The sequence below is a fragment of the Eleutherodactylus coqui genome, chromosome 2 (assembly GCF_035609145.1).
Source record: "Eleutherodactylus coqui strain aEleCoq1 chromosome 2, aEleCoq1.hap1, whole genome shotgun sequence".
In the NCBI taxonomy this organism is placed as follows: Eukaryota; Metazoa; Chordata; class Amphibia; order Anura; family Eleutherodactylidae; genus Eleutherodactylus; species Eleutherodactylus coqui.
This window is the reverse complement of record NC_089838.1, coordinates 82,014,327-82,261,643: the sequence shown is the minus strand read 5'-3', so window position 1 is coordinate 82,261,643 and position 247,317 is coordinate 82,014,327. Positions and strand designations below refer to the sequence as shown.

The window sequence follows — 247,317 nt, the reverse complement described above, 5'->3', positions numbered from 1 at the left end:
CTCTGTTTTTGGGCAGTGGCCCAGCTTGGTACTGCAGGCTGACACCTGTTGAAGTGAATGGCAATCAGCCTGCAGTACCAAACAGCATCACTGTGCAACATACAGTGCTGCGTAGATGTCCTGTTTAGTACTGCAGGCTGATTCCCTTTCACTTCAACAGGTGTCAGCCTGCAGTACCAAGCTGGGCCACTGCACAACATACGGAGCTGTCTGTTTCCTGCATTAAAATACCTAGAAGTGGGACAACCCCTTTAAGCACCATATCCTTGGACTAAATTTCTTATTAGGGTATGTTCACACAGGGCAGTTGTGTAGCTGAAAATCTGTTCTAGATACCCGAATGGGGTTGTTTTTGTAGCATGTGCATTGAGTTTTGCAAGTATGGATGAGTATGTATGGATTAGTCACAGATTTTTCTGCAGCAGATTTGCCACATGTGCACCCTTATTTGACATTGCAGTAAATCCTTTTTCACAAGCTTTTAGACCTGATCACTCTGGTGGTTAAATAGTTTCTATGACTAAGTATATGTTTAGTAACTTTGTTTTCTACATTTGGTTTATAGGGTATCTGTCACCAGGCTGCATTTCCCCTTTTCTGGTTGGTACCGATCCAGCAGGACATTTCATACGGCTTTATTCCTAGACACCAATCACAGCTTTACTCACCCACTCAGAAGTCATATTTCACCTCTTTATCTTCAATCGTTTTCAATATTAGGTCTCATAAGGGTCATTAGACATTTCTAGGACACCGAGTCATCTATCTTTGTAGAGCTGCTGCCTTACGATGTCCATTTATTTTGCTCATTTTTCCTAGTCACATTCCCTAAACACACCGGCTACACAACCAAAACTAAACCTTGTTATAATAGCTTATAACAAACCATATAAGAGCATTCATGAATTCATGAATGGATAAGGGAGAGCTGCCTCTGATTGGTGAGGGCTGTGACCAATCAGAGGCAGCCCATTCAGCAGCCAGGGATTTTAAATCCCCACCTGCTGAATACTACAGAAAGCAGTTCAGGAGAACTGCCGGCCGGCCGCGGCTGAACTCCGGCTGCAGTGGAAAGGTGAGTATACATTTTTTTTTTTTACACATTTTAGGATGATTTTCAGGTAAGGGCTTATATTTTTAAGCCCTTCCCGAAAATTCATCCCGCGCTCGCCGGCAGCCCATTGCTTTCAATGGAGCCGGCTGTATTGCCGGCTCCATTGAATTCAATGGTCAGTGCCCATTTAATCGAGACGAGTACCGCGTGGTGCTCGTCTCGAGTATGGAGCATCTCGAGCACCCCTAATACTCGAACGAGCATCAAGCTCGGACGAGTATGCTCGCTCATCTCTAATTATGACTGTAAGGTGGTTTCACATTTGCCATTTTGACACAGTTTTCTAAGCAAAAACTAAGACTGGATTAAAAAAAGGGGACAATAAGATTCTTATATACCTTCCCTCCCTTTATGAATCACTCTTGGTAATGGCTTCAAAGCTGCATCAAAAGCAGCATCAAAATGACATCATATCTGATTGGTGGGATGCCCCAGCTAAAGCACATCATGGGGATTTTTTTGGAAGGTTGGGAGGATCCAGAGAATCTGGAAGAACTCAGGCAAGCATAAGGAGAACATATATACATTCTGGAAATGCTGATTCAAAGCAGTAGACTGGCATCAATCACTATTTAGGAGTGACTCTTTTTTAGTATTTTAGGAGTGATTCTTTTTTAGTATTTATCATAACTTATCACAGATATTAGAAAATAATTTATTGGTTCACTTATGAGAACTTTGAAAGAATTCAGTATAAAGCCCTACAGCAAGCTTGTTGAGTATACAGTCAGCGTAACTAACTTGGGAAAAACTTGGCAAAGTCCACTCATAAAGGAAATTACTTCTACAGCTAAAGGGGTTGACCAGTTGTAAAGTATTGCTCAGGATAGGTGATCAATAGTAGATCGGCTGGGGCCCATCCTCCAGGTTCCCCACCCATCTGCTGTTTCCTTGGCCACTTCACTCCTGCACTGAACTGATTTCTGCAGTAAGCAGGCAGCTCCATTCCCACTACAGTGGCCAGACTTGGTATTGTAGGTAAAGCTCTCATTAAAATGAATAGGAACTTGGCCTGCAATACCACGTCTCACCACTGCAGTGGAAACGGAGCTGTCTGCTTCCTGCAGGAATCGGCTCACTACAAAAGCACACTGGCCCAGAGGACAGCTGAGTCTCATTATTCACTGCTGCCAAAGGACATTTCAGAAGGTCCTCCCAACAGAACAACACCACAGTATCTTCAGTACTTGTCTTCTGTTTGTCTTTTAGCTAATTTTTTACAACGTAGATATAGCTTGCAGCAGCTCATGTGTCGAAAGCCATGAAATATCTGTTATATAGAAAATGGGCAATGTGTCCAAAAAGGGTCATTTTGGTAACAATTAAGAGACGATGGCCCCATGCTTCTCATCCATATTCACAACATGGAGCAAAGACATACGTGAATCTTGAGCAAGTACGTTGTATTTATATACAGTCATCAAACTCCATTAAGTGAGGCACAGGAAATAGAACATTGCAATAAATGGGGCAGTAACAAGCAGAGCTATCGATAAATATCCCAGCAGTTATGACAGGTTTATTAAGGCATTACTGACTTAGCTAGGTGCTATAAAAATAATACCCTGTTTCCCCGAAAATAAGACGCGTCTTATATTAATTTTTGCTCCCAAATATGCGCTACGTCTTATTTTCAGGGGGTGTCTTATTTCACCGCAGCAAATCCGTCTGTGGCCGCTAATCCCTCAATTGGCCAGCTTTGTGGATGAAATTTCTCAGAAATCTCGTCAACATGGGACAGCAAATCTGTCACGGCAAAGCTGGGAGAAGCCGGTGTTGTGGTGCGGATTCACCGGCCACAGAAACGGAAAAGTGTGCAGCCAGGTCGCTTCAAAACAAGCGGTTGAGTGCTGTGGGTTTTGAAGCAGCGCTTTCCCGGCGGAAATGTCGCTGTTTATCGCTGTGGCCAAACTGCAAGATTTCCGCTGGAAATACGCTCTGTGAGAACCCAGCCTTAAGAATCACACACAGGTTGCCAGACTCACACACAGAGCCATAAAAAACTAAGGGCTGTAAAGTAACGTACCTGTCTGCAGACAGAAGTTCCTGTACCACTTGTAAGCAGGGATGGTATCGCAGCTTCCGGCCACCAGGGGGAGCTCATCACAGCAGACATGTACAGCAGGAACAGAACGTACAGTATGGACTTTTCCAGCCAGCAAGGGGAGCTCACAACAGCACACTCGTACAGCACAGCAGGGACAGGATAACAGAAGACTGTCTGCAGATCTACCTATACATCTGGAGGTAGGAGACAACGGGGATGGCAGCAGGGGACAGGCCTCTTGACTTGTCTGCACACTTTACTATGCCTTACTATCGGGGGGTGCCTTATATTTGGGACTTCAGCAAATTTCAGGGGTGTCTTATTTTCAGGGGGTGGCTTATTTTCGGGGAAACACGGTAGTACATGCATTATTTTTTTTACCCCCAATTACTATATGCTTTAATTTTGATACTGTAATTCTGCCTATACCAAGGTATCCCTTTTATATGCGCATCCGGTATCACTGATGATGTCTCATGTCTGGCAAAAGGATGAGTTATCAATAGTTGATTGGCAAGGGTCTGCAGTTTGGGATCCCTGATGATCAGCTAATCCTCCAACCTGCTGTCAGTACAGCGGGGCCGGACGCCTACATGGTGGTCAGGGCTGGAAGTATAATGGAAGGCTTTACTCCCAGTGAAACCTTCTATTACACTTTTGGCTCCTCATTGCGGTCAGAGCTGGAAGTGTAATAAAGCATCACTACCATTGATTGTGAAGTGAAGTGAAGCCTTCTATTACACTTAAGGCCCTGACTACTGATGTACATGTCCAGGATCAGTAGGGATCCTGAGTAGTGTACCACTGCCAACAAACTATTGATGACCTACCCCGAGGAAAGGCCATCAATAGAAAAAGCCTAGAATACCCCTTTAATGTCACTTACTGCGTATTCAGTGGTAGGACGTTGAGAGAAATAAAGAAGACACAACTTGAAAATACTAAAAACAATTTATTTCATTAGAGCAGAAGAGTAACTTTATTTAGTATTTACAGAAGATTCTGCTGGTGCCAAAAGAAGACAAACTGTAGACTGCGCACATGTAGACAGCGTATTACAAAACATATGGATAGTTAATGCAAAAGTGTTAGAAACTCTCCGACATGGCTCCCTATAGATATTATGTTCAGTGTAATTCATTCAGGATGTACATGTATATTCTGAAGCGCTTTCATTGTGTTTCTGCATTGTTTTCTTGGATACAATGTTAGGTTGAAAATGTCAGGGGAACGTAAAACCATTGTTTGTTGTGGGAAGGACTCGGGGAGTATTGCTGTGTAAGATTGTAGACCTTTCCAGCAAACTTGCTTCAATGGTTAGACAAGTTCAACTTTGGCATTGGGATATACAGCCACAACATCATATCCCTCCGGAGGCTTGACTCTCTCCTTGGCGTGAGTTTCGCAGTACAGCTGCTCTTCAATAAAGAAATAGCCTCTCTGCTTCAGGTTGAGGCCGCAGTCATCACACATGAAGCATTCTGGATGATAGAGCTTGTCTCGTGCCTTGACTATAGTACCACTGTACAGTAAGAGAAAGGACAATGACTCACCGTAGGACCATGCATTAATGGCAAACCATTAGAGGACAATTCCAGAAAGTGCTAATTTATCTACTGCTTCAGCAGAAATGGTTCAATTTCTAAAAATTTAAGTGGTTTCCCTACTGTGGCTCGTGGATGTCATCCTATGCTACTATCGAAATACACAGGAGTTCATTGCTTCTAATTTGCATAGACCTCTGGTCATTTCCCACCACATTAGCTGTGATTGTAGGAAAAAGAAGCCCTTTGCAAGGTCATGTAGACCTATGAAAGGAGATATGTAAGCATATGCCCCCTATGTTATGGGCATCCTCAGTGATGTGTGCAATGGGCAATGTTTTTGATACATTGGTGTGCATATACAACTATCTTGACCAGTTATGTATGTGTACCATTTGGTATAGTTGGTGGGTTCCTTATTAGAGATGAGCGAGTATACTCGCTAAGGCACATTACTCGAGCGAGTAGTGCCTTAGCCGAGTATCTCCCCACTAGTCTCTAAAGATTCGGGGGCCGGCAGGGGGCGGGGAGCGGCGGGGGAGAGCGGCGAGGAACGGAGGGGAGATCTCTCTCTCCCTCTCTTCCCCCCCCGCTCGCCCCTGCTCCCCGCTGCAACTCACCTGTCATCGGCCCCCGAATCTTTAGAGACGAGCGGGAAGATACTCGGCTAAGGCACTACTCGCTCGAGTAATGTGCCTTAGCGAGTATACTCGCTCATCTCTATTCCTTATCAACACTTATAGACGAGTCCAAAAAATTTATATATGAAAAGTAGAATACGAAGTTGTAAAGAATCTGCATAGTAAGTAGAAATTCTGTCTTTTATAGTTATTTTTGTTACTTACACAATCCCGTTCCCACATCTGGTGCACTCTGGGAGCATCTGTAATCCAGTCAGCGGACTGCTCAGCTTAGACACAGGAGACTTGACATTCCTGGAGCTGGCCGGTCTTTCTAGCTTTTCACCTGCCAAGTATAAAAATAGTATATCAGATCTGTATACAGAATTCTGCCTAAACCTAACAAACAGGCTGAGACTGACTGTAATATGGTGGCATATCGACAAGATCAGAGAGATCAGAAACCGCTTCTTGAAAGTTAACGCTGGGCTTCTGACAGAAATCTGGATGACTTGTGTCTTAGATCAGATTCCCTTGTCTGTAACATTTAGTTAGATGCCTGGAAACAACGGATCCAGGAGAAGAATTCATAGGGTTGTTGAATTCTCTATGTATAACATTTTACCCGTGGTACTAGTTCCACTGATACGTTTAGTACACTATGTTGGGGGTTGCCCATGGTGGCAGTACCAGTGTGGTTCTCTTTTGAGGTGGCCTCATTTATATGTTGTAAGCCTGCATGGACCACTATAAATATCGGTACTGGCTCCCTTTATATGCCTTATCTATGTGAAAGTATAATACTAAGCACCCGCTCCCCTAAATATGTGGTAGGTATGTGAGTGGTTGTTTCGTAATATCTTGAACCTGTGCAATGCTCCTCTGTATAGCAATTTACCTGTCTGCATGCTGAGGGATGTGATGCCTACGGCTGTCCTTGTATTTTCTATCAGTACATCAGTAAGTATGGCCGGCCTTCTGTGATTTTAGAATTGATATATCCTTTTTCTGTAACTTGTCTCTCTGTTGGTCTATCAAAGTGGTGATAGTTATGTATATATCTTTGGTCTAGGGCAGTAAAGTAGTGAATAGTAACAACCAGGGGATCTAGGGTAGTAAAGAAGTTAATACCAACATCCCTGGAGGTCTACAAGTACTCAAGTGCAATGAACCCAGCTTTCCTGGTGATCTAGTTTAGTAAAGTTGTGAATGCAAGCTTCCCTGGCAGTCTAAGGTCTTGGAAGGGCCAAAGGAGTTTATGATAGCATCCTTGGGTTTAGGGCATGAAAGCTTTAACATCTACGTCCTTGATAGTCTCTGGGGAAGGCAATGGCCAACCACCCCAAAAAACAGTCTGCCAAGAAAATGTCATGATGTGACATCACCTGAGGAGTCAGTCATGACTTGGTGCTTGCACCAGGGGATTTTCCCTCTATCTACCTTGATAGTCTAGGGAAGGGGTCCCCAACTCCAGTCCTCAGGGACCACCAATAGGTCATGTTTTCAGGATATCCTATGGTAAGAACCCCTGTGGCAATGTCTGAGGCGCCGATAATAATTACATCACCTGAGCAACACTGAGGAAATCCTGAAAATATCACCTGTTGGTGGTTCCTGAGGACTGGAGTTGGGGAACACTGGTCTAGGGCAGTGATGGAGTTTAATGATAGCATTCCTGTTGGCCTAGGATAGTGAAGGAGATCATGGCAGCAACCCTGATGGTCTAGGACAGTGAAGGTCTAGAGTCCAGCGGATTACCCAATTCTTCAATGAACACCAATTTGATCATAGAGATTAGAGCGAGGTGGGACAGAGGCCATGCAGCTGTACAGTAATTGATCAGTGACACGGGACATTTTGCGCTTACACTTCTTGATCGCTCAGCCTGATCACTAATGGGATAGATTTTCGTGGCTGCCACACCGTTTTAGTTGGACAGTGCTCAAGGATAATAATACTGTATATATAATGATACTGTACATATTGTTATACTGTACTTGAGACTTATTTATAAAAATGAGTGCAGGTTACTTGTATTCGAATGTAATCTGTCTCTGTGGTCTGCACTAGTTTCCTACAAGACGTTCTTCCATATTTGTACAGATGCGGAGGCACAGTAGATCACGGGACTGCAGAATAACACATTCGAGGTTACTCTGCTCCAGCAGACCTGACAATAGGAAGCTCGGCTTGTGTGCACAGTTTCCCATTAAGTATTATCTAGAATGTCCTGAGCTTCATTACAGGCCTGATTAATCATTTCTGCTCTAATTAAACACAATATGAATAAGCCTTGTGCTGAGTGAAATGAATCATCACTTCGTTACACTGGATGTTGCAAAGGAAACCTTTTTAATTTCTAAGCAGGATGATATACACTTGGCTTTAATAGTCCCGTTTATATGCATTTACTGGCAGAGAAACGAGGAGACAGCTTAATTCCAGTAACATATGGACAGACTTCTATGCCTCGAGAGCTCTCTAAACTCTGTACTCCTACAAAGTTTCCGAAACTTACAAAATAATACATATTAACCGAGACCAATAAAGCCAGTGCTACAGATACAACATTACATGTGCTGGTGCCTTGAGTGATTTATAGAACAACTTAGTGACGGTGCTGCTATTAAAATAGTTGATAAAAGTGGTGGGCTGTGGGCCATGTGCTTGACGCTATGTTATACATACCCACACCTCTGTCCTTTCTTCCTCCAAATGAATACCATTCAGGCAATTGGACATCTTCCTAAAGGCCTCAATACATTGATTTCATTTTAGAAGAATGTCCTTTCCTTTGACCTATGCCTGTATTTTGTCTACAAGTCCATAATGCAAGCTGAAGGCCTTTAATGAGATAATAGCTGGAAATGAACCAGCCAGTCCATCTGTTGCTATGCTGGACTCGCAGAATGCATGCAATTGGGCATTTACAATGGAGGAAACCATAGAAACCTCCCACGCATTCTTGTCTATTGTTTTAAGAGAACTTGGCCTATGTGGTTGCAGCATTCATCCTAAGATAATACCGGACCTTTCTTCATGCCGCTCTGGTTGGACCAGCCGTATGGTTCCTTACAGGGTGCTGGCAGACAGTTGGAGGAGCTGTTAGTGTTGGCAGGGATCTTATTATCACTTTACACAATAGTAACAAGAAACTATGTGGCTTTTCCTGATTTATCAAATCTATAGAGGAATCTGTGCTATTCAGGAGACACTTGGCATTGATTACCAAACTCTGCCTGGCTAGGAAAGCGTTAAGAACATAAGCATGCTTTAAGAATACATTCCCTGATCAGACGATTAGGTTTCTTTCCGTATTTATGCGCAGTGGAAATAAAAGCAGGCATAGTTTAGAGGAAGGCAAATGTGCCTGTTCCCGTAACGGAGAACTCTAGTATTGACATAACCTATTCTCAGCCCAACCAATATATCCACTTCCAGTGCGCTACCTTGCTATTGTTGGAACAGTTTTATCTCTCTGGTTTATTTCCGAATTGGAATTACATTATCATGGATGATATTCTCTATTTGTCCATATTGTCCAAATGATGAATGCGTTGTTTGAATGTATATGGTCATTGGTAGGTCGTGCTTATATTAGTGGCTTTCGAGGTCTGGATGTCACGTATCTGACTATAATATTACCACGGCTCTTCTCCTTTGTAACGTGCTTTTGTGTCTAAATCAGAGGGCTTTTACACGAGTGGAGTTTAGCCATGTGGACAAATCTGCAGCCCGAAGTTATCCTATGGGGCTTGAAACCTGCGACAATTGAAATCTGTGAGTTTTTATTTTTTGGCACATATTTTTATGCAGCAAAAAAAGATTTCCGCTGCAGAATTAACAATCTCTTCCAGAACTATTGTTGTGAATTTCTAACATACAGGGGATGTAATTCCACAATTATAGCCTGCAGAAAAAAGCTGAAGAAATTCTGCAAAACGTTCTGCTGATCACATTCAGCTGTTAAAAATGTTACAAAACGTGCGTTATTGGATTAAACTGTGCTGCATTCTGCGGTCTAATTCCACCTGTGTGAAGGCACCCTCACTGTGCTAACCAGGTTTTCTCACACCTCATTGCCTCTTTTGTCAGTTATAATTAGAGATGAGCGAGCATACTCACTAAGGCAAACTACTCGAGCGAGTAGTGCCTTATGTGAGTACCTGCCCGCTCGTCTCTAAAGATTCGGGTGCCGGCAGGGAGAGCGGTGAGTTGCGGGAGTGAGCAGGGGGAAGCGGGAGGGGGGGGGGGGGGGGAGAGGGGGGAGAGAGAGAGAGATCCCCCCGTTCCTCCCTGCTCTCCCCCCACCGGCACCCGAATCTTTAGAGACAAGTGGGCAGGTACTGGCATAAGGCACTACTCGCTCGAGTAGTTTGCCTTAGCAAGTACGCTCGCTCATCTCTAGTTATAATGTACACTCATTGTCGAAAAAGAATCCCCTCTAGAAGGAGTTGTTGGAATGGAATACAACCTTCTCTATGTGATTATAATGTTAGTATAAGTAAATGATTACAATATCAGAGCAAAAAGAGAACTTATTGAGGAAAACAGAATACTTGACGGGAGCCTCTAGTACAGTGGTGCTTAACCTTGTTGGAGGTACTGAACCTCGCTAGTTTCATACATGCATTCACCGAGCCCTTCGTAATTGGAAAAATAAAATGTGATTTTTTTCAAATTTAAAACATATGTATATATTTCATAGAATCCTAGAATGGTAGAGTTGGAAGGGACCTCCAGGGTCAAATAGTAGAGTTGGAAGGGACCTCCAGGGTCATCGGGTCCAACCCCCTGCTCAGTGCAGGATTCACTAAATCAACCCAGACAAGTAGTGCATTTTAGTAGTGCACACAATAAACCACACATCAGTTGTACACAATGAACCCAATGAATATTTACTGCAAATCAACTTTTGCTGTTTACGTCCAGAGACAAGTTCAGAAATGCGCAGCTTCACCTTGGCAAGTGCCACTCTCATATCATTTTTGCAACAAAGTCTATTCCTTATCTTCGTTTTTATGTCTACCATTCTCGGAAAGGATTGCTTGCAAAAGTATGTTAACAAATGATATGAGTATCTCAAGGGCTTTCTTAGCTGAACCCCTTAGATTTGACCTCTGCCGAAGCCCTGAGACTGACTAGCCAAACCCTCGGGATTTGATCGACCCCAGGTTAAGAACAACTGCTCTAGCACCCTTTTGTACTGCCTCTAGCTGGGATCCAAGATATGATACAGGCGGGCATAGAAGCTCTAGTACCCTGTTGGGCCACCTCTAGCTTGGATACAAGATGTACTACAGGCGGGCATGGAGGCTCCTGGGCTGCCTCTAGCTTGGATACAAGATGTGATACGGGCGGGCAACAAGGCTCTAGTGTCCTGTTGTACCACCTCTAGCTTGAAAACAAGATGTCATACAGGCGGGCATAAAGGCTCTAGTACCTTGTTGGGCCACCCTATTGTACCGCCTCTAGCTTGATACAAGATGTCATACAGGCGGGCATGGAGGCTCTTGGGCCTCCTTTAGCTTGGATACAAGATGTGATTCAGGTGGGCATGGAGGCTCTACTACCCTGTTGTACCGCCTCTAGCTTGGATACAAGATGTGATACGGGCGGGCATGGAGGCTTTGGTACCCTGTTGGTCCGCCTCTACCTTGCATACAAAATGTTATAGAAACAGGCATGTAGACTCTAGTACCCTGTTGTACCGCCTTTAGCTTGGATACAAGATGTTATACGGGCGGCATGGAGGCTCTGGTAACCAGTTGAGCTGCCTCTAGCTTCGATACAAGATGTGCTACAGGAGGGCATGGAGGCTCTAGTACTATGTGGTACTACCTCTAGCTTGGATACAATATGTGATATGGGAGGGCATGAAGGCTCTATTACCCTGTTGTACCACCTCTAGCCGAGATACAAGATGTGATATGGGCGGGCATAGAAGCTCTAGTACCTTATTGGACCACCTTTAGCTTGGATACAAGATGTAATACGGGCGGCATGGAGGCATACAGGTTGTGTATGGTATCCTGCGGCATATCAGTCCACATTTGCTGTAACTGAGCCACTAGATTGTGCAAACTCGTAGGTTGAAATTGGCATCCCAGATGGTCCATACATGTTCTATTGGTGATAAATCAGGCGACCGGACAACCACGGAAGTGTGGCAATGATGTGGAGACATTTCTGTGACAACCTTGCGGCCGAATATTATCCTGCTGGAAAATGCCTCTTAGAAGCCACCATGAGAGGAACACATATGGCTGCAAGAGGTCTTGAATATATCACTGAGTGGTAGAGGCGTCTAGTTGTCGACAAACTCAAACTGAAAAAGAGTTGGATTACTCACAAATAACGTCTGAGAGCCTTTTTATAGGCCAAGGGTGGAACCAATTTTAGGACCTCAGGTGGCAAGACCGTTCATGTAATCGCAACACAACTGTAATGATTTGTACATCTGGCTGACATGGAACTGCATGCCGAGTTTTGGAGTAAAATGAGAACTCCTTCTAGGTGCTTGATTTTTTTTTTTTTATAAAGAGTGTATTATAAGTGAAGTGTCTTGTATAGGACCTGCAAGTCTTTCCCTTCTAGAGCTTAAAGTGAACCTGTCAGGTGTTATCTACTCCCTGGAGAGAACAGTATGGCAGAGAAGCTGAGCTCTGTGCTGTATAGGTTTATACAGGGTGGACCAAGGAACAGTAGGCCGGCACCACACTATTATGAAAGCTGTCTAACAGGCAACTTGTCTTTATTGCCCATAATAACCAATCACAGCGCAGCTTTCATTGTATCTCAGCTGTATAGGAAATAAAATCTGTGCTGTGATTGGCTGCTATGGGCAACAAAGACCAATTTTCTTTTAGACAGCTTTCATAGGAGTGTGGTGCCGGCCTACTTTTCTGAGGCACACCTTCTTTAATTTGGAGCAAGATTGCTGAGAGAGAGACTGCAAAATGCCAAAAAAGTACTAAAGAGTTAAAAAAATGCAGTAATTTATATATGACTGGTGAAGAGATGCATGAGTACATCCAAGAGCTTACATTGCTTTGATCAGTGGACCTGCATTTTTTCTTTATCTGATCTACATGGATACAAGTACAGGGCCTGAAAGATGACCAGTTTTCCAGATTCATGACAGAGAAGTGAATAAATACAAAGCTTCTGTTAAACCTACAAATATCCAAAACTGTGCAAATATATATACTAGAAATGGTGAAAAATCAATATAATCGCCTTTATTCAATCAACTAAAACAATACATATAACAAATGATTACTCGCAAAGACAAAAACAATAGTCAATCCATGTCATAAAACGTCAGTCCCACGTGGGCAAGTAGGACCTAACACATAACAGCTCCAACCCTTAATGTGACCACTTTTGGATGCGCACCCATCACGTGTCCCATATCATCAGTTGACTACTCACAAGCGGTTATATGCATAGAGGTAGGAGAAATTAGAATGTAAGAGAGAAATTGGGGTGAAGGAGAGTCGAATAAAAAGGAGTTTAATTTTTTAAGTATCTGACACCCAACAGCTGCCAGGATGTCTGATGTCGGCGTTGATTCTTTGACGTCATGGATGTTGTAATGTGGTGAAAATTTATGGATTCAATGGTGGGATTGGAATATGGACCAAGCTTAGCTACTTTATACGGGGGAAATAGAAGTCTGATTGTTTGTATGATAAATATGATGGTTTAGTTACATACAGGGGGTTATATTGATGGTTATATTGTACAGCTCATTCATTTCAATACACCACCCAAATTTTCCATTTTTGGGGTGAATTAACAAAAAAAGGTAGTTTGTGATAAATAGATAAATATGGATTTATTTAGGCATATAAATAAATATTGTGATCGTTGTTAGGGCTTCTTCAGATCGCCATGATTTTGTCCTGTTTTGCAGATGTGAAAATCATGACCACAAAACAGGATGAAATGAAACCATTGATTTCAATAGTTTCATTTTCACTAGCGGAATTCTGGCGCATTAGTACTACACACGAGAAAAATGGGACTTGTCCTATCTGCCTCACACAGAGCTTTTCTACATGCAAGAAACATAGGGATGGACCTATCTTCCCGCTTTTAGTTTTTTCAAACAAGCATGCAATAGCGCGGAGTATGTATTGTCAAAAAGAACAAAACACTGGCTCATGTGCTAATACACTCCATAGCAGCGAGTGTATTAGCGCATTCGCCCGTCTATTGAAGCCCCAAGGGTGCATACTTTGATGACAATACAATTTAGGGAAATCAAGGCTGAATTAATTAGTAAACATTGAGTGTCAGTACACATTTGGCTAATTTGTGCTGTATTCAAATTTAATGAGCTGTAGTGTACATTGGATATGGTAATATGCAAATAAGGAAGGTGGAACAATACCTTGGATATGACAAGGCACAGAGAAGACATTTCATTATTGTATTCCGACACAAATTAGGTGTATTAAGCAAATTAGGGACGATTTTTTTTTTTTTTGCTATTTACATAGTACATGAGGAGGTAGTTAACATTAGAACTTCTTTTTCATCGGCAGATAGAAATAGCTCCGGTATATAGCTAAGTATCCGGGGAAGATTATCATCATTTAGATTGGTTAAGAAACATACAAACAGGACAATTTTCAAAGGTAAAGGCCCATTTAGACGGGACGAGTGTCGGGCCATTCGTCCCTGCACATGCTCGCTCTCGTGCTGCTGCACAGGAGCTAGTATCGCTGGCTTACAGTGGGGCGACAGGAGGAGAGGGGTGGGGGAGGCATATATCTATATTACTCTCAAGCTTGGACCTAACAACCAATCAGGTTGAATCAGGGAACCAAAACAACCAATCAGGTTGAATCACAGAAAACAAACAACCAATCAGGTTGCTGGAATTGTGAATCAGAACCAATGAGGTTGCTGGTATTGCTCCATAGTACTGAACTTGAGAGAAAGAGGCTAATATGCGTGGGGGAGCACGAGGAAAGAAATCTCCTGCAGCCGTCCCGCCCCCCTGCTGGCCACTCCGTGAGCAAGCCAACACTACTAACACAGGAGCGAGGACACACAGGGACAAGTTTCGGGCATCGTTTGCCCGACATTCGTCCCGTCTGAATTGACTGTAAGCCAGAAGTGTTCAAATATTCAGATGTTAGGGATTGTTTATACTATCCAGTTAAAAAATGACTGATGGAGATGGAAACTATATAAAAATGGAGACAAATACAGTAGGTCTCCATCTCACATATTGCCTTTTATGGTTTTCTCCTTTTTTTCTGTCTGTTAGGTTGTGCTGCTGGGACCTGTTTTTCTTTATGGGTTTCCAGGAGCACATCTTCACAGGTGTAGGATAATTGAGCTGGCTGGGTGTGGAGTTCTCCAGTCAGCCAATCCCCACAGGTCTGCTGCATATATATATACCAGCACCTCTGGCTAGAGGATGCTGTTTTTCCTACACCATGGGGTTTTGCTTTCATGTACGATGTCTTGTGTGTGTCTGTTCAGGTGGCTGGACATGTGTGTGAACAGTGATGTGTTCTGTGAGTCTGTGCAGGTGGCCAGACATGAGGTATGAACAGTCCTGTTCTAAGTTGCATGCAATTCCTAGTGTGTTGATGTGTACTGTGTCCTGTCCTGCTTTCTCCATCCTGGACGAGTTAGGTCCTTAGGTTCCAGCGTGGGGCCATTCCTATTGAGACGATAGCCCCGTATGCAGGAAGGATACACAAAAAGTAGCAATTTAACACAACAAGAGGGAAATAAACCAGCACTTATATGTCAGTAGTCTGTTTTCACCCAGAACAGAGGCTCCAACCACCCCTTACTGAACTGAATCAACAGCAAGGGAGAGAGGGAAGGGTAGGAATATATAGGCCTCCACACCTGCTGATAGGTAGCACGGAAGGAACCACACCCAAAACCCTTTCTCACAGGTATGACTCTCAGATAGCATACCAGTATGCAGCATCCAGCAGCCTCCGCACAAAGTGTGTTAACCTGTGTCCTGCATAGTGGCAGGGTAACAGGTCTGTTCTTGCATTGTGGCCACCATGCCACGACACTGCCACAACTGACTAGCAGCGACACTGTCTCTATGCAGCTTTCTACATAGGAGATGTATAGCAGGAATGGAACCAGCACTGGATCCAAGAGCACAGTGTAAAAAAAAGCCTTATTTTGGTATTTTTAACACTTATTTGGTAATGTACTTAGATACTTTATGGCGTATTCGGTTAGGAAATGTTAGGCAATGTTGAATAGTCAATTTTTAGACTTTGCATTTCCCAGCTAATCATACACACAATAGAGTAAATTCAGAATCATCATGTATGAAAAATTGTTTCTGAAAAAGGCAGATCGTTCATCCTAAATATTACACTGGGAAGAAGAAACCAGACGCATAGTAGATTCATAGTAGAAACAGTTTTGCCGTGAGTGCCTTTGACCACTAGTCACTTACTATGGTGGTTCTGTTCCTTCACATCGCTACTAGAGATGAGCGAGCATACTCGGTAAGGCAATATACTCGAGAGAGCATCGCCTTTTTCGAGTACTTGCTGGCTCGTCCCTGAAGATTCGGTGGGCCCGCGGGGGTGAGCAGGAGGGTTGCGGAGGGGATCGGGAGGGAGAGAGAGACCCTCCGCCGCCCCCCCGAATCTTCAGGGACGAGCCAGCAGGTACTCGAAAAAGGCAATGCTCTCTCTCGAGTATATTGCCTTAACGAGTATGCTCGCTCATCTCTAATCGCTACTTATCCTCATTGTGTGGGATTTCTTTGTTACTGCAATATCAGAGTTAGGGGTCTTACAGTAAATCTTATACAAAGACTTGAGAAGGTTCATGCAGTCTTACTTAGAATAATGTAAAGTGTATGTCAAGGAAGAAGGGTGTAAATAAAAAGCTATACTAACCATTCTCTCCAGCTTCTAGCATGTCTTGCAAGTATTTGAATGATCCAGACTGCTTGGGCTGTGACACAGGCACCTCATAATCTTGGAGCATTTTGTATACATCTGATTCAATGTCTATTCCATTTCGGCTCCTTGGGACAGTTCTCTGTGAGTCAACACTATTGAGGACAAATCAACAAACAATAAATGAGAATGTAACAACAGCCATCTGCATTAATGAACTAAATGTCTAAAGTATTGAAAAACAAACAAGGACTTGTCTACATAATGAAAAGTCCTTTGTGCTGGAGAACTAACCTTGATGGACAGAAAATATCCCATTGAATAAATAATAAGCAGAGACAATTTACAGAAAAATGAGGATATACCTCTACAGACAAATGTAATACAAGAGGTCACATAAAAACTCATTGCATTCTGAAATTGTGTAATTAATTAAAGAGGTTGTGCCCTTAAATTATTTAGAATAGGAGATAACTTACTGATCGTGGGGGTCCCACTGCTGAAATCCCCGCCGATCTAGAGAATGGGGGTCCCATGTTCCCAGTCCTCCTCACTGCGAGGTTACTGCACCCCTACAGTGAGGAGGAGACTGGATGGAGTGCTGGTCGAACAAGCACACTAACGCTACGTTCACTTTCAATGAGACTGTGGAGATACCAGAGTAGCGAGCGCTCAGGTATTTCTGTCAGCCCGACTGAAGTGAAGCAACGACCATGCATGCTCGGCCAGCAATCCATTCATTTTAATGTCACTGCAGGGGGAGAAGCATCCCTAACAGTGACATGCAGAGGGGGACACTGGACCCCGTTTTCGAGCTCAGTGGGGTTCTCAGTGGTGAGACCCCTACTGATCAGTTATCTATCCCCTACCCAAGGTGCTACTAGCCAACTTATATATACTGGGGGGCTAGTTACATAATGAATTAAAAGGGATTTAAGGAGCCACTCTGGTGATTTTTTTTTTCAAAGTGTGAAACGCCTAAAAAAAAAGGGCGATCACAGGGAGATCCTCTGACTTTGCTGAACCCTGTCATATAATTCATAGAAACTGTTTATGTAAACCCATCTCTAAGTTTGACAGTTTTCAAGACATTTGCTACCGAAAACCACAGCTTGTTGAAATCTCCTGCTCTCGTACGTAGGCTACAACGCTATTTACAATCCAGAGCGATTCTCTACTGATAAATGTGTACCGTGTGCTTGTAGAAATTCAATTAGGTAGACCATATTTGGCAGTAATATTGTATATACAACGATTTCCTTTCAGTGTACATGTACACATCCCTATGATTCAGTACAGATGGATTGGAGTTGGAATCCAAACTTTCTGTTCACGGTCGTCATTGTTGATTTCACTACACGGTCACTGTTATATACGGCGTGTCAGGCAGTACAGACCTGGACACTTGATTCTTCAGAATGCCTGTAGCTGTATTTTAATTTCAAAGCGACAAGGCAGATTGTCTCATATTCTACTACCGTGCTCCCAGTAAGCCCGGACTTCTACAGACTGCTGATTTAGCATATGTTGAATCAAATATCTGGCTACATTGTGAGAGTTATTGTCTCTACTGTGATTGGCTACCAGGGAATGCTAAGAGAGGAATGGGGGTAGTTGATCCACTCTCGCTAATCGGCAAAGTAGAGATTATCCTCATTAAAGCTAATATGGCTGACGATGGTAGTTACCAACTGTTCTAGGAAGTAAAGGAAGACAACGTTTAGAGCCGAGAAAATGGCTGAATACAATTACTGCACATAGGGACTATGGGGAAGGTCAAGTCTTCACTTCATTTCTGATTGGATATAGACTTTAACTAGACTGGCACTATGGCATCTCTTTGGCTCATTTAACTCCAATATGGTTGTGTTAAAGGGGTATTCCCATCTGAGCTTGGCCTTTTGTTTCTGACCACCCATCGGAAACAGCCAAGCACTTCAGCCCAACGCTTTTTACATCTCATAGAAGAAAATAAGGGCTACGGAAACAGCATAGTGCGCTGTGTTACGCTACTTCTGTAGCTACCATTCCCTTCAATTCGAGCTACGGAAACAGCACTGGGGTAAAGCACTTGGCTGTTGTTGTGCTTGGTAACTATAGTACCAACCACAAGTATAGCCAAGATGGGAATACTTCTTTAATATACAATACAAATATTGCTGTTTTCCATCTTTACTTACCATAACCACATTTTCTCCTTTTTTGGATCGACAACCACTCAGAGGATGTCCGCCCTCCTGTATCCACACGTCTAGCCATGATAAACTCCTGAGCCTACATTTCCCATGATCCCCTTGTCTGATACATGATCCACCTATTTCTTTGCCTGACTCACAAGACAACAAATAATAAACTGAAAGCCCCCCCCCCTCCCTGCTATTAGCGGGGCTGCAATGCTAATTGTAGGCATAATCACACCTGTAGATACCATATTTTCACAATTCATCACACTGATTACTAACAAAATACGAGGGGGTATCCAGAAGAAATAGGAATCCTCTTCTGGTGGTTGGGGCATTTCTGTTGCTAGGTGAATGTCTGCAGAACCCTTCGGAGGTGGAATGTAAGCCAATGTTGTTGGGGAAAGTTGTGTTCAGCTCCAGGTTTTTTTTTTTAACCAAGTTATTCAGTTTTTTGAAAATTGGCTACTTTTAACAATGCAAAAAGCACCCATATTAAAAATTTGCACAGAGCGATATTTGGTGAATGTGGAGGGTGAGGCAAGGGTGTCATGCCATTTTTTGGCAAAAAATGCTAAACGCTTGGCGCTTTGTCAGCAGGTGCGCTGTGATGATGAAAGAGGCTGTTTGCCCACACAGCGCTGAGTGTTAAGTAATTTTTAGCAAAAATCAGCATGACACCCCTGCCTCATCCACCGTATTCACCCGATCTCACTTTGTGTGACTTTTATTTCCATGTTGTTCACATAAATCAGCCACCACAAAATAGGCAAAAAATTGAACAACCACTAGTTGAAAAAAAAAATCACTGAAGCCGAACACAACTTTCCTCAACATTGGCTGGCATACGGCCTCAGAAGGGTTCTGCAGACATTCAGTTATCAACAGAAGCCTCTACTAGCTACACCCCGCCCACTAGAAGAAGATTCCTGGTTCTTTTGGGTACCTCCTCGCATATTAAGCAAAGAGTGACAATCTGGGAGTGAACGTACCTTTGGGGAGAAGAGATATTGATCCTGCCCATATGTGAAGATAGATGTGATTCTATGGTGTTGTTGTTGTTGTTTGTGTAGAGTCTGGATGGATTGTTGTATTGAGTGTTGAGCATTGGCCGGACATCACTTGGACTACCTCGTGGGGAAACTGGAGTGGATCGCCTATTAGCACTTTCTGTTGGGAAAATCTCCTAAATAAATAAAATACAACAAACACTATAAAAATGTCCAACACAGGAATATTATCACATTGTTATTTATCATTGGTTTAGCATAAAATAACATGATGTTCAGTTGCTTCTTATACAATCTTTCTGGATGATCTCAAGGTTGTTTTTTTCCTGAACTTGATGGCCTATCCTTAGGCTAGACCATCAATATCAGATCAGTGTGGTCCGAATACTGGCATCTCTGCCAATCAGCTGACTTGCTGAAGCACCACCGTTCTTAGACCCAGCTGATGGGCAGTAGTGATGCCTATCCTAAGGACAGGAACAAATATTATAGTCCTGGAAACCCCTTAAACTCACCTTCATCATTGCTACCTCTAGTACATTATATATATATATATATATATATATATATATATATATATATATACTATACTGCTTCATTTGACATATACCTGTACTGCCCAGCACATTGTTTTTTGCTATCCCAACAATAGGTCATCAATGTTATATCCAGAAAAATACCCGTAACCACAAAGTTCTACAAAAGATGTATGCGATAAACAGATAACATTTCTACCAAGCCCATTAATATATAATAAGGTATTCTCATTTATGTTATAATGATTGGGATCCATCATCTATAATGGAGCAACTCCAAAAAAGGAAGGAATTACCATTAAATGGGCATTTCACCATGCACTAAAATAGAACTATACATCTAATGAAGTGCAAACATATCCTTCCAATGCTCAATGCCTGTGTGCATATGGCATCTGTATCCCAGAAGATGAGTTTAATCTATGGTTAGAGCATTATAAATCAATCAAAAATATCAATTTAGCAGAATCATCCGCATCTAAAAGAGGAAAAATCTAGACTCCGCTCTTTAGTACTTCCATATTCTATTCATATCTTGAAAAGTTATCCAAGTTTACTTCATTCTGTTTTCAGCACTTATGATATGTGTACTATTTCCAAGTCTTACAGCTTCAGAAAGTTCTGCTTATTAATTTTTCAATGTCTCACTTTACTCTTGGCTGGGGAAGACATACAGACATTTTAATTATATTCTAATCTCCTTGCACAAAATCCATCAAGAGCCATCGGAATAATCATAGCCAGACTGCATGTGCAGAGCAGTAAAAGAGCAGTTTAGGCATGAGACTTGATAATGACTTCTTCACACACAGATAAAGCTTTTTGTGTGTTTGATAATAGATTAGAAAACCATATTCATGAAAGGGCTGCTCCTTCTCTAGGAAGAAAGAACTTGGGGTGACGTTCAATCCAGATGCCTCTTATTACTTATTCTTCTTTGGTGCAGAAGAAATGTCAAGTGTCATATGGAAAAGGCATCCATCACTAGTCTACAAAGAATGAAACATTGTACAAGTTGGAAACTTTGAAAAGGCAGAAACAATCATGAAAAGAAATGATTAAAGTGTACACTTGATGAATTTCTATGGGTCTGAAACCAGTTCACCATAAAGGCTAAAAGTATGTCGGGGCAACGGAGGAAAGTATCTTCTCCCTCCTGCTTGTTAGACCCGCAGCTGCCTCTCCCTTGCCCTAACCACTCCCTTACTCTACCGGACAAGTACAGTTTCTGAGGCTACACAAAAGGCGTAGCTCCTTGGTAACTATTCTTGCCTTGCAGCAGCATTTTTAATATGAAGCTATAGCGGCTACAGTAGATGGGATTTTCCAGTAGGCTGAAAAAATCTTCCCTATAGAGTAATGATCTAAACAGATTGCATAAGTGATCCCCACCACTCTGCTCCAGGGAACAATGTGACACAAGTCACCATATAGCCTGACCCTGGGAAATAAAGAACTGCTTCTCAGGATTTAGCTTTTTTCCCATACAGCATTGCTAGATGGTACAACCATTGTGTTACTACGCTGCCAGTAGATATTAGATTGTTCTCAGCAGATCCAGTTGAGAACAGCTGGATATGCCAGTAATCTATATCTCAATGACAGCTGTCAGACAAGCTTACAATAACTACTTTTGTACTAAGGCCACTCTCACAAATGCGCTTTTTATCGCAGCGTTTTGAAAGCCGTGTTAATCGTGGTAGAATGCTCCCATTGATTTCAATGGGGCCCCGCAGACATGCACATGACCACAGCGTTTTTAGTGCCGTGATTTTCTGCTCTATTTTGCCATGTTTTTGCGCTTTTTAATGCAACTCATCACCCATCACAATGATAGGGTGTGTTAAAATCCGCTGTCGGACATAGTAACCTAAATCGCGGCCGTTTGCCGACGCTGTGTGTGAGAGTGGCTTAACTGTTCATAAATTACTAGATACTGCCAATAATTCTGCTAATCTTACTGGGATTTTCCGATAAAATAGAGAGGCCTGGCCAATATTACTAATAATAGGGCTATGTAATAATGCCTACTGGTTGTAGTTAAAAGTTGGATTCACTTATAATTACTCTGGCTGTATACTATGGGTGTGAGGGCCAGTGCACTCGTACCTGGAAGAAGAACTGCTAGTTTCCATTAGAAGACAGGTTTTCACCTTTTACTTCTTACAGCAGAAAAAAAGTGAATAGAAGTTGCATAAAGTCCATAAAATGACACTTCAGGAAACTGTGAAAGAGCTATAATCATTCCCTTCTACTTCATTTACTACAGAAGGCTTGTACCTTCTCATACTAGTTTTTGGGCTGCACATTTTGTATGTGATTGTGTGCGCAGATATCTATTATCACTTCCCATGCTTTCCCATCCATTACTACTTATGTTCTAAGTACTGCATAAGAGTGAGAGGACACCTGGGCCGTCTTTATATGACAGCATCTTATATTGCATGTTTTACAATGGCCTTTACACCTATAAATGTAAGCAATATAAGGAACACATGGAAACTATAATATATGTTAAGACAGGCTCTCACCAGACACGGCAAAGTTCAAGGTTCTCATGGAGAATAAAGCCCTACAGGCTCTGGTTCCACACCTTATTGCATAGTACTATTCTGTCACCCAAGAACTTCTGGTCAAGCACAAAGGCCGTTCGCATGCAAATGACACTGCCAAATTATCTTAGTATAGTTATATGTGGCAGCTTTGACATTTCCCATCCCATTGAATGAGGCGTGCAGAGATCGATTTCTTACCACTTGCCTTAAAAATCAATCAGACAGGCAAGTTTTCGGTACCGATGTATTAGGGTATATTTACATGAGACAATCAGGCAACAAAGATGCAACTAAACCGCAAACAAACGTCTCAATTATTGTATCAACAAAAGAAATATTACACTTAAAAGACCAAATAAGATGGGATGAGAACTGTAGCATACCTGACTTTTCAGAGTAAGTTGCCAAATGTTTTTTTCTCGTGCCTATGTGTTGTCAGTGTCTTTCATGTTGCATGAATATGATGTGTACTGCATAGCTGCAGCACTGAAAGGGTTAACTGTCTGGTATGTGAGAATGTCTGAAAAATGTATCTTGTTGTTTGTCATGTGATCGTGCTTCATATATGTGGATGCAAGATATTTGCAACAGCTTGCTTGAGTCTTCTGTTCTGGACTTGCCAGCGAGAGGAGTGTTTGCAGAGCTGCAAGTAATCCACACTTGCAGCTCTTTGTGGGCCAGAATGGAAGAAGCTGAAAGGTATCCTCAGCTTTCCTGGGCCTGCTTTCCCCAGGAGATGCCAGTAGTGTCCTAAGCCACTAATGGATGGAGAGAGAGTGGAATCACCATTGTAGTGTGGAGTGCCTGCCAAATGTAAGTGCCGACCGGTCGAGAGATAGCAAGACTTAAAGGGGTTCTGACATGAATAATTTTTTTATGCTTTAGCAGCCATTGTTCCCTGGTCTGCCTAATGGACCCAGGGAACCCATGGGTTAATGGCTGCTAAAGCATAAAAATCTTATACTTACCTGTTCTCCTGTTGTTGTTGACATCGGGGGGTCATCTCCCGGCAGCATATTAGCACTTTCTGCTTAGGTTAAGCAGCCTGACTAGAGCCACCTGATTGGTGCACGCTGTGCAGTCACGTGGTGCCGAAGAGCCAATCAGGTGGCTCTAATCAGCAGCGCTGCTTAACCTAAGCAGAAAGTGCTAGTATGCCTCCCGGCAGGCAGTCTTCTTCCTCCAGCAGCCGCGCCGCTCCGGGATCGCGCGCATGCGCAGTGGAGAGGTGCCCTCTGACAGGAGTCAGGACGGGCTGCGTCTCCACTGCGCATGCGCAGCACTCCGGAGTTCAGCCGGACGGACGGGCCGCCCACAGCAAGCACTGCTTGTGACGTGCTTGCTGTGGCGGTCCGTCCGTTGACCTCAGAAGTGCCTGACGGACGGACCAGAGCAGGAAGCGGTCTTTTTGACCGCTCCTGCTCTGCTTTAAAGGCACAGAAGAAGATGCCGGCTGGAGGGGACATGCCTGGCGATCGGGCCAGGCCAGGCAAGGTGAGTACAAATTTTTTTTTTTCATGTCAGAACCCCTTTAACCCCTTAATGACATGGCCTATTTTGGCGTTGAGGACCAAGCGATTTTTTGGTATTTTTCCATCTCCATTTTTCAAAAGCCATAACTTTTTTATTTTTCCGTGGACGCGGCAGTGTAAGGGCTTGTTTTTTGCGTGGCGATCTGTAGTTTTTATCGGTGCCACTTTTGGGTATATAGACAATATCGTAAATTTTTTTTTTTTTTTTTTTAATGATAACAGGGAGAGAAAACGCATCAATTCTGCCATAGATTTTTTTTTTTTTTTACAGCGTTAATCATGCAGCATAAATGACACACTAAAATTTTTCTGCGGGTCGGTACGGTAACAACGATACCAAAATTGTTATATTTTTTTAAAGTTTTTACACTTTTTTGCAATAAAACCCCCTTTTTTTGGAAATCTTTTTTTTTTCTCTATAGCTGCATTCAAAGTCCTGTAACTTTTTTATTTTTCTATGTACGGAGCTCTTTAAGGGCTTATTTTTTGCGAGACGAGCTGTAGTTTTTATTGGTACCATTTTGGGAAATGTACGGCTTTTTTGATCACTTTTATTGCATTTTTTGTGAGGCAAAATGCTAAAAATTAGCATTTTGCCTCTGTTTTTTAGCGTTTTTTTTTACGCTTTTTGTCGTACAAAATAAAAAGCGTGTTCAACTTTTTGTACACGTCGTTACGGACGCGTCAATACCCAATATGTGGGGTTTTAGTTTTTTTTCCCTTTTTTTATGCTAATATTAGAAAAAGCATAAAAAAGGGGTTTTTTACATTTTTCTTTTTTTTACACTTTTCTTTTCTTTTTTTTAATATTATTTGAGTCCCTCTGAGGGACTTACATCACTGTGCCTATGATCGCTGTCATAAGGCATGGCAGAGCTACTGCTCTGCCATGCCTTATTGCTTGTACAGCGATTATAGGCACAGGCAATACAGGACGCCAGTGTCTGGCGTCCTGTTGCCATGGTGACAGGCCGGGCTCTCGCGATGACATCGCGAGTTCCGGACGGAGAGACACAGGGATCGCGATCCCTCTGTGAACTCTTTCCCTGCCGCGATCTACTTAGATCGCGGCAGGGAAGGGGTTAACAGCGGCGGGCGCATCTCCGATGTCCCCCCGCTGTTGGAGCGGGACGCCGGCTGTGACTGACAGCCGGCTCCCGCTGCGGGATAGCGCGGGATCACATGTGATCCCGCGCTATCTCCAGGACGTACCAGGTACGTCATGTTGCGGGAAGTACCAGGCTGCCATGACGTACCAGGTACGTCCAGGAGCGGGAAGGAGTTAAAGGAGTTGGTGCCGGGAACAGAATCCTGCAGATAACTAGGACTGTAGATCCTTCTGTCAACCTGTGATTTCCTCCCTGTAGTACCACTTTGTGATGTCTGCTCCATTTTCCTGCTGGGGTGAGTTAAATACTTGTAAGTGGACTGTAAATAGTTTTCTGCAAATAAAGGAGCACTGCCGACCGATCCCGGCTTTGCTATTTCAAAGTCCCTGTGTGTGGACCATTTATTTCACCATCCGGCTTCACCGCAGAGGAAGAAAAGGTTGCATCACCCGTGACCACAGACTGCTAAAGTAAACCACGTATTGGGTTACCCCTTTGAAAGGTCTACCCTCAGTTACTTAGACGGGTCCTGTGCTACCCTCAGGGTAGGAGATGATAGAGTTATGTGACAAGGCCCAAACTCTACCCCGCTGTCTCCTAGGCTGAGGTCCTGCTCCTCAGACACTGCACAGTCACTACATTTGTAAATATTGAATGCCAAATCCAATCCTTCATTCTAGAGATCCCGTCCAGGATAAGAGTTTCAGATCCTTCCTGCCAAGTGACTGCAGCCATTACAAGTTTAATCTTCCAGTTTCCTCTGCACTATACAGGTATATATACAATACACATATATCAAAATTCTTTTTCATTGTGTCCTGGAATCAGAAACAAGGCCAGACTTAGAAGAAAGAATAGATATTAGAAATTGGGAGATGTCTCTCCCTTTGTAATGTTAGGTTCTGATTTTCGGCTGCCCTTCTTGGTATCCTCTGTCAAGTAACACACAACTTTCTACAAACTTCAGCTTATGTCTATTATTCTTCTACCGGTCATGTTGAATTAATGTTGACATAATTCTACTGTATGGTCACAATACAAATCTGTAACATATGAAATTGCATATGATGTAATCTTTATAGGATATCAGATAAAGAGGGTTATACTACATAACGAGGTTAAACTGGTAAGTGCGTGTGTAATATATACATCTTCATAATGCATTCAGTCAATTAACAACATTTTAGAACTTTTTGGCACTACGTTGTAATGTTTTCATTACCTAATTGCTCAGAGGTAAATAAATCTATAAATGTATAGTGTATTCTTCCATCTATTTGTATTCAATGTGTGACTGTGAGATTTCAACTTTTAACCCTGACTCACAGTCTGGTTGTCACACAGGCTCCATCCGTTGACCTCTTGTCATTTCCGTCTTTGGAATATCTGAATGACTTTGCAGTTTGCATATTCAAATGGGTGTAAGGACTATTCATGACAATGAACTCCTACTAGACCGCTCAAAGCCAAGACTAAACAGCAATTTCCATGTCTTCTGACATAACTACAGCAGCCAAGAAATAAGCGGATGGTCGTAGCAATTGCGTGCGACCAGGTCTAGAATAACATAGAATGTTCTGCAGTATTCTGACAGTTGTGGTCAACATTATTGTGACACTCTTGATTATTTGGTATAAACAGTCAATATCTTCAGAAATATCTGAATATGTACTAACTTTATGCAATTAGAATATTTTAATAGTATGCCCAAATACATACAACCAAAATGTTTTCCTGTCACCATACAGGAAGTCAAAAAGAAATAAAGAATAAACAGTATATGCCATGGACAGGAGTAAAGACATCTTCCCTAATATCTGATCACGCAACCTTTGGCACTAGTGATAGCCTCCAAATGTTTTTTGCAGCCATGTTTGGGCTTCTTGAACCAGTCGGCCGGTAGTTTCTTCCACTACAATACTCTTCAGCTCTTGAATGTTTGCAGGTTCCTTTTTCTATTACCAGATTTCAGCTTTGCAAAGACTTTCACTTAGATTGAGATCAGAACTCATTGCTGGCCAGTTTAAAACAGTCTAATTTTTCTTCAGAAACATCCTTGAGTACTTTTGGGCTTGTGCTTTGGGTCATTATCCTAGTGTAGGACCACTGCCATAACTATAGGGGATGCAGAGGATGCGGTTGCATCTGGGCCCCTGGGCCTTTCTTCTCCATACAGAGAGCCTAGTACTATGAATAAAGCATTATAGTTGGGGGCTCTATTACAGGTTTTGCATTGGGGCCCAGAAGCTTCAAGGTACGCCTCTGTGTAGGACCCATGTTCTTTGAGTCACACCTAGTTTTCTTACACTTGGGAGCACATTTCACTCTAAAATGCTCTGATAATTCTTCTTTTTCCTTGTCCATATAACATGTTTAAAACCTCCAATTCCAGAGGCAGAAAAGCAGCCCCACAACATTATGGATCCAGCACGTCTCGCTGTAGGTAGAGGGCGCTTTTCTTTGCAGGCTTTATTTCATCATCTGTAAAGATAACACTGCAATGCATTGGCAAAGAGCTCTAGTTTAGTTCCATCAGCCCACAGAAGATTTTTCCAGAAAGATTGTGGTTAGTCTATGTAATGTTTGGCAGTTCAGTCCCTTTTTTTATGTCTTTCTTTAAACGGTGGGATCCTCCTTGGCCTTTGCCCATATAGCTCTGTTTTGTTTAGTGTGCAGTATATGCTATGAGTTGAAACCATCACTCAAGATGTCTGCAGCTCAGCCTGAAGTTCCTTAGATGTTGTACGTGATTTCTTTGAGACATTTTGAACCAACTTTCGTAGAGCTCTCTGGTCAATTTTCCTCTTACCATCACGTTCTTGAAGGTTTTTAACTTTAACATAAATAGAAAATGTCTTGATAACATTTTGATCTGTTGAAGACGGGATGCCACAGTCTTTGGAGATAGTCTTGTACACTTGAGTCTGCTTGTGCAGACTTGATAATAATAGGATTCCTGTCTGCTTGGATAGCTCTCTTCCCATTTCCATTGTGAACAAGGAACGGTGTTTTAATCTGGACTTTTAAGCAGCAAAATCTCCGCTTGTGGTGGGAATGCTCTCCAGTGGCGGCCCTTTGGTCGGACGTTATGGGGTTATACAATGATATATGCGGCCTATCTGTCGTTCTCACATTTAAGATGGCCTTGTTGTCTATATACCTGGGATCCATTGCCAGTGTAAAGAAGGGTCTGTTAAGGTTTTTCATCCAGGCTGTCAGGCAAATTATTTCTAGATAATGGAAATCCAGTTTACCCCCATCTAGAATCCAATTAGTAGAAGTGGTCAATATGCCTGTGCAGTACGAAGAGATGAGAGCAGATGAGGATATGGATATTGACGGGTTCTACACATAGTGACAGCCTTGGTTAGACTTCAAATCATCCTCTAAACTTGGGCAGTGGTTGTCTTCAGAGACGGGCTTGACATAGGGCCCACACCCTACCTCTCCCATTCCATTGGTTTGGTGGCTACTCTCCCCACTGGTCTATCTCCAGACTATTTACATTTTTTCTAATCTCGTCCACTGCAGGGGCGGTTCTTAGAACAGCCATTCTTGTGGCTCAACCCCTCTCCTTTCCTTCCCCTTCACCAAGTTAGGCCTCATGTCCACGGGCGGGTCAGATTCTGCATGTCGGAGCCCGCAGCAGAATCCAACCCTGCCGCAGCAGAGGACCCTGCCTACCTGTTTGGGTCTTCATTTTTCTGCCGTACGGATGCATGTAAAGCATGCGCCAGCGCACATGCGCAGTGGGGTTTTTTGTTTTTTTTCAAACATCTGCTTTCCCACAGAATCTGCGGCTCGTCTCCAATGTCAATTGTCGTCTCTTCTGCAATGTCCATTGACTTCAATGTAAGCCGTCTGTGTGGGAACCGGAGCATGCTTCAATTTGTTTTATCCACGCGTGGAAACCGCAATTGGTTTCCACTAGTGAAGATGAAGGATCGTTTTACCATAGCATGCTATGGAGGCTTATTGCTGCAGAATTCGGAGAGGAACACTAGCTCTGGATTCCGGAGCAAAAATCCGCCAGTGGACATTGGACCTTATACAGTTTTGTTTTTTGTTTTTAAGGATTAGATGTACGCCTGTTTAATTGTAAACAACTGATAGGGGAATCTCCCTCGAATGTGCATAAAGATGTTCAGATGTCGCTCTTTACTGTTATCACATCTTTTGGCTCACAACCTTTCATGCTGCATTTTCAAGTATTTATGTAACTACTGTATTGATTCCTCTACAATAAAAGCTTTTTAAACTAAAATCTCCATTCGTGGGCTAATTAAAGTCATGTGGGCAATGAGAAGGTGGGGACAGGGGAGTCTAATTTCTAATTAATCACAGGTCAGTCTGATTTTCCCCCTTATATCATTAATTGTCTTCTGGCATTGGTTTCAATTTTGTATCCTTTTTTCTGTGTCTTATGGGTTTTTTTTGTATCAAACATGTGAGTTTATATACTGAATATACAAGCAGTTTATTCCAGCAGATCTATTACACGCTGTGCTTAATATTGAGGGGTGGCAATAATATTGACCACAGCTATACAAGTACCTGGCATCCTGCATGGGGTGCAGTCATGGTGGGGGGCAATGGATTCTCCTGTACCATCTGTGACCACCGGCTAAATATACACACTGCCTTTACATGTAACAGGTTCCCCTTCAGCCTCATGAATGTTTCATAACTATAATAACCGTGTTTTATATGCGCTCCTGGGCGTCCGTACATATTGAGATGATTTATTTTAAAGCAATGATAGAAAGACTTCAAGTTACAGGAAACTAAATCAACAAAACATTATCAATAATTGTTACCTACAATACTTATTGAGGAAAATGAGTATGAACACGGTCGATCCTGCAATCCCGGGTGAAGGGTAAATTGAAGGGGTATTCCGAGTATGCTGGTGGCAGTGGGGGTTCAGAGTAGATAACAAAAAAATAAACCCAGTACTCCTCTCCCACTGCCGCCATGCTCCCCCGTTACTCTCTCCCGGTCTTCCGGTTTTCAATTGCCAAGCATGGCAGAAGTCATGTTGGTTGTTTACCCATGTGACCGCCAATACAAGCTCTGATGGTGACGTCCTGTAAACCTGCCTCGGGCACCTACATTAGAAGGCCACGTGAAAAGTTTACAGGACATCACCTGGTCTTCTAGCCAGGTCACCCAGCCTGACAGATGCCATGGCGTTGTACCGCAGAAGCAGTGGTCCAGCGCCGCGATGAGTATATTTATTTTATATAGTTTTGGTCATGGGGGACCCATATCTATATGAAATAAATAGCCCAGAAACCCTTATAAGGGTGAACCCATTACAAAGTGATATATAAATCAGACTTCCCAAAACTATACAAAAACTTTCTGTACTTTATATTGCTAGCTTCTCATCCAGTTATTTCTTAATCAACGCACAATTAAGTATAATTGTGCACAATAGTCCTATAGGCATCAGTTCCTATAGATTTATAGGACATCCTGCAATATTAGACTCTACTTACTCATGTTCACTACAATTCCCTGGCAAGTAATTTTCGGAGATGGTACATAGCAGTACTATATTACATTGGTAGTTTCATATTTCACAACCATTTGTACCTAGGGAGGGGACATTTGTTTTACATTGCTTTTCGCTTTACTAGACCAATATGATGTACAGGAGGTGGAGTGTTTCTGATTACTGGGGGACGCTGTTTAATGGCACACCTTACTTTTAAATCCCCGCTTTTGTGGTTGACTATAACGTTCTGCAGGTGCTTGCTCTATCTAACAAGGGACTTGGTTTTTGTATTCCTATCGAACAAATTAATTTTATTAGGTTGATATAAAGACAAAGTACACAGCTAGTACATTGTGCTTAAGGCTGGTGCCATACAGTGACTTGTCGCTTGTGATTTGCATGACGGTCGCTGTCTAACAGTGACTTCTATTGTTCCCAAAGAAATAGTACTATTGTAAGTTAGGCTGGTGTCACACCGATGTGCGCAAAAAGAAAAGCATTGTTCGTTCCGCAAAAAAAGCTATGTTCATGCGTGTGCAAATACGCATGCGCTCATGTCACACAGTCCTTAGAACATGGTTTAAAATTTTGCAATACTTGAAGTTTATATGTGACTTTTTCTTCACAGGAATAATGGAATTTACATAATGAACTTTAAAGGGGTTGTACTATAATATTAAGTTATCCCTTATCCATACCATAGGGAATGACTTACTGATTAGTGGCGAAATCACTCTTCCTCTTCCCTCATCCTCTTCACTATGGGGTTACTGAACCCTCCGCAGTGAGGAGGAGACTGAATGGAGTGCTGGTCGTGCAAGTGCAACAGGGCTCCATTCACTTTCAATAGGATTGCGGAAATATGGGTATTTCTGTCATTCCCATTGAAAAAATTGGAGCGCTGATCGTGCACGCTTGGCCAGTGCTCCATTCAGAGTGACAGGAGAGCAGGACACAGGAGTCTTGTTCTCCAGATCGACAGGGGTCTCAGCGGTGAGACCCCCACTGATCAGTAAGTTATACTCTATCCTGTGGAAAGGGAATAATTAGATTTTCTGCTACAACCCCTATAAATAGCTTTACTACAAAAAAAGAGAAAGACCTTAGATGCATTACTTACTTTTACTCATTTATATAGCACATACATTTTCTGCATTTCTGTACATCAGTTAACATAGGGTTTTTGCTTCCTTGGGGCTTACATTTCTAAATTCATCTGCCAGTACGTTGTTGGAAACCCCCATGCAAGCACAGGTAGAAACTCCATGTAGATGTTATTCTTGGTCAGGCTTGAACCCAGTACCCCAGCACAGCAAGGCAACAGTGCTACCCACTGAGCCACCTGAGCCACCATGCTGCCTGTAGATATACTGTATGTGTGCACTACAATTCAAAGTTTATCATGTATCTAAGGTTAGGACAAAAAGGCAGCAAAAATGGGGGGGATTATTCACCCTGTAAAAAAGACGGTTAATGGGCGACCAAATAACTATCTATAAACACATTAGGGGACAATACAAGGATCTCTCCCAGGATCTGCTTATATCCAGGACTGCGACGGTAACAAGCGGGCATCCGCTACGTCTAGAAGAAAGCATGTTTCATCACCAACACAGAAGGGGGTTCTTTACTGTAAGAGCAGTGAGACTGTAGAACACTCTGCCTGAGCATGTGGTAATGGCATAAAGGGGTTTAAGAGCGGACTAGATGCCTTCCTAGAGCACTATGATATTACAGCATATAGACACTAAATAACCAGTAGGGTTGTTGATCCGGGTCTTGGAGTCAGGTAGGAACCTAAACGTTGATCCAGGGATTATTCTGACTGCCATTATGCAGTTGGGAAGGAATTTTTTTTCTCCAATTGGGCTAAATTGGCTTCTGCCTCATTGGGTTTTTTTTTTGCCTTCCTCTGGATCAACAAGGGGTTGGTAGGGTGAAACAGGCTGAACTAGATGGACATTGTCTTCATTCGGCCTATGTCACTATAACATGCCCTGCATCAGGCGTTTGCTCCCATTGATTTCAGTGTGGAAAATCTACTTAATGAATACAGTGCATAAAGCAATGTATGAGCATTTCTTACTACACATCTGTCTTTCTATACAAGCATTTTAGGGACATTTCCTAAAACTGCTTCTTTAAATCATGAAATGCTCCATAATTACAGTGAAAGCTGCACATGAAGAGGATCAGATCTCTAGAGACGTTATTGACCGCTGGAGCCTCGGCCTACGAAGTGCATATGAGATCCTAACAAAAGAGGAAAATGTTTCCATATGGAAATAATTGCTGCATTGCTGAAGACTTGGGATTAGGGGTACCATTCCAGCAGAGATCTGAAGCACAGATGAAACATTATTGGTATGATTATTGAGAAGTAAATCTTCTGGGATGCTTCAGGGAATTACTTCTCTCTTTAATGAACCAAGATGAAGTTTCACATGGTGCTTGTGCAGAGCCATCCATATTGTAGCCTGAGAAGCAGATATCGTGTGTGGCCTCAAGTTAAGGTTTTTAATGGTGCCATAAGGGATTATTGACCATGCAATCAATAACCACACTAACTAAACACAACTAACCACTTGTTCAATCTGCACTACTGAACAGTTATTCATCCTCCCCCTTCTACACGGCACAAGCATCAACGAATCTGGAAAGCTGAAGAACAATTCGGCTCCATTCGCAATTACTATTATTTACATTCTGGCTGTTGCAGTATTTTATAGCAGCAGTTAGATGTTGGCGAGAAGGTCTTTTAAGAATCTCTTTCCCACGTTGTTGTAAAGAGTCATGTCTACCCCAGTCAACTATAAATGCTATTATTGTAAAGTCCAAAGGTCTAGGAGTAACAACAGCTCCACTATGAAGAACAAGACCACCGAAACGCGCAAAGCAGGACACAAAGAGTTGAAGTTCTTGGTACGCAAAAATCAACTGTCCGTTGTATCACACCAGTTTCAAACTGCCTGTTGAAGTGATATCAGCACAAAGACTGTGTCAGGAGCTTCACGAGATACGTTTCCAGGTCTAGTTGCTGCACACAAGCCAAAAATCCCCATGCTCAATGCCAAGTGACGACTGGAATAGTGTAAAACATGTCACCACTGGTCTCTGGAGCAGTAGAAAAGGGTTCTCTGGAATGATGAATCAGGTTTTACTGTCTGGCAGTCTGATGGATTAATCTGCACTTGGCAGATGCCCAGGCAACATTTCCTGTTGGAATACATAGTCCCTGCGGTAATATATGGTGGAAGAGGGCAATACTATGGGGCTGTTTTCTGGGGCAAATGTCTGCACCTGACAAGTGGTCCCATGAAGAAGGGCTCTAACTGTGTAGTTATGTACAAAGTGAGGTCCATTATGACATGATGTGGGGACTTTGGTGTAAAACGTTCAAGTGGTCTGTACTTCAACCCAATTGATCACCTATAGGATGAACTGCAATGCTGAGCCAGACCTTCTCATTCAACATCAGTATCTGCCAAGTGGCTGAATGAGTACAAATTCCTACAGGAACACTTTTGAAAAGCCTTTCCAGAAGAGTAGAAGCCATTATAGCCACAGAAGGGGGCCAAATAACGCTCATGGTTTTGGAATGGAATGTCCATCAAGCTCAAGCAGGTGTGATAGTCAGATGTTGTGGTCACATCAGGAAACTCCTACATAACTATTTTACACTTTTCTTTAAATAAATCTGTATATTTTTCTTACATTGACAGTGTACAATCGGATAAAGCTCATAGGCTCCACACTGTGTGGCTCCACGGCTCTGTAACCGTTCAGTCACAGCTATATTCACCAGAGCGTGTGCTAGTGTTTGTTTCTGACCTGTTTACTCAATGTGACGTCCATCATTGGTCTTAATACTATATATCGGTACGTTTTAAACAACAAAGCAAACCTGCATGAATGATACAATATACTGTATATTTCATAGGAACCGGTAATAAAATTCGGTCTACTTCAGTCCATCAGGACTGTGAGCCATTAGCAAGTCAGGATGATAAATGGCTGTAAAGTACAGAATGTGCTATTTTATGTGTTTAAAGGAGTAAATGTAACGTCTTGTACAGAGTGAAACCCTATTCTCTATTTAGCGCTTCTGTTAGACATGGATGACAATGTAATATTTGTCCTCAGCTGAATATGTGAGTAGAACATCTCATTGTAGGTTCTCTGGCTCAACGTCAGCCGGACTTGAGATTTCAATAGTGAAAGATTCGTGGAGCATGAAAATGTTATGAGCTTCACGTGCAGATCAATCTTATTAACCGTACAAAAGCCTCTCTGGACAAATAACAATCCCGCTTTGTGTAGAGGTTTTTTATTCATATGCTTTCTTTACTTCACACTCTATATCAACTCAAAACAGCCATTCACACAAAGTACATAAGTTGCCAAATCTTTACTAATAACCCAAAAGACGATCACTCAGAAAATCACTATAGAACCCAATTTACTGATATTCTTAGTACTGGGACAAGAAGCTAGACAAAACTAGAATTGGCTAGAAGTATAAAGGAAATCTGCCCTGTGTGTATTCAGGCTTACTAATATATCTACTATTTAACATACATATAAGCAAGCTGGCCAATATTTTAAAAGTGGTACTAAAGCTATGAGTATGCATTCCTGCAGCATTATCAGACAAGACCTCCATAGGCTACCCAACTATTACTTTGGCAAAACATGTTTATAGCGTCCCCATAGGACACACATGTACTATAAATGCCTGGACATTGGGAGTCTCGATAGAATGCTTGCCTTACTCTTTCACTTGGTTAGCAGAATGAAGCTGAGGACATATATGCAACACAAGAATTAAGTTGAGGACATGAATACAGCAGCAGAATGATGCTCAGGATATAAATACAGTACCAGAACCAAGCTCAGGACAGCAATACAGCACCAGAACCAAACTCCTAACATCAATACAGTAGCAGAACTACCGTAAGAGATCTTGTTGCAGGGGTGCTGATGGGTTGACAACAGGAGTCTGCTCTTTCTAACTATTTACATACCATTCTTTATATACAGGAAATTCTTTCTACAGAACAGCATTGTCCACTGGCGTAACTATAGGGGATGCGGTTGCACCCGTGCGCAGGAGCCTTGGGGGGCCCATAAGGCCTCTCTTCTCCATATAGGGAGCCCAGTACTACAAATAAAATATTATAGTTGGGGGTCCTGTTACAGGTTTTGCATTGGGGCCCAGAAGCATCAATTTATACTTCTGGCAACATCCAATACACTATTCCATACAATAAAAAGGTTTACCATAGCCCAATGGAAGGCCTTCCTTGGATGAATGGAGCTGTATGGATATGTTTAGCATGTACGTGGGGAGCTTTTTCTGGCATACAAGCTAAGGGTAGATCATTATGTGGTGTGAATGGGGCTTAAAAAGGCAATAAATAGCAAAACGTCCATAAAGAGGCATTGAATTCCATGCCCATTTGCCATTTACTGCTCCTTGTTCTGTTCAGTGCCCCTATTCAGCTGAATTTGACCTTTAGTGCCCTTCTTTTCAATTTCCCCTTTAAACCCATTTGCCATTTATTGTCACTTATGGAACACCCCTGTTCCCACAATTCTAATGTTTCAACAAGGTAATAGTGCTCTCTTTGTGCCCCAAAAGGTAATAGTGCTCTTTTGTGCCCTCATAAGGTAATATGACCACAATAAGTAAAAATGCATTCCCTTGTGACCAGGTGCACCTAATGGGGGTGACTGCCCCCACCCTAAATCCAGCAACAGCCCTACAAGCTGGCAATCAGCGCCCCATGTGCCTGCAAGGGTCCCACTAACTAAGGCTGGCCATTGCTCTTAGTAAAAGAAACAAATAATCTTCCTGATATGATACATTTTAGTGACAAGTAAAATAAGGATGCTACGGTAACAGTGTGAGCTATCGAGACCACCGGTTGTTTCAGCAAGAAGCCCTTCGTCTATTAGAAATTATGTAAAAGGAAGGATATACGCCCAAGTGTTGCTGTATGCTTCATCACTGCTGCTGCATCTGCTGATGGCTGGAATCTGCATACTGTACTATACGGTCATAACAGAGTATACTTATGAGTTTTATGCCGGATCTTCTGTGATCTCTGTCCTCTATAACATGTGCGTAGCACCTCTAGTGTATATCATAACGTCCCTCCCTGTCTATGTCACACTTGCTTTTGTGGCCGCTATTTTCCATGAGCTAGCTATCACTTTTATGCAGATTTTTCCTAGAGAGAACAGTCATTCTCCATGAATCACTTGAGTTACAACTGACACGTACATTGCATGTAATGCTATGAATAGGAACATGTTTTTTTTGCCCAGAGAATTCCCCTTATTCCCTTGGGTCTAGTTCAGACTAAACAGTGAGTGGGTAGCATAAAAAAACAGAGGTTCTCGATCCAAAGCCATTGAAGCAATCTTTCCATTCACTCCTTGGCAGAAATACCTCTACTCACAGACTGAATAATATTTTCCAGTTGTTGGGATCTTCTGTCTTCTTTTTTTCTGAACCTTTTTTTTTGTATTTCCTACCATGCTGCCTGGAGCTTCACCTGGGCTGACTTCACATAGCAGTAAAATTCCTTTAATTTGGCATCTGATGATGTGGGAACTCTGATAGTTCACTCTTATTTACAGCTATGACCTGCCTAAAACCATCTCCCATCCCCAGTCTTCCAGGACTGGAGCCAGAAGACTGACAGGACATAACCAATCAAAAGATTGAAGAAAAATCTAGAAATAATGTTATTTTGGATGGTTAGTTTTTCACTTACTTTATCTCTTCTTCAAATATTCATGTAGAAGAGTGAACTACATTCAGATCACACTGTCCAATCCGTACCGGCACCACAACACGGGATGACTGTTGGGTGCATTAGCACCCGATGGCCGTCTCACGGACTACCTCTCCTGGGCTCTCACATCGGACATTGAGGCGGAGCGCACCGGAGATCTCTTCTGGCTGCCTCTATTCACTGCAAACAAGCAGTTGTTCAGAGTTGAACGACTGCCTGTTTACATGGGCCAATAGTTGGTTGGGATTTAGGTGAACTAAAAGCTAACCGACTCCGACAAGTAAATGATTTCTTGCTCAGTGCCCTATTGGTGGCCATGTGTACACAGAAGAACTGTCAGCCGAATTTGCTGTTTCTAGCGATAATTGCCCAGTGCAATGGTGCTATAATCCTGTGTAGCCACCCACAAAGTTTGTAGGGAAAGGCCCCACTGACAAGCAGAATGCTAATACCCAGTTGTCCATTTTATTATTAACATTCACAAAAACACTGACTAAATGTTACCATAAAGTCTATAGTAAAATACTGAAGTCTACATATGGCGTATGACGGCTTATTCATAAGCTTCTCTATAAGCCTTCCAGAAGGCTTGGAAAAACATATATAGAAAACACTATTCAACACATTTGTAACGCATTCGGTTACTACAATGTGTTTTAAAACGTTCAGTAATAAATAGTGCGACGGAGGCCTTTAAGTCGATGGACGCCGTACAAGTATCAATACAGCAAGATACAATACTCAGTGTCCTCTGCGGAGTGGAAGTTAATGAAATAGCTTCTCCAATATACTTTATATGAAGAATTATAATTCGCCCAGTCATCCCTATTTATCAGTCTTATGTTCTTAAAGCAATTGAATCCACATGCTGCAATCTCACAGGTTGCCAAAAAGAAAAGTACACAAATAGCTGAGCTAAATAACTAAATCCTCAATTGTGTTCTCAACATGTAACATTTCTAATATAGTCAGCAAATGTAACTACTCGCTAAAATCAGCTGGTATCTGCGGGAGAGACACTATTAAACTGGGTCTAATCTTTCAAAAATCTTATCATTTCATATTGCCATGTCAAAGGGCTGTCTGGGTCAACACTTGTGTGCCTTTCAGTCATCCACTATGTAGGGTACTTTTGGGTTGTCTTACCTTTAATTTTGGCGCCACAGTGGGGCCCATCTGATATGCGAGGCTCTCTTTGGAACAGAATTTGGACTTAATAGAAAGTCACCATACACCATTACCGATCATAGACAAAGCGCACTGCATTCTACTAAGCTCTTCTGCCCCTATGTATGAGCAATCAGTGGATCTCTCAGCATCTAGATCCCACCAATTAAAACCTTTGACATGGCAATATGACGTGATAAGATTTTTGAAAGATTGGATACAGTTTAATAGTGTCTCTCCCACAGATACCAGATGATTTAGGGCTCTCAGCAGCAAACTCTAAGCTTCCACTCTATGATGGCATAAAAAGAGCTAGGAGATATAATGGAAGGCATGCAGCAACATTATAAAATGCTGTATCACATTGTATTATTGAAAGACTGATAAGATAAGTGCAACAATTTAATAGATTTGCTACACTTCTATTTCTCTGCTTTACAAATAGTCTTCTTCATTGTCATTTGAAAGGATTTTCTTGGACTTAAATATTGATGAACTAGCCTTAAGCCCCATTTACACACACAGATGATCGCTCAAAATTCATCAGAAACGGACAGTTTTGAGCGATCATTTTGCATTAGCTGCTAATGGGCTAATCAGCTCATTAGTAGCTAACTAGCTTCATTGGCATGTATTTAGAGCACAGCGGGTGGTCTGTTCTCTAAATACATCGCTAGTGTTCTCCAGCAGGACAGCAGCTGATAGAATGTTATCAGCGCTGCCTGCGAAGAACTCAACATGCAGTCTGTTTTATCAATCCCAATGGATTTTAAACTGAGTTGAACTCAGCGATGGACGAAAAGTGCACGGTAAGTGCACGTTGGCACACATTTACACACGATTATCGCTCAAAAGATGGCTTTTGAGCGAATTTTGAGTGATAATCGTTGTGTGTAAAAGGGACTTTAGGACAAGCCGCGAATATCAACCAACTCCTTGTACTACTGCTGATTAACTATTTGAAGAGGTGTTGCTGAATCTTCTTTTTCGGTCACACAGTCTTTCTGCAATTCAGTCCCATTCACGTGAATGAAATAGAGCTGCAATACCAAGCATAACTGTTGTGCAATGTAGGGTGCTGGGCCTAGTATACAATGAAGGGGTCAAAGCAAGCGCCCCAGTTCAAACAGCTGCCAAGCGGTGGTGCCGTTAATCCTGACTCCCATTGATGTGATATGGATCACCTATCCTAAGGATAGGTCAGCAATATTTAACTCCTGGATAGCCTCTTTAATGTCCATATATCAGCTCCACTCATGTAAATGCTGCAGTGAAGAAATCTAGGCATCTCTTTCTGATTAACTTGGAAACATTCGTCTTAGCAGTTTCGTGAACGTTCACCAAGAAGAATGAGTGAAACTGTACTCCTCAAGCGCACGCTATGGGACCACAGCCATGCTTAATATATTTTCTGGATTCAATCATGTCTCATATATTTTCATGGTTAATAAATTACACGTGAAAGCGGACAAACATTTCAAATGTCAGGCTTGACTTCCAAAATATATTTAGATATGTGCAGCCTGAGATTACAAGTAAGGCAAAGTAATTACGAAGTCCTCGAAGTGTAGCTCTAACTTTATAAGACTGACATGTAAGACGTTTACATTGGTGGGGACGTTAACTGGAACTTCCATCATTACTGGAATGAAAAAGCCAAAGATCTGGATTTTAGCTCCGACATCTTTAAGCTAATTGATCTGCCATAGGAACCCATGGTAGTGCGCTGTCCATTACGGTAAAGGAGTGGCACTAATATTAGCCGGAAGATCCAAAAATCACAGAGCTAAAACCTGAAAGGGCACGACACTTGGCAACAGTATAGGGACCACTTTGGCAGAGATCCAGGCTAAGGGACAGCCGTGGATGTAAAATGTGTACAACATAATATGTATTTTTTGTCATTTTTCATCCTTTAAAAAGATTTGTACATTTTTTACCAATCCTTACTTTGTGTCCCATTATGGTAGATGGAGCCTTACTGCCCTCTTTCTATTAGTCCCAATGAACAGCCACTACTAACAGCTGCCCCACCTCTAGAGCATCGGCACATTTTATCATTCACACGAATAATTTCAATGTACGGGTCCTCCAGGGGTCGGGGGTAACTCTTAGTAGTGGCTCTTCATCAGGCCTAATAGAGACGGGACAATGTGTGTTAGACCATGTAAGGACCATTTCACACTAGTGTTTTTGCTTTCGGTCATGGGAGCAGCAAAATAGAAAGAAAATGGTTTGGTATGAACCGCCGACTTGACTTTTTATTGTACTATTATAGTTATTTATTTTTATTCTGCTTCCTTGTAATTGTATTTTGCCTCTGGTCATGTGTTCTTGTTTTAAGCACCCCATTGGCTCTATTGTGATATGTGTTACTCATATGTGCCTTGATGTCTATGATTAAGGGCAACATGCTTCCCCTATGTCTGTCTGGATTGTTCAATAAAGACTGAAAGCTTTTAACCCAACGCTGGACTTTCGCCATTTTCCTGTGCATTGAAATCAATGGGTTCCATTTTCTGCGTATTGCGTGGGCAAATTTTGCGCCCGCAAATACATCCATGTGAAGGGGGCCTATGGCAGAAATCATGGGCCATTCACACAATGGATAGAAGCTGAACCACTGATGCCTATAGAAGATAGGGCTGGGCAATTTTGCCTAAAGTTAAAATCCTGATTGTTTTTCAAAATCGATTCTCAATTCCCAATTTTTATCTTGATTTTCTAATTCCGGCCTCTGTTTTTGGCCGTCCAAGATGGCGGATGACCAGAGGCGTCACTTGAAGCTCATGGGCCCCAATGCAAAACCTGTAACAGGGCCCCTAAATACAATGCTTTATCCATAGTACTGGACTCCCTACATGGAGAAGAGAGGCCTCATGGGCCCCCTAAGGCTCCTGGGCCTGGGTGCAACCGTATCCCCTATAGTTACACCAGTGCTGTACAACCTCCACCATAGTTCCCCCAAGTACATCACAGAAACCCACTCACCCAGTCAGCTTAGCTCCTTATGACACTGCCCTATTAATTTTGCAATTTTGACTAAATTCAGAATTGTAGGAAAGTTAATTGTATTAATCGCCTAGTCTTAATAGAAGACTGTTCTAGGCATGCTCTAAAACCTGTGCAAAAGTCACTGTGCAGTGAGAGGAGGAGGTGAGCTGTGTCCATTATCTACTGTGAACACTGGATCCTGTGTTAGCTATATATTGCTGAAAAGTTTTCTCTACAGCACAGGAAGTGTCAGACTATTAGGCTTATCGGCCAACGTGAAACCTGTAGGATTTTAAGATTTTATATATATATATATATATATATATATATATATAGATTGTGACATTGAAAATAAAAATAGAAAATACCAAAAATTAAAAGAACATGTTTAATGTAATAATGTGATTTATACAATAGGTCATTTTCAGATGACACATTCCCTTTAAAGTCCATATAATTCAGCAGAATACGATATTATCTTAGCGTTCCTTATGGTGGCCTGCCCTTTACCCTACTTCAATACACATGATACCGTCAGTAAACACTTTTTGAAGTGTCGGTTTCTTACTTATTGAAATTCATAAATTCCTTTGTAGATTTATGTGTAGAAGACAAGTACAGAATAAAAATGCAGACATCCCAACGAGCCGGCTCCGTGTGCCTATAGCCAACCACACATGTCAGCACGATCACATCTTTAAATCACTGTGAGACCATCTTGAACTATGCAGCAGATTCTAACTGAATTCCATATAGCATATAATCACCATCATGCATTCAGTTGTTATCATGCCATGTGACACATTCATTTAGGTACAGGTTGCTCGCCCCATGCTGTAAGGAACCATCTCCAGCTGAAAAAGATAAATACCAGGGACCTAATGACTGATATGCTGTCAAAATGTACAGAAGCAAGTCAGAAGTTTGCACTGGTGGGGGTCTCTTAGCTGTGACCCCCAACAAGACCTACTAAGACGATGGGCCCTCACTGAGGAAGAACAGAGGGCCCGGGATCCCCCAGCAGTGCGGCTGCAAGCGATTACACATCTATCACCCATCCTGCAGTAATATTGACAAATTGTCAATTGTTTGCTTTCCCAGTGCAAACCTTCTGTCTTTGTTTCTGTTAGCAGGATTTTGTTACACCTTATGAATACGTAATCATCAGGATTATGTTTGGATATATGTATATCTTGCCTAAAGGCTGCTTTCACACCTACGTTAGGGTCAGGTCAGGGTTTCCGTCTCTCTGCTCCATTTTTGGAAACTGAAAAAAAAAAGATTTTTTTTCCACATTGATTTCAGTGGGGTTCCAAAAAACGGAAAGCAGGTTTCAGTTTTGTTTTTTTTTTACCAAGAAATTACGCAGTCTGCAGCATTATTGTTCTGTCCAAAAAAAGGAAACCTGACGGAATGGGTTAATTGACATGAGTGATTTTTCGCTCACAGCGAGAGTGCATCCTGTCAGTGAGCCGCCTGATGTGCAATTCTCATCTGAAAATCAGACAAGAATCGGACATGCTGCGATTTTTTCTACTCGGACTATTCGAATTCAAACGAATGGGTGCTATTCCTGTCCGATTTTTGGAACGATTTTTTGGTCCAAAAAAAAAAGAAACGCAATTGTGCGTGTAGTCTTAAAGGGGTTGTCTCGCGCCGAAACGGTTTTTTTTTTTCAATAGGCCCCCCGCTCGGCGCGAGACAAACCCAAAGGATGGGTTAAAAAAAAAAAAAGCTATATTACTTACCCGAATCCCCGCTCTGCGACGACTTCTTTCTTCCTTCTCTAAGATGGCCGCCGGGATCTTCACCCACGATGCACCGCGGGTCTTCTCCCATGGTGCACCGTGGGCTCTATGCGGTCCATTGCCGATTCCAGCCTCCTGATTGGCTGGAATCGGCACACGTGACGGGGCGGAGCTACGATGACGACGCGGGACCAGCTCTCCGGCACGAGTGGCCCCCTTCACAAGGCAGAAGGCCGGACTGCGCAAGCGCGTGTAAAAACGCCAGAAAACAGCGAATTTAGACGGATCCATGGTGACGGGGACGCTAGCAACGGAGCAGGTAAGTGAATAACTTCTGTATGTCTCATAATTAATGCACGATGTATATTACAAAGTGCATTAATATGGCCATACAGAAGTGTATGACCCCACTTGCTGCCGCGAGACAACCCCTTTAAGCTAATTTTTACATGGGCGGGTGCAATATCGGGCTGTGAACCTTGGCCTGATATTGCGCTAACCAGCATGCGATGTCCCTGCAGATGCAAGGTCTTTTTGTGCATCACTTCAGAAAAGTAGCGATCCTTCTACACGTCTTTTAGCCATGGCGGAGGATCGCGGGGCATTTCTCATTGTTTTCAATGTGTAAACCTCGCATTGCACTCGCCTGCACCTTGTACGCCGTGTGATGCTGTACCAGCCCCATTGAAAACAATGGGCGATACGAAGCATTCCGAATGAACGCCCAAAGATAGGAGATGCCGCGGTGACTTCCTAGCTTAATAATGCATGTTGCTGGCTCTATGATGGCAAACATCATATAAAATGAATAATTCAAGAAAACACAATTACGGTATCAGTGAAGGGTTAATCAGTCAGTAGTACTCGTACTTAAATGGAAAAGCTTTGTGCCCGGGCCTGGCATACATAACAGGCTTACCTTAGCAGGTACGAACAATCCATATTTCATCGCTTGTACATTACAACTGGTTCCCAATTAATTTACTAAACTGCTTCTTTGTTCCAGCCGGATGACTTACCCGGCCGCATGCCATTCTTTGTTCTTAAGAAACAACAGAGTACCTGCCAGCACGAGCTTCAACAATTCAGCTCTTTATGACATGAAAAACATGTCCCACTACTACAACTGGGCCAAAAAGACGGGGAAACTCATCAAAAAGGACTAATATGAACTCTATAGCAATCCGTCCAATCAATACAGTATACACCTGTGAATACAGGACACGTCTTATCTAGGGGTGACCTTGTTGAAAGACTATTGCACATGTCTGACGTACAACCAAATATTATCTTTGGCATGCAGGATGATGAGCCGATGCCAATGCTTTTCTTTCTATGTGGGATGAATAATAAAGAGCGCAGAACGTGTGCATGTACACAGTATGCCTGAGAGCTCGTATATGGTGCAGAGTCTGAGCGTCCTCTGATTGTGCCACCACTCAGATGGCCATGTACGTCTATGGCAAAACCTGATTGCGAAAATTAATCTTCAGTCTTAATTCTCAGAAAGTACCTAAAAGGAAATGTCTGCTGAAGTGCAAGATCCTCCAGCTACCGAGCCAAGGAAATTAATTATAAGCTGATTTCATGAGATGTCTTAACTGCCAAACCTGAGCCTTCTAAATGACAAAGCAGAAAACAATTACTGACGGTTTCCTTTTATAGTCACACCGAGGAGCTCTGCTAAGTGATTAATAAGGCAGGTCAAACATGGATGGTTGTTGTTGGAAGCATATATAAGTACTATACTCATTAATGTCCAGGTTCCTTGCGTGTTCCTAGAAGTTGTGATTTAAGCCCTGGCATGGGACTGGAGGAGGGGGCACTTTCTTTTTCCCATGACTATACATAAGTGTTTGATTTCTACTATTGGGTATATATCGCTTTTGCTGAAAAACAGAGCATCATATAAGCAGGAATCTCAACACTGATTATTCAGGACTCCATTAGACGGGCGATTTTGCGTACGTTTTCGCGAGCACAAAATCTCTTGCGCAAACTGCAGAAGGTAAAAGCCATTCATTTCAATGGGTTCCCTCACATTCATTGTTTTTGCTCTATATTTTCACGTGTGCAAAAATATACGTGTCATGCTCTACTTTAGTGCACATTTGCACAACCCAAGGCACCATAGAATTGCAGAACTGATAACCCCAGGGACTAATTAGGCTGCTCAGTCAGTTCAATAACGGCGCATTATTGTGTCCCGCGCCAATGTGCACAACAGTTCAGTAGAATGCGCAGATTCTCACGCGAAAGCACATGATAGAGCTCCCTTCACAGCACAATTCCGACACGCTCTCCCTAGTGTATATACTCCTACGCCCATGTGAAGGAGCACTTAGAATTACTCTGTATGTTTCCCTTAGGGACTGTTCACACAGGACAAAATAGGCTGCGCAACACACCGCAAGCCGCTGAAAATTCTGCACAAAAACCTGCAGGCTACCTGCGGATTTTGATGCAGCGTTGAAAATGGCTTAAAACCTGCCTGCAATTCTGCATCAAAATCCGCAATTAGACCTGTGGATTTTGGTCATGATTTCCACCATTGCGGATTGGGCTGCGTCCTGTGGTGTAATTCTGTAAATGGTCCCTTATGTTTGTGTATTACAAACTAACTGTAAATCCCCCCCCAAAAAATCACAGGAATCCATTAAAAATTTTATAGTTCAATGGAAATGTAGTGAAATCCCAATCCATGAGTGATGGTAATTTCACTAGATGGTTCCCAAGAGAACGCTGCAATTATTTTGCTGCACGCACCAGAGCCAAGTGACCTGGGGACTTTTCACTTTCCTGAACTCTCGGTTCCTGCAGGGAAAGTACAGATTATTTTTTTAGCCGTCTGCTTTTAACAATAAATATTGGCTATTACCAGAAACAATGACTACTTATACGTGGAAAGTTGTTTCTCCGAAAATGACTGTGCTGTATGTTTATAACTTCCCTGCCAGTTCATGCCAAATTAATTGTGTTACTCCCACTGTCAGAACTACTAAGGGAAAGCGACAGCCAGCAATATGGAAGACGTCTGATAGAAAGCCCTGGTATTTTCAGAAGAAAATTAATAATCTATGAATGCCAATTCTTTAGCTCCCATGTGCAGATTAGATACTGATAGAGAGATGTAGTAAGTAATATTATCAGGATCCACAGAGGTTACTTAATAGATATGATCGAGTAGCCAAATTCAATATGGCAGCAATTCCTGGGATGGCCATATGCCTAGACCAATATATTACCCGTGCACAAATCTGCTCCCACAAGTGTCATCACTTAGGAAAATTCTCTGTGTGGTTACATTCTTTTACGACAGAGATGTCTTGTATTTCCAATTCACTCCAATATGTCCAAGTGGCATCACTTCAGCACTTACAAATGCTGCTTGGCTTTCTATTTAAGGAAGCTTGAAATTCAGAATACAAGTATTTGATCTAAACTTTGGGGATGGGATTTTTTTTAAACCAGTATAGATTCTGATATACATAGAAGAGATGGGACCCCATAGCAAAACCTAAAAAGACTCCCAATTATGGTCTCCAATTTTTCCACCCAGGACAATAGGGCCTGATGTTTGTTTCCTATTCAGTGCCCTTTAATATGACCTTGGGCCAAGAGGTGTAGCTAAAGGCTGATGGGCCCAGGCGCAAAAGTTTATCTTGGGGCCGCCCAACTTCTCTTAACTCCTTAACGCAGAGGCGTATCTTGATGCTCCTGTGACAAAATGCAAAACCTGTAACAGCGCCCCCAACTAGAATGCTTTATTCATACCTAGTACTGTTCTGCTATATGGAGAAGAGCCCCCTAAGGCTCCTAGGCCGAGGTGCAACCACATCCCCAATTGTTACGCCAGTGCTTGGGCCAATTCTGCACCTCCTCTTTGGAGGGAGGTCCTGCATATGTTCTTAGTAGTCATTAGAAAAAGGGATGGTGTGATCAGACCTGGGGCCCCTATTTCCATTGGTCCCATAGCAGTCACATGGTTTGCCTGTACGTACGCCCTTGAGTATAGACAATGTTCATAACTGCAATGTACCTGTGAGATTTTTATTAACCCCATTCACAGGTATGATTCACATTTCAGTTGCAGAAATTTTTACAATGGAAATCTGCCATGTGTGAACAAGCCATAAGGGATTAGGACACTACAGAAGCAACAAGCAGAACAAAATAAAAGCATACAGGGATTTGAACATTTAAAGGGGTTATCCATTTTCAGATTTAAAAAAATGACTAAGAGGGAAGTTGTGTAAAATAATAAAAGATACCGTACTCAAGTAGAGTGAATGGCGTCATCGTTAGCTGGTTCGCTCATGCAGCCTATTTAGACAGGCAGATACATCATTGGTTCAGTCTTTCACATTCACTTTATAAGTGACTGAGAGGGACTGTCCAAGCACTGTTTAAAACGAATTATAAGTCAATGAGCCGACGATGGGTTTTATGCCTGCAGGAAATGAATGACGAGCGAAAAGTGAAGAATTACAGCTTGTGTGAAAGGTCACTATGGAGGTTCATGGACCCATCCAAATGCCAGTACATAGAATAATGCAATAAAATACAAGTACCAAGTCACGGTTTCTTTGTATTTCTGCTCCTAACTGAGCACAAACAAATAACTTTCTCTTGAGTGAACAAGTCGCTAATGTTCTAGGTCATGTACAACATACTGTACTGACGGACTCAGTAATAAATTACTCGGTGAGCCTGTCCTGGCTTGTGCATTAGGAGTGCAAACAGTAAACTAACCTCAACGAGCACCAAAAAAGTCCAGACAACTAATATGTGACCTAAAAATGCTAAATAAATATCCCATAACTTAGTGGTTGGCTTAAATTACTGTACCAGTAGCTTCAAGTCAGCTTTCCAACACAGATTGTGTGGATCTCGAGAGGCTGGTAATCACATCTGGTGCCAATGCATGAAGTCATCCATTGTAGAAGCAGCTTTCCAACGCAATGAAACACTTTTTCCTTTTATTCAAGTTATGTATTGCAAATTTTAATCTCAAAGTAGAAATTCCCAGGAGTGAAGTTTGGTCAGATGATTTCGGCCACAAATCCCACAACTCCTGAACATATCAAATGCAATATTTTTGCAAGGCGAAAGCTCATCTGACCCATTAACCGCTGTGGGATTGGCCTGCGTTTCATCCTGAAATTGCTATTGATGGTTGATTAATATCCCCAGCAGACGCCGCGTGATAGAAAAATAGCCAAACTTTATCAAGCTGTGGAAAATAAAACTAAACTGCACTTTTGCATATGTTTTACCTATGTAACAGTAATGGTGGTTTAAAGGGAAAGTTCACCTTGTGCTTATTAATATGGATATGGATAGTTATTAGCTACAATATCATTGCAGGGAATTTGATTTCTCCCTGTCAGCTCTCCATGAGGCTAGGGCTACACAACGGCTTTGGCTGCAACAGGGATCATGCAACCAAAGATTGCGGTGCCGCCCTGCGGCCTCACAAGCATGTTGACGTCAATGGGTTTGCAGTGGGAGTCACTGACTGCCAATCTCTGTGGGTTTTTTGACCTATGGCTCTTAATCGACTCGCGACTTGCGACTCACACTGACTTTTTTGACCAAGACAGTCGGATTCTGCATTTCTATTCCCAAAAGGAAAGGAAAACAAGAATCTGCCAATGAACTCATTATCTTGTTTTTCTTTTGCACTACTTCTACTGGGAGTTTTTAGGATCTGATTTAATATTTTCGTGTAAAAAGCTGTTCAAATGCTGCCAGAACTCATAGAAAAATCCAGAAAGTTACACTTCCCCTGCCCACACAAAGTGATTGACAGATATTCCTGCATACAACCTCACACAACATTGTATATTCCCCAGATAAGATACCTTAGACTACCGCAGCATAGAAGATGTGATTTGCAAGGTGGCACTACGTCCTTGCAAAGTGGCACTTCAGTATCCAGGGATGCAAGAAATACATCTTATATGCCTATATCTCATGCTATATTCCATATGGAAGCTGGGTCACTATAAACTCAGACCAAAAGCAAATCTATTAACTGCAATACAGACAGAGCTAGCCATTTGAAGTGGGAGTTGCATATCCTTGTAACTCTCACTCTCGACTGCATTCCTAGAGCTGGTTTCATAGGTTATATAGTAGATCTTATGGTTATGGTCTTGTTTTAAAGCTAAGAATTGTGCCTTTAAAATAAGAACACAAGTAAAGCTCCATCAGCAATACAGCCTGAGATATAGCAAGTTGATACCGCAAACTGATGTGAGTCATAGCCACAAATGTACGTTAATGCAGTTTTTAAAAATTATTTTTTTTGGTCACAAAGTTACAAGAAGGTGTCAACAGCCTGTGAAGAAAGCTGCAACTAGCAGGTTGTCTGCTTTCAGGAAATACATAGGTTTAGGGGTGCATTTACTTTTAAGGGTGTACAATTCCTGTATTTTATAGGTCGTTTCTTTTTCTAAATTACCAGTTGAAAAAACAAATTCTTGGCCTATCTAATGCTGTTTATTTTATGAATATCTGTCCATGCGGACATAGAACTAAGTCAACTTTGCACATGTTGAATTTTATTTTTAGGAAGTACTCTGCATCTAAATTTCTACTTAGATCCCACTTTTAGAAACTAATATAAACATCTGAACATTTTTTTATGAAAAATTGCACTTTGAAGCAAAATTGCATGAAGCTGCCTATGTATATACAATGTGCAAGGTGTCTATGTTCAGAAAATATATGGGTATGGGGAGTGACTGCAATTTTTTCGCAATTTGTGAAAATTGTTTTGACTACTGGAGATGCAAAATGTCCAAAAACTTAGAATGAAAAGAGTTTAAGGGGTGTTTTGGGCAAATACTATCTTTTGGGATAGGTCATCGCCTGGGATCTGCCTCTCAGGATTCCTAGTGATTAACTGATCATCTAGCCCGCTGTCAGTGCAGTGCGGCCAGAGATCGGCATTGGGGTCGGAGCAGGAAGTCTCATAGGTTTATTTTCTCTCATTGATTTCATTGGCAGTGGCGCTGGACAGTGGCAGTGGGCTGGATGATCAGTGGATCCCCGGCGATCAAGTATTGATGACCTACTCTTAGTATAGGTCATCAAGATTAGTTGCCCAGAAAACCCCTTTAAGCCAGCCAAAAAGATTTCACAGCATGTACACCGGCTAAATACTGATTTTATTGCCTAAAAATATTGTCATTCAGAATGAAGTAATTTAAAATTTAGTGTTAATTAATGTAATAACGGGGCAAAATGCAACCCAAACAAAATGATGAAATAACAAAACACATTTGGCTGTAAGAACATCAAACCTCAAATGTAAAAAATGTTCAGCATAGAAGAGACACGGGAAAAAGCCTTAAATCTACAGTCCATGTTTCCTCCAGTAACGTCACAAGGTGACCAGATGCCACTAAAAGATCAGATTCCTTTTCAAGTTGTCCCAGACATGGATTAAGCAAGTCCCCATCTGTCAGTCTCGGTCATGGGTTTGCTGTGTAGCAAGTTTGATATGGCACAAGAAGGCCGTTCACTAAGCTCTACCGTAAGTGTCTGGATCTGAGAACTATCAGCTGCCATGCACGGTGCATGGTGGAGACAGAGAATTCTATATAAAAATCTAATAAGCTACAGCCACACTGGTTCAGTAGTACTACAACCTTCAGTAGTAGTGTAAATGCACATGAGTCGTCCTTGACTTGGAAATTCTGCAAAAATCTGAAAGGGAATCCACAGCAGTAACTTTACACCAAATGGGGTGGATTTTGGTGTGGATCTGCCGCTGTAGATTTTCCTGTAGGTTTCGTATTCTACATCTACTACTAAGTGGAGTATAACTACTGAATGTGGTAGGCAAATAGCATATATCCTCACATACAAAAGACAGCCTGTGGCAGAGAAACACCAGATGGAGTTCAGAGATGCAACGACCTGACCTCTGAGGCATGACAGCGGTCAAAGATCACATGTGTTTGATCTGACCACTGCAAACCAAGTTCTTAGGTTCCACCACATTAAACGGTGACTGACACTTATTGTGTCTTAAAAATGTCTTTAGCTTCTTGACGCCCAACAGTCTATCTGTGTGTGCATTGTGTGGTCAGGACAGCAGCAGAAAACAGCAGAAGGGGTGTTATGGCCAAATATCCTAATTTTAAGAGGCCTCATCAGCCCTCATGTTTTAGCAGCTACTTGTATTACTCATGGAATAACAATTCAGGGACATCTTTTCTCAGAACTTTGCATTGTGGTGGCCTCTGATATGCCTCCTCAAAATGTATAAATACATTGACAGTAGGGTGTTACCATTCCTCTTGTCACAGGGGTGTCGCCCTGCATACTCTGACATTGTCCAATCAGTGCTCATAATGTAATTTTGAAATTGCTGAAAATGGGGCGTGGCCTGTAAAGTGATTTACAAGGATATAAAGTGTATAGGCTCCCTATAGAAGTGTTTGTGTTAAGCATGGGCACACAGCTGGGTTGCCCCCTGTCTTCCCTGCTTTAGAGCTTCTAGCGATACACATATCCGCACTTTCTGGCATTAGAGGGTTCTGTCATGGTGTTGTGGAATTGCTCTATATGCTTATAATATACTTCTGTTTTGGCAAATGCACAATCTTCACAATGCTAAAGAATGTATACAGAGGTCTGAGCAATATTTCGGGTAATCTGTCAACTAGTCTAAGTCTTAACTGTAGATAAAGATGATACAGAACTTGATCAAGAGAAGATCCCATTGAGATGCACTGATATGATCAAGGCTATACTGGAACACTTTTCGTCAAAAGTTCAATTACTGGAAGCTTTGGAGGCAAGTAAATTTAAGATACACTCTTAAGGCCCATTTACACCAGCCGATGATCGCTAAAAAAAATTGTTAAAAGGCAATTGTTTTAGCAATAATTGTTGTGTCTAAATGTGCGCCCATCGTGCACTTTTCGGGTACTGCTGGCTGATCATTAAATTCAGTCCAACCTAAAAATCGTCCTTTAGCCTTATCAGCAGTTCTCCACATGGAGTGCTAATAGCATTCTTTCCCCCTGGAGAACAAAGGATCTGAGCGCAGATAAGAGCCCTCAGGCTATTAACTGCTTTCAGCTAAGGCTTCATTTGGACACTTAATTGCTCTTAAGTAGCTGAGTAGCTACTTAAAAGTTCTTGCAAAATGATCGCTCAAAGCTGTCGTTTGAGCGATCTTTTAGCGATCATCGGCTGGTGTAAATGGGCTTTTACATACTACCTATTGTTAGGACTGTGGATGTGGAATCATTGGATCAACCTACTGGTTAGGCGAAGGCCCAGTCCAGCGAGGCTGACAGATGACCATCCGGCAAACAGAGGTAAAGATACTAAATGACAGTAACCCAGTCTGAGGGGGAGAGCATACCTTTCTTTAAGCTAGAAGCGGGGCTAGCGTCCCGATAAGGACGACTCCGCGGTCTTTCTCTAGGCGTAGCAGACCCTTACAGGACAAAAACACCTATAAACCCAAAGACAAAACAGGACACGGAGCAGTAAAGAAACAGAGGGATGGACAGGCATACAAGGACAAGACAGGGGAACAAGCGATAAAACTACTGACAGGAAGAGTGCAAAGGCAGAAGAACAAGAAACCGAAGGACACTAGATAATAACAGAATAAACACCAAAGCAGGAACTTAGCAGGGTGTCAGAGAACAAATTCACATCAACACTGAATTCCCAGCTCAGCTATAAAGGGCAATAATTGGCAAAAGTCCTACAGCAGCTGGAAGCCTTGGAGCAAGTGACCCTTGAGGTGCCAAAAAAGTATGTAGTAGTTCAGGTTACAAGCAAAGCAATACGACGCCCGATTTTCCAGACACAGGAGGAGAGGAGCAAGTCTGAACAGTGGACCTAACACCTATACTGTATATGATACATAAGATATGGTAGAAAGTAGGAGATATATTTAGTATCCAAAGCTGTTCACAGAGAACATCAATTTGGGACACACCATGGTTATCTGAGTTGTCAAAAGTAGAAGGTTTTCGCAGATGGAAATTTAAGGGCATTAAACATATATCACAATTATTGGTAGAAGGTCACTTTAAACTATTCTCAGTGTTACAGGAATAGTTCAATTTACCACACACCCAATTTTATAAGTTTCTTTGTAATGTACTTAATGCTGATAGATCTTTGTCAGTAACTAAATACCAAATTATAACTATGGTGGGAGAGGCAGAGATTTTGATTTGCTGTCTTAGTTTCGTGGTCCAGTACGTTTGGGGGTAAAAAGTAAAATGGGAAAAAGATCTTGGTCCATTGGAAGATGGGTAATGGCAAGAGATACTGGAAAGAATTCCTCAGCTTTCACTCACTGAAGCTCTTATATTTGATACAAATGTATACAGAAGACCACTCTTCCTATATAAACTTTAGAGAATCTTCTATTTGTAGTTGTTGTAATGCCTCTTCTGCTGATCTCTTATGTATGATGTGGACATAAATTCTGTACACAACTGTCCCTTTACTAATGTTAGGTTTTAGGGCAGCCCCCCCACAGGTGGGGGTTTAATGAGCTAGCTGCGTGTGGATTTTTCCAGCCAGCCAGTCCCCCAGGTCTCAGACCCCTGTGTTGGGTGCCTGTGTCTCCAGAGGCATGGGTCTACAGCAATAGATGGGGGTTGATTGAGCAGGCTGGGTGTGGATTTCTCCAGCCAGCCAATCCCCCTGGTCCGCACCATTGGTGCAGATTTTGAGTCAAATTCAGCTGTAGGTATTTCAGAAGATACAGCGCTCACTTCCATAGTCATCGGCAGTCAGCGCTTCCTTTACCTGCTACCCAACGACCTCTACTGAGCGCAGCACCACTGGTCAGGTAATGGGACTTCCACATCGCCTGACTAGTGGCACTGTACTCAGTTCAGGCTGCCAGGTACCACGTGAAGGAGTGTACTGACAGCCGAAGACTTCGGAGATAAACGCTGCATGGGGAGGATTGGGACTCTGCTTTTTGATGTGGAAATGCTGCAGAATTTGCCAAGCAATTTTCGCTGCAGACATTCTACAACATTTCTGCCCCATATAAACATCCCCTAAAGAAGTTTGAAGATCTTCGGTCCACATGGATTGACCACTCTGGAATAGACTCTACCGTGTTAGTTCGAAACAGAATATTGTCACTCCTCCAGTAAAATTAAAAGTAAGAATAGTTCATTTACGTCTGTATGTAATTTTTGTTGTCGATTTTTTTATACTACTATTAAATGAAGAATATATATTCCTACCCACATATTGTGTAATATATGATGGCTTATAGAGTATGATAAACTTTATTTCTTTCCTCCTTGTAAGGGGACAGGGAGGGAGGGAGGTTGGGTTCAGGGCATGTTACGTTGTATTTTAGATTACATGATTTAGTGCATTCATTAAAATGTCAATAAAAATATTTGATTAAAAAAAGTTTGATATTGCACACAAAGTTTTGTTCTGTTTTTGTGGTGATTTCATTTGTATCTTCCTAGCATATTCTAGGTGAAATACAGCCGCCAGATGTTAAGACTAAGGTCCATAGTGAAATATAAAAACAAGGGTTTTGGTTTATGGCATTTCTGGGGTCATTTGTGTTTGTTTCTTCTCAAAACACAGCATGCTCCAGGTGTTGCGTTTTTTTTCTGCCACTTTTCCCCAAAGGCTTCTTAGTAGGATTTGAAAAATGCCAGAAATGCACATGTTCAAAATGTTCAACAAGAGAAGATGCCACCAACAAAGCTTGCAAATAACACCATAATAACGCCTGAAGTTATGGCATCTTTTACAAGTTTCTAAAAAGGCAGAAAAATAGTGCAAGTGATGGATCCTGAGTCCGAATTCACATGGGGCCGATTTGCTGCGCATTTTGGGTCCACATTTTCCGCTTGGTAAATCCACAGCATTCACAGTAACAACAGTGTGGATGAGATTTTCTATATCTTGTCTACACGCCGTGGGAAAAAAATCTGCATTAAATCAGTGCGCAAATTGACCGGAGGCGCAGGATTTAAGTCTGTATTATGTCACTGAGTCTGATGCAGAAAGCTTGCAGATTCTGACACAGACTGCCATGGAGAGGTCGAGATCTGTGCCAAAATCTGCAGCAATCCGCAACAATAGCTGGTGATTTGGAGAGCAGATTACCATAACAGATTTCCCATGCAGCAAATCTGTGTGAACATGGCCTGAGGCCGTTTAGAGACAAAACCTATTGACAGCAGCAGGGGTAACATTAAGTAGGCAATTTATTCACACATTTACAGGAGGAATAATAAAGTAACACCATAACCCAAAATTCTAAGGAAAGGGGACAAGAACTGTTATATTCTGGGACATACAGCTTTTTCCTAAATCAGTCATGTTAGGAGAGCTGAACAAACCTGTATGTACAGGTGATGGCGGACTCGATAGAGGGGTTTAAGAGGGGCCTGGACGCCTTTATGAGCGATACAATATTACATGTTGTACACACTGATTACCTCAGAAGGGTCGGTGATCCAGGGATTATTCCGATTGCCAGATTGCAGTCAGAAAGGAATTTTTTTCTTTATATGGGGAATATTAGCTTCTACCTCATTGTTTTGATTTTTTTTTTTGCCTTACTCTGGATCAGCATTGGAGGGAATCATAGGCTGAACTGGATGGGCATGTGTCTTTTTTGGGCCTTACATACTATGTTACTATGTTATAGTATGCCAAACCTGTGCCCTATCCTTGGCTGTTCATGGTGTGTGGCTCTCTAATAGCGTAAAGGGCCACATAACAAGAAGGTATATATTATTTATATAATGGCTCCATTATCAGCTTATTGGCGCCCTAAAATATATTTTATAAGAACTTGTAAATGATCAAACACCAATATTGATTACTAAGATGGTTATTGTACTCCGATACATGCCTCTTTGATACTCAATACTACCATGCTCATAAAGAGAGACTTCTGCTTATTGTCAGGGACCAGGAACTTTCCATCAGTCAAATGTGAGCAGCCTATAATTTCCCCTGTCAAAGGAAAGCTTGTGTACAATATGTTTCCATGCTGAGTATGGCATCCTGAGGGGAGCAGCAGATGGAGAAAGATATTTGTAGCACAGGCACACTTCATGTATCAGCGGAAAGCCCGGCTAAATGTAACTGGCTCTTAGATCCTGGTAGTGCCTGACTTCCACATACAGTACTATACAGGGATAATTCATTAGCTCAAAATGAAATCTATATTGTATTAGTAAAAGTACTCTAATATATAGCTGTTCCATTGAAGCAAGTCATAAATCTAATGTGTCTTAAAGGGGAGAAACAAAGATGGCCGCATCACTTCTCTGACTACCTAGTATGCATTGGTAGTCTGAGATACTAAATGCTGCTTTGACTGGCCAGCACTGATCATGTGGACAGCACTGGCCAATCACAACTGGTGTAGTGTCCTACACTAATGATGCATAATAAGGCACAGTATGCACCAGGTAGTCAGAGAAATGGTGAAGCCTCCATACACATTAAATGGTCAACTGATCCGAAATGACACAAGAGGGTTTGACCAACATTAACCCGTCAGCAATTTAAGACCAGCTGTGCTCGTTCTTCAGGAAAAGGACATTACAGTTTTGGGTGAACAGAGCTTGTCCTATTTTAAACAGCTGTACCTCCAGTTCCATTGGATAGGGAATAACTTGCTGATTGTTTGGGGCTCTCACCACAGGGACCCTTGCCGATCTCCAGAATTGGAGTCCTGTGTCCTCCGTCCTCCTCACTACGGGCTTACTACACCCCCACAGTAAGGAGGAGACTGAATGGAATGCTGTCCATTCACTTTCAATGGGACTATGGAGATACCCGAGTGGCAGTTTCCCAAGTATTTCCATCAGCCCCATTGAAATATATGGAGCGCTGACCACTCATGCTCTGCCAGCGCTCCTTTCATGCTGATGTCTTTGTGAGAGTAGCAACCCCCACAGTGACAGGCAGAACGGGACATGGGAGTCCCATTCTGGAGATCAGCAGGGATCTCAGTGGTGAGACCCACCAACAATCAGCAAGTTATCCCCTATCCAGAGGAACTGGAGCTATAGTTGCTTAAAATAGGACAAGCTCTGTTCATCCAAAACTAATGTCCTTTTCCCGCAGAACGAGCACAGCTGGTCCTAAACTGTTGGAGCGTTAATGTTGGTCAATCCCTCTTGTGTCCATTGGGATCAGTTGACCATTTGATGTGTATGGAGGCCTACTGACTTTCCCCTTGTTGGGAGACAGAAAGATTGGGCTGCAGGATTGTAACATGTTCAATCGTTCTGCTCTCAGGGGAGATAGTAGGGAAGTATACTGATCACAATTACTTTTCACATATTCCCTGTCAATTGTTATATGTAGACATAATGGTTATGTGTTCTTCTTTAATTACACCGATACCATAAACAGATTGACTCTTCAGTGATGTTAGTAACAGGGATACGACTGGGACAGTTGCTTTATTGAATATAGTAAGAATTTAATAAGTAAAGCCGTTCTTTCCTGTCCTTCTTCCTGGAAAATCAGCTCTGCAGCCTCACGATCCCCCCAGTCTTTATTTTGCAACTGCTATCACCTGACTGCTGCAACCAATCAGAGGCACATGTTGTCCTGCTGACATCACTGCTCAGATGCTGGGAGCCCTGATGCTAGAACGGCACCTGACTCCTGTGGCCCTGATGGGGTGCAGTGGTCAGGTGGTAGCCAATCCCCCAAAAAACTGGAGGAACCGTGGGTTGTGCTTTTTTAGTCATATATTTTCCCAGAATATGGTCAAAAATATAGATTATATACATATGTAAATGTACTAACACTGACTGTGAATTCAATACCTTACAAAAAAGTTGGCATATAAATGGTTACAACTTCCAATATCAAAGCCTACTTATATAACGTAAGTCTAAACTTATAGTGACATGGTTCTCTTACCTGTAACTCTGATTCCAGGCTATATTTGCGAGGCTGCTGTCTGATCTCTTCTGTAGGTGACCAGGACCTCCCATCGCACCTGCAACCAAAGGTGGAGCTACAGTCACTGATCAGTCACTGACAATGACATCTACACAATGGCCCATATACAGAATGTGAGATGTTCTGGAAACTACATATTTATGTTCATTTTTACATTACAAATGTATATGTTTTCCACTGTAAACTTTTTCTTTTTCTCCTAAAGTTGTAGTTGAATACTTTTGAAGCATTTGATAACATATAACATATATGTATATATAAAAATAAAACATATACATTGAACATATGGAAGCATACAGCCATACATTTCAATCCATTTTCATTGACTGTAATCAAAAAAAAATATATATACATTTCCATACTTTTTTGTGGGACAGGAAAGCATGGTAAGCTATGCTTTTCTATCCCACACATATACAAACATAAGGGAGGTCAAACACAGTCAAAAGTATGTACTTTTGAAGCACTTTCAACAATTAGTCAATGAGTATCATCAAGCAATACATTTTAATCCTGTTTTTTTGGTATTAGAATGTATTTGCTTGATGGATGGTAAAACCCTAATGTGAACAGCCCCTTATTCTCACCTGTGAAATAGGATGAGAACAGGACATGTAGTGATGCTCCTCATACTGATCAACGGTCGGTGTGAAAAATCACACATGGGTATTGTCTCATAGGCTATAATGGGGCCATGAGATGTCCATGGACACAGACAGCACATGGCATGAATATGTGGCCTTCTGAATGGGCACTAATAAGTGGAGAATGCCATTCTGTAGGGCTATTCACATGGGCCTATGCAATATGTTCATACTAAAAAAAACTCAGCATGTACTACTTCCATCCATTTTGCAGATGGAAAATGCCCAATGAAGTCTATCAAGAGTATTTAAAATACAAATGTAATTCATTAAATCACACTAGGTGTTTCCTGTAGTTCCGTTTCCTCACCAGAAGACATACATTAGTGGTACTGGTCAGTAATAACCATGCAATACTGATGACACACATCATCCATAATGCACCTGTTTTGTGGATGGGTATTATGGAGGCTTGTGAGAGAGGCCTAAAGCATCAATTGTTCCACCGGCAAAGGAGTCCATTGGCCATCATGGGCAGGCGTGGTTTGACCTCATGCGACTAGCTGGACCCCGTGCCTACAGCCTTTGGGCAACGCCATTGTAAGAAGAACTGGGGCCAGCTGTTGTTGCTGGTGGAAGCCACATCAAACCTATATTTCTCCTATGTTGTATGAGACACTGAAGGGGCTAATAATGGACAGTCGGTATATTTCACCTCGGTTCAGCTATTACGCCCAGTAGGTATGAAGGGAGTTCGTGTCTCACTGCATGAGACACAGGAGAAAACCAGGGAATGTGATGTGATCTCCAGCAAAGGTAGGTGCTGGAGATGCTTTGGTAAAAAGTGTTTGGGCCTGTTTTTTTTTTTTAATGGAGGGCAGGCTCGGTAGTGGGGCTGTCCATTCCACTCCCTCCACTCCAGGTCTTATTAGGGGGGGCAAGCTCCTCAGGTGCAGAGGGTGGGTAATTTCCTAGTCCATAAAGTCTGCAAAGCTGCAAACAGAGTTGAGGCCTGGGAGCAGATAAGTTTGCTGGAAGCTGCTGGTCTTAAGAGACGTTGTGTTTCTCACCAAGGCCACAAGAAACTGGACTTTGTACAAAATGCTTTGTGCTCGTGCGACTGCAGCTAGCCATGTCGTATAGTCAGGGAATGACTCAGTTTAGCTAGAAGAAGGAGAAGTAGGATTTTGTTTATGCCTAAGGCCTCCTTCCCACGAATGGATTACCACCCCGAATTACGCTTCCCCGCCCACCGCCACCGCATCATGTGACACGGTGGGCGTGTCACATGACGCGGCGGAGGTGGGCAGGAAAGCGTCCTGCGGCAGCGAGGACGCCGCATCCGCAGGTAAGTATTGGGTCTCCTGGGGGGGCACCGTGACGGGCTCCGCCGCGGAATTTCGCGACGGAGCCCGTCACGGCCGTGTGCAGCCGGCCTAAGGGTGACTACCCACTAGCGGTTTTTTTTCTGCTGCCAATTTGCTCCTATTTTTTCTTCCAATTGTCAATGGGACTTCCTAATGTTAAAATCGCGACGCAACGTTGCGTTTTTAACATTAGAAAGTCCCATTGACAATTGGAAGAAAAAATAGGAGCAAATTTGCAGCAGAAAAAAAAACGTTAGTGGGTAGTCACCCTAAAGCTAAGGCTGTGTTTTATTTATTTTGTGAACTTTTTAATAAATGCAGGCCAAGCCTATTTTGGACTATACCTGTGTCCTGGTCTCTGGCTGCCGTTTACACTGCAATCCAGCGCTCTACCTGAGCTGACTCTCCCACAGTTGTTTGCTGTTTGGGCTAAAATAAAGTATTAACAACTGTGCATTTAATTGACTAGCCAACTATTAAAACATGGACAGTATCACTCCAGAGCAAGATCTTTGTGAACGACTGTCCATTGTAGGATACTGAAGAGAAATACAATAAAAGGATACAAAATGTATAATAAAGTTATATTAGCAATTCTATTATTATGTGACATGTAGTGTATATGTGCAGCATACTTGGAGCTGTACTACGGAACCACTGGAATGGATATATTTGAGAACTGTAACTAATATAGGAATATGTAATATGCAAAAATAACTTTTTCTTCCATAAGCCCAATAAAACATTTCAATGCCAGTTAGCAAAACATTACTCATCACTCTCATAATCAGCATTTATATGTAAAGTGCCTGTGAAATCAGATATTGTGAGCTTTCTACATAGCACTTTCATCCAATATTGGGTAAATTCCTAAGTATTTAAGTAATTAGAGCTCTGCTTAGTTTATGCTACGTGTCTGAAATTTGCCAACAATTCATCATGTCTGTGTGATTCAGTCCGGAGCATATGAGAAGGTGCTACTTTTTACACCTAAGTCCATAGAAATATGCAAACGTCAAAATTTCAGGTGGGTGTCTGTGTCGGAAGTACTTATTCATTCTGATAGTTTAGGCCTCATTCAGATGAGTGGGTGTTTTTGCATGCCTATGGGCAAAGTTTGCGCATAAAACTTTGCCCGTTCTCTGGCGCAGCTACTCTACGAAGGTCCCCTCATCACTGAACACTGTGACAGCACTGTCACAGTGTTCAGTGATGAAGAGACTCCCCGTGGGGATGAAAGAATCCCCTGCCACAGCTGTCACAGCTGTGGCAGAAGACTGCGATGCTATCATGCTATCCCATTCCTTTCAATGGGGCTGGCGTTGCTGCCGGCCCATTGAAAGCAATTGGATGAAGGCAACCCCCCGCAGGGATTTTCGGGGAAGGGCTTGAAATATAAGCCCTTCCCTGAAAATAACGCCTAGCTGCTGAAAAAAAAATCTTAACTCACCTAGCAGTGCTATCGGGGCTTCATTTTCTTCTAGCCGGGGATTTAAAAATACCCGCCTCCTGGAAGCGCCCAATCGTTGAATGGCTATAGTTGGTCCCTGCACTCAGCCAATCAGAGGCAGTGCTCATCCATTCAATGAATGGCTGAGCGCTGTCTCTGATTGGCTGAGCACTGTGACCAATCAGAGGCAGCGCTCAGCTGTCATTCAATGAATGGCTGAGTGCTGCCTCTGATTGGTCACAGCACTCAACCAATGAGAGCCAGTGCTTTCAGGATGCGGGGATTTTTCAATCCCTGGCCATCAGAAAGAAGAACACTAGAAGACTGCGGCGGACCAGGGAGTAGAGCTGGACAGCGCTGCTAGGGGAGTTAGGATTTTTTTTTCTGCAGCTAGGGATGATTTTCGAGGTAGGGCTTATATTTCAAGCTCCCCCGAAAATCATCGTTGCGGGGATTGCCTTCATCCCAGTGCACTCAATGGGGTGGCAGCAGCGCCGGCCCCATTGAAAGCAATGTGATAGCATCACCCTCCTCTACCAAAGCTGTCACAGTTGTGACAGCTGTGGCAGGGGATTCTTTCATTCTCACAGGGAGTGAACATTGTGGGGATTAACGGAGTTGCTATTAACTCCTGCTCCCATAGGAGTCAATGTCCTGTCTTTTTTAGGCGAGTGCTGTTTTGCGTTTCAAATTCTGTGCATATGAACGCTTCTATGGGAACCCATTGGTTCTTTTAGAAGCGTGCATTGTGTGCGCGCAAAACACACGCTCGTCTCTAAGAGGCCTTAAGAAAGAGAATGGGGTCTGTCTCTGATGTGATACTACAGTTAAAGGGGTGTTCCCACCAATCATCACTTTATATCCTACCTTGTGGATACGGTATAATTTCCTGAGATGGGACAACCTTTTAAATGGAGCCTGCACCTCTGCTGTAATAGTATGGTCCATGGAGCCATAAATGGGTTTTCCAGGGAAATATGGTACTATTGATGACCTAGCCTCAGGATAGGTCTTCAATAGTTGATCAGCTGGGGTCTACCGCTGGGGTTACTGAAAGCAGCTCTCATCAGACCCCTGTATAGTGGCCGGTACTTGTCACGGCAGGCACTGCCCCCATTGATTTTAATAAGAGCTGTGCCTGCAGTTACAAACGATCATATTGATAATAGCAGTCAAAATGCTCTCCCAATATGGGTGTGACACCTTGTCCCTAGTGTGTCTGTCCCAGGAGACTGGCCGATTTGACTTGACATCTCATCCAATATATTGAACCCTAAGTGTTTCTAGTCAGGATAAATTGATCAACCCATTATGGGAGGAGCTGAGGACCATATAAGCAGGCTATTTTGGAGCGGCTCTTCATTCCCTAGCCTACCATCGGGGCTACGGGTGCTACCCTTTGTTATTTTGATCTATTATGCACTAGGGAATCCTTCTAGCTATAACTGCTGAGGTCTGACTAAGATGCTGAGTCTTTCTATGACCTAGTATCGAATCTTATTAGAAAGCATATGAGGTTTTTAGGAGGATTAGCTCCTTTCTCTTGAACAGCAGTCTTATCAGTCAGTTGTCTCTGGTCTGTGTATCCAGCAAACAGACATCAGAGGACGGAGAGATTGAAACACTGCATCAGAACCGCTAACTCACTTGGGCGTCTGATCAATGGCTTTCTCTATCTCCTCAGCATAAAATATTTAAAAATTTTTAAAGCGTGTTCTTTCTTTCTAGGACATACATTATTCGGATCTTGATTAAACCCTACTAAATTCTATCTATGCAAACTCCTGAAGAAAAAAGTATTACAAATATGAAGTACTGATTCTCCTGAGGATCCACTTAACATAGTGGTGAAACGCGTTGAAAAAAGTACTATAAAAAACTGGGTTCGATAGGAGCTTGTGGGTAGAGCCACAATACACAATATAAATTACCTACTAGGCTCTTCCCCAAGCCAATGATTGGAGTGAATTCATCCGAGTAGCATAACCCCAATTGTTTCTCGAGTCAATTCTTGGTTGAGTCATCACATTGAGGACTATTTTGAACTGTCCTCTTAAAATTTTATCACTTGGAATTCAAAGTAACATCTATCATTAAGATCCCACCCACCAAACCAAGTATAAGGAACTTAGTGCATAAAGGCGACAGTTAAATTTCCCCTCTTTTAGGGGACTCGCACTTGAAGTGAGGCACTTACAGCTATTGGATCGAGTATCAATTATACTCACCCAATTAAACACCTCACTGCTACATTACAGCAGGTCTTCATATCCTCAAAAGTTGGTAGACGGCTGCCAACAGAAGACATAGATGACTGATGTAGCCCGTAGACCATTGACTCTTGTCTACTGAGTAATCACCTTCTAAACACAGATAGTACATTACCAACGTTCCTAAGTGGTGGGGACGGGAAGTACATGTGAACTGTTTATGTTTGTCCTAAAATAGTTTGATGTGTCGTCTGTCTATACACGTGACATTTGTCGAGTTGTCACTTACTCGTTATATGTTGTGCCCTAGTTTGGTTTTTAACAAGTACCAATAAAATTTATAGTTTTATTCAAAGTCTTCACTGTGATAGGGAATATATTGAACCCTGAATATGAATACTGAGTCTTAGGCATACTACGCCCCCAAATTAAGTGGACTTTGTGTCCTACCTTCTAGCGCACGTATTGTTTTGGGTGCGCATACATCTAGGAGATACTTTGTTCTATGGATGACGATGTTTCTCTTGGATCCGCTGCTCTCCCTATGTAGGCATCACAGTTGTATATGAGTGTGTCTGTACTAGGAGACTGGCCGACTTGCCTGACATTCCATCCAATTGATGTAGTTCTTGTTTTTTCTCTAAAGGCCCATTTAGACACAACGATTATCACTCAAAAGCTGTGTGCATAATGGCATAGCCGTAATAATGCAGTCACCAGATAATAATTAGATGCCAGTTCTACATAGTGCTAATGATTATAATGCAGTTGCCTCCAGTGATCACAGATGCTGTATTTTCTGATTGGGGATACCCATAAAGACTCCTTTCAGCCATGATTCATCTCTGCACACTTTTCACATCCTACTGCTACACTCAAAGCCCCTCTAAGTGCTTACCCATAGTAATTGTGATCCCTTTGTGACCCACCAGTGCTCCACTTTTGTGCCCCACAAACTAATAATGCCACACACAGTAATAATTCCCCAATAGTAGCTACCAAAATAAATAATTCCCCTTTTTGCCACCACCACAAGATAACAATACCCCCTCTGCAGCTTCCCACTAAGTAACTGGTTTCCTCTGAGGTCCACTCACAAAGTAGTTGTGCCCACTGAGTGGCCCCCCACAGAGTAACTGTGCTCACTCTCCACAAAGTAATTGTGCCTTCTCTCTGCCCCTCTACTAAGTAACTGCGTCCCTTAAGAGGCCGCCTGCAATGTAGTTTTCACCATTGTGTGCCCCCCACTAAGTAGCTGAGTCGCCTCTGAGAACCCCCCAACAAAGCAGTTGTGTCCACAGTGTAATACTGTCCTCTCTTTGGTCCCTCACAAAGTAATTGTGCTCTTTCTGTGCCCCACCACACCAAAAAGTAATTGTGCCTCCTTTCTGAATCCCCAGACTCCATGGCAGAGGTTTGGTTAAATACACCTCCATATCTCATATTCTGAACACTGTACTGCCACATTTTACTTTCAGTTACATACTTTCCTAGTTTTATTTTGAACTGATTGAACTGGATTCTTTGTGGAGAATAACAGAAATATCTGAAAATAAGAAACCCGGACCGCCTCCAAGATATAATTGGAAATCTTCAGAGCGCCAGTATGCAGGACAAGGGTAATCCTGGAATGTGGGCAAGATGATCTTCTTTCCACTGAACTAATCCTCACTACAAACTGCCTTATTATACTTACTATTCTGTCCCATGGATCCCTCAAATATGTGATGATAAGGCAAACTGCAATGTTGTAGCATATATTGCTGAAGATACTGGATTCATGTCACTAACAGGAACATTTGCCAAAAGGATTACAAAAGGATTGGGCATTGAAATGTAATGTTCCCGAACCTTCTTTCCTCCCGGGCATCGTCTTTTGTGGGAATGTTGAGGTTCCCCCATATACTTTAGAGAGTCATCTGGCTACATTGTTATCAGAAGCTTCAGATGACTGAAGTCTACTTTGTATAGGGGCTTTTAGGGGAACCTGTCACGCTATGGGGCTCTTAGGGGAGGTGACATGGAGCCCAGGGCACACCTCACATATGGCTGTGAGGTCGGTTCACATGTGCATTTCGGTCTTGTAAATATGCTGCGTATTTACATGACTGAAAATCACTTATGCCCACGTATTTCACCTGCTCTGGGGTGCTTTTGTGTGTGCAAATACACTGCGTGTTGGGTGCACAAAAAACTACACGCAAAATCACATAAATATACAGAAAATATGCAGGTTTCCTGTGTATTTTGCACATATTTGCGCACGCCCATTGATTTCAATGGGCTTCTATGGTGCCTAATATGCAACAAGATAGGGCATGCCGTGTATGTTTTCACGTGAAACAATACACACATGTGAACAAACTTATTGAAATCAATGTTCACCACATATTACAAGTCCAAAACGTGTGCACACAATACGCAGCACAAATAGGCTTGTGTGAACAAAACCTTAGGGATCAAAGAGGGAGGTTGAGACGGGAATATAGAGTGGCTCTTTTCTTCTCCCATACCGCCCAATTAACTTCTTCAATTGTAGGCTCTCGCTTCCACTCATAATCTAAACTCTTCTTCGGCGTCTGCTATAAGAATTAGTTACTTTATCTTTAACACTTGTGCTAAGTGTCATCACAGTACTCTTCACAGTGTCAGCTTGTCTTCCTACCCATTTTATTCTACAATGCATTGTCTAAACCAGAAAATGCCAGAGCTACAATGTAAAATAATTTGTTTATTGGTCTATTAGTTCTAACGATTCGGCGCTGGCTACAAGTCAGCTCCAAGTGAATTCTAAATGAGCCACTTAGTCCAAGCAATGTTGACAATGATTTCCCTTTCTTCTACAAATGAAGGCCTTATTAAGTCATTATGGGTGGTTTCCCGGCTGTTTCCACATGAAATGGATTTTCCATTTAGACAGAACTGGCTTGTACTGCTGCATTTTTCGGAAAATATATTCTATTTACAGGCATATCTGGTGGCTACTAACATTTCCTCCTTTTCATGCTTCCCTGAATTGCCAAAACTAGGGGTCTAAAGTCTGCAAAATGAATAATATGTTCTAAGCCACAATATGTCATTGAATACCATTAACCCTTAGCAAACACTTTCTGGAGACATACTACCCAATTATAAGTCTCTATTTACAGGTAATATAATTAGAATTTATTATAATGAACAGGTAATAAGGTTCTGAATGTGATGATAAGGAGGTTTAGCTGCAGTCATCATAGAATCCTAGAATGGTAGATTTGGAAGGGACCTCCAGGGTCATCGGGTCCAACCCACTGCTCAATGTAGGGGGTTGTACCCGATGACTCTGGAGGACCCTGGAGATTTACAGAGAAAGTCAGTGAGAAGTGGTCCCTCACAGATCGGTAATTAGACTTCAACCATATAAATGGGAATTGAGCTTAAAAAACTTCTAGACAAGTAAAGGCCCATTTACATGGAGCGATGATCGCTAAAAAAATCACTAAAAGGTGATTGTTTTAGCGATAATCGTTGCATCTAAATGTGCGCCCAACGTGTGCTTTTCGGGCACTGCTAGCTGATCGTTAAATTCAGTCCAACCTAAAAATCATCAGTCACTCTTATCAGCAGTTCTCCATGAGTAGTGCTGATAGCATTGTTTCCCATCGGATCTGAGCGCAGATAAGAGCCCTCAGGCTATTAACTGCATTTAGTTAAGGCTTCATTTGCACACTTAATTGCTCTGAAGTAGCTGAGTAGCTACTTAATAGTTTATGCAAAATTATCGCTCAAAGCTGTCACTCAAACTGTCGTTTGAGCGCTCTTTGAGCAACCATCGGGCTGTGTAAATGGGCCTTTACATGTGATTTTGCTTGATAAAACTCTTACAATTTTAGAAAGTTGGGGTTTTTGTGCATACATTGAGTTGCCACTTTATTACAGCCACTAGTCCTTTGACGACTGAAGTTTTCATGTAGGGAAATTAGACATGTGACCTCGGAGAGGAGCATAAAGCCAAGTCAGCAATTTTTCGTGGATCAGTTTCAGTATGAACCCGCATTAGCTTGGCAAAATCAAGCGATCTGAGTAACTTCAAACAAGCCCTAGTCATCAGTGCTAGACAATATTTCAAGATCTGCCAACTTCATGAGGTTTTCTCGTACAATGGTGTTGAGAGCATAATGAGAACTGTGTGATTAAGGAAAAACATCTAGCAATAGAAGATCCTGCGGAAACCAAAAACTTGAAGACAAACATATCTGAGCAGGACATCAAGAATGGTTCTAATGGACAAGCAAGTTGCAGCCAAATGTAATGCTGGGGCTTTAACTAATGTTTCCAATCGCACGAATCGCCATACCTTAGCACTAATGACCTATAAGAGCAGATGACCTGTTCCAGTGCCACTGCTGTCTAAGAGAAACAAGAAAGGAAGATTACGGTGGGTAAAAATTGCATTACTCAGCAGTGGAAAAATATTGTCTGGTCAGATGAATCCAGATTCCTGTTGCACCATGCTAATGGAAGTCAGAATTGGCGCAAAAAGGCATTATTTAATAAACCCTTTCTGTCAGCTGTACTGTAATTTGGAGAAATTACAATAAGCTCTAATGTCCACATGGGTCAATATTGCTGCAGAATGATTTTAACATCTCGAGGACTGTATGCTGCGATGAACTGCTGCTGTTCTGAATTAAGGAGCTCCAATGGGCCACTGCATGGGTGTCTCTAATAAAGTGGCAATTCAGTGTATATCACTCTATATGGAGGAACAGCCAGACTGTACAGTATTTCTACTTCTGTGGCATCTGAACTCAATGCAGTATATATACATCAGTCATATATCTTTACTTAGCTTGCCAAATAGATAAATCACGCTCTTCGGAGGGTTCTAGACTGTGTTTTAGCTCTCTAGGACCTATTGTTCAAGACATATTTGCAAAAATCAGAATACGACCAAATGACTTGACCAATCTGTAGCAAATTTGAAACATGGGTAAATCAGGCGCTTCGTAAGGTTTTACACCAGGTTTTAGTTCTCTAGGACCTACAGTTCTTGAAATTTTCACAAACGACTTGACCAATCTGCAGCAAATTTGCCACATTGGAAAATCAAGCACTTTGGAAGATTTTAGGCTACATTTCAGCTGCCTAGGGCCTACTGTTCATGGCATATTCCCCAAAAATCTGAATGCAAAAGCAAATATGGGCTGAAAGCTGGTTGAAAACTTTGCAAAGCACCCGATTTGCCCGTGTGGATGATTTGGGGTTATGAAGACGTTGGCTTCATATCAGTTGCAAACAAAGTTTTTAACACACAAACCACAAATGGTTACACGAATCAGACCTGTGCGGAGCCGAGTAATTCTGCTAGTAATGTATAAATGCCAATGTTTACAAGGTAATAATAAATCATAGTAGACTTTATAAGGACCTGTCCATACCGTCCATTCCTGAGCCATCATCCAAGCAGATGTGCACACACAAGTTTATTATGCAGCGCTGAAGAGAGTCTCGGCCGGCATATTATAAAGAAACTGTGTTTGGCTCACATTGGAATTCACACTTTGACCCAAATAGACAAAATGTATTCCAAAAATGGTAGGGTAACACAATACAACTTCTCTGTAATGATTGAACTAGAGTTTCTTATGATTGTGAACCTCGTGCATAGAACAAAATAGTAAAAATGGGTAACATTTACATTCTTAAATATTGAGGTGGACAATTAATTTAATTCACCATTTCTAGAGATTATATCAAACTGATCTCAGTTCTGAGGAGAAGACAGGAGGATGAAGGCCCAGAGTCACACACTGAAACTTACAGGTTTTGAGGTGAGGAAACGCAGGTAAGATGGAGAACAGGGGAGAAAAACACCTAGAGGCTGTCTAGGGGGCAGAGAGACCCTATATTTGGAAAAGTCTGCTAGGTAGAGAGAAAGAGACTGTTATTTATATATTAATATATATACTGTAGATAATCAGATTTGCCCCCTTTAAAAGTGAGGGTGATCACACATATAACCTAAGGCACAATTCTGTTAAATTTGAGGGGAGTGGTTCATCATTTGGTGGGCGTTAGAGATGAGCGAACGTACTCGGATAAGCACTACTCGTCCGAGTAATGTGCCTTATCCGAGTACCGCTGTACTCGTGCTGAAAGATTCGGGACGCGCTGCGGAGTGGGGAGCTGCAGCGGAGCGCCCCGAATCTTTCAGCACGAGTACAGCGATACTCAGATAAAGCACATTACTCAGACGAGTAGTGCTTATCCGAGTACGTTCGCTCATCTCTAGTGGGCGTACATTTTACACAAACACACTATCGTTCAATTATCGTTATAAATTATTAATAAATGTAAACGCTACACAACGATAAAAGAACGACTGAAATTCCTGGCTGCGTTGTCCATTTTCCAATGATCGTTAAGTTTAAACGGTTGTCTTTAAAAGCAAAACCATCACTCACTTTTGATTGCTTAAACGAATTTTGGAGCGATAATCGTTGCATCTTATTCAGACCTTTTATTAACATATGTTAAAACAAAAACAGCTCAATCTGAAAAGTCACCTGATAAGTAAAAAAAGCCTACATCCACAGATATATTTCTATATCTCTGCTCGGATAACATTGGTATATACGCAGCCACTTCCAGAAACCACATGTGACAGCGCTGCCGGGCTGGTCTGCCGTTTTAGCATAACAGAGAGAAAAGAAAATTGATTTCAGATGTTCTGAGCGGTTTCTCACTAAGAATTCATTTCGTCTGTCTGATTTTTTTCTCTCCTTCATTTTGAAAACTTAAAATAGTCATCCAAGAGTAAAACTTTCTGCCTCAGGCATGCAGAAAAGCATCTAGCCCTGAACATGGCTAATTTATAGCTGTTATTGCAGGACGGAGGACTATATTGTGGAGATACGAGTATAATGGGCCGTCAGATGACATGCTGAATGCATTGCTCACTTTCATCAGTGCAAACTGTATATTTTATCCAGTCAGATATGGGACATAATCATTTCAACCTTATTAGGGAACCGCTTAATAATCTCCTCTTATCCTGAATTGCTCCATTTACAAGAGGGAACAATTTGAGTAATAGAGGAAAGCTGGAACTGGGGAATGAATTGCTCTACGCCTCACCATCAATGTAGGCTGCACTTCCCGATTACAGTTGCAAATGTAGTCCATTGGGGAACCGTACTACCGTGTTTCCCTGAAAATAAGACGGTGTCTTATGTTAATTTTGGTTCAAAAAGGTTTACTTTTTTACATGTATAGCTGCCTGGACACTATTTAAATTGACTTTTTAAATTAACTATTAGCAGGGCTTAATTTTGGAGTAGGGTTTTTATTTCAAGCATCCTCAAAAAGCCTGAAAAATCATTTTGCATCCTCAAAAATTCAGAAAATTATGCTATGTCTTATTTTCAGGATATGTCTTATTTTCAGGGAAACAGGGTATTAGCAAATTCATGGAATACAAGCAGACCTCCACTTTGTTTGGAGGTACTAAGAATATGGATGTGACATGGCACTGTGACAGAACCACCTACCCAACAGCTGGTAAGAAGACATGTCTGGGCTCGTTCACATCAGTGATCTGATTTCCATTTTGAACCAATCTGGATTTAAAAAAAAAATTGAATGGATAGTAAAATGCAATTCAATAGGAAACTATAGTTTCCGTTTCTTTTAATATATCTAGTAAATGATCAGTTATAAAAAATGAACAGTTTATATCACTTTGTTTCCGCTTGATTCTATTTGCATTCGGTTTTTATCCCTTTGCAGTCCAGTTTTGGATTCAGTGTTTCCTAGGGGTCTTTCTCTTTCTGCCATTATACAATGGCGCCATCTGCTGGCTAGAGCTAGTACTACGGTATGGGACATGCTGGAGAGGCCCCTGACAACAGAGCAGCCAGTAATATACAGTAAGAATACCCTGCCGGACGTCTTCCGACATCGGAGCTGTACAGCCTTCAATCAGAATGTCTGAAGACGACAGACAGTGGATTGGAAAGGGTTAGTAGATCTGTTTTGTATTCTTTCTTCCGTGCATGCTCATTTAAAAATGGATATGTTAAAGGGACAGCAAACCCCTTCCACCTTTCTGATCATCTCTGACTTGCATTGACTATTTTATATATATATATATATATATATATATATATATATATATATATATATATATAAAAACAGAAGTGTCCCTTCCATTTGATTTCCGTTTTTTTCCACGGAAACAATAGCGCAGCAGTCTGCAGTATTAGGGCCCAAAAGCGGATATCAAACTGAACGGAGACAAACTGAGCTAAACGAAACCACTTCAGTCTCCATTGCAATCAATGGGGGCTTAAACAGAACCAGTGTTTTCCATTGAACTGCTGTTTGGACACAACTGCTAAACAGAACACAAAGGTGCAGATATAAACGAGCCCTTATATCGCCGGCTGTCCTCTACGTCTGGGTCCACACATGGCTGATTCCTGTTTGGTGTGGGCTTCGAATCAGGTTTCATCGCAAATTTCTGTGCGGAATTTCACAGAAGAGACGCCGATAAAATTGACATGCCACAGATTAGAATTCCGCGCCACAAGTCAATTTCTGCATGAGTTTTGTATGGATTATTTCCGCAACACGTGGACGAGATATTCAATATTTTGTCCATTTTGCTGCTACTGTAAATGCAGCGGAATTTCCTCTCTATGTGAACCCTCTCCTTATGGTGGTATCACCCTTGCGTTGGAACCTCTAGTTCGGGGGTTCTGGTCAGAGGTTCCGTCATAGATTATCACAAAATAACAGCTAAAAACCAGGCAGCTGAACAGGAAACCGAACAGACCCCATTATAGCCAATGGGGTCCGTTCAGCGTTGTTCGGTTCTGTCATAAGACAGAGATATTCGGCGACGGGATTCCCCTTTCCTGCTTCCCTAACGGAGCGGGAAACCGGAACCTCCGATGCAGATGTGAAACCACCCTTAGATGTTTAGCTTACCCCACATTTACATTCTGTAAACGGTCTCGCTATTGCCTTTCTGCAAAGGGCTTCTTCACACAAATGTATGTGCAAAAAGGTTCGCCGCAGCGCACCGTATTACACATGAACGAGGTTGACTTGCGCACGTACTGTACTTTTTGCGCATCAGGGCCAGTTCACATGCATGCATGGCACACCCCTTCTGTGGATAAAAAGGCTATTTAGCCTAATGATTTCAAAACGTGTTATTTTTTCACAGTGTTTCACTCATCCTTTCGCTTATTTGCGCACCTCCCATAGCCAATGCAACTCAAAATTCTGAAAAATAGAACCAGTCCTACTTTTTCCGCAAGTGTGAAAAGCGCACGTTCATGAGAACGAGCCCATAGAAATGGCTACAATTCTGTGTGATTTTCATGTGTATTTCTTACGTGTGCAAAATCCCGAGTAAATACGGTCGTGTAAAGAAGCCCTTGGGGTAGAGGACCCAGAGTAAGGTTCTAGGCTCCCCTATGTTGTAGACCACATAGTCCGATGAAGTAAAGGCCAGCACAGCTTTTCATTTGATTGCACCACTGCAAACGTCTAGACTTCAGCAGAACTCCAGGTGGCCACTGTGTTTAGACTGAACTGTTCTATTATTTTATACCATGAAGAAACCATTAAAATATCTGGCAGATGTTACACTCATAAAAATTGAAAAAATAGGTCAACTCGTCTTTCAAGTATATTTTATAAGGTTTTGGCAAATATGTGCTTTACACTTTACTAACAATAGTAAATGTGAAAAGCACACGGTGTGTCCCAGCGTACATCTGATGGGTGCCAAGCGAAGGGTATTGGGTCCAAACTTCAGAACTCTGTTGTGTGAAGAACAGAAGCCGAGTTAACAGTAGAAGTCCAGCATATAATATACATCCCCGTTACATCAACAGCTCCAGCATATAATACCAATCCCGTTACATCAACAGCTCCAGCATATAATATACATCCCCGTTACATCAACAGCTCCAGCATATAATACACATCTCCGTTAAATCAAAAGCTCCAGCATATAATACACATCTCCGTTACATCAACAGCTCCAGCATATAATAGACATCCTCGTTACATCAACAGCTCCACCATATAATGCACATCCCCGTTACATCAACAGCTCCAGCATATAATACACATCCCCGTTACATCAACAGCTCCAGCATATAATACACATCACCGTTACATCAACAGCTTCAGCATATAATACACATCCCCGTTATATCAACAGCTCCAGCATATAATACACATCCCCGTTACATCAACAGCTCCAGCATATAATACACATCCCCGTTACATCAACAGCTCCAGCATATAATACCAATCCCGTTACATCAACAGCTCCAGCATATAATACACATCCCCGTTACATCAACAGCTCCAGCATATAATACACATCTCCGTTAAATCAAAAGCTCCAGCATATAATACACATCCCCGTTACATCAACAGCTCCAGCATATAATGCACATCCCCGTTACATCAACAGCTCCAGCATATAATACACATCCCCGTTATATCAACAGCTCCAGCATATAATACACATCCCCGTTATATCAACAGCTCCAGCATATAATACACATCCCCGTTACATCAACAGCTCCAGCATATAATACACATCACCGTTACATCAACAGCTCCAGCATATAATACACATCTCTGTTACATCAACAGCTCCAGCATATAATACACATCTCCGTTACATCAACAGCTCCAGCATATAATACACATCCCCGTTACATCAACAGCTCCAGCATATAATACACATCCCCGTTACATCAACAGCTCCAGCACATAATACCCACCGCCATTACATCAACAGCTCCAGCATATAATACACATCCCCGTTACATGGACAGCTCCAGCATATAATACCCACCGCCATTACATCAACAGCTCCAGCATATAATACACATCCCCGTTACATCAACAGCTCCAGCATATAATACACATCCCCGTTACATCAACAGCTCCAGTATATAATACACATCCCCGTTACATCAACAGCTCCAGCATATAATACACATCCCCGTTACATCAACAGCTCCAGCATATAATACACATCTCTGTTACATCAACAGCTCCAGCATATAATACACATCCCCGTTACAACAACAGCTCCAGCATATAATACACATCCCCGTTACATCAACAGCTCCAGCATATAATACACATCCCCGTTACATCAACAGCTCCAGCATATAATACACATCCCCGTTACATCAACAGCTCCAGCATATAATACACATCCCCGTTACATGGACAGCTCCAGCATATAATACACATCACCGTTACATCAAAACCTCCAGCATATAATGCACATCCCCGTTACATCAACAGCTCCAGCATATAATACACATCACCGTTACATCAACAGCTCCAGCATATAATACACATCCCCGTTACACCAACAGCTCCAGCATATAATACACATCCCCGTTACATCAACAGCTCCAGCATATAATACACATCCCCATTATATCAACAGCTCCAGCATATAATACACATCCCCGTTACATGGACAGCTCCAGCATATAATACACATCTCCGTTACATCAACAGCTCCAGCATATAATACACATCCCCGTTACATCAACAGCTCCAGCATATAATACACATCCCTGTTACATGGACAGCTCCAGCATATAATACACATCCCCGTTACTCCAACAGCTCCGGCATATAATACACATCCCCGTTATATCAACAGCTCCAGCATATAATACACATCCCCATTATATCAACAGCTCCAGCATATAATACACATCCCCGTTACATCAACAGCTCCAGCATATAATACACATCTCCGTTACATCAACAGCTCCAGCATATAATACACATCCCCGTTACATCAACAGCTCCAACATATAATACACATCCCCATTATATCAACAGCTCCAGCATATAATACACATCCCCGTTACATCAACAGCTCCAGCATATAATACACATCCCTGTTACATGGACAGCTCCAGCATATAATACACATCCCCGTTACATCAACAGCTCCAGCATATAATACACATCCCCGTTACATCAACAGCTCCAGCATATAATACACATCCCCCTTACATCAACAGCTCCAGCATATAATACACATCTCCATTACATCAACAGCTCCAGCATATAATACACATCTCCGTTACATCAACAGCTCCAACATATAATACACATCCCCGTTACATCAACAGCTCCGGCATATAATACACATCCCCGTTACATCAACAGCTCCAGCATATAATACACATCCCCGTTACATGGACAGCTCCAGCATATAATACACATCCCCGTTACATCAACAGCTCCAACATATAATACACATCCCCGTTACATCAACACCTCCAGCATATAATACACATCCCCGTTACATCAACAGCTCCAGCATATAATACACATCCCCGTTACATCAACAGCTCCAGCATATAATACACATCCCGTTACATCAACAGCTCCAGCATATAATACACATCACCGTTACATCAACAGCTCCAGCATATAATACACATCCCCGTTACATCAACAGCTCCAGCATATAATACACATCACCGCTACATCAACAGCTCCAGCATATAATACACATCCCCGTTACAACATGTTTTCTGGGTATGGAACGTGTCATTGGACACAAAGCTGCAGGATGAGCGTGAGCAGACCTATAGAGATCAATGGGAGTGCGATGCACAGTTGGTGCCCTGACCTCCGTGGGTGGCAGCGTGGGCACCACGAGGCAAGTAAGTATAAAAAATCCCTCCCCGGGCTCCTGGGAACCTGCCCTATAAGCACCATAACTTAGATTATAGCCAGTGACAGGTTCACTTTATGTAAACTGGTGCCACATTTCTCTGCCATTGTCATGGTGTTAGTATTGGAGACACACTGTAAGTAACTGGGATGTGGAATCAAATACGTGATAAGTTGTTGCAATGGATGATGGGTACATCACGAGTCTCTTAAAAATGGGGTGCAAGTTGTTCTAAAAAGTACATAAAGATGAATACACCATAGTCCATCAAGTCCATCGGTGCTTTCTGCATATAACAGTTTATTCAACATAATTAGCTTTCCGAGTTTCTAGGACATCAGTGTTTCATGAGAATAGAAAGTAGTCAACTACTAGCAACAACAGAGTTACAAAACATCCTAATTTAGTCGTTATTTCTAGACATTTATTTGCTATTTGGAAAATTCCATCTTAGATTGTGGACTGTCAGGTGGACCTGAAGACTAGATTCACAGCGACGTATTTGTGCACATGTTAATATGCGCAATGATTTCAATATTTTCAACTCGTGAAACTATTGGCCATTTCAATGGCTAAGAGCATCAATGCGGTTTTTTGGGGCACGTAAAAAGTTCAATAAAAAATATTAAAATGCGTGTGCCTATATGCAACGCCCATTCTGCAAAAATGTGCTGCAAGAAGGCGCACAAATATGCTTACACTTGTGTGAATCCAGCCTAAGGCCCCCTGTTCACGGCGGAATTGGTGTGGATTCTGCACAGCGGTAAATCTGCACCAAAATCCACATCCAATTTCATCCAATCCGTATAACTAGTGTGACTATTGACATGGATTTTGATGCGGATTGACAGCAGACTTCACCTCCTCAATTGAACGGGTGAAACTAACTGCAGATCTGCTTCAAAAACCAAATAGTGCGGATCTTGATGCAGATCTGTAACCCAAACATGCAGTGCAGTGTGTCCAGGGGATTTGGTGCAGTTTCTCACCAAAATCCATGATGTGCGAAGTCCCCTAAATGGTTATTCCAAAAATCTGAACTCTGTCATCCAGCTAAATGTCTTCCCCTTCACTAGTTTAATGTTCTTGTTTGCCTTCAATCCATTGATTGATGAGCCCATTAACCACCTAAAGTACCTCGCAGATTCTTCTAAAGTGGTTTGCTTAAATATTTACACATAAATCTCAGGCCTACAAATGTCCGTACAGGGGGGTTATTTATTGTTCAGCCTTTCCACTGCAAACACCACGTCAACTCTGGAATGTCTTCGGTAGAAAGGTATTTACTTCAAGGAGAACAGTAAATAATTCAACTGGGTTACATGTCATATTATAGATTTACTTTGCAACCCTTATATTAAAAATGGCTGATAGTACCATAACTAAGGGGGTCACAATGTAACCGGGCCTCAAAGTTACGGTGGCCCCTCCCTCACCACATCCGCGCCGCTAGATATTGCTTTTCTCCTAATGTTAAGAGACCCAATGATGTAGCGGTAATTTGCTGAATACTGGGGTTATGTGGTGCAGCCATGGAATGAAGAGTTGGCTACTACTAGATTGTATGCCCAAGGTAAACTAACGTAGGTTAGAGATAATGCTGTGCTTGCCTTTAGCCTCGCACCTTCCTGTGAGGCGGGTGAGAAGACTAAAGGTAAGAGGTACTTCAAACTTCCTTGTCTACCACCCCAACCATGGCCCACTGTACTTGTGCTCCATTATTTTCACTGTTCATACTGTTCACTAACAAGCAGTCAACTGTGACCGCATGCACACGAATGGATTTGCATTGTGCAATCTGTGGTCGGCATTGACATTGTGGACAGTGTTGCGCATTCCGCGTCTTCGCCTAGAACTGCATGGGCAGAGAAGAAAATGTGAATAAAAATCTGTACTGCGCATGTCCAATGGCGAGCCACCGGGTCCATCCGCAGTAGAGATGAAGAAGAAAGAAGACAGGTACGCATGGCTGCCGGCTGGTCACATGGCCGGATGCCACTGCAGGCTCCCACATGCGGAATCCAACCCATTAGTGATAATTAACCATTACCATAGCGGGCACTGTTTTACAAATATATCTAACATATACACATCTTAGCCTGACGTGGTGCCTAAAGGGCATACTGTTAGAGGTGCAAAACTAATTACTTTTAGTGCTAAATGCCTTTTTGAGTACATCAAGGAGCAAGGACAAGTTAAATTATATTAGTAAAATGTAAAACTACAAGCAAAATATCCCTAAATACAATAAAGCGCCCTTCCAAGCTGGTATATTTACAGTACTTGCCGCCCACCTTCATTACCGTTGCATTAAGTAATGTATTACAAGAGTGTAAACATATGTTGGCTGCACTTATTCTCACAATTAATCACCTCACTCCAAACATCTTGTTCTATGCGCGGCTTCCCGGCCTTAAATACTTCAGTTTATTTGTCAATTAGTGTTTTGTTTGTTGCTAAGAGATGGAGCAATTATACAGGAAGATGGGAGTGAGGACACAGATTTCCTCGGCATTTATACTGTATACTGTTCTTACTAAGAAGTCCAGTCTTACAGGACGCCAAGGAAAAAGAAATGAAGCAGCAACTCCCTAAATTCACAATTATAAGGAACAATCGCCATTGACAATTTCATGAAAAAAATAACTACAGCAATTAATAACATGGATCACCTTAGACAAACTATTGGTTGTATGAGTGCAGTACCAAAAGTAGTCAGTAGGGGGTTATTGGGCAGGCAGTTTAAGGAAATCTCCAGTACAGAAGAGGTTTCTGTTTCTTATTAATCAGCGAACACCTGGTTGGGTACGGCTGCCGAATAGAAATTCCCCTCTGTTGCTGGTTTCAATGTCCATTCAGGTCCATTGGTGACCAAGCGATGGTCTAGTGCCGAAGCCCTGCTCTTACCTAGGAGAACCAGGAGTCTGACAAGGGTAGACGTCCCTGAGAATAACACCTTAGTTGGGTATGAGGTGATGGACTTTATGCTATGTGCTTGAGGCAGTAGGCCTGTATGGTAGAGAGGGTAAAGACTATGTTATTTAGTGGCCACGGACTTGTATGTATTCATGTACACTGTGACGAGTGTTATGTGTACTGTTCATTTAGCATAATAAATAACAGATTTTCTAAGTTGGTACCAAACTTCTGGCTGGGATGTAGTGTACTGGTGCGTGACCATTAGAGATGAGCGAGCATACTCGCTAAGGACAATTACTCGATTGAGCATTGTTCTTAGCCGAGTATCTCCCCGCTCGGAAGAAAAGGTTCGGGTGCCGGCACAGGTGACAGGTGAGTTGCGGCAGTGAGCAGGGGGGAACAAGGGGGGGGGGAGAGGGAGAGATCTCCCCTCCGTTCCTCCTCGCTCACCCCCGCCGCTCCCTGCCCGCAGCCGAATCTTTGCTCCCAAGCGGGCAGGTACTCGTTAAGGGCAATGCTCGATCGAGCAATTGCCCTTAGCGAGTATGCTCGCTCATCTCTAGTGACCATCCATCTGTTGGAGGAAGCATGGCGATCTGATGAGCTAACAACCCCCAAGCTGTCAGATAGTATAGCACTAATGATATGGTAGTGCCGGACATCACTGTACTACTGGATATGACAATGGAGACAGCTATGTCAAGATGCAAAAGTCATCATTCATTTCAATTTATCTTGCCACAGATGAAGATCAATGTGTATTTATATTGTGAAATATATGTTCTCACAGACAATGTCACGGCCCTGCTGCTTATATGAGGTCATGAATAACAGGGGCCCCGGTGGGCGTTGTGAAACTCCACTGAAAAGTTAGTAACTAATGGCCACAGAGACATGTCAGCCTTTTTAATTATAACAAGACACCTCCTTTTCTCATGGGGATTGACTTTGATTTTTGCCTGGCGCTTCCTAAAGTCTATGTATAGCCCATGCATGTATTAACTATACGGTATATTAGGCTGCAGTTATTGTATGATCCAGACAAGAAACCTTTCACAGCCAACTCCAGCTGTAGGCTCAACATGACACAGTGAGGGCGTTTTATAGGAAAGCACAGATTCTCATGAGGAGTAATGGGTGCGGACAGAAAGGCATTAGCAGCAGGATAATTATACTGCATTGTTTTTTGGTGTAAAACAATTCAGAGAATTTGCAGGAATTAATTGTGACTCTTGTATGGAGTCAATGAGTCACATTAATTCCCAGCATCTTTCATGAAAATATGAATATAGCAGATAGCACCGTGAGAGGAAACAGAACCCAAGAAAGAGCATGGGTGAGCAGTACTTCACAGCACATGGTGTAAATATAGGTGCTGCCGGCCTAGTACCACTGGTCATGCAGAGGTCATGTTAGCCTCAGATAATGAAGTGAAGAATGGTATAAGACTAACTGTCATGGCACTGCTAGTGCTGGGTTCTTTCAAGTCTCTGGTTCAATTCCGGGGCAACATCCCGACATCCGTTCCAGGTCACATAATGCGCCTGCTGGTGTATTCATGTTCCATTCTGGTCTGATTCTATGGTTCTCTTTTCCGACCCTCTGGTTCCTCTCTGACTTCAGACTTTGCCACATGCAAGCCGTTCTAGTGACTGTGATAGCAGGTCCGATCGGGGAGGTTTAGGGCGTTCCGTTCTGTCCCATACTTTGCTGTTGTCTACCATCATTTGCCTAGTAATGTGTTTGGCAACCCTCAGTCCAACACATACCCATCGTCCTAACTGCCCCTGTGTCCAGTCCTCCATAGTTCTTGTCTGTGTTTGTTGGCAGTCTCGGACAGATGTGATATTAAGGCTCTGTTGCAACCTTTTAACAATGTGATACTCCAGAATAAGAATACCAAAGGCAAGAAATACAAGCCTAATTCCAAAAAAGCTGTGTACAATGTAAGTAAAAGAATGCAATGATTTGGAGGTCTCATCTAAACATATTTTATTCACAATAAAACACATATCAGAAGGGGAAAGTGAGACATTTTTACATTTTATTTTTAAAAATTATCTCATTTAGAAATTGATGGCAGCAACACATGTCAAAAAAGTTGGGCCAGGGCCATGTCTACCATCGTGAAGCATCTTTTTACAACAATTTAAACAATAAATGTCTGTGAAGTGAGGAGATCAATTGCTGGAGTGAGAAATGTCTGATGTAGGATTCTAGCTGCTAAACAGTCCTCTGTCATCTTTGCTGGATTTTCGTCTCATAATGTGCCCATTTTTTTATTGGTGGAAGGTTTGGACTGCAGGCGGGTGGTTCAGCACCTGGACTCTTCTTCTGTGAAGTCACGCTGTTGCGATTGATGCACTACGTGGTTTAGCATTGTCTTGCTAAAATATGCAAGGCCTTCCCTGAAAAAGACGTTATCTGAATGGGAGCATATGTTATCCTAAAACCTCGATATACTGCTCAGCATTGATAGTGCCTTTCAAGATGTGTAAGCTGCCCATACCATAGGCACTAATGCAACCCCGTACCATCAGAGATGCAGGCTTTTGAACTGTGCACTGATAACAAGCTGGATGGTTGCTCTCCTTTTAAGTCCGCAGGACATGGCGTCCGTGGTTTCCAAAAAGGATTTTGATTCATCTGACCACAGAGCTTTGGCCCAGAGAAGATGCCAACGTTTCTGGATTGCTTTGATATACAGCTTCTTCTTTGCATGACACAGCTTTAACTTGTATTTGTGGATTACACAGTAAACTTTGTTCACAATCAATAATTTTTGGAAGTATTTCTAAGCCCATGCAGTGATCTGCATTGCAGATCCGTGCATGTTTTTAATATAGTAACGCCTGCCCATACATCTCAAACATCCAATATTGACCATCGGTTTTGTGTCTTGTGCACATGAATTTTTCCAGATTTTCTGAATCTTTTGATGATATTATGTACTGTAGATGGCGGGATATTCAAAGTCTTTGCAATTTTACGCTGAGGAACATTTTTCTGAAATTGCTCCACAATTTTTAGACACGGTTTTTCACAGATTGGTGAACCTCTGACCATCTTTGCTTTTGAGAGACTCTGCCTCTCTAACATACTCTTTTCATACACAGCCATTTTACTTAGTAGAAAATTGACCTTCCAGTTGTTATTCATTAGGATGTACAAGATTTCCAAATGATTGCATTCTTTTTTTTCCTAATTACATTTTACACAGCATCCTATGTTTTTTTTGGAAATAAGGTTGAATAATAACATATTATTTAGAACCAGCAGGTAATGTGTTTCAATATACATATACCTCTTCATCAGGCAACTGGACGATGTATCTGACAGTGAATCAGTTTATCATAGTCCAATGTATGGAATGATCATGACCATTGGTGACAGTCAGGGCAGATTGGTATTCTGCAGTATCTCATGGTTAATAGGTTGCGCTAGAGCCTTAGGTGTCTTGAACATTTTCTTCTTCCTTTTCCTAGTCAAAACTTTTTTTCCTAATCCCATTAATTTACTAGCATAAGCTAGAGTAATTTGTCACTGATGCTTAAAAGTAATATATACAAGTATCCATATTCTTCCACCGAGTCGGTCAGAGCTCAACTTCATTCCTCACATTCTGTATAATTTTGCCAGTGAGGAAATTGCAGGATATTAGCCTCTATGTAAAGTGAGCAAGTGTGGTAAAGATGATAGCATGTGACAAAGGTCAAGAGCAGAATAAGGATCTAATGTACAAATGGTTCCCTTATGGTGTGGTTACATTGCCATTTAACATTTGTGCTATGCATCATATAAAGCAGTGAAGACCTAAGAAGACATTAAACTGGTTTAGAAAGTAGATATCTCTGGGATAAGTGTAAAACGTCACTTAATATGTCTTTGACAGTTACTTCATCTCGGCCTCTTGGCTTGATATGCCTCTAGTGGGGGAGCATTATTCATATTAATGCTTTTCTGGCACTCAAAGTTTTGGTACTTGTTTTATTATGTCTGTAGCAGATCCATTTGGTGAATAGTTTCTTTGGTTTTAAGTTGTTTATGTCTACAGACACCTGGAGTTTTATTTTTCAGGCTTTTAATGTAAAGTGTGTAATGCCTGCGGTTTATTTTTCCTGCCTAATAAATGGATGACTTTGCTTTCTTCAGGCACTCTGGATACAATTTCACAGTTCTGCTCTGCAGCAATAAGCAAAGTTCTCAAAGTTCTCACAATACACTTGTAACGTTTGCAAGTAGCAACAGGAGCTTTCCCCCTCTCAACTAATTACTTTTAAATTGCTTGGGTACTGCAAATGTAGGACATTAGCGGAGGCATATCGTTACCGAGAACCAGTAATTTTTCTACACTGTATGGCCAAAAGTATGTGGACATCTGACCATCACAATCATATGAGCTTTTCGGACATCACAAATTCAATACCATGGGTGTGATTGTAGAGTTGGGCAGCATTGCCAGCTATAATAACCACGAAAGGAAGGTTAGAGTCTGTGAGAATTTTTGGCCATTCAGCTACAAAAAAATTTAGGAGGCTAGGTACTCATGTTGGCTCACAATTGGCATTTCAGTTCATTGATGGAGTTGAGGTCAAGGCTCCGCACAAAATTGTCACATCATGTCTTTATAGATCTCACGCTGGAACAGAAAAGGGCCTTCTTCAAACTGTTTCCATAAAGTTGGAAACACAATAGTCTAATATGTCTTTGTATGCTGTAGAATTAACATTACCAATCACTTGAAATAAGGGGCAATCCATGAAAAACAGCTTCATACCATTATCCATCCTCCACCACCAAATTGTACAGTAGACGCTGTGCACTTCAGTAGGTAATGTTCTCTCCAGGCATCTGCTAAACTCAGGATCACCCATCAGACTGCCAGATGAGAAACGTGATTCATCACTGCCCAGAACACGCATTCACTGTCCCAGTGGTAGGGTGCTTTCCACCACTCCAGCCAACGCTCGGCATTGTACATGGTGATCTTGGGCTCTGTTCACATTTCTGTTTTTTTGTTCCATTACAGAACAGAAGAACCAAAATAAACAGTGTGTGAGATGTCAAAATGAGGGAAATTGGTGGCACCTGACAGAATCCAATGAATACGATGGGTTTCGTCTGGTTACCATCATGGGTTTCGGCATTTTGCTAGAGAAAATAGTGCAACAATCGGTTGAGCTTCTTTCCCATACATACTTTTGATAATTACTATAGAGCTAATGAACTCATTCCCAATCACTGTGCACACAAGTCCCATCCTAATATATAGAGATATTCGTTTCGAGGTTATGAGAACATCTGTACAATTTCCATGTAAGAGATTTGTGGAAAAACTCATCTGTTCTCTTTAATTCTGTATTTTGTGCCTAAACATCTGGAACAAGTTGGAAAGCTTCTGTGTTGTGAGGCAAAAAAATGAAACAACTTACAAGCACTTTGTATCTGTGTTCTGCTTCCATTCCTGCGCTAACATCAGCCCAATGAACTCGATGAGTATGTCACAGTCTACAAATCAAACCCAGGCAGGACTCATCGCCTGAGTGTACATTATAATAGAGATGTTGACTTCCTTGTGCACTTCGGGAGAGAATTACCAAAACTAGTGTAGGCAAAAAGTGGAATAGTTGCCCGTAGCAACAACCTAATTGGGTCCCATGGGAGACTACTTCTCTTTTCCTTTGCACAGGTTTTAGAAATCAACCCCACCATATATGATCAACAGAAATCTAGCTAAAACAATTCTGTCCTGGGCAAGTCCTATCATCCTAATATAGCCTCTAAAAGGGTAAATTGACGTGCAGAATTTCTTACAGAAATTTTTGCAACTGCCTCATTCATCTGAAGGGGTAAAAGTTCTTGTCTTATTTATAAAATCAGAAATACTTTTCATGTGTGATTTTCTCTTTTTTAACATAATAGAAATATTTTGTACATGAAAGTCTTGTTTTTTTTCCACATTGCTTTTTTCTTCACAGCGTGGGATCCATCTCGGGTTTCCCGTCTTCCATTAAAAAACGTCATAGAAACAGAAACCTAAATGGAACTGAGTTTTCTAAAGGCCCATTTACATTTAATTATTATCGCTCAAAATTCGTTCAAATGACCGAAAATGAGTGAGAATTGTAACATGTAAACGCGGGCATCGTGAAATTAAAATCCATCATTCGGCAGCAGAGAGATAAAGTATATCTCAACACACCACATGCTGCGTTCTCCGTGGGAGTCAGGAGATTACCTTGTATTCTGCCAAAAGCCCCTGCGAGAACAATGCAGCTGTGGGCACAGCTGGGCGTGTGATTAGTCACATGCTGGGCTCTGCAAACAGCTCCTGGAGGCCAATTTACATGCAAATGAAGATGATAAAGTGTTAATGGACATTAGTGTCCATTAACGCTTTATGCAGAAAAGATTGCCAAAACTTTCAATCGTTTGAAAGATTATCTTTGCGTGTAAATAGGCCTTAAGTAAGAGATGGACATTACTTTGGTCTTCATTTCACATGGCTTCCCTCCCTGTCATGGCTAGTTCACACTAGCACTAAAGGTTCCGGTCTCCTGCTCCATTATGGGAAAAGGAAAATGGCAACAACTGGCCTAACGGAATTGTCATACGAACAGCACCACACAGACCCCGTTGACTATAATGGGGTCCGATTGGTTTCTGGACGTCAGTTTGGTATTTTACAAGACAAAATAGTGCTGCATTCACTATTAAAATAAATTAAATGGACGTTCTGAACAAAACTTCCAAACACTGTAAACGAGCACTTAGTCTTTTTAGTGGGATAGAAAGCACGTAGGCATAGCCATCCAGCTAAATAGACTCAACATGTTAATATGAAGACTAAAAAAGTCAACCAACTCACACATAGAACCCTATAGTTCCATTCCGTTTCTGCACAGAAGACAGAAACCTGACAAAACCGTTGCTGAAAGTAAAAACGCAATGTGAAAAGACAATTATAGTAACCTTGCAGTTGCTTCAATTTTAAGATTAAAGCGGCTGCCCAGCTGTAAACTACTGGTAGCTTATCCTCAGGATAAGCCATCTAATTATAGTAGATTGGCAGGGTCCTCCATCCAGGACCCTGGCGATCAGTTGCGTACCAGGCCACTGCAGTCCTGATCGAAGCTAATTTCTGTTGGGAGCAAACAGCTCCGATTCCACTGCAGTGGCTCAGCTTGGTATTACACTCAAAAGTACCTATTAAAATGAATGGGAATTTTACACGTGATACTAAGCCAAACCACTGCTTTGGGATCTGAGCTGTTTGCGTTTGGCAGAAATCAGCTCTTGTCAGTAGGACACTGGTGCAGTGCACAGCTAATTTTTGTACTAGCTGGCAGACCCCAACGATTTACTACGGATAGCTTTTCTTGACAATACACCATCAATAATTTACATCTGGACAATTTCTTTAATTCTAGCCAAGTGTGCACAACTGAGGTGACCAGCATTTTATAAGTCATGCAAAAATAAAAAAAGACATGTATCTTTCTTGGCATTTTTGAAAACCTATAGAGAGTCCTACGGGAAAAATGCTGGATGAAACAGCATACCCACAGCAAGCTGCTGTGTGACCAAAGTAGCGCCGACCAAAAGACAAAACCAAAATGCTATGTTTGTAAGCATTGTCATATTTCACCAGACTTTGAACTAACATTTTGGGGTAGAAAAATAAGAACACACAGCGAAACACTATGTATTGTGATGGGCTTACCAGAAATGATGTGAACCTGTTAAATTGCAACAGATATGACTTTTAACTAAAATCAAGAAGAGAATCTAATGGATTCACTGGTATTTACCCACTAACCCCTATACAGGGATCTGGACTTCGTTCCACAGTATCTGAAGGTTGCCATGCTAGGAGTAGTCTCCATTAGCAAGAGCTGGCATGAAACTGGAAAAACGACACAAGATGTGGTACCAAGTCGGCCAGCAAAAGACATAGTCACGCAAGTGGAAGTAAGGGCCAGGAGAGCAGGTTTAAAATGATAGACAGACTGAGTTCATGGCAGGCGGAGTACAAACAATATAGTAGATAGGCACAATACTAGAAGGGTCAAATACAGAAAATATAAAACTGAAGCACATATACCAAAAGGACCTTGCTGCACTGCTTGTTGGTGGAAGGGTTCTTAAAAATCCAGGGTTAGCTGAGCATTGGCTGTGGATGCAGAACTTTAGCTTATTCTGGCCCTCTAGAGAGACTGTCCCAGTTGGGAAGTCATGGCATGTAGCTGGATGCAAGGAAGGGAGGTCCAAAGGCAGGAACTTGCAGTAAGCCGGACACCAGCCAGGAGAGTGGTGGCGCAAATCGGGATGCTGGGCAAATGTAGCACCAGGGTGGTAGACAGACGGATGGCTGATTGTGACATGTACGGCTGTAGGAAGGCTTTACTCTTCTATCCTCTATCTGGAAATTGTTGTTTCTTAAAGTGTGAGGGCAAACCTCATTAAAAATCTAGAATGTTGTGGGCTGTGATGGCCTGTGTACAACTGTGACCACGCTATATATACATCTATACATAGAGCAACAGCTGCGGCCTGAGACAGTTTTCTAATAGAGAAGTGGACCTTTATGAAAACATGCAATGTAACCCTGGAATTCCCAGCATGATGTCATTGTGGAGTCTACATTTTAACTGAATTAGAAATACCAGATTCCATAGGCACCTGCAGCCGGGATCATTTAGACTGGGATACAGAGTGAAATAGTCAAGAACTCAATCTTGTTTCTTGGCTTCTGGCATACAAGCAGATACATGGAAAATGGTTAAAGCCATGTATAACTTATGTTCATTTCACTGCATGATGTGCACTAAAGCCCGCTTCACCAGTAATAGTACAAGTTTCCAAGTTACAGCCTACAACATTTATTGGCCATTATGTCATTGAAAGGCATTGTAAACTATATATTGTAGCTCTATGCCGGAAATGTAGCCCTTAGTCTTCAAGACTATTTCTAAATGGGTTAACATACTTTGGCAATTTAATTTAATTGTACAGTATGTTCTCGGTAGAGCAAATACAGAAATTCTAATGCCAAGGAATTCTTAAGTGAAAGCCAGTGCACATGTACTAAGAAGATTACAGTACTTCTAGTTTCTGCATCCGGATGAAATTAACTTATGAAAAACTGTACAGGGAAGGAATATTACAATAATTCAAAATCTCTACATGCTTATCTGCCTGATATCATCGGCATCAGTAAAAGGGGTAAAAGTCCAACAGCATTATCAGCAGCATTCCAGACACTCCTCCAAAGATGCCCTAGGCTGCTGCCCACTCTGCCCACCCCTTGTCCAATGCCTGTTTTATTCACCTGTGCAACTTTTCAGTTTTATGTAGCATGGGCTTATAACAGAGCCATAAAAATATTTATATACTATAAGCACTGACCTTGTCGCAGGCACTGCGATAAAACCTGGGCTATGGAATGATGACTGTAACCTAACCCTACCATAACCAAAACGTAGAAGAAATGCATCAGTCTAATAGCATATAATTTAGAAAAATGTCAAGTAATAGTATATTATAGAGTGGCAGGAAACTTCTGAACTGGAAATAATAGGAAGAATAAAGCAGTAATACCGTGGGATTTCTGTGCACAGACAAACCAAGTCTTGGCCCATAACACATCCGATTTGACCATCATTGAATAGAAAAGGATGTGGCTCATCGACATTGCTATAGCTGGTCATGGCAGGGTCAATGAGGAACAAAAAAATGACCAAATGTGAAGATTTAAAGCTTCTCGGGCACACGCCTGCAGTGGTGGCCCCAGTGGTAATCAGCAAACTGAGTGCCGGGACTAAAAATGTAGACCGGCACTTCAAACAACTTGATATCAACAAAATTAATATCTGTCAATTACAAAAGGTTACACTGCTGGACTCTGCATGTATTTTACGCTGATACATAACGTCATCCTAGGTTCCTGGGTTGTTCCCAAAGTGTTATGAAGACAAACTACCAAGCTGTGATCTTGTGCTGCTTTTTTGTATATAGTAATAAGAAGAAAAAGAAGTAGAATGTATTAAAGCTGTTTAATTGTCTATAGAGACTACTGTGGCCATTAGATACATTAAAAAACCCTATAATATGAAGTATAGAGGAAGACTCAAGCACCTCAGGATTCTGACTTGGCATAGAAGGGTATATTACCCGCAGTTGTTCTTCTCAGCCACCTTTCTGATTCATCAATTCTGGCCTCTGTTTTTGGCTGTCCAAGATGGCGTATGACCAGAGGCGTAACTTGTAGCTCCTGGGCCCCAATGCAAAATCTGTAACAGGGCCCCCAACTATAATGCTTTATTCATAGTACTGGGCTCCGTATACGGAGAAGAGAGGCCTTATGGGCCCCCTAAGGCTCCCGGGCCCGGGTGCAACCACATCCTCTGCAATCACTATAGTTACGCCCCTGCTGATGACTTTAGCAGCTTTGGCCAATCATAGAGCAAGTTTAGTAGTCTAACAATATCAATGTACGGTGAGGATTAGATAGTCTGAAGATTGCATCAGCCATCTTGGATGACTAAAAATGGGACCCAGGACTGGTGGATCAGAGAGACGGAAGAAAGGAACAATTGCAGGTAATATACCCCCTCCTGCCCCACTCCTTTCGCAGGACAGAATTTTATCTCAAAAGCAGAAGGTAGGTTTAATCACTACCTAAAGGAAAGTTATATGATATATTTCTAATAAAGCTTTCAGATATACTTTGTTTCATTTCTTAAAAACTTCCTCACCATTCAAGTGAACATGGCCAAACTGCAGTACCAGATAAAGCCACACTTATTTGGAGGTGGCTGAGTTTGGTACTGCAGTGAAGCTTCAGTTAGCACACGGCCCCTTCATTCTTCTGATTAATGTGGGCTCTAAGGATAGACTAAGGGTCCCAGGCCATCAAATGTGTACAGTTCTGGACATCGGTGCTCAGGAAAGACATTGCGGTGCTTGAGGGGGTTCAAAGAAGGGCAACTAAATTAATAAACGGAATGGGAGGACTGAAATACACAGAGAGGCTATCAAAATTGGGATTATTCAACCTAGAAAAAAGACGGTTAAGGGGCGACCAAATAGCTATGTATAAATACATTAGGGGACAAAACAAGGATCTCTCCCATGATCTGTTTATACCCAGGACTGTGACGGTAACAAAAGGGCATCCTCTGCGTTTAGAAGAAAGCAGGTTTCATCACCAACACAGAAGGGGGTTCTTTACTGTAAGAGCAGTGAGACTGCGGAACTCTCTGCCTGAGGATGTAGTGATGGCAAAATCAATGGAGGAGTTTAAGAGGGGACTAGAGGTCTTTTTAGAGCACTATGACATTACAGGATATAGATATCAAATAATCATCAGGGTTGCAGTCAGGTAAGAACTTTCAAACGTTGATACAGGGATTATTCTGACTGCCATTATTGAGTCGGAAAGGAATTTTCCCCCCACAATGGGCTAAATTGGCTTCTGCCTCATTGGGGATTTTTTGGCTTCCTCTGGATCACCAATGGGGGGGTGGAAACAGGCTGAACTGGATGGACGTTGTCTTCTTTCAGCCTAACTTACTATGTTACTATCAATGTAGAGTAGAAATATGCAACGTAGAGGTTTTTTAACGAGTACTGTATACTACTATGTCACAATAATAATAATGATGATGATACAATAATAACAAGCTTTGGCCAAGTTCTCCTCTGCGCTGGAACCTTTGTTCGGAGGTTCCCTCGCAGATCTGGCACAAAATACTGGAATAAATAGAGCTGTGCTTTTTCTTCAGGTAAAATGCCGGGCAGCTGAGCGGAAACTGAACGGTCCCTATTATAGTCAATGGGGTGTGTTCGACGCTGTTCGGTTCCGTCAAGATGGATCCATTCGCCCAAGGGATTTCGCTTTCCTGCTCCCCGAACAGAGCAAGAAAACAGAACCCCGCCACAGATGTGAAAGCAGCCTTTATGGGTCTAATGCCAGAACAAGTAAGCTTACGCTCAGAGGAAATATGCTGCGCAGCAGAAGATGGGGGATACACAACATGCTTGTTAAGTTGTAACTGCGGGACCTTGGCTACATTAATTGAAATACCACAAAATGTCTAGGAAATCAGCCAGGAAAATCTGATCCTGAATATCAAAAAACTCACTTTAGACTGTGACATATTGAGAACCTAACTCATTATATACATTACAATCAGTCATTTCCTTTCATCAAAGGATGAAATAAGTAGGGAGTGCACAGGGCACGAGGCAGAATTTTGATCAGCATCAAGGGGGTCGGAGAAACACCATAGAGAACTCCATTCATCTTAAAATTCATGGGAGGGAACAAACAATAAGGACAACTACTTTGTGAACAGACATAGCGACAAAATGGAAACTTGAGAACATCACCAGCGTCCACAAATAGATGAATCCAACAGACCGTCCCGAAAGGTTAGTCCCAACTCGTACTGTTTTGAGTATTAGTAGTATCGACTTGTACCTTTAATATGATGCCCTTAACATAGAGCTGCGTATTAAGCTGATAGATCAATTTTAACTTTCATTCCAGGTTTTAATCTAACAAAGCATTGAAAAACGGCACTTTTAATCGCGAAACGTATACAGCACACATCCCGCTACCTCATTTTAAGTGGTCCTAACAGGCATTCCACTCACTAAGCTCGCAACTCCGGTCTGGCGGCAGAGTAGGCGACCACTGACCTATCCCTCCCTGTCCCGGCGTCTGCACTGCATGCAGGACAGTGCATGCAGGCGCCAGTGGGGGTTAGAGGTCAGTGATACAGACTCAGCAGCCTACAAACAGGAGCTGCAAGCTGAGTGAGTGGAATGCTTCTAGGGATTCAGCCATCCAGAGGCCAATAAGGGGGTTGCTATTAATATTGGGACTACTATAGGGGTCATTAATTACCACTGGGCTCAATATAGGGAACAATATTACTACTGGAGCTATTATGGTGGTCACTATTACTACTGGGGCCACTTAGAAGGCAACCATAAGGCTGATGTAGCCCTCAGTGAAAATGAGTTTGGCACCCCTGATCTACAGTATAAAGTTAAATTCAGGGTGCTTTCACATCTGCATTGGGGTTCCACTTTCCTACTCGATTCCGGGAGCAGGAGGTTCCATAGCCAATGGGACCGAAGAGTGCTGGACAGACCCAATTGACCATAATGGGATCCGTCCACTTTCTGCTCAGCTACCCGACTTTTGGGCAGAAGAAAAAGCACTTTTTTCTGGCATTTTCAGCCGGATCTGCAATGGATCTCTGACCGAAGGTTCCAACGTAGATGTGACACCGGCCTCAGTTCTGAAGCCTACAGGATGGTGAATGCAGCCTTGAGCTATTAAATCAGGATCACTACAAATAATACTTTATATTTATAAACTTGAAAACTTATGCATAACTAGCTTTTTTAAACTCATTCTCACATGTACGCCAGGTTTCTGAAAACTGCTCTAACACAGCTCCTGAGTGTAACCCTCATGGAATCTGCTCATGCTGAGAATATGATAGAATCACTGAATCAGGGCAGAGCAGAGCATGAGAGTGGACTTTACTAGAGCTCAATTTGGACACATGCCCACTTAGTAAATCCAGGTCTGGGAAAACTTCAATAGCTCCTTACTGAGTAACAATCCAAATAAAAAAGGTTTTGTTGTTGTTTTTGATAACTATGTGATGTAAAGTTATGGTTTAAGTGTTTTCCAGGAGGACCCCAACTTTTTTTTAAACTTTTTTTTAACCAGCTGTTGCAGTTTTGCTCCTATCGTCACATTCATGCAGTCACGTGAAGAAGCAATCTGACTGCCTTGTCCTCAGATCAACTGTACATGTTTATGTTTCTATTATATAACTGTTACATCCATCCATTCCTGTCAAAGAAACCTATCATCAGATTCAGAGGACGGGCTTAATGAGATGTAAAACACAGGAGGTTTCTGGGTCTATAGATGTGTGAGACAATACAATTCACGGTGGTAGGAATGCAGGAAAGGCCTAGAATCTTACTATTGATCTGCCATGACTGGACCTGCCAAAAAAGCAGAGCACCCACCCCGAAAAAGGTGACCCTACAGCTAGAACTTAAATTCTCTATATAAGGGAATATATGAGGATATGCAAAGACATATTAGACAAACAAACAAGCTTAGGTCCAACTTCAAGAGTAACAAGTCTAGTTCTAGAGAGATAGACATTTGTAATCCAAAGTCCATAATCTGTAAAAGGAAGGCACAAAAAGAAACACTCAGAAGCACTTAGGCAAACATACCTAACCACTAAGCAGGACCAGTATACAAATGCATTACCATGTCCAGCACATGTGCCAAAATGTGCATCACGTGGTCCGGCACTGACAACATGATGTCACACCAGACCCGTGCATGTGCCGGATCTCCAATGGAGACAGTGCCCTGGCAACTGTTTTGCTACTCAGTTGGAGTAGGAAGCAATTGTACACCTTTTAAGGCAACAGCTTCCCCTGGGGATATACTTTTTCCTTCTTTCCATAACACCAGATGCATTTCCTATTTAGTAAAATGCCTTGCAGCGTAACTTAAATCATGCTATCAAAAATGTTGAAATGAGCCATATGTTCGTGAATTAGCTAAGAGATCATCCATCTAGAAGTACACAAGCCTGTTAGTTCTCCTTTAAGGACAAATGTCGGCAATTCTGGAACATTACATTCCTGCTGTCCCTTCCGATGTAAAACTGTAAAAGTGTCAAGTAACATCAAAAGTGAAGATGTTGAGAAAATTAAACTTGTGTTGCTCTTATAAAAAACTGCTTCTAGAAGATCTTGTAAAACATCTTGTGAAATCACGTACCATCACCAAAACTACCAGACGCGCTTTAAAAATGGCCTTACTGTACATGCGAAATACGACAAAACTTGTTTTCATAGTTGGCAGCTTTAATAGCATTGGGATCTATAAGTTAGAAGCTGCAGCTGCTCTGCTCCTAGTCCTTGGGGAAGCCTTCTTTTTACTGTATTTTTGCTTTTTTTCAGCCTGTTCATGAGTGCCCTGCGTTCAAATCGCAATCCACATCAATGTTCACACCTAAACACATAACTGCCATATGCAGGCTAGTTGGGATATGGATATTGATGTGGATTTAGTCATGATGTCTTAATGAGTTTTCTGCGCAAATACTATTGATGACCTATCCAGAGGATAGGTGAACTATAGCTGATCAGCTGCGGTCTGCTGCTCAGGATCCATCCAGCCATTCAGATACTTGGGCGCTAGCCAGCAGCACTACAACACAGTGTACGGAGCAGGAGTAGATTGCTCCGCTCTCTGTGTAGTGGCCAGCACTGGTAATTGCAGCCACAGCTCTCATTATAATTAATGACAACTGCACCTGCAAATACCAGCGCCGGCCACTACACAGAAGTTGGAGCGATCTAATTCTGCTCCGTACACATTGTAGTGCTGACAGAGAGCGCCCGAACAGCTAATCAGCCGGGATTCCTGGCGGTAAATCTCAGCCAATCAACTAATTAATTGGGTATAATCTCTAATCTTGCTAGTCATAGCAAATTAGAATATATTATGTTTATTATAAGTATTACATAAAAAGTAGATTAACTTCACACTGAAAAGCAGAAAATAGATTATGATTCATCCCTTCCCTCGGACTGACCCTGTGGTCTGGTAAAAGGCCAAACTCTGTCTAGAAGCTCAAACTTAATACTATTGTGTCTGAACTTAGATTTTCTGAACTAGGTTTTTTTGTTATAGTTCCCAAGTCAACAACGCCAAAGAGACGACACTAAAAAAGCAGTAGAGGTGAGTGAATTAAACCTTTAGTACTAATCTTCTTTGACTCTGAAGTCAAGCAAGTCCTATAGATGACTTTCAATGTAAAACAAAATACAAAGACTGCAGCTAATTGTGTTATAAGACCCTACAATGACTAAAGAAACAATATCTCATAATATACAAAGACATCTATTGGTGTGTGGACACCTGACCTCAAACATATATGGGCTTGTTGGGCATCCCATTCCAAAACCATGGACGTGAGAATGGACTTGAGCCTCTTTTGCAGCTTAGACAGCCTTCACTCTTCTTGAAAGGTATTCTACAAGTTCTTAGAGTATGTCCAAAGGAATTTGCGTCCATTCAGCCAAAGCAATATATGAGGCCATGCTCTGGTGTTGGATAAGAAGGCCTGGCTCACAATCAGCTCTCCAATTTATCCCATAGGTGTTCGACCTGTGCCGGCCATGCAGTTTCCTTTACACCATCAAACCTTGTCTTTATGGACCTCAGTTTCTGCACAAGGACACAGTCATACTAGAACTGTAAACATCCTTACCCAAAATGTCACAAATTTGGACAAATACAATTGTCTAAAATGTCTTTCTATGCTGTAGTATTAAAGGGGTTGTCCACTTACAAACTATTGTTTGCCTATCCACAGGATAGGCCATGAATAATAGATTAGCAGGGGTCTGCCGCACAGGACCAACTTTGATGAGCTGTATGTACTCCACTGCATTCCCCCGCTCTCACTGCCCCGGCACTCTGCCTTCTTCTCCCGTCCCTGCTCTGTTGAAGTCGGTCACCCGCTGTCAGTCTCCTCGCCAGTGTCGCATAATTTTTGCAATATGTGACGGCACCAAGGAGACTAACAACGCAGGAGCCAGGAAGAGGACAAGGGAGAGCAGCAAAGTGTCACTGCCCCCGGCACTCTGCCTTTTTCTCCAGTCCCTGCTCTAGCGCAGTCTAGTGCAGAAGCCGGTAAGGGCACAAGGGAGAGCGGCCGTGGGGTCAGTGGCACGACAAGGTGAGAGGGGACATAATTGAAACCCATTCTCCGGGCCAGCCAATCAAGTTGTGGGCGTTTCTTGTGGGCATGCAACTTGTCTCAACCCATTCTTCTGGTGGAGACAAGATACAATAGTACCTAATATCTATAACCTACACCCTAATTACAGTAAAGAGCCACACAATAATATAGAATTACATCTGTCCTTGTGTGACATGAGTTCACAGGACTGTGGGGGCCAATCTCACACACCATGCTGGATCTTGCACCATGTAATGCCGCGGTGCAGCACACAAAGGACCAGCAGTGGAGCAACAAAAGTAATAATGCACATTTATTTAAAACTTTTTATGAATACTTCTTTTTATGGTAACACTTAAGAGTTTTTCAGAAATCCATCACTATCTCAGAAATTTCCCATTGTGGTTCGCTGTTCAATAGGTCATATGGCTTTCATTTCTGCATTACCATCAGCTGAATATATAGGTCTCTATGTCCCAAATAGCAATAAATGGTAAAAAATACAAGGCGTGCCGTGTAAACAGGCAAGGCAGACACTTTCCAGAGATGTAGAGTAAAAATAGACCTTAGGAGGCAGATATAACAAAGAACTTTTAAAGACATTACTAGTCAACAACACAAATACGTATGTGCCAACAGCAAATTTCTATGTGGGATTCAGTCTACAATTAGTTACTTAGAGGAACAGCCCATCTTCCCCCATAATATAGGCACACAAACATTATAGTTCTCATTTATATCGTTAGTCACCGTTACCTTTTCTTTCCATTCACTCTCTTTCTCCTACCCAAGCTTCTGGCCTCATACTTATTTTCTTTTAGGTTTGGTACTTATGATCCAAAACTTTGATTTATTCACCATCTTTATCATTTTTATTCTCAGAGGCAGACCTATATGGGACCTTATAAAGAGGAAGTCCAGCCATGCTTGGTCCCATCTAGAGATGAGCGAACGTACTCGTTAAGGGCGATTTCGCAATCGAGCATCGCTATTTTCGAGTACCTGACTACTCGGGTGAAAAGATTCGGGGGGTGGCGTGGTGGAGCGGGGGGTAGCAGTGGGGAACAGGGGGGAGCTCTCTCTCCCCCCCCCCACTCCCCTCTGCAACCCCCCGCTCACCCCCGGCGCCCACCGAATCTTTTCACCCGAGTAGCCATCTCTAGTCCCATCCCCTTTTTTGGCAGGGCTGATTGAATACAGTTCATTTGGAAAGCCTTCAGACCCTTTCACTTTTTTACATTTTGATGTTATGTTGTGGCCTTGTGTGGCTTTAAAAATGATTTAAAGTTTTTCCCCATCATTCTGCACTCAATACTCCATATTGACAAAGTGAGAGCAGAATGTTAGAAATCTTTGTAAATGTTTTAAAAATGACAAAGTATTCAGACTATGTACTAGTACTTAGTTAAAGCACGTTTTGCAATAATTACAGCCTCCAATCTTCTTGAGTATGATGCCACAAGGTTTGCAAGGATTTTCAGCCATTATTCTATGCAGATCCTCTCAAGCTTTGTCAGATTGGATGGGGCCGTCTGTGGATGCCATTTTCAGGTCACTCCAGAGATGTTTGACTGGGACATTCACAGAGTTGTCCCTTACCCACCGCTGTATTCTCTTGGCTGTATGCTTAGGGTCATTGTCTTGTTGGAAGATGACCCTTCTGCCCAGTCTGAGGTCCCTAGCACTCTGGATCAGGTTTTTATTAAGAATATCTCTGTAGTTTGCTCCATTCAGCTTTCCATCAACCCTGACGAGTCTCAATGTCCCACAGCATAATACTGCCACTATGGGGATGGTATTGGGTAGGTGATGAGCAGCGCCTGGTTCTTCCAGACATAACTCGTATAATTGTGGCCAAAAAGATCAAGCTTGGTTGCATCAGACCAGAATTTTGTTTCTCACAGTCTGAGAGTCCTTTAGGTGCTTTCTGGTAATGTCCAGGTGGGACAAATTGGTGGAAAGCTGCAGTGATGGTTGACCTTCTGGAAGTTTATTCTATCTGCACATAGGATTTTTGAGCTCAGCCAGAGTGACCGTTGGATTCTTGGTCTCCTCACTTACCAAGGCTCATCTCCCCAAATTACTAAGTTTGGTGGGTTGGCCAGTTCTAGTAAGAGTCCTTGTTGTTCCAAGCTTCTTCCCTTTAAGAATTATGGAGACCACTGCGCTCTTGGGAACTTTCAGTGTAGCAGAAATTTTTCTGTAGCCTTCTCCAGATCTGTACCTCCACACAATCCAGTCTCTGTGCTCTACAGGCAGTTCTTTTCTTGGCTTGGTTTTGGCTCTGATATGCATTATGAGCTGTGAGACCTTATATAAACAGGGGTATGTCTTTTAAAATTATATCCAGTTTATTGAATTTACCACAGGTGACTCCAATCAATGTACAGAAATATCTCAAAAATGATTGAGAGAAATGGAAGGCCCCCCCAGAGCTAAATATCAAGTGTCATACAGAAGGGTCTGAATATTTATGTCAATACAAAATGTTAGTTTTCAATTTTTTTTTAAATTACAAATATTTTGAACATTCTTTTTTTCACTTTGCTATAATGGGGTATTGAGTGCAGAATGGTGGGGAACACTTGATTCTTTTTTTCAATTTGCACAAGGCCACAACATAACAAAATGTATAAAGTGAAAGGGTCTGAAGGCTTCCCAAATGCATTGTATCTTATGTTATGGGGCATGTCAACTCTCCCTTAATACATGATGTGGTGAAAGGAAGAAGGGGGCATGTTGAATTTACATGCATGATCCTTTTGTTCTCACAAGGTAAAAGCCTAAGCCAGAAGCAAGAGTGTGACTATTATGGATGGAGAGGATGTGGTTCCACCTAGGATCTCGAGCCCTAGTGGTCCATAATATCTTTCTACCATATGAGGAGGGATGTACTATGATGTAGGGGGCCCTGTTACAGATTTTACATTGGGCCTAGCAATTTCAAGTTCCGCCTCTGGCCAGATGTGTCTCCTTCTGGTACCCTCTCCCCATTGAAAACGCATGCATGCTTGACCAAGCCATTAGTGCAACTCTATAGGGAAGTCAAGAAGAGTGGCTGTCAGGTATTAAAGGTATATGGGCACCTTTGGTGTTAAGAAACTGTGCAAGATTCCACTTTTCAGAAGAACAACATTACTAGCAACTGAGGGGTTGAGAATTTCGCCCAAGGGGTCCTGTCCTGAAAGGCCAAAAATTTGAACTACAATAGGTGGATTATTTTTCCATAAACCATGGGTGATTTTTTTCTATGTAGTTAACGTTTACGCACTATCCCAGAAAATTGTTATCTCTTTGGCATGAGTAAGGCCAGTTTCACATCTGCGTCGGAACCTCCATCCGGAGGTTCTGTCGCAGATCTGGCTGCAAATACCAAAAGAGAAATTGCTGCATGCAATGCTTTTTCTTCCATCCCAAAACCGGGCAACTGGGTGGAAAGTGGGCAGACCCCATTATAGTCAATGGGGTCTGCCTGATAGTGTTCGGTTCTGTCCACAGATGGAAACCATTCAACTGCGGGGGTTCCCCTTTCCTGCTCCCCAAAAGGAGCAGGAAAGCGGAATCCCCAGCGCAGGTGATCCTTCTTCTGAACATTTTATGAATAGCTTATCGATAAAAGTGCGTTAGACTTTGGCCATGTTATACTTGACTGATTTTACAAAGCACACTGGTCCAGACTCATACATTACAGTTTGATACAGGTTACGTGCCCCATTCATTTACAACAACCTTACATTTTTTCTATTGCAGTTTGTATAAATGGGGCCATTGATGTCCTCATCCTCCCTTGTAAACTGAGGCCATTGGCATTAGGAAGTTATCAGTGGAAACAATTTCTGAAAACATTACCGATAAAAGTAAGCCATTCTAGAAGTCATGTATAATATGTACAGACCTGTTTAGGGAAAGTGTCAGATGGCTTGAACAAGCCTTTATCTTGTTTTGAGCCTGTAGATGAGTCATGTTTTCTGTTTTCTCCCCATTGATTTCCAGAATAACATCCCCTGGGCATAGGTTCGCTAGAGCAGCCTTGCTTCCGGGATTAATCTGCACAGGAAGAGGAACAATAGATGAATGGTGTTATAATCCTATATAAATATATAGATAATGGAAACACATGTAGAATAGTTGTAGACAAATGCTTGTAAAATGTGATCTCTTCATGTCTGAGACACTTGGACACATGTGGCCGTGTGTGCATTACACTGGAAGAACTCATTTATACAGTAACATTCGGGATTACTGACTTCCTGCTCAACGCGCTGCACTTTGTACAGTTGGAAGCAGGAATGATGAAATGTTACCTACATGTGTTACGTCTCACAACTTTTTTTACTTGTCTACAAATTCCTTACTGACCGATATGAATATCCTCAAGCGCTCATAAAGTAGCCAATTCATTGCAAACATGCTAATATTTGTAGTTGTCCAATTTTTCATAAATCACAAGCATTAAGTACGCATTTCTTTATTGGTCTCGCCGCTCTCCTCCTGCTTCATTATGGGAGCAGGGAAATGGAACCCAATGGCAGAATGGACCTGTCTTGTGATGGAATCAAGCAACGCTGAATGAACCCATTGACTATAATGGAGTCGGTTCGGGTTCTGTCTGGCTGTACAGCAGTTTTGAGTATGTTGTGTTATTTTGTTCAGGATTTTAATGGAAACCAGCAATATAAGCGCAGAACAAAATCACCGATGGGAACACAGTCTTAACTATTGCTTGCTTTATGGTATTATGCCATTGGTCACCCTGTTTTGAGTTGAAACCACTTTAATGAAGATCTATCACCAATCTGTAAGGGGGAGGCACTGCTTGCTTTCTCCATTACTAATAGAGCACTATGCTACTGGTACTCGACCGGGATGGGGAGTGTTTGAATGCAAAAGACACAGATTATGTGGAAGAAGAGAGTTTCCCTTCCCTCGAAAACATGTTGCCGAAGTAGACGGCACCATGTACCTGTATACAACAACAGCGATGTGGATCCAAGAGTCTGGAGCAAGCAGCTTGATATGTATAAGCGGTTCAATGACATTAGTGCCAGCACACCAGGGACATTATGACAGATAAGTTTGGACTAAGGTAGTATCTCCCCAAAGGGACTGTGACATACAACTGTGAGATGCGGTTTGTGGTTATCTGTGTTAGTTAGTGATTGACGGTGTGGATAGTACATTTAGTGCGCCATGTTAGGATTTAATATACTTGTTGTAAAGTGCACTATGATTAGGAACAAAGCACTTGGAGGTTAACAGCGCTATCCGAGATTTGAGATGGAAATGTAGATAAGACGTCTGTTTGCATCTACGGGGTGAGTCAGCAGTGAGATGGCTCTCCAAAATTTAGGATGTACTCTGGCACCTACAGTGCATTAGGCCACGTGGCAGTGATGTCATGGACCTAAGATAAATACAATGGAGTACCACATTTGAGTATAGAATATTACTACTAAAATGTGAGTCACTGGATAGTATGAAATGCCCTGTCGCCCCAAGAAAGGGGAAGAGATGTACCCTTGCACCTAGAATGTATGTAACCCGCAAACTGTGGAATACTGGGACGGATTTACCTGTTACTGGTGTGTGACGTCCGGTTTATATTTATGGAATATTTAAAGTACCTGTACCCTCACGTGGAGCAAAAACACTAATTAACCCTTTCGTTCAGTAAAATATATTTTTATTAAAAAAAAGTATTGCCACTTCTGTCTCCATTTCTCATTGTCATGCCATCCTGAACCCAAATAACATCAGCTGGTCTGATGAACCCAGATTACTGTTGTACTATGTTGATGGGAATCAGAATTTGGCAGAAGCAGCATGAATTGATGACCCCTTCCTGTCAGCAGTTCAGAGCATGTCAGTACCTCTATCTGATTTGCTGCAACTTCAAGAAGCTCTTCTTTTGCCTTGAGAACCAATTACTGTGGTTCTCAAGGCCAAAGAAGGTCCAACATACTACTAGATGGGTGTCTCTAGTAAAGTGGTAAGTGGATGCCACCTAACAGCAATCCTGAATCGACAACCACTGCTAAGGTTTTGACCAAGCAGTAAATTGAGAAGTGAGGCTAAAGTCTGACAGCCTTGTTGCCTGTCACTGGGACAAAGAAGGCCAGGAGCACCCAATCAAGCGATCATTATATTTCCAATGGAAGTGCAGTATAATTACAAATCAGAACTATTAGGAACTGGAACAACAGATTCTATTTGCTTGACTAACATTTTTGTGCATCTTTTAATTGAATCAAGATACAGGTCTATACACATTCCTTATTGTACGAGCCATAAAGTAAAACCAGATATGATAATATGCGGGACATGGGGAATTCCCTTAACTCAAATAAAGGATAAACTCTGTGGTATGTGATGTTGCTGTCGGATTCCAGATTCCTAATGATTGTGTTTATTTTCTTAATCTTATCCCACTTGTTGAGTAATGAATCTGTGATGTCCAGGACGCGGTGTTTATACTTGGTACGATAGGGCGAGGTGTATCATTTCCCCTTGGTATGTTTGGCAGAAGTATCTGTTGATGGATGTTAGCACAAGTTTACATGTCTTGAGATAATGCATTGTTCTTTATTAGGTCTTCACTTGCTCTTTTGCTAATAACAATCCCGGGCGCCTACTAGCCATTAATTGAATATCATGAGATATTAGTTATTTCTAGAAGTAGACGCAGGCATACTGTAGTCGGCGACCTGATGGGAGTAAAAAGTGAGGGAAACAACTTTTTAGAAAAAGGTAGGGAAGTTTGCCAGTGGAAGACTTGTTAGGGGAGTAGGTGGCTTTAAGACAGAGAAGAGTCTAAAAGGGCTGAGAGTGGCGTAACTGGTGGGGTAGTGTTAGGAGGTGATTTAAGGGGGTTGGGACATGTGGATGCACCACCGAATAAGTAGTAGGAGCCAGAACTTGTTCCTAAGTGTGGAATGTGTTTTTTTTAATCACAGATATGAAGTCGTTGAGGGTTGTTACTCTTCCGGAAGGTTTACTCATTATGTTATTGTAAGAGGGCAAAGGGGCCTTGAAGCAGAATATTTGGAGGCAATTTTTTAAATATTTTTTTTTAAAGTAGCAAATTGGAAATTCTAGCTGTTATGGCACTGCTGGTTTGGGACCTCCTGGTGGTGGATCTGGACCCCAGGAGTTTATATCAGTGCACTGCTGTATGCTGAAATAGGTGCCCTTATGCCAGGTAGTTGCAACTAAGGGTAAAGATATTGGAGTGCACTCAGAATACAAAAATGTGATTGTTCTCAGTGAGAGAAACCAAGTAATCTTGTAGATATGATACCTTTTATGGCTAACAAACATACATGATGTTACAGCAAGCTTTCAGATCTTCTATCGGACCTTCCTCAGGCTCAAATGGAACTGGTTTGGATGGATATACACATGCAGAGAGGACACCACTCTTGATTGAAATACAATTGTCCACACACAGAAATTTGAGACTGTTTTGCACTCAAAACTTAAAGCAACAGACAAACTGAGACATAAATACTCTTCCTGCGTTGCTAAAAAGTTTCTGTGAATCTGTGATGGTCATATGTTAATATAGTAACAAAGTATGTTAGGCTGAAGGGAGACAATGTCCATCTAGTTCAGCCTGTTTCCACCCCCCCCCCCCCCCTTGTTGATCCAGAGGAAGGCAAAAAAAAAAACAATGAGGCAGAAGCCAATTTAGCCCATTGGGTGAAAAAATTCCTTCCCGACTCCATAATGATAGTTCATTTTTGATGGCAACGTTACAGCGGCTTCAGATGAGCCTGTGCGCAAATATACTCACCTCAGCGCAACGTATTTGAGTTTAGTTTCGTGTGTATCGGTGCATAGTTCTACACTTTTTTGCGCATGCAAGGCTGGTTCATATGCATGCGCAACACCCACAGCTGATTTAAGAGGCTATTTAGCCTAATGAGATCAAGATGTGTTCTATTGTTCATGGAATTGTGCAGTGTATTTCATATTGCGCACCTCCCATAGACTTCTATGGGGCCTTTTGGTGTGCAAATACACGAAAAGATAGAGTAGGTACTATTTCTTTGCTTGCGACCGAAATCCGTGCAAATTTTTTTTTAATGAGAACGAACCCAACATCAATAGTTTCTATTCTCTGCTTATTGCGCGCGCCAATTCCGCACGTGCAAAGTGTGGTGCAAGTACGTCCGTGTGAAGCCTCCTTTAATATTTATTAACGTTATTAAATGTTTCATAAGATAAAGCATATGGTTTAATAAAATCACCTTTGTGGTTTTGTTTACTAGAGCCGGCAGTTTAGTCTGTACTTTGGATAAGAGCTAATGGTAAAAGGCATGGAGCGGGGCTATTCTGAGTGGAGTGGGTCTCAATCCCTCCTGTCAAATTCGGTTTACAGTTGTAATACTTGTGATTATAAAAATGCCCCATGGTATTTAATATGTTTCTAACCTCTCATCCATTCCATGTTACGGACCCCTGTAAAGTAATGCTGACTACACCATGCTCTTACTAATGTCTGCAATAGGAGTGAAATTACTTTGGGCATTTTCGTCACTCATGCATTCTTTCTCTTATAATAACTGCTTTTATGCAATACATACACACAGAACTTTCTGGAATGTATTAGATTTATTACACTCACAATACGATTATATTCAGAATGGTCACATTTTTCAAAACTGCTGTGTTTTTGCCACCATTTTCCAAAAATCACTTCAAAGTGCTGCAAATGAACCCAATCATGTGGCCTTGCCCTAAGGGCTCATTCACATGGGGGAAGCTGCGCAGCTAACTTACATGCACAAAAAAAACTGTGTGCGCCTCTTAGAACCAATGGTTTCCTATGGAAGCAGTCAGACAAAGGAATTTTAGCCGCACAAAAAGAAATTCACACCTAAAAAGATAGGATATCAGTGACTGAAATTCCGCAACTGGAATTCCCTGCTACGTGAAAATAAAGGTCCTGACCTCTCTTTGGTGCGAAAAGCACAGAAGTCTCCATAGACTCCTATGGGAGACTATGCAAGCCGGCCGGCGAAGGGAGATGAAGGGATTCCCCAGTAGCGCAGTTGGAGAGGTTCCCCTGCAGGAGAGATAGAGGGATTCCTCCGCTGCTAGAGAATCCCTTCATCTCCCCTGCAGGGGGAACCCCTCTAGCTGCTCTCAGATGAAGGGAGTCCCCAGTGATGAAGGGAATCCCGGGGGAGTCCCCTCATCTCTCTGTCCAGCAGCGCATATTTTCAGTCCCTCCTATTCGGTGTGGAAAAATTGTGGCTGAAGCTCAGGACTTCAGCGCAGAAAAGTTGTCTGTTCAGGCGATTTTTCCACAGCCAGAGTTACAATTTTTTTGCGCAGCTAAGAGTTGCGTGAATTCCACGCCCATGTGAACGAGCCCTAAAGCCGCCTTCACACAGCGCATATACACTACCGTTCAAAAGTTTGGGGTCACCCAAACAATTTTGTGTTTTCCATGAAAAGTCACACTTATTCACCACCATGCGTTGTGAAATGAATAGAAAATAGAGTCAAGACATTGACAAGGTTAGAAATAATGATTTGTATTTGAAATAACATTGTTTTTACATCAAACTTTGCTTTCGTCAAAGAATCCTCCTTTTGCAGCAATTACAGCATTGCACACCTTTGACATTCTAGCTGTTAATTTGTTGAGGTAAGCTTGAGAAATTGCACCCCACGCTTCTAGAAGCATCTCCCACAAGTTGGATTGGTTGGATGGGCACTTCTGGCGTACCATACGGTCAAGCTGCTCCCACAACAGCTCAATGGGGTTCAGATCTGGTGACTGCGCTGGCCACTCCATTACCGATAGAATACCAGCTGCCTGCTTCTGCTGTAAATAGTTCTTGCACAATTTGGAGGTGTGTTTAGGGTCATTGTCCTGTTGTAGGATGAAATTGGTTCCAATCAAGCGCTGTCCACTGGGTATGGCATGGCGTTGCAAAATGGAGTGATAGCCTTCCTTATTCAGAATCCCTTTTACCCTGTACAAATCTCCCACCTTACCAGCACCAAAGCAACCCCAGACCATCACATTACCTCCACCATGCTTAACAGATGGCATCAGGCATTCTTCCAGCATCTTTTCATTTGTTCTGCGTCTCACAAACGTTCTTCTTTGTGATCCAAACACCTCAAACTTGGGTTCATCCGTCCACAACACTTTTTTCCAGTCTTCCTCTGTCCAATGTCTGTGTTCTTTTGCCCATCTTAATCTTTTTCTTTTATTGGCCAGTCTCAGATATGGCTTTTTCTTTGCCACTCTGCCCTGAAGCCCAAAATCCCGCAGCCGCCTCTTCACTGTAGATGTTGACACTGGTGTTTTGCGGGTACTATTTAATGAAGATGCCAGTTGGGTACCTGTGAGGCGTCTGTTTCTCAAACTAGAGACTCTAATGTGCTTATCTTCTTGCTTAGTTGTGCAACGCGGCCTCCCACTTCTTTTTCTACTCTGGTTAGAGCATGTTTGTGCTGTCCTCTGAAGGGAGTAGTACACACCGTTGTAGGAAATCTTCAATTTCTTAGCAATTTCTCGCATGGAATAGCCTTCATTTCTAAGAACAAGAATAGACTGTCGAGTTTCAGATGAAAGTTCTCTTTTTCTGGCCATTTTGAGCGTTTAATTGACCCCACAAATGTGATGCTCCAGAAACTCAATCTGCTCACAGGAAGGTCAGTTTTGTAGCTTCTGTAACGAGCTAGACTGTTTTCAGATGTGTGAACATGATTGCACAAGGGTTTTCTAATCATCAATTAGCCTTCTGAGCCAATGAGCAAACACATTGTACCATTAGAACACTGGAGTGATAGTTGCTGGAAATGGGCCTCTATACACCTTTATAGATATTGCACAAAAAACCAGACATTTGCAGCTAGAATAGTCATTTACCACATTAGCAATGCATAGAGTGCATTTGTTTAAAGTTAGGACTAGTTTAAAGTTATCTTCATTGAAAAGTACAGTGCTTTTCCTTCAAAAATAAGGACATTTTAATGTGACCCCAAACTTTTGAACGGTAGTGTATGCTGCAGGCTTTATGCAGCAGAAAACTCACAGCAAATATCCTTTACAGTAGCCAAATCCACATCGAAATGGTGAAGCTTTGGCAGGGTTTTTAATTTAGGAAATGCTGCGAATTTTAAACTTTTGTATTTCAAGGGTTGAAATCCGTGGGCAGATTCACACGATCCTATGCGTAAAAGCGCTCACCACAGCCCAGCGTATTTGTGCATAAATGAGGTTTGAAGAGGTACATGATCTTTTTGTGTTGCGCACATGTCGGCACATAGGCCAGTTCACATGCCCGTGTGACACACCCTTTCTGTGGATTTAAATCCTAATGAGCTCCAGCTGTCTTCTTTTCCCTGAATTTCCGCAGTGTTACACCCTTCCCCTTGCATATTTTCACACCTCCCATAGACTGCACAAAACGCAGGAAAGCAGAGCAACTCCTACTTTATCCCACATACACAAAATGTGCACGCAAAACGCGCTTATGAGAATTAACCAATTGAAATCAATGGGTTTTATCATCTGTGTTTCGCGCTCGCAGTTTTGTTAGCGCAAACAGGGTAATGTGAAGAAGCCGTAAATCTTTAAAATGCAGCAACACACTTAACAATAATGTGGATAGAGCTTTCCCTGGATGAATCCAGCCATTCTTCCCAGCACTGCAAGGATACAGAGAAACACATGTATTGCAGTGGTTCTGGGACTGCTTCCTTTCTAGTAATCTGGCACAGCTTTTGTATGTGTTTTGCCATTTTCTGGCTCTGGTGGGGGTGGTATTAGATGAGACTTGCTTGGTCTCACCTGTGGGTAATTTTTCAGGACTATTTAGCCTGTCCTTGTGCTTAGCTCAATGCTGTTTGATTTTCAGTCTCCCTCTGACTGTGATAGGAGTCAGAGCTTGGTGCTGGATATCCTATTTGACTAAGTCATCTCAAAGCTAAGTACTGTGCTTGTTATCATTTTCATCTTGTTTCCTGTGTTATTCCCCTATCTCACCTAGGGTCTACTAGTGGCTAAGGTACATGGTCAGGATCGTCCTTGTCAGGGCAGGTTACCTGCATATAGGCAGGTCCCTTTCCTGAGTACGGGTAATTAGGGACAGTGTTTTTCCTTGTTGTGGTTAGCTTTATTGTTTAGCACCGTTTGGTGTGCAAGAGCGTGAGTATTTCTGGCTTAAGGATTCAACGCGTCTTGCTTGGATGTAACAACAAGGAGATACAATGATGCCTCATTTTAGTAATAATAATGCTAAGTATATCCTTGTGGATAGCACATTCATATTCAGAACATTGACTTGCAAAATTCTTCCATAATAGGAAAAAGGAGTAGAATGTCATCTCAAGGAAAATCTGCTCTTCTCAACAATGATCAATTAAAGATGTCCTGCTGATTACATAAGGCTCAGCTCGCTCCGGGCTCGCTCTAGCGGCCCTCTCAACTTCTGACCAGCAGAACTGTATAACTGGGAAATGATGATCTAAGATGATAAAAGGGCTTGGTCGCATCTCGGGAAAGAACATCTGAATAGGAAAGATAAGATGTCAGGTCAAGAAAACGCTGAACTGCCCAAGAATGTTACGAATGCAATCTTGATTAATGTCATTATTAAATACAATCATGCTCTACATATTAATATTTATAATGATGTGTCCCTTTGTGAAGTGCTCGCCTCCTTTGGTAGGGATATTAGGAGAGTGACCACCACAGCATTGGAATGTTGTAAACTACTCAATGCCTAGCCTTAAATAGACACCAAAACTGCTTAAAAGGACTTTTCCCCAAATTAAATATTTATCATGTATAAACTGGCCAAGAGGCGAATAGCAACGACTTCTAATAACTTTAACATTTTGCTTTATCCAAATTTGAGCTCCCAATGGACCTTAGCATGGGGCAAATTCTCTGGTCTGATGAGTACATAAAATGTAGCCTACAATCAGACCTGTGAAACAAATGTAATTACAGGAAAACACTTAGGGGAGAATTTATTAATTGATGTATGGCATAATAAGCTGCAAATTATGTTGCATGCCACATTTGCCATTAATTACTATTTTGCATTTCCCTTGACACCTTTGAAAAGTGAAAAGAAAAGTAGGCATGACCACCACTTACCGGCACATTTACCATAACTTACAGTAGAAATTGGCTAAATTATGGTGAACATCTAGGGTTGGGAAAGGTATTGTTTCTCCTTAGGGCTCAGTCACACGGGCACATCTGGGCACCGATATGCCCGTATTACTGCACAAAGAAGATGGACGCACTGCAGGTGCGGACAACTCTCCGTACCACCGGAAGAAAGAACACATGACCGGCAATAGAGCCGGTCATGTGTTCTTTTTTCCGGTGGTGCGAAGAGTTGTCCGCACCTGCAGTGCGGTGCGTCTCAGTAACACGAGCGCATCGGCGTCCGGATGCGCCCGTGTGACTGAGCCCTTAAGGAGAGCACCTAGAAGGGGTGTGAGGAGACTTGTAAGGCCATCCATGCTCCTCTAGGAAATGTGCAATTGGGAAGATGGAACAATACCTCTGTAGTGCCACCTATTGAAAGGCAGTATGTTATAAGGCTTGTTTAAAAAGTCTGACATTGACTTGCAGTAATGTTGCCTTCCTATAGGTGGCGCTGCAGAGGTATTATTCCATCTTTCCATTTGCATATTTCCCAGAGGAGCATGGATGGCCTTATAAGTAATAGGTAGGTAAAAGGTAGAACATATTTATGTATTTAACTTCTCAGAACATAATCCAAAACCAGAAACATTAAAGGAAGTGAGTTAAAGAAGTTAGAATGTGTCATCGATATTAGATTGGTGGAACCGACTCTCAGCAGCCTGAACAATCACTGTTAAGAGTCGAATCACAGTTAAGTACTTTTAGTAGTGCCTGCGCTTGGTATGGGAGCTCACTACAGCTTCACCCCGTATAAGTGACTAGGACTGGGGTATCAGACATAGCTGCTACTAAAAGTACAGAGCAATGTGAGGTAAACAATCACAGGGACATGGTATTCTGGGCCCTTTAAACAGCAGGTCAGCCAGGAGGCAAACAGTCCGACACTATGATGTAAAATAGAAGACCACATTGTCTGCATTGTCTCGTTTTCTCCATTGTGTGAAACCAAAATCATGTCCAGAAGCAGTTCTAATGAATAAGAGAAATGTACGGTTTTGTGCACAATATTCGATCATGTGAAATATAGGAGAGAGTGAGTGATGGGGCCATAGTTCCACTCTAGTAGGGTATGTTCACATACTGTGATTTGGTAGTGCATGCAATTAAAGCCGCCCATAGGGAAACAAGGGCATCAGCAAATGAAATAAAGCATGCAGGATTTCAGTGCGGATCCCACACGGACGGCTTCCATTAAGGTCAATAGAAGCTGTCCAATCCGCGGCTTGTCAACAATTGAATTGCAGACAGACCGCGGATTTCATGGGAAAGCAGGAGTTTAAAAAAAAACAAAAAAAACTCCACCGCGCATGTGTGGCGGCATGCCGGCTGGTGCTTCAACACACATCCGTAGTGAAGAAAATGAAGACTCGGATAGGTAAGTAGAAGACCAGCAGTATCCTCGGCCATGGGCAGGGTTGGATTCCGCTGCAGGCTCCTGCATGTGGAATATGATCCGCCCGTGGACATAAGGCCTTAGGGCAGGTTGATATGGACATTACGCAATCAGATCCACATCGGATTTTTCCAATGTCGATCTGACAGTTCAATCCATGGCAGAACTCTAAGGGTGAGTCTCAGAGTTCTGACATGGATATTCATGTGGATCTACATACAGCTAATGCGTTTTCTGTGCAGAGATCGCACTAAGAATGGTCATGCCAATTCTTTTTTTCAGTAACGCTGGAAGGATTTGCATAATATTCATTCAATAGAACAGAGTTACAATTGATGGCATTCAATCATGGTTGCAAGGAATTTGAAGGTATGTGTTGTTGCAACCTAACTGATAATTCGGAATGTATTCAGAAAAATATGCAAGATATTAAAAAAAATAAGTTAGTACAGGCACTCATAAGGACCAGGGATGGTTTGATTGGCTTTCTGGTTTGTGGTTCAGTGCATCTTGGCTTCGTCGACTCTTTGGTATATTTTGCAGTGTAGTGGGAAGTTGTGTACTCCTTTGCTGTTGCATTCAGTGTATACTTAATCTAGTGAGTTTAGGTAATAATTCATTCACGGGCCCACAAATACACATAGGATCACAATTCATGTTATGGGAAATCCAATCCAGACGTAACTAAGTGATTGCCTCAGGTTTGCTTATGCTTTATCTGTCCCTGTACAAAGAGCACACATGAGTCTCCTACCTCCAGACCCAGGGTTAGAATAGACCCTCCCTAGGGACTGGGCCATCCTACATGGCTGTAACCAGGAGGATTATGAATAATTTTTTGGAATGCCCATCATATTATCTGTTTGATCTTCTGCTGTATTGCACTTATTTGCAAAAACTACCAACCACCTGTCACAAAGAGAGTATACAACTACAGTTACTCCTACAATAGAGAATATGCTAACCTTACACCCCAGACCTCCAAAGTACATAAGGTCACGACAAGAGACTAAGGAAAGGTAAGGCTGCATGGACCTCCCTACCATCAAGAGTGTTAATGCAGTTCTAAGCTCTCACTCACGACCTTAAGGTTGCAAGTTCAATCCCCGCTTGGTTCAGGTAGCCAGCTCAAGGTTGACTCAGACCGCCATCCTTCCGAGGTCAGTAAAATGAGTACCTGGCTTGGTGGGGGGTAATGAATAAAAATTACTTGAAACCACTGTAGAATAAGTGGGCGCTATACATATAACATTTATATGTTTTATTTTAGGTCATGCGTCCAAGGTTTTGACATTTCACAAAAAGAGGGGAAAATGTGAGAGCAGTAAATATGTATCTGTTTCATATCTGTATCTCTTATATGCTTCAGTCTGTTATATCATAAACCTTGTGATTTTCCTTTAACTAGAACATTCCAGACATAATATCTTAGCCTTGTCGAAGTGGAACAACGAATCCAGACTGGCGACCTTGACAGTATCAGCACCAGTTCTCCAAGAACATGTTCTGTCTTACTTAAAGGGGTTGTCCCACGGCAGCAAGTGGGGTTATACACTTCTGTATGGCCATATTAATGCACTTTGTAATATACATCGTGCATTAAATATAAGCCATACAGAAGTTATACACTTACCTCCTCCGGTGCTGGCGTCCTCGTCTCCATGGCGCCGACTAACGCTGTCTTCTCCTTCCATGAGACGCGCTTGCGCTGTGCGGTCTTCTGCTCTGTTCAATGGGGCTGCTCCGGCGTGCTCGCACCGGAGAGCTGGTCTGCGCATGCGCAGAAGACCTCGGCAGCGCGAGCACACTGGAGCGGCCCCATTGAACAGAGCAGAAGACCGCACAGCGCAAGCACGTCTAATGGAAGGAGAAGACAGCGTTAGTCGGCGCCATGGAGACGAGGACGCCAGCACCGGAGGAGGTAAGTGTATAACTTCTGTATGGCTCATATTTAATGCACGATGTATATTACAAAGTGCATTAATATGGCCATACAGAAGTGTATGACCCCACTTGCTGCTGCGGGACAACCCCTTTAATGCTATAAATTGAAACGCAGCAATTTTAAAGATAGACGACTTCCTATCACATTCAATGCTGTGTGTGATTTGAAAGCTTCCTCAAGCTTGAACATTAACGCTTTGAATTTGGCCACCTGAAAACATACCAACTAGCAAATATTGGGCTTACAGTGAGATACGCTGTCAAGCACAGGAGAGAATCGCTGGCATACAGGGTGATAGGCCGGCTTACCAACAGCTCCACAGTGTTTTACGCATACAGTCGTGTGAGCCCGGCCTAATGGTGTACTGGTGGAACATATATAAGGTGCTGGAATATGGACAAGTAGGTAAGCAATTACTTTTTTATTTAGTTGTGTGAAATTGAGAGAGACGGAGGTTGTTAGGACTAGAAGTGATTGCTGCCTTCCAAAACTCCTTAGGCTATCTTCTTACATCTATATTAGACATAATTATACATGTATATGCAGTGAGGTCTATCTCTATAAAGCTGTAATTATGGGTTATAACTTCTGTTTGTACATATTCTGTATTCTGAGAAATGATTTTGCTCAACATATAACCACACACCTGCTTATAGTCCTTTTGTTTGTCAAACACAACCTGCAATCTTTCCAGCTGGAGGGAACACAATGGACACCTAACCTATCTAATCTAAACCTCACCTTGAACTCTGAAACTCCACAAAATAGTTAAACATATGCAAAGCCATGGGCCATAAATCTGGGAGAAGTAGGTGCAGACTCCGGCCCAGAATTCTTTACATTCACCCTAATCCGTCTGTTTTATCCAAACATTTGAAATGTATTAACACTAAGCTGTCAGCCTCCAAGAGTCCTGCACATTCCTGTGTGCACTAAATATATACGCCTCACTACCTTCTATGGATGCAATATTATCTAGATTTAGTCATATAGATCACTCACTCCTGAAAGGCTGTTTCTTTTTGTTAACTTGTGCACATGCAACTCTTCTTTCTGTACTGCCATTTTTTTGTCTTAGGGTATGTAGACACATGGAGGAAATATCGGCTGAGAATCGGTATCAAAATCTGCATTTGTGAAATCTGTGAAATTCTGCAGCAGAAATTAGCATGCCGGGGATTTAAAACCTTGAATGCAAAGTCAATACCCATGCAGAAATTACGTTTATCAAGAAATCATTATATTCTGTTGCAGATTTTCCATGCACAGATCTGCATGGAAAATTTGGACATACTCTCAAGATATTCTTCTACAGATAACTACTGCTGTTATGGAAAGACAATGAAAGTTTGCTTACAATAAGTTCAAAGTATTTGAAGGGAGTAATAAGATAAAAATGTAAAAATACCTCTTGCCAAGAGGTAGCAGAAGAATCTATTGCTTATGCTGTAGTAATGGCTTAAAAGAAGTGAATCTGGCTAACTGCTAGAGTTGAGCGAACATACTCTGCAGAGCTTGATGCTTGTTCGAGTATTAGTGTACTCGATGGTGCTCATTACTCGAACGAGCATCACGGCGTGTTCGACCCCGCCCCAGTTTTTGGCCCCTCCCTGCTGTGACGTGCCTGTTTTGGCCTTTCCCTGCAGCAGCGCGCGTCAATGGCAAATTTTTTTGGCTGGCAGGCAGGGGGAGAGGAGACAGAGAGAGAGAGAACAAAGAAAAAAAAAAAGCAAAGCTCGGAACCCGCCGTCCCACATACGAGTCTCCTATTGTAGTCAATGGGGTTCGTTACTTGAGTAGAGCTCTCGAATTTTACGGAAAGCTTGACTCAAATAACGCGGACCCGAGAATTTGGGTGCTCGCTCATCTCTACTAACTGCCAACAAGATCCACCTTATATTTGGATCGGCCCATTTCTGACCAATATAATTTATACATTCTTAGTCACATTGACTTTGCGGGTCACACAAAACCTTAAATTGCACAATAAAGAAACACTTCTCCAAGGTCTAATACAATTTTTTACATTCTTTGGGCCTTGTTATTGCAGTCTTGAAGCCTTAAAGCAAAGTTTCAGCCAGTATACAAAAATACATTGAGCGTTCACAAGATATTCACATTTAAAAACCTATACTGATGACTGGTATAGAATTATCACTTTCTCGCTAAAAGACCTGCAGTCATAAGTGAACACAATGGTCTCCCATGTCTGCATGTAACATAGTAACATGGTATGTTAGGCTGAAGGGAGAGTATGTCCATCTAGTTCAGCCTGTTTCCATCCCCTCCATCCTTGTTGATCCAGAAGAAGGCAAAAAAAAACAATGAGGCAGAAGCCAATTAGCCCATTTGTGGGAAAAATTCCTTCCCAACTCCATAATGGCAGTCAGAATAATCCCTGGATCAAGACCCGGATTAACATAACCACTGGTCACCTAATGTCTATATCCTGTAATATCATAGCTCTCTAGAAAGGCATCTAGACCCCTCTTAAACTCCTTTATCGATTTTGCCATCACCACAACCTCAGGCAGGAAATCATCACTCCTATAAAAAAAGAATAAGTCAAGGATAAGATGCATCTTAACTTAACTGCGCCAGTATACGCTTCCTAGACAATCCTGTCATGACAGTGGATGTGGATCTGCTGTGCATCTAACAGATTTGACTTTGGGCTAAGTCTAGCGGATGCACCTGGGAATCTTTGGATTTTACCCTTTAACCCAACCAGTAGGGATCTGGACTTCGCTGCAGGGTACCTCAAACTGATTCCCCAGAAATAGACTTGGTACACAGCTAGCTGATGTTGCATTGTCAGAAAAATGCAGTAGCGGAAGGTGTAGACGGTGATGTAGTCTAGGAACTAGCCCAGGTCAGGACTCGCAGATAACTTGCGTGGACGAGGAACTGGAGGAGGGTCAGGACAGGCAGATGTCTTATATAGTCGAGACATTTAATTCTGTTTATTCTTGTTCATGGCAGCAATTCACTGAAGTGCCCCATTACTTAAACTGGTTATGTACAGTGAAATATCTCATAAACATTCATAGTGAGTAAAATCTCCCAAATCTCAGTTCCATGACCAAAAAGGAGGACAACATAGCAGTTTCTTAAAATGGCATTTTATTTTTGGCCCGACTATTACGGTAGCTCAAAATCTTTCACTCTGTATGGCCACCTTCACCTTACCTGCACTCCCGAACCTACTATCAGGTTGGCTGGAGCTTTAATTCTACACGGTTTATAGCTTCATCTACCCTTTCATCCCCCATTTCATTAGCATCTACTCACTTCAGCTCCAAGATTTAGCTATCCCATAACCAGAAACTACTGACAGCTACAAAAGTTTGTATTATCCTAAATCGTATTTCATGCTACTCACGGAGCTCTCTCATGAGGTTTGGATTTGTAGCCCCTGGCACTATTTACACATCCTGGCAGTGTCAGAGGCAAAATTGGTATATCAAACTGTCTATCTAAAAATATGCTCTATGTATGCCAAAAATCAGTGGAAAAAGTGTTCCCTGTTCATTAGACGTTCATGCTGAAATGATATATATCATACACTGCTTGATTGTTTTACTTATGTTTTTTCCTTCTCCTTTAAGCAGTTTTGATCACTTTTTTGCCACTTCCTTAGTCTAAAAGTGCAGACAGCTATTACTTTGATGTAAACCTTGTTGCTTACTTTTTAGGGCTCATATCCACGGCCGTTTTTTCACCGCATATCACGCGGTAAATAGAGTCAATGAAAGTCAATGATTTCATTGATCCATGCACAACGGCATGTGAAAAAAGCATATCGATACGCAAGAAAAATTAATGCTCTATTTGTAAGCGTACGTATGCAGCGCGAGCCCTATACATTTGTATGGGCTGCTATGATATGCTGTCCATACATAATACATTGCATGAGGGCAGTGTATGCATACGCATTCCCACTCAGGACAGAGCGGGGAATTAATAATATATATATCACACTGCAAATATCCGTATGCATGTGATTCGCAGGTATGCGCAGTGCCATATGCGGTCGCTGCCAGCAGAGCGTATGGCTGCAAAATGTGTAAAACGCTGCGGGTAGAACCACAGCGTCTTACGCATACATCCGTGGGCATGAGTCCATTACAAGACACTCTACAACAATGTCCAAATATCACCCTTGTATATTCTTGATTGAACCAACCAAGGCTCTGTTCACATTTCCATGAATGGTTCTGTTCATTCCTGTACAGAGCATGACTTCTGTGCACTGCTGGTTACTGAAACCTATCCAGCTAAAATGTGTTAATTTGTTTCTACGTAAGTGGATTGCAGAAAAACTTTACCCATTGGGAGACTAAGAGCAAGTAAATCGGAATACCTCTCAAGCAATGAATCTGCTGGGTCTGTATTATAAACACCTTATATGTGACATTTTACACTAAAGAGTAGATTACACATATTAGGCTGGCATGTTCTCCTTTCCCCCAACACAACTGTCAGCTTTGGTGTACAGACTGGGACATGCTGAGCAGAGTCATCTAATTATCCTTACAGGACAGTGGATTTATTAAACCTACTATTTCTTTTTCTGCCTTATTATATCTAATTAATTAAACTTAATTAAAAGACATAAGACATTCCATTTAAAAGGAATAATTTATTAGCCCCTTTGCATCATCCTAGGCATGTGTGTGTCAGATGTGCGCATAGCTTGTATGGAGTGGGCCGACACCTGTCTGTTCCAGCTGTACACCAACCATGGTTGTTAACCATTTAAATCCCACTGTTAATTCTGGCAGTGGCATTTAAATGTCCTGATTGAGACGGAAATGTCCCAAAAGGCACTCCACAATGAGATCGCGAAGTGCCATTCAGGTATTTTGAAAGTTTGGGGCCTTCTAAAGGCCCCCAGGGCTGCCATAAAGGTTTGTCTTTTAAGACATGGCTGTGGCACAACTTAATAGAATCCCTGTCAAAATACAGCATAATGTAATATTAAAGTACTGAGATATACTGTATAAGTAATCACCACATTCATAAAAGTCTGATCTTGTTTAAAAAATACATTTATTTATACAACACAGTGAACGCAATAAAAAAAAAGCAGAAACACTAGAATTTCGCTTTTTTGGTCACCGTGACCACAGGAAAAAAATGAAAAACTAAATAATATAAATTTGGTATTGTAATCATACTGACTCACATAATAGCTTTATCTTGTTGTTTGTCACCTAGTCTGTAAGCTGTGAAAAAATGACACAAGGGTGTTTTTTCCATTTCACTCCACTTAGAAATTTTTACAACTTTTCCAGTACAATATATGGTACATTAACTAATACCATTAAAAAAAACAAGCCCCTAAATAGCTATGTTGATAGAAAAATAAAAACGTCAATTGTTTGAAAGTGGGGCGAAGAAGACAAGAACGAAAAAACACAATTGTCCATGTCTTCAAGGGGTTAAAAAAAACACCCATTGTTCACATCAAGTTTTAGGTTAAAAAAATGTGGTTTTTTTTTTTACACTTTTGCGTTCTCTTTTTTTCCTGTCATTATCTACGTATTTCAAAAAACCGTACATCTTTTCACACTGAGCCTCACAGTAGGCAGAGACCTTTTCTGTAGAGATAACTTTTCATCTATCTCTCTATTACATTCAGGACAACAATGAAAGGTCACACCTGTATTATAATGTTCGAGCTGGAAGCCGATTACTCAGGATCACATCACTGAGAATATGTGATGGATACAACCCGGTACCATCCCCTCCACTACAGAGCATGCACACACACTCTCCCATAGAAGTCAATGCGTGTTTTTGGTATAGTTTTTGAATGTCCAGGTTGCGGCTATAAAGCAAATCATCACTGAACTAGTGTTTACAGGTCAGAAAAGATGGCTTCCTCCATAATCATGACTGGAGAACAGAATTAAAACCATACAGTTATAAAATACACATTAGAAAATATAGTATATGTTTTCTCGCATACTTTAAATTACAATTCTCATCACCTAAGAAATTAAAAGGGTTGTCCAGTCCCATGATATTTCTTACTGGTCCCGTGTTGCCGCTTTCTGACTCTATCTACCTGGCACTAGCGATGACATCTGGCATGACATGAGACTGCCAAGGCCAATCACTAGCTGCTGTAGATACCACCAAGACCACTGATTGACTGCAGTAGTCACCTGTTGTGCCAACACATCATCGATGGAGCAGTGACTGGTGGGGGATCCTGGAAGCATCATGATGAGGGATGGGTAAGGTGAATATTGCTCCACTTGTTATTTTAGGGCAATCTAAGCCCTTGGTAAAATGTAAATAAATAAGATTTCTATGAGTTGTGCTCCTGAGACTAATTAAATTACCGAGGTTTAACAGAATATCAAGATACGGCCCTTCTTCCGTAAACCCTCCTGCTGGAGACATTTATAAGACCTCCTTTGTGACAGATGTGAATAGATGTGCGGACTCTAGATATGTCTGTGATGCCTCAAATAACCAGTGCTGCCTTTGTATGACAGGAGCCATAAAACTTGCCCATTATGTCACTATTTTATGACCTGTGATCCTAACCCTGGAATGACGCGTTTCAGTATTTGGTGCACAGGAAATCTGTGGCTTTTTGTGTAGTCTCCCAGTTCTCTTTTTATAAGAAAGCCCCATCTTGGTGGGACCCCCATGTATTTATAGACCGTTTAACTGTCCTTTATCCCTTCTTTTCAATTTAACACTAGAAAATATACACATCAAAGAGTTGTAAATCCTGTTTTATATGAAGTGGGTTTGAACCACATCACTATACCAGCCGGCCGGGGTTTCCTCCACAAATTAGTTTGATAATACTTCAAGACTCTTATTTAGACAACCATAATCTAGTAGAATAATGTCAAGTAATACATAATGACCCATAGATGCAATGCCAACTGCACAGAAAATCAGCTGCTACATTGTCACGTCTCAGGAGACTCGCTGTTTCATCCTGGGCCGGCTCCGGGCTTATGTGGGCTCTTGGGTGATGGAGTCGCAGTGAGACCCTCTTTCTGTCTCTGCATTGGCTGTGATAGAAGGGCACTGGCTAAGATATTATAATGAGCCAATAGTCCCCTTTTATATATAATGCCACCTTTTGCACCATTTTAGATATAAGGCCAATTCTACCCCTTTAGATATAATACCATCTATTGTTCTTTTTAGATAGGCCGCCTTTGGCCCCCATTTACTGTATATGTCTTTGTCATATAGATGCCACGTTTTGTGCCTTTTACATGTAGATGCCAGCTTTTTCTCCCTTTATAAGCCACCTTCTGCCCTTTTAACATGCTGTGTGTCTCCTTATAAGGATGTGATAAAATAATAAAAAGGACATACTCGCCTCCTCTGTCGCTCCCCGGCAGCTGTGATTGGCACTGCTCTCCACCGCTGACTTCCAGGTTGTACGATCATGTGCCACACATGATTGCTGCAGGTAAGAGACCGGGGACTGCTTGCAGAGACCATGTGTGTGTCTCATAATCCCATGACCCGGACGTCAGTGGGGGAAAATGGCGCCAATCACAGCTGCCGGGGAGCGACAGAGGATGTCCTTCTTTTATTTTAGTAATCAGACTAATGTGGAGTGTGGGCCCCAGGCACCTGCCCTGGTTTGCCTGGTGCGAGCGGTAGCCTTAGTTTCCGCGTCCATATCTGGAGGTTCCATGATTTAGTTTAAATGCTAACTGGTTCAGTTGTAACCCCTGGCTCCATTGTTATCTATTGGCTATCAAGCACTTTGGGTTTATATCTATTTGAATCACTGATGATTTAGTGGCCTAGACTTCATTTCTACTCATTTGGTTCTCTATTGGCTATCACTGGTTATCCAGTGGTCACCGTAGCTGATCCAATAGCCTAGTTCCCATATTTAAGAACAAGGTGTCTCAAAAGTGTGGAAACACCCATACAGAAGTAAAAAACAGTTTGGCAGATGGTGATCTAATTTTACATACAAGCTTGGGGAAAGGGGTAAACCTGTTAGGCAATGCCACCAACATGACAGCCATTTTGAATCCTGAAATTTTTCTAATGGGAAATTAGATGTGTAATATATCAAAGCTAGCAGAGAATTTCATTAGAGAGACAATGGTGTCCTTCATTTTAACATAACTTTATTCATTGCCATGTTAACACAGTTTTTTTTTCTCATTACAGGCAATGAGAATAAGGGCGTAATCTCAAGCGGAACATGCTGATATCATCCTTATGTTATCAACAGATTTCAATTGCCACCCAAGCTGGACCTCCCATTACCCACAGTGCAGTTGACAAACGTTTTCCTAAATCCTGAGAAACAGGTTCTGTTCCTGGCAAACCAAAATCTGGACAGCGGTTGCTGATGCTTCTTCAGTAATGGTCTTTGGTCATCTTGATTCTGGTTTATCAGCAACAGAACCTGTTTCTCAGAATTTGGAAATAAATTTGGCAACTGCACTGTGGGTAATGGGAGGTCTAGCTGGGTGGCATTCATTGAAACTTGTGGTGATGACATATGTGACTTAGTGGTTATCCCAGTGACACGGTGGTTTAATGTTTAAAACAGGTATCTATTTACATATACATAGACACTAGTTTATCAGCTTTTATTCTGTACCATGCAGTTATGTGACTGGTAAATTGAGTTCCGCACTAATTCATTACACTGATCAGTGTCAAGAAATTTTTGCACTACGGAAAAAAGAGAGCAGCTTTTTATGCTGCTGTCACATCCGACAAAGGCATCACAAAGTCCACAACGACTATATAGGACAGGGGAACAAGCAGAGTGCCCGCCCGGAGAAGGGCGACCCCACAACAGGAACCTAGGGCTTTTCTGAAATGTGCCTAGATGGAATAACAGATACAAACAGTGCCCAGGTATGGCCAAATGGGATAGATCCAGTAATAAACCGGAAACACTAGACAGAAGATACACAAAGGGAGCTGAACTGAACAAGAGGATAACAATACAAACACACTGAATATACATCCCATAAAGCTCTGACTAGAGTAACGGGTTCACTCTTCACCATACAGGAGCAGGATACAAATTAGTATAAGGCCTCCTGCAGATGGCTGGGTCAGATCCAGCTGCGAGAATTCTCTTAGCGGGATGCGAGCCGTACCCCTGCTGTGACCACCGTGGCCCACCTCCTCCCGGCGTCTTCTCCGCTCTGCTATGTGCCAGCTGCCATCCAGCTGGCACATGCGTAGAGCGGAGCCGGTGCGTCACTAGTAACTTTTCTGTGTGGGCCTCTGCAAGGCTCTCACAGAAATAGGACATGCCTTGATTTGGTTACCGTGCAAGTTTTCACATTGTCAAATCACGGCTGTCTGCATAGAATTGCATTATGTAATGCAATCCTATGGCAGGGGACACGGGCGGAAATTCTGAGGGAATCCCGCCACGGAATTTCCGCCAGTGTGCAGGAAGCCTAACTGGCATCACCTGTTCTGAGGAGCTAGTATGAATCTCCCCCAAAAAAGTTACTGACTGGTTGGCTGGGCTGTACATCACCAGAGCCAGCCAATCAGCCCACAGACTGAAGGGAGAAGTTAACTACTCAGCACCGAATAACACTGAACAGGCAGCAGTCGGCACGTCACCTGGGCTGACACCATGATGTCTCCCTGGACCCGAGGTGCCTGCCAGATCCTGCCACGCTGTGACAGCTGCAATTGAGTAGTAGCAGCAGCCAACATAACTGAGCTCTACTGTCCGATTATTTCCATGGAAAAGACTTTTGTGGTTACCTTTCTCTGTGGAATATCAAGTCTGGAATCAATCATGATGACCAGAAATGGGCAGTGGAGTAACGATTTGACGTCATTGCCCAGTCCATTTGGGACACAAAAGAGAACATCATAATAACTGGGCTTTCATATGGGAAACTTCTAAGGAAATTTGAATTCACAATCTAATTTTATTATGATTACGGACAGAGTTGATGATTGTCCATAAAATGTCTCTTCATGTAGAACAAACCCATTTGTGCAGCTCAATGAGTGTTTATCCAGAGTTGCCGTAACAATGGTCAGAACAATTGTCCCATTCCTCTACTGACAGAACCCAGATACAACATCATCTTCTTGTCATACAGGAGCCATAACTCTTCACTCCAATTGCAATCGCCCTACACCTGCGCTGAAATAACTCAGGATAACGCAAAACAGATTCTCCGACATCCAACATTTTAACTGTCTTTTTGGCATTTCTAATCTTGGCCTAAAGATCACTTACTACAGCTGGGATATATTCCATCATTTTTACAATGCATTAACTGAAGCAAAGAGTAATGAGCAACATGTTTTCATCGACAGGAATGGCTGTTAGCCAAAGTTGAGTCAGGTCACCTTAAATTTCTCAATTAAAGAGAAGGTATCATCATAAAACAACCTATTGTTTAAATTTACTATTTACTTTAAACATGTTATTGTATATTTTAGTAGTGTTTCAAATGTTTCTTTCCTGTTATCTAGAATTTAAATAATCCTGAAGTCTTGCAGTTTTCACCCTGGATAGTGAGCCTACGTTGTTCTGTAGAGAAAACTTTTCAGCAGTCATCTCATTATCATCACAGGCAGGATTACGATGAAAGGTGGCATATATATGTCCAAGGACCTATGATGCACATTGAAATTAAGGAAAAACACCGCCACCACTACGGGATGTCAAGGTATATGTGATTGAGAACCAACACAGGTTTTTGGACGTTTTAATTATTAGCTTTTTCAGTTTTCACTCAACTTTTTTATACAGCACTTGTGAGGGGCCTCAGGGGAAACTTTTTCCTTGACATATCCGGACTCACAAGTTGGCTCACTGATTGCAACATATTAAATGTTAAGGAAGTTAATGAATTTGAGCAGTTGTACAAGCGATACTATTTTGTTATTAATGAAGAGTATGGCATGATGTGTAGTATATAGAGGAAATAATAGTCGAAGCAGACAGAACATTTATGACTTTTACAAATGCGCAGGATTCCACATTAGTATAAAATAAGCTATTCCAAACAGCAGGAAGATGAGGTCCAAGAGTTTGGCTTTCTTTGTCTTGCCTCATGTAACCCTTGTAAACATTATTCTTGAAAGCTTTATGGTGTGTCTTTCAGCAGTAACATTTCTCAGATGATTGCTCTTTTGAGACTAAACACATGTAATGAATGGATTCCACTGTCATACCCTTCTGCTAGATCCATTCATTGTACAGTTTATGCAGACTACTGTTTGCAGAGACGTGGTGGGTTGGGGATTCATAAAAAAATTAGAACACAGAATAACAGTTGCCAATAATGATCAATCAATGAAAAGTGAAAGCTCTAATCTGATTAACAGCTATGGCGAACTAACATTGTACATTTCTAACTTTGGACTAAAGCTGGCCATTGACATGTAGAGATGAAAAATGGTCTTTTTCATGGCAAGTCCTGCTTGGAGAGAGTGGGGTAGGTAAATTTAACCACTCTGTTTTTCCATAAAATTGAGATTTTATAGAGTGCTCTGGTTGAAAATACTAACATGGCGGATCAATACTTTAACCAGTTGCTCCATTGGTACCGATTAACTAGACGACAAATGACACGAAAAAAGAAACTGTTTATTTCAACTAAAACTTATCTAATGTCAATTACCAGCTTGAAGGGGTTGTCTGGGACTTCAGGGATTTTTTCTATTGATAACCTATCCTTAGGAAAGGTCATGAATAGATGATTGTTGGGGATCCCATTGAATTCAATAGGAGCCACACCTATACTACCAAACTGGGCTGCTGCAATACAGACAGTGCAATTTGCTACCTGCAATATCCGTACTGACTGTGGGCTGTCGGGAATCAGACAGGCTCCTGTCGATTGCTGGGGCAACAAAGCGGGTTCTCTAAAAGGGCCACAGTTGGGTTTCTATTAACTAGAGCAACAAAATGGGGTCATATAACTAATTGGGGCCTCAAAGATCTTATTATTGGGGGCCACACCAGGGGTCTTCTTAATTGCAGCCACAGAAGGATTCCTATTACTAGAGGGTTTTAGAGGTGGAATCAGTTTCCACCTCTAATGAACATACCTTAATGGTGGGCACTACTTATGGGCCGATGCTGTGTGCTTGCTTCCAGGCTAAAATTTACCCACCAGCTCCTGATCAGCATGTGCTTTCCTATAACTAACACTCATAAAGTCTGCAAAGAACATGTCTTCTTCACAGTTGGTTATCTAGCAATCCAATCTAGCATGCTAAGTTTTATCACAGGAGCTCCTCAAAACTCTCAGGCCCTATAACAGCAACTTGTCTGTCCGTGAAAATGTTTGGGCTGCTATGAAACATATGTGTTTGAAGCCATTTCTGGTACTGAAAAATAATAGGATCACACAAGCTAGGAGGTTTAATGACTTCCTGACAAGGAGGTGGTGCTCATATATGGCAAATGGGCATCAGGCAAAGCTAGCCTTTTCTATTGTACCTCCTGTCTACAATACATCCAGATTTCATATAACCATGAAGTTAGAATCCTAATGGGTTTGTACCAGATAGAAGTACTAATATATAAGAGTGAGTAAAAAATATACTTTCCAGGATCTGAAAAAAAAAAAACTAGCATATACTTATCCAATGTGATACAATCACTATTTTTAACTTTTTTCCTTTTTTTATTTCACTATTTCAGTCCTTCGTTTCCTGTGCAAACCTAAAAGAGAACGTATTTGGACGGTAGCAGTTTCATTGTGGCAGTTTTGTATGTCACTAAAAATTTGCAGATTTCAGCTTCTTTACTTGAGGCTCAACAGCAGAAATTATGTTGTTACTTTAATGGAGAAACTTAAAGATGATGGATGTTTTCTAAGCGGTGCCAGCAACCTCCAACAACCATCACAGTCAATGACATAAATGGAAAAAGAGTGTGTGAGAGAAATTCAACTTTCTCGTGGAACCAAGTTTTCTGGTTCAAGTAACTTAACAGCTTTCCACAAGCAGAAATGACTGAACATCATTCCAGGATAGACTAAGTATGATGCACGACTACAAAAATAGAAATCTGATTAACTTCTAATAAGGATGAATGGATTCATTTACAATTTGTTCCTCGTGGAAAAAGAAAAACGGAAAAAATATTAATACTTTAATTAATTTAACCCCCTACTGAATAGGATGGGCTGTGTTCATTCAACTAGAAAAGAACATTACAGTTTAGATCAAATACAGTTCGCCCTGCAGTGCGATTGGGGTAGCTAGTTCTAAAGCATGTAGCTCTGGTTACATCATGGCTAGAACTATGGTTTTGGTCTTGTTTTAAATCTAAGAATCAAAACCGGTGCCAGAGCAGGTTGAAGTGGGTGCTGCATACACTCTTACTTGAGCATTTGTGTAAAAGACGACGACGGTGGGGGAAGGAAGGAAGCAAGAGCATACTGCATGCAGGGAAACAAGGAGAGGCACAGATCCTCTGCTGTACCTGTTTGATCTGACATATTCCCTTTTAGGCTGCTCTCACACAGGCGTCTGTAAAAACGCAGCATTTTACAGCGATTTCAGACAATGTTTTCAAACGTGTTCGACAGCTTTTTTTAACGCACCCCATCATTGCAATGAAATGCACTAAAATAGAGCAGACGGCATTCAAAAATCACAGCATTCCTAACGCTAGTCTGATAAGCCCTAATGAAATCAATGGAGGCGTTTTACAGCGTTTAGTACAGTGTTTGAAGTGCCGCACTAAATGCTGTAAAAAAGAGCTGAATTCATAATTCTGCAGGTTATTTTTAACAACAAGCTTGTCATCATATGCACTCGTAACAAGCTAGGCTATGTTTGGAGCCTCTAGCACAGACTTGGCATAAAGGCCCTTTAAAAACACACAATGATTATCGCTCAAAAGCCATCTTCTAACCAATAGCCATTCCGTGTAAATGTGTGCCCATCGTGCACTTACCGTGCACTTTTTGTCCATCTCTGAGTTCAGCTCAGCTTAAAATCTATCAGGACTGATAAGAAGGACCACACACTGAGTTCTCCACGGGCAGCAATGATAACATTCTTTCAGCAGCTGCCCAGCTGGAGAACAATAGTGATGTATTTATAGAACAGACCACCCGCATTTCTCTAAATACATGCAAATGAAGCCAGTTAGCTACTAATGGGATGATTAGCCCATTAGCAGCTAATGCAAAATTATCGCTAAAAACTGTCTGTTTCTGACGAATTTTGAGCAATCATCTGTGTGTAAACTTCGGATGTTATTGTGCAGCATGCTGAGCTATTTTCTCCAGGAAAATGTTGGGAGACATGCTGAAAGCCAGATAAACTCTATTGTAGCGAATGGGGTCCAACTGGCACGGTTCAGGTCTGCCATATGCCGAAGCTTCTGGTTTTTCCTTGTTTTGCTCCTAGGATAGAGCTGAACAACATAAACCCATAGCACTAGTGTGAAACCAACCTTAGCCGGTCTCACACAATAAGATGGAAGCATACGTTCTTCAGATTACTGAACCCTGTCTGGTGCCTGGAGCTCTGAGCTAGAATGTGAGAATGTAGATTCATTCTATACATAAACTGTGGCACAATGTTGGACATTCATGTAAATCCGGTGGAACGTTGCCTTACCGATAATGACAGAATACTGTTGGCCAAGGATTCTTAGATAAGGACTTATACAAGTGGTTTTCCAATGTAAGGAATTTATGGCCGTCTTACCTCTATGGCCCTCATCGGAAGAACTCCCAAATATCATAATGGAGTAAACATGCATGGCCAGCTCTCCAGTCAATCTCTGCCTGAACTCACTCCCAGTAGGTGAGGGTCTCAGAATCGGAATTCACCGTAGAACAGGGGTGTCAAACTCATTTTCACGGAGGACCACATCTGCTTTATACGTAGCTGCCTTCAACAAGCCCTAATAGTGACCCCTAGAGTGGCTCCAGTAGTAATATTGTTTCCTATATTGGCCGAAGTAGTAATATGTGACCCCTCATTGTATTCCCAGTAGTAATAGCAACTTACTTATTGGCCTCTGGCAAGGCAGGCATTCGACTCACCTAGCCTGCAGGTCCGGTCTGTGACCGCTGGCCTCTCCCCTCAGCATCTGCGCTGTGTGCAGGTCGGTGCACACAGACGCTTGAGATAGAGGTTAGCCTTCAGACTGCACTGCCGCTGCCGCACCTAAAAGCTGGGCAAGTAGAATGTCGCATGGCCGGCGGGCCACATAAAATGAGTCGGTGGGCCAGATTTGGCCCATGGGCCTTGTGTTTGACACGTGCTGTGGAGTCTGTACAGATTTTGAATATAAAGATTTTGTTCAACTCTGTATCTACGGACATATTTTTCTCTAGAACTAATTCTTTTAGGGGAGAGTATTTTCATACATAAGGAGTCTCACAGGGCAGCCATGACTTTTTCTAACTGGATGCCGGAAGCGGACGGGGGTACCGGACAGAGCTCATGCCCCTCTACAGAGACCCTATTACAAAACTGAGCTGCTATATAGGCTGTGTGCAAGGATTTCCATCTCTGCATATCTTCACCTCCAACTAATAAGTAGTCTGCATTGTATTTCTGCCTTCCCCCTGTGACTGGCATAATGTATCTGGAATGTATATTATAAAGCAGTACAGACTTTGTGGAATAGTTTTCTATTGTTTGTACTTTGTTAATAACCAGATCACATAACTTGCACAGGGATATACGTTAACTGATCTCTTAAGAGCTTAATCGCCATAGCAGATTACTATCTATAGGTGGCTGGATGGGTTTCTTTGTGTCCAGCCCGGACGGTCTGTGTGACCCTTATATAACACTCTTTCCTTTTGTTCCCAGGCAGCCAGCCGAAACCCCACGTCAGTGTCCTAATCCGCAGGACAGTTTCTACCAGAGATGTTCTGCCGCAGCTTTTATTCTACACTATAGTTGTCTCATTTGCTTTAAACAGTGTTGTCTGCCCTATGAATAATCAGAAATGATGTCCCATCTATTTACTATGTGAATTATGGCGCAGGCTTGTAGATTGGCATGGGGAGGTTTTAGTAGATTTTTGTTTGTTCATACCATCCAAGCAAATTATGATGATGTTTCCTGTATTTACAACAGGCTTGTACAACTTGGCAGGAGTTGGGGGCCAAAATTAAGATCGGCAAACCTCTTGGGGCTGCAGAAAGGTTTTTATCAGCTCACTTTGTAGGTAAACCGCTAAAAACTAGAGATGAGCGAGCGTACTCGGAAAAGCACTACTCGCTCGAGTAATGTGCTTTATCCGAGTATCGCTGTGCTCGGGTCTGAAGATTCGGGTGCCGCTGCGGCTGACAGGTGAGTCGCAGCGGGGAGCGGGGGAGAGCGGGCGGGAGAGAGGGAGAGAAAGATCTCCCCTCCGTTCCTCCCCGCTCTCCCCTGCAGCTCCCCGCTCCGTGCCGGCACCCGAATCTTCAGGAACGAGCACAGCGACACTCGGATAAAGCAAATTACTCGAGCGAGTAGTGCTTTTCCGAGTACGCTCGCTCATCTCTACTAAAAACTTATTCTATATTTTAATGATTAAACTTTACAATATCCCGGCCTGAACTACGTGCTAGAGGTAATTATACTATAGAAAGCATTACCTGCCCCTATATTGAGCTTCTGTGAGGTAGGAATAGAAGTAGGAATTCCTGTGAATGGGAGAAATTGTGCAAGAGTGCCCCAGTGCCCCAAAGGTGGTCCTCCAATCCTAAATAATATGACAACATCCCTTGAAGTAGCATTTGAAGTCATCATAGTTAAAGGGGCTATCCAGCCTTTAAAAATTGATAGTCGATCCTCAAGATAGGCCATCAATATTTGATTGGTGGGGATCCACTGCTTAAGATCCCCCGCTGATCAGCTGATTAAAGGGGCCACGAAGCTCATGTGAGTGCTACAGTCTCTTCAAAGTTTACATCTGGGCATGAACGTGTTAATACTCAGAACGCCGTATTATTTATAGTGGTCATTCTGAGCACCATTCACTTCAATGTGACAGATCAGAAAGGCCACTATAAACAGTATGGAGTTCTGAGTACAATGATCATAGTATGAGCGAGGGTACTGACAGACCTCCCAATGGACCTACATGTTATCACAGCCATCCTATGTCTCTATAACTAGTCAGTTTATTATATGGATACATGGGGCTGGTTGAGATGCTGCCTATTTGTATGTACTGCAGTAAGGGTACTGCGCCATGCACAAGACTAGAGGCCCCTTCTGCCTCAGGGCAAACAGGGGGGTTCACTTGTTCCCCGTAGGCCAGTCTGAGCCTGAAGCAACTTGATTAACACCAAGTCTAAATTAACCTCTCACCTGTACGGCATCATAAGATTAAGGATCATCTTAAGGTATAGAAAAGAGTCTTGCCTATCCAACTCTAAACAATTCTGGGTCTCAAATGTTGAGCATTCAAGTGAAAGAATTGATATTGGCTGACTCTTAAATGTATTGAGTTCTGGCCATATTGAGATAATTCATTAATTCAAGTACATACAGAAAGGACAGGTTTATCTAGAATTACACCCTGACTCATAGTGTTGGAGACACCAAAGAAACGAGAGTTCCATTTCAACTTCTGGTAATAAAGGTGCCCTTCGCGTTGTGGAAAATGAATTGGAAACATTGGTGTGAGGCAGAGAAAGAGAACTAACCACATATTTCTTTGTATCTATTAAAGTTATTGACCCCCCAGTATAAAGGCTTGGCTGCTGAGGAAACTCGGCCAATCACGTGAGTCAGCTTGACAATTGTTAAATGTTAATTGAAGAGATATTGGTTGTCGTGTTTGTGAGAAACTGAAATTCACTGCTTGAGGGCTTATTTACACAAGCGTATATCGGTCAGTTTTTCATGCCCGGCCAATATATGCTTCCATCTAAGCAGTTCCCCCCTTCCCTCCCCCTCACCGTCTCTCTCCTCCAGTCCGGCGTTTGCAATTGAAGGGGGTTGGATGGGGAGGAGCTAAGCTCCATCCCATCCCTCCTACTTCCCATTGCTTGGAGGGGAGGGGGAGAGAGGTGGTGTGTGGGAGGGAAGGGGGAAACTGCTTAGATGAAAGCGTATATCGGCCGGCCGTGAAAGCGCAGGCCGATATACGCTCATGTAAATAAGCCCTTATGTTTTATTCATACCAGAATTATTACAAGGTAATTATTTATATGTATCTGGTATGGACTAGGTAAATACATTTTTTAGTTTTTTTTGTAACTCCTACTATCTCACCAGCCCATATAACTACATACTACAAAAGTACAAGTAGGATTGTGTTCTATTGTAAACATTGAAAAGGTTGCGGCGCTCATACGAGTGTCACTGGCCCCTCAAACAGCTAATTGTCGAGGCAGACCCTCACCGATTAGATATTGATGGCCTATCCTGAGGATAAGCCATCATTTTTTAAAGACTGGATGACCCCTTTACCTGATGGGATCACGTAGACTCTAGAATTGCATTGGAATGTTCCGAAGAGATTCAATGTTTTCATTTCTTTTATCTCTTTTTAAGATTTTGTCACTTTTCAATGTTGAATTTAAATATGCTACATGAATGACTACTGTATAAAAAGTACACTTTCTATAGAAGGGGGCTTTAAAGAGACTGACCTAGCAAACACCGGGACCAACACAGATGTGCTGCATTGCTAGGTAACCATCCACCTTCTCTTCTTCTTTGACCATCAATTCATTTCTTTTGGAAAGTGAAAGTTTCTAAAGCCTTACAAGGAGGGGAAAAAGCGATTAACATTCCAGCCTCATTCTTATGTAAAAACCTGTGTTCTCCCAGATTGACTTGTTTTGGCCATAATCTTCTGTCACTGGGGAACCATGCTAAGATTTATCGGAGTATCTGGAATGAGGAAATCCCTTCACTTGTGTAAACCACGTAACTCCTATGAGTTGAGTCTTCTGCTTTGTGCTTACAGTTAAGGGCATTCTCCCGGACTCTCCAATGTCACTATATGATATTAGGAGTGTCAAAATTTACTCTCCGAGCTCTGATCTTGGTTGTTTATGAAGAGATGCCCTCAAGGGTCCAATTTTAATAAAGTCTACATAAGGAAGTGTGATCTCACTCACTGATATTTGGGAAATCCTGGAGAGCCCCTTTAATATAGAATGAAAAATGCACGGGCAGCACACAGAGTAACACAAGAAGAGCTTTTATGCAGCTATAATAGATAAACTATAATGAGGTCCCTAAAGGGCTATTTTGGAAGTATATTTTGGCCGAAAAGTAATTTCATTCAGGAAGAAAAACATGTAAAAATAACTTCCATAGTGTTCAGCTAGTGCCCATAGGATCTTAATACTTAAATGTGGAAATATTGACTATGAAGAGTGCATCACCTGCAGAGAGTATGGCCATGTATGACATATAGTGAGTTTTACCGTCTGGTAAATATGAACATAAGATATATACAGGAACCTGTAAAATCTTCCCTAACTTATCCAATTTAGGATTCTGTATGGGGATTCCCTCACAGGTGCCGAAAATGGCATTGAGTTGGAACCTCCAGAAGGAACCATTTACTGACTTTGGTGTCTGTTTGACAAGGATTCTATTTGATTCCACTACATTTGGAGTATACAACAGTGTAGTTGACTCATAACCTCATGCTAAAGCCATCATTAAAATACGTCCAAAATAATTACAAGGCAAAATCCGACACAGAATTTTCCACATATAGTCGTGGATCTGCATGCAGATTTAGCCCTTTTCAAAGGGCATATCCACATGCAATATTGCTGGCATGGAAAGGGCTTAGAATCCGTGTCAAGTAGTGACATACCACTTGTTTTTTTCAACATGCGCGTTTGAATTCTGCACTGGTGCTGATTCCCACTGAATGTGATGAGATATGGATTTGCTATTGAATTTAACGTGAAATCGTCATGAGTTCCATGTCAGAAATCCACATGTGAACACACCATAAGGATGCCTTCATGTAGGACATAAGTGCTGCGGAATTTCCCCAAGTTAAATCGACAGTATTTAGAGTACAAGTCATGTGGACGAGATTGTTAAAAATGTTGCCCACATGGAGTGAAACATTTCTGAAAGGAATCCGCAGTGTATTTGAAATACCCTACGGATTCTATGTGCTAAGCGGGGAGCATTTACACGGAACGAGAAGCCAGCGATAGTTTTTATGCTGACCGAGTCAGCGACAACTACTTGCGAACGAATAGTGAATGATTTTTTTTGCGTTTACACTAAACGATTATCGCTCAAATTTGTTTGTTGCCTATAAATGGGTCATTACTATCGCTGGAATTAGAAGTAAGTCTGAAGCAGATGGAACAGTTCAGAATGTCCACAAGAAATGTTCCAGGAGACGGCGGACATCGACGAACGCCACAAAGCAAGAAAGGTTGATGGAAAAGTATCTCCAGAGCCCAAGAAGATCTGAGCGGTCGTGAAACAGGAATTTCAGAATCAAGCGTCCATCGTATTTTGAAGCGCTGTCATTGGAAAAGTTACATTCCAAGAATGTCCATGCTCCAACGAAGATGATCCAGACAGGACAGAGCAGCTTTACGAGTGGAACTTGGCAAGATGTGCAGAAGAAGCAGTTTCCAAGAAAGATTCTTTGGAGCGATGAGGATACATTTAAGTTAAATGGCTCAGTTTATGGCCACAGTTGCGCCTACTGGGGACTGAGAATCTACATACTATGGAGGAACATCATGTTCTTTTACCAGAAGTTACAGCGCGGTGCGGCTCATCAACAAAGGGATTCATTGGACTGATCTTTATTGATGCTACAGTAACTGTTGAAGGTGACTAGAACTTGCTGCAGCCATCTATTGTGACACCCATTCAAGAGGACCTTGAGGATAATGGGTTTTATTTCCAATGAGTTGGAGCACCCCACAATACCATCATGACGTAAGGGCCGACCTTAATGACAATCTGCCAGATGGAGGTTTTTAACCAAGCAACTACTGATGTTTCTGTACCAGCCCAACTGTCCCCGGTCAAACAGAGACTGGATAGGTTCCATTCCTCTGAGATCAAAGGTGCCGCAGTTGTCTGACTGCCACATTTCTCCCCTCTTGGTTAAAGGGTTATGTCAATGTGTGATTATTGGCCAACAACCATCTTTTGTCTTTGGCCAGCTTTAACCATGAATTTGTATCTAAGGCCGGATTCAGACAGACATATTTGTGCGTGCATGAAAAACTTGCACATTCAATATGCAGAAAATAGAACCCGTTGATTTCAATGGGTTCATTAACATGTGCGTATTTTTCCTGCGCATTTCAATAGTGGAAAAAAACACAGCGCAGAATGCTCTATTATCCTGTGCACCAAAAGTCCCCATGGAAGTCAATAGGGAAGCGCAAATGCAATATGCTAGGAGATTAGACTAATTAGTCATTTCAATAGCTGGGAGCATCGGTGCTTTTCTTTTGGCGCGTGCAAATGCACATGCCTTGCACATGGAGAAACAGCAAAATATACGCCTATGCATGCGCAAAAAAAGCGTAGTTCATGCTGCAAATACGTGGCGTTCAAATTCACTTAGGCTCGTGTGAAGCTGGCCTAAGCCACAGTTTCTTTTGGCATATCAAGGTGTGGTTCTGGCGCACCATGAATCTTTTTGTTCTCAGTGTAAAGTATGGCAATTAACCCTACAACTGCCAACCTATGCCTTCTGCGCTTGACCTCGTATTCTAGGATTTCTATGATAACACAAGACGTGTATTTTGAGGAGGGAATCCTTTCAGAACACCCATGTCGTCTGAAAGTAGAGTTATTGGTAGCACATGCAAGACTTCTCCATCTGTTCTCTGCATGAGTGAAGACCCTGCAGGAGTCAGATACGAGGGGTCTACAACGCCGTGTAATAATAGACACCATTTGTGCTCTGGATCCACCTACTCTACACAGTGAATCACAAGGAAGAAAACTTCACCAAAGTTGAAACTTCATATTTGCTGTAACTGATTTGCACCTGTGACCAAGCAGATTAGCAAAGTCAACAAAGGCATAATGCGGCTTTTGTTATGTTCCATCTTTCACAGCCGACACTCCTTTGGGTGGGATCTGGATGAAGTGCACCAAGACCTGCAAGCATGACATTTCTCAACGGGACAGGAACCACAGTCAAAGCAATTTAATGGTTTATTAAACGAGGAGCTGTATCTACCAGCAATATTACCAATTTAGTGACACGTAGAAAACCATGCGCTGAGACGTGTGGCGCTATGGATGACAAGTCAGGCCGGCAAGATCTGCTGGAACCGCTAATTCGGAAAGGTTGGATTGTACATGCTGCTTCACTGAGCCTGAGAAGTAAGACTATGGTGCCACATACGTTAAGGGCTTCACACGGGCATATTTGCGCACGTAAGATGCAGTGAATAGAATCCATTGATTTCAATGGCTTTGTTCACATTTCCGCAGCAAAACCTCAGCAAGCCCTACTTTTGTGCACATTTGCACACCAAAGGTCCCCGTAGAAGTCTATGAGGTGATGTGCAAATGCAATGCAAAAATCAATGCGCGAAAAACAGCATAATTCCGTTGGAAAAAGAACATTTTTGGAACTTATTAGGCTAATTATACATTTCGATGGAAGGGTCAGTGGCTGCATGTTTTTTTGCACACGCAAAAAGTGCAGTAAAATATGTTGATATGAGAGCAAAAATGCCTTACTCAGGACGCAAATATGTTGTGGTAAGGCATGTGTAAAAACGTATATGCCCATGTAAAGGAGCCTTAGTGTGCGCTCCAGGAAAGCTTCCGACATATACACTAAACACACCCATAGGGTTACATTAGCCTGATGGCGGTCAGTGTATTCTTTTGTCTCCATCTGGCCGCCATACGTGAGTATAGTGATAAAGGAAAGACGATGTAATAGTTGTAGACGATGCTCTTCACCCAACAGCATCCAGTGAAACAAGTACATGCTAAACGTACGGCATACATTTTTTTTTACAAGGAGACCTATGGATAAGGGAATATCAGGATATCGCACTCACCAACGCGCGTTTACAGGCCAATGCAAAGCGTTTTTCTGGAGGAGTTTCCAAAAACTTCTGTGAGGTTGCGATCCCACAGCGCAGTTTTCTGGCGTTTTAGAGGATTGGCGAGTGCTTCCCATTATTTGTAGGGGGAAACCTCACATCACACTCACGATTGCAGCATGTTCTATTTCACCACGTATTACGCTTGTACAGCCCTATTGTTCTCTATTGGTAGCGTATGCAACAACGTTATGAGACAAAGCAGGAAACCTGCCAGACTGCGCATGACAGTGTGCGTGAGATACGTGGTCCTGCACAGTGCGCAAACGCTGCCATATGCAGCTGATCGCCGTAAAAGTTTTATGCATATACCTGTGTAAATGAGCCCTTAGGGTGACTACCCACTAGCGTTTTTTTTTTCCGCTGCAAATTTGCTGTTTTTTTTTTTTCCAGATGCCTATGGGTCTTCCTAATGTTAAAATCGCAACGCGACGCAACTTTGTGTTTTTAACATTAGAAAGTCCCATTGACAACTGGAAGAAAAAATAGCAGCAACATCGCAGGAGAAAAAAAACGCTAGTGGGTAGTCACCCTTAAAGCAAACATTTCTATATATGTACAGCCAAGTTTAATGCTTGATAAACAATAGCTGAGGCAATAATCAGAACAGCAGGGCAGCATGGTGGCTCAGTGGTTAGCACTGTTGCCCTGCAGAACACTGGTCATGGGTTTAAATCCTACCAAGGACAATATCTGCATGGAGTTTATAAGTTCTCCCCGTTTTAGCGTGGAGATCCTCTGGGTACTCTGGCACACTCTCACTCCAAAAACATAAGGAGTGGTTAAAGCGACTCTCCAGTTTTGGGATAAAATTCTGCCCTGTGACAGGGAAGAGGCTATATTACCTGAAGTTCTTCTTGGCTGCCCTCGATCAACTGGTGTTGAGTCCTGTTCTAGGCCCTCCAAGATAGCTACAACGGCTTTCTAATTGCCTAATGCACATTGTGCACTGCTCTCTTCTCTGATTGGCCAGCATTAATCACATGAGCAGCTCTGGCCAATCAAATAGCAGGTATACTGCATTAGTAGTCTAACACAACCAATACACAAAAGTAGTGGATCAGAGGGACGGCAGAGAAGAAGAACTGCAGGTAATAAATCCCCCTACCGGCATTCCTGGGACACAGTGTTGTCCTGAAACCGGAGAGTCACTTTAATTGTCTTCTATTGAAACTGGCCTCAGCGGGTGGGAAATTAGATGATGAGCCTCATTGGGAATAAGGACTAATGTGACTGATGGCGATCCCTGGACAGCAAGTATATTAATGCCATATGCGCGCTCCAACATCTGTAGCGATCGCATTAACATGAGCATATTTGCATAAGAAAAATTTGCACACGCAATACGCAGAATACATCGCCCGTTGATTGGTTTGTTCCCATGGGTTTGTTCCCATGCACGTATTTGGCGTGCAAAATTCAGTCGCACAACAGAATATGCAGCTTGCTCTATTTTCCTGTGAATTTGCGCATGGGAAGAGAACATTTTGAACTCCTGACACGATTGGCGATTTCAATGGCAGGACCATCGGTGTGTGTTTTTTTGCATTCGCATTTGTGCGTGACTTGCACGTGCAAAAAGTACAGTAAAATACATCAATGCATGCGCAAATACGCAATACCCATTCCACAAAAACGCACGGAAATACGCTTACGCTCGCGTGAATCCCTCTGATGCTCCTGCAGGTCATAGGGGAGGAAGGCGCTGAGAGATGACAGCTGTTTCCCCTTCTTCTAGCAGCAATGGAAACAGGTGTAAGGCCTTAGATTATACTCCACCCTCTGGGGCTTATTCACATGAATTATATACTTGTGCGAGTTTTGTGCGATTTGCAGAAAGGTGCCCAAATATGAAATCCATTCTTTTGAATGGTTTCATTCACACAAGCAATTTTCTTTCCTTGCAGCATCACTGCATAGAAAACTGCTTTGATGATAGAAATACTACTGTAGTTTTATGACAGAGGGCACTTATCCACTGCTCCAGGCGGCTGAGATAGAAGGATCGTAACTTGTCCTGTTTGTAGCCAATTCTGTTCAAGAATCACCGATTATTCTCTGTGGGAGCAAAAAAATTGAACCGCACTCACATGTCAATGCGATTTTTCTATATTTACTATTGAAACAACGTGCATTTTTCTCGCTAAAAGCATCGCACTTGTGTCACGTGGACATGTTTGTACGCAATACGCAGTGAATAGAACCCATTTATTACTTACTTGCGCAGGAAAACAACAGAAATTGAAATAATTAACTTAAATGCCTATTTCAATTAATGGGATATTATTTTTGCAGCGCAAATGCGCACAACTTGCATATGCAGAAAGTACAGTAAAACATGCACAAAAATACAACACCTATTCCGCAAATAGATAGCACAGAGACCCCTCCGTCTGTGTGACACCAGCTATAGTCACTACGGTCTTCAGGTACAGAAGATGTAACAATGCGACATTCATTAGTAGCGTGCACCTTAGAGCGGATTTACATAGAATTTGATTATAAACGATGCCGTAGTTGTTCCATGTAAACATGGCGACGGAAAGCGTGACGAGCGAGAATTCATTTACTAGTCACTAATCAGCGACCAGAACCGGACAATAGCCATTCATCTGCTAACAACTCGCTGTAGTGTCTGTTTTCAGTACCTTTAATTGTCCCAGATAAACCCACCCTCAGGCTAGCTCCACACGGGCGATCACGATTTTGTTGCGAGAAAATTAGAGCAATATCGCATCTTTTTTCACGTAATTTTTGAGCATCAGCGCCGCTTTTTCTTGCAAAATCATCACTGCTCTTGATTTTCCGGCGCGTTTTTAATGGCGCGATTTTGCAGCGATTTTTTTTAGTGACTCTCAATAGGACTTTCTAATGTTAAAATCACAAGTTTGTTGCGTTATTATGCGATAAAAAGCGGGTTCCAAAGGGAAACAGGAGAGATGGGAAAAAAAAAAAAAATTGCAAATCTCTGAAAGATAGAGCATGCCGCGATTTTTTGTCGCCTCAACACTGCATCAGTGAAAACATCGCAGATGGGAAGGAAACCATCGTAAATCATTAGTTTCATAATCTGCTTTTTTACTGGCTTTCGCATCAGGCGAAAATCGTGTGATTTTCTGGCCCATGTGACACCGCCCTTAATGATGTGGTACATTCTGGCTGGCATTGCCCTACCTGCTTAAGGTGCCCTCACATCTGCGTTAAATCCTCCAGTTGGAGGTTCCTTCGCAGATCCGGCTGAAAATGCCGGAAAAAACGCTTTATGCTGCACTTTTTCTTACGTCCAAAAGCCGGGCAACCGGGGGGGAAGTGAACGACCCCATTATAGTCAATGAGGTCAGTCCGGCGCTGTTCGGTTCCATCCACAGACAGTGCCCTTTGGCTGCAGGGATTTCCCTTTCTAGTTCCCAAAAAGGAGCAGGAAAGAGGAATCTCCAGCACAAGTGTGAAAGCAGCCTTATTACCAATATGTATCCAGTGCTACAATGTATACAGTGCAGTGTAGACAATAGGTATATATAATGGCTATAAACTGGCCATCAGTACAGAACATCTCCTGACCATATACACTCAGTACTGAGCACCTCCTGACCATATACACTCAGTACTGAGCACCTCCTGACCATATACACTCAGTACTGAGCACCTCCTGACCATATACACTCAGTACTGAGCACCTCCTGACCATATACACCCAGTACTGAGCATCTCCTGACCATATACACTCAGTGCTGAGCATCTCCTGACCATATACACTCAGTACTGAGCATCTCCTGACCATATACACCCAGTACTGAGCATCTCCTGACCATATACACTCAGTACTGAGCATCTCCTGACCATATACACTCAGTACTGAGCATCTCCTGACCATATATACTCAGTACTGAGCATCTCCTGACCATATACACCCAGTACTGAGCATCTCCTGACCATATACACTCAGTGCTGAGCTGAGCATCTCCTGACCATATACACTCAGTACTGAGCATCTCCTGATCATATACACCCAGTACTGAGCATCTCCTGACCATATACACTCAGTACTGAGCATCTCCTGACCATATACACTCAGTACTGAGCACCTCCTGACCATATACACTCAGTACTGAGCACCTCCTGACCATATACACTCAGTACTGAGCACCTCCTGACCATATACACTCAGTACTGAGCACCTCCTGACCATATACACTCAGTGCTGAGCTGAGCATCTCCTGACCATATACACCCAGTACTGAGCATCTCCTGACCATATACACTCAGTACTGAGCATCTCCTGATCATATACACCCAGTACTGAGCATCTCCTGACCATATACAGGATCTGATCATTACTCAAGTCCTGGAAATAAAAGGCTCACTAGTTACAAAGTAAAGCATCCTATAGGCGTCGGATCATCTGCTGACCATCAATGTCACTGTCAGTACAAGCTACACCTGGTGACCTAAACATTGTCACCCCTGATGCCAGGAAAATTGTAACAATACTGCTGGTACCAATCATTGTGCCATCTGTAAACTATATAACATTCCCAATGCCATCAACATCATTATTCCTTCTCACTCAGTATTTGCCCCCTGTAAACCTGGCCACAATAGCACTAGGCACCTATTACCCCCATGGGTTGTGCCCAGCTGCTGTACGAGGCGGGCACTGCCAGCCGGGCATCCTGCTGGAAGTTCCCCGCACAGTGCCGTCCCCTCTGCCGCTGCACTTACCCGGGATATGGTGAGAGGAGTGCTGAAGTCCTTGCCCCCCACCAGCCTGAAGCCCCAGGGAGAGGGGCCACTGAGGGTGACTGTCTGTGCCATGGTGCGGTAGAGGTGCTGCGCTGGTACCGAGCCGGGCACCGGACTGACTGCTGAGTGCCTCCTGCCGGAGGAGCGTTCACCGGCTGATGTCACGGGGCGGGGCGACGACCGGACTGATGGGGATTCTCGCCCGGCTCTTCATGCTGCTGTGCCCCTCTCTGCTGCTGGTCGGAGCCCCCCATGTCCCACCATCACTACAGGCTGTAACCCCCTCACTGCTGGAAGGGGACATGTGCTGCTGCGGGGAAGTAGTGAGGACACTTAGGGACTTTTCACAGTGGACAGAAGTAGTCCGCACCACATGACTACTTCCTCACAATGTTATATCTATGGGGCTTGAATTCCGCACCTGTTAAAATCTGCGCGCCTTTTATTTCAAAACCGCAAGGTTAAATTCAGAATCGGAAAACTTTTCTGCTGCGGAATTAAGACGTCTTGTGGGATTGGTGCAATTTTCTAACATATCGGGGATTCCCCAGAAAAATGCAAGACATTCCGCAGCTAGAAACGCAGCAAAATCTGCACTAATTGATAAAGTTCACATCTGCGCTGCGTCCTGTGGACAATTCCAACCTGTGTGAAAGGTTCCTAATGGATGTTCAATGCAAACCTTCCATTGAGCACTATAGCACATATAGCAGGAGGGGGTACATTACACACCGAGCCCACTGAGGGATTTCCGACAGACGACTGGTCAGGGGCCTTCTGCAGTGACAGGTAGAAGGCAACCCCTTGTCTGTCCTTTGTAAGTTGATATGGGTCTTCCACACATGGAAGTGCAGGCTATGAAATGGTTATGCTATATGTCATTTAGGCCTTGGTCACACGGCCGTTTTTTGGTCTGATCTGCAGACGCGCTTGCGAATTGCAGATCTATAGACCAAATGCATCCCAATGGGATCGGTCACATGTCCGCTTTTTATGCAGATGTGCGATCAATTATAGGACACAACGATTTGCAGAACGCGCCTATCTGCGTTCTGTGCATCGCTGTGTTCTATATATGCGCTCAATGGGGCCGGCAGCAGCAGCGCCGACCCCATTGAGAACATATACTAAAGATCGTTCTCCTCTGAGAAGAACGATGTTAGCCCATTGAATTCAATACAGCCGACTCCATTGAAAGCAATGGGCTGCCGGCGAGCGCGGGATGAATTTTTGGGAAGGGCTTAAAAATATAAGCCCTTCCCTGAAAAGCATCCTGAAATGTGTAAAAATAAAAAAAATTATACTCACCTTTTCCCTGCAGCCGGAGTTCAGCCGCATCCGGCCGGCAGTTCTCCTGAACTGCTGTGAGTAGTATTCAGCAGCTGGGGATTTAAAATCCCCGCGTGCTGAATGGGCTGCCTCTGATTGGTCACAGCCTCACCAATCAGAGGTAGCTCTCACTCACCCATTCATGAGTGGGTGAGTGAGTGCTGCCCCTGATTGGCTGAGCGCAGGAACCAATCAGGGGCAGCTCTCAGCTGTCATTCAATAGCGGACAAGATTCAGAAGGCGGTTGAGTTGGGTAGGATGGTTAGCCCTTTTGTATATCCTCTGTTTCACAACCCATGCATATCTCCTTTTGGGGTCATTTTTAGGAAAGAGTCTATTTTGCTTGGTCCATCACCTGTCCTACCCCAAGAGCAGATCTGTCAATGATGTCACCAGATGCAGAATTACGTGTTCTCAACAGTGACATCTCAGCCTATGACTCCAGCTAAAGCGTGCAGAGCTATATAGATACAGAGCCATGGCATCTGACCAGGGGCGTAACTATAGAGGATGCTGGGGATGCGGTTGCACCCGGGCCCAGGAGCTTTAGGGGGCCCATAAGGCCTCTCTTCTCCATATAGGAAGCCCAGCACTATGAATAAAGCATTATAGTTGGGGGCTCTGTTACAGGTTTTGCATTGGGGCCCAGGAGCTTCAAGTTATGTCTCTGTGCAGCATGGTTTAGTTATAGGTATGGGTACAGATACAGATAGAGGGGGGCCCCAGCTCACATTTTGCATCAGGGCCCCTGAGCCTTTAGTTACGCCCCTGCATCTGACCCATGATGTCATTGGGTCTTCTGGCTTGGTGATGTTAGGACCTTCTATTGGCTGCAGCAGTCACATGGGTTAAAAAAAATCACGTGACTAGTGCTGCAGCAGCAAGGGAGCAGCGCATCAGGGAGAGTTTTTTTTGTTTGTTTTTTTTATATAAATTTCATTCCCCCCCACTGACACCAATGTATCTACTAGTTGGAAAACCCTTTAATGTTTCTTTCTCTAGGATTTCCGCAGTTGCGCCAGATGTATCGCAGGTTTTCCTCCACTTTTGAAACTTATTGTTGGAATGAATGTAATAAACAATGACATATCAGCTTTCCATAGCCTGCGCTTTCCTGTGTGGAAAAGGCCCAGATGAACCTACAAAAACGGACTGCCTTCTACCTGTCACTGCGGAAGTTCCTGACCGGTCGTCTGTTGGAAATCCCTTAGTGGGCTCAGTGTGTAATGTGTCCCCTTCCTGCTATATGTGCTATACCTGCTACAGGGCTCAGTGAATAACCCCTGGAAACCCTTTACAGGGGACACAATCAGTCCCAAGGACATTTCTAGTCACATTCTTATCCCTATGGCGCTTGAATTCCGCACCTGTTCATATCCGCGCATCTTTACTTCACAACCGCAAAATGAGAAGTTTTCTACTGTGAAACTAAAGACATATTTTGGAATTGTTGTGGATTTGTAACATACAAGAGATGTGATTTTGCAATTAAAGTCTACAGAATAAAACTCAAGAAATTCTGCAAAACGATCCGCAGAATGCTTTCCGCAATAAAAAAAATGCGCATTTGCGCTGCGTCCTGCGGACAATTCCATCCCGTGTAAAATCCCTTAAACTCCCAATTGTCCTCACTGTTGTGCGAGGAGCACATCACCATTCCAGCAGGGAAATGGTTACAGCCTGCAGGGTACAAGAGCCGCTTCTGGCTCTGGGATGGTAGCTGACTTCCCTGGTTCACCAGGAGTCGGCTTTGCCAGTTCGTGAACCACCCATCACTAAATATGAGGAAAAAGGGTTGGCACTATGTTAGCCAGTAGAGCAAAATGTGATTGTTCCCACCCATCACTAGAATGCCACCCCAGGACGTTTCAACGTTCGCTTCATTTTACCAGGTCACGGAGATGGGCAGGATGCAAGGGCACAACGCCATGTGACTTAGTCCTGCAAAGTGCTGAGGGGACCGTTCTTCATCAGTCCCTGCAATATGCGGTGATTATGTACGGTCCAGACGCTATACATTACTGAAGTACGTGGACTCTCCCTAATTAGAGGCTCAGCCGCTCGCGTTGTTAATAGCGCAGAATCCTGAAGGCGTCACAGCCACTAGCAATAAAATAAGGCATAATAGTCAACATTTACCGAACAGTTTACTTCTGTTCTTATTGTATTCTGCCCCCAGGAAGCTGGCACATGTGACTTGGCCAATTGGCACTAAAATTCGTGACTTATCTCGTCACTCATCTAATTTAGAAAGTGACAAGAAAAGCTGTTGCGCCCTCCAGAGAGACGTAGTGGTAAGCTAATTTCATACAAGTGTATTAGGGACAGAAGTCTCGGCTCAATGCAAGGCTGATCAACCTAAGGGGCACATTTATCAGCGCTTTTATGCCATTTTCTGACAGAGAAAACTTGCAATTTTGTGTGAGAATCCCACTAGCACAAAAATTTAGCGACTTTTCTTCCTCCTGCACAGGCCCCACTTTAAAAAAAAAAAAGAGTGTGGGGCTTGTCAGGAGGGGTGTGGCCGCCCCAGCCCACAACATTTATGTATAACTTATGACAGAAATGGGCATACAGTAATTTATGCTAGAAATGTAGGCCAGGTGCAGGTGTACATTTTATGGAAGTGCGAGGTATGCCATGAATACATTACACTATGTGCTGGGGAAAATCTAACTAAGCTCAGTGCAGAAAATGCTGCACTTAGTAAATTCCCCTCTAATACACCGGATGACAGTTAGGTAAACGAATGCACGAGCAGTGATGTAATCACTAATGTCGTTAGCACTCGTGCAGAGTGTTTACACTGACAGACTTCACCACTGGATGGCGGGCTTCTCACTCAGCGCTTCTCCTTCTATGTGATGCACTGAGCGGGGAGCATTTACACTGAACAACAAGCCCGCGATCCAGCGATGGTTTTTATGCTAACTGAAAATCAGCGATGAGAGCCTGAGAACGAATAGTGAGCAATTTTCTTTTTGCATTTATACTGCACGATTCATTTGTTTGAAAGTCACAGCCAAAGACCCGAAGGAAAAGTAGAAGCTGTTTTAACCACTACTGCCTTCTTTCTTGCAGGCCATGTAGCACTCAGTGAGTGCTGGGCAGTGAATAGAGAAAGCAGAAGTTCTGCTTCCGTTATTCTGCACACCGATCATGTGATCGCCGGGTGCCCCCTGCCACAGCAGAGCTGCAGGCTCTTAGCAGACCCCTTAGCAGCTTTGACAGTGACTGCTGTCGCACTAGGGGGATGTTTTCCCCTGTAACTGGAGATCCTATGGATGCAGTTGAAAAGTGTGGAATATAAAAAAAAGATAATGTGAATGACCCCCAAAGGCCTTATCTGACATCATAGGGGACATAGATTAAAAAAAATAATCATAATTTTTAAAAAAAATTACACTATTAAATAAAAATATATATAAAATAGAAAATAACCCACCACTAACGCCAACCTAAACCATCGCCGTATGCGCCCTGTAGCCTGAGACAAATTATATATCAAAACATTTGACAAACTATATATCAAAACATTTGACATAAATTGAGAAAGCTTTTCTTGTACTTAATTTTAGCGCAAATATACTAATTTTAAAAATAAACATCTATAAAAAAATTTTAAAAATCTTTTTTTTTTTTAGCTTTTTACCCCTAATAAAACATAAAAAAAATTAAGTGAAAAAATATCTTAAGAAAATAGCCCTATATGTCACAAGAAAAAAATATAGGGCTGTAAAACTCCTAAAAAGTGGTCTTTTAGGACCAAAACACCCTCGTCCTTAGAGGGTTACTTTCACATGAGCAACTGATGATTAAAATGGTACCATTAATGCCCTATGTTATTTATCTGTCGGAAGGGTACTTCACATCGGCCAGCGGTTCGGGCTTTCTCCCTGCCTCTTCTACTTAATACGCCCCCTTCTATGTTGATGGACATTTCCACCTCTGGCTTCGGTAGATGACATGCATTCCATGTTTGGCACGCTTGCACTGCACTGAGGATGCCGCAAGCGGAGTCATGGAGCCCTTCAGATATTTGTAGACAGCTATTAAGTCTCCTCTCAGCCTTCTCTTCTGCAAGCTACACATTCCCAGATCCTTTAACCATTCCTCATAGGACATGGTTTGCAAACTGTTCGCCATCCTGGTTGCTCTTCTCTGAACTTGCTCCAATTTGTCAATGTCTTTTTTAAAGTTGGTGTCGAGAACTGGACATAGTATTCCAGATGAGGTCTGACTAAGGAAGAGTAGAGGGGGATAATTACCTCACGTGATCTAGACACTATGCTTCTCTTAATACATCCCAGAATTGTTTTTGTCTTTTTGGCTGCTGCATCACATTGTTGACTCATGTTCAGTCCGTGATCTATCAGTATACCCAAGTCTTTTTCACATGTGCTGCTTAGCTTAATTCCTCTTACTCTGCCTACGCTTTCTTGACCAAATGTAGTATTTTGCATTTCTCCTTGTTAAATACCATTTTGCTAGTCGCCACCAACTGTTGAAGTTTGCCCAGATCTTTTTGAATCATCTCTCTCTCTTCTCCAGCCTTAATACTGGGGACACTAAGACGGTCACTATTTTTCTTTTTGAAGCATTTTACCTTTTCTTTAAGAGCTCATTCGCATCAGTATTAGTCAGTTTCATTTTCCTGCTCTGTTCGGGGAGGAGGAAAACGGCACCCCTTGGCCAAACGGCTCCGTCTTATGACAGAACCAAACAGAGACAAACAGACCCCTATTGTCTATAATGGGGTCCATTCAATTTCCGTCCAGCAGTCCAAAATTTGCTGGAATTTACAAGATGAGGGCTCAGTCACAGTGGCGCATCGGTACCCGTACACCGGTGCCGATGCGCCCGTGTGACTAACAGTTAGAAGACGGCCGTACCTGAAGACGAACGTCTCTCTGCAGCGCTGATGAAAGAACACATGACTGGCAATGAAGCCGGTCACATGTTCTTTCCTCCGGCGCTACAGAGAGACGGCCGTCCGCTACCTGCAGTAACACGGGTACCGATGTGCCCGTGTGACTGGGCCCTGACACAGTGCTGCTGGCTCCACTATTTCATCATATTTTCTAGCAGAAATCAGCTATGGAGATTCTGAATGGAACCTCTGACAATGATGGGAACGATCCCTTAGAATGTTATAAAACAATGCAGCTTGAAAAAATGCAGCTTTTGTCATGTTTTTTGCTCATTTTTTTTTCGGCAACAAAAAAGGTGCGTTCTGATGTTAGCTTTAGATCAGTAGTAAAATACGAAAAACCCGTACAAACACTGCATTTATTTAAATACTGTGTTTGTCACTTTTGGTATGTTTTTTAGGTCTCTGGTGTTTTTCTCAAAATCGCAGTATGCTATGGGTCTGGTGTTTTTCCAGAACTATACTACACCCTCTCTATAGGAAAAAAATGCCAAACAAAAAACCTATGCATGACCAAGAAACACCACCATAAAAGCCTCTAGAAATGCAGACTTCATCAAACAATTGCATGAGGTTTTTATAGTTTTTTTTTTTTTAACAAAAACAAAAAAATATACAAGAAAAAGGACTAAAGGAAGCCTTTTATGGTGAATTTTATCAATATTTTTTTTAAAAAAAGGAAATATGTTTAGCTTTTAAATCTGAAATTAAAATGAAGCCTGAGTCCCGACCGAGATAAGCACTTCCATATGAAAAAGAGAAAGCATTCGTTGATACTGAAAAGTTCCAGATATTACACAGGAAATGATGTCTGACATCTAAAATGAGGCTTCACATACACAAACCTAGATGTCTCCATTCTGTTGTTTGCTGCATCTGGTTCCCTCTTATAGATGACAGCGAAGGGCAGGAGGACGCTGCCGATCACTTTTTAACTACTTTTGTAATGATGGATCAAAGGAATCATTGGTTCAAACTAAAAATTATCAAAAGGTTGAGTAGGCTTTGGTTTGCATCCAGTTGCGCTCTGGTTTCATACCCTTCTGCAGGTGTGGGTAATAGACATACCAACTCTGCAGCTGGTGCGCAGGACCTTTGGTGGTACAATAAAGGGCCAGTTAGGCAATGGCTCATATCTGAATTGTGGGGATGTCAAAAAGCTTTGATAAAGGAGGTGTTTGCTGCTTGTGAAATCCATGTTTCAGCAGCTGTATAGAGCAGGGAGCCGTGTGATATCGGGACAAAAGGCACAATAAATACTGCCGGTGTGTTCATATTAGTATTCTCACTTATAGACACGTATTACATATAAACGTTATGATTCATGATGGTTTACCAAAATGTGCGTAAAAATGTTGGCTGTCTGTGATTGTTAGTTGGATAAGTTGTCCAAAAATAATCAGATATGTAGCCCTAATAAGGGGGCCACAGCATTGCTTTAGAACTAGGATACATTCAAAGTTTTACCCTTAAAGGTTTTGTCCAGGACTTTAGGGATTTTCTCTATTGATAGTTTATCCTCAAGATCGGCAGGGGTCTACTGTTCTGGATTCCCGCCAATCAGCTGATTCCCGGCGCCGCTGTCGGTACAGACAGCACACAAGCTGTGCATACTGCAGCGGCCTGGTTTGGTAGTGCAGGCACAGCTCCCACTGTCACAGAATTTGCTGTGAGTCCCCTAAGCCTCTGCCCGCCTCTGGTTTGCAGGGCATATTTAATATACATGTTGTGGGACCTTTTGAATAGCGGAGATAACTTTGCTTTTCAGTACAGTTAAAAAATAGTAGGCCAAAGACAGCCTTTTGGTATAGCTCAGTCTATACAAGTATATGGACACACTTTGCATGGAAGAGCATTTCTAAACATGTATGTCGAACGTGCACGACGGTCTCAACAGAGCCTTATCGCGTATCTTGCTAAAAATGCTACATGTTTCTCGCAGTTTTACAGCATTTGTATCCCTTGATTTAAAATTCCAGCCAAAAAGATGTTAGAAAACCTTAGAAAAATTGTAACCATGTTTTTTACTTCCATAGACCTTAAACAGACACAAAAAATGCAAAAGTCTTTTTATGTAGATTTTGGTAAGGGCTTTGTGGTGCGGTCCTGGTATATACTGTAAGTTCCTGCATTCTGCTGAACCCTACAAGTTTTTCTTTCTTCTAACACAATACTGTTTTCTTTCAGGGACCTCAGACGCCCCCTTGTGGGGAGACGGGATTTGTTCTTTCGTTATATTTTCTGCACAGCTGTGGACCATAAATAACTTTGGTAAAAGCCACATTTTTGTAGGTTTTGTATTTCCCAATTGTTAATTTGTTAAGTTGCACCCTGCTGTTCTGTGTTATGTGTGGACTGAAAAACTGCTACTTCATCATGAATTTCAGCTGCTCTTAGCTATAGCATAAACAGCAGTCCAGTTATAAACCACAGCCAAACAATACATATATGTGTACGGGCTGCACACAGCTGATCATGATGAAGACCTGTATAAGGGCCTATAAATGGGCATATTTTCAATCTGTGTGTTGTATTACATGGACTGGGAGGGGTATCATCTCTCCTTAGGGAGACACCTAGGAAGTGAGTGAGGAGACTTATAAGGCCCTGCATGCTCCTCTGGGAAATATATGCAAATAAGATGAAACAGTACCGCTGCAACGCCACCTATTGTATGGCAGCATTCCTGCAAATCATTGCCTGACCCTTTATACAGGTCTTTAGAATAATGATTGGTAATTGAAAACTGAGTCAGCATCCATACACACACAGCTGTTTCGGGTGTTTGCCCTTTATCAGTCTGCAGTAGTATCCTGGCTTGGCTAGTGAGAGGCCTGTGATGTGGGTCAGGAGGGGTATGATCTCTCTTTAAGGAGAGCACCTAGAAGGTGAGTGGGGAGACTTATAAGGCCATAAATGGTTTTCAAATCCCAAACATTGTTCTAAAGGCCTGTATAAAAGGGTCAGACATTGATTTGCAGGAACGCTGCCATCCAATAGGTGGCGCTGCAGAGGTATTGTTCCATCTTCCTTATTTGTATGTATTACATGGACAGCACACAGACCCACTATAGCCAATGAGGCTATACACACAAATGTTTTCACTGATAAGAGTAGGGCATACAGTGAATAGGGTCTGTGTGCTGCTTGATTTCTTCAGTGCCCGAGTTTCTCAGGGGTAACTTGCAAATGGTCTCGAAAAACAGCCTAATTCATGCTGGTCAGGGAAAGTTTAAAGTTTGATAAGTCTCAGAATGTCATTCACGATAACATCTGACATTTCAGTGATTCAAATGCATCGGAAAGGACAAGAAATGTTTCAGATGACGCATGTTGAGCGTAGCAAGGGCAGAATAATTGAGACTTGTAAGGCCTCCTTCCCACGAGTGTGACGGGCTCCGCCGCGTAATATTCCGCAGTGAAGCCCGTCACGGCGCCCCCCAGAGACCCCATACTTACCAGCGGAAGATAGCGTGAAGACGCTTCCCCGCCCACCGCCGTCGCGTCATGTGACACGCCCACCGCGTCACATGACGCGGCCGGCCGTGTCACGTGACGCGCCGGCCGCGTCATATGACGCGCGGCGGTAGGCGGGGAAGCGTTTTTTCACGCTATCTTCCGCTGGTTGCAGCGGGAGATAGCGTGAACGGACGGCTTCCATTGACTGCAATGGAAGCCGTCAGCACGTACACCCGCGGCAAATAGAACATGCTGCGGGTGAGGACGGGAGTTTTCACGGTGCGTAATTCCGCGGTGGAATTACGCATCGTGAGCATTGTGCTATTAGGTTCAATAGAACCTAATAGCATGGGGCAACGCAGCGGATTTTTGCCGCGGATTTACGCGGCGTAAATCCGTTTGTGGGAAGGAGGCCTAAGGCTGGGTTCACACAGGGCGGATTTGCCGCAGAAATTCCGCTGCGGCAAATCCGCCTGCGGCCGATAATCTCGGGATTAGCCAGCCATGTGAACGAGATTTCTCAGAAATTGGGACGGCCAATCCGCTGCGGTAAATCAGGCTGGAACTGCGGCTGCGACAACCGCAGCCGCGGTTTCAGAATATGCAGCATTTCTATTTTTTTTTTATTTCCGCCGCGGCCGCGCTCTCCTCTATGGGAGCGCCGGCCGCAGCGGAAGAGCGAGCGGCCGGGCCGCTTCAAAGCCACCGCGGGTTTTTTCGCGGCAGTTCTCCCGGCGGAAATCTCGTGGTTTTTGCTGTGGCCAAACCGCGGGATTTCCAGCGGGAATACGCCCAGTGTGAACCCAGCCTTAGTCTTCTTAGCATTACTGATTTCTGTATTGTTCTTTTTTTTTTTTTTTAAAGGTCTGGTATAATGTCTATAGGGGTAATTTCTCAAAGAACAATTGGCGTAAAAAACTTGCACAATTTTTTTTTGAGTTGGAGTCTGGCTGATAGAAAAGCACATGGAAGAGGTTCATCTGAACATGTCGGCTTATGTGCTTTTCCATCAGCCGGCCGCTAGGAGTCTGTATATATAGTGATTTGTTTTTATTTTATTACAGCCCTGATTTCCAAATTTGATTATTTATGTGTCTCTGATTGTCCACGATTGTCTGTGTGTGTTCTATGCATATGATGTTTTATATTCACATTTGCATATTTTGCATAGTGATCATGGGAGATTTTAACTATCCAGCACATTTGTTGGGAATCTCTCTCAGGCAAAAGTAATGGGTCCAACTAATTCTTATTTGCTGTTGCTGAAAACTTCTGAAAGGTAGATGAAGATTTTAACAAGAGAATCTGCTATCTTGGACCTAATTCTTACCAAAAGGGAGAAGATGGTTGAGGAAGTAAGGGTGCCTGCGACCCTAGTAGGCAGTGATCATGCTATCCTTGAATTTGGATAACAAGGGCAGGAAGACCTGAGAAGACTTAGATCTAAAGGATGGATTTCAGAAAGGCAGATTTTAATGGACTCAGAAAGAGCGTAGCAAGAATCCAATGGCTGGATGTTCTTAAGGAAAGAGATGTCCAAGAAGGTGTGGAAATATTGTGAAATGAGACCTTCACTAACCATCCGTAAAAGAAGGAAGAATGGAAAAAATTTAAAGAGACCAGGATGGATGAACACAGAACTTGCATGTATGCTAAAATGGAAGACTAAAAAGGTTTAATAAATGGAAAGAGGGGGGAATATCTAAAGAGCAATATAATCCAGTCTGCAGAAACTCAGAAAATGTAAGGCAAGTGTCAGAATAGCTAAAGCTAATAATGAATTGAGGCTTGCAAGAGAGGCCAAGATCAATAAAAAAGGAATTTTGACGGTATGTTAAAAGCAAAAGAAAAGTCAAAGATACTATAGTATGTTTACAGGATGGAAATGGTGAATTGGTTAAGAATGATGTTGAGAAGGCCGAACTTTTAAATTCCTATCTTGTATCTGTTTTCACTCAGAAAGTAGGTGTAATATTAACTGATCTTCCCTGTGATATTGGGGGAATACAAGAACCCAGACTATCTATAAGCAGAGAGATGGGGAGGGAACACTTAGCTAACTTACATGCATTCAAGTCTCCAGGTCCAGATGGATTACATCCTAGGATACTGAAGGAAACACCAGAAGTAATTGCTAAATGACTTGCCATAATCGTTGAAAATTCCTAGAGAACAGAAGTCCTAGAAGATTTGAGAAGAGCAAATATTGTCCATATATCCAAAAAAGGGAATATGATGGACCCAGGAAACTACAGGCTTGTGAGCCTGACTTCTATACCGGAAAAGATCTTTGAACAAATTATTACACAGCATGTATGCAAGTACTTGGATAAAAATGGAGTAATTAACCAGAGCCAGCATGGGTTTGTAACAAACGAGTCATGCTAGACGAATCTAAGTTCCTTCTATGACAGAATCACCGACTGGGTTGATCACGAAAATGTGGTAGATATAGTATATCTTGACTGTGATCCAGTCCACGCTACTGTGCCATTGAGTCACTCCATGCCACTTTCTCCTTCCTCTTCCCACTCCGTTAAATCCGGACTTAAGAGAGCATTGATTGAACACTATATGGCAGTATTAATTTAACATAGAGTGGTGGGATCAATTTAGCACTATATTGAGGTATTTATTAAGTGCTCTATGGTGGCATTTATTGAGCTCTGTATTAAAGCAAGCCTCCAGTCCAAGGACAAAATTTGGCCCTGGACTGAAGGTTGGGGAAAAAGGGGGAAAATTATACTACCTGGTGCCGTCCTCATCTTGGTTCAGCTGCTGATCCACCTGTTCCTTGGGTCCTTCTTGATATGTTCAAGATGTCTGTGGAAATTCTTAGACTACCTGATGCACACTGAGAACTGGTGGTGAATAAGTAGTCTAAGACATTACACATTCTTTTATTGGTCAATGCTGCTCATGTGAGCAGTATTAGCAAATAAGGAAGCAGTATGCAGTGTCTGACTACCGATGCAGAATGTGAATCGAGTCGTGACAGGAGCTTTGTGGCCATGTCAGAAGTATTAATGGGGGCACCAGGAACAAGACGATTAGCAGGAGAACTAGGAAAAAGACAATGCCAGGTAATGTAACTTGCCCCTGGATAATTTTTTTCCCAATGCCACTTTCATACTAAGTGGGCATTATTAAGTATTGTTAAAGAGAAAACGTCATTGCACTTCTGACTTCACAGGTAAACATATACACTGATAGATTTTTTTCATGAATTGGCACTAATAGCCACATTGCAGTGCAATATGCTTTCAGCTGAGCACTTTTGATTAACATTGTGATGGAATATAACCATGGGGGTACGATTTTAATGGTAGAGTTTAAAAGAGAGACATTGTCTACAGTTAACCCACAGACATTCAGGAGTGCTGCCCCCTATAGGCAAAAAACAATTTCAATAGTTGCCAGTAATGTTCCAACTATTTTATACTGATAGAATAATTTCAGTAAACAATACTGTGAGAAAAACTGTGTAGGGGCCCAGAGGGTCCTCCAGAATAGTAATCAATTCAATTGTCCTGCCACACTTTGCTATGTGCTTCCAGGAGACATAGAAAGTGTTGTACGTCGGAGAAAACCTTGTTTCCCCCTTCTTCTTAAGCTAGAAGCTTAAAGCTTGGCAACAGCTGGCTGCTTATTGGCTGTATGTCATGCCCTCACTGATTGGTCGAGGGGGATGGTGGGAGTGCAGAGCGGGAAACTACACAGTGAGCCAGTGAGGGGGAGGAGTGAGAGAAAGTGCGGGAACAAGGCAGGAAGTGAAGGAGGACTTAGAGAGGAGTCTGCAGAGGGAGTCGGAAGAGGAGGTCGTATAGGAGGAGATCTGCAGAGCGAGCAGCTACAACACATTATTTCCAGCGGGGAAGCTAGGATTCATCAGCTCCCTAGTCTGCCAGCAGTGAGGAGGAGAGAAGCTGAGACCCATTCCACTAAAACAGTGAGTTACACAACACCCAGTGAAATCAAAGCCAGGGATAGTCTAGAAGTCCTTTGTAAATCTCAACTCAAATAACTGTATCACTAACTTCCAGTAAGCCCAACAAATAACTAGGCCTGTGGGAATTTCTACTGTGTAGCCTCTAAATACAATAGAGAGCGTTGAAGAGAAAACTGTGTTTCATCCAAATTCAACTGTACTGCAAAGTGCTGTACTACTGCATAATCACTCGCTCTGTACTTATCCTACGAGACCGCCATTGTTTCTTGAATTGAATTACCAAGTTCAAGCTTAAGTAAACTGTGCACTTCTGGTTTGCTAAATCAAAAGTTACCAGGTCTCATGTCAAGTTATTTTAGTCATTGACCATTGAGGCGCTGGATGAAGTGCTGGCGTCACATGATAAAACCACCGTTCATTATAGAAGAAAATATATCTATTATTTGTGCGACCGAGTAGAACACCTTTGCCGCCATTGCTGGGTGAGATTGCAGAGCCACCCATGACAACCACCTTGCAATCCCGTGGTCTCCCCCACTTTGGCGCATCTAGCCTTGGCACTGCAACTGCAAGTAGAGTTGCCTCCTGCATAATACATTCACTGCTCTACACTGTTACACATATGAGTTATCGTTCATGCATTGGAACTATGAAAACAGAAAATAGCCTGCGCTACTGTAACACATTCATTTTCTACAAGCAACTGGATTATTAAAGGGCCACTTTGGTGAAAAATAATTTTTATTTATTACCAGCTTACCCATCGCTCGTTGCTACGAAGACAGACATACATACATTCATTTTTAAATATCTAGATAACAACCAATCACAGCACAGCTTTCAAGTTACCTCAGCGGTATAATATATAACAGCCAATCGCAGCGCAGCTTTTATGTAACCTCAGTAGTATAAGAAGTAGCAACCAATCACAGCACAGCTTTCATGTTGCCTCAGCAGTATAATATATAGCAACCAGTCACAGCACAGCTTTCATGTTTCCTCAGCAGTATTAGAAATAGCAACCAATCACAGCAAAGCTTTAATTTACCTCAGCATTCTCAATATGCAGCAATTGTCAAACGAAACGTTCGGCGGATGTATCATTTTGTAGTTGAACACGCTTGCTTGTAATGCCTTTTGCTTTCGTGCTTGAGATGGAAATCAAACGATCTTTGTCTGGGGGGCATAACTGTCGACGATGCTCGCATGCGCGCCACCTATCATAGGATAGTTGTGCTATGCCAGTAATCTTCCCAGAAGTGTACTCAACAACTTCCCAAAGTTTCATGGTGATTGGATGAATGGTGTAGTAATGCATAACGGACAGACAGACATACATTCATTTATATATACATAGATGACATCAGGAAGTGAGAGAATTAGATTCTGTACGTAAAATTTGGATGCTAATTCTTTGGCGCTTAGAATTGAACAATCGAGTTGGGACCCATTAACTTTTCCTATTTATGACATAATCAATGCTCGTGCCAAATTTCAAGTTTCTATGATATTGGAAAGTGAGAGAATTAGATTCCGTACGTAAAATTTGGACGCTAATTCTTTTGCGCTACAAATGAATTACCAAGTTGGGACCTATTAGCTTTTCCTATTTATGACATAATTACTGCTCGTGCCAAATTTCAAGTTTCTATGATATTGGAAAGTGAGAGAATTAGATTCCGTACGTAAAATTTGGATGCTAATTCTTTAGCGCTTACAGTTAAATAATCGAATTGGGACCCATTAACTTTTCCTATTTATGACATAATCAATGCTAATGCCAAATTTCATGTTTCTGACATCAGGATGTGAGAAAATTAGATTCCGTACGTAAAATTTGGATGCTAATTCTTTAGCGCTTATAGTTAAATAATTGAGTTGGGACCCATTAACTTTTCCTATTTATGACATAATCAATGCTCGTGCCAAATTTCAAGTTTCTATGACATTGGGAAGTGATGGAATTAGATTCCGTACGTAAAATTTGGACGCTAATTTTTTTGCGCTTAGAATTAAATAATCAAGTTGGGACCCATTAACTTTTCCTATTTATGACATAATCATTTGCGTGCCAAATTTCAAGTTTCTATGACATTGGGAAGTCAGAGAATTAGATTCCGTATGTAAAATTTGGACGCTAATTCTTTAGCGCTTAGAATTGAAAATTCGAGTTGGGACCTATTTACTTTTCCTATTTATGACATAATCAATGCTTGTGCCAAATTTCAAGTTTCTATGACATTGGAAAGTGAGAGAATTAGATTCCGTACGTAAAATTTGGACGTTCATTCTTTTGCACTTAGAATTGAATAATCGAGTTGGGACCCATTAACTTTTCCTATTTATGACATAATCAATGCTCGTGCCAAATTTCAAGTTTCTATGCCATTGGGAAGCGAGAAAATTAGATTCTGGGAATTACTTGCCTTTCTGTTCTTCCAGGAGTCACTATTTCAGTCACCAGAATTCCTGTATGTTGAAAGTTCATGCACTGTATTCATGGAGTATAAGTTGAGCCATACCTGTGAACTAGAAAATAGGAAATTATTACACCAGCCTACAACAGTGGAATCTTTACAGTGTATAACTATCAGGGCATGTAAATTCTCCTAAAAGCATATACTGTACACTCATTGACAAAAAAATAATAAACCAAGTAGTAGTTGTTGGAATCAAATGAAACTTTATGTGCGTGATTGTAATGATACTATGTAAGTAATTATAATATATAAACAAAAGGATAAGTTTATTGGTGAAAACTCTACAATTCATGGGAGGTTCTAGTACCCTGTTGGTCTGCCTCTAGCCTAGATACACGATGTGATACAGGCAGCCATGGAGGCATACAGGCTCTGTATGTTATCACACTTGCACACACATTTTGTAACTGGGCCTCTAGATCCTGCACACTCGTAGGCGGCCGAAGCTTGCGTCCCAGCTGGTCTCATAAATGCATGAATGCCAATTAATCTGGCAACAGGGCAGGCCATGGAAGTGAGACAATGTTCTGGAGGCATTCATGTGACACCCTTACTATGTTCAGCCAAGTATTATCCTGCTGGTTAATGCCTCTTGGAAGCTGCCATGAGAGGAACACATGTGGCTGCAGGATGCCCTGAACATATCACTGAGCTGTCATTGTCCGTCATACCATTACTAGGGGTGACCGACTGTTGCATGCGATGGCTGCTCAGATCATCACACCAGCAATTGCAGCAATGTGTCGCTCCACAGTCAAGGCAGGACTGAAGTGCTAATCACAAGGCCTCCATAGTTGACTGTGAGTGTCATCAGCTACCAAACAGAATTTGGATTCATTGCTAAAGATGATACAGTTCCAATCCATAACAGTCCAGGCTTCTCATTCACGACATTACTGCGACTGAAGGCGATGGTGTTGTGGGGTTAATGGCAGGAAATGTAATAGGCACCATGACACCAAATACCCTTCTGCTAAGTGCCTGGAAATGGTTTGGGCAGAACCTAATGAAGGTGCCAACTGTGTCTGGATAGTGGACAACTAAACTGTTGGATCTGCTCATATTTGTCCGGGGATCCTCACTATTGGTGGTCTGTCTGGGCCATCTGGAGACTGTTCACTGTGTGCATGCCCTTAAGTATCCACTGCTCCTAACACCTCCTAACAGTCTGGTGAGAATGGCCCAAATGGTGTGAATTTATCAAAACGACCATTCTGATTCTCTCATTCCAATGATGCCCCCCTCTCAAAGTCTGTTAACTGGGAAAAATGTCATCAAGTGCGTCGTAGATACAAGTCTAGTCGTCAACTACACAAAAGTAGCCTCTTTTATAGAACAACAGGGGAAGCATTTTTACAGCCTCTGTTGGCAATACCCAACATCTAACCGGACCACAACTGTAATCATTTACATATTACATAACTGCATGACGAGTTTTGCAGTAATCCAACATTTCTGTCTGGGTGCTTTATTTTTTTGTGAACAAGTGTATATAATTTTGCAGTGTGTATACGCAAAGCAACGATATTAAATAGACCATTGGTTATACCGCTATGAGTTTTTAATGTATTGGGAAAAAAGTAATGTTTTAAGGTTGTACCTTGACAATATAATTTGTTCCATTATAAGCCTGATGAAGGACCCTGAGAGGTCCAAAAGCTCACTATAACATCATGTATTTTTGTTAGCCATTAAAAGGTATCATCTACAAGATTGCATGATTTCTCTTAGTAAGAACAATCACACCTTGACAATGTTTACATGTCCATTACTAAAAAGGTCACCTATGTGCTTGGGCTGTTGCACTGTGGGAAGTAGCAGTGTTTGCTTTATAAAACCCCTTAACATGGGAAGTAGTATTTTACTGTACATGGACATCGCAGGACGGATTCTGCTGCCCGATTCCTATATGCCTGTAGCTACGTTTGCAGGAAGTACATATGAGCTATGAGTCTCTGGGTTTAATGTTATAATTTGGAGCTGCCACATGTTGACCTCTTTAGCATCTGTTTGGAGGCTGGTGAAGATTAAGTGTTCACTTTTCTTTCAATTCTCATGCCCTGCACTTAATTCATGTCACTCTCCAATTTATGACTTGTACAGCTTGTCCTGAGTGTTTACATGCTGGAAAATACAGATATATCTTTATGTCTTCTATTCAGAGGGAATATGCATCACTTAAGCTTTTTTACTAATTAAAACCTATTGGAGTGGCCATTTTGCCCAAGCAGCTATTAACAGCATTTAGAAATGTAATCTGTAGATGTTTAATGACTTCTATGGGACAGTCTTCTAGGCATGTCCTGTGACATGAGTAGAGGTCATTGTGCAGAGAGGGGGAGGAGGTGAGCTATGGCTATCATCGATTGTCCACTGTTACTTATATATATAAGTTACCTTTCATTGTAAGCCAGTTATAATAATGAGATCACTGAAAACTGATCTCTACTGAACAGAAAGTGTCAGATTATAAGTAAGGTATTCTGAAGCGCTGCTGCTGTTATGTCCATACAGGCCATGGAAACAACGACCTACATGGACACAACCAAAACAAGGACTGGAGGGAAGGGATTGGGACATGGGAACGTGCATACACGTTGAACACCTTATCAAACTGAACTGCAAACGTGCCATGCGAGCAGACATCCAACACCGACCGACAAATGCCAAAACACTCACCAAGAATACCAACAGGCATAAGCAGATGGAGTAGCTAAAGTATGTACGAGACATTGGTTCGTATTTTGGCCAACATACTTTAGCTCATGACAAGGGTCATTGTTGTCTCGTGAGTCCTTACTCTAACCCCAGCTTGATAAAGGCTACTGAGGTGGCCAAAACATTGCCTGTTTCAAGTGGAGCAAATAAAATTTCCCTTTTAGGAGGTGAAGAATCTTCTGCGCTTCATTGCTGCTCGACCCATATTTCTATTTTGTGGATTAGTGGAGTTCAATCCATTGCTGAGCGTGCAAGACTACGTGCCTCCACTTATTGGGTCAATTGGTAGCGCTGCTAACAACATTGCTTTTTGAACTTAACCCCAGGAGTCCTGCCTGCATGCAGAGTGATCGGCCCAATAGGAACGGGCCCACGCTGGGATCTTGCGGTCTGGCTCTCTCTAGATGGTATACAACATATACGCTGAACAGGACACCGTTCATATGCTCAAATAGACAAGGAACATAGACCTTGAACCAGGAGATCACACCAAGTGTCTGGTCACCTACACAGACACTGAACACGTCGCTGTTGACATCAACAAACAGCTAATCCAACCCAAAACCTCATGCAAGCAAGCAACGCAACAGGAGAACATGCATGACTCCAATCACCAGGGTTCTGAGAGGGAATGAGAAAAATAGCAAAAGGAATAAATGACCAGCACCCTCCAGAATGAGGGGCTGGTATTTATGTGCAGAAGACTGGTGGTGATTGGCTGGCTGGAGAACTCCACACCCAACTAATTCAATCATCCCACCCTGACGAAGTGTGCTCCTGGAAAGTGGAAACCCATAGAAATGCAGGTCCCAGGAGCTCAATGTGATAGCTGAGTTTCAGAAATAACATACTTATAACGCGGAGTTCAGCTGGAATTGAGCTCCAAGTTGAAGAGGCAATGCAGGCTCTCCCCGCCGTGTCATCAATACTGGCAGCCCCTCTTCCTATAAACAAGCAAGGAGAGGAGTTATCAGTTTTGTGAGGTGGGCAAAAAAAGCTTGGCTTGACCCACCTCTTTAACTTGAGAGCTCCGAGAGCTGGGCTTCAAGTAAAACTTCTAAGTATGTTTTTTCTGAAACACTGCAGCATTTAACAATAAAATATATAATATATATATATATAACAATATATATATAACAATAAAATATACATGGACCAACTGAGCATATCTGCCCCGGGTTCATGCTGACCGCGGTTCGAATAGCATTAACCTGGTGACCGATTCCTTTTAAGTTTTTTACTGGATACAATAACAGCATTCCGTGCTATTCTGACCATTAAAACGAAACTAACAGAATAGAACTACCACCAGTATGAACAAAGCCTAATATCTGCAGCCAATCCTCAACTGGTTACAGAGACCAGAACCCCCTTGTTCCTATCATTGGTGCAGGGTAGTTGGTAGTTGTAGAAACCCCACCTATTGATTTTTTTTATACATCTCCTAGACTTCTTAAAGGGGTTGTCCCGCGCCGAAACGGGTTTTTTTTTTTTTCAACCCCCCCCCCGGTCGGCGCGAGACAACCCCGATGCAGGGAGGTAAAGAAAGCTTACCGGAGCGCTTACCTTAATCCCCGCGCTCCGGTGACTTCAATACTTACCGCTGAAGATGGCCGCCGGGATCCTCTGTCTCCGTGGACCGCAGCTCTTCTGTGCGGTCCATTGCCGATTCCAGCCTCCTGATTGGCTGGAATCGGCACGTGACGGGGCGGAGCTACACGGAGCCGGCATCCTGCACGAAAGGCTCCATAGAAGACTGCAGAAGACCCGGACTGCGCAAGCGCGGCTAATTTGGCCATCGGAGGGCGAAAATTAGTCGGCACCATGGAGACGAGGACGCCAGCAACGGAGCAGGTAAGTATAAAACTTTTTATAACTTCTGTATGGCTCATAATTAATGCACAATGTATATTACAAAGTGCATTAATATGGCCATACAGAAGTGTATAGACCCACTTGCTGCCGCGGGACAACCCCTTTAATTGTTTCACTGGTTACCCAATGTCCACAGAATCCAGTTCAAAATATTATTAATGACATACAAAGTTGTCCTTAACCTAATCCCTCCATACATTTCTGACCCAACATCTCCCCGCATGTAACCCCCAGTCCTCATAAGATGTCCTTCTTAGCCATCCTCAACTATTTTTCCGTAAATGAATAGTATAAGTGAAACTAAGAAAAATATAGTTTATTAGTTCTAAATGCCTCTTTCTCCATTTGCCGGGCTCCTCTTCTGTTCCCTCCCTCCTGCGCAGATCCCTCACTATCAATTTACTGCTCAAATCCAATCTCTCAGTGAAGAAGTGTTAGCAGCTCACAGACAGATCAGATTACATTGAAGTCTATGGAGAGGAGGGGAGAAGTATAAGGAATTGCTGTAGGGGAGACAAAAGCAGCAACTCACATTGCTGCAGCTCTAGGTAAGTGATTTACTATCTCATAGCTGCATACTTATCTATAATGCCTTCAATTCTGCTGCTTCTCTGTATGTGAGAGATAGCGGTAAAGAGCAGGATCTCCTCTACCCTGTGTGTGCTGTGCATGGGAGACATCATAGCAGCTGGTCTATGCCCACCAGCATTGGAAAAGCTGAGGATCAGAGATGGAGCATACAGAAGGAAAACTTGTGAAAAATCGAGGATACAAATCATAACGGCCAGAAATAGTTATTCCTCATATACACACTCATGACAGCTTTCTCAGAAAAGTCATCTGACATGACAGTTACACTTAAAAAAAGAATAAAAATAATTCTTCAAGTACCATAATTAATAAAAATGTTGGTTCCACTTTTAGAGGGTCTTTTAGACAATATGGGTGTCACAATTTTATTACTAGATCCATATTAATTTCAATGAATTGTTAGTTTAAGGCCACATAATCAAATACCCCAAAATCAGAGGCTTCACAATGCGAAATCCATGATATCTTCCAGCTGATTCTCATTAATGGCCAACTGCAGCCTTTCTTTGCTCTTCCAGGTGTCCCTGTGGAGTCATATGTGCTCATATATATTACACTGTTACAGAAGTACGCTTTTTTATGAAAAATGTAACAACCCTTAATTTATTCAGCTGCAACGTTTTACCCGAGTCCCCGAAAGCAACAAAGATTTATAAGAAGTTTCATTTTCCTTCTTCTAGCAGTGCACACATTTATTAGACTACAACTCTAATGGGAACAATGTTTTAAAATCACATAGTAAATCTGGGAACACCACAAACTAATATGAGCAATGGTATTTCCAATTACGCACCCAGTGACCATATTAATTAGAGCTGTCTCTGTGCCAGGTACGATTTATCTTGCAGAAATCGAAATGTTCTTGGGTGAAACCTCTGAATGATATGCTTTAAAGCAACCATTTCAGTGATATACAGTACATCAGGGTGCTATGTAGAGTGGCCAATAAATGTCTATACTGGTTTGCATGGCTTTTTTTAAATAAGTACCACATGCAAAGATTATCTCTTTTAGCAGTTACTTATATAGTTGGATTTACATTCAGGGCTTTTCTATACCAACTGCAGGAGACAAAGGGGGAAATTTACTAAGTCCGACATTTCCTGCATCGTGCAAAGTTTACTGAATACCTGAAGAGGCACGAGCATTGATTATGTCATAAATAGGAAAAGCTAATGGGTCCCAACTCGATTATTCAATTCTAAGCGCCAAAGAATTAGCGTCCAAATTTTACGTATGGAATGAAATTTTCTCACTTTCCAGTGTCATAGAAACGTGAAATTTGGCATGAGCATTGATTACGTCATAAATAGGAAAAGCTAATGGGTCCCAACTCGATTATTCAATTCTATGCGCAAAAGAATTAGCGTCCAAATTTTACGTACATAATCTAAATCTGTCACTTCCCAAAGTCATAGAAACATGAAATTTGGCACGAGCATTGATTATGTCATAAATAGGAAAAGCTAATGAGTCCCAACTTGATTATTCAATTCTATGCGCAAAAGAATTAGCATCCAAATTTTACGTACGGAATGTAATTTTCTCACTTTCCGGTGTCATAGAAACGTGAAATTTGGCACGAGCATTGATTATGTCATAAATAGGAAAAGCTAATGGGTCCCAACTCGATTATTCAATTCTATGCACAAAAGAATTAGCGTTGAAATTTTATGTACGGAATCTAATTCTCTCACTTCCCAAAGTCATAGAAACATGAAATTTGCCATAAGCATTGAATATGTCATAAATAGGAAAAGCTAATGGGTCCCAACTTGATTATTCAATTCTAAGTGCAAAAGAATTAGCGTCCAAATTTTACGTATGGAATGTAATTTTCTCACTTTCCAGTGCCATAGAAACGTGAAATTTGGCATGAGCATTGATTACGTCATAAATAGGAAAAGCTAATGGGTCCCAACTCGATTATTCAATTCTATGCGCAAAAGAATTAGCGTCCAAATTTTACGTACATAATCTAAATCTGTCACTTCCCAAAGTCATAGAAACATGAAATTTGGCACGAGCATTGATTATGTCATAAATAGGAAAAGCTAATGAGTCCCAACTTGATTATTCAATTCTATGCGCAAAAGAATTAGCATCCAAATTTTACGTACGGAATGTAATTTTCTCACTTTCCGGTGTCATAGAAACGTGAAATTTGGCACGAGCATTGATTATGTCATAAATAGGAAAAGCTAATGGGTCCCAACTCGATTATTCAATTCTATGCACAAAAGAATTAGCGTTGAAATTTTATGTACGGAATCTAATTCTCTCACTTCCCAAAGTCATAGAAACATGAAATTTGCCATAAGCATTGAATATGTCATAAATAGGAAAAGCTAATGGGTCCCAACTTGATTATTCAATTCTAAGTGCAAAAGAATTAGCGTCCAAATTTTACGTATGGAATGTAATTTTCTCACTTTCCAGTGCCATAGAAACGTGAAATTTGGCATGAGCATTGATTACGTCATAAATAGGAAAAGCTAATGGGTCCCAACTCGATTATTCAATTCTATGCGCAAAAGAATTAGCGTCCAAATTTTACGTACATAATCTAAATCTGTCACTTCCCAAAGTCATAGAAACATGAAATTTGGCACGAGCATTGATTATGTCATAAATAGGAAAAGCTAATGAGTCCCAACTTGATTATTCAATTCTATGCGCAAAAGAATTAGCATCCAAATTTTACGTACAGAATGTAATTTTCTCACTTTCCGGTGTCATAGAAACGTGAAATTTGGCACGAGCATTGATTATGTCATAAATAGGAAAAGCTAATGGGTCCCAACTCGATTATTCAATTCTATGCACAAAAGAATTAGCGTTGAAATTTTATGTACGGAATCTAATTCTCTCACTTCCCAAAGTCATAGAAACATGAAATTTGCCATAAGCATTGAATATGTCATAAATAGGAAAAGCTAATGGGTCCCAACTCGATTATTCAATTCTAAGTGCAAAAGAATTAGCGTCCAAATTTTACGTCTGAAATATAATTCTCTCACTTCCTGATGTCATTTTATATAAAGGAAATGTCGCATGGTTACCTCCCATGGTGTTTCCTGGGTAACGCAGAGAACTATGCAAAATGGTGAACATATGTTTTTCCGGTATCTCTAAAGTAACCACGACTTTATAAGATTTTCCGTGTGAACACCAGATAAACACCAGTACCAAATTAACTCGGGAGAAGCCGGGTATATCAGCTAGTTATACATAAAACTGTCGGTCAGGGCCGACCATGCCTTCTACTGACAGCCCCCCGCCCACTTTCCAAAAACATATTGGGCTGGTGCAGAAAGGGGAAAAAAATCATAAAATTTGCGACTTCCACAAATGTGTCCCAAAGTTTTGAACTACCCTGTGTCTCAGCTGCCCATTGGTTTGCCTCTGATGGCTCCCTCATATCTTTATTAAAAGCCATACATATTTTAGGAAGTTCTTTGGGACAGATTTATGAGAACTAAGTGAAATAATTGAATGCACACGTGATGGTTTGCTGACATCATTCACAACATGCAATTCATCCTTCAACTTTGTTTCTACCATAACTTTAGTTTTGTATAATAAAACATAAAAGTCAAACTAATCTATATATAAAGGTGAAAGCCCTCACTCACTGACTCACTGATTGACTGATTTACCCGCCACTAATTCTCTAACTTTCCAATGTCGTACAAACATGAAATTCTTTAGGTCCTAAATAGGAAAAGAAAAGGGGTCACAACTTGATTATTCAATGCTAAGTGCAAAAGTATTGGCGCTCCTATGTAATATACCACATCTAATTCTCTAACTTCCCAATGTCATACAAACACGACATTTAGGAGGATCATTCTTTAGGTCCTACATAGGAAAAGTAAAGGGTTCACAACTCGATTATTCAATGCTAAGTGCAAAGGTATTGGCACCCCTATGTAATGTACCAAATCTAATTCTCTAACTTTCCGATGTAATATAAACATGACATTTGGAAGGATCATTCTTTAGGTCCTAAATAAGAAAAGTAAAGGGTTCACAACTCGATTATTCAATGCTAAGTGCAAAAGTATTAGCACCCCTGTGTAATGTACCTAATCTATTTCTCTAACTTCCTGATGTCGTTGAAACATGAAATTGGGGATGATCATTCTTTAGGTATTAAATAGGAAAAGTAAAGGGGTCACAACTCGAAAATTCACTGCTAACTGAAAAAGTATTAGCACCCCTGTGTAGTGTACCAAATCTAATTCTCTAACTTACCAATGTAAAAGCAGCATAATTGTAATTAAACTGAACTTTATTAGCTGCTTTACTAGGCCTTGGGTGTTTGCATGTTCACTGCATACACAGAGATATCTCTCTCTCTCTCTCTCTCTCTCTCTCTCTATATATATATATATATATATATATATGCTGTTACCATGCAAACACACAAGAACTTATAAAGCAGCTAATAAAGTTCAGTCCAATAACAATTATGCTGCTTTGTCCACAGTCAACTGGAGGCAAATACAATGCCTGCAACATACAGATAACTGGACATAGCAGGTAAGATAAATATAGTATCAGGAGAGGCAGAGCTTGTGTACACACTGACTGCAGATCTGAGAGCTGTGTGAGTGCAGAAAAGCTGAGCATGTGAAGACAGCCCCTCACCTGCAGCTAAGAAGGTGTCCTACAGTCCCAGTTACTAGAGAAGCTGAATGCCTAATGACAAGCAGTGAATTGCAGAGTGACTGCACTTCAACGCTGATATACAGAGGTAAAACAAAACATATTTAATGAAAATATATTGATGAGACACACACATAGGCTACTAAATGAGCATAAATTGTCTGAAAAGTTAGATACGCTTTTAAGACTTCATTTTCCAATAAAATGCTGAAGCCTTTCAGTTTACATTGTACTGTGGAAAAAATATCTAAGAGCTATTAGAAAATGGAAAACTGTCTCCGCATAAAAGAATCTTTTTTCTACAACAGGAAAAACTAATATTGTGTGTTCTGCATCCATGGAGATAACGGTCATCTCCTAACACTTCATGCCGACAATCATACTTACTACACACGGCACATTGACTCTGGACACTACAATATTTCCATTAATAACTGCTGTCTTGTTAAAAATAGGGGCTTTCTCTGTGTTAGGAAATATGTCTTATTCCTGAGAGATGTGTCAAAGGCATTACTGGACCACCAATAAAGCTCTCAACTTAAGTAAATGAGAGGGAATCATACACTGAAATATTCTGGGACTTTTATAGCCATCTGGAAATGTTTATATGAAAAGTGTGTTAACCTGGTGGGTGGTGGTGTGTTTTCATCTGCTAACCTTGGACTGTGACTCTGTACGGATGCAGCTGAGATCTCCCTTCAAGTTCTATTTTTGTAAAGTTGCTAGAAATTTGGATTTTATAGGTGGCTATTTTCTATGTCTAAAGATGGTTTATTTTTATTTTTTTACAGATAATCTCAATCTGTCAGTTTTGTCGAACATTAGAAATACTCTGAAGTAGGATTGTTACGTTCAACAAGACGTTACACAAGCCACCAGGAATAGGATGGGATATGGAGAGGAGAAATACAGCAGAGCAACTGAGAGGGGAACGAATCTATCCCTAATCTAAAACTGGTCACATCTGCCTAACAAGTGGAGCACCCAATCCGAAATGGGCAATCCCGTGACAGGAAACTGGAGCTTCTCTAAAAGACACTAGATGGAATAAGGGAAGAAGGCAAACTCCAGGAATAGACTAAGTGGGACAGATCCAGGAAAACAAGGCACACCGGACAGAACACACACAGGAGATGCAAAACAGAACAATGTAGAAAGTAGCCCAAACTGACAAAGAACAAATATCTACATACATTTAACAGAACTCACTAAAAAAAACCACTGACTCACAAGACCAGGATACAAAAAGTATAACTGACACATTCTGCTCTGAGGAGCCAGTTAAAATAGCCAAACAAATCTACTGACTGACTGGCCTGCCAATCACTGCAGCTAGCCATTTATTCAATTAACAGTAAAAAGCTGTTATCTCCTTACATATGTTAGGAGTGTGCTTCTGGGACCTGTAGTTCTACAGGTTTCTATGAGCACAGCTTCACAGGTGAGGGTTAATGGAGTGGGCTGGGTGTGGAGTTCCTCCTGCCAGCCAATCTCCATGGGTCTGCTGTATATATATAATCTTTATTTGTATAGCGACCAACATATTCCACAGCACCTATGAAAACAGGGGGAATACAGAAGAACAAAAGTACAAACATTACAGAACCACAGTTACATAGTAATCAGTTGATGGAAACAATAGGGGTGAGGGTCCTGCTCCAACGAGCTTACATACTACAAGTAATGGGGTGATACAGAAGGTAAAGGGGCTGGAGATGTGCACTGTATGGTGAGGTGGAGAGTGAGGGGTGATATACACATAGACAATGGTCAGACATTTAGCCGTGTGACGGCAGAAACCGTATGACTGCAGGAGCGGTTTATGATGGCTAGCAGGGATTGCAGTCAGTAGGTCAGGGAGCATGTTATCAGGCGGAGTACAGAGGGGTTTGTTTAGGAAATGCGGTATGCCTCCCTGAAGAGGTGCGTTTTTAGAGCATGCCTGAAGTTTTTCGAGTCCTGGAAGATGAGCCTGGCTGCTGCATTCAGGATGGATTGGAGAGGGTAGAGGCTGGTGAAGGGGAGGCCGATCAGCAACGAGTTGCAATAATCGAGCTGAGAGTGGATGAGGGCAACAGTAAGAATTTTTAGCGTATTTACAGTGAGAAAAGAGCGGATTCTTGCGATGTTCTTGAGGTGCAGCTGACATGTTCGGGCAAGAGATTGGATGTAGGGGGTAAAGGACAGATCGGAGTCAAATATGACCCCAGGGCAGCAGGCATGCTATCTGGGAGTTATGGTGGCGCCACACACTGAAATGGAGATTTCAGGATGAAGTCGGTTAGTGGAGGGTGAAAATACCGGTACGTCAGTTTTAGAGAGGTTTAGTTTTAGGTAGAGAGAGGATATAGTGTTAGAGACAGCGGACAGGCAGTGGGTGATGTTTTGGGGGAAAGGTGCAGAGATGTCACGGGAAGAGGTGTATAGCTGGGTGTCATCAACATACAGGTGGTATTGGAGGTCAAATCTCCTGATGGTTTGTCCAATAGGGGCTGTGTAGATAGAAAAAAGGAGGGGGCCAAGGACCGAGCCCTGGGGGACCCCAACAGCAAGGGGAAGAGGAGGAGAGGTAGAGCCAGCAAAGGAGACGCTGAATGAGCGGTTAGATAGGTAGGAGGAGAACCAGGAGAGAGCAGTGTTCTTTAGGCAGATGAATCAAAGCATACTGAGGAGGAGTTTGGGGTCAACAGTGTCAAATGCTGCAGAGAGGTCAAGGAGGATCAGTAGGAAGTAATCGCTCCTCGATTTGGCTGTCAGTAGGTCGTTGGATACCCTTGTAAGGGCAGTTTCTGTCGAGTGCTGGGGTCGGAAGCCAGACTGGAGGGGGTCGAGGAGAGAGTTCTCTGATAGATAGCTTACAAGGCAGGAGTAAACTAGGCGTTCTAGTAGATTGGAGATGAAGCCACAGCATCAGTCGCGTCAAGAGTCGGCTTCTTTAGCAGTGGGGATATGATGGCATGTTTAAAAGAAGAGGGAAAGATGCCAGAGGTCAGAGAGAGGTTGAATATAGTGGTGAGATGGAAGATGACTACTGGGGAGAGGGATCGGAGGAGGTGTGAGGGGAGAGGGTTGCTAGCGCAGGTGGTGGGGCGAGCTGAGGAGAGCTGGTAGGTACAATTTGGGGAGAGAAGAGCACCTGCTCCTCCACCACGCCTGTCATCTGGTCTCAGGGTATGGGAGAACTACAGGCCATTGTAAGACAGTGCAGCAGGGGAGGTCGTGTCAGACTGCTGTATCCACATTTCTGTGAGAGCAAGCAGATTTAGAGATTTAGCAGTAAAAAAGTCATGGATGGTGGGGAGTTTATTACATGCTGACTGGCAGTTACACAGCGCACATTTAAAGGAGTGAGGGCAGGGTTCGCATGGGCTAGCAGTTGGGCTTGAGGCTTTTCTTAGTGACTCAGGTAGGGGGTAATAGTTAGGAGCAGTGAAGGGTGGGCCAGGATTGGGAGAGATATCCCCAGCTGCTAGTAGCAGCAAGATAGTAAGGGTGAGCAAATGGTTAGGAGATTTATGAGGGCGACTGTTATGTTTGTTAGTGGTATTAGGGGGTTTGAGGCTAAGTAAGAAAGTAAAGAGTGGATGCGAGCTGTGCATAGGTGAGTACAGGAGAGAGGGGCCAATGTGAATAGAGTGCCCCAGAGGTGGGCATTTGAAAGAGGTTCTGAAACTGACAGCAAGGATGAGAACAGAGGTGACAGCATTAGCGATAGCTTTGAAGAGTAAAGCATTTAGGCAGAGTTTGTGGCCTACCTGTCTCCTACCCTGTCGAACTGCCATGGTCAAACTGCATCACACTTGTTCCAGCCTTGAAGTGGCTTGCAGGTTTAACCCATTTAGGAAGAAAGCACTGTAAATATACGGCGCTTAGTCCCGGGCTTTAAGCCCAGACGTATGTAAAATGAGGGCAGGGATTAAAGCTTCCTGCTTCTGTAATAAATCAGCAGCAAGACGGGTTGACAGCTGTTAGTCACAGCTGATAAACCCAAGGAGAAGGGAGAAGTGGGTTTTAACCCTTTCTGCCTTTTCCTTTCTTCGGTACACATCGCTCAATAATATATATTTATACATTATATACCGTAATATATATTTATATATTATATAAAAGAATTTTATATAATATCAACCGGACCTAAATAATATAAAATGTAATGAAATTTACAGGTTTCATAATCCTAAATTTTTTTTAATACTTCATTAAAACCTGATGGGACCAAAGTGTGTAGCCTAAAGATCCAAAACATCTCATGGGTCATTAGACAAGTAAAAGATTTTGGGTAAATCTGTTTGAGGGGCGTTACTTTAAAATGGCTCATATCACAGTCATGCTTTTCTAAAAAGTGTTTTGACATGCTATGCTTCGTAAAACCTTTCATAATGTTGAACCTGTGATTGTTCATTCTGGATCTCAGTGTAGTTGTGGTTCGCCCCATGTATCTGAGGTCACACGTGCACTCTATTAAATAAATAATGAATTCAGAACTACAATTCAAAAAGTCATAACTTGAAGTTCAGAATGAATTATTTATGCATGACCTTACTTTTATCAATATTGAACTACATTTGCTGTTTTTCTACCCAAGCCCCCAGTTTATCTAGGTCCATTTGCAGCTGTACATTGTCCTCCGTTGCATTAATTATCTTGTATAATTTTGTATCGTCTGCAAATATCGATGTTTTACTGGCATCCAGCACTGAACAACAATGAGCATGAGCTGTATTTGTGAATCATGTGGGCCATGGCTGATGCCATGATGAAACCCCGATCCTGTGCCTGTCCTCCAGCATTCATGTGACAAGGATACCATGGCCTTGAATCAATTTGTATTTAGATCAAGTGTGGTGTCTAGAGATGAGCGAACGTACTCGTCCGAGCTTGATATTCGTGCGAATATTAGGGTGTTCGGGATGCTCGTTACTCTTAACGAGCACCACGCGGTGTTCGGGTTACTTTCACTTTCCTCTGTGAGACGTTAGCGTGCTTTTCTGGCCAATTGAAAGACAGGGAAGGCATTACAACTTCCCCCTGCAACGTTTAAGCCCTATACCACCCCCCTGCTGTGAGTGGCTGGGGAGATAAGGTGTCACCCGAGTATTGAAATCTGCCCTTCCCGCGGCTCGCTACGGATGTATTCTGACATTAGTTCAGGGAAAGTAGTATCGTGTTGGAGCTGCTATATGGAGAGTGTTAGGTGTATTGTAGGCTTCAAGAACCCCAACGGTCCTTCTAAAGGCCATAAATCGTCTCTATATGCGCTCAGTGGGGCCGGCGGCAGCAGCGCCGACCCCATTGAGAACATATAGAAGACAAATCCTTCTTTTCTGCCACAGCTGTAACAGCTGTAGCAGAGAAGAACGATGTTTGCCCATTGAATTCAATGGAACCAGCAATACAGCAGGTTCCACTGAATGCAATGGGCTGCCGGCGATCGCAGGATGAATGGTCGGGAAGGGGTTAAATATATAACCCCTTCCCTGCAATTCATCCAGAAATGTGATACACTAAAAATATATACCGGCGTATAAGGCGACGGGGCGTATAAGACGACCCCCCAACTGTCACCTTATACGCCGGCAATACAGTGGAGCAAAGAATAAAAAGCATTACTTACTTCTTCAGACGATCTGCGCCGCTCCTGTAGACTGTCACTCCTTCCTGGTGTTCTGTGGTGCTTCTGCAGGCTGTCGCTCCCTCCTGGTTCCCGGCAGAGCATTGCTTTCTCTACGAAAGGCTTTAAATCCACGCCTCCAGAAACACACGTGCCTTCAGCCAATCACAGCCAATGACAGTGATGTCATTGAATTGCTGTGATTGGCTGTGTTTCTGGAGGCGGGGATTTCAAGCCTTTCATAGAGAAAGCTTTAGTCTGTGGACCAGGAAGGAGTGACAGTCTGCAGGAGCGGCGCAGATCGTCTGAAGAAGTAAGTAATGCTTTTTATTCTTTGCTCCACTGTATTGCCGGCGTATAAGGTGACAGTTGGGGGGTCGTCTTATACGCCCCGTCGCCTTATACGCCGGTATATATTTTTAGTGTATCACATTTCTGGATGAATTGCAGGGAAGGGGTTATATATTTAACCCCTTCCCGACCATTCATCCTGCGATCGCCGGCAGCCCATTGCATTCAGTGGAACCTGCTGTATTGCTGGTTCCATTGAATTCAATGGGCTAACATCGTTCTTCTCTGCTACAGCTGTTACAGCTGTGCCAGAGGAGAACGATCTTTACGCTGACAGTGCGGGGGGGGGGGCACTCTTGCCGCTATTGTGGCTTAATAGTGGGACCTGTGAACTTGAGATGCAGCCCAACATGTAGCCCCTCGCCTGCCCTATCCGTTGCTGTGTCGTTCCCATCACTTTCTTGAATTGCCCAGATTTTCACAAATGAAAACCTTAGCGAGCATCGGCGAAATACAAAAATGCTCCGGTCGCCCATTGACTTCAATGGGGTTCGTTACTTGAAACGAACCCTCGAGCATTGCGAAAATTTCGTGCCGAGTAACGAGCACCCGAGCATTTTGGTGTTCGCTCATCTCTAGTGGTGTCCTCTCTCCATTTGTATATTATATATGTGCCCCATTCAAACCAGTTTCATTTAGCCAGATGAAGGGTCAATAAAAGACCCGAAAGCTTGCTGTAACATCATGTATGTTTGTTAGGCATTTAAAGGTATCATATCTACAAGATTACGTGGTTTCTCTTACTGAGAACAGTTACACCTTGCGTTTAAAAGCGCTGCATTTTTACAGACGCCTGTGTGACCCCAGCCTAATACTAGCTATTTTCCAACTTCTGTAAATATCAATGCTTTGATCCAGAAATTTGTGTACTTAAATGAGAAGTAAAGCGCCTTCTCATAGAAACTTCTTTCAAGATGAAAGCCTATGCATGGTGTGGCTGGGAGGATATACCAGAGCTGCCGCTACAGAAGCTTCTTTTCAAGCGTCTAACATTGTAAACTGGTAATTCAAGTGGTTTCTCTATAGCAATTTATGCATAATTTTACGACTTATGGGGCCGTTTTTGTTTCCATTCCTAGTAGAACTAGCAATTTTCTACTACTTGAATATTCACTGTCTAGTAATACATTTGCCTGTTTCTTTCTTGTTACTGACTCACATCCAGCTTAAATAAACAGTACTGTGTATCTCACTTTAACTAAAAAGCCTTGTTATATCACATTTGTGATGGTCAACAGAGATACACTTCATTTAAAGATCCGATTGTTCGATTGCTAGAACAGCACGCTGCATTACTTATGTAGCGCATTCTACTAAGCCTATGACAGCAGCCTATTAGACTCTACAGGAGACGGGGCCCAATAGGCTGAGTTACATGGCAGACATGGCAGCCTTTGTCAGGCTAACATGGAAATCCACTGGTATTTTGTGGTCAAATTGCCTGGTGCCAATGGTTGAAAGTAGGAGCCCTGTCCCCTTCATCTGTTTACATGCTGCAGTTGTATTGATTGTGATATGTAGGGGGTTAAACTGCCAGGATCCAAGGTTTCTCCGCCACTGGCTATTAGAGCAGGAGTCTGGCTGTCAGTAGTCAGTCAACACACCGTCATAAAAAGATGTTTGTGCAGGTTTACAACCCATTAGTGAGCTCAGTAAAAGGGCTTATTGCGCCCTAACAGGTTAAAGGAGGATTGGTTTTCTTTATTCAAGAATTGACATTTAAGCTCCGACTTCTACAAAAAGAATGTCTACAGTTTTAGGAGCTTCTTATATGTGTGACCTGAGGGGATGTATTTCCTTGTATTGATGCAGCATTTCCTTCATTATCTGTTTTTTTAAATGCTTTTACTTTATATGCAATTCTCAATAAACAATGTTTTAATGCTAATCTCTGCAATCCTGACTTGGACATTTATTTTGGGGTGGTTATATCAGTTGATGTGTGGGACTGACACTTTTGGTGGGACTATAGTTGTCTTCATATAGGATTCACAGCTGCAGTATGTACACTGATGTGCTGTAAGTCATGGGACAAGAACTAATGTCCTGTAAGACCCCTTCTAGCCTGGCACAGTGCAGCAACTCAACGTGGCTTCAATTCCATAAGTGGACGAAAGAGGTCTGGAGGGATGTTGATGTTGTGCCATCTGGATAGCCCCCTGCAGCTCTGTGGTATTTGTAGATGCAAGATCTCAGGGGTGAATGGACCTCTCGACCACATCCAATAACTGCCCGATTGGGCTCATGTCAGGCGATTGTGCAGACACCACAATAGGTAGGAACTTTCCTGAATGTTCCTCGAACCAGTTCTGGACAACTTCAGCCTGATGGCACAGTGCATTATCCTGCTGGAATATCCCATCATTATGGGGTGCATGAAGTCCATGAAGGGCTGTAAATGGTTACCAAGCAGTGAAACGTAAGTCGGCACTGGTCAATAACATGAGTAGGCAGACTGGTGGACCCAACCCATGCCATAAGAACACATCCCACACCAAGATGGACAGTGCCTTGTTGACAACTGAAGTTCATGGCTTCATGGGGTCTGTGCCACAGAGGAACCCTACCATCAGCCTGAAACAATTGGTATGGTGACTCATCAGACCACGCCACATGTCACCAGTCCCCTAGAGTCTAGTTAGCCACCTCACCAGCCCAGGTAAGGCATTGTGTCCAGTATTGTAGTGCTAAGCCTTTCCAATCCACTGTCTGACGTCTTCAGACATTCTGATTGAAGGCTCTACAGCTCCGATGTCGGAAGACGTCCGGCAGGGTATTCCTACTGTATATTACTGGCTGCTCTGTTGTCGGGTGCCTTTCCAGCATGTCCTATTCCGCACTACTGGCTCTAGCCAGCAAATGGCGCCATTATATAATGGCTGAAAGAGAAAGCCCGCTAGGAAACCCTGAATCCAAATTTGGATTGCAAAGGGTTAAAGGAGATGTCCCGCGCCGAAACGGGTTTTGTTTTTTTTAACCCTCCCCCCCGTTCGGCGCGAGACAACCCCGATGCAGGGGTTAAAAAAACCACCCGCACAGCGCTTACCTGAATCCCGGCGGTCCGGTGACTTCAATACTTACCGCTGAAGATGGCCGCCGGGATCTTCTACCTTCGTGGACCGCAGCTCTTCTGTGCGGTCCACTGCCGATTCCAGCCTCCTGATTGGCTGGAATCGGCACGTGACGGGGCGGAGCTACACGGAGCCGCTCTCTGGCACGAGCGGCTCCATAGAAGACTGCTGAAGACCCGGACTGCGCAAGCGCGGCTAATTTGGCCATCGGAGGCCAAAAATTAGTCGGCTCCATGGGAACGAGGACGCTAGCAACGGAGCAGGTAAGTAAAAAACTTTTTATAACTTCTGTATGGCTCATAATTAATGCACAATGTACATTACAAAGTGCATTATTATGGCCATACAGAAGTGTATAGACCCACTTGCTGCCTCGGGACATCTCCTTTAATGAAGGCACTCTGGTGTTTTCTGCCCCCCCGTATCCCATGGAAGCTAAAGAACACTGCACTGACCTGCAGGATATGTGTGTGGGGTCTCCTATATTGCATATAGATGTGATTTTTACCAGAGTTGTTTGTCTGTTCGCATGGGCAATTCTAGCCAGACAATCATTAAACATCTATGAGCATCTGCTGCGCTGTCCACTATGGGTGGTAGTGCCCTCTATGACATATTCTCAGTACATATATGACACTTTGGATTGAGGAATGTTAAATGACCTTACAACTTTGGAAATGGAATGTCCTATCCATCTGGCACCCACTATCATGCCTCATTCAAACTCTGATAATGTATGACACCTTTCCAGGGACACACTGGCCTGTGTTCAGCCTCACGCACAAGGTAACACCTCGTAACTTATACAGGTGTGGGCATTAACAAGCTGTCAAATGAGGTAACACCACTTCCTAGTCAAGTTACATACCGCTATTCCATGACATTTGGCATGCCACTGCATTACAAGGAATACCATAGCTCTCGCTATAAATTATTTAGAATGCTAGAGGTCTCCTTAGAGTTTCATGAACTACATACCCTTTACCTTTGGCACTTACAAAACTCCTCAGTTACTTAAAAAATTCTTACTTTTTTCTGTAGAGGATACATTATTCCATATTTATCTTAAATATTACAGTAAAATATCCAATCTAAACAACTTGTCTGCCCGCATGTGTTAGTCCAGACCTAAGATGCTTTTGCTGAGCTCATCCATAGGGCACTAATACAAACAAGATACATCTAGGAGAAAAATCATTTGGATTAAAGGGGTATTCCAGAGATGGAACATTTTTTTCAGTTTTCACCCATCCGCTGGACAGGTGAAAAGTGATAGATTGGTGGGGATCTGACTGCTCGGACCCCAAACAATTCTGAGAACAGGGAGTCCTGATTGCCCCACTTTCAGGCACTGCTGGATTGCTGCTCTGACTGGAGTGAACTGATCATTGGCCATGAATGCATGCTGTCGCTCCATTCATTTAAATGGGGCTAATGGAAATAGACAAGCGCATTCCTGGGATCGGTGGGTGACTCAGTGGTCTATCAGCTGTCACCTATCCAGTACATGGCTGAAAGCTGAAAAAAATGTCCCGTCTTCTGAATATCCCTTTAACTTTACTTATCCCATAAGAAAGAGTTATTGAGTGCTTGACAAGTCTATGGGAATTTGGGGGATAGAAGAAGAATATACTTATGCTTGGGTAATCTTCACTTCAACCTCTACAGCTATAGTATGACCCTATTGCTAACATTGCTCTCTTGAGAGATTGATGTATTCCACACAAGTATCTGATTGTCTTTGCTAGTTAGCGACATGGAACTTGTAAGTAAACATCGATGTGCTTGAGTTTAGGATCAGAGCGCTTACTGTGAAGCTTTCCTTGCACGGCTGTTAGCAGATGTTTAGAAATATGCTTCACAGGCAAACAAGTGTATAATGAATTCCAAGACCAAACTGAGAACTGTCGAATTCTCTCAGTTTTTTGCTGGGTAAAAAGATCTGAAGGCCCCTCTCTACATGTATAGGCCTAATCCATTTAAAAACTTCAAACAGTGGTTAACATGCTTTCATCGCTCATTAACATTTGCCTTGCCGTTCCCTTCTCTTTGCTGCTTGGCAATTTAAGGATTCAGCTGTTGAAAATAATTTTGCATGGTTAAGTGATCTGGAAAAATGTGTTAAAGGAAAGAATTCCAAGTTAGTGAGCGAGGTTTTCATTCCGCAGTAATTCCCCATCATTGTGCAGCCTGAACGCATTTTATTGAGTGCTATTTGGCTTTGAAAATGTTTTCAGGTTTCGTATTTTGTGCCCCTGAATCCATCCAGATGTATCCCAGCCTACTGTGATTCTTAACAACATTCCTAATTATTCTTGGTGTTGCTGTGTTTGTTCGAATATTAGCATAGACAATGTGTGGATGAAGCCTTGCAGCTTTAGAGTTGACATAAGCTTGGTTGGCCCTTAACTCATACTAATCAGACAAATAAGGTGAATGTAACTGCTCTGAAACTAAGTTTAGAAATGGGTAATAATTACTCTTGATCGGCCAAGTGATAAAATCAATCCAATTTTTGCCAAATCAAATCAGGTACATCCAACCCGATTCTTGGAGAAAATTGTGCAAAAGTCAAATTTCCCATAATGCCTGTTACAGAGATCAGCATGTCAATCAGCAGCCAGAGCATCTTGCTGATGTCACCAAATGTGTCCTCCATCTTGCATATGGGCAGCAGTTTCATTGGACCCCTGCATCACATGACCTAGCCAACTATAACATAGGCACAGTGTAAGCAGCAACCATTTTACAGCTGATCACAGGATAGAAAAGCTGCATCAGGCTACGTCTATTGTTAGAGACAGATATTCTACAGAGGATATATTGCTGCTGGGTGTAAAAGTCTATATACCAGCAAAGAACTTAAACAGGATTCTACTAGAGGGAGCAGAGAAAGAAGCTGCATCATGTTTATATGCCTATACGAAACATGGGCTGTACATTGGGAGAGGGCAGATTTCTGCTGCTGTCACAGTATATAGCAGCAAAGCAGACAGACAAACTATGCTTTGCCATGGGGAATATTGCAGTTCTGTATTTGTGGCCTCAGATGTTGTTCAGAATCGCCAGTCTGGCCATTACAGATTATTTGCAGGCCTTACACAGCTGGCAGTGGTTTTATGCAAACTATAAAGCTAGCTAAAAAGTTACATAAAACTAAACTAAAAAGTAAACAAAAAAAGGAATAAGTAAAAATAAATAAAAAAGAAATATGAAGAAAGCCAGGGGTAGGCTGCCTGTCCACTGGCGACGATCCGTTGGCGATAAATCGCCCGCGGATCACGGTGTGAAGCTTTCATAGCGTTGCTATGGAAAGCGCAGCACAGGCGTCCGCAAACGGAGAATCATAGTGATTCTTCGCTTGTGGGATTTTAATCGCAACATGCCGTGATTCTCCGCGGTGAGCCTATACGTTAGATAGGCTTACCGCTGAGACCTGTCAGCTCTCCCCCGTCGTCCCCGGTGGTGGAATATCGCTGACGATATTCCACCTCGGCCGTGGAAAGGGGGCTGTAGGGAACGTGTCTGGGGGTGGAGGTGGTAGATGACTGGCACTTCAACTACTTCCCACTGAAGCAACAGTTCCACTTTCTGCTGGAGGTGAGGCAAGTCCACTGCCATTCCTTAGAAGTGGTTCTGCCTGTGTGTTACTTCTGCAACACGCAGAACAGGTCATAGAGTAGATGATACAGCACGCCTCAAGTACCACCACCTCCTCTTCCTCGCCGTCATAGGCACACAGCAGTCAGTCTTCACCAGTTGGCCTTCGGCATCCTTTCCCAACTTCACCCCGTACCAAATCCCCAACACTCTCTCATGCAGTCCACATGGATCAGTCTGAGGAGCTGTTTGGTCATTCAGTGTCATCGATGTTAACGCGGCACTCGAAACAACCAGCGGGAGAAGGCCAAGGCATTGAATGCATTGATGCACTGGTGCGCCAGTGCACGGTCAGTCCTACAGAGACGATGTGGGATGCAGAAACAGAGGTGCCAGCTCACGTTACTCAATGACATAGAAGCCACTCAGGAAAAGAAGGATGACGAGGAGGAAAAGGAGGTGGAAGATGATGAGGTGCTTGACCTCATGGACAGACAGGAAATGTCATAACAGCAGCTTGCATGGGGAGGAAGGAAGAGACAGAAGTTGGTAGAATTTGTCCTTTGCAAACTTTATGGCATTGCTTTTCAATCAAGCAGCACCCCTGCTGTCTCCCTTGGTGTGATATTTGGTACACTATTGCTTTTTATTGGAGGAGTAGGAGGTCCATGCTTATGTTGCGGGTGGTGGTGCGACAACAGGTTCAGGATGGCGCAGCAGCTGGCAGACAGAGACCAGATTTTCAAAATATAAATAGACTTTACTGAACTGAAAGTGGAATATTATCTCCGCTCCATAGGAGGTACTTCAATGTTACAAAAACTTTAACAAGCATTCCACGCTAACATTATGCATCAATCTTGGTCTGGCAAGATACTTCAGTCTCTCATAAAACTGTGCATCTTCACCGTAACTCTGCATACTTCATTTCTGGAGGTCCGCAGCACACAATAACATTGCGGCCTCAATGCACTGTGGGTGACGTCTGCACATCATAAAGGCCATAACTCTCATTTAATTTTGGAGCTCCGCCTACTCGTGGAATCCTTGCACCATAGGTGCATTAGGTACATCAAATACAGAGGCACTAAAGACGGTAAATCACTTCCATGACATAAAGTCTCTATGCGCATAGCGCCACTGTGAAGTGCCCTGCCTTTCCGGGACATAACCATCCCTATAAAACCAGCACACATATATTTAACCGATGCATTGCCAGCATACAATTCAACTGATAACAACTCGTCACATATGTCCATTATAGTCCACAAAGTTAGTTAAGTGTGTGCACATTTAATCATTTGAGACTGCCTCATGTCTGGCAGCTTTTGTCGTTCCGGGTACAACTCACCGCTATCTACTTTAGGGCCAAGTCCTTGAAGCCTCCCTCTTCTTTCATGCTGTCTGTGTCTTTTGGCCATGGTCATCAGGCCCTTTTTTATGTCCAGTAGTTACTCTACGGACCCTCCTTGGCCCACGTTTGCAGTCCTGGATCTGTTTTTCCTCTGTATACTGCAGAACAGCTACACTGCTGAATCTACTCAGCACTTTAATAGTGCATCCTGTGGCGCCAAACTTTCTCAAGCTCTCCGGGAAGGAGGAGGGCTCAGCCCTCTTGACATTCTCCTAACATAGGGCCAAGTCCTCTGGGTGGTGTCGTGCTATTCCTTACACTGCTTGTCTCACACATGAGGCAGAGCCTCATCTCTGTCTCTATGAGCCTACAAAAACATGGCGCACCACAGTTCGAGCCATACTCCATTGTGGGGCTGCTTACACAGGTGTCTCAATGTGCCTTTTGCAGTTCTCCCCTTCCTGGCCGTGGCTATAGACGGCAGAGCTGAACAAACAGCGCTTGTCTCCTGCTTCCCCCACTACTCCTCCCGGCTGGGTACCTCCTTGCACTGAAGTGTTGTGTTCACCTGGCAGAGTTTGTCTTTGTACAATTTATGACATTGTTTTTAAAACAAGCATCACACCTGCTGTCTTGTGTAGTGACATTTTTGGTAGCTCTACAGCAGTTCCTTGGAGCAGGCCCATGCTTGAGTGTTGTGTTCACCTGGCATGATCTTTGCTTGTAATTATGACAATGTATTAATTACGACATTGCTTTCATAACAAGCAGCACATCTGCTGTCTTCCTTGATGCAATGTTTAATTTAGGAGACCTTATGTGGCCTTCTTTTGTTTTCAATGACACTTATGCTACGACTGACCCCTACATCACTGTAAATTTTACTTACCAATTTTTGGGAGGAGCACAGTGTTCCCTAGATCTGTGGCTGTATTCCCATGCAATTTAGGGCGCTTTTCTTGCATTGGGGACCATTGGGAGTGCAAAATAGCGAGACCAATTTTTACTCCCATAGACTTTAATGAGAGTCGGAATTAGCCCTCCAATAATTTTGATGACATTAGCCCAACACAAACCGGTCATTCCACTAACCACATGTCCCTGTTTTACTGTTTTTTGCAAAGAGATGAAAGTTTGTAAATTTGACAAATAAATCTAATTTGCAATTGGGTTGAATAATTTTGATTGCAACTTTGATAATGAAGCAGGTGCTCAAAAAAAAAAGAATATCCGCTATGTGTTGTCCGACAAAGAGGTGTGACTAAGTGGGAAAAGAGTAAGGCTTAAAGCACATTTTTTAAAAATTACAAAAGCAGTCCAGGTGTCTCCTGACCTCTGCTTTGCTGCTGCTTGCACCCCGTTTGAGCTCTATCAATTCAGTCTTTAATGCTCCTTGCTGTTTGCAATCCACTTACAAGTGGGAGGCATTTCCTAATCCAACCGTACTGCTAATATTGTACTGTCCGGCACTTCCTCTCCTATACTTCCCATGCTACCTTGCCTAGGCCTGCTCCAATCAGCTGCAAAGCAGCATCTGAATGCCCAACCCTCACTGAGATGATCGTTCAGCCAAGTATCAGCAGAAATAGTATGTGATATCAGAATGCCATGCACACAGTCCCACAGACCCCTATTAATAGCCCAATGTCTGCTCTCCTGTCAACAGATCTGTGGTGATCAGACAGCAAGCAGAGCTGGCTCAGTCTCAGTGCAGAAGACTGCTCCACCCGAACTTCTAGCAGAATGCCCAACCACAGGCAGTGGGTTGCAAAGGTGCTGGAGGGGAGACTCCTAGTGGCAGACACTTCAAACTTTATTTTCAGTGGTAAAACAAAAAGAAATTTGATGCAAGTACATTACAAATTGGTGATACACACACAGGCCATTAGATGAGCATACATTTTGTGAAAAGTTATTGTCCATTTAAAGGGAACCACTGGCTACATGAACCCAGGACAGGTATGCAGAGTGTGCCAAATTATGTTTTATTATTCAGCATAAACATACTTTGAAGTTAGACATAGCTCCGAGAAAGGCAGGCAGACAGTGCAGACAGTGCCCCGCCCGCATCATGTAGACTGACAGCTCTCTTGCCTTTTGTGTAAAGACAGCTGTCACTACACTATATGGGCGGAGAGAGGCTCGTTCCGAGTCAAACTTCAAAGTGCATTTATCCTGAGACACTGCAATGGTTCAGAAAAAGGCACACATGAGCGGGCTGTTCATTTCTGTCCCAGGTTCATACTGCCTATGGTTCAAGAAGCATTAACCTAGTGACAGAATCCCCTTAAAGGGGTTGTCTCGCGCCGAAACATTTTGTTTTTTTTCCATAGGCCCCCCGTTCGGCGCAGGACAACTCCAAAGGATGTGTTAAAAAAAAAAAAAAATTTTATTACTTACCCGAATCCCCTCTCTGCGACGTCTTCCTTCTTCCTTCTTCTTCCTTCACCAAGATGGCTGCCGGGATCTTCACCCACGATGCACCGCGGGTCTTCTCCCATGGCGCACCGTGGGCTCTGTGCGGTCCATTGCCGATTCCAGCCTCCTGATTGGCTGGAATCGGCACACAAGACGGGGCGGAGCTACAAGGACCAGCTCTCCGGCACGAGCGGCCCCATTCACCAGGAAGAAGACCGCACAGCGCAAGCGCGTCTAAAAAAGCAAATAGACATCAGAATTAGACGGATCCATGGCGAATGGGACGCTAGCAACGGAGCAGGTAAGTGAATAACTTCTGTATGGCTCATATTTAATGCACGATGTATATTACAAAGTGCATTAATATGGCCATACAGAAGTGTATACCCCCACTTGCTTTCGCGAGACAACCCCTTTAAGTGTCACAATGTGTCTCAAATTTTTGACGAAAACTAAGCCAACTAATAGACACTGTAAAGTTAGGTAAAAGTATCTAAATATGCATCAAAAGTATCATTCTTCATCAGCCATTGTGATAAATTTGGCATATTTTTAGACTTCTTGGTCTAAGTTTACACGAACTAATAGACAGAACTAGTAAATCTAACCAAATGAACACACAAAGTTCTTCAATCCTATAGGACAGAGGAGAAGGTTAAGTATACAGTAAAAGAAAAACCAAAAGAGGAAAGGGAAATGACCCAACTCCAAAAAGAAACAAAACAACACAAAAAGTTTGAACTTTCCAGCTGTATTATTTTTCAAACAGAATGTTGAGTTTATTTGGAAAAACTGACCCTCTTGAAGGGAGGCTCTAGCACCCTGTTTTATCACCTCTAGCTTGGATGTAAAATATGATACGGGAGGGCATGGAGGCATACAAGTTCCAAATGGTATTCTGCAGTACACTGCTCCACATTTGGTATAGTTGAGTTTCTAAATCATGCAAACTTGTAGGCTGTTGAAGTTGATGTTCCAGATAGTCCAATACATTGGCAATCTAGTGACAGGGCAGGCAATAGGAGTGTGACAATGTTGTGGAACATTCCTGTGACCCCCTTGTGTGTGTGGCTGAGCATTATACTGTTGCGTCTTGGAAGCCGCCATGAGAGGAACACATGTGGCTGCAGGATGCCCTGAACATATCGCTGAGCTTTCATTGTCCCTCATATCCCTACTAGGGGGGACCAACTATTGTGTGTGCGATGACCCCAGACCATCACACAAGCAGGGGGCAGTGTGCCGCTCCACAGCAAAGGCAGGATTGAGTCACTCACCCCTATTTCTCCAGACACAAACACAGCCGTTGTCAGTGCTCAAACTAAATCTGGATTCATTGCTGAAGACAATCCAGCTATTCTCTAGCAGTGCAGTTTTGTTGTTCATGATACCACTGCAAATAGAGGCGATGGTGAATGGCTGTCAAAGGCCGTACATGTTATGGTCGCTATAAGAGGAAATGTTCTTCAGCCAAGCACCTGGAAATGGTTCAGACAGAAACAGGGGTGTAACAATCATGCCACCAGTCTCTGGATGGTGGACAACAAAGCAGTTGGAGCTGTATGTGCTTGTAGGACGATCAAATGATTCTCTACTAGTGGCCTGCAAGAGCCTCCTGAGCCCGGTCACTTTGTGTGAGAGTCATAACACTTCCACTGGTCCCAGCAGCCCCTACTGTCGTGGATTTCCTTTGGGGGGTCCAGAGCTTGATTAGCAGGAATGTTTGCACCCTTCCAAATTAAGGTTATGAGACTGTGCGCACAGCCTGAAGCAATCAAACTGACACAAGTTTAGCATATGAAAACTTCCTTATTTCTATTTTATTTGTGGGCACGTAGCCTCTTTTATAAAGTGTAACATATCTGCCCTTTAGGGCAGGCCAAAGGTTACATAGATACAACGTATTATCTGATTATTGGATAAGCGTCTTCCTTCATCCGGTCATCTGTTATAGCCCGTCACGTGGTAGCAGTCCGGAGAGGGCAGGACGAGACGAGTGGGTTGTCTTGGACACCACGTGTGGATGCTCCGATATGATTGGAGGTTACAGCTTGCACTATTATTAGTATAAATTTCCCATATTATTTGCATAAGTTTCCTGTAAAAGTGCTTGTGTTACTATTGCGTTAGCTAAAAGTGGTAATGCTTCAGACTGCGGTTACTTATGTCTGATTTTTTACTTCTCCTAGTGTTACAAGAAATTGGGAGTGTGGGAGATTTCCAATAGGTTCACCATTTTATATGTATTTTCTGTATTTTTGTCAACTGTGAAGATGCTATGTTGTGTTTCCGGTCTGAACCTCTGGGGGAAGGGAACATCACCCCCCCCACCTCCACAAGAATTGGAGGAGCAGTGCTTTGTGTCCATAAACTTGTCAAACCGGTTCTAACTGGCAAAGACCTATCTAGGAATGTCTCTTGGACAAGCAGAGAGGAGAAACAGGATGTTCTTCTCATGAGACCAAATTCAAGAATGAACTGAGCGTGCTCACCGAAGTTCCTCCCAGATGGATGACATCACAAGCTACCTCACAAATACCTCCCTCTGAGAACGACCAATCAGCACGCTAAATAATGTAACTGTATCCTAAATTACTTCACTTCCTGTGTTGAAACATTTAAAAACTTTTACGCGCGTTAATAAAGATAGAGACTCTATCTAATTTGGAACACACAGTATATCGAATAGCGAAAATTGCGCTAACAGGAGATAGAGCGTTCTTGCTAAATGCTAGCTTCTGTTTACATCTATAAGAGTTTAGAGAATAGAAGTTTCATTATCTATAAATAAGGAAGTGGATATATTGGACACATGAAGGAATATATATATATATATATATATATATATATCTGTATTTGTAGAAAAACAAACAAACAATGGAAAAGTATTGTCATTGGTGTACAGAATGCACAACATATAAAAACAGGTCCACTGTCCACTACACATAAAATGTATGTCCATTGTCCCGAAAATATAGATATGGCGGATATCCACTACACTACCAGTCTGGTCAGAATGGTGGTGGGCAATTCATCCATAAGACCATCCAGCTTCTCACATTTCAAAAATGTACCCCCCTCTGAAACTTTGTTGTCTTGTCAGTCCCTACTGTATCAAGACAAATCAAACCCCATGGAGTCTTGCCTGCAAGCAGGGAGATTGCCACAATATGGATGGCCCCAAGCTGTAACCTAGGGGTCTGGCTCGCCATAGATGGTAAATGGCATACAATCTGAACAGGACACCATTTACAGCAGCAGACAAGAGAATCTCACCCAGAACCTCATGCATGCAGCAACATCAAGCAAAACATGCATGACTCCATACACCAAGGTTCTGATAGGAATAAGAAGAAAAATAAATGACCAGCACCGTCTAGCTAGAAGAGCTGACATTTATGGGCAGCAGACCAGTGGTGATTGGCCGACTGGAGCAATACAAACCAATTCAGTTCAATCATCCCACACCTGTGGAAGTGTACTCCTGGAAACCCATAGAACTACAGGTCCCATGAGCACATCGTGACAGTGATACAGTGAGCTGGAGATGCTATTGCAGTGCTGCTGAAGAAGGGCATAATAGACTACAGAGGAGCTGTTGCCCATGAGAGATTGGGAGAGAAGCAGTGGTGGAGTCCGAGACTGTTAGAGAAGTGGCAGCTTGGAGAGAACAGTGGGACTAAATTGTGCAACTGGATACTCCCTGCTGCCTGGAATCAACAGTAAAAGAGAGTGGCCGAGGTACAGTCCCAACCTGGTGGAAGCTACTGGACTGCGAAAAACATAATCAAAGGCAGTGGTAGAGTTGCACTCCTAACCATAAACAATCCTGAGCTGGTAGTAGCAATGACTTCCACCCCACGGAACCATAAGTGAGACTGGCCTTGATTCTAACAATAGGTGTGCACACTTATGGGGACAAAAATAGCAACTGGCCTTTTGTATAGTGAGGTGCCACGCTAAGGAACTACGACAATTTAGCAAACTGTTATTGCTTACAGTCATGGACTGAGACAAGCTTACATAATAACATGGAGCTCGAATGCTATGTTTACAGGAGTCCATGCCAATAAAAATAGAGTATTAATCTATTAAAGATTAGCTTTATGTTACATTATGTGATTTGTCTCTTTGTCTGCAGCACGGGTCTTTGTGCAGCATTTTGGATACTGTGCTTCTGGCACTTTTGCATTTTTTGTGTATCAATTCGTATCATTCCTATGATTTAGTTAGCAATAGTTAGTGACAAAGTATTTGAAAGTAAAAATGTAACTGTTCAACCATTATTGTCATATTATTGTTTATTTCTATTCTTGTGTTTATAAATAAATATTGTAAACTTTGGTTACTCCATCTGCTGCATTGTATCCTGAATCCTGCGTCACTGTACTATTACCCATGATATGCCCATTTACAGATTAGTGGGGCTTCTATATTGTATATCCACACTCAGTGCTAATGGTGTGACAATCTGTGGCATCATTACTGCAATTTGTAGAAATACCCTAATTGGCTTCATTGTTGTTCTCAATTCCACAACTCCTGGGTGGTGCATTTATTAGTTCAAGCCATTTTCATTCTTTTTTTTCAATTCAGAACCCATAACTACAAGAATACTGTAGTGTAGAGTACTAACTGGACTCATTAAACTACAGTATATAGAAAGGAGCCAAACAGATTTTGGTAAGCAAACATACTCAACATATTCAAATCCTACGAAAAGCAACCCAGTAATTTCTCCTTACAAATCTCACACAAATATCAACAGCAGAATTCTCTAATATTATTATGAAATACAATATATACATTTTTCCACTTTTGTAAATACAGAGCAGATATCAAACATGGAACATCAAGTGATCAGTAGTTGGGCAGAATTACGTAGAAAAATAAACTGAATTGCGCTCATGATTGGCATCACTGTGAATTCCAACAACTACTAAAATTTGTCTTTTTCATGAGCAAAATCAATCTCATACATTTTCTTTTACACTTATTGGGATTTTATCAAAAACTCTTATCAGATACGTACCATACCAATGTAAAGTTTGACATTTCCCGTTGAGGTTGAGGCCTGTCACAGAAGGGGAAATTTAAAAACAAAGTAACAAACAATCACTGAAAACAACCTTATACTTACTGACTCAGGAGGACAAACATGTGTACCACCTTAGCATGCAGGTAGCAAATGCCAAATGAGGTAGCTAATTACACCTGTGAGGGACACCTGATGAAACAGCCACTCACACAACCTCCTAATATAGAGAGGGGGGGGGGGGTGGCTGCTTGGTGTATAGTTCCACACAGAGTAGATACAAAGTGCAAGACCATTCTGATACATGTAGTGCACCATGCAGAACAGCAACCTATTAGTAGCGTCATAATAGTTCGACAGGTTGCCCTGCACCTCAATAAGTGAACCTCATTGGTACTGCCACCCTGGGCTCCCCCAGGCATTTAAAAGCCGCACTGCATGTGAATAATATATAATTAAGGCCGCCTGCAGACGAGCAGGTCGGATCCGGCGGCAATGATTCTCGCCGTGGGACTCGACCCGAGCGCCCGGCTCTTTCATGTGAGAAATAGGACATGCCGCAGTTTGTTTGCCGCGTGAGATTTCGGGTGGCCAAACCGCGGCCGTCTGCATAGGATTGCGTTTGTTAACGGAATCCTATGCAGGCTTTCAGTGGCGGAAATCCCGCCACGGGATTTCCGCCTGTGTGCAGGTGCCCTAATGCATGGTATTAGTTAGATTTTGGTCAAAATACATGAGCTCACACACCGAGTCAAGGCTCCTTGAGTGTTGTGAGTCCCTACACTAATATAAATATGTCACAGAAGGGAAAATATAAAAACATTGTTTGTTGGGATGCAGGGCCACCCGCCGAACTATTATGGCATCATTAATAGGTTGCTGGTCTGCATGGTACACCACATGTATCAGAATGGTCTGACACTTTGTATCTATTCTGTGTGGGAGTATGCACCAAGCAGCCACCCCCCTCTATATCTATATTAGGAGGTTGTGGGAGTGGCTGTTTCATTGGTGTCCCTCACAGGCATAGGCGTACGGTCAGGAGTCCTGGGTTAACATGGCCCCTGCGCTGAGGGGGCCCTGGAGGCCGCCCTCCGCCATACACATATGCGCATTCAGTGCATTACCAGCTGCCCACTTTGTCTGCAGCACCTCAGCGATCACAGGGCAGACAGTGTTGCCAGCCTGAGAGGAAGCAGAGAAGAGCAGAGGAGAGGAGGAGGGAGGCAGCCACATGGGCCGTCAGGGACTGATGATGTCATTGTGGTGCCCCTGCCTCCTGCTAGACGGAGGCTGCTGCATCTGTCTATCCTGCTGTTATCACATGGAGAAGTGGTCCTGGCCCTAGGATATGTATATATATATATGTGTGTCTGTATATGTGTATATAGTGTGTATATATAATGTTTGTGTATATCTGTATATAGTGTGTGTGTATATACTGTGTATATTATAGTGTGTGTGTATATAGTGTGTGTGTGTATATATATATATATATAGTGTGTATATCTGCATATAGTGTGTGTATATACTCTGTATGTAGTCTGTGTATGTATATATTTATGTATGTAGATATAGTGTGTGTCTATATATGTTTCTCATATCTATCTATCTATCTATCTATCTATCTATCTCATATCTATCTCTCTATCTCATATCTATCTTACTATCTATCTATCTATCTATCTATCTATCTATCTATCTATCTATCTATCTATCTATCTATCTATCTCATATCTATCGATCTATCTATCTCATATCTCTCTCATATCTATCTATCTATCTCACTATCTCTCTCTCTGGTATAAGGTATATACCGTGTTTTTCGCTTTATAAGACGCACTTTTTCCGCCTCCAAAGCAGGGGGGGGGGGAAGTTCCTGCGTCTTATGGAGCCAATGTGCCGAAAATTTGTTCCAATTGCCATTTTTAGCGCGATCGCGAATTTAACGCGTGAACGCGATTTAGTTCGCGTGATTGCGCGTTAAACTCGCAATCGCATGAACAAATGTGCGATCAGTTAGAAGATTTCTCTCCTCCCCACTGCCGCCCATACATACCTCTGATTGGTGGTGAGCGCCGCCGGGTACTACTGCTGCTCTCCGCCTCCCCCAAACGGCTTCCTTCTTCCTCCTGCTGCACACACGCGCCACTGTGACATGGAGCGCCGGTTTTTCAGACCTCTGCTGCTTCTTCTGCTCCGTCGCCCGGCACTAACCCTGCGCTGTCCCTGGGTGAGTTTAAATTTCTTTTCCCCTATCTTCCCGCTCTAAAACGGGGGTGCGTCCTATAGACTGGTGCGTCTTATAGAATGAAAAATACGGTCTCTCTGTATTTACTGTATATATTTTCACTCCTTACACGCAATTAGAAAACGCATCAGAAACACGTGCGGTTATTATAAGTGTTTGCAGCTTCTTAATAACATTGGTGGTCTTTTAATACCGCATGCAGTGTTTTTAATGTGATTTTCTTAATTGTGGCTCTAAAGTACAACAAAAACATGAACACACCCTAAGGCCGCGGTCACACAGGACCGAAATCCCGTGGAAATATCGCAGAATGATTGCAAGGGAATACTGCGAGATTTTTGCGGCAGAAATACAGCTTCATAAATCGCGTCATTTGGCATGGGTTTTGAAGCAGCTTCATCACCTGTATTCTGCTGCGGCCATCTCTCCGCATAGAGAGGAGAGAGGCCACCGCAGAAACGATGATACAATTGACATGCCATGGCTTTGATTTCCATGCTGCATGTCAATTTCAGCACAGCTCGGCCTAATGGACTGGCTGCAGTGTGTGAGCGAGATTTTTGCAAATCTTGTCCACTTTGCTGCTTTGACCCAGGATAAAAATTGCAGGTGGAATTTCCGTACAGAAAGTCTGCTCTGAAATTCTACGGCAATTTCGCCCCGTGTGAACCCAGCCTAAGGCCACTCTCACATGTGTGTTCAGAAAATGCAGCTTAAAATCGCAGCCTTTTAACCAGAATTTCGAGCAGCGTTTTTGAACACATGGTACAGCGTTTGACAGTGCTTTTTAATGCACCCCATCATTGTGATGGGTGAGAAGGTAAAAAAAACATGATACTGCAGAAAGAGAGCAGACAGCTCTCAACAATCGTTAGTAGCACCATGTTCAAGTGCAGGTTTGAGTAACCCCATTAAAATCAATGGCAGTGTTGTACGGTGGTTAGTATGGCGGTTGGGATGCTGCGCTAATAGCAGTAAAAAGCGGTGTGTGTGAGTGGCCTGAGGGGCTACAAACAAATTTTCATGTGCAGGAAATGTGTTGTGTTTGGAAAGATTAGGCTAAGGAGTTAGATCATGTATGGAAATTTGTTTTGCAGCTGTATGCAGCACAATCTAGGTATAGGTACGGGATAGGAGGGGGGCCATGAGCTGAACTTTTGCACCCGGGCCCCTGAGCCTTTAGGTACACCCCTGCTCACAGGTGTAATTAGCTCTCTCATTTGGCATTTGCTACCTGCATGCTGGGGTTGGTGCACATGTTTGCCCTCCTGAGTCAGTAAGTATATGGCCGTTTTCAGTCATTGTTTAGCTCTATGCCTGCAACAAAATCTACAACTGAACACGTGAAGGAAATTATTCATGAACTGAAGAATACAAGTTCTGCTTCCGAGGTATGTAGAATACATGTATGTTAGCGTAATCTTGCATGTGTACAAATCATTTTAGATATTTATATACTCTATATTGTGCTTTCTTACAGAGTACTGTATATATACGATCCAATGCACAAAACAAGGTAAGAAAACTTTGAAGTTGGCCAATTGAAAAACATTGTTTTTTTGAGCTTGTGAAAAATATGTGAATTTCATGCAAAATGATTTTTTTTCAAACGGTCTCATAAAGAATTCCCTATTTCACTTACAGCTAACATTTAAATGCATTATTTTTTGCTGCAAGGAAAGTGGAAAAAATGCCAGCAAAAGGCCACAAAAATCTGTAAAACCAGTCTAAGTACAATGACTTTTAGAAGATTTACATTTTTTTCCTTTGGCTTTTCTCCTCTTGGTGGAAGGAGCATGTCCACAACTATACAAGTACTGTATAATGTACTACAATAGTGCATGTATAGCTGGATTCACTAGTGTAGTGCCTTATCATGTATCTTTTTTTTCTTAACCTGCATCCTCAGTGATCATCTACAAGCTCCAATGTTGTTAGGAGTATGGAAGCCCTATAATATCCATATTACTACGGAAGCATTCAGACGGCCATATGCCAGATTCGCCTGAGGTTCTCGGGCACAACTAGCATTGGACAGCACACAAACACCCACCTGTGTGCTGTCGGAGCCGCTTGGACCAGGCACATTGCATGGGCTGTTCTTGCCTATGAAAATTGATGAGAATAAGCCATACTGCGATTTCTCTCATACAGACCATCGGTCCATGTGAAAGATTGCTAGTCTGAATAGCCTGATAAGCTATATTGGATACATGTGAACTATAACAGCACACGGACCCATTACACGCCCCGTCTGAATAAACTGATGTAATGTATGGTTATGTAACATTCTTACTGTAATGTAAATGATCATAAATGTGTTATGCTTGCAGACTATGCCTGTAAAGGAGCTATCCTGCAGAGCACATGGATCCTTCCAAGCACTAGATAACCAAGACAAGCTGAAAAAACTGAAACGTTCCCTCGATTTCTTTACTGTAGGTATCAATTAATTAAATCAACATTTTAGGTATTGTATAGGGCATATTGTATAGGGCATTGCACTGTATAGTTAGTATTTTTTCACTACCATACAAACCTACCTTGTTTAGTAGTAAAGCTTTAAAGGGGTTTTCCTAGACTCCAAAAAACTTCTGGATAGGGAATAGGGTAAGATTTAAAAAAAAACAAGCACTACTATACCTTCTAAATGTCCAGGGCACTTACTGCTTATTTTTTTATGTTAACCCGTCGTTTAAAAGTCATTTGAGCGACTTTTGAGCAATCATCTGTCAGTGTAAATGGGGTCAGATTCATCACCAGAATATATTTTAAAAAGTCATACTTCCTTCTGATATCTCAAAGAAAAATAGATAGTGCATAGACAGATCAATGTAAAAGTATAAAACTATGGTTTTATATCTTAAGTTAACGCTTTTTTTCTTTGTGTTTTTAAGGGTAATTGCACGAAGGTTACATATGGGAAACATGAAAGCGAGGAAGACATCAACTCCTTTATTGACTACTTTTATTGATTCTTTTTATTGACCACTAAACATTACTTTTTTACTCTTACTGGAAATGTAATTGACTGAAATGCATGTATTTATTTTCAGAAGCGTTACATATTCTATCGATATAACTCAAAATGATCCAACTTTTCTATTTTAATATTTATTTTTTTTATTTATGGCTATTAATATTTAATACTTTATTATTTCTGTGTAAAAAATGTAGTTAACTAACTTAAAAATGAATAAAAATATATTTGCTGTAACCTTTGAGTTGATTTAAGCTGATTTCTTTAATCTGCATGAAATTACTCATACCTCATCCATTAACCTCTTATTAGTAATGTAGTAATTGATTTCAAAATGGAACAAAAGGCATATTTTTGTATTTAAAGAGTCTTTCTGGTGTGGAAAAGGCTGTCTTTTCTTTTGTCGTATTAGCCATAGGGATCTGCCAGTTACGATTTGTCAAATCTAGTGTCCTAATATAATGGGCCGTACCAAGTCTCTCGATAAGTTCGACTGCCCTGGGCATAGGATATGTGAGAAATTTAGATACTGCAATTTCCTAAAGTCATTATTAAACCTGATGGTACCGTCCACTTTTGGGACCAGTACTATCTGGCTTGACCACTCACTCTGTGATTCCTCAATCACCCCTAATTCTAACATGGTTTATATTTCTTTGGAGACCACTTCATGCCAAGCTTCTGGAATTCTATAGTGTTTTACATTGACCTTTACACCTGGTTCTGCAATAATATATTTAATCATCATAGTTTAGCCTGGCTTCTCAGAAAGGACGCTTCTGTTCTGGACGACTGTCTTGTCTCCTTCTTTTGGATATCAGTTTGCTCCTTGGTATTGGCTGGACAGTCGTAGCCGGAGGCAGTTCTGCAGGCAAAGATGAATGGTCTTTCCAAGGTTGGCTCAGATTTACATGGCAAACCTGTTCAAGCTTTATATTACCTGGTTGATAGACTTTACAAATTACATCAGTAAGTTTTTCTTTGATTTCAAACAGTCCCCGCCATTTGGCTAAGAACTAAGGACCAACAATCGACCTCTAGGCTTAAAAGTACGTACTTTGGCGGCTCTATCATAACTCATCTCTTGGGCTTGTTGAGCCTGTTCCATGTGTTTAATAATTCACATAACAACTGCAATACAACCGTGTATTTGGGAGACCTGTTCCACAACAGTTTTAAAAGAAGTGGGTTTTCCCCTGCCAGACCTCTTTAGCTATATCTAAGAGACTCCAGTGCCTTCTTCCATATAGTAATTCAAAGCGTAAAAACCCCATGGATGACTGTGGCATCTCACTTATAGCAAACAGGTATGGCAAAAGGAAATACCAGTCTTTTCCATTCCTGTTAACTACCTTTTTTGGCGTTTTTTTTAAAGTTTTATTAACTTTTTCCACCAGTCCATCCATCTGAGGATGGTAAACAGATGTGCAAAACTGCGCTATTTTTAATAACTGGCAGAGTTCTTTCATCACTCTCGACATGAAAGGGGTCCCCAAGTCAGTTAGTATCTCATTAGGAATACCCACCCAATAAAACACCTGGATTAATTCCTTTGCAATCACTTTGGGAGATGCAATACGCAAAGTAATAGCCTCATGGCAGCGGATAGGTTATTCTACTACCACCAAAATTTGTTGGTGCTACCAGGAGGACTTTACCAATGGGCCATCTAGATCTATACCTACATGTTAAAAAGGTACCTCAATAATAGGCATAGGTACTAGGGGACTATGATAGTGAGGCCATGGGCCTGAAATTCGACACTCTGGGCATGACTCACATTATTTCCCTACATCCCCATGTACACCCAGCCAAAAAAATCCCTGTAATATCCTCTTGGGGGTTTTCTGGACTCTCAAATGGCCACTTAAAATATGACCATGAGCCAGATCCAGAACAGTTTTACAATAACGGTTGCAGTATATGGTCCCATTTTTTTTTACTATCTGGAACAGTAAATCATTTTTCAGCATTATATACAGGAAAGTCAAACTAACATTAGGTTCTGCAGGTACACCATTAATTACTCTTATATTTTCTCTTGCTGTTGCAAGGGTAGGGTCCCTCAGTTGCTCTGACTGGAAATCATCCTTTCTCGCGCATAGATCTCTGTTTTGGCTCTCCGGACTGCCTCCCCATGGTTCGTGATATATCCTATCTACCCAGAGGCATTTCAGATCACTCCCCGCTCCAATTAGTTCTTGACCTTGGAGTTGGGGGCAGTCGCCCTATGTGGAGACTGAGTCCGCTGTGGCTGGAACAGAGAGAAGTGCATGAGTATGTAGAACAAGAGGCTGAAATGTACTGGGAAGTCAATGAGGGGACGGCCTCGGAGCTAGTGGTATGGGACGCATTTAAAGCCTTCACCAGGGGATCCTTTACCTCGGCTATTGCCGAGCATAGAAGATCCCTGGGAGCCCGCCGCTTGGACCTGGAACGGCGCCTTGATTTAGCAGAGACAAGGCACATAGCAGACCCCTCCCCGGAAACTACTACAATTCTGGGTGCCCTGCGACGGGAATACAAACTACTGCTTATCGAATACACCAAGAAGAAACTCCTGTATTCCCGCCACCGGATTTTTGATCAGGGAGACAAGAATGGCCACTTACTGGCCTACCTGGCTAGAGAGGATCAGACACTGCCACCAATTACGGCGGTGCGGGACGGCACGGGTACTCTATTAAATGATCCCAAACTAATTAATCAAACGTTTGCCCAATTCTATGGAGATTTGTACACCTCCAGACTGAGCTATACTGAAGCACAGCTCCTGGCGTACCTGGATGGCATTCCCTTCCCCACACTGAGTGGAGACAGCGCGGCCCACCTGGATGGGGATCTAAGTGTAGAAGAAATAACGGAGGCTATTAAGGCACTCCCCAATAGGAAATCACCGGGCGTGGATGGGCTCCCCAGGGAATGGTATAAAAAAAATGTGGAAATCCTGGCCCCGCGACTCCTCACACTATATAATTCTATTCTGCGGGAAGGGGCGCTACCGGACACAATGTGTAAAGCTCTCATAATAATGATCCCTAAAACCGGAAAAGATCCCACGGACTGCGGCTCTTACCGTCCCATTTCCCTTCTCAACAACGACGTAAAAATAATCGCAAAAATACTGGCGACGCGTATAAACTCGGTACTAAAAGAGATCATACACGCGGACCAGTCCGGCTTCATGCCTGGCAAAAGCACGGACATGAACCTGAGGAGGCTCTTTAACCACTTGTCGTACAAGCACACTAACTGCGGGAAGCGCACCCTGGTATTTTTAGATCAGGCAAAGGCCTTCGACTCAGTAGAGTGGAAGTACCTATGGGCGGTGATGCGGCGGTTCGGATTCGGGCCAACTTTTATTAAATGGATCGAGATCCTATACGACTCCCCGGTGGCCAACATTAAAACTAATACACATGTCTCTGCCCAATTCTCCCGGGCTGCCCTCTGTCCCCCGCCTTGTTTGCCCTCGCCATAGAGCCTCTTGCGATCCAAATCCGAATGTCACAAACAGTGAAGGGATTTAAACTGAACAACTACGAAGAGCGCATAGCGCTCTATGCAGATGACACCCTACTCTTCCTCCAAGACCCGGAAGCGTCTCTAGACGCAGCCCTGATTATATTTAGCGCATTCGGCGCACACTCTGGCGTTAAGGTCAACTGGGACAAGACTCATTTACTGGCGGTGGACCCTGCGGCCGCCGAGCTCCCTTTGCCCGCCCCACTGAGCTGGACAACACAGACCACCTACTTGGGCCTAAACGTCTCAGCGGAACTATCCGCCTTTTACAACTCCAACCTGGTCCCCCTCCTGGCCTGGGCCGGGGAAGCGGCGACACGCTGGGCCTCTCTCCCACTCACGCTGGTGGGCAGAATAAACCTGCTAAAAATGAAACTGCTACCAAAATTCCTGTATATACTGCACAATTCTCCTATATTAGTCCCAAAAAAATTCTTCACTAAGCTCCGTGGGATTGTACCGCGCATACTGTGGAGGGGCACTACACCCAGGATTAAATTGGAGACTCTGTGCCTTCCATCGAACAGAGGGGGACTGGCCCTACCGCATTTCTATTACTACTACCTGCCCAGCCAACTGGTATACGCAGGATGGTGGATATGCTCGTCAAATTACAACCCGGCAGTGGGCCTGGAACGTAGAATGGTGGACCCTGCTCAGAACCTACGGGGGCTGCTACTGAGCGGCCCCTCATCCTCGGTCGCCCCTCTGCCTACTCCCATGCTGGTGACACTGGAGACCTGGCAACGGGTCACGAGACTGTCCACTACAGAGGAGACTGCGCGATCCCCACACACTCCCCTCTGGAATAACCCCAAACTGCCACACTTCCAGCGCTTCCCGGAGTCCGCCTTCTGGAGACGCCGGGGCGTTAATGTCCTATCTGACATAGTCAGCGAGGGCAAGTTTTGCACCTTTATGCAGCTACGGGTTGCCCACGGCCTGCCCGAAAACTCCTACTTTAGGTACTATCAATTGCGGGATGTAGCCAGGGCTCAGTTTGGAGGTTTATCTATCCCACTATCCATGACACGGCTGGAGAGCCTGGCGCAGATGTGCAATCTTGTCAAACCGCTGTCGAGTTTTTATGCCCACACAGCGCAATACTTGGCCCCGCTGGGCGAAAGGGCTGTACAGAGATGGGAGGGGGACATCCCTGACCTGACCTCAGGGGAGGATGAGGATATACTGAGTGGCTCTGGTTCCCCCCTGGTTAGCGCTAGAGACAAGCTCATCCAAGTTAAATTTCTGCACCGCATATATTATACCCCCTCCAGGTTGTGCACTATGGGCCTGCTCCCTACTGCAACGTGCCCACGATGTTTGGTTGCGGATGGGACGGTCATGCATCTGTTCTGGGAGTGCGTGGTCCTACAGGAATATTGGAGAGACGTGCTTGTCTTCATGGAAACGCATCTAGGGGCACCGAGGATCATGCATCCTGGAACGTGCCTCTTTGGGCTTGTGGGAGACCTGCCGGTGGCCGCAGCAACACGTACATTATACAAGCTGCTACTCTTCTATGCAAAAAAAGTGATCCTACTTAATTGGAAACTCCCTGGGAGGCTGACTAGGAGCGCATGGATCCGGGTCGTTAATGCTGAAATCCCAATGTACAAATTGACGTACATGGCCAGGGGGTGCCCTGAAAAATTCGACAAGATTTGGGATAGCTGGGTGAGCTGCCCCACAACCGCGTCGGGAAAGCCAAGCCAGGCGGTAGGGGGGGAGTGAGGGAGAGAGAAGAATAAAAAGAGAGACACCTGCTAAATCTGCTTTCTACGATAAAACCCTATGCTCAGAAAACTATTTTTTTTCTCCTCTACTCCCACAGTTCTTCTTAAGAGAGTCGCGCCAAGGGGTTGGGGGGGGAGGGGGGGGGGCTAAGTTTAAGTTTTTGCTTTTTTTTTTCCCTGACTGATCGCAGCTGATCTATTCAAGGTTAAACTTGGGAATCACCATCGAGATCAACTGATTTTCACAGGGAAGCTACAGGCAGGCAAGCATTTACCCTGGAGCAGCCACCGTTCCGGAAGTGACGTCAGACGCCAGGAGTAGCGGCACGAGACGGAGGCACGAGCGAGCGGGGAGCTGAAGGGGACAGCGGAGCAGCTCAGCAGCCGAAGCAGGTGCGGGGGCAGCAGCAGCCGAAGCAGGTGCGGGGGCAGCGGCAGCCGAAGCAGGTGCGGGGGCAGGAGTAACAAGTGTGACCGGAGCGCAGCAGCCGGCGCCAAGAGGCCACCAGGAGTTCAGCGGAGCAGCTGAGACAGGAGGGCAGAGTGAGCGGCCGCCGGGACAGCGGGTGACGTCACCAGGAGGAGCGGAGGAGCTGAGTATCTACCTCTGTGTGTGTTTGTGAGCTGTGTGTCTTCTGTGTATCTGGTTAGTTGTGTCTTCTGTGTGTGTGTGTGTGTCTGGGGGTCTAAGTGTTTGTGAGGGGGGGGGGGGGGGAAAAAAAAATTTTTTTGACTGCTTGCGCATAAGTGTCAGTGGGTAAGAGGTTGCGCGAGAGAGGCAGCGGGTGAGGGGTTGCAGCAGCGGGTGAGGGGTTGCGGCAGCGGGTCAGCGGTTGCGGCAGCGGGTCAGCGGTTGCGGCAGCGGGTCAGCGGTTGCGGCAGCGGGACAGCGGTTGCGGCAGCGGGACAGCGGTTGCGGCAGCGGGTCAGCGGTTGCGGCAGCGGGACAGCGGTTGCGGCAGCGGGTCAGCGGTTGCGGCAGCGGGTCAGCGGTTGCGGCAGCGGGTCAGCGGTTGCGGCAGCGTGTGAGCGGAGTGTGAGCAAGTCTATCTTCACTACTTCCACAAGTAAATTGTAGATCCCCATTAGGATGAGCTCCATGCCTGGCAATGTCATCCAGTGTGCTACTTGTGCAATGTATGCGGTCCTTGATCAGCCGATCGAGGGTGCATACTGTTGCGCAAGATGCATGCACGTTGCAAATTTAGAAGCCCAAATTCTGGATCTAAATGGGCAACTGGCAACACTGAGAGCCATTGACATCATGGAAAGGAGTTTGGTGCTCACTGAGCAGGCACTCGCTGGGGTAGAGGCGGGGGCGGATGGTAGTACGGAAGTGCAGGGGGAGCAGGCAGTCAGCTGGGTGACAGAAAGAAGGAGGGATAGAGGGAAGAGAACCAGGGAGGCTAGTCCTGAACTGGCACAACCCAACAAGTTTGCACGATTGGCAGATGAGGGGGATGCCATTACAGAGCCAGCACCGCTGCAGCACGACACGCCCTCTGAACGCCAGGGGGATGACTGCTCCAGTGAGACGGGGACGGGGAGCGCAGGGCAGGCTAGACAGGTTCTAGTGGTGGGGGACTCAATTATTAGGGGGACAGAGAGGGCAATCTGCCATAGAGACCGGGATCGTCGAACAGTGTGTTGTCTTCCTGGCGCTCGAGTTCGACACATCGCGGATCGGATTGACAGATTACTGGGAGGGGCTGGTGAGGATCCAGCAGTCATGGTGCACGTTGGCACCAATGAACAAGTTAGAGGTCAATGGAGGGCCCTCAAAAATGATTTCAGGGACTTAGGGTCCAAGCTCAGGGCGCGGACCTCCAGGGTAGTTTTCTCGGAAATACTACCTGTACCTAAAGCCACACTAGAAAGGCAGCAGGACCTTAGGGAGGTAAACAAGTGGCTCCGGAGTTGGTGCAAGAAGGAGGGATTTGGGTTCCTGGAGAACTGGGCTGACTTTGCGGTCGGCTACAGGCTCTACCGTAGGGACGGGCTGCATCTAAATGGGGAGGGTGCAGCTGTGCTGGGGGAAAAGATGGCTAGAAGGCTGGAGGAGTGTTTAAACTAGGGACTGGGGGGGGAGGGTAAAATGAGAAATAGTGGGGTAGCCAGTGTAATTAGCGATCTGGGTCCAAGCAAAGGGAATGGGGGACGAGCAGGGGGTGGGGTTAGTACAGTTAGAACTGATAGATCAGCCATAAGTACGAATAGCAACAAAACAAATTTAAAAAACAAAAAAAATGAAATAAATTGTATGATCACGAATGCACGAAGTCTGATCGGTAAAGTGGGCGAGCTTGAAGCAAGAATGACTGATGAAAGTTATGATATGGTCGGAATTACTGAAACATGGCTTGATGATAAGTGCGATTGGGCGGTGAATTTGCAGGGGTACAATCTCTTCAGAAGAGACCGAAGGAACCAGAAAGGGGGAGGGGTATGTCTGTACGTCAAATCGAACTTGAAGCCGAGGCTACGGGAGGATATAGGGGTAGGAGACGAACAGGTGGAATCTCTGTGGGTAGAAATACAGGGAGGAAAAAATAACAAAATCCTGATAGGGGTCTTCTATCGACCACCAAAAGCAACAGAAGAAACTGAAGACTTACTACTAAGGCAGATAGAAGAGGTGTCAAAGCGCAACGAAGTAATTATCATGGGGGACTTTAATTACCCAGATATAACATGGTAGAACGAAACCTGCAAATCTCACAGGGGTGATAAGTTCTTGAGAGTAATTAAAGACAATTACCTGAACCAACTTGTGCAGGAACCAACAAGAGGGAGAGCCATTCTGGACCTAGTGCTAACTAACAAACCGGAACGTATAAAGGGGGTGCAGGTTGAGGGGCACTTGGGGAACAGCGACCACAATATAATCAACTTCCAGCTGTCAATCAATAGGAAGCCTTATCAGGGAGTGACAAAGAAACTAAACTTTAGTAAAGCAAAATTTGATGAGCTTAGAACTACTATCGGTAACATTAATTGGGACAACATCCTCAAAAATATCAGTACGGAGGAAAAATGGGAAAAGTTCAAAAGGATCCTAATCACCTCATGTGAGCAGTTCATTCCCTTTAAAAATAAAAGAAACTCAGCTAAAAGGAAACCAATGTGGCTCGACAAGACGGTACGAGGGGCAATAAATGAAAAGAAGAAAGCGTTCAAACTACTAAAGCAACAAGGCAGCGAAGAAGCGCTAAAATCATACAGGGAAAAAAACAAAATATGCAAAGACACGATTAAAACTGCCAAGGAGGAAGCAGAAAGACGGATCGCAAAAGAGAGCAGAAACAACCCGAAGCTATTTTTCAACTACATAAACAGCAAAAGGATTTGCAGGGAGAGCGCTGGCCCTTTAAAAAACAATGCAGGAGAAATCATTGATGATGACGAAGGGAAAGCAAATCTAATAAACAGTTTCTTCTCAAGTGTGTTCACCAAAGAAAAGGAAATGCCACACGAGATGCAGGGGAATAAAACGAACTCCTCACAAAATATCTCATACCTAACGCAGGAGGAGGTGCGGAAGCGTCTAAAGAAAACTAAGATTGATAAATCACCGGGCCCAGATGGATTACACCCAAGGATACTAAAGGAACTAAGTGACGAGATAGCTAGGCCGCTATACCTAATATTTCTAGACACTATCAAGACCGGAGTAGTACCATTGGACTGGCGCATTGCCAACGTGGTTCCAATTTACAAAAAAGGGAGCAAAAGTGAGCCTGGTAACTACAGGCCAGTAAGTCTCACTTCAGTAACAGGAAAAATTTTCGAGGGGATTCTGAGAGACGCCATCGATGAGTACCTCAAGGAGATTAAGGGAATAACTCCTCACCAGCATGGATTCATGAAGGGTCGCTCATGTCAGACAAATCTGATCAGTTTCTACGATGAAGTAAGCTCTAAGCTGGACCAGGGAGAATCTATTGATCTTGTATATCTGGACTTCTCTAAAGCCTTTGACACCGTGCCACATAATAGGCTAATGTACAAAATGAGGCAGCTCGGATTGGGCGAAAACGTGTGTAAGTGGGTAAAAAATTGGCTCAACGATAGAAAGCAGAGGGTGGTAATAAATGGTTCGTACTCTGATTGGACCACAGTCGCTAGCGGGGTGCCACAGGGTTCAGTATTAGGCCCCACTCTGTTCAACATATTTATCAATGATAGAGGGGCTGCACAGCAAAATATCAATATTTGCAGATGACACAAAATTATACAATATAATTAATGCAACGGAGGACAATGTGCGGCTACAAACGGACCTGGATAAGCTGGGGGCTTGGGCAGAAAAATGGCAAATGAAGTTCAATGTTGAAAAATGTAAGACTATGCACATGGGCAAGAGGAACGGATGTCACAAATATTCACTTAATGGGGTACCACTAGGGAAAAGTGATATGGAAAAGGATCTGGGGGTATTAGTGGATAATAGACTGAGCTGGAGTAACCAATGCCAGTCAGCCGCTGCAAAGGCAAATAAAGTCTTGGGGTGCATCAAAAGAGGTATAGGGGTGAAGGACGAGAACATTATCCTTCCATTATATAAGGCACTTGTCAGACCTCACATGGAATACTGCGTACAATTCTGGACACCGGTGCTCAGGAAAGATGTCACAGTGCTTGAGGGGGTTCAAAGAAGAGCGACTAAACTAATACATGGAATGACGGGACTGGAATACCCAGAGAGGCTATCCAAATTGGGACTATTTACTCTAGAAAAAAGAAGGTTAAGAGGCGACCAAATAACCATGTATAAGTACATGAGGGGACAACACAAGGATCTCTCCCGTGATCTGTTTACACCCAGGACTGCGACGGTAACAAGAGGACATCCGCTACGATTAGAGGAAAGTAGGTTTCATCACCAACACAGAAAGGGGTTCTTTACTGTAAGAGCAGTTAGACTGTGGAACTCTCTACCGGAGGAAGTGGTGATGGCAAAATCCATAGAGGAGTTTAAAAGGGGACTTGATGTCTTTCTGAAGAAGGATATTACAGGATATAAATTTTAGGTTAAGTGTCAATCCTGGTATATAGGCAGGTAGGAACTATTAGGGGTTGATCCAGGGAACAGTCTGATTGCCATTAGGGAGTCGGGAAGGAATTTTTTCCCCAAAAGGGCTAATTGACTTCTGGCCTTGGGGTTTTTTGCCTTCCCCTGGATCAACACAGTAGGATAGACAGGCTGGACTAGATGGACAATGTCTTCATTCGGCCTTACATACTATGTTACTGTTTAGCAATAACTGATAAAGTTAAGAGTTTAAAGGGGGGGGGGGGGGGGCGAAAGAAATAAAAAGTACTAGCCAGGTATAGCATGCCAAGAAGAAATATGTATATGTACGCAGGCAAAGGTTATCTCTACCCTGTTTCTCATGCAATGTACTATCTGCTGAATCTGACACCTGCGGTGCCAGTTATCCGTGTTTACATGCTTGTTAATTTCTGGCTAAATAAAATTCCTTTAAAAAAAAAAAAAAAAAGGAAAATCATCCTTTCTGACCTCCTGATCCATTACAGACATAGGCTCGATCTCCCCAGGATCAGCCCCTAGCACCGGGTCATTAGTTTAAACAGACATAACAGATAGAGGAAAAGGATCGATTTCTTCTTTGACATGTCTCTCTTACTTGTCAAAGTAGACATTTCAGATGATTTCAGTATTACTCAGAACGTCATAGCAGCCTCATACTAAGTTCCATTATTGTTCATCCACAAGTTCCAAAAATGTGAAAGTCTCTTCCAGGAATACATGGGGACTGGTAACGCTCCTATCCATCCTGAATGCGGCAGCCAGGCTCATCTTCCTGTCCAGCCGCTACTCGGACGCCTCTGCCCTGTGCCGGTCACTGCACTGGCTGCCCGTTAAATACAGAATTCAATTTAAACTCGCCACCTTCATCCACAAAGCCCTCCACAGTGCAGCGCCCCCCTATATCGCCTCCCTCATCTCAATCCATCAACCAGCCCGGGCTCTCTGCTCTGCTAACAAAACCAGATTGAGCTCCCCTTTAATTCGAACTTCTCATTCCCGCCTCCAAGACTTCTCCAGAGCAGCACCGGTCCTCTGGAATGCACTACCAAAGGCTACCCGAGCAATCCAGGACTCGCAGAACTTCAGGCGTGCTCTAAAAACGCACCTCTTCAGGGAGGCATACCGAATTCCCTAAATAAACCCCTCTGTACTCCGCCTGATAACATGCTCCCTGACCTACTGACTGCAATCCCTGCTAGCCATCATAAACCGCTCCTGCAGTCATACTGTTTCTGCCGTCACACGGCTAAATGTCTGACCATTGTCTATGTGTATATCACCCCTCACTCTCCACCTCGCCATACAGTGCACATCTCCAGCCCCTTTACCTTCTGTATCACCCCATTACTTGTAGTATGTAAGCTCGTTCGAGCAGGACCCTCACCCCTATTGTTTCCATCAATTGATTACTATGTAACTGTGGTTCTGTAATGTTTGTACTTTTGTCTTTCTGTATCCCCTGTATGTAAGCGCTGCGGAATATGTTGGCGCTATACAAATAAAGTTTATTATTATTATTATTTTATGATGCCCGCACCCTGGGAAGGTTGAAAACACAGAATAGCAAACATCACCATGTACACATCACCTTACATAGATCGGATGTTCTCTCTAAATCTCCAACCAGGCTTGCTTTCACCATATTAACCACACTCCCGGATTCCTTTAGTGCAACCACCTTTTCGGTGTCAATCAACAATTCACCTAATTGTCTCTCAGAGGCATTGGTACAAGCTGAAGTATAAATCACCTGTGCAAACATAGCCATGTGCTTCTTCACACCAGTAAGGTCACACTGCATAGGTTCTGACATTACAGGATAATTGGCCACCATATGGCCGAAGTCCCATCAATGGTAACATCTTATCGGACTCTTTTTTGCCATAACCATATATCTTTGAGGCCTTACCGAGCCAGATAGAAATTTCTGAGTGGGTCCCAACAATCCTTCAGCTACTGCAAACCATTCCACAAGATCCACTGGCTGATCAGCCATTTTAGGGTCTCCATGACTGATCCACCTTTTTAACGCCAGCAGTAGTGCTCTCAGGTATCATTCGAGGATAACTCCTTGCACAATTACAGGTGCCATCAAAATTTCTGGTTGTGACAGTTTTTTGGAATATAGATAAAATCGTACAATTGTGACCATGGTGGTCTGTCTGATCGGTAGGTCCATTGGTGAACCCGCTGGGCTCTAACTGCTATCGTCACCCCTACATGAAGCCATGACCTCGACTTTCAGTGTGTCATAATTCTGAGCCGAGTCAATCTCCAGATCACAATACACTTTCTGGGCTTCTCCTATCAAGAAAGGAGAGATCTGGCTGTCCATGCTTCACATGTCCCTATGCTGTCAGACATTGCAAGAAAAACCTCGGCAGTATCATCAGCCATCATCTTCTGGATATATTGTCTCATATGTATAGCTTGCTGTTCCATGGCTGGCCATGCCGCAGGTTATTTTACGGAGATAGCTTGCATCTTGAGGAAGGACATAGGCTTCGTTTTGTCCTGAAAATTTAAAGAGTTCTCTAAGGAACGCGACAAGACAGATTTATTAGGTGATGTGCAGGCGTGGCGAGGCGGAGGGGAAGGGGATAAACATCATAAGCTATGCCTACTCAAACAGCCAGACACCTGAGGCCAGATGGCATTGCCACACATATGTGATTATTAACTGCAGCTGGACAGAGAGGAAGGGGATGTACATTATAAGCTAGGCCATCCCAAAACGGGCAGACGTGTGAGGGCAGCTGTCATTGCCACACGTATGCGGTTATTAAGAGCAGCGGAGTGCAGGGGGAAGAGTAAGACGTGGTGGAGAACCTTTTTTTGCCTTGTGGCCAACCGCTTCTACATACTTCACACCACACTCAATCAATCAATCTCAGCCTAGAAACCATAGACAAGGTAGTGCTGGGCTGTTGTGTCTTGCACAACTTTTTGTAATATCATGATACACTGTTATATTCCTCATTTACAATGCTCAATACTGAACATGTGGACAACATGGAAACCAACTAGGGAGAGTTGTGTGCTGAAGTACCAGGGAGCTTACCTCTCCAGCCACCTGTGATGATGCCATTCACTGTTGTGAGCACAATAGAAAATATTTCCACAGGGCTGGTGCAGTGTCATGGCACACTGGAATGATATGTGTATGTGATGCTTTTTCTATGTTATAGAGCTGGCTGAGCTCAAGTTGTACGAATTCTTTCATATCTCTGCACATCACAAGCCAAATACTGCAATGGCCAGGATGTACGGAGACATAAATGAATACAAAAACTGAAACTCACCACAAAACTGCATATGAAGCTGCTCAGCTCCTCCAGCTCTACAACAGGCTGCCTGCAGTTTGGACAGCTTGTTCCAACTGACAGACTCCCTTTAAACATTTTATAGAACCAGACAAACTGAGCAGATCGATCTACACTTTTATGAGTAAGGTTGTACAAGTTGTACTATTGATTTATATATGATAATTACGAAAAAATGACAAACGCAGTCTTACTAGATTTTTTTTTAACTTTAAAACATTTGTAAAAAAAAAAAAAAAACAACATGCAAAAGGAAACTCTTTAAACTGTGACGCAAGGAAACAGTACTTCGTAGCCCAGCACAATAACACCATGAGGCAGGCCCAATCTGAATTTTCAACTTCAACGAAACAAAGGATCCTCAGGGTTCTGCAAATGCTGGAAATGAAACATTGTGCCGCCAATAAAATGGAGCAATCTGAAAGCTCATTTCCAGTAAGTCCTCTCCCCAGTGTCAGAGGAAGACCAACTCGTCAAGGATGCTCCCTAGTAGACTCTGCATTATGGTGACCTGCAGAGTGCAGCGCCGGATTGTCTCGAAGAATTCCTCCCTCATGTCAAGTAGAATGCAGCTGTGGGACAAGGTATAAGTATCAGTGACATGGGCAGTTTTACAAATCTAAGCTTAATAAGGTAGTGACATAGCATTGTTCACCCAGTGTGCAGGAACGGGGGATCTGATTAGTATGAAACAGTGCTCCCCTTTTTTTACTTCTGAGCCCCATAAGGTATGGAGTAGTGGGTCACTAAAGTCAGTGAACTGGGGTCACCATTTTATACAAAAGTTAGAGTGCTTACAAAAGTGGCTCTATTCAGCCAGCTCTATGGAAGAGCGCATGCACAGACCAGGCAGAAAAGTGTCACTTTGTCTGCATTCCAACTTTTGAAGGCTACTTCGCATGCACCATTTTAAGCAAGCATTAAAAGCACCGCCGACTCAGGCACCTGTTGCTGCGTTTAAGCAGTGCTCGTTTACTGTTTCATATAGAAATGTGAAGCAATTAACAAAAAGTGCCTATGGACTGTATGATTCTCAATGAGGACGTCACCAACTGCTGAGAACGTCACCAGCTTATTTAGTTGGGCAAACCAGAATCGGGAGAAGATACTCTGTCCTGTCAAAAATGGCCATAGCCCTTTGTGAGTGGAAGACCTTGTGACAATACACTTGTACAGATACAGCGTTTGGCACTTGCCAGGCACAGAGCAGGACTCCATCACCCTGACATCACGGTCTTCCTCCAGGGGCTGTGGGGAGCGTAGAGGAGCCACCGGGGAAGTGTCCGGCTCCAGTGGCTCTTCCTTTGCTGCAAGTAGAAGAAACAGTTTAGCACAAGAATTCAGGACAGCGGTCAAGAACTAGGCAACATCTAATGGTGCTTGTATACCTACTGGGGTGGTCATCCACAGGTGCCTGTGGTGGAGAGGTCTGAGGTTCTGGTGTCCTCTCATTTGCATGAGGTGCCTTATCACCTTCTGCTCTGTGCCTGTGGTGTTCTACTGCACACAAAAGCAAAAAAGGGGGAAAAATACCCATTAGCAATGACATAAGAGAAAAATGACTGCCCTATCAGCCACACATATGGTATATCAATGGACTGATATTTGACAAGATCTACAAGAAAACTGCAATCCCACACCGAAAACCCTGTCGCCCAAAGTAACACCTTTTACATAATTATACTGCGTAAGCTAAACACAAAAATAGTAAATCACAAGTAATAAACAACAATACCTGCACAGCGGCCACTGTTCCATAAATGACACACACTCCAATATTAGTGGAAACCCCCTGCATCACCACACCTCAATCCCTGTTGCCCACTACAACTTTAGGTTCCCACAGAAGAACTTTCGCTTGATGCTTGCTCAGAAAACCAAAAGATGGTTCGCCGTAGTTCATGCTCGCTCAAATGGAAAAATCGTTTGCGTCAACACGTTCCATACATAACCCCACAACACAGCTTACCTCTATTCCAATGCCATAGCTCATGGCGGATTGCCCACAAATGGTCTGGATCCTTGGGCTTCAGGTTGCTTCACTTTTTCTAAAGCTGCTCTCTATCGCGCTTGGTACTATATTTTCACTCCAGCATTCGCAAAACCCTTTCCAAGGATCCTCTGTTTGAATTCATTGGAGTGCAGATAGGGCCTGTTCTCGCCATCATAAATGTACCGGTGTATTAGTTTGACCAGCGGTAGTATGTCCTGGCATCCCAGAGGTTAGGCCCTGCAGCTCATGTTTATAAGGGGTCTACAGCAAGTGACTGGATGCGCGTAAAAGCCCACAAAATTGAGATCCTGTAATGTGTAACGCACGCAATTGCATATACCCATGTAGACACACATACCACTGCCTCCTTTCACACTCGCATTCACAGGAACATTCGCGTTTACGTGCGCATTGGAAGAATGGCTATTGCATTTTTCACATTTAAGGCCCTTTTACACACAACAATTATCACTCAAAATTTGCTCAAAAGCCATCTTTTGAGCGATAATCATTGCATGTAAAGTGCACCCATCGTGTACTTACCATGCACTTTTCGTCCATCGCTGACTTCAGGTCCACATGAAATCCTCATCCCTCAGGACGATAAGATAAGATGGACCGCATGCTGAGTTCTCCACAGGCAGCGCTGATAACACCTGATAACATTCTTTAACAGCTGTTAACAGCCACTGTCCTGGAGGAGATCAATAGCCATGTATTTTAATAACAGAGCACCCCTTGCTCTCTAAATATATGCAATGAAATACTAAAGGGCTGATTAGCCCATTAATATCTATGCAAAATGATCGGTCAGAACTGTCAGTTTCTGACAAATTTTGAGCGATCATCTGTGTGTAAATGCACCTTTAGTTTTCCAAAGTCAATGCAAAGCCACTGATCCCAAGTAACACACATAAGACACAGTACATTTAGAAGCCAGCTGCTCACCTAGGTTTTGAGTTCTATAGCTCTTATCTGTAGCTCAGCTGTTTGGAAAGGACAGAGGAAGTTCCACAGATGCAATTTATCAGACTCTGATTGGGTAACTGCATCCCTAACTACTCACTCACCTGTGCAAAGCAATGGAGACTGCAACCCACAAGCAGACTATATGTGCTTTTTTAAATGTAACAATGTTTAGCAATATATCCCCTTAGCACTCATATATCCCCTTAGCACAATGCATGTAACCTGTAGGAAGAAAAGACAATGTAGCACAATGTATTGGCTTAATGATTACTGTGACTTGTTATACAGCACAAATAGACAATTCAAATAGAGGAGGGAAAGATGCTCCCAGCAATTCCACAGATCCCAAGTCACACAGTAAGGCCTCTTTCACACGAACGATGCACTGTCACGCCGGTCGCATCGTAGGCGAAAATCTTGTGATTGAGGAATAGCCCAATCCGATCAATTTGCGTTTTCTCGTCTAGTCACACGAGCGACTGCAGTGTATTAGCAAAAATATATGCCGCAGCCCAGAAAACCCCCAGTCAACATAAATCCTTAGAAAAGCTTTTAATGCCTTAATAGAACTCCTGTCTTGTTTTCCCAGTGTTGGACGCTGCTAAACTCCTTCCAACCCCCTTTTTTGCAGCTCTCATAGGAGTCTATGGGAGCCGCCAGTGTATATCATCTGAAGGATAAGGTAAGACCTGTCTTTTCTGACTGCGTATAAAATCGGCCACGATATTCGGTCGCCAATGTCCTACAATCTCCAGCGCAACTTTTTTATGCAGCTAAAAATCGCTCATCTGAATGAATGCATTGGAATCCAATGCTTCAGATGGTTGTGATTTTTGGTGTATGTGATGTTAACCCCTTTAAGGACCAAGCACTGTAGATTTACGGCACTTGGTCCTGGGCTTCAACCCCGGCCGACAGTAGAAGTACGGTGCAGGATTAAAGCCTCTGCTCCTTCAATCAAGCAGGAGCAGGTTGGGTTCTTGGCTGTCAGACACAGTCGAGGATCCAGAGAAGAAGGGAGAAGCAGTTTGTAACTGTTTCTGCCTTCTCCTTTCCAGGCTACATAATGCTCAATGAGCGCTATATACTAAAAAGCTAAAGTGGAAGTATTTGTTCTGCTATGCGACCTGGCTTTCACATGACTGCTGGGTGCTTCCTGTCACAGCAGAGCTGCAGGGTCCTGATCAGCTCTACCAGTGACTACTGTCACTACAGGGGGATGTTTTCTCCTGTAACTGGGGCTCTTATGGATGCCCCGACTACAGTGGGAAAGTATGAAATAAAAAAAAAAGACAATGTGAATAACTCTCAGACGTCTTACATAACAATGGGACAATGGGAATCAGATGTTAACATCTCTCTCTCTTTAGCCTGATAGCATCATTGCTGTGCATTCATCTCAAACAGCAGCCATCAAATAACGCTGGCCGAATTTTCACTTAAAGTTTTACACAGATTCTATCTAGTTCCCTCAATAATTCATAAATACTCGCCAAGCACCCCTCCAAATTGTTTTAGGGGATGTAACACTTTGGGATCAACATCCCACATGTGGTGGTCGTGCTCGGTGGTAAGGTCTTTCTGGAGGCGGGTGCCAACCTGATATCTGAAGTCCTGGGTAGATCCTTCTCACTTTCTCCATCGACCTGCCTCCTCGCGGACAAACCTCTTGGCTATAATAATCAACAGCATAAACTTTCACAACACATCTGCATGGCCGCCAGAATCTATATAGCTTCCCAATGGCTCACACCCACTCTTACACTTAATTCGGTAATTAGAAGAGTCTCAAGAATGATGTTGTACAAAAAGCTGTCTGCCATGGGGGAAGATGAAATGGAAATATTCCTCAAAACGTGGCAGCCATGGGCATCTTTTCTAGAAATGCCTGGCATAAACAGACTTCTCAGCACATGAGGAGTCAGATCCGGAGTAGAATCGATTTTATAATATTAAATGGGGGGTGAGAAAAAAGTAATAAGGATTTAAAAAATGCATAAATACAAAATAAATAGAACATAATATAAAAGGAGAATCAATAAGGGCACATCTAATGAGTGGGTCCAGGTCAGGGGGGATGGAGAAGGGAGGAGAGAGAGATTAGAATAGCCTTGCATCTAATAGATCTTAAGGGGTTGCATACAGACGGGGGGATTGGAGTGTTGGGAGAAGAAAAGGGAAAAAGAGGTTTGTTCTACACAGCATCAGTTGATTATATGTGTGGTTTGCCAGGTGCCAAATTGGTAGATATGGAAGCCTGTGATGAGAAGATTTGCTAGCAATTATCTATCAATAGCATGAAATCACTCCATGTTATGTCAAGACACTTCTCCATGAGAACTCAATGAATTCTACTTTATTATCAACATTACCAACTCTTATACAGAAAGAAGAGGGCGTGTTCAAAAGTTACTTGGTACAAAGATTAGTGTTACATAGGTGACAAAGCTTATTGATCATAAGGCTTATTGGCATCTACCAAATAGTCTCAAAGCTCTTAAGGCCCATCTTAGACATAGAAATTACTTAAGTCAGGATATTGCTGTTGCATTAGACAATATTTCTACTATAGTTGTGTGTCTTCTCTGTTAACATAGCTTAGCCTTATTTAATTAGTCTGTTGACTTCTTATCGTAAAATCATAGTTACCGGCATTACAAAGCATAGCTTTTAGTCTTCTATTTAAGGGTCAATAGACCAATACAAGGTAAGAAACATCCACTTATTGCATTCTGAAACTTAACACTTTATATTCCATGACACCTTAATTCACTGTTTCTAAGATACTCCCTGTGCAGGAAACTCGCTAAAACTTTTTAGTTTGTTGAAAAGTGAATAATTCAAGAAAATTATTTTAAAACGAAAAAAGACAATTTTAATTTTCTGAGACCATACAAATCTGAGATCTGAGACCATACAAATTATATATCAAAACGTCCGAAACAAAACTAGGAACCTATTTTAGTGTAACTATACTAATTTTAGAAATAAACATTTATAAATTTAAAAGAAAATTTTTATAGCTTTTTATCCCTAATAAAACTAAAAACGGGGGGAGGGGGGGGGAGTCAGTGAAAAAAGATATTAAAAAATTGCTCTATATGTCTCGGGAAAAAAACACAACAAAAATATTTTTTGTAGCTGAAGAAAAGAAAATAGGACAGTAAAAACACCACATGGGTAAAATGAAATCCCTAAAACGTGTCTGGTTGTTAAGGCGTTAAATACACTTGTAAAAATTATAAAAGTATTATGGAGGTGATACCTTTATTGGCTAAACAGAAAAAATTATATTTGCAAGCTTTCAATGCTACCTCGGCCTTTTCACTAGGCTATGAGACTTTTACTTTCACCTTCAATCAATCACATGATGCAGCAGCACAGCATTAGTTAATGGTATCTCATTTTGGAAATAGACATGTAATAGGTGAGTGCCTTGTTTTGTGATTTCAAACACATTGAAATTGGATTCCCAAGATGGCAATACCCCTTTAAGAGGTCAACGGCATAACTTCTTATAGAGTCTTCAATACATTGTATAGATCTTCTTTCTCTTCCACACTGTTGTTCTGTGCTCTTTTATATATCCTATTAGATGATTGTTCTTTCTGTTCTTTTACAGATATCAACCCTTTTCTTCTGGACAATAAATGTTTGATTAATTCCTCCATTGTGTGTAACTTCTAGTCACTTCATATGCTCTACTTATACTAGATATTTCCTCTTTCTTTACAATGAATCAATAAATATAGTCATTTCATAGCAGATTATTCGCACTACTTACAAAAGCACACAGCTTATCAGCAAAAAACTAGCACCAAAGAGCCGTGTACATGAGTAGATGATCAGCCATGGACGTCTGTTCACCCAATCATCCCGCCCATGTCTGGAGGTATCAGTGATCTGCCCACAAATTAGCTCGTTTGTTCAGTGATCCCATGTTTTATGTCATGCCAGAATTTCTCAGTTGTCTTCAGTTGTGCTGCCAATAACAATGGAACGGAATGTGCCCAAATAATCACACTTATACCCCATTTACACTGACAGATGTTCGCTCAAAGGTCGCTCAAACGACAGTTTGAGTGACAGTTTGAGTGCCATTTTTGCATAGTCTATAGTAGCTATGCGCTATGCAGGCTGACAATACAGCTGTTCTGCATAACAATACAGCTGTTCTCCACACTTACAGCTCGCATCCTGCTGTGAACTACTAGCAGGACATGGGCTGTAAGAATCTTACTAGCACTGCCGACTGATAACCACCTGCACTGCTGATAATAGTTCATTGCTTAATTCAAGAAAACAATGAACTTCATAGAAGTGAACGATGAATGACTCGTGCACGAAAACGGCACGATGTCCGTGCATTTAGACGCAACGGTTATTGCTCAAAAGACGGCTTTGAGCTAATTTTGAGTGAGAATCATTGGATCTTAATGGGCCTTAACGATTGTTCAGAGAAATACAATAGTGCTGATTTCTGCATGTAGATAGAGCTGAATGAGCGCCAATCGACTTGTTAATCAGCCCTTGTCCTGGCAAACAATCTGCCGGTGTAAATGCACCTTCAATGAGCTTCACACCTCTAATATCTACAGAGGAAACAATTTAGCTATAACCGCAAGTCATGATAACTAAAGCTGGCTCCACTCGGGTGAGAAATAAGTCAGTAAAAAAGCAGAATATGGAACCAATGATTTACAATGGTCTCATTCCCATCTGCAGCATTTTCACTGATGCAATGTTGAAGGAATAAAACATCGTGGCTTGCTCTATCTTTCTGCGATGTGCTATTTTTTTTTATCTCACATGTATTCCTATAGAGGCTTCTTTTTATCGCATCGCAGCATTACAAACGTGTGTTGCGATGTGATTTTAACAATACAATGTCCCATTCACTTTTGCAATAAAAAAATTGCGCAATTTTATTGTGGGCGGCAGCAATGCGATTCAACATTATTCTCCAATAAAACATTGCTGATGCTCACAAATTGCAGTGAATAAAGATGCGATTTTGCCGTGATTTTCTCCCGTGAATCTCAAGGAAATTTGTCTAATCAGGTTTGCTAACCAGAGGTAAGCACTTTATTTCTCTAGATTTCAATTTAGCATTCTGAAGCACAGGAATGGAGATTCTGTCTGAACCCAACTTTCTGCTCAAATGTTAGTAGCTCTAGTAATTTCTTTGTAGCTAGGAGCTAGTAATTTCTTTGTAATTGCAGTTTTAGGGCTCTTTCACACGAGCGTTTATCGGCTGCCGTTTTCACGGCCGGCCGATATATGATATGATCTGACGCACTGGAATACATCGATCATACATGGATCACATGGCCATATTCCCGCGGTGAGCCAATGACAGCGGCCAGAGAAGGGAGATGGGAGGGAGTTTAGCAGCGTAACTGCTAAACTCCGTCCCCCCTCTCCTCCCCTCGGGCTGTTTGCAATGGGAGGGTGAGCGGCTAGGCTCCACCTCACCCCATCCCATTGCTGGCTGTGGACAAGGGGCGGGAGCTTAGTTCCACCCCTGTCCCACCACCTCCCATTGCAAACAGCCGGATAGGAGGAGAGAGGAGGTGTGCTGGCAAAGAGGAAACAGTTAGGCTGTCTACTCACGCCAAACGGCATTGCGGCCTCAGCATATATGCGCCGCGGCTATGCTGTCTGAATGGCATCGGTGGGCGCATGTAAAGACGACTACAGCCGTGTGAAAGAACCCTAAACATGCGTTTTTCAATACTGTTCCTTCTTTAAAGGACTAGTGAATTTATTTTATTCATTATGTAATTATCCCCCCAGTTTATGTAAGTAACTAGTGTTACCTTGGTTAGTGTTTACTTTCTATCTGGGACTCCCAGACTCTTTTTCCTCATACATTCATGCATCTTAATTCTGACCAGCTCAGATCTACTTGGGTTTATTCTGTCTGAAACTAATCTATTTCCCAGTCAGTGTTATGATGTTGCATGCATCCTACCACAGAAACTGCCCAGAGGGGGACAAAGAATCTCCTGCCGCAGTTACTGCTGATGATCACACAGCTCCTGTCACACAGTTATAATAGAGGAGATCACAGCTCATCCTCCTATACTTATAGTTTGCAGCCAATTTAGAAGAATATAAAAGGTAATAATAATTAAATTGTTCCCCCAGCAGACAGAAATGGTTTAGCCTCTATCTAATGCTGTACTGATGCATCATGGGATTAATTTGAAACTGGAAGTAAAAAATCTCACCATCAAGATGATACCTGATACGTATTAGACATGCAGCTGCACTGTATGGAATATGCAGGGGAGACCTACAGAGTGTAATAGGCAAATCCGGCGAGGGGAGCAGGGATGGAAAAATCTGTTTTCACTTGAGAGGCCCTAAAAGTTAATCAAAACTCATAGGGTTATTGTAAAAACCCTATTCTCCTATGTAGAACACCTGGACGCTGTATTTTCTCCACTGCCATAATCATGCAGAAAAAAAAATGTAGGTAAGGTTCGAAGTATGGGGTTTTCACAATATGTTTTGTTACTCCAACGCTAGTTCTGATCTGCGTTCTGTCTTTTATGAAGAAAACTGCAGGGGGAGGGAAACCAGAACAGAGTCATAGGGTTAAATATGTGAGATGGAGACCCCTTTTTTTCTTGCTCTCGCATTGACACGAACAGCACTATCCTCACTACTTTTCTATCCAGCTTAAAAGTCTGACAGGGACGGAAATCAAAGTGATGTCCATCCCATATACTCACCCCTATAGTTCAATCACCTATTGTTAACCTTAGATCCTGTGTTATCTGCCTTGTGCTTTATAACTCCTCTTACATAGTTTTTTTTTCAAAGAGGTTTAAAACACTTGTAGAATTTGGCATTTCAAGAGTTTTTAACAACAATTTTTTATAGGCACTTTTGATTTTGGAATATTTTTGTACAAGCATTTGTTTTGTCTGCCATTGAGTCAATATTTGATGTATAAATCCACATGTAATTAGCTCCATCTAGTGGTGGGTATAGGCAAATGCCAATGGGAATTTCATGAAAGTGCTAGTAAGGCCCCTTGTCCGCGGTGAATCACGCCGGCCGACACTTCCCATAGCATTGCTATGGAAAGCGCCAGCATTTGTCCATGAGTGGAGAATCATTGCGATTCTACGCTCGCGGTGGGCAATTCGCAGCATGCTGTGAATTGCCCCGATTCTCCGCGGTCAGCCTATCTATTAAATAGGGCTGACAGGCGGAGATTTGCTGGTGGCTCCTGCTCCCGGGCAGCGGCTCCCATGGCGCAGCTCCGCCGCGGGATACCGCATCGTCCGTGGACAGCAGGCCTAAGGCCTCATGTCCACGGGGACAGATCCGCAGCGGGTGTCCCTCACTCATGGTCCACGCCCCATAGGGATGCATTGGACACCTGCAGGTAGTTAAATACCTGCGGATGTGATTTTCCCTTGAGGCGTGGATTGCTTGTGCGGGAAAACACCCGCAGCATGCTCCATTTTAGTGCGGGTCTCTCGCGGAGACGGCTCCCGCAGGATTCTGTTGATGCCTATGGAAGCTGTCTAGATCTGCGGCACACCCGCAGCTGAATTCCTGCTCTCAGGCGCGAGAGCGCAGGACAGCAGGAGTTTTAAAAAAAAGGGTGCACGAGCACATCCGCCGGGCCGAAGAAAGGAGATCCGGCCACGACGGAGGGAAGATCCGCAGCGTCCGGACAGGTAAGTAAATCTTCTTTTTACGCCTCATGTCCGCGGGAAAGGAGGGACCCCCTGCGGGATTCTGCATGAAGAATCCGCGGCGGGCCTGATTTTTCCCGTGGACATGAGGCCTTAGGCATATGATTATTATCTTTATACAGCATACACATAACACAACATTCCGCAACACTTTACAAATTAGAGGGCCAGTTTACAGAAAATTAGACATTACATATAGCATAATACTAACGATTAATAAATGCAAATAAATAAGAGGCGCTCACCCGTCTTGTCTGTGCTGCTTCCACTTTTTACTTGGGTTTCCACCGGATCAGCTTCGCCGTTCAGTCCATCATGGCCACGTATACAAGGTAAGTTAAAGATGTTGCTGTTCTCAAACTAGATGTGTCCAAAAGCCTTTATTACATGAAGTGTTACATAAAACAGGTCAGATGCTAGACAGGATGCGTTTTGACTCTGTATATGGAGTCTTGATCATTAGATATCATTAGAACCTAAAATAGCCAGAAGAGATTGTACTCGTATCCTGTTAGAGAGCAACATTAGATCAAGAGGGGTGTCGTCACTCCTTAAGGAAAGCACCCAAATAGTGTGTGAAGACACCTAGAGAGTGAGGGGAGCGGGAGATGGCATCGACTCTCCCCAAGGAGAGCAGCAAGGAGGGGTGAGAAGACACCTGAAAGGTGAGTGGGGAGACTTATAAGACCATGCAACCTCCTCTGGGTAATTTATACAAATAAGGATGATGGAACAATACCTCTGCAGCGCCACCTATTGGATAGCTTGGTTTTCTATTCCCAACTTTGTTTCACAAACTTGTTAAAAAGTTGTACATTGATTTGCAGGAATGCTGCCATCCAATAGCGGGCGCTGCAGAGGTATTGTTCCATCTTCCTTATTTGCAGAACAACATTAAACTTAGCGCACACATAAGATACCTTAATAATTCACACAATACTCCAATGTTCCCTGCCACTGGCGTACTGCCTGGGGTTGCAATTGTGACCCCGCACTTTAACCCCTTCATGACATGGCCTATTTTGAGCTTAAGGACGCAACAATTTTTGGCGGATTTTCTTCTCCGTTTATCAAAAGTCATAACTTTTTTATTTTTCCGTCGACGTGGCCGTATGTGGGCTTGTTTTTTGCGTGGCGAACTGTAGTTTTTATCTGTGCCACTTTTCGGTACAAAGACTATATTGTAAAACTTTTTTTTTTTTTTTAATGATAGCAGGGAGAGAAAACGCATCAATTCTGCCATAGATTTTTTTTTTTTTTTTTTACAGCGTTAATCATGCAGCATAAATGAGACATTCCATTTTTTCTGCGGGTCGGTACGGTTACAACGATACCAAAATTCTTACATTTTTTTTAGGTTTTCCCACTTTTCTGCAATAAAAACCCTTTTTCTTGGAAATCTTTTTTTTTCCGAAATCGCTGCATTCAAAGTCCTGTAACTTTTTTATTTTTTGATGTATGGCACTCTATGAGGGCTTATTTTTTGCGAGACAAGCTGTAGATTTTATTGGTACCATTTTGGGGTACATATGGCTTTTTTGATCACTTTTATTGCGTTTTTAGTGAGGCAAAATGCTAAGAATTGGCATTTTGCCTCAGTTTTTTAGCGTTTTTTTTAGCGTTTTTTTCCGTGCACAGTCAAAAGCATGTGCAACTTATTATACGCGTCGTTACGGACGCGACAATACCAAATATGTAGGATTTTATATTTTTTTTACCTTTTTTTATGCTAATCTGAGAAAAAGCATAAAAAAATGTTTTTTTTTACTCTTTTTTTACATTTTTTTAATTCATTTTTTTAATCTTTCTTTTTTTTACACTGTTTGTGTCCCTCTGAGGGACTTTAACCACTGCCCTGATGATCGCTGTTATAAGGCATGGCAGAGCTACTGCTCTCCCATGCCTTATTGCTTATACAGCGATCCTAGGCATAGGCAATACAGGACGCCGGTGTCTGGAGTCCTGTTGCCATGGTGACAGGCCGGGCTCTCGTGATGATATCGCGAGTTCCGGCCGGAGACACAGAGGGAGCCGCGCTTCCTCTGTGAACTCTTTCCCTGCCGCGATCTGCTTAGATCGCGGCAGAGAAGGGGTAAACAGCGGGGGCGCAACTCCGATGCCCCCCCGCTGTTGCATCATATGTGATCCCGCGCTATCTCCAGGACGTAAGTTTACGCCCTGTTGCGGGAAGTACCAGGCTGCCAGGACGTAAACTTACGCCCTGCAGCGGAAAGGGGTTAAATACAGGAGCCTATTGGATATAGGAGGCGGGTATGTGTATCATCGCTAAACAATGGTATGGGAAGCATAAAAATTTATTTCAAAACTAGAAAGCGTCTGATCGGCTCCAAATTTATGCTGCAGCAGGACTGCTTCAGTGTAAGGCTGCCTGTCCATGGACAATGATCACGCTCTGGACAGCTTTCCATAGTATTGCTATGGAAAGCGCAGTGTCGGCATCCACGAGCGGAGAATCATAGCGATTCTCCGCTCACAGGATTTAAATCGCAGTATGCTGCGATTGCCGCGATTCTAAGCGATGAGCCTATCTATCTCACCACTGAAAGCTATTAAAGAGGTTGTCCCGCGAAACAAAGTGGGGGTATACACTTCTGTATGGCCATATTAATGCACTTTGTAATGTACATTGTGCATTAATTATGAGCCATACAGAAGTTATTCACTTACCTGTTCCGTTGCTAGCGTCCTCGTCTCCATGGTGCCGTCTAATTTTCTGCGTCTAATCGCCGGATTAGACGCGCTTGCGCAGTCCGGTCCTCTTCTTTTCTGAATGGGGCCGCTCGTGCCGGAGAGCGGCTCCTCGTAGCTCCGCCCCGTCACGTGCCGATTCCAGCCAATCAGGAGGCTGGAATCGGCAATGGACCGCACAGAAGACCTGCGGTCCACCGAGGGTGAAGATCCCGGCGGCCATCTTCACCAGGTAAGTAAGACGTCACCGGAGCGCGGGGATTCGGGTAAGCACTATCCGGTTTTCTTTTTTAACCCCTGCATCGGGTTTGTCTCGCGCCGAACGGGGGGGCTATTGAAAAAAAAAAAAACGTTTCGGCGCGGGACAACCCCTTTAACCCTTCCCCTCACCTCCACCGCAGCGGAATATCACTGGCGATATTCTGCCTCGGCCCCGCACAGGGGGCCTTAAGAAGGACAGGGGGAGTCCTGTAAGTGATGATATGGTCCCCACAGAGCTCTTATCAACATCCAGTCTGTCTGGGAATACATGAAGAAACAGAAAGATTTAAGCAAGCAAGCATCCACAGAAGATCTGTGGTTAGTTCTTCAAGGTTTAAAAAAAAAAACACTGTGTGAAAGTGTACCTGGAAGAATTGATGCGGTTTTAAAGGTAAAGGTTAGTCACTCCAAATATTGATTTAATTTAGATTTTTCTTTTGTTCTCCATTCACTTTGCAAAAAAACAACTTTTTTTTACATCTGCCTAAAGTTTTTATGCATTATTGTACACAAGTTTAAAAGGTTAAAAAATACAATTCTAGTTCTCTGCATCTGCCACTAGAGGGGATTTAGGTGCCAACTTCATACTGTTATTCTAAATAATAAGACAGTAAGCTCCCATGCTCCCTCTAGTGGTCGGCTATGTAGTATGTTTCCACTGCTGGTGGTTGCAGTCAAACAAAATTAATCATGTTCCTTTATGGTAGTGTGAGGTGAAGCAGGAAATTTTTAGCTCTGTATGTAAAAACAAAATTTTTTGCAAGAAAATACATTAAATTGAATATATATTCCTGCTAAACAGAACAAAGAAAGCGTTATGACCAGCTTACCTCCAGTACGTATTGTTCACACCTGGCAATCTAAGGCCTCATGCCCACGGCTGGGTCAGATTGAGACTGCGAAATATCGCCGCAAAATCAGACCCGGCACCCCACAGAGACCCTATACTCACCTGTCTGGATCCTCCATGAGTGTCCCGGCTGGTGATCTGGCGCGCATGCGCAGTGATGCGAATGACATGCTGGGCTGTGACGCAGATTCCTTCAGTGCTCACTGCGGAAGTATCGCAGTACCGCCTGTGCGATTTTCTGCACAAAAGTAGAGAATGCTGTGATTCTCTCCTGCGAGTAGAAAATCACAGGGGATTTCCGCTCATGGGCAGGGGAGAATTGGTTAACATTGCATGTCTATGGACAAACATTGCTGCAGAATTCACGGCTGGCGTCAGGCTATGAATTCTGCAACAATAATCCATCTGGGGGCATTGGGCCTAAAAGTACCTTTACACGGGCCGATAATCGGCTGAATAATCACTCAACACATGGCCGCAGACAGAGCCGAGAGTCAGAAGACGTCGCTCAGTTGTGGCTACGATAGTTGTTCCGTTTCAGATCACTGAATAGGAAGGACTCTCACTATGTGTAAACAGGAGCCGCTCAATGTTTGAGCGAATGCCTGTTACAGTGAATGGAGGTGAGCGGGCCGGAGCAATCCCCATTCACTTGAACGACTATCGCTACAGTGTAAAGCAAACAAACAATTGCTAAAAAGGAAAACTAATTATTCTTGAAGAGAAAACTTCCACAGAAAGCAAATATTCTTCTAAATCCACAAAATAATGGCTATATGGAGATAAGTGAGGTGTGAGGCTGTTAAAGCACAATTATGTGGATTCGATGTGTACAGAGCCGATATGTCACATGTAGAGATGAGCGAGCACCAAAATGCTCGGGTAAACGTTACTCGGGACGAAATTATCGCGATGCTCGAGGGTTCGTTTCGAGTAACGAACCCCATTGAAGTCAATGGGCGACCCGAGCATTTTTGTATATCGCCAATGCTCGCTAAGGTTTTCATGTGTAAAAATCTGGGCAATTCAAGAAAGTGATGGGAACGACACAGCAACGGATAGGGCAGGCGAGGGGCTACATGTTGGGCTGCATCTCAAGTTCACAGGTCCCACTATTAAGCCACAATACCGGCAAGAGTGGCCCCCCCCCCCTCCCAACAACTTTTACTTCTGAAAAGCCCTCATTAGCAATGCATACCTTAGCTAAGCACCACACTACCTCCAACAAAGCACAATCACTGCCTGCATGACACTCCGCTGCCACTTCTCCTGGGTTACATGCTGCCCAACCCCCCCGCACGACCCAGTGTCCACAGCGCACACCAAATTGTCCCTGCGCAGCCTTCAGCTGCCCTCATGCCACGCCACACTCATGTCTATTTATAAGTGCGTCTGCCATGAGGAGGAACCGCAGGCACACACTGCAGAGGGTTGGCACGGCTAGGCAGCGACCCTCTTTAAAAGGGGCGGAGCGATAGCCCACAATGCTGTACAGAAGCAATGAGAAATAAAATCCTGTGCCACCGCCATCAGGAGCTGCACACGTGGGCATAGCAATGGGGAACCTATGTGCCACACACTATTCATTCTGTCAAGGTGTCTGCATGCCCCAGTCAGACCGGGCTTTTTAATTCATAGACACAGGCAGGTACAACTCCCTATTGTGAAGTCCCTGTGGACCGACAGCATGGGTGGCTCCCTGGAACCCACCGGCGGTACATAAAAATATCCCATTGCAGTGCCCATCACAGCTGAGGTAGTAATGTCATGTTTAATGCAGGTGGGCTTCGGCCCACACTGCATGCCCCAGTCAGACTGGGGTTCTTTACAAGTGGAAACAGATGCATTTATAATTCCCTGTGGACCCACAGCATGGGTGGGTGCCAGGAAGCCACCGGCGGTACATAAAAATATCCCATTGCATTGCCCAACACAGCTGAGGTAGTAATGTTGTGCTTAATGCAGGTGGGCTTCCGCCCACACTGCATGCCCCAGTCTGACTGGGGTTCTTTACAAGTGGACACATGTAGGTTAAACTCCGTGTGCACCTACAGCATGGGTGGGTGCCAGGAAGCCACCGGCGGTACATAAAAATATCCCATTGCATTGCCCAACACAGCTGAGGTAGTAATGTTGTGCTTAATGCAGGTGGGCTTCCGCCCACACTGCATGCCCCAGTCAGACTGGGGTTCTTTACAAGTGGACACATGTAGGTTAAACTCCGTGTGCACCTACAGCATGGGTGGCTCCCTGGAACCCACCGGCGGTACATAAAAATATCCCATTGCATTGCCCAACACAGCTGAGGTAGTAATGCCGTGCTTAATGCAGGTGGTCTTCGGCCCACACTGCATGCCCCAGTCAGACTGGGGTTCTTTACAAGTGGACACATGTAGGTTAAACTCCGTGTACACCTACAGCATGGGTGGCTCCCTGGAACCCACCGGCGGTACATAAAAATATCCCATTGCATTGCCCAACACAGCTGAGGTAGTAATGTCGTGCTTAATGCAGGTGGGCTTCGGCCCACACTGCATGCCCCAGTCAGACTGTGGTTCTTTACAAGTGGACACATGTAGGTTAAACTCCGTGTGCACCTACAGCATGGGTGGCTCCCTGGAACCCACCGGCGGTACACAAAAATATCCCATTGCATTGCCCAACACAGCGGATGTAACGTCAGCTGTAATGCAGGTGGGCTAAAAATTCATTTGATTACACTGTAGGCGAGGGCCCACAAAAATTGCTGTATCAACAGTACTAATGTACATCCAAAAAATTGGCCATGGCCAACCAAGAGGGCAGGTGAAACCCATTAATCGCTTTGGTTAATGTGTCTTAAGTGGTAACTAGGCCTGGAGGCAGCCCAGTTTAACGAAAAATTGGTTCAAGTTAAAGTTTCAACGCTTTTAAGAGCATTGAAACATATAAAAATTGTTTAGAAAAATTATATGAGTGAGCCTTGTGGCCCTAAGAAAAATTGCCCGTTCAGCGTGATTACGTGAGGTTTCAGGAGGAGGAGCAGGAGGAGGAGGAGGAATATTAGACACAGATTGATGAAGCAGAAATGTCCCCGTTTTGGATGGTGAGAGAGAACGTAGCTTCCATCCGCGGGTGCAGCCTACGTATTGCTTACGTATCGCTGCTGTCCGCTGGTGGAGAAGAGAAGTCTGGGGAAATCCAGGCTTTGTTCATCTTGATGAGTGTAAGCCTGTCGGTACTGTCGGTTGACAGGTGGGTACGCTTATCCGTGATGATTCCCCCAGCCACACTAAACACACTCTCTGACAAGACGCTAGCCGCAGGACAAGCAAGCACCTCCAGGGCATACAGCGCGAGTTCAGGCCACGTGTCCAGCTTCGACACCCAGTAGTTGTAGGGGGCAGAGGCGTCACGGAGGACGGTCGTGCGATCGGCTACGTACTCCCTCACCATCCTTTTACAGTGCTCCCGCCGACTCAGCCTTGACTGGGGAGCGGTGACACAGTCTTGCTGGGGAGCCATAAAGCTGGCAAAGGCCTTGGAGAATGTTCCCCTGCCTGCGCTGTACATGCTGCCTGATCTCTGCGCCTCCCCTGCTACCTGGCCCTCGGAACTGCGCCTTCTGCCACTAGCGCTGTCGAATGGGAAGTTTACCATCAGTTTGTCCACCAGCGCCCTGTGGTATAGCATCATTCTCAAACCCCTTTCCTCTTCGGGAATGAGAGTGCAAAGGCTCTCCTTATACCGTGGATCTAGCAGTGTGTACACCCAGTAATCCGTAGTGGCCAGAATGCGTGTAACGCGAGGGTCACGAGAAAGGCATCCTAACATGAAGTCAGCCATGTGTGCCAGGGTACCTGTACGCAACACATGGCTGTCTTCACTAGGAAGATCACTTTCAGGATCCTCCTCCTCCTCCTCTTCCTCCTCCTCAGGCCATACACGCTGAAAGGATGACAGGCAAGCAGCATGGGTACCGTCAGCAGTGGGCCAAGCTGTCTCTTCCCCCTCCTCCTCATCCTCCTCATGCTCCTCCTCCTCCTCCTCAACACGCTGAGATATAGACAGGAGGGTGCTCTGACTATCCAGCGACATACTGTCTTCCCCCGGCTCTGTTTCCGAGCGCAAAGCGTCTGCCTTTATGCTTTGCAGGGAACTTCTCAAGATGCATAGCAGAGGAATGGTGACGCTAATGATTGCAGCATCGCCGCTCACCACCTGGGTAGACTCCTCAAATTTTCCAAGGACCTGGCAGATGGCTGCCAACCAAGGCCACTCTTCTGTAAATAATTGAGGAGGCCGACTCCCACTGCGCCGCGCAAGTTGGAGTTGGTATTCCACTATAGCTCTACGCTGCTCATAGAGTCTGGCCAACATGTGGAGCGTAGAGTTCCACTGTGTGGGCACGTCGCACAGCAGTCGGTGCACTGGCAGATTAAACCTATGTTGCAGTGTCCGCAGGGTGGCAGCGTGCGTGTGGGATTTGCGGAAATGTGCGCAGAGCTGGCGCACCTTTCCGAGCAGGTATGACAAGTGGGGGTAGCTTTTCAGAAAGCGCTGAACCACCAAATTAAAGACATGGGCCAGGCATGGCACGTGCGTGAGGCTGCCGAGCTGCAGAGCCGCCACCAGCTTACGGCCGTTGTCACACACGACCATGCCCGGTTGGAGGCTCAGCGGCGCGAGCCAGTGGTCGGTCTGCTCTGTCAGACCCTGCAGCAGTTCGTGGGCCGTGTGCCTCTTCTCTCCTAAGCTGAGTAGTTTCAGCACGGCCTGCTGACGCTTGCCCACCGCTGTGCTGCCACACCGCGTGACACCGACTGCTGGCGACGTGCTGCTGCTGACACATCTTGATTGCGAGACAGAGGTTACGTTGGAGGAGGAGGAGGAGGAAGGTGCTTTAGTGGAGGAAGCATACACCACCGCAGATACCACCACCGAGCTGTGGCCCGCAATTCTGGGGGTGGGTAGGACGTGAGCGGTCCCAGGCTCTGACTCTGTCCCAGCCTCCACTAAATTCACCCAATGTGCCGTCAGGGAGATATAGTGGCCCTGCCCGCCTGTGCTTGTCCACGTGTCCGTTGTTAAGTGGACCTTGGCAGTAACCGCGTTGGTGAGGGCGCGTACAATGTTGCGGGAGACGTGGTCGTGCAGGGCTGGGACGGCACATCGGGAAAAGTAGTGGCGACTGGGAACCGAGTAGCGCGGGGCAGCCGCCGCCATCATGCTTTTGAAAGCCTCCTTTTCCACAAGCCTATACGGCAGCATCTCTAGGCTGATCAATTTTGCAATGTGCACGTTTAACGCTTGAGCGTGCGGGTGCGTGGCGTCGTACTTGCGCTTGCGCTCAAACTGTGGCACTAGCGACGTCTGGACGCTGCGCTGAGAGACATTGCTGGATGGGGCCGAGGACAGCGGAGGTGAGGGTGTGGGTGCAGGCCAGGAGACGGTAGTGCCTGTGTCCTCAGAGGGGGGTTGGATCTCAGTGGCAGGTTGGGGCACAGGGGGAGAGGCAGTGGTGCAAACCGGAGGTGGTGAACGGGCATCGTCCCACCTTGTGGGGTGCTTGGCCATCATATGTTTGCGCATGCTGTTGGTGGTGCCTCCCCAGCTGATCTTGGCGCGACAAAGGTTGCACACCACTGTTCGTCGGTCGTCAGGCGTCTCTGTGAAAAACTGCCACACCGTAGAGCACCTTGACCTGTGCAGGGTGGCATGGCGCGAGGGGGCGCTTTGGGAAACAGTTGGTGGATTATTCGGTCTGGCCCTGCCTCTACCCCTGGCCACCGCACTGGCTCGGCCTGTGCCCACACCCTCACTTGGCCCTCCGCGTCCTCGGCCGCGTCCACATCCTCTAGGCCTACCCCTACCCCTCAGCATGCTGTATTACCAGTGATTTGATTTCCCAGGCAGGAAAGAAATTGGCGCAAGGCTGCACTCAACCGTAGCTGGTTGCGTCTGATTTTTTTACGTTCTCCACGCAGCACACACGTACCCAGAGCCCTTAGGACTGACAGAGGCAGGGCAAATATACTTTCTTCCCTTTTGTTTAAAAGGATAGGCCCACTGCGTCTATTCACTGAATAATAAGTTTAATAACTGACACTGTGTTGCGTCCCTGCAAAAGTGTCACAGAACTTTACTGTTGCAGAGTTATTAACTGTGGCAGAGCAGGTATTTCCCAGGCAGGAAAGAAATTGGCGCAAGGCTGCACTCAACCGTAGCTGGTTGCGTCTGATTTTTTTACGTTCTCCACGCAGCACACACGTACACAGAGCCCTTAGGACTGACAGAGGCAGGGCAAATATACTTTCTTCCCTTTTGTTTAAAAGGATAGGCCCACTGCGTCTATTCAATGACTAATAACTGTGTTGTGGCCCTGCCTACACAATTCTGTGCCTGTAGTATCAATGGAGGGTGCAATGCTCTGCACCGCCGATTTTGAGAAAAAAAAAAAAAAAGCAACACAGCTAACAGCAGCCTGCACAGTACTCCACACAGTTAAATGTGGCCCTAGAAAGGACCGTTGAGGATCTTGAAGGCTACACTCACTCCTAACACTCTCCCTGCCTAAGCACCACTTCTGTCCCTAATACCGGGTGCAATGCTCTGCACTGCCGATTCTGAGAAAAAAAAAAATTAGCAACACAGCTAACAGCAGCCTGCACAGTACTCCACACAGTTAAATGTGGCCCTAGAAAGGACCGTTGAGGTTCTTGAAGGCTACACTCACTCCTAACACTCTCCCTGCCTAAGCACCACTTATGTCCCTAATACCGGGTGCAATGCTCTGCACTGCCGATTTTGAGAAAAAAAATAATTTTTTTTCCACTGATAACAGCAGCCTGCACACACGTAGATGTGGCCCTAAGAAAGACCGTTGGGGTTCTTGAAGCCTACACTCACTACAAACACTCTCCCTACAGCAACTCCAATAGAATAGCACTTTCCCTCACTAACTCACACGGCATCTGAGCCGAGCCGCGGGAGGGGCCGACTTTTATACTCGGGTGACATCTGATCACCCCAGCCACTCACAGCAGGGGGGTGGTATAGGGCTTGAACGTCACAGGGGGAAGTTGTAATGCCTTCCCTGTCTTTCAATTGGCCAGAAAAGCGCGCTAACGTCTCAGAGAGGAAACTGAAAGTAACCGGAACACCACGTGGTACTCGTTACGAGTAACGAGCATCCCGAACACCGTAATATTCGCACGAATATCAAGCTCGGACGAGTACGTTCGCTCATCTCTAGTCACATGTTAACCATAGTTTTCAACTCCATATTGTCCATCACTTTTAGAAACTGCAAAGTAGTGTTGTAGTGATAGATTTCTATGATGAATGTGATTGTATCAGTATATGCGGTTTAACCAGTAGAGGACAAGCCAAAATAGAACTCAAATCTAGGATGGAATGTTGGTTTCCTGTGAACAAGTCTAATAATATCAGATTAATACCAGCGGTTCTGTTACATTTAGTACATAATATAACACTCCTATATTATATAAATTAAAAGGTCCTCGGTATTGTATACAGATAAGCTAACAATCCCGTCTGCACACGGGGTTCGGCTTATTTCTATTATCCAGCTGCATCCTCAGCCGAACAATGAAAATGCCGGAGGCAAATGACGCTACACAGATCCCATCGACTAGAAGGGAGTCCACCCAGCTGCCAGCGGTTGACCAGATTGAATAGCACTGTATTGTTTCTTCCAGGATTTACTGCCAGATCAGCAGCGAAGGCTCTGAACGGAACCTCCAACACAAATGGGAATGGGCCCTTATACAGTAGTGTTTATACAGATCCTTCAGCCAGACTGCAGATTTGTGGCAAGGCAAGCCAAAACTAAAGGCAACATTGTATCACACAGCATTTTGCATAAAAACATGGTTAACAACAACAACTGGACCATATAAATGTGGCACAAAAAATATGGCTGATGTGTTACATCGCATTATATCTGTTCATCAAGGTAATGTGGATAGCTTACTTGTTAATGGTACTGAAAAGGTTAATACATCTTTAGAAGAATATTTACTTTATTAGAGATTTTCTTATTCAAAATAAAGATTTTGAATTTGCTATACAAATAAAGATTATTATAAAGATTTTAAATTCAATGAAATACTTCATCAAGTTCGTGTTCCGTGGTGGAAGGAAAGATATATCTATGATGAGGGTCATCTATCTGTGGTCCAGGGAAGAGCAAGATGTGAGTTACAGCTGTCATATCTGCATCAGGTCTTTGTGTCCCAAATGATCTGTCTAGTCCTTCCTTAAGTCTCAGTTATTCCCACTATTTGCCTTTATGTCCATGTGGGTCGTGGTCAGGAGAAGAAAATCAATAAGCACTTAGGGAGAGGGAGTCATTGTGTAGAAAGGAGGATTGAGTATGTGACACTGAAAGGCTGGCCATAGAAATAAAAGGTTGTCCTTTACCATTACTTACCAATGAGAGTCTGAGTCTGTGTGTACCTCCCTCCAGGCAACTATTAGGGGACTAACTGGGAAAACAAGGATCCTAATTCAGAACTTCTTTAGTGGAGGGGGGGGGGGGTCACAATGATTCTCCCAATACTCAGCACTGCTCTTTAGCTGCCTGCTCTACATGGAAGTAAGTGGTCACGAAGCTGAAAAGCAGAGTCAAGTAATTCCAGGGTTGCCAGTATACTCACCCTGCTGGCTTCTCTTCAGCTCTGGGTACCAACACCAGAATATACAATACTACGGTATGTTCTATAGTGCACATCATCGTTTTCATCTTAGATGGTATCAGGATGCAGGAAGGTGGCAGCCAGAGATGGGAACATTGAAACTATAAGCTTTGGCAGATGCTTTCCTTCAGTGTGCCTCCCAAATTTCCTGTATTAAGTGGGGTTGTCTCTTCAGCCTGAATCAGGGGAATAGGCAGGTTATGCCATGTATAGAGTACTCTAACAAGCAGTCCTGTGAGTGATGAGTATGAATCTATTACCCATAGGTAAGGAGACCACATGTGCCAATTTAGACAGTTCTGCTTTGGGACCCTGTGTCCTGCTGTCTTGGGGATTCCTGAGTAGGACTCCTGAGTAGCTTTTTGTCCTGCTTTCAGGATGTCGGGTCACCATTAAAGGGATTACCAGCCAGGGAGCCGCAGCATTCGACTGGTAATCACTCAGCAGTGGTGCTATGGGTGCACAAACTGACAGCAGTGTGTGCACCCATGATCGTCCTCCCCTGACCTCCCCATCTTGGTTCTGCAAGAGAAAAAGAGGTGTCCGGATGCACACTTTCGCCTGCAGCAGTGTTGAGCAGAGGCTCTTTAAAAATGGGGAGGCAACTATATGGGTCTGTGGCGGAAATGCTGTGGAATGTCTAGAGCGAAAATTTACACATCCAAAAATAGTCAAAATCTATAATTGGCGCGGATTTTGACTGGAAATCAGCTGTACATCCACAGCTTATTTCTTACTATGTGGTGCTCCCCCTTACCTCCTTTGAAGGCTTCCCGCAGTCAGCGCTCCATGGCCTCCAGTTCCCAGTGGCTTGATCAGGTGCAGCAGCACTGTTCAGGTGAGGCTATTTCAGACCTGTCCTGACCGCTGGTCTCTGAACCCAAAATCTGATCATCATACATGTGTATGTTTCAGTTCAGGTCCAGAGACCCGCAGTCAGGTTAGGACACACTTCAGATGTTCATACGTGAAAAAGGATACTGCTTAACATGTCTGCTGACATCGGAGACGCAGCAACTTCAGAAGTAGCAGGCGATCACCACACAAGGAATCCCTAAACATACCCAGTGGAGCAGAAAGCAGGTGGAACAATTTCGGACTTGGACACAATGGAAACAGTAGGTGGCGTTACGCTAGTTCTGGAATATCTGAGGATAGAAACACTCTTAGCCCAGAAAACACTTTTGGACGTATCTATATTTTGCAACGCTAGTCTTTTCTAGAATAAATTTGTAATTTATAAGTCAGCCTTGTCTGTTTTAAAACAAATCATAATTCCGAAGATTGTGTTCATAATTCATAAGTCTGGGTTCCAGTTTACCTGTAACAAACTGGTGGTGGCAGCGTGTATTGTGAGCGGTATTGTAGAGCGCTACAGTGTGTTAGAACGGATCAGGTGTGATTTAAGCTTTCACTTCACATGTTTGCAGAAGCCGAAAGAAGCTGGATACAAATCAGCCAGTATTCTAATGACTACAAGCTTGCAATAGTGCTAGAGTGATCAATCGAGGCTCTGCCGTGACGGTTGGTAGTGGTAAGTGCACTCGGATAGTCGATCCATGATTAATCGGGGACAGAGGCAGGATCGATGGGTATGGTCACCTCTCCTCTTTCCTCTTGAACGTGACACTGACCTACAGTGATTGGCTGATTGGAGACACACACCCAGCCAGCACAATCCTCCACACCTGAGCAGGAAAGCTCCAGAGAACCTGTAGAACCACAGATCTCAGGAGACAGATGTGACACGTATATCGCCCTCATCCTTGTGAAACTAGTCCAAGGGCTCCCCCACACTTGCGTTTTTTTTAACGCTGCGTTAACACTGTGTTTTTTTTAACGTGATTGTCAATGGGACTTTCTAATGTTAAAAACGCATCGCACAAAAATCGCAAAGCACAAACTTGCGATGCGTTTTTAACACTGGAAAGTCCCATTGACATTTGTGTAAAAAAAAATGCAGCTTTAACGTAGCGTTAAAAAAAATGCAAGGCTTTAGGCAGAGCTTTTTATCTGGGCAGTCTTTAGCATAATGAGATAAAAAGTACATAAAATGGGTTATGTTTCTAATAGCCCAGTAGCATGTATTAAAAGTAATGGGAAATTACTGATACTTTCCCACCAATGAGGAAATCTAGATACGGCTGCTTGCTATCTCCATTTATGTTTGTCATAACACTCAAACCAATGGCTGGGATGGTAAAAAAAGCAAAGCTATTAAGGATGGATGGAAGAGCTTTCATCCATGACACACAAAGAAGTCCATCATCTACAGGCAAGCTCTGCGCTACATCCAGATTTGTTTAGAGTAAAGACAGAAAACAATATTTCATCTCTGATGAACACATTTCTACAGCAAGGATATAGATGAACAGATTGACATAGCAGCCTCTGGAAGACAAACAGAAGAGAACAGCAGGATTCCTCTAGTGATCCCATACAACCCCCAGAGGAACATCTGTGGATCTTGAGTCCATACAATATAGGTATAATAGGCTTATTATTAAATATTCCCAGATTTACCCATCCTCTAATACAGACAGCCACGGAACCTAAGCAATCTTCTTGTCATAAGTGCCCACACATCACCATCAGAGACTGGCACTTACTAGAGATGAGCGAGTATACTCGCTAAGGCACATTACTCGAGCGAGTAGTGCCTTAGCCGAGTATCTCCCCGCTCATCTCTAAAGATTCGGAGGCCGGCGGGGGAGAGCGGGGAGGAACGGAGGGGAGATCTCCCTCTCTCCCCCCTGCTCCCTGCCACAACTCACCTTTCACCCGCGCCGGCCCCCGAATCTTTAGAGACGAGCGGGGAGATACTCGGCTAAGGCACTACTCGCTCGAGTAATGTGCCTTAGCGAGTATACTCGCTCATCTCTAGCACTTACCCTTGTATCAGCAGAACATGCAAGATCTGTACCCACATCCTACCAACAAACACAGTCCACATGCCCAACACACAGCAGGACTATGAAATTACTGACACTTTCTCCTGCACATCCTCCAATGTGGTGTACAGAATACAGAAACTACAGGATGAATCTGGATACCTTTGAGGAACCATTTCTCTGGACCGGCTTATAGTTTATAGGATTCATAAGAACTTTCAAGACATTGAAAGCCATCCATGAGATTTTCCACATAAAATAGAACATGCTGCGATTGTCCCCCGCGAGCGGAAAATCGCAGTTGATTTCCGCTCATGGGCAGAGGAGAATCTTTTAACACAGCATGTCAATGGACGGTCGTTGCTGAGGAATTCGCGGCTGGCGTCCTGCCGTGGATTCCGCATCGATAATCCATCCGTGGGCTTTAGCCCATTAAGAAGTTTGGACATTTTATTTTGTATTCATTTTACTATGGGTTTAGTCACATGGATGATTTTAATAGCAGAGTTCTGTCGAGGTTTAAAACTTACAGATATCTTTAACCCCTTAAGGCCTCATGTCCACGGGGAAAATCGGGCCCGCTACGGATTCTACATGTAGAATCTGCAGCGGGTCCCTCCTGCCCCGCGGACGTGAGCGCTGAAAATACAAATAAATAAGAATTTACCTATCCGTAGCGGGCGGCGAAGCTCTGCTCTTCCTCACGGCCGGATCTTCTTTTTCGGCCGGCGGATGAATTCCTGACGCCGGCGGCACGTCGCCGACGTGCCGCGCGCATGCGCCGGGCACATCCGCCGAGCCGAAGCAAGGGAGATGCGGCCGTGAGGAAGAGAAGAGCTTCCCGGCCGGCTGCGGGTGAGTAAATGCTTTAAATTCCTATTTTAGGTCTCCCGCGGATCCGGACGGCTTCCATAGGCTTCAATAGAAGCCCGCGGGAGACCCGCACGAAAATGGAGCATGGTCCAGATTTTTTCATGCTCCATTTTTTTAAAAATCCATTTTATTGACGATCCGCGGGTATTTATCTACCCGCGGGTGGTCAATGCATCCCTATGGGGTGCGGATCCGCGTGCAGGTAATCCGCTGCGGATCCTAAATCATATTTTGCCCGTGGACATGAGCCCTAAGGACGGCCCCATCGGGATTCTACGTCCTCAGAAAGTGGACTTTAATCCTAGAGGACGTAGTTTTATGCATCCTCTTAGGATTAATGCCCACTTGCCTGAGGACGTGACAGCTCCATGCTGTCGGTGTCCGCAGGTAGCCGACAGCATGGAGCTGTCATCCCAGGATGCGGGTAGTCACCCTCGGTATTGTGATCGGCGCTATCCAATGGATAGCGCCGATCGCAATAAAGTAAATAAAACAGTCAAAAAATGTAAAGATTCAGCTACCCTGATGGATCGAATCCATCAGGGCAGCTGAAAATACTCACCTACCTTCTCTGCGCTGCCCTGAAGAATCTGGTCCTCCCGGACCCGCTGCCGGCCTTCTGCGCATGCGCGCCAGACGATGATGTCACGCGCATGCGCAGAAGCCCGGGAGCCCCCGGCAAATTAAAAATCTCCTGGTTCACGGCTTCTGAAGGTAGCCGGGAACCAGGAGCTGTTACCGGGGACCGCGGTGAGCGGTCCCCAGGCCCGCGATCGCCGCTATCCATTGGATAGCGGCGATCGCGAAAAAGTTTGAAATCGGATCCATGAGGGGAGGTGAAAATACTCACCTAAATCCTCCCCGATGCCCCAAAGTCCCCGTCTGCGCATGCGCGCCCGATGATTGTGCACAGAGGGGCTAGAGCCCCGAGAAATTTAAAATCCCTCTGCTCCTGGCTGCCATGTGTAGCCAGAAGCAGAGGGATTTCACCAGGGATATGATCACTGTTATCCAATGGATAACAGTGATCATGTAAAGTAAAAAAAAAAGTGTAAAAAAGTTTTTAAAAAAAGTGTAAAAAGTAAAAAAAAAAAGTTTAAAAAAGTTAAAAAAAAGTTAAAAAATCTTACGTCTCATCACCCCACACGGATCATATCCGTGAGGGAGGATGAAATGACGTACATAAGGCCCGTGGATCTATCCGCGGACCTTACCTGAGCTTCTGCGCACGTGCCGTCGCCAAAGTGGCGGACGCATACGCAAAAGCCGTGGATTGCCAGGGTAATTAAAAATCTCCCTGCTCCTGGCTACAATACTTAGCCGGGAGCCTGGAGATTTCACGGAGAGCCACGGTGAGCGGTTCCTGGTCACGTGTTCGCCGTTATCCAATGGATAATGGCGATCACATAAAAGTAAAAAAAAGGTGAAGGTTCATCTCCCCCCACCGATGCGATCGGTGAGAGGAGATGAAACTTTTTACCGGAGGCCTCTGTATTTGCACCCCGACGCGATCTTCTTCCGTGAACTTTCCCGGATACTGCGCATGCGACCGCCGGCAAAACACCGGACACATGCACAGGAGTCGGGGAGCACAGGAAATTTAAAATGTCCTTGCTCCCAGCGACCAATGGTCGCCGAGAGCCTGGAGCAGTGACGGGTGGCCTCGTTGATCGGTCCCCGGTCACGTGATAAAAAGGTAGTGATCTACCTTTGGCCGGTCTCACACGACCGGATAGGAATTACGGATTCCGCATGCGTCTGATCTGCGGTATTACGCAGATCAATCGCATTGGATTACACAATTCCGCTCACATTAGTGGGTCGGAATTGTGTAGTCCACTCGCAGAAAAGAGAATGCAGCAGGTTTTATTTTACCGCGGATATCCGCAACATAGAGCCCATTGTGCTCCCTGGTTGCGGATATACCCGCTGCCCATACGCAACTACATTGTATACGGGCTGCGGGTACCCGTGTCATCGCTAAGCAACGGTGCAGGAAATACAAACAAAAAAAAAGTACTGCGAATGACCGCCTGTGTGAGTAGGCAGTTATGCGCAGTACATTACGCGGCTGTACGCAGGGTCACGGCCGGCTCACAGCTGGGATCCACAGCGGGCCTCCGCAAGCGGATTCTACCTACGGCTGCGTGAGCCCGGCGTTATTCAGACCGCTACCTGTAATACGTATTTTACAAGAAGCCCTGGGAACGCTCGCCTTCCTGCAGTTCCAGGAGCAGCTTGTTGAGCGTCTTCTGTGTGAGACCGCCGCACCTCCGCAAGCTTACGAAGACTCATGGAACACCATTTTTTACACCCCATACCCGCCACTGAGGTCACTAAATACCCCCCAAAAGCATGAGAGGAGGGGGGATACCCGGTTTTATTGCCCCATGTACCCATCCCAACCAGCTTCCGTAATTACCCGTCTTCGCAAATACTACACAGTTCACATTATTACTTTTATCTAAGATTTGGGGAACGCTGAAAAGGGCGCGGAGTGTGTGTGAGGGTGGGAGGATTTTTTTAAGGTGTCAATTTTTATTCCGTACAAGTGGGCAATGGGGCCTGGAATGTATTCAGTTGTGCCCTGCAATCCAACGGGTGTTCCCTCCATTATAGGCCTAACCATGTGTCCTATAAGTAGATTAGGGCCACAACGGGAATGTTTTTAAACACGGGACAAACGGGGGGATCCATTTTGGGGTGACTGTCTTCATTCCTATGTACACTGTACAAAAAAAACAGTTTTTAAATTGACAAAATTGCCAAAAAAATGAAAATTGTAATTTTTTCCTTCTGCTTTGCTTAGATTCATTCAAATACTGTGGGGTCAAAATACGCAGTACACCCCTAGATGAATTCGTTAAGGGGTCTAGTTTTTAGAATGGGGTCATTTGAGGGGGTTCTTTATCGTTTTAGACGCTCAATGGCTCTACAAGTGGGCAATGGGACCTGGAATTTATTCCGTTGTACCGTGAAATCCAACGGGTGCTCCTTCCATTATAGGCCTAGCTATGTGTCCTTTAAGTAGATTAGGGCCACAATGGGTATGTTTCTGAACACGGGACAAACAGGGGTATCCATTTTGGGGTGCAAGGCTTCATTCCTATGTGTGCTGTAAAAAAAAAACAGTTTTTAAATTGATACAACTGCCAAAAAAATGAAATTTGTAATTTCTTCTTACTGCTTTGCTTAGATTTATTCAAAAATTGTAGGGTAAAAATACACAGTACACCCCTAGATAAATTCGTTAAGGGGTCTAGTTTTCAAAATGGGATCATTTGTGGGGGTTCTCTGTTGTTTTGGCCGCTCAAGGGCTCTACAATTGGGCAATGGGGGCTAAATCACCTTCATGCTAAATTTTAGTTCTGAAAGCCACCGACTACTCCTTACATTTTGGGCCCTGTTGTGCATCCAGACAAAAGATTAGGGCCACAATGAACACAGGAGAAACAGGGGTATGCATTTTGGGGTGCAAGTCTTCTTTCATGTGTGTACTGTACAAAAAAAGCAGCTTTTAAAATGATTGAATTGCCAAAAAAACGAAAATCACATTTTTTCCCCTTTGCTTTGCTTGAATTCATTCAAAAACTGTGGGGTTAAAATGGTCAGTACACCCCTAGATAAATTCATTAAGAGGTCTAGTTTTCAAAATGGGGTCACTTGTGGGGGTTCTCTTTGGTTTTGGCCGCTTAAGAGGTCTACAAATATGCTATGGGGCCTAAAACGCCTTCAAGGAAAATTTATCTTCTGAAAACCACCGACTACTCCTTTCATTTTGGGCCCCGTTGTGCATCCAGACATAAGATTAGGGCCACAATGGGTATGTCTCTGAACACGGGAGAAACAGGGGTATCCAATTTGGGGTGCAAGGCGTCATTCATGTGTGTGCTGTACAAAAAAAGCTGTTTTTAAAATGACAGAATTGACAAAAAAACAAAAATCACAATTTTTTCCTTTTGCTTTGCTAGAATTCATTCAAAAACTGTGGGGTCAAAATAGGTAGTACACCCCTAGATACATTCGTTAAGGGGTCTAGTTTTCAAAATGGGGTCATTTGTGGGGGTTCTCTTTGGTTTTGGCCGCTCAAGAGCTCTACAGAAGTGCTATGGGGCCTAAAACGCCTTCAAGCAAAATTTATGTTCTGAAAGACACCAACTACTCCTTTCATTTTGGGCCCCGTTGTGCATCCAGACATAAGATTAGAGCCACAATGGGAATGTTTCTGAACACGGGAGAAACGGGGGTATCCATTTAGGGGTGTAAATCCTCATTTTCATGGGCACTATAGGAAAAAAATATGTCTTTAAAATGACATATTTGCAAAAATATGAAATTTTATTTTTTCTCCTCTAAATTTAATTCATTCCTGAAAAAAACGGTGGGGTCAAAATACTCATGACTCCCCTCAGTGGATACATTAAGGGGTGTAGTTTTTAAAATGGGGTCATTTGGGGGGCTATCTATTATTCTGGCACTCAGGAACCTTTGCAAACTTGGCTTGGTGCAGGAAAACAAAGTGTTCCTCAAAATGCTGAAAAGTAATGTTAAATTTGTACGTCATCTAAATGGTTAAAAAAACAGAAAAGTTTTTCAAACGTGCATTCAGAATAAAGTAAACAGATGGAAATATATATCTTAGCAAAAATTTGTACAGTATGTTTGGACATAAGAAGTGGAGGGGGGCCTTGGACCACAGTCTTGGTGAGACCCTCACCGATCAGACTTTTCTCCCCTATCCTTTAACGGGGGTTCTTATGATTATCCATTTGTTTTATAGGAATGGTGGTTTTAAGACTTTTCAGGATCTCCAGAGTGAATTTGGGTAAAGGGATCAGGATTCTATTTGTAATATATTCAAATACCTCATGCTGTAAAATCGAGCAAATTCAGGAATACTTGTGCGTTGAGACGCACTCGTCCCATTGGAGGATTATTGTTACAAGAAGTTGTAAGGTCGAAAATGTATAAATCTTGATCCAAGAGGGGCGACTAATGGATCCTCACTCAGCTTTCAAACTAAATGGAATTGGGATATTGGGGGCTGGGCCATCCTTTTGGAATATATTACATTTCATAGAAGGGATAACTTATGTGAATTTGATAAGTATGAGCAAGTTGACCTAACCTGTGGTAAATTAATGTCCAAACATACTTCAATATAAGGGCTTGTTCAGATGAGCGTGGTCTTAGGGCAGTATAGGCGCATGAAAAGATCGCGGCTGTACTGAACTAAAGAACGCATGAACGCGTGATTTACAGCTATTAAGGCTCGAGCTTAATTAACTGTGAAATTGCCGTTCACCTGATTGGATGTGCGTGTTATCCTGCTCCCAGAGGAGTCTATGGAAACTCCCACGTATCACGCACCAGAGATAGGTCAGATCCTATCTTTTCTCGCACCACGGACCTTAGATGTGAGCTTTGCAGTCGAATGTCCTATCTTTGTCCGCTGCAAGTATTTAGTGAGTCTAAAACTCCTTGTGATCGCTTCTATAGGAAACCATTGGCTCTAATAGACGCAATCTTTTCATGGACCGATAATGCGCTAAAACCACGGTCGGCTGAATGAGGCCTAATGGAGATGGTGCAGTTGGGAGTTTGCAAAATATTTCTCTTCCTTTTTCTTGGGTTTTTTTTCTTGCTCTTTTGTTGTTGTTTTCGCTGAGTCACGTATTATATTGTTTAGTTTGTATTTTGGATGTTACTAAGGTCTTGCAAATACTTTGTCTTTTTAGGGCTCACACAGGCGGATGTTTATTTGGTCTGCAAAAATCCATAGTGTTTTTACTGTGTGTGGATATGCATATTTAACGCGGATCCTTTTCTTTATCTGCCTGAGATATCTTTCTGCTGCAAAACTCGGCATGCAGTTACATCTCCTTCTAGATGCTTGTTCTCCATGCAAAAAAGGAAGCAGCATCAAGGGGTATCCTCTCAATGACGGTGTCCATTTACATCCGTTGCTTTAATTCATCTTTATGTGCATAATAAAGATGAATTAAAGCAACGGATGTGAGTGGATACCGTCATTGAGAGGGTACCCCTTGATGTTGCTTCCTTTTTTGCATGGACTACTATCATTCACCGGTTTGGGTTCCAAGACCGAGTGAGAAGCGTGCATCTGACAACTGCTTGGTAATACCTCTCTCGTGCACGAGGTATTTGTGTGTGCTGCTACTAAATCTACACTTTCAGCTCCTTCTAGCTGCTTGATTTTTATTGATAAAGAGTGTATAATGCTTACGTCCGTAAACTCAGCCTGTCAGCTCTTAGAAACCCTTAGGCCGCTCTCGCACCGGCCGCTTTTTACCACGATTTGTGCGGTGTCCCCCGATCGCTGTGCTAATTGCAGTATAACGCTCGCATTGATTTCAATGGGTCCATGCAGCCCTGCGATCGAATACAGCATTTCTAACATGCAATTTGAGTGCCATTTGTTGTATTTTTCTCAGTTTTCAAGTTTTTTTTTTTTTTTTTTTAATAATTGAATTTTTATTAGAATTTTTTATAATAAACATAAACAACATTTTACCGTCTTGGAAAGACACCTTAAATAGGTGAATAGTACTCATAGCAAAATTGGAATTCAAACATCAACATAAACAAAAACATATACAGATATACAAACATAAACACAATTAGCGGAGGTACATTTCCTTATTTACGGAAATGGTTGTTACTCTAGAGGGGGTTCTTGGTTGTGTAGTCCAGCCAAGTTGCCCAAAAAGATGTACGAGGGTGTTGAGAAACAAATCTACGTGAGTAGGCTTCCTCCAGGTGGAAGGTGAGTTCCACCGAGTTTCTAACCTCTGTTATGGATGGAGCTTCTTTTGATTTCCAGTGCTTAGCTATTGCTAGACGTGCCGCTAAGATAATGCGGGAGGTGATGGCTGCATAGAAGGGGGATAATTTGTCTGTTTTCAGGAAACAAAGAGCGAGTTTAGGGTCCGGGGGGACGTGCTGGTTTGTGACAGAGTATATTAAATTAAATACTAGGTTCCAAAAGGACCGTATAGTGGGGCATAGCCACCACATGTGGAAGTAGGTACCCTTTGCACCGCACTCTCTCCAGCAATTTTCTGAGATTGAGGGGTTCATTCTCGCTATCCTAGCTGGGGTAAGATACCAGCGGAGGAATATCTTCTGGGAAGATTCCCAGTGGGAGATACCATGTGAAATCTTCTTCGTCCATGAGAGCGCCTGGCCCCACTCCTCCAGACCGAAAGTTTGTTTGAAATCAAGCTCCCATAGGGTCATGTGATTAGATTTAGTTTGGGCCTTTTGGGAGAATGAAGACTCGTAAAAGGTAGATATGCCTCCGGAGACCTCTGTTGATAGTGAATAAAAGATGGAGGCCACCTTAAGGAATATGGGCTTTTGAACATCTATAGATTGTAAAGCGTACCTTAGTCTTAGATGCGAGAAGCCTAGTTTATTAGGGAGTTTATGTATCTCACTTATTGTGGGGAAGTCCATAATGGACCCTTCTCTATAGAGGTCTCCAATCTTTTTAACTCCAGATTTCTCCCAGGTCCCATATTCAAAATCTGGGAGGATGGAATATAGGAATCTCAGTGGGAGGAGTGTGGCCGGCACCTTTTCCGAGGACGAAGAGACTAGTTGATTCCATATCTGTACAGACGCTTGAATACTTGGTAAAGAATGGGGCGGGAGGGGAGGGGGAGAAGCTCCTAAGAGGGAGATCAAGGGGGTTCCCAGGGTTGCTGCCTCTATGCTCACCCATTTCTTTTGGGATACCGGGGTCCACCAATGTTTAATTTGGTCCAGTGTAGCTGCGGCGAAGTATCTCTTAATGTCAGGGGCTTGCATACCCCCTAGCTCATAGGGTTTTGCCAGAGTTGAGAATTTAATTCTGGCATGTGCTCCTCCCCAGATAAATTTGTTGATAAGAGCTTGGAGTTTTGAGATAAAGTAGGTGGGGATTGGGATAGTGACCGTTCTAAAAACGTATAATATACGTGGGAGAATCATCATTTTGGCCGCTGCTATTCTGCCAGCCCAGGAGATAAAGGGTTTGCGGAATTTACTTAGAATGTTCGGGATGCGATGTAGGAGTGGTGTATAGTTTTGGGAAAAGGTTAGGGAGCTAGGATATGTTATATTAATACCTAAGTATGGCAGGGAACCCTTGCACCAGGAAAAGGGGAAGGATTCCGAGATAGACTGAGTGGTCTCCGCATCTATGCCCAGATTCAACATTTGGGATTTGGTATCATTGATCTTATAATATGAGACCTCACCAAATTTGGCTAGAGCAGTTTGGGCCTGTCTCAGAGAGGGCAGCGGGTTTGTAATGGCGAGAATAACATCATCTGCATATAATCCAATTTTATGTTCCTGCGAGGCTATTTTTATTCCCTGTATGTTTTGATTGCCTCTGACCGTTTCCGCCAGCGGTTCCATGATCAGGGCAAATATGAGGGGCGACAGGGGGCACCCTTGCCTCGTGCCGTTGGATATAGCAAATGGGGAGGAGAGGCATCCTGAGGATAGGACCCTTGCAGTCGGTGCCGAGTACAGGGACAAGATAGCAGATTTTATGGGTCCTAAGAAACCACATTTTTCCAGGGTGGCTTCCAGGAATCCCCAATGTATGCGATCAAACGCTTTTTCGGCGTCTAACGCCAGAAGCAGGGCCGGGGTTTTATTCCTTTCTGCCACCCTGACCAGATTCAAGAATCTTCGGGTTCCGTCGGGGGCCTGCCTTTGGGGGACAAATCCCACCTGGTCCGTTGCCACTAATAGGGGGAGGATCGAGAGTAATCTTGTGCTAAGAAGTTTTGCATATATCTTAACGTCTGTGTTCAGGAGAGAGATGGGGCGGAAGTTAGCCGGGGATGTGTTGTCCTTCCCAGGCTTAGGGATGGTGACAATCAAGGCTTCCAGCATCTCAGGCGGGAAGGAACCACTCCTCATTGCTCCATTAAACACAGACGCCAGATGGGGGGCAAGAGTTGGGGCGAATTTTTTGTAGTAGCCGTTAGAGAAGCCGTCAGGGCCAGGGGTCTTATGAGGCTTTAATAATTTAATTGTATCTAATACTTCCTGTGTGGAGATTGGCGCAGAGAGGGAGTCTAATTGCTCTGGTGAAAGACAGGGGAGATTTATGCTATGTAGGAAATTCTGTATTTCCACCCTATGGGGATGGTGAATATTTGGGTTGTCTTTTAGGTTGTATAGGGAGGAGTAATATGCAGCGAACGCGTTGGTAATCTCTTGGGGGTGGAAAATTTTTCTGCCTTGGGAGTCAAATAGGTGTCTAATTCTGTCTTTTGCTCTTACTTCTTTTAGTTGTTTTGCTAGCAAAGCCCCTGTCCTGTTGTCGTGAGCGTAGAATTGCATTTTTAGTTTTAGAAATGAGATGTCATGCTTTGAGACTAATAGGTTTTGGAGCTTTGCTCTAAGATTGAACAGGTCTGCTGTTTTTTGTAAGGATGGATCTTTTTTGTTTAAGGAGTCTAGGGACTTGATCAGTCGGTTGAATTCTTCGTCTCTTTTCCGTTTTGCTCTGGCTCCAATTTTAATAAACATGCCCCGCATGTAGGCTTTATGAGTGTTCCATACGGTAGCCATGTTTCGGGACCGAACCTATATTGTTTGCGAAGAAGCTCTCCAGCTCTTCTTTAAGGGATGATTCGTGTTCAGGGAGGTTTAGGGTGTACTCATTCAATCTCCATGGAGATGATGGGGTATAGTTGACTGACTCTCTAAGGGACAGGGATATGGGGGCGTGATCGGACCATGAGATTGTTCCGATTTCAGCCTGGAGGGTGTTTTCTAGGCCCCTCTGCGGTAGCAGGAATACGTCAATCCTGGAATAGGATGCGTGAGGCGCCGAGAGGAAGGTATAATCCTTCTCCGACCCATGCAGGCATCTCCACACGTCGTAAAGCCCCTCAGCGTGGATAATTGGGGCAACAGGGGATATACCCCTGTTGCTCGCCGTGGAGTCCAACTCAGGGTCCAGCACTGAGTTTAGGTCTCCTCCAATAACTAGATTTCCTTCCCGAATTTTGGCCATCTCTGTCATAACGTGTTTGAAGAATTTAACTTGTCTATTGGGAGGGAAGTAGACATTTACCAGGGTGTACGTGGTGTTGTTTATCTCGCACACCAATATTAGGAAACGACCTGCTGGGTCTGCAAATAGGTTTCTTTGGGAGAATGAGACATTTTGGCTAATTGCTATCATTACTCCTCTTTTCTTTTTTTCCCCACTAGAGGCCAGGAAGATGTACGGGAATTTAGGGTGTTTACAGGGGGATGTTTGTCCCTTAGGAAATGGGTCTCTTGGGCAAAGAAAACATCAGAGTGGGATTTAATGGCCTGCCTCCAGAGCATACTTCGTTTGAAAGGGCTGTTTAATCCTTTTACGTTTAGGGAAGAAATGTTAACTGGCATGTCTACTGGGGAGATTGTGGGCTGGACTGTCGTGGCGTCTTAGTCTCTCAGGGTTGGCGGAGTGTAGGGGGGGGGAAAGACCTCCTAAAAACAATTTTATAACTAAATAAAACATGAAAATAAACATCAATTTTAAACATAATCAAAACATTGTTCACCCAGCGCCGACGTGCACTGGATGAATGGACTTTAGGGGGGGATAGAATCTTCAAACCATCCACTTCGGGCTCTACTATAATGAAGAATGAAAGTGGGTCTAGGCCTTTTTTAAGCACCCGTTACGCATGTTTGCCTCGCCTGTCGGCGATCGACCAGTCTTTTTCGACTCTGGAAGGTGGGCTCCCCGCCGTCCTCGGGGATTGCTGGGTTGTGGGGATTTCCCATTGTTGTAGAAGGGAGATGCCTTCCTCTACTGTGGTCGCAATATGGAGAGTTCCGTTTCTGGAAATCAAAAGCTTGGTTGGGAATCCCCATCTATACTTGATGTGAGCCTCTCTAAGGGCTAATGTAATTGTTGCGAATAGTCTACGTGACTGCAAGGTGGCCGCTGAAAGATCTGGGAATATTTGAATATTCTCATATGGGGCCGGCAGCGTACCCCTACATCTTCCCACTGATAGGATTTCCTCTTTTATTTTGTAAAAATGGATCCTGTGGGCTCTATCGATTGCATATTCTATTTCGGGGAGGTCCGGGAGGAGTGTTTGTAGCATTTTGAGTAGGTACTGTGGTATATCAGGAGGAGGCACGGCCTCTGGGATTCCCCTGAATTTAAGATTATTCCTTCTGGAACGGTCTTCTAGGTGGACAACCTTCTCTCGCAGCCGGGCTACTTCATCTTCTAAATTGCCATGAGCGTCCACCATCTCGTTGTGGGCTTTTGTGAATTCCCCGAGTTTTTGTTCAATATGATCTGTTCGGGTAGCTAGGTGGTCTATGTTAGATTGGAGTTGCCCGGATAGGTTTTGTATATCGTTGGAGATGTCTTTTTGCAGCGATATTAACATGCTTTTCAGGGCGTTTATGGTTAAAGGGCTCTCGGAGTCTGGGTAGGCTTGTAGGTTGTTGATAGTCGCTGATTGCTGAGAGGTTTCTTGCGGTTTATTGCTTTGGGTCTTCTTTGCTGCGGGGCCCTTGGGTAAAGGCGTGGATGGAGTGGGGTCTTGAGCATTCCTCTTGTCCCCGCTTTTGGGGGGAGGGTTGGAACTGCCCGGGGAAGGAGACAGGGAGCCCGCGGAGGAGTTTTGCAATGGGGCCTCAGAGCTTTGAGAGACGGTTGCTTCTGCTACTTCGGGGTTCTTCGGATGTGGAGTCGCCGGTGTGTTACCCCCGCTCCGTGGACCCGGAGGGAAGAACTCCGAGAGTCTTCTTGGGGCAGTCGCCTTGGTGCGGCGTTTCACCATTGCGAGTAGATAGAATCTGCAAAGTATGCGGTAAGAAAGTCCCTTTTGGTGTTCCGTCCGTTTCACCAGAAGGGATAATATCGCTGTAGAGCCGTGGGAGACGTGTACCGGTTAGTTAGAGTAGTTTTAAATGTTCATTGGTGCCAGGTGACCTTGTTGTGAGCTGATTTAGAGCCGCGTGTGTCGGGAGGGAACTACATCTCTCAGTCGTGTTGTGCCATCCTTGGTGTGGGGGGGACTTTCTCCTCCAGGGCTCTCAGTGTGCACAGATGTGGTAAAGTGTTAATGTGAATTTAGCACTGGGCCGACTGGCTACTGAGGAGGGGAGGGTCTTCGATTTGTTTCCCTTCTCCTAAGTAGCAGGGCACTGTGGAGGCACTAGCTCTTGTTTTCCTGTCTGAAAGTCGCAATTTTATACTCTTCTAAGGGGTTGATTTGCTTTCAGAGGGGAGAGTTTATGTTTCTTTCTTTGTGAGGTACTGTTCTATTGAGTAGCCACTAGGTGGCAGCAGGCTTCCATGAATTGCACGTCTGCTTTTTCTCCCTCTGCAGGCTCTTGTGCCTCTCCTCTGTATGCTGGAGGGGGGGGGGGGGGGGGGGGGGGAGGTGAGGTAGCCCCTGCAGATTCCCCTCTCTGCCACCCGCAATGTCTCTGGGGCCTCTCCCCCTCTCTTGTCTGCTTCTCCTGCTAGTAAACGGGGTGCTTCTGGGGGGAGGGCGATTGTGTGCATACAGTGTTAGGAGGGCAAAGATTGTCCTTCTCAGAGTGCCCCTTTACTCTATGTGTGTCCTTGGGAGCACCCTCGGCCGTTTTATGGGGTCCCCTAACTTTGTGGTGGTCCTCCTCACCTTTACAGCGAGGTGTGTGTACGTGGGACTCACCGGATCTAGGGTCCCGCAGCCTCCAGTCGGTCCGGAGCGTTCCGCCTCCCGTTCCCGCTCCCCAGCTGTGCCCGAAGCCCCGGTGGTTCCCGCGGGGGTCTTGGGAGCCGTGCAGCCTCCAGCTGCAGCAGCCGCACTCTTGCTCTATGGAACGGGGACTTTGCCGCCTGTCCGGTGCCTCCGGCGGCCGGAACTTCAGTCCGGGGATGCGCCTCTCCAGGTAGGCCGCACTACTTTCTCTCCGCCTAGAGACCCGCGGAGGGTCTCAAACTGTTCCTCCCGGTTCCGCGATGCCAGCGGTGGTGTTCTGCGGTCGGCAGGGATCTGTGGAGCCCCGGAATTTCGCCACCGAAGTCGCGCCGGTCTGGAGCTCCCGAGGTGAGCTGTCTTCCCGCCGCTGGCCAAGCCACGCCTCCCCCTCAGTTTTCAAGTTTAACGCGCCTCATCACCCATCCAATGATGTGGTGCGTTACAAAGCGCTGTAAAAACGCTGTGGTGCGTTCAAAATGCCGCTCGAAATCGCCGTACAAAAGCCACGATTCTGAGTAGTGTTTTCTGAACATATGTGAGAGAGGCCTGACGTTTAACGCGTATCTGAGTTGCCAACATACACCGGGTTCTGCTTACCCACTG

General features: G+C 43.2%; 1 protein-coding gene across 1 annotated transcript; it reads right to left on the bottom strand.

Moving 5' to 3' along the window:
- Window positions 1-4,093: 4,093 nt before the first annotated feature.
- PDLIM4 (PDZ and LIM domain 4) lies at window positions 4,094-141,097 on the bottom strand. Its single transcript, XM_066591140.1, has 7 exons — window positions 140,681-141,097; window positions 100,306-100,457; window positions 58,301-58,379; window positions 19,408-19,601; window positions 16,233-16,390; window positions 5,551-5,671; window positions 4,094-4,683 (listed from the first exon to the last, which is right to left on the bottom strand). Exons 1-7 carry the CDS (start codon window positions 140,771-140,773, stop codon window positions 4,479-4,481), a joined length of 1,002 nt encoding a protein of 333 aa, XP_066447237.1. The 5' UTR covers window positions 140,774-141,097; the 3' UTR covers window positions 4,094-4,478.
- Window positions 141,098-247,317: the final 106,220 nt, after the last annotated feature.

Bases quoted from the DNA above. Each gene is read 5' to 3' on its own strand.
- PDLIM4 (XM_066591140.1), bottom strand. From the start codon at position 140,773: ATGGCACAGACAGTCACCCTCAGTGGCCCCTCTCCCTGGGGCTTCAGG. The intron at 100,458-140,680 runs GTAAGTGCAGCG...CTTCCTGTGCAG, and splicing joins CTCCTCTCACCATATCCCGG to ATTAATCCCGGAAGCAAGGC. The intron at 19,602-58,300 runs GTAAGAGAACCA...TTATTTATTTAG, and splicing joins GCCTGGAATCAGAGTTACAG to GAGATTTTCCCAACAGAAAG.